Raw genomic sequence first — 288,358 nt, 5'->3', positions numbered from 1 at the left:
GGGGAAAAGAGGTGCTTCTACCAGCCAGGGGATTTAGGGAGATTTGGGGGTCTGAGATTTTCAGGTTTGTCCACCCACTTCGCAAGGTCAAATTCTTTCCCTATCAGAGCCCTGACTCGGACACTGGCGTAGCTGTGCCCTTAGTGTTCTTTTCAGCTTTTCCATCCTTAAACTCAGACCCCGAGCCTAATTGTCAGCATCTGTCTTGTGGATGTGAAGAGATGTGAGGGTCTTAAAGCTTTCACAAAGCATGCTTTACAGTGGCAAATAGCTTAGCTTTCCTGAGTTGATCATTTGCTTTAAGGCCAGAGGTCTCTAACCCCCGGGCCATGGACCAGTACCAGTCCACAGCCTGTTAGGAGCCAGGCCGCACAGGAGGAGGTGAGCGGCAGGTGAGGAAGTGAACCTTCATCAGCTGCTCCCCAGCGCCAGCATCACCGCCTCAGCTCTGCCTCAGATCATCAGGCATCGGATTCTCATAGGAGAATCAGTCCCTCGTGCTAAAAATGTTGGGGATCACTGCTTTATGCAAAACTTCCAATACTGACAGAAGACTCCATCTAAGCCCATAATCCTGATGGTTATCATTTTCCCACATCAGTTGAGTTCAGCAGCCACTTGACCTCCCAAAGCCTTGCTCTCCACCTGCATCTTATTCTAATGAGCTGCAGGTGAAGCTTTTAGAAATTATAATGCCACTCTATGCCACGCAGGACCCTGCTTACCATCCGTACTGGGGCCCCTGTTGCTTCCAGATGGTAAATCCAGTTCCAATGTCCCATCCTGAAGATCTCCGTTCTAGAGCCTCTAGTAATGCCAATTATCCCTGGTCCCTTCAGAGACAGAGCATGAAGCAATGCTTGCTTACCAGTACTTTCTTAAAGGACACAATCCTAGGGCACAAAAATAAAGGGGAAAGGGAAGTGAGGCAGAGAAGGAGGAAAGCAAACACAAGGTTGTGTGTTACCAAGCTGGCCGCATCTACAGAAGAAAACATTGCCAGTTGCTCAGTCATGCCCGTTGGATGTCTCCTGACAGGCCAGAGGAAACCACTGTGATTCAAGAGCCCGTCTCTCGTCTTTCATTGGTCAAAATTTGGCCCAGGATTTAACTCCTCTGCATTTCTGAGTAGAGCTGCCTGGCCTTCGCGGAGTTCAGATCCCAGAAGTAAGAGGAGTTATGGCTTGAGGGGACCCACGAGAGAGCAGGTCTTCACCCTAAGATAGGCTGTGATATTCCATTGTGTTAGGAGGGCCAGGTGATACTCAAGCGGTGCCTAGATCGGGTCCAGGATAGGACTTCTGAAGGGCGTGACGGATAACGCATGCTTTCCAACGTGCGAAACCTGCCCAGGCTCTCCCAAGGCACGGGACCTCTAGTTAAGGTCAGTACTTCTGAATCCTAGGTGAGCAGCTGCGTGATCCTGGGTAAGTCACGTCTCCAAATGGGACAATTACATTTATCTCACAGAGTCAGGAGAATTTAATTAACATGTAACGTTAAAAAAAAAAAAAAAAAGAACATTTTTAAATGGCAAAGAGCTCCATGTATAAACGTCAGGGCCGGGTGTCATATCTAAAGATTGAAGCCTTGAACTGACAAAATAACCTGACTAGCTTAAGCTGAAAGGCATTAAAATGATCAGTGTTATTTTGACCTCAGCTGACCAGTGGGGCTTAATCGTGTGCCTCATTCTCCTGCATCTATTGGTTAGAAAAAGTCACCTAGGAAGCTTCCCCACGCCAACATTTTCTTCCCATCCCTCCTCCCTCACAGTCCGCTATTGAGTATTCAGTGCTCTGTCTGGCCCTTAGTAGGTGCTCACGAACACTCTGAAGTGAATAAGGAATGAATGAGTGAATGAATAAACAAACGAACTAATGTCTCTGCATCTTTGCCCGAGGGTTTCCCAACACTTGAACTGGGCGCCCACTCCCATCAGGGCACCTTAGCTCAGAAGCCCGTACTGACCCTGCCTCCTGTCCTCGTACTTCTGTCCCCCTCCCCCGCCCCTTACAGTGCAGGTCCCTTTCCCACACCACAGCTGCCAGTGGACAGTGGAATGGCTGGTTTTACTATCTGTCTCCCAGATCAGACCCCATGCTCCTGGAGGGAAGGGACAATGCCTCATTCACATCTGTCCCCAGCATCTCGCTGGTTCAGGTGTGGCTCTGCAGAGCTTACATGGAGAAGAGCCTTGGGTCATCACTGTGCATAAAGGCGGTCACTAGGGAATTGGTCTGAAAGTCGATTTGCAGAGCACGCAGTTTATACCTAGAGTATGTGTTTATATGGAGTGACTTAAGGGTCACTGGGCAAAGGAATTAAGTAAATGGTCCTTCGGTGAATGAGCTTTGGTGTCAGACGCTCTGCTCCCTGTCCTGAGCCCCTGGTACCTTCTCCCAACCTAAACATAGGATTGTCCATGCCTTGGAGGGCCTCCTGGAAGGCCACGCCGTCAGTCAAAGCACTGGGCAAGGGCTTCCATTTGATGAGCAGAGCAGTCTCGCACACTTCCGGTGTGGCTGCTGGGGCAGGGGCAGCTCGTTTGAAAGAAATGTGATAGGCTACACGCGACGACTTGTTGCAAATCTTGCCTCGAACAGAGGAGCTTGAGATAGTTGAGGAAAAGTAGTGACCGAGAGGTCCCGGTACCCGAACTAGGCAGGTGAGAACGATCACTTGGCTCCTGCACCCTGCGGGAACCTCCGCCCCCTCCGAGTGGGGCGGGGGAAGGGACAGAGTCCCAAAGGACCAAGCACAAAAAGGGGTCTCCACGAGTCAGCCCTTTACCCCCTGCCCGCCGCCTCGGAGAAACTTGGAGGGGATGACAAGCAAGGAGCAAGGCCCCTCTGGGGCTGGCAGTCCTCTTCCTCGGGGTGAATTAATAAAAGATTACGCGCCCAGTACACAATAGCCTCGCTAGATGGAGACGAGGACTCACTGCAGCGGCGCTGGCGGCGGCGGCGGGGAGCGCGGGCGGGAGCGCAGCCCGGGCGGGAGGCGGGCGAGGCTCTGGCTCAGCTCACGTCTGTTTTCCTTTTTCGTGAATTATTTATTTCGCCTCCACCCGCGGCCCTGCTGCCCGAGCGACCACTCCCGGCGGCCAGCGCCTCTCGCCGCTGCCTCTTGCGGGCCGGCGTGACGGACGAGGAGAGCTCCGGCCACCCCGCGCCCCGGGCAGCCGCGCGGCGCCACCGAGCAGGGCGGGGACCCGCGGAGAGCACACGCCGCCGGCTCCAGGCGGCTTGCAGGAGACTTTCCCCGCCCTTGCCTCCGCCTCGTCAGCCCGCCCGGGCCCCGGGCGCGAGGTGCTGCCCCTCCCGCTCCGCGCGCGGCCAGGCGCGGCCGGGAGCCACCGTGCCCTGCGCCCCGTGCGAGCGCGCGGCGCCCCGGCCCCCGACTCAGCTTCTCCCGAGGCCCAAGCCGCGCGCAAACTTTTGCTTCAGCGCCCGGCGCTCCTCCCCGGCACGTGAAGCCCCTAGGCGCCCGCGCAGTCGCCAGGGTGAGGACCGAGGCCCCGCCTAGAGGGCGGGGGACTGGGGAGGCGGCTGGCTTTAAATGGGGGCCGTCCCGCGGATCCGGAACACAGTCTGCGGCGGGGGGAGCGCGGACCTCCTTGCCCCGCGCTGAGGATCGGCTGGGGCCGCCTCCAGGCAAGGTGGGGTGAGGCGCTGGAGGGGCGAGGGCGGGGATGGAGACGGGGGAGGCTCACGCCCTGGGGCCGGGGGCCGGGGCTCGGGAGAGCGCGCCAGGGTAAACGGGGTGCGCATGGAGATGTATACGTTGCAGTGTGCGCAGTGAGGGCCGGCGGGGCAAGGAGGGTGCACGCGGCGTGTGATTTCATGGTGCGGTGCATGCGGGGTCAGCGAGTGTGCAAGCAGGAGTCGGTGGGTGTACGCAAAGTGAGTGGGGCCCGCCGTGTTTGAAGTATGCTCACAGTGGGAGTTAGTTGTGCATGACTGTTTCTGGGGAGATGCACGGGGCTCCCTCCGTTAAGTGTGCTTGGCTGTGTCTGGAGGTGTGCATGGGGCCAAGGAATGCACGCAGGATTCTGGGGGTGTGCACCAGGGTGGAGTGTGAGTTCTGGGATGCCGGATGCTGCGTGTGTGCACGAAGGGTCATCGAATGTGCAAGCTGGAGCAAAGGGTCAGGCTTGGTTTACGAGGGTGCCCCAGGATGTCCGGCATGCCAGCCCAACTCGGACTGCTACGCGTGCGCGTGCGCGACCGCGGCGATGCCCGCGCGGCACCCGCCTGACCCTAGGTTTGCTCCCCTGACAGTTCGCCCCAGAAAGCCGAGATGCCCCTTCGGGACCTGGTGCTGCGCGGTGGTTGCTGCTGGCCCTCGCTGCTGCTGCACTGCGCCCTCCACCCGCTCTGGGGCTTCGTGCAGGTGAGCGGTGGCGCCGGCTGAGCGTGTTTGGAGACCACCTGGGTAGGACCGGGTTGGGGCGGGCGCGTCGCTTCACTCGCCTCCATCTTCCTGCAGCCACCCCTCTCTCTGATTGGTCCTGGCGAGAGTTTGGGTAAAGAAAGGCTGCTAGGGGCTCCCATACTCTGCCCCCAAGAGATAAGAAGCTCCAGAGGGAGGCTTCAGTAGTGGCCTAAGGCCTCTAGGTCAGGGCCTTGGGACAGAAAGGGCTTAGGGAATGCCTTGTTCATGATAACATTATGTTGCAGGAAAAAAAACAACAAACAACCCGTAGAGCTTTTACAAACTTAAAAAGAAGAAACATCTCAAGACTATACATCCTTTATTTCCAAACAGAACCACTAGTAAACTTCAAATTAGCCTTCTTAATTTGGACTTCAACACAAAAGGGCTGTGTTTCTCGTAGGGAATGGAGTTGGGGTATGGACAGATTATATGTGGTGACCAACATGGAGAATGCAAGAAAAAATGGTCCATCTGTAAGGATTGCCTGAGGATGCAATCCTCACTCGGGGTCTGCTGGCCCCAAGGCAGAGGCCAGGGGGCCAGCAGCCGGAGTTACCTCTCTTAGGATCAGAGACAGGATTAGATAGGATGGTTCCTAGCACCTCCCAGGATGCACAGGGTCAGTGGGACAGTGGAGTGGCGAAGAGGTGGACTTTGGTGTCGGCTCTGGGTTTTGAGTGACAGCTCTGCCCCGCACTAGCTGGGCAACTCTAAGCTGTGCCCTTAACCTCTCTGGGCTTTGGTTTCTTCTTCCTCACTGCGCTTTATAAGTAGTTGATGAGATAAAGCAAGTAAAGATTACTCAGCACAGTGCCCAGGCCATAGTAAACACTAACTGGTAGCTGTCGCTGCCATGATCATTATTAGTAACAACAATGCCACTCTTTTGTCTGGCTGGCCAGGTATTCTTACATCGTCTGTTCAATGTTTCCGAATTGTTAGTGGTTCAGCAGGTGCTGGAGGACATTTTTACTGTTTGGGGCATTGCAATACTCTGTGTATTTGCGGCTTTGTGTTCTCCTGGTGGCATTTTGGGAACTGGGGATTATTCATATGGTTATCTGAGTAGAGGATGGCACCCCAAAGGAGAAAGGACAGGGTGCGACTGCTTGCCAGTCTGCTGTGGTCCGTGAGCCATCCCAAGTGATGAGGCCCTTCTGGGAACCAGCTCAGCCAGTCCTGCTTGAATGGTGGTGTTGGTGGCCACGGGGAGAGAACCAGGGGCTCTAATGCTGGACGGAGCATGCTGGCCGAATGGGCGGGTTGGCCAGGGTACACCCCCGACCCCCAGCACCAGGCCTGTCTTCTCTCTTCTCTGGCTTGCTTCTGTCTCACAATTGTTTTCCTTTCCGAATTGACAGCTTTGTTTAATGTGTGAAACAACAGTTATTAAACTCAGCTGTGCCTCCTCAGGATGCAGGATTTTGTCACTTCTAAACACTCGGGCGGTTTGGGACCAGCTTCCCTCGTTCAACTTTTAGTTGAACCTCAGATGTTAAGTTGATTTCATTTTTATATTCATTCGTTTACAGTTTTCCATAAGACTTTTCACTAGTGTGGAGAACAGAGATGTCCATCTCTGAGGCTAGAATTCCACCGTGTGAACCAGCAGTATTGAAACAGGAGACCCACCGCCTCCCCACCACCACTAAAAGAAATAATTTTGTGAAAGCAGCTCAGTTTTTTAACGGTGTCCTTCAACCGGGCAGTACTCACACAAGTGTGTCCTTGCTTGCGCGCGCGTGTGTGTGATGCTGTTATGCAATGCAAATCAATATTCGTGCAAATCAGTTTGAAAAGGAATCCTCTAGACAAGTAGAATGGGTAAAATCTTGGCTGGAGGCTCTGGAAAAATTAGTCTACGAATGATAAGGACAGAATCCAAGGGGAAAGGGCATTGGAATGGATGGGTGGATCACCGGGTTTTTTAAGCAAAGCAGCTGAATCCGAGGAGACAGAGAGGAGAAGAGGAAAGATGGGAGCGCACGAAGCCACGCATTCCCCTGTACGTGGAGAGATTAAAATCTGTCAGGTCACAGGAGTGTCTCCAATACAGAGAAAGAACTGAGCAATCTGTGCTTTCAGGAGGCTTTCTCCAGAAGAATCCCCCCGAAGCTGTAAATATTTGAAAGGGTGAGACCAACATAACAAAGTCGCATAATTAATAGGATGATTGGTGAAGCAAGAGACCTGGGGTCTCCAAAGCACCGGGTTCCTACTCTGACATTAGCCCAAAGCCTCTGGCTGCTGCCGAGTTGATAAGAAACTTAATCATTAAAGTCAGATGACATTTAAATTGCCTCAAGGTTGGTGGGGGCACTGTTAGCCTCCCCGCTTTTCTCTTTAATGTGTCTGGAATTGAGCTTTTGAGCTTTTGTGATTTAGGGTTCTTCTAAGTTCACTTCCAGATGATTCCTTTTTTGCCAGCGAAGAGGATGACAGGCTGGCAAATTTATTAGGTGTGACGGGAGTGTGTCTCATCAAGTTACTGTGGTGCTGGCCTGTCTCCATAAAAGATGCCAGAAGCCATCATCTCTGTGGGCGTCCTAAAGCCATCGTCAGGGAGACAGACTCTGATCCGGGCCTCTGAGTCCTTATGTGCTGACAAGGTGCCACCCCAGACCCAAGCGATGCTGACCTGCCCCTCTGGCCAGACACTACAGCTTTGCTTATTTACTCAGCAGCATTTATTGGGCACCTCCTGTTTGCCAGGCCCTGCGTTAAGTGCGAGGGACTTGGTGGTCTCTGCCCTCGATTCCTTGACAAGCTGGCACTGGAGAGATAATTAAATGAGTAATTATCAGCGAGAGCACTCAGCAGGAGCGAATAGCTTAGAGATGGGACCTGGAGGAGGCGACAGAGAAGTCTCACAGGTCTAGCGTTTCAGCCAAGACGTGAGCAAGAGGAGTCGGGAGCTGGGGTGCGAACGTGAGTGGAGTGTCCAGGCGGAGGGAATAGCTCCAAAGCCGAAATAGAGACGCCAAGGCCCCTGTTATAAGCCACTAACAATGTGTCTTGCAGTTCGGACTCGATCTTGAGAGCTACGAGGGCTGTCAAAGGTTTTAAGCCAGAGATGACACGATTTCAGATGGGCGTTTTAGAAATCTCAGTCTAGCTCCAGCAGGAAATATGGATTCTGGGAGGGGGGCCAAGATATGGGACAAAGGGGTTGGTGAGGGTAACGTTGCCAGATTCAGCAAGTAAAAATACAGGACATCCAGCTACATCTGAATTTCAAATAAATAGCAAATCGTTCTTTAGCATACGTATATCCCATACAATACTCGGGGCAGACTTCTACTAAAAAATTAGTTGTTTATCTAAAATTTGACAGGGTGTCCTGTATTTTGTCTAGCAACCCTGCATGAGAGGCGAGGGCTGGCCAGTGGAGCTTCGATGGTGTCTTGCTTTAGGGCGGTAGCAGTGGCGATGCAGAGAAGTGGATGGATCCGAGGACTATTTAGGAGGCAGCATCCGCTGGATCAGACAGCTGAACCGAGCGGCCAGGAGCGGGAACTGGCAGCCATGGAGCACCGTGTTGCCCAGACCATAGTGGCAGGTACCAAACCCAGATGACTGCAGGACCTACCTGTGCCTCAGGAGTCTGGCCCCAGGAGGACACTGCAGAGCAGGGGTGGAAAGGCAGGTGACGGCAAAACCGGAATGAAACGTGGCCCCAGGAAGTGACGATACCAGCTTTCGCTCTGTGGGCAAGTCAGTCAGTCACCTCTTGGGGCCTCTGCTCCTTCTGCGTTGAGTCCAGCTAAGAGCAGGAAACTTCAGGGGGCAAGTTTCTTTTCCTTTTGAGACTCCCCATGATATAAACCAACCAAACCAGGTGTTGAGACAAGCCTCTGGTACTGAGGTTTCCTCTCTATCGGTCTAAATGCAACACTGCCAGTCCAGAGAACCCCAAAGTGGGCCCAGCGTTGGGGGACGGGATCCCACGTTCTCCGCTGGTGGGAGGACCCTCTCCCGACACACCTTTTCACTGAGCACCGGCTGACTGCTGGCCCTGTGCACCTCTGGGGACTGATTACTCACCCCCGCTGAGCCTGTCGGTGGCAACACCGACCTCTGCTGCTCATCCTCATGGTGAAATGAGCTCCCGTCTCCCACGGCCGACACACGGAATGGCTCAGGAGCTCACACTCGGTCAGGATCAACAAAACACAGACCTACCTGCCTACCAGTTCCAGGATGCTGCCGGCTTAGTCGGGGGAGCAGATGCGACAAAACGGTGGGAAAGGCGCCCCAAAGAGGAAGGTTTACAAAGTGAAGAAGCAGTACTGGGCAGGCGGGTCTAATTTGGGGGTGCATGGGGTTCAGGATGGCTTGCCTGAGAAGGCTGAGTTTGAAGGGTGAATGGAAGTTGGCAAATGGGCAAAGGGACCTCACGAGTAACCAATGCTCAGTGCGGGAGGCTCAGCAGCCACAGGCTTGCACTGGGCCAAAGTCCAGCGAGGCGCCCAAGTGAGGTTCGACCCCCACCCCCGCCCCAGGGAGAAGGATGGCCAGCCCAGACAGGACACTGCCGTGCTGGCGGTTGGTTGAACAGCTGTGCTGGCTCCCTTTTGAGTGGAGCCATCACACAAGGGACTGCAGATTTCTAAAACGCAATTCACTCCTCTGCTTCCCCCTCCCCCCCCCCCGCCCCTTCAGCCTTGAAACTTGGCCCCGATCTCCTTGCCTACAATTTCATCGCATTAAACTCTCTTCTACATCTGTGCCCTTACATCCCCTCGCAAAAATAGGTCATCGTATCAGGCCAGGTTAAACAAACGTGCTGCTCTTGAACTCTCTCGTGTAAATCGCACTTTGGGAAGTGGGACAGTAATTGCCTCGGCAATGGCATTGCTCGAAGTTCGCACACTTGGTAGAGTTCGGTGGAGAAGCGATCTCGGAGGCCGGCCATTGAGAGAATGGAGCTTTTGAGCGATCCCTTCCGTCTTAGAAGGTCAGAATCCAGAGGACAGGCTGGGCGATGGTGGAAGAGCCAACAACTGCTCTGGCGGAGAAGCCGGTGGATTTGCCACTGACCTGTAAAGAGTTAATCGTCTCCGTAAAATCATTGAGAAAAGTCCCACCATCTGAGGTTAGGCTCTTCCCAGTGGGAGATCAGATTGCCTTTCAGAGTCTGAAACAGTCAATGGTCCTTTGAAAACGCTAAAAGGTGGTGAGCAGGAGCTTCTTGGCCTCGCAGACATTAGTCAAGGCTATAAATCAGTTCACCTCCTGCTGTCATCCCGGGGGCCATTACCCAGCCTGTTCACATCTGCCAGTTGCAAAGGGAGCATCTGAGCCCTGAGGGCCCTCTCTGCCAGGCCTGGGACACCGTGCAGCAAAGGGACTGCGCTGGCCTTTAAAGGCAGGTCACATGGGGCTAGTTGAGGGGAAATCGGGGTTCTGGGGTTCTACTCACTAACATGACAGCCAGAGAAATTAACCACAGGCGTCACTGAGGTGGGGGGTGGGGGTTGACCGCCAAGCCTTTCCTTCGTGCCTTTCAATCAGCTCGCTCCCTAAGACGGGCACAAAACGCTAGGCTCGAGGATTTATGACAGTCTGCCTTAAGGAAGGACGCCGGCGGTCAGGCGAACCCGGTCCCGCCAATGGCCATACGTTAGAAGTTTAACCTGGGAAGCTTAAACAACAGGCTCGTCGTGCCCGGCTGCACCTGCCGCAGTTCTGATTTAGTTGGTCGTGGGTAAGGCTCTGGCATGAATATTTTTGAAAGCTTCCTGGAGAATCTGATGCGCAGTCAGGGCCGGAAACTGTGGGTCGAACGCAACCCACTCCTGCAACTCTTCCTGGTTTACAGGTGAGGAAGCTGAGGCTGGTATCAAAAAAACACCAAACCAGGTTTCAAGCGGTGTGGATTCTGGTCCGGTTTTTAATATTCATTTATTCATTTGTGCGTTCATTCATTCATTCATTGACCAAATATTTCTTGAGTGCCAGGCTTTCCCTTGGGTGCTAGGTTATGAGAGTGAGAGAAAAAATAAGAGGCCTGGCCCCTGCTCCATAGAGCAGCGGTCCCCAGCCTTTTGGGCACCTATGAGAACCTAATGCCTGACGATCTGAGGCGGAGCTGAGGCGGTGATGCTAGCGCCGGGAGGCGGCTGTGAGTACGGCCGAAGCTTTGCTCACTCACAGCTCCCCCCCTGCTGTGGGCTCGGTTCCTAATGGGCCAAGGGCCAGTACCAGTTCATGGCCCCGGGATTCGGGACCCCTGCCATAGAGCTCATAGTCCAATGGTGAAGATGGGTAGGAACCAGGGAATTACTCAAATGTAGATTTCTGCCCCACAGAGTGAAACCCGGTGCCGAAAGAGCCTATTAACAGGAGAAACGACCTGATCAGGGAGGTCAGAGGTACTTCTCTGAGGAGGTGACAGACAAGCTGAGTAACGGGCCAGCACGGGGGGAAGGGGTGGGAGGACATTCTGGGCCACTGGGACAGCAGACTCAAAGGGAGGGAGCGTGGCATGAGATGAGGCTGGAGACATTGCCAGGGGCCCCCGGGCAGGACTCAGCGGCCATGGGGTCCCCTGAGCTGTGGGCAGGCATTCGGGCGTTGTTTGAGAGATGCAGGTGATCTGGCCGCGTGTTTCACACAATGCCACTCGGTCTCCCCTTGGTCACGCGGGACGCCTGAGCTGGGTAAGGTTCCTCCTGCAAGGTGGGGGGCCTCGGCCATCCTGGGCGGGCTGTCGGGAGCTGCGGATGGAGAGAAGGGGAAGGCTTGGCCTTGTAACATAGCAAAGAGTTTGGGTCTGGCTACCGAAGAGGTAAAATCGGTCTCCTGTCACCATCCGGTTGTGAGAAGCTTGGGCGGCCACTTCTCCTGGGCCTCGGTTTCCTCATCTGTGTGATGGGGAGACTCTCAGAGTTAACCTTCAAGTTCTTGTCTGCCTCTCTTTAATACCGAGTCACTGTGATAGTCCCCTAGCTGGTCCCTGACAGAGCTGGAAACGAAACCCTGGTCTCCCAACCCGCCAAAGCAGCCTCCCACAACATCATTTACCTTGAGCCGACCCAGCTGCTGTCTGTCCTTCCTGCCGTTGTCCGGGGGAAGAACCCCAAGTTCTAGCCAGGCAGGAAGTGGGTGGGGTGGGCCTGTTTCAGCTCCCCGTTGCCTCATTGTCTCCTCTTGGGCACATGCGCCCATTTCTGCAGGTGACGCATGGTGAGCCCCAGAAGTCCTGCTCCAAGGTGACTGACAGCTGTCAACACATCTGCCAGTGCCGGCCCCCTCCCCCGCTGCCCCCACCGCCGCCGCCCCCACCGCCTCCCAGACTGCTCTCCGCCCCGGGTGAGTAAAGGCTCGCTCCGTTTCCGGTTTCGCTTCGTGTTCTCCGGGCCCAGAAGGAACCCATGAGCATGGCAGAGGGCAGCCTTGCTCCCTTTGTAATTTTCCACTGGCCAAGCAGGAGGGGAGCCAAGGCCCAACTTTCCCCTGCGGTCTGCAGAACGCCTTTCCCGCAGAATGCTCCTGCGAGATGGAGAACGATGCTTCTCCATCAGTTAATCAGATAAAAGTCAATCTCCATTTGATGAGTGACTCGGCCTGGACCGTTCTGAAGGCCAGACCTTCAAACAGGGGCGGGCACTGGGCGCCGGTCTTGTATACCCCAGCCACGCACACGGTTTCATTTTTCGATTTTAATTCAGGTTAAAGGAGGCAATTAGTATAAGGGCGAAGTGGAGGCTCTGGGAGCAAAGTCACACGGTTTCCTTTCGGCCGTTTGCAGAGAACTCGGCTAACCACCCTCCACCCCCCACTCGTTTGCCTTGACTTCATCTATGAGCAATTCGATTGCCTGGCCATTCGAACAAAGGAGAGTTTCTTTAGCCAGAAATGGCCTCCATCCTGACTTCTACGAGTTAAGTCCCCTGCTGACAATGTGCTGGTTGATAAGATCTCCAACAGGAGGTTTTATAATTTGTACAGATCACTCACGTTTCGCCCTGTAGAATGCCCATGATCATGTGTGGATCTCTCTCCTTAAACACATCTCCGTTGAGTTATTTGGCTCATATTTTAAATAAGCTTGACGACGCTTGCTCTCTGGTCGGCTGTGTTTCTGGGCCCTTGGTGTCCAGGCGGGGATGCAACGTGCCGGGGGATCTGTGCAGGTCATGTGCATTTCTGCGTTTTGTCTGCTAGGCTACCTGTTTTCCTTCTCACTGACACCTGTGGCCTGGTGCTTCTCAGGGTGGGGTCCTTGACATCGCCTGAAGCATTTGTTTTAAAGTGCAGCTTTGGGAGGCCCACTTCATACACACCCGGTCAGTCTTTGGGGTGGAGCTTAGGAATTGGCTTTATAACGAGTTCTGAGGTGATTCAAATGCAAAGTAAGGAACCTCAGCCTGCCAGGTGCTCTGCTCCAGGCCTTCCATCCCAGGATGCTCACCTCCCACCCTCTCCTAAAGGAATCAATCCCTGGGCTGTGCCATGGGGCCGGCCTTGGGCATCTGTCCTTGGGGATCACACCCCTCCCTTCCTTTAGGATTTCTCCTCCTCCCATTGTTTGGGCTGCAGGCTTGTGCTCTCCCCAGGTGTGCTCGTATCTGAGGGACCCACATCCCCCAGTTAGAATCCCTTCCATTCATCTCCTGCCAACTGAGCTTCTGAGGCAAACGCAGAGATGAGAGACTCTTCTGGTCTTCTGGGATCTCTCAGTCTCGAAGGGAAAGCTCTCCGGTCAGCAACCCATGAAAAGTGGCCCAAGAAAGCACAGACATTGAAATCCTTGAGTAGTTGGGCCAAACTATAGCCACAGTAAGCGGTGACATTGACCAGGGTCTTAAAGACTCGGTGGGATTGATCGAGGTTGACAAGGAGGTTGTGGGGAAAAGCAGCCAGGCAGAAGGAACGGCATGGGCAAAAGCTTGGAGGGACGACTCTGTGACACTCGTCTTGGAGGTCACAGCCTTTCAGCAGGTTTAAAGGAGCAGACGAGGGGCGGGCCTGACGCGGTCACATTTCATCCTGTGAGTTGTTGTTTGCCAAACATCATTCACCATATCCGAATACCGCCTGTCATTTGCCTTTTTTTTTTTTTTTAAATAGACTCACTTTTGTGGTTATACCAATCACTTTCCAAAGAGAACTTTTACGTGACTACTGTCAATGAAAAACCAGTATCACTTGCATAAATAGAAGGTGACCATAAATGCGATGAAAACAAACTATGTTTTAAAGTTCTAGCCTGCCGTGGAGGTTCTGAGCTCAGAGCCTCACTATTTGTTAAAGCAACCCAAGTAACATTCCATAAGTGGCAGCTAATAAAGTAATACTAATGACAACAGTAGTAATGAGAATAGTTCAGGGACCTTTAGGTGGGAAGTCACTTAATCACGGTTCTGGCACCCATCTGCTGAGAAAGAAGCATCCAGTTAGAAACTTGAGGAGGAAATGGGCTTTTTAAGAATGTGTAGACTCCCCTAGGTTTTCAACAGAAAAGAAACGGTTTTCAGACAGTTTCTTCCCAGGCAGTCCTCGCCAGGCCTGTGATGCTCGAAGTCAGCGAGAGCCCCTGGGGTGAAGGTATTTTTGGAAGGCGTGGGCAGGGGTGAACCCCGGCAAAGGCGAGACAAAGTCGTGCTCGGGGGGCCTGACCGAAAAGCCCACAGCAGCCACCAGAGCGCAGGATCGACCGGGGCTCACTCTGTAAATGTCAGCGGTGGCCCCCTGTCCCCGCCTGTGACTCAGACGGCTGAGGCCGTGGTGGGAGGCGTGTGCCAGCCCTCAAGGAAAAGCACGCACACCCCCTCTGGGAGACCCGCTTCTGAGGCTGATTGGGCCAAAAATAGTAGTGGCAGAAGAGAGGCGTGAGCCTGCAGTATCTCCGTAGTGCCTGTCTTTACGGGGTGCAAAGTGCTGATACAGATTTTATTGTTTGCATCTATTTTATTCTTAGAAAAATCAAACGGGATGTTAAGTGACTCCTTAAAGGTCACACAGCAGTGGCGGACCTAGGAACGGGTTGCCTGGTTCCCCTCCTACGTGCCAAGGAACAAGCTTTGACAGAGAAGGAAACAAACGGGACTGTGGAAGTTCTAGAATGCTTTCTGTACTCACCCAGAACGCTAGGAGGAGGCTGATATTTCGTTTCCGGTACTTAGAGGTGGAAGCTCTGCTCGCCTCATCTCACTTAATCCTCAAACACTCCTTCGAAGTAGGCGATATTGGCCCCCGTATCTATGAGGAGCCTAGGGCTCAGAGAGGGTGAGTTACTCGTCCCGGGCCGCCCAGTTGATGAGGAGGGGAGGTCATTCAAGGCCACTTGATTACTTCTTGTTGCATCCTCTGCCTGACTCTTCCGCTCTGACTCTGCAGGCAGCTGCAAGGGTCCCCTTTCCTTTCCTCAGATGGGCCTTGCTCCTTCCTGTCTCAGAGCCTTTACATACACTACTCCTTGGGTCTGCAGGTCATCCCGTGAAAGCAGTTACCCTTAACTCATGCAGATCTCAGCTCAAATATCTGCCACGAAAACCTCCCCTGACTTTCACAGACATCGCACCGTTCGTTCCCTGTTCGGATTTTCTATGGCTATGGAACACATCACCCCAAAAGTCAGCGGGTACAAAAACAACACGCACACATTGTCCTTTACTCTCACGGTTACGGGTGTTCACAGGGCTCCACGAGGAGATTCTCACCTGGGGTCTTTCATGTGACTGTCATCAGTCGGCTGGGGCCGGAGCCATCTTTGAAGGCTTCCTTGTTCGTGTCTGGTGGTTGGGGCTGGCTGTCGGGTGAGTCCCCAGCTGGGCCTAAACACCTACCCGCAGTGCCTCCCTGTGGCTAAGGCTCCCTCGCAGCATGGCGGCTGCGTCCCCAGCTTGAGAAGCAGGTGGAAGCTGCACCTCCCTCGATGACGCAGCTGAAGAAGTCGTGCAGCGTGACTTCCGCCACGTGCTCTTCCTTGGAATCACGTGACCACGGCTGCTCGCTTGATTCAAGGAGCGAGGAATTTGATTCCGCCTCTGGATAGAGAAGCGTCGGAGAATTTACGTACCTTTCAGAATGGACAGACATGCACACACCTTCCGGACTTTTCTTTTTCCTGTATAGCAGTCATCCCAGCCTTTAAATATCTAGTTAATTATTGACCAATGCCTGGATCCTTTGTTAGTTACAGATAATTGCTGTGTGTCTGCTGCGTCCGCTGATAGCCCCAGCTCCTTAGCACATTCTCCTTAGCACATGCCCAGCACGTCATGCATCCTCAGTAGCTACTAATTCATTTCTTTAGCAAAGCTGTTTTGACTGTCTTCTGTTGCCAGACACTGTGCTAGGCTCTGGGAACGCAGTGGTGCGCAGGACAGAAAGGTCTCTGCAGTGATGGAGGGGAGGCGGAGATGTGGTTAGGTTTTGTGGGATGAATGAGCAGATGTCACGACAGTGCTTCCTCCATGGTCCTCTCAGGATGTTTGTGAGCTCACCAGTAGGCTAATGACGCAGACCCCAGTGGTGCCTAGAAAGGCTTAGCAGTGGCTCGAACGTCCCCCAGCATGTTTTAGTAGCTGCCATTTCTTAAGGACACTATCTCTGAGACTACCTGGAGGTTCCGATCTCTGGTGCTAACCAGATTTTCTTCTGAGTCGTGACAAGTTTGAGGCAAGCAGAAGAGGAGGTCCTCAGAAGCCTCTAAAGCTGAGGGTGGTGGAGCAGGGGAGGCCAACCCTAGAGACCTGTCTCCTCCGAAGGGTGCCAGGCTGCTTATGAAAAGTGAACACCACAGAGCCGTCCTTGCCCAGAGCCAGCCTGTGATGAGGGACTGTGGGCATCAAACATGGGCCGTGTCACTTTGAACATCTCTTGCTTCGTGGGCTGTGGTAGTGCCAAGCTGGGCCTCACTATCACATTGATTTGGACTCGGGGTGGGGGGGGGTATTGGATAGTCATCATTTTTGGGAGGCAGAGCTAATGTCCTATTATCTTTGAGCCATTTGCTTGGTCCGCAAGCAGGAGAACCCTGAGCCTGGTCCCGGCCTGGCTCTCCCCAGCCGTGTGCTGGGTGTTCGGCCTTCATGAGCTTTTGTTTTCTTGTCTGCACATGAGGGGTGGTGATCCTCCCGAAGGTGGTTGTGATGGCAAAGCGCACGTGTGAGGGCCAGCCCGGCACCTGCCGCATTCCCACTCAGGACGTGGGCTCTCTTGTCAGTACGGCCCTCGCCCGACTAAATCTCTTCTCCGCACTGATCTCAGCTCCCCCATCCGTAGAAAGGGCTGGCTCTGCCTTGACTTTTTCACGCTATACCGAGCACAGTGCACTTGTGAGCGAAAGTCTTATCCCCAGACTTGAGCGTCTGCCATCGTGAGAATTTTAATAGTTGCTGGCTTCCTTGTAAAAGGTGACTTTAAGTACCGATTTTTCTTTGCCCAATTCAATAAATGGAATTGTTTGTCTTCCATTTATTTGTTCGTATCCAGCAAATAGAAGATGACAGATTTAGGTGGACTTTACTCAACAAAGCTTTATGCGTTGATTTATTGAACAAATATTTGCCAAGAGGTTGTGGAGTGGCAGGTCTCGGGCTGCAGAGATGCCTGCACGGTACACGGCCCTGCCCCCGGGGAGCCTGACCCTGGACCAGAGGGAGGTGATTCTCGTGTGAATCCAGGTGAAGACTCTTGGCTACAACCCGAAACACGAGGTAGGAAGGACTCGGTGCCAAAAAAAGAGGAAGAGTGAGATACGCCGGAACTTGGGGCCAAAAGGCCTGGGGAGACCCGCGCGTTGGCGAGTGACCTCCTGGTACCGCCATGGGCGCTGGGGAGCTCCCAGAGTTGGGCCAGGCTGAATCCTGGGACTTGGGCATCTTGTGAGGAGTCTGGACTCAATGTCGAGGTGGAACCTTGAGAGACACACATCTCGGCAAGAGCAAACTGCCAAGCTCGACATGTACTTCCTGGGCACTCTTTTTTTAAAACATTTTTATTGAGGCGACATTCACGTTGTAACCATTTTAGCGTGTACAGTTCAGTAGCGTTTAGTATAGTTACGTCGCCGTGTAAACGTCACTACGATCTAGTCCCAGAGCTTTTTCGTCACCCCATGAAGAAACCCCCGCACTGCCCCACGCGTCCCCCTCGTCCAGTCCCTGTGACCACTCGTCTCCTTCCTGTCCCTGTGAGTTTGCTCTTCTGGACATTTCATATAAACCTGGGTGTTTTCTGGCCGCCTGAGCCTCAGTTTCCTCATCTCCTAGTGGGAGCGAAGCCTCCTTCCTCAGGGTTGAGAGGCGGAAGGCCGGGGCGTGTGCAGAGCCGGCCACTGCCCGGCACAGGGCAGGCACTGGCAGGACGCGGCCCCATCGTGGAAGGCGACCCTGCAGGGTGGGGCGCGCGGTCCTGGCTAAAAGGCTTCACCTGCCGCGCTGTGACCGAGGGCTGGTTCGGCACCTCACCACTCTGGCCTCACGTGGATGTCGTTTCCCTCCTAGGGCTGTTGAGAGGATCGAGTGGGTTCGCGGGTGACAGTGCTGACGAGGTCAGCTGTCATATTACTACGGAATTCATCCAGGAGGTCCCGCGTGTGTCCGGGACAAAGCAGTCGTTCTGACCTATTCGGTTTCCGATCCCATCCCTGAGGACTGGGATTGTCGATTCGTCTTTGTCCCCAGAGACAGCCCACAGCGTGACACATGGACAGTTCCTACTAAGTGTCTGGACAAATGAATGCGTGGGTAACCCGACAGGGAAGACTGAAGGTAAACTGTCCAGGAGAAAGCAGGCAGGGAGGGGACCCACATTTTTTAAGAGACTGCCATTTGCAGAGCACACAACAATTGCAGGCTAAACACAGCACTCCGAGTTCCCAAGTGGAGGCCGGGAGGAGGACCTGACCCAAAGCAGGTGTCCTGCAGGAGGCCTGGCTGAGCTGGGGAAAAACAGTGCTCCCGGTGAGGGCTAGGAGTGGAGGTGGGGAAGGGGACATGGCAGGGTGGAGGCCGCTGGCAGCCTGTCCATCCGCCCCAGGACTGGAAAAGCGCACGGGATGCACGGGAAGATCGGCCAGACGGGGGAGGGCCCAGCAGGAATCTTGGACATATCACCGGGCAGCGGAGGGTGTGAGCAGAGAGCTAAGTTGCCTGTGGACGGTCTGGCTGGGGCTGGAGTGGCGGAATACCGAAAGCAGAGACCGGGGAGGAGGGGGTGGCCCAGGAAGAGACTGGTGCCTTGAGCCAGGCAGTGGCTGTGAGCAAGGGGGACAGGGGCTCGAGACCAGCCGCCGTCAGGGGTGAGGAACAGGAGGATGGCCAGGCGGCAGTGTCTGATCAGCTGCCTCTTGTGGAGCCAGGATGCGTAGGGGGTGTGATGGGCTCAGGAGTCCCAGGTTTTGTCACATAGCATGGGAGGTACCATAGGCTGTGCCAGGGGACAGCAGGGGAGGCAGCGGCTTGTGGATCTGGAGTTTAAGGGCAGAGGCTTGAGCTGGCCCTAAAGATAGGGGGTGGGGGAACCAGGGAAAGCGTGGGGAGTGCACAGCCTGGGGTTCAGGAGGAAGAGGAGCCTGAGAAAGGCAGACGGAGGGGAGGGAGGGAAACCAAGTGGGGGGCCCTCGGAGGCAAGAGAAGGAGCGAGGACTGTGGGGAGTTCCCAAGGCCAGCACCAGGTGCTGGTATCCACCCTCCCGTGTCCGTTTACCTGCTCCTCCCGGAGTGGAGAAGAAGGAAGGCAGAGGACGTTTGAAGGATGAAAATGAAAGCACGATTCCCCCTTAGGGGCCATTGGAAGTTGGGTGGTGATATAAACTGGTATAATCCAGGGAGGCTTCATGGAGGAGGCAGAACTCACTGTGCTCCCGGAAGGTGGGGAGAGATGCAGACGGCCTCAGGAAGATGAGGTAGGTAGCCTCCCAGAGTGGGGAGGGCCAGGAGCAAGGTAAGGCACCTAGCGTAGATGTGGCTGGGAACAACCAAGGTCTGCCAGTGGACAGCCTGGTCTGCATTGTCCCAGGAGTGTGCCGATGGGGGCTCAGAGGCAGGGTCCCCAGGACACTGGGAGCTGAGACGGGGGGAGACAATGGCAGGGCAGGCAGGTCTGTGTTCATTCAGACCTTTTTTGAGCATGTCCACATTTTAGGAGCTTGGGGTACACCATGAAACAAACTAGATGCAGAGCTGATATTCCAGGGAGAGAAAGAGGCCAGAAAACAACAAAGCTGATAAACCCGTGAGGCGTATAGTCGCTGGAAGGGGTAAGTGCTGTGAGAAAAGGAGGTGGGCCAGAGCTCACTGGGGCTGGGCCGGGAGGCAGTCAGAAAAGACATCATTGGAGCGAAGGCCTGCGAGAGATGAGAACCAGGCACACTGGTACCTGGGGAGAGGGCAGCCAGGCTGAGGACGGGGACGGGAGCTCCCCTGGGGGTTTGAGGGGCAGCCAGGGGCCAGTGTGGCTGGAGCAGAGTCAGGGGGAGGGGGAGGAAACGAGACGGGGGAGAGGCAGGCAAGCCCACTGTGAGCATGTCGTCTGCACTTGGCATCAGGTGGGAGGCCAAGCCGGGCTTGGAGCTGAGAGGAGCATCGCCCGACTTGCTCCTAATCGCTCTGGCTGCTGTGTAGACCCAACCGTGGAGGTCAGGGCAGAAGCAGAGAGCAGTTAGGAGCCTGTTGCAGTAATCCAGGCCAGAGGTGACAGCCACTGGAAGCCGGTGGCATCAGCGGGATGGTGACATGGTCAGACTCCTGTGGGAGCCCCCTGCACTCCTGATAAGCTGGGTTCCAGCGGTGGTATCCTGAGGGACCAGGACAGGGTCAGAGAGGGACAGCTAGACCCTGCAGTTGCTCCAAAGCAAGCAGCAATAATGGGGTCTCCCAGGGATGGTGGGACCCCCGGACAGAGCCATTTGGTTGCCTGTCCCAGCCAGCCCTTCGATGACCACTCTGACTCGAGCCAGGCACTGCTGAAGGGCTGATGTTGGCATAATTAGAGGGGGAAATGCATCTGCTGGGTGGGTGATGGATGTCCCTTACCCAGAGTCCTTCACCACGGTCACAGTGCTGTGACCAGGCTGTGCAGCCTGGCTCTGCCCCGCCGCCCTCTCCGGGGGCCCCGGTACTGGTGTCCCCGCAGCTGCCTGCCAGGCATCCTCTGGGGGCCCAGGCCGGGCCCAGGACAGAGGCCCATTGTAGAGCGACCCTCCTGGGAGGTCGTTTCTGTGGCTACGGTAAGAAACATGGCGATAGTTTCTGTGAAGTCAGTCGACGCTGACAAATGAAATAGAAGAGAATAAAGACGCTCAATATGTGCTCAGAAGCAAGACGTCACTCTTGGTTTCTGCTTTAAAAAAACGTTCACAACCCAAAACTCTTGCAACTTTGTTAGCCAAGAGCCAAATGAAACCAGAATTTGGATCACGGCAGATGTCTAAGAGGTCCCTTCACTCAGCACACGGCCGAACGCGCTCTGCGCCAGATGCTGCGGTGGGAGCTGGGGATGTGGGGGTGCAGTGGTGATCACAGGGAGCGGGCCCGCCTTGGGCAGAGGGCCACGGTCCAGGCCCCCATCTTCTCTCGCCCGGACACCTGCCGGAGCATCCTGCCTGGTGCTCCCCACAACCCTTTTGCTCCTCCCACCCATTTTCTGCTTGCCCACCAGTGAGTGTCTTAAGAGCAAATCTGTGAGTGTCCTCTCCATGGGCTTAACCTCTTTAATGGCTTCCCATGGCACTCTGGGAAAAAATCCAGCGCTTTACTGTGGACAGATCTCTGATGCAGCTTGGAGACAGAGCCGGAAGGAAGGGATAGAGGCAGGAGGGACAGGAAGCAGTCACAGGGTAGAGATGTGAAGACGAGGAATTGATGCCAGCCAGTGTCTGCCAAGAGTATGGTGGCCCCGGGACCATCTGCTGAGCACAAACGTTGATTTACTCAGCTGCTGTGTAGTGAGCACTGCCGAGGTACTGGGCGCTGGGTCGTGCAACCCGGAGATGAATAAGAACTGCTTTCTGCCCTGAAGGAGCCCACGGGCCAGGGGACGGGGGCAGGAAGCCGTCATACAATGGAGGTTGTAATGGGTGCACCGCAGGAGCGCAGAGGCAGCAAGCCCCGAGCCATCAGGGGTTACTGCATGGAGGAGGCGGCATTGAACTGCGTCTCAGAGAGCCGTTCAGATTTGGAAGAGCAGATGTGGGGAGGAGTACAAGGGTCGATGGAGGCACCCCTTGATGGAGGGTCTTCTCCAGGTAGAAGGACTGCATGAGCAAAGGTGGGGAGTCAGGAACTCCAAGGCCTTTTGGGAACCTGAGCGTGAGCCCACGCGTCAGGCGAGTGGGTTAGCGGAAAGGTGACGGGAGTGGGCATGTCTCAGGGTACCTGCGCCGAGGAGCTTGGATGTGATTCTAGAAGAGCTAAAGGCTATCGCGCAGCTGAGTTAGGCGACTCGCGTGGTGTTTGAAGACTGCTAATCTCAGAGACGGGGAGGGGGCCGAGCCCAAGGCGGTGCCGAGATGGCGGGTGTGCTCCGCGCCATACTCCAGTTCATGCGGACTGGATTTACGCCGCCTTTCATCCCATTCCTCGCTCTCAGCGTGAGGATGGCGCCTGTCAGTCCTGCGGTGTGGGGCTTCCTTCGCTGTGGTAGGACTGGCCATGACCTGGCAGTGCCATGGACGTTGCCCTGTGCCCTTCGGCCTCTAGGGAAGAAACCCAGCAAAGGTTCAACGTCTTGGACCAGCCTGTATGGGAAGCTTCCAAACCACTGATGTCCACACTGGGGCCTCTGCCCAAGTGCAGAGCAGAACAGTGACACCAAGTCCTCCTTCTCAGGCACTCCTCTTCCAGGAAGGCCTCCCCTCCTCCAGGTCTGGAGGTTGGGGTCGTGAATGGGTTGCTCCAGCCACAGCGGGCAGAGCAGCTGCTTCTCACTTCATTCCGCCAGGAGAAATGCTGGGCTTAGGAGATTTTAAATTCTGATTGTGCCGGAAATGCGCAGTTACCTTGATATTTAGGGAATCCCTTTATTCTTTCTAACAGATCCTTTTTCCCCTTCTGCTCCCTCATACTTCAAGTTCATACTTTGCCAGGTTCGGATGCATCTGCCCCGCCCAACACACACACACACACACACACACACACACACACACACACACACACGAACGCAAACGCACACGCCGATACTGTCCCGCCCTCCCTCACGCTCTCCCTCTCTGGCCTTGAGCCGACTCTTGTCCTACCTGTGTTCTCAGTCAGGGGTAGAAACACATTTGGAAAGGTGGAAGTGTTCATTTTTCGGTTGCCACAGTGACTGGGAACATGAGTGCTACTGGCATTTAGTGGGAAGGGGCCAGGGATGATAAATGTCATCCAAGAGATGGTTTTCCACAAAGGAGTCCGTTTCCTGCAGACAACAGGGATCCTGCTGAGACACCACCCGGCCAGGGAGCCTTGCTTTAGAGCAGCTGGATTTCCGTGTCTCGAGGAGAGCCGATTCTCTCCTCTTCTGGAAATCTCAGCGACTCCCACTGCTACCGTGGACGACGGTTCCTCTTTCGATGACTCTGTCACACTCCTGTCTGATAGCTCGAGGCTAGTCCACGTTCATTTATCAACCACTTACAAACACCTGGCCAGCAACAGAGAGATGCAGAGTATGCACCACACGGTCCGGGTCCTCTGGGTCAGCATCGCTGAATGGCCCCCAGGGGCTTTGATGACCCCACTAACTCCCAGGCCCCGGGGAGGCAGAGAATGAGTCCCCTTCACCCTGCAGAGCACACACAGTGCCTTGCTCATGGAACACTCACTCAGTTCGTGCACGTTAATGGACCCCAGGACTCCAGCCGTGGCTGTGGACCTTCCAGCTGACTGCAGGACGAGGCTCTCTGTGCCTGTCACCAATGTTTCTGTTTTGCTTTACGCTTCGAATGCTGATATAGGAACTTGAACTTTTATACTGAGTCTTACGTGGTCATGTATTAGACTGTGTCTTTATAGACTTCATAGATTTTCATTAGTCATTTGATGTCTTAGAGGCAGAGCCTGAGGCAGGCGTTCGGGTGTGTGTTACTGTTGAAGGCTCTCAGGGGAAAGCAGTAGGGGACAGATGGAAAGGGGAAGAGCGGTCAGGGCGTGGTTTCAGGAGGAAGGAGCCCTGCAGTGTGAGCAGCTCCAAGGGGGAACCTTGAGACGAGGGGTGGTCTTCGATGGCCATATCCATGTGTCATCGACCTCTGACTGCCCTGGAGGTCAGTCGGGGACACCAATAGCATCTGCTGCATATTTCTCTTGGAAACGAGGAGAATTCTCGTTACCTAAGCAAACTGTCTGAATTTCTTGGCCCACATATGGCCGAATTCATTGCTATAAAGACCTACCAAATTTTAGCTCACTACTTTAGAGGTTTTTTAAAATACTTCTCTTCAGTTTCTCCCCACTTTCATTCCTTTTATTTCCCATTTCCATGGAAATTCTGCTCCCACCAAGACAGAGCCCAGTGCCCTGAAGCACCCAGCTCACTGCGGAGACTTGGAGAGCTTGAAGGGCTCTGTGCAGAGGGGGATGGGTCCCCACGGCCTTAAACCACAGCCAGAGAGCAAAGCCTCCACTCCCTCGGGCCCCACCCGAGGCCGGAACCCCACATTCCTTCACAGGCAGAAACGCACAAAGGGTTTTTATCTCATCTCTGAGAACATTCTGGGCTCTATCACAGCAAAGTAGTTCATCTCCTTATTCAACTCTAGGATGCTTTCTGTGGACCACTTAAAGCCCCATGGGGGTAGTAGCTAGCTCGGAGGCTTCCACCAGATTCCAGGAAAGGCTAGCAGCAGCCTGAGCAGGAGATGGCAGCCGACGTTCATTAAGTGTTGCTCTCGGAGGGGCAGCCATTAAGTAAGGCGACTAATTCCTTCTTTGCTTGCTTTTTAAAATTTTTTTTTTTAAACACACATCCCACAGCTTATCCATCCTCCCTTGGCACTTATCTCACTGGCTCTGGCAGTTCTGTCATTGCCCAGAAAGTTTCTAGATTCTTCCCTACAAGGGTTTAAACCCTTCTGGCCAAAATAGGGAGCAAACACTGTGGGGAAAAGGTTGGATTTTATTCCACCTTTGGTAAGAAGCCTTTGAAGGGAGTAAAATGATTCGTTTTACATTTCACAAGAAAGCCCCTGGCCGTGATGTGGAGAATGGATTGGGGTAAGGGACAGACTAGTTAGGATGCTGTCGTAATGGGTGCAAGTGGGGGCAGAAGGGACCCCGGAGGCCAAACTTGAAGGGGCACTTGCTGTTCTGTCGAATGGAGGGAGGGGAGAAGGAGAGGGTTCTCAGGAAAGACCCCCAAGTTTCTGAACTGAGCACTTGGGTGAGTGGGTGACTGGGAGAGGAGGGGGCTGAGGGGTGCACGAGGCAGTGTGGTTTTGGACTCGTGACAGCTGAGCTGGCCTGTGGTCCATCCACACAGAGAGACTGAGTCAAAGTTGAATGTTCGAGTCAGGAGCTTGGGGGAGCTGCTGGAGCTAAAGCTATAAATATGGGCATCGTTGGCATCTGGCTGGTATTTGAAGCCATGGGATGGGACTGATCTTTTAGGGTTGGCAGGCAGCAAGAACAGAGGCTGTGGGGCCTTCCACCGCCCACCTAAGGGCGAGAAGCTGAGGCAGCCAAGGAGAGGCTGCAGCCTCAGGACCTAAGAACCCTACACTTTTCTTTCTGTTTTTCAAGATGACAGCTTCCTTCCCCTCCTTTATCCCAAAGAGGTAGATTTGGGCCCTTTTCCTGGTTCATAGAAGATGCCTTCTTGCTGTGTCCTCACGTGGGGGAAGAGGTGAAAGGTCTTGCTGGGGTCCCTTTTATAAGGGCACTAATCCCATTCATGAGGGCTCCGCCCTCATGACCTAATCACCCCCCTCCCCAAAGACACCAGCTCCTAAGACCATCACACTGGCGGGGGGGTGGGGGTAGTTTTCGACATACGAGTTTTGGTGTTGGGGGCACAAACACTCAGCCATAACGGGTGCTCTCGCTTGGCATGTATGTGAACACGGACAGGCCTGCGACCTGAAAGGAAACGTCGGAAATCGGCGACGGCAGCGGCCGCCGCTGGGGAAGGGACCCGGGCACCCGGCCTCACCCTCAGGCTTCCGCTTCCTTTGACGGGCCAGCTTCTGGCTGTCTGCGGGACCTTCAGGGTTACTGTTCACACGCTGTGGTTCAGGAGAGCCCCTGGGATGGGGAAGTGTCAGGGCCAGGTGAGGGGCTGAGGCAGAGCGGGCGGAGCCTCCCTCAGGGCCTCGCGTCCATGGCCTTTGTTTCTGGAAACTTCAATTTTCTGAAGCAGGTGGGCGTGGCTGGTTCCCGAAGTGTCACCCTGCCTGTCCGAGGCAGTCTTCACCTCCGGGGCCCCCTTCATGTCCCTGTCAAAGGAAGGGGATGGGACAGTCGGCTATGATGACCCGTGTGGCCGGCCGTCATGAAAAGTAACAGCGGCAGTGGCTGGGTTGCTGAGGTGTCCAAAGTCCACTGGCTTTTGGAAGGATGACTGTAGGAAGGAAAATGGGAGAAATCATCCCGAATGTGAGATAGAACATCGCTCCCCGATTTCTCCCTTGCTGAGAATTATCGCCCCTTTTCCCTAACTCCTGGAACCCAAGGTGGGCACGAAGCAAACTTCGGAACCCCCAGGTCTCGCTCACTTCTCACAAACTCTCCTGCCCTCTACCCTCAAGAGTCGTAAGTGTTCCTCATGGAGACCACAGGTCGGAGGCCATGGCCCCCCCGGGCCGTGTTAGAATCTGTTCTTCCAGCGGGACGAGGCACCCCGCCCCTAAAATCCATCGACATTGGTCTTTGCCTGATTTGCAGTAGGGCGTGGTGAAGAGGAAAAGGGCTGAGGCCTCGCGCTGCCCGGGGACCCTGGCCCCAGCGCTGGCCACCTCTCACCGCGCTCGTTCCCACGTCTGTAAAATGGGGACAGTGACACCCACGTCTCCCGATGTATCCGGAGACATGGATCGAATGATCTAAAGTAGCACCCACGAAATGGTGCTTAGCGAAGGCTTGGCAAAGGTGGCTACTGTTATTATTTTTTTTTATTGAGCTCAACGACATCTTCTTAACGTAAAGATACTCCTTTATAAAATTTTCTGAGACTTTAGGCATTTGCTCATCTGCCCGAAGATGACAAATAAGAAACACTAGGGAAGGCTCCGACACCACCTGGCAGGCCCCGTACAGAACTTCCACGAACATGGGTGGTAGTGGCCATGACCTTGTGTAGATGGTGATTCTAGCATCGTTTTCCAGCGGGAAAGATGTTACAAATTCACATGGGATTTAGTGCATCCTGGTCTACGACTTTGAGCAGCTCGCCCAGAGCAGGTCAGAGTTCTGCTCCACTGTGCCCTCCAGTTGTCGGGGGCGGGGGGGGGGGGATGGGTCGGGGGTCTGGTTAGGCAAGGGTCAGTCTGGAGCCCCTATCGTTAGGCCTTTCTCCTGGAAAAGATGACCAAGCTCTGCCAAGTGGGTCAGGGAGGACTGTCCCTTGGTTTATGTCCTTTCTTCCACCAGAGAAAACTAAGGCAATATGAGCCATGCCTGTTCCTAGCTCCCAAGTTTCTCTGTCACCCTTGCCAGCAATCAGAGGAGGCCAAAGGCCACCACTTCCTGGAAGAGATATTGGCCTGCCCTTGGTCCTCCGGAGAATGAACGGGCTCCTTGTTTTCAGATTTAGAATGAACCGGACTGTGGGTGGCAAAGTCACATTGTCTCCTGCCTTGGCAGGGAGAATTGTGGGTGCCTTGGAAGAGTGCATTCGCCTCTTCTTGGACACTTACAAGCAGTTCCACTGCTCAACCTCTGAGTAGCCCAGGGTCACCGCGGAGGCAGTTGGCTTGGAATCTTAGGTTCCCGCCGGAAGGCCATCGAGCTTAACCCTTCCATGGGCTGGGACTGGTGTGGTGCACTTGTCTGTGCCATGTTGGAGGCCTCCATCTCTGCACCAAGCGTAGGAGCCAGGGAAGAGCCCTGGAGACCTTCCAGCCCCTGGTTTTTAACCGGTTTTGTTCTGAGGGAACATTTGGTCAGAGGGCTGCTACTGGCATCCAGGAGGTAGAGGCTGGGGATGCACAGGACAGACCCCCCCAGCAAAGAATGATCTGGCCCAAACCGTCAGTAGTGCCAAGGCTGAGGAACCCTGCCCTAGGCCAGGGTCACGACTCCCATCTGGCAGATGGGCATTGGAGGTCCAGATTGATGACGTGCTTGCAGAAGTTCAAAGGGTTTCCAGTGCGCTGCCAGGGGCTGGGTTGTGTGGCCTGGATCTTCAGACTGGGCTGCTTGTCCAGAAAGAATGAAGTTCCCAGGCAGGAGCTGGTTGCCAAGTCGAGCCCTGCCAGTCTCGGCATGCCCGCCCTTCGGACAGACGTTAATCATGGGTAGCGGTAGCGGGGTCCCCGTCGGCCACAGGCAGTAGCACAACCGCTCGTCACTGAGGGTGGAGCCGCGGGGCAGCCTTCTGCTCCGTCATTATCTCGAAGGCAAAGGGACCACCTTTTAGGTCACAAGTGTCCACTCTGCAAGCCGTGTGGCTATTTAACGAGTGAGGGAGCATGCCGACCGTGGGTGTTAGAAATGCCCAGCTCATCGGAGATCGGAATTGCTGTCCTCATTTTGGGGGGAACTCCCCCAGCAGCGGCATCAGAAGCCTTGTGGCTCGGAAGCCCCGACTCTGTCACCCCTCCCACAGCTCTGTGACTTTGCCTCTTTAGCCCTTAGGAGCCCTCAGTCTCTTTACCTATAAAGTGGTTCTAACAATTCCTTGTCTATCTGCAGGGGAGAGGGGAGGGGATATGATAATACACTGTAAAATCTAAGAAAAGGTGCTTTGCAAAGAGCACTGTCGGCACGTGTGTGGCTCTGATGTTGCCGTCGGTGGGGTACGGAACCTGCCCCTCTGGCTGCCTTCTGGGAAGGGAAAGCCATCTTACCTGACATCGCTCTGGACCGGTGCCAACCAGTGACCTTCCCACGATGACGTGACCGATCCACACCTGCGCTGTCCAGCAAGGTAGCCGTTAGCTGCGTGTGGCTGTTGAGCACTTAAGATATGGCTAGCGCAACTGAGGAACTGAATTTTGAATTTAATTCATTTAAATTAAAGTAGTCGCACGTGGGTAGTGCAACCATGGACCATCCAGATGGTTTTTTTTTTTTTTTTTTTTCCTTAATACTATGGTTTTGTCCCAAAGACACAGACTTTTCGGGCTTCTTTCTTTCTTTTCTTCTTTTTGACAAAGGCCAGCTGAGCAGGAGCAGGTTTTCTTGCTATGTCCCCATCCCCTCATAGTCACAACCTAGACAAAAATCAGTCTTAGCTTAACCTGACGAGGACCTTTTAAACAAGACAGGCTCTGTCCGGAGAACCAGCACAGGGCGGATCCGGGAGGGAATGACTCGGAACTGTGAAACCACATAAATCCTGCCGGGATGTAATTTCATCCCTGTAGAAGGCAGGCCGGGGTCTTCCAGCCCCTCGGTGACCTCGTGTCTGAGATTCCACATGCGGAATCTCTTCTCAGCGCCGAGACGAGGATTTTCAAAGGACACGTTGCCAGGAGGCAACCGCGGAGGGGGACAGCGAGGGCGTGACCTCAGGCCCGGCTCGGCCTCGCTGTGGAGGGGACTCTGGAGGTTAGTTATGCTTCGTGTCAACCCCAGCCGGCAGCCGGGGGCTGGACCATCCCACCTGGCACCTGTCAGTCCCTGGCCGAGGACTCTTTGGGGCGGGGGGGAGTAAATTCCCAGGCTCTCCGCAGTGGGCTCAGCTGCCCCAGCGGCCCCGGGACCATCTTCCAGAGACGGGCTGCAGGTGCCCGGGAGAGTCAGATGGAGCCACACGTCCCCTGCACCCCAGCACAGGCGGGAAGCAGCTTCCTCTTATCACGTGCACCTCCATGGCCCACACTGGGCAGGTGGAGGCAGCAGCTGATATCCTAATGCCCGACAAACAGAAAGACCCCAAGATGTACCTAGAGGGGACAGCGGGAGGGAGGAAGGGCCAGTGGCTCGCTCGTTTGCTGAAAACCGCCAGAGGCGTGGAACCAAGCCGCGGACACTGAGGGTCGTAAGCCTGTCATCAGATTAGAAGCCAGAGCCTTGGGCCTGGCACCCAAGCCGCAGCCGTCCCTGCCTTAGGAATCGGCCTGCCGCACTGAAGGACAGAGTGCGAGCGGCTCCTGGGGGCCGGTCCTGAACCCGCCCGAACCCCGTGGCCTCCACCCGAGGCCCTAGACCTACCTCTGGGGGACGGTTGCCCTGGCAGCCCCGCTCCTCGTCGACGGCCCCTGCGGCAGGGCCCGGGATGGGAGCTGGCACTGTGGCAGGTGTCTCCCACCGACCTCCCACGAGGCGTCGTCAGCCTGGTCGACTGACGAGGAGCATGTCATTCCAGGGCTTTGTCTGGCATCACCTAGCAGACGTGGTGCGGCCAGGTTAGGGTCCACATGCAGCTCCGCCTGTCCTCTGCGCCTTCGCCGTCTTACCACATTGGCACTCTTAAAACTCCCAGAGGACAGCGCCCTGTGCCACACACCTAGGGACCTTCCACCAGGGTGCTGGTGTGACATTTGAAGTAAAGGGCCACTCTAAAAATAAAATGGAAGGAGTGGGATGTTCGCTTGCAAAATAAAAACTTGGGGTACAATTTCAGGGTACTCTCAGACAGCTCTCTGAAGCTTACCTAAGAATCTCAAGTGAAGGCTGCCTTAGGTAGAGGTAGGCAAACTTTTTCTGTAAAAGGCCAGAAAGTAAATACTTTAGGCATTGTGGGCCATACAATCTCTGTTGCAGCTACTCAACTCACTAGAAAGCATCCATCACTATGCGTAAGCAAATGGGTCATGTCCTAATAAAACTTTATTTGCAAAAAACAAGTGGTGGGCCAGATTTGCCCTACGGGCCAGAGTTTATCAACCATTTGTCTGGCTTGATCCTGAACCCCTCCTCCAAATGATTACAGCTGTTTAGACAGAGAAGATTCTACCTGACTGGGCACTTATGAGGCCCTACCGTCTGTTAAGTGTCCTCTGCAGGGGCGAAAAGCGATCCAACACCTACTGAGTATCAGCTGAGTGCTTGGCACTCTGCTGGGCATTTAATATGTACCACCAGATGCATTTTCCAATCCCGAGGTCTGGAGCATCTAACAAAGATAAGCTCACTATTCTCAGTCAACTCACATTGGCTCCCCGCATTCAGGACATTATTATTTCCTGTTTTCTAGTTTTCTGTTTGTGCCTAAGGCACGTGTACAGTTCACTTTCTCCATGAGGCAGGAACCGTAGTGTGCGTTTATCTAGTGATTACTGTATCAGCGTCTGTTCTCTAGCAGATCGTAAGCAGCACAAGGGCAGGGTCCCTGTCTGTGTTGCTGACCATCACATCCGCGGCACCCAGCACAGTGTACGACACACGGTAGGTAGGCTCTTAGCAGATGTGTGTTGAGGGTATGGATTAGCGCTTGAATGATGATGAGTCAGGGCAATGAGGGTGGGCTTGAGTGGTCACCTGGAGCTGTTCCGAAGTGGCACCATCTTGTCGCTTCTCAACAACTCTGCACTGTTTCTAAAGCTGGCAAGTGGGGACCTTCTGGGCAGCAGTGCGTCCACAGCCCAGGTAGGAGCAGATCTGGGAGGGCACCCGGGGCCAGGAACAGAGACAGGGCTGACTGCAGCTACTAGACAAGTGCTGTTGAGTAACAAGTCCTGGCTCTCGGGAGCCTCACAAAGAGGCTGTCTGGGCGAAAACAAGGGGAGATGTGTTCTGCAGTCGCCACCAGAAGCAGAATTCATTCCACTGGGCAGCAGCCTCCTGTTCTCGGCTCCCACCCCGGCGGCCACCCAGATCGCCCCCTGGCATCGGGAAGAGTCGTAGAGACTTAGACCCAATTCATAAATTTCCTTTCCTAATTAGGCACAGGAATGATGGAGACAATTATTAATAATGTATTGGGTGTTTTTTTAAACGACCCCCTTAGGAGCCGAGCCTGAGAACAGTGTCCTTGATGATAAGCAGCCACACTGCCACCATGCTGGGCTCTGTGCCCAGGACGCCAGGCGGAAATAAATAAACCAGAGGAGTGAGTGTCCCGTGGAGCTCGGGCAACAGGCTGAGAGTCACGGATGGACGGGCCAGGGGCCCCTCCAGTGGGGAGGTCCCAGGCCCAGCATGGGGAACAGAGAGGCTGGGGCACCAGGTGTCCATGCCTCCACCCTGTCCCTTGCTAGCCCAGGCCAACCCAGATAGGACCTTTGCACAGGCTGGCTACCTCTCTCCCTGACCCTGTAGGGCCTCAGCCTAAATATCACCTCCTCCAGGAGGCTCCCCTGATGCCCAGGGTACTCTGCAGTGGGCCACCGGAGGGTGTCTGCTGCATGCAGGGTCCCTCACGTGCATCTCAATTAATCCTTGCACCAACCTGGGGAGGAGGTTCTGTTGCTTTCTCCCAATTTACAGGGGAAAGAACTGAAATTAAAGAGTAAATTATTTTCCTAGGGTCCGAATTTGGAATTGAACTCCAGGTCCTTCTGATTCAAAGCAGCATGGATAACCACTGTGCTCAGCTAGGGGAGGTGCCCTAGGGAGGAGGGGTGGGGAGCAAGAACCAGTGGAGTCAGGGAGAGAGGATGGTGGGGAGACGAAGGGCAGGTGGAGAATTTGGCTGCTGGCAGCCTAGCTGTGGAGCAGAGGGAATGCTGATCTTCCAGGCTGGGGCCTGAGCCCGGGGGGGGGGGGGGCGCGAGCAGGCAGAGCATGGAGGGGGAAGCTCACTGTCAGATGCCTCCAGCACAGGAGGTGGGTGTCTGAGGGATGCCGCACACCTGGGGTGGTTGCTGAGAAGAGGCCGAGGGCAGAGGGTGTTTGGGGGCTGGTAAGACCAGGGGCCCTGGCAACTCTCCTGTGAAGCCCAGCAGGGTGTCCAGCCCAGTGGGCTATGCGGTTCGGACCCCTCTGGAGTTCTGAGTAGCACACCTGGGCCTGTCTTCTGGCAGAACTGCTCTCCTTATGGGCTTCCACGGGCCAACAGTTTCTTTCTACAGTAGATGAGAGTCCAGAGGCTCAGCCACAGTTGCCCACCACAGCCCGGCTGACTGCAGCAGGAGGGGGCTCCTGGCCGGCTTTGGGAGGCGCTGTGGGACTGCCAGGCCTGCGGGAGGCGTGGCAGGCAAGCCGGCCAGCGCCCAAAGCGGGCCAAGTGCAGCCCTGCTGCCCAGCGCTCTGCCCGGCGCTCCGCCCCGCCCCCCAGCCCTGGGCTGGGGGCAGGGACCTCCGAGTGGGCTGCAGTGTCCTCAATATACTCCCTTCTTCCAGAGTGGAGAGGGGGTGCCCCTTTTGGAAAAGGCAGGCGCGCACGCACACACACACGAGTGCCCAGGAGCCCTGCCTACCTGTCTTTCTGTTCAGTGCGGTTAGGGAATTCATGCCTTCTGCCCCCTGGGCAGCCAGGGGTTTCCCGCTGCGGGGACCTCTGATGTGAGAGGAAGCAGGAAGACGTATGAAGGGGGAATCTCTGTGCTGCACCCAAAGCCACAGCCAGAGTCCCATCGGCAGAGGGGGGATGGCGGGGCCCCCAAGCTGAGACACAGATGTTGGCTGTTTTCATCTGGAGCAATGCCAACGGAGGTGACTTCTTTCTCTCTGGAAGTGGGGGCTCATTCCAAGGGTTTGCATATAGTGACATGTTCCATCCTGCGTTTGTGGTCTTAAAGTCCTGCCACACCCTCTGGCCCCCTTCGGGGTAGGAAATGAGTAAGCGCCCCACTCCCGTGCTGGCCAGTGCGGGAGGGTGGACGCCTGGCACAGGCCTCCCCGTGGGTGCCCCGTGCCCATGAATGGATAGCAGTGGGCCTGAGTGGGCCCCTTGTGTTGGGAGACAATGGGCTCTATGTGGGGGTGGGGAGAGAGGCAGGAGGCTGAGGGCCCCGCCCCCACCTCTTCCTTCTCCTCAGTGGACTCTGGGGCTGGGGACACGGAGGCAGCGAAAGAGACAGGGCCCCGAGCCCACGAAGCGAGCTCTGAAAACCCACGTCCTCGGGGTCCTCGGCGGCTGAGAGACTGAGAACCAGGGTCTCCCCCTCCTCTGAGCCTCAGCCGCCCTCCTTTGTCCTACGGGTCTATGAAACAGGTTCCGCCCCCAACAAGTGTTTTTGCAGAGCTCCTGGACCCCCTCGCCATCCTCATTAGCCAGGTAACAGAAACGGGCACTGTAGGTGAGCCGGCCGAGGCAGGGCGAGAGCGCATGCGCGGGCAGACGCCCCTCCGCACCCCAGCGCCCCGTCTGCTCGCGGCGTGTGCTCCCTCCCAGCTGTGCCCGACAGTTTCCTCGAGCCCCTTCACGTGGGCCAGAGAGAGCGCAACCAAAGGGGACCCTACACACCCTAAGGGCCAGCAGTGCTATGGCGCGGGGACCCTACACACCCTAAGGGCCAGCAGTGCCATGGCGCGGGGACCCCCTCCGCCTCTGTCCCCAGTGTCCTCAGTGCCTGAGACGCAATGACGGCGAGTACCAGGCAGTGCCATGAAGCCCGGTCGCCTTCTGCCTTCAGTTTCCCACGGTGAAGGGTGAATTATGCCCTTTGTGGTTTGGGAAGCGCATCCCCTTGAAGGACACTCTCTACCGCCCGGGGACCCCCGCCAGGCCCACACTGGGCTGAACCGTCAGCGGCCGTGATCCGCCTGGTGGGCGGGGAGCTGGGCTTCCAGAAGCAGGAAGCAGAGAGCAACTGCAGGTGCCTCCTCACCCAGCCTGATTAAGGCCAATTAAGTGTGCCCCCCAGGGTCAGCCAGGAAACCGGTCAGGCATCCCGGGCGTGAGTCACCAAAGACTTTGAAAGTTAGAAGAGACGTCCGACGGTGTCCCAGAGGCCCGCTGCGCACCGGTGATGTCCCGGACAGTGTCTGGCACTCAGTCGGGCGGCACTGAAGAAGCGGACAGCCACGTGCTGGCCTCTCAAGGTGGCCACACACAAGGTGGAGAGGCCGAGCTCCCATCTCCCCACGGATAAGCGATGTTAAAACAGAGACCATGGCTATCACGCCCTTCGTGGAAGAACCGTCGAAAGGCATCTTCCAAACCGAGGCTGTTTCCTCTGATCACATTGCCGTCCCTTTGATTCATTCATCCCTCACTGTCCCCTCCTGACAGTCACACATCTGTGCACAGCCGGCTCCATGAGGAGACGGAGTGGCAGGTTCCCGGGTCCTAAGTGGTGCGTCAAAATGGCCGTGAGAACCGTCGCAGGGCACACGTGGGCTCCTATCCTGACAGGCCCCTGGCTGTGCGGCCTCAGTCTCCCCGCTTACAAAAGGGGAGACTAGCAGCATGCCCTGGGGTCCGCGATTAGCAAATGGTGGTTGCTACTCCTGGAACCTTCAAGAATGCTGCCTTCATCGTCTCATCTGATAGTCACAAAACGCCCATGAGGAATATAGGGAGGACGTGTGTCACCGAGAGCTGTGGGCGGCCTGCCTGTCCCCACACAGTTCCTGCATGGCATGTGGCCACTGGCAGGTCCCGCAAGCCCCCCCCCGCCCCGCCCCAAGGACGTCCCTTGGTCTGTTCAGCCTCCTTGATTCCCACTCAGATGGGCGCTTCTGCAGCGACACCCCACCCTCATTCTTTTCCACAAGATGCGGGGCCTCTTAGCTTCTTTGTAGTAGATTTAGTCGGGTGCCCTCAGCTGCCTTCACCTTCTGGAAGTTTCCTCATCTGCTTCGTTCAGTCCTTGGACTCTCAGTGCCCTCTCCCCAGCTTCTCGAATGGGCTGGCTTCTCCTTCCTAGGCCCTCAGTCCGGAAGCTCTCTCCAGGCACGGGCTGGGCAGCCAGAGAGCTCGCCTCTTTGTCTCTTGTCTCTGTGGGATCGCGGCTTTGCTGCCTTGATGTCCACTGTTTTGAAAACCAGTTTTATATATTTGGTATATTTTTTGGATTTTCAGGTGTGTGGGATGTCAGACGTGGCCCCTATGACTTCATCTCTGCGGGAAGCGGAAGTCCCAAATAGAAGCTTTTACTGATGCATTTTGGGGGCTGAAAAGAAAAACTTTGATAATGTAAAACCGAGCCCAGGTAGTTCTAAATCACTCTCTCTGGTTGCCATCACTTTTATAGGGGGCAGGAGTGTTTAATGAAGACAGCAGGCAAAGCCTCGTTGAGTCCCAGGAGAGAGGGTGTTGCCACCCTTGAGACGTCATGACAGCTCCTGCCTTTCTGTCACATTTGCAGAATCTTGGCCGGGAGCGGGGGAGAGTGGCAGAGGAGACAGGGCTTGGGCAGCCTCGGGTGTGGCACTTTACACCCTGGTTGCCTCGGCTGTCCCCGGTGACCACCTGCCTCTCACAGGCGTCACCCTCCCCCTAGAACCTTAGCACGTTGTGGCTTCCTCCCCTCGGTCGTAAATGACCATCGCCCACCACATCGGCGTATCCCTCGTCTTGGAGACTGCTGGCTCCTTCAGCAAGGCAGTCAGGGCTTGGCCAGCTTTGCGATGATCCATGGGCAGCTGGCAGCAGACCTGGTAAGGGCACAGCTTACATCTAATTCATCTTTGTATTCTCAGCCCCTAGCACTCTGCCAGGTACAGAGAGTGCTCAGTAACTTCATGGATGGATGGATGAATGAATGAATGAATGACTGAGCCCCTTCATGGTGCTGTCTTCTCGAATATGACCCATCATTCTGCTCACATGATAAGCTGTCTTATTACATCTGGGAAGGACGTTCAGGCAGGGGCAGGCCTGGCCTGCGGCCCAACGATCGGGGGGTCCCAACTCTGTCCCTTGGGGAAGCTGCTTGATCCTAAACCCCAGCATTTATTCTCTTTTCTGAAATGATAACCTTTTAGGCTTTCTCCAGCTCCAACATCCCTTATCCTTTCTAATGAAAAAAGAATGATTTAAGCAAGAATGAGTAAGGATGCAGTCTCTAAACACAATAGCTGTTTTCTTGGCAAAATCCAAGATTTATACCTAGGACCGAGTTTCACCAAATACCTTGCTCTTTTCTTATCTGTTAGTATTTTTTTGCTTGGGTGGTTTCCTCACACGCATGTGGAGAGCGGTACACTGCTAAATATTCCAGGGTGCCCCGTGCAGAAGGAGGCGCCCCTCTCAAACAAGTCCCCCGCTTTCCACATGGTTTTGGAAAGAGTGAGCAAAAAGGAAGATCCCACTTCACTAAGAGTGACTGTAAATGAAAGAGGCACTCTGAAATTTAGTGTCAAATTCCAGGGGAGGTTTAGAATCCGGTCTTCTGTTTTAAGTTGGTGGCATTTCTCAACAGGGACCCTGGTGGCATTTTTCAAGGGACAGTTCTACCTTGTGTGGGTCTATTCAGGTAAGGGTAGTTGTTAACATCCGTAGCTTGCTGGGCTCACCGTGGCCACCAAAGACAGATCCCCATGTTTCCAAGTGCCCTCTGGAGGGGGTGCGGCCTGGCTGAGATGTTTTCCCAGCCATGGGAGTGTTGGGTAATATGCCGGCCATTCCGGGGGGCGGGGGGGGCGGCAGACGTGAGGGCGTCTGTGAGCTGACAGCCTGAGGTGGGATTGACAGAAACCATTTCTCTGACTCCCCGGCAGTGAAGGCTGGGCCTAGATCTGCTCTGAGGCACCTTGGGAAGACCCAGCCAAGCCAGGGACACCCCCAAATGAGGACTCCTCCGAGGGGGAGGCTTTTGTGTTGGCTGTTTCACAAAAAAAAAAAAAAAAAAGCGCTGAAGAAGTTCATCGTGAGGAAGATGAGAATCTCTTTGGATCGCCTTTCCCTTATTTTAGAGTTTATTCCTATTTTGAATTCTATATTCTACAACTCTTCAATGTTGGGTTGCTGAAGGCTGGTCTTGCCCTGGCTGAGTGGAGCCGTGTGGTTTGGTGGCATCCTTGTCCCGGCCATTTCTCAGAAAGCATTTCTGAATCAGCTTGGTCTCTGTGATGATCTGAAGTACACCCCTGGGGACCTTGCATTTTTGTTAATGGGGTTTTAAAACCTGTTCCCCGAGAAGCACATAATGGCTTCCTGGATCTCCTGACCTGGCTGCCGGATTGATAATTTAGTAGCCTGTTCCCACCCCCTTCTTTCCAACTTGCCTTGTTCCAAACAGGAGTATGAGAGGACAAACCCTTGGGAGAAAACAACATGGCATTTTCTTAGAAAGCGTCATAGGCACACCACAGGACCCAGCGAGCCTACCCTTAGGTGTTTGTCCAAGACAAATACGAACCATGACTATGCCAAGACTTGTACACAAAAGTTTAGAGTGGCTTTACTCACAAAAGCCAAAACTTGGAAACAGCCTAGGTTAGGTGGACGTCAACAGGTGGACAGATAAACTGTGGTATGTTCACACAATGAAATACTACTCGGCAATGAAAAAGGAAGGAGCTACTGAAAAGTGCAACGGCGTGGACGAATCTCAAAACCCCTTTGCTAAATCAAGGAAGCAAAGAAAAAAACACACACTGCATAGTTCCGTTTACATAAATGTCAAGAACAAGCGAATCTAATCTGGGATTTTTGAAAGTAGAATAGTGGTTGCCTTCAGGGTGGGGACTGGCCGAGAGGCCCAGGGAAACACCCTGGGATGGCGGAAATATTCTATGTCATGACAGAGGTGTGGCTTATCCTGGTGTATGCGATCGTCAACGCTGGTCAGACCGCAGGCTTAAGAGGGGCGCATTTCCCTATATGTAAATGACGCCTTGATAATTGCAACAACAATAATAATGCAGCCGTCCCTGGGAAATCGTTCGCTTATTCCCCACGTACCGTCGAGCCCCTCGAGGTGCCTGTTATTAAATGGACGCAGAGTCGAGGGCGCAGTCTCGATACTTTCATATATATTCACCTTCACGTATATTCACGTCTTGAAGACCAGCCCAAAGCTGTAGTGTCTGTATGTGTCTGTCCACCAGTCCGTCCATCCCCCGCCAACGTCCCCTCTCTCTTTTCCCCTCCCTCTCCCTCTCCTTTTCTCTGTCTCTCTGACTCTCTGTCCTCTCTCTCTCTCACCCCCCAAACCCCTGCCCCTTCCCTCTCCCTCCAGTCATATCTGGGTCTTCCAGGACCTCTGGGAAGAAACTCTGTGATGTCTGCTTTTCTCAGAAGAGTGAATTTTTTGCAAGCCTTGTCTATACCTGTGATGCGAGTCCACCCCACAGAGCCTGAGCCAAGAGGGAGGACAGGTTCATCCCAAGGACCCCATGGATTGAGTAATGACAAAAGGACCCTATAGCACCTACTGTCCGATGCTTTGTCAATGACAGACTTTTCCAAATTTCGGTCAGCCCCTGCAGGTATCACCACATGGGCCAAATCCAGGAAGGGAGACAGCGTGCCCTTCTCAAGAAATTAGCTTAAGAACTGATGTTGACAAAGCTTCCTTCCTCTCCTCCCCTCCCCCCCCCAACCCCCAGTGTCCCCGGGAGCCCTGCTTCCCACCCCCACCTTCGGAGGAAGCGGATCTAATGCCTCAACTGAGAGAAGGAGATGTTCTGTTATTTTTCATGGGAAATTAAACCTGACCTTGCTGTCAGTTAGCTCATGCCAAGGGAGGATGGATGGCCCGTGGCGCAGCGTTTAACCCCTGCTCGGAGCGTGCCGCCTGGCTGGGGGCCAGCCATGATGTCACCTGCTGCCGGAGTGGGGGTGGGGACCGCAGGACAGGTCAGAGAGCCTCCGTCTGGGCTATGGCTGGCAGCGAGGCCACCTTGGGTGTCACCTCTGACGCCGGCTGGGACCCGCTCCTCCACCAGGGGACACTCAGCCTGCGCCTTCCTGTCTCTTTCAGCTCCCAACTCTACCTCGTGCCCCGCTGAGGAAAGCTGGTGGTCAGGGCTGGTGATCGTCATCGCAGTATGCTGTGCCTCCCTGGTGTTTCTTACTGTGCTCGTCATCATCTGCTACAAAGCCATAAAAAGGTGAGCGCCCACCGGCTCGGAGCCCCGAGGGGACCCCCAGCTGGGTTCGGGGGTCCTCCGCTCACCCCCATCATATGTTTCTTTAATTATAAACGTTGTTAAGCGTATAAGAAGCTGAAAAAACGTACCGTGAATGTCCATCTACCTTCACCCTGACTCAACAGTTATCAAGGTTTGGCTAATATTTGCTACATCTCTTTTCCTTTTTAGCTTTTCCTTTGCTGAAATGTTTTAGAGTTGGTCTCAGACATTATAGCCTGGTCGTTTCTAGGGAGTTTAGTTCAGCAAGCATTTGATGAGCACCAATTACACGTCAGGCCCACTGCGGTATAAAGAGGCCCTACCTGCAGGTCGCAGGCCCTGGCTCAGGAAGTCAGTGATTCAAGGCCTGGGGGTGTAGACATAATCCTTGCAGGGCGGCTGATGGGGCCACTGGAGGGAGGTGCCATGCTGGTCTGGAGTGGGGAGGGGGTTTTTAGAGTCAGATCCGAATTCAGACGCCAGCTCCAGCTGTGTGACCAGGAGGAAATCACTTTACTGCGATGGCTGTCACTCTCCCCTTCTGTAAAATGGGAGAAACGAGAAGCAGCATCTTTACCGCCCTGAGGTGTGGTGAGCCGCCTGCTGTAAACAGTTATGTGCCCTCTGCAGTGCTCGGCACACAGTAAGTGCTCAGCAGGCACCGTACCAGCTGCTGTGGTTTCCATAGTCACAGTTCAAGGAAGAAGGATGACAGAGGAGGAGAGAGAGGTCGAGAAAGCTCAGAGAAGGTGTTCAGGGATGGCGACGCCTGAGCTGGGTTTTGATGAATGAAGAGGAGTGTTCCCGTGGGGTCATGAGCGACAGAACAGCGAACTACCCTTCGGTAACGCTCGCTGTCACTTCTGTAATTACCATCTCCTTCTGCCTGTCAAAGGTTATGAGGCCCCATCCCCCAGCTGAGTTGGGGTGAGCTCACGCGGGTGGCTACTGCTGGGGTCTGAGGAGGTGTGGGCTGTGTCCTAGGCCACAAGTTCGGCAGATGAGGCCAGGGTGTGATTGGCGCCCCCTGGAGGCACAACACGGCAGCTCTGGCTAGATCCCTTGAGTTCTAATGTTATGAAGCCTCCAGAAAATGGCCTCCCTAGCACAGGCACCTTGGGGGACAACAGAGTCAGAAGACAAAGAAAAATGTTGTAAAACACCAAAAGGTCATAGGGATTGTTAACGTATTTCTTTAAACGTTTTTAAAAATCCCAAGGTCAGAGACCATATATTCAGAGCAATCCTAACACCTAAAATATTTAACTTTCCCCTTTTAATTGGCTGTACTATGTGATTTAAATTTAATAATTCAAAAGCAGAAAGAGTAAACTATCAAGTTAAAGTCTTAAATAAGCGCACGATCGGGCACTCAGGGTGAGGAGACGTGTCAGGCCAGCAGCCCGGTGTCCTGGGGCCTGGGGCGGCAGGACGCGGGGAGGCGGGGCGCAGGCGCCGCAGCTCCTCCCAGCCCGAGCCCCTCCGCCGTCAGTGCCCAGGCTGCGAAGCAACCTCCAAACCGTAATAATGTCACCAAACCACCGGCATAAGCCCGGCCCAGCACTGCGCTCATCTCCGCAGCTCCGCGTTGCTTCCCAGGCGGCTCCATCGTACAGATGAGGAGCCCGAGGTCCGGAGGGGTTAAAGGAACTGCCTGCGGGGCCCGGCCGGCAGCGACAGAGCCAGAATCTGTACCTAGCACCGCGATGCAGAGCCGGGCCCTGACCGCAGCCCCGTATGGGTGTCGCTGGGAGTTCCGCTCTGGCACTGGGCTGAGGACAGACCTCGCTCTTCCTGTCTGCCCTTCCTTGGGGATGCCCAGAATAGGGCTTTGGTGGGGTGTGTCTGGGCCCTCTGAGGCCAGAAGGACAGGTGGACAGAAGAGCCCCCACGACCCTGTGATTCAGGGGAAGACCTGGCCCTGGAAAGTGGTCTCCCCGGGGACACGGCCAGTCCAGTTCCTAAGTGTTCTGTGGTCACCCGCTGTGTGTACAGGCTCTATAGGTACAGAGACAGGTGAGACCCGGTCTGTGCCCACAGGCTGCTCACCTGAGCGGGGCGGATATGTGAATGGCTGTTAGGAGGTAGGTAGGTGACGGCCAGCAGCCTGTCGTGGGCGCCCAGTGGGAGTCACTGGGAACCGTGACGGGGATACCACATGTGATCCGAGAGCCTGCCGCAGCGGGAGGGGGTTTTAAGAAACAGAGCAGGGGAGGCACTCCTGGCCAAGGCCCACCCTGGTGACGTGGGATACGAGGCTGGAGGGGGCCATGGGCTGGACAGGGGAGGCATTTGTCCCACCCGCTGAGCAGCTTGCCTCTGGCTCAGGAGTCACTAGGAGGTATGGAAGGGTTTGAGGAGTGTGCAAGTTCCCCCTGGGGCACTGCCAGACAGTGGGGCGCTAGTCCCCTCGAGGACCCCCGCCCCCTTTCCTCTCCCATCAGAGACAGGCAAAGCATCTTTGATAAGCTCAGGCTCTTCCAAAAGACACAATCACTTCTGCCTCTGCCCCACACGCGGAAGCATGCTGCCTGCTTCAGCCGGAGGGGGGCAAGGGGAACGCATTGGGGCGGGGCGGGGGGCGGAACGACAAACTGACATTAACAAACCTGACTGGCAGTGTTGCCTGTGGCCTGCTGAGCTTTGCTTCAGCGGGGCTGGGGGTCGCGCGGGAAGGAATGTGGGCGCACCACCCTCACCTGCCCTCAGAACAGCCAGAGGGGCCTCCTGTCCGCCCTCCATCCCCATCCACAGGCTCTGAGCTCCTGGTTCCAGGGTTCGTTAGCATTAGCGGCCTGGAAAGGCACAGAACTCACCCTAGAGGCCTCAGCGGACCCCTTCCAGAGATGTGGGCGGAGCTCCCTCTGGAGTGGGCGGGCCTCCCTCCAAGAAGGTGGACAGGGCTCCTGCCAGGGTATGGGCAGAGCTCCCTCCAAGGGTGGGGGCGGGTCCCGGGAGCAAATGGAGCTGGCGAAGCAGTCCGGGATGGCAGCAGTGGGAGCGGTTGGCACCCCTCAAACAAGGGCGAGGGGCGGTGCCACGGGAACCTGGAGGAGAACTGAGGGACTCACAAGGGGCCGATCAGCGGGAGCTGCGGCTCACTGGCCAGAGGTGCACCCCCAAGCGGGAAGCGGGGGCGAGGAGAGGCCCCAACCTCCCCCCAGGTCCTCCTTAGATAGACCGCCACCGGCGAACCAGGAAACGGGGGCGTCCAGGAGGCGCGGTCGTAGGCGTCAGCGTCTGGGGGCCCGAGTGGGGGGGCGCGGAGGACGGGGACTGCATCACAGTCCCTTTCCTGCCCTAGCACCGTGATCGGCCTGCTGCTCTGGGCCTCTGCCCGAGGTCCTCATAATCCGGAAAGGGTCATCCCAGCCCTGGAAGACAGACATTCCATGACAGGGGGCTCTGCTCAGGGGCAAGCACCCCCGGAACCCAGCTGGAAGGAGGTGGCAGAAGTTCCTTTGGGGTAGGAGAGCAAGCCCGCCACCCGGGCTGACCTCTGCTGGGTGTGTGAGAGAGCTCACGCGCACGTGCAAGCCGCTGTCTGTCTGCATTTCTCTCCAGGGCAAATGTGCAATTTCTTACTCCAGGCCAATTCTTTATGGTTAATAATTTATCTGAAACATGCCTTTTCTCTCGGGAAACAACGGCATTTCATGTTACTGTGAAACCATTCAAAGGAAAAATCAGTGATAAACCCTGCTTTTAAAAGGGAAAAAAAAAAACACTGCCCGGAGTCCCAGAGGACAGACCTAGCGATCTTGGCGAACGGCCGAGCGCAGCCTCGTGGGGCGGGCCCGCTGGGAGGATGGCGCTAGAGTCAGCTGGGGTAGGGAGGAGGCCATGATTCTGGGGATGCCGCCTTGGTTTGGCAGGGGTGGTGTGGGCCGCTGCAGGAGTGGGAGGAGACTAAGGAGCAGGCGGGGAAGCAGCACCCCTGGGCCCTCCCTGGGTGGTGACCTTGGCCGGAGGAGGCTCCAATGAGCACTTCTCACTCACACTCTGTGACCAAAACTTCATCCCCGCCACTCAAAGTCCCAATTCTGTGCAGTGCAGTGGGGTGCTCAGGGGCCTCCAGGCTGAGGGAGCCCAGAGGAGGGGCACCTCGCCGGACCTGGGGCCCGGAGAGGTCTCTTGCAAGGGGGCGCATGTTAACCAGGCCAGTGGCTGAGATGGGGCGTGGCTCACTTTGGGACTAGCCTGTGTTTGGCCCCCAAGCCCCCTGTCAACTGCTCCAAGCTGCAGAGGGTCCCCAGCCATGGGAGCCCATGAAGGTGGCATCTCGGTGGCCTCGTTGCCAGGAGCTAGCTGTCAAGGGCTTCTTTATCCACAGGCGCAGGATGCTCAGGCCCCAGAGCCCCCACCCTGGCCTCCTCCCACCCCTAGGCTGGTATGCACAGGTCTTCAGAAGCCTGGAGGTATTTGAAGATCTCAAGACTGGGAATCAAGACTCCCCCACTCCGTTCCCCGCCCAGCCCCAGGGAATTCGCCTCCCGCCCTGTTCCGGCTCTCTTTACCTGTCAAACGAGGGCCCTCCTGGTCTTAGTGCAGCCCCCTGACTCTTCGTCCTCCCATCCCGAGATGGCAGGAGGGACCACTCCCCCTAGGTCAGCCCACTGCTGAGCGGAGCACTTGGCTGGACCGGAGCCCAAGCCATGCTCGGTGCAGGGGCTTCGCTGGGGGAGCTTCGGGCACAGTCTCTGCCATCGAGGCACACTCCCCTGGGGGAGACCTGGGTGTGAATCAAACAGCACCCCTCCCTCCCCAGGGACCCCACATTACAATGGGAGGGGAGCAGCTGAAGGGAAGACCAAGGCTCTGTGAGCAAAGACAACCTCTGTCCAGGGCTAACGTGCCCCTCAGACAAGCGCTGACCAGTGTGAGCTGCTGAGATGCGGCTCCAAGATGCCCACTGCCCCGAGGGAAGGCCCACGGGTCTGCGGACCCTGAAGGGTGAAGCCAGCCACTGGCCACAGCCTTCATGCAGAGAAGCGCCCCCTCCCGGGCCCCTGCCTGGAGTCTCCCCCACGCTGCAAGCACAGGAAGAGCCCCTTGCCTCCTCTGGCCGTCTGTGGCTCAGGTCCTTCACCTTCTCCCATCGATTTGCCATTACTCCACTTGACAGCCATTTCCTTCTCATTTACAAGGTACTGGCTGAAAGACCAATAAAAGGCACAGGAACAGTTTGGCCGATCCTTCGGGCCGGTAGGGCCGTTAATTGCAGACGATAAGCAGGCGTGCAGCTCCCAGGGGGCGAGCTCAGGCCACGCGGGTGCCGCGCCGGGGCGCGCCTCAGCTTTCTGAGGTTGAGCTGCTTGTGGTAGAACGGGCGCTTCTGAACCCCCGAGTCTCTTCAGTGGCACCTTGGAACCCACTGAGTCACTGCTGGTTCATGATATTTACTGAGCACCTTCTGTGTGCTGGGGACTAGGCTAGGTGCCAGGATGTAGAGATAGACAATACTGAGTCCCTTCTCCACGCCCCACCCCACCGCCCCACCCCCACCCGCAGAGGAAGCAGATTGAGTGCACAGACCACCAGCAAATTAATCATTGAGGTGTTTTTAAAAACAATGAGGGCTGTGAGGGGGTGGGGGGACTCAGTAACAGGGAGAGAAAAAGCAGAGGGTGGCAGAGGGCTTGCTTCACCTACCCAAAGAGGGGTAGAGGGCTACACGTGCCCCGGGGCAGCGGGGAGGGTCGGGGGCTTTATGGTTAGAAAGTATGGTTAAGTCTGTATCGCCTTCTAATCCATTACCGCCTTTTAATTTAACAGACTGCCATGGGGAGCAGGAGACAAGGGTGCATGCAGGCTCTCTTTTCGGGCTCCTTAGAGCTAGTCTTTGCCTCCAACTTCCCCAGCAGAGCATTAATTAGGCTGAGGATGGGACCTGTCACATCCTTGTCAGCAGGACCCAAGAGGTCGCGCGTGGGTCCTGGCCCTCCCTGCCCAGGCCAGACGTGCCGGCAGAGGCAGCTTCTGCAGAGGCCTGAGCTGTCAGCAGACAATGCGGACTGCCTGCTGCTTGCCAGGCCCGGGCCGGAGGGCAGGTGGGAGGACCCGCCCTCGGACAAACGGGAATCCTGGACGCGGCCGAAAGAAGGCTCACCGCTTTTTCTCTTGGTTTTAGGAGTCATGCCATGTAGGGCGCTGCTCGTAGCCATCTCTGCCAGCACCAAGGTGGAAATGCCTTTCTTTGGTTTCCTGGGACCGGTCCTGGCCGGCCCCCAGCGCCGCGGAGCTCTAGGGTTGCGCATTAGGTAGGAAGTCTGCAGACTGAGGGACGAAGGCTGCTTCCCACTGACTTCGCCCCAGCAGCAGTCCCGAGAGCTAACAAATACTTACGGAACGCTTACTGTATGCCAGAGGCTCCTGTAAGTGCTCGACGTGCATTAACGTATTTAATTCCCCCAACGAGCCTATGAAACGGATACCATTATCGTGCCCGTTTTAAAGACCAGGAAACTGAGGCTCGGAGAGGTTAAGTGGCTTGCCCAAGGTCACGCGGCTAGAGAGTGGTGGAGCCAGCGTTTACTGGGCCGTGACCTCTGCCTTTCAGCACTTCCACGGTGTCACCCTGAAGTGCTGTGCTTGGTGAAAGGACCGTGTGGGGCAGGGGTGCAAGGTGGAGCCATCTCCTGCTGTAGAGCCCTGGGCTCCAGCGAGTCCCGGAGACTTCAGGAGTGGGCTGGGCCGCAGCACGGGTAGCGGAGTGGCTGGCGCTGAGCTCCCGTGAAGGAGGGGAGCGAACCGAGTCCGCTTAGCAGGGTGTCGAGGGTCTCTCCAGCCAGGCTTGCTTCCCACTAGGCCATCTGAGCCACTCTTTCCCCCAGGGAATAGAAAGGGGTGCCGTAGCCAGCAGCCTGGCTCCAGAAACCTCCTGTCTCCCATCTTCTCCTGGCAGAAGGAACCCTGCTGACTCTCTGCCTTCATCTAAAGAGGGCAGAAACTCTGCACCCCCAAGGCTTCGCCAGACCCCCTCACCTCTTCCTGTTCTGGCCTGCCAGGCCCGTCAGCCTTATCTCCCCCGCCCAGAACCCGTTACAGTAGATTCAGACTCAGCCTAACACTGCATATTGATTAGGGAGGAAGGTAGTGAGGGTTTGGGCCCAGAAATGTTTACCTGCTAATATTTTCTGGAGTCCTGCTCCTGATATCCTTCCCTCCACCCCTCGTATATTGATGATAAATTTACAAGTCTCCTTGAAGTCCATCGGGGTCCTCATGTAGGGGAACATGGATCTCACTGTAAGAAAATGCACACACACACTCCCCAGTTTCCCAGGCCATGCAAACTCACCGAGTCTAAAATCAAGCCCACCCGGCCAAGTCGGAGCTGCTCGAGGCCCCTGGAAAGGGGTGGGTGGGATGGAAGGAGGGATGAAGGGGACAGAGGGAGAAAGGCCCGGGGCAGAGGTGGGCTCAGAGTCGGTCCTTCCCATGAACCGTCATAAACAAGGCAACTCGTCTGAGCCCTGCAAACCCGGGGGTCTCGGATCCCAGAGCCTGGGATGTGCTGAGTGAAAGCAAAGTGAGACTGGCTCCTTGGAGGCCTGAGAACCCCCAGGTGCTGCGGGGACGAAGGCTTCCCAAGCTAACTGGACCACAGGCTCGTTTCGGGGCAATGCTGATGTAACAGAGAAACGTCTGGACCAGGACTTGGTAGCCGTGGTAGATGGTTCCAGGCCCCACCGTAAACCAGCTGCAGATCCTTGGGCAAGTCACTGCTCTCCCTAAGCCTCAGTTTCCCAATGAAATGAACCCCTTAACTCCAGGCCTGGCTTCTTCCGGGGACCAGAGGCATCTGTGGCTGAGAATGCCTTGCACAAAGCGTGACACGCCGTGGGGGGGAGCATTGGTTCACGCCTCGCATTTCCAGAAGAAGCCACAGTGGCTGGGCCCGACGCCCAGACCAAGGGCACTTGGGTTTCTTCGTGAGTTTTGTGAGCTGCTTCTGCTTCAAGAGAAAAGGGGAGGGTTAGCGGATTTGATCTCGGGGTGTTGTCTGAGCTGGCCTGATAATCCCACCCCATGAAACTACTGATAACCACCTCCCAGATCCTCCCTCCCTAACCTAATTCACATAGGCTTTATCCCATAGGGATCGAACTGGTCACCAAGTACTAGTCCTTCTGACACTGGGTTTGGGGAGGCTCTGGGGACATTTGAGAAGGCAGAAGTGATCAGTCCTCGGGCTTTCAATGATGACCGCAAACATTCAGTTTAGAGAAGACACAACGAAGGCCAGTTCAGGCTTAGCCCCAGCATTACTAGGGACACAGGAGGTATCAGCGACAGCCCCACGGGCTGCAGATTCCCCCAGGACACAGCAGGACTGTGGCATGGAGTTGGGCTACACAGCACTTAAGGCCTGGATCAAAAGGCTGTGGCCACTGAGGCCCAGGGCTGGGAGCTGGAGCCCTTCTGAGCCACTCAAGAGAGGAGGTGGGAGCTGGGCCAGGCCAGAAGGTACTATTACAAATTCACTTCCTCACCAAGTGAGCAAGAGCCCTCTCAAAGCTCCCTTCCCGGCCTCCCAGATTCCCTGTGTGCACGGAGGAGTGACTCTCGGGGCAGATGGCCTCTGGAAGGAGCTTCGAAGGGCTCAGCACGAAGCGTTTGGGGACCACTAGTGTGCACCCATTTAGTCTGGACATTCACCGCCATCATCTCCATCATCACCACCATCACCATCATCATCAACTACACTGTCACCGCCACCATCACCCCCGTCACCACGCCCACCATCACTGTCACCGCCACCATCACCCCCGTGAACTATGCCGTGCCCGCCACCGCCAGGACCATCGCTATCATCGCCGTGTCCGGCATCCTCACCACCACCACCTTCCCCCGCCTCACGACTGCCACCACTTCAACCCATCGTCACCGCCATCCGCGTCACCACATTTTCCACTTTCCCACGATGACACAGAGGCGAGGCCGTGGGATCCAGCAGCTGGCATCCCTCCTCTTTGAACCATCTGCACCCCAAAATTCTCATCTTCACGACCGTTTGCTCGTAATCACAGGTTTCAGTCGAAGCCTGACCGCACACCGTACTAGGCTGATCGTGCTTGTCCTGAACAATTCGAGCCTGCGGTCCCTGTTGCATTATTAGTAGCTCCCCTCTTTCCGCTGTGCCTTGGTTCCAGTGACACATTATGTGTCACCCAAGTTAAGACCACATCCAGCTTCCGATTGACCCCCACAAAGCCAGCAGTCCAAGGATGCTAACCCGGAACGGCGCCTGGTGAGCTAACTGGTCAGCGCGACCCCCTCCCCCCGCCAGGCGTGGATAACTAACGATGTCCCTCCCGTCTCCTGCCCTGCCCCCCCGCCCCTCCACCCCTCCCAGGAAACCCCTGAGAAAGGAGGAGAATGGCACCAGTGCTGCTGAGTATCCCATGACGTCCTCGGACAGCAGCAAAGGCGTGGACGTGAACAGTGCCGTGGTGTGAGCCTGCTGGCCCAAGGGGCGCCTCGGTGGCACCGGTGGTCACGAGCTGATGCTGAGCTTGTCCGGACTGCATCGCCTCGCCGGCCTCGAGCCTCCTGACGGAGAAACCATCCTCTTCCCAGCCTTGGCCTCGGTCGGCCCACAGGCAGGGGCAGCGCCGACCCCCGGCCGAGCGAGGCTCACTGCATGCCGCCCAGGGCAGCGCCGCCGTCCGCGGCTCCCACATCTCTTCCTCGTCTTGCGTTTGGTCCACTGTCCCCCAGCTACCGCCTAGAGCATGCACTCTGTCAAAGGCAGAGGGTCTGTCTGTCTGCTGGGGAGGAGGCATCCCCCTTTAGCCAAAAGAAAGGTGATCTGGGGGCCCGTCCCTCGGCAGGAAACCCCTCCTCCCGGCAGGAGGCCCTGCTGCTTCGTTGACCACGCCCTCCCGACAGGAGCCATCAGCACAGCCATGAGACGTCCCCCTTCTAAGGTGCTTCCCACACATCTGTCTGTCACCCCACCTGCGATCGTCTTCCGTGTTCAGGGCCTGCCTCCTCCCTCCTGTCCCCCGTGACACCCCAGGCCCCTGGGTCCTGCCTCCTGACTCCCCGTCACGGAGGGCTGTGAGCCTGGCCTGCAAAGGCCCCTCCTGACCGGACAGACGAAGGGGCTCGTTTACATCCAGGGGGAGCGTCTGGCCTTGCAGGGGTAGAGTGACTCGCTGAACCCTACGGCAAGGGCCCAGACAGGGCAGAGGCCACTGCATCTGCTCTCAGACTGTTCGTCTACCTGACCGTTCAGAACCGATGGATTCGTGTGAGCCAGGCCCTGCCTTTGTCCGGCAGAGGCCACGACTTGTGCCAAACTCACCGGGCCGGGCCAGTCCGCCTCCCTAATGCTCCCCTGAGGCCTAACCAGGTAGCAGACTCTCCCTAGGGTCCCCGGGCCTCCCGTCATCCCGAAGGAGGCAGCATTCCCGCACCGGCTCCCTCCAGTGTCCCCGTGGAGTCTTAGGTTCTAAAAGTGCAGAGTGATTGGCGGAAGAAGGGGAGGAGAGGGGCCTCCCGCCCTGTTTCCTGGGCGGCCAGCGGGCGCGCCATTCGGCCCATGGAGACAGTGGCCCTGTGGCTCTGCAGCGCCTGGTGGGTTGACCCCGTGATTCCCTCGGCACCCACACTCTTGCTAGGAAGGAGCCAGACACATTAAATGCTTCCACTCTGGGCGTGTAGGAACTTAACTAGGTGGACCCTGTCTGCCTCCCAAGCCACCAGTGTCATTCTCTGGAGGGTTTGGGGCCACAGGGGAGACTTTCGCACCCTGGCGAGGCTGACAGACTTAAAAACAGACCCCCATTTGGGCTGAACCTTGACACGTCCATTGTCCCAGAGTCCTTGTGCCCACATTGTTGTCCATGCACCACTGTCTTTTGGAGGGGGGGGGGCAAGGTGAGTTTCCCACGAGCCTAATCCAGGCCCTGCCCCCAGGTCGGCGGGTACAGGCTGAGTTCAAGCCCCGGGCACCTCGTCCCAGAAAGGGTTTTTCCTCTTCGCTTTTCCTTCTGTATGAGGACTTGTTTTGGGTTTGGATATAGGTTTTGCTTGCCCCAGCCTGGTGACCATGTCACAGTACTCCTGGTTGTCCTCATTTCTCTCAAGGGATACACAGCAGGGTGACAGACAAGGCAGAGGATGTGAGTCCACAGCAAGGCAGACCCCACCCCAGGGCCCTCTCCCCACTGCCTGCACCTCCTAGAGTCCCCTGCTTGTCCCCTGAGCAGATCCCAGACAGGACCCCAGTCCTAAGCACGTGCCACCTTGAGCTCAGAAGGGATGGAGGGCGCTGTCAGCCAGAGGGGACGACCTTGGCTAAGGGGTCGCGGGGTACTGGGCGTCCAGCCTGGGGAGACATCGGGTGGAGCAGGCACAGCCACCTCCCATGTGCGCTGGCCCTACCTTCCCCCAGCCTAGGTTTAAACCTAAGAGGCCCAGACCTGTCCCTGGGGACGTAGCCAGGGCTCTGTGGAAAGCTAACTTTTGAGAGTACGTTCCCCCAAATTGAGTCCGTAAAATCTCTTCTCACCCAGCCAGTGAAAATCAAGAGAAGAGCCCAGTATTTTTTTTTTTTAAAGGATTCACTCGAGAGCTGCCCCCCCCAAACCAAGAACCAGCCATTCAAGGATGCCGCGAGAGAGTCCCACTGAGTTTTTAGCTTAAGTGACGGAAGTGTCCATAAAACCACACCAGCTTGGTATCTGAGCTTAAAACTTTTACTTAAGGATTGTCTCTGCAGCCCCTAAACACAAACCGATCCTCAGACTCATTCGAACTTTGAGGCTGAGGACGAAATGAACATTCCTCCTTCTCCGCATTTTCTCAAGTAGCTATTTTTCAGCCATGTCTCCGAGTTGAGCCCAACATACAGAATCTCCCAGAGTTTCCAGGTGTTCCTTAGAAGCTTCTAAAGCAAGTTTTAGAAGACTATTAGCTGTAAAAAAAATATAAACATATTATATACAGTTATATATATATATTTAAAGAGATATCAATATATATCCAAAACTACTGCACTCCCCGAATCTGTGCAGAGCGTGATTTGAACAGCCGAGGTGTGTGTGATGACTAAAGCATGAATGTACGTTTCTGAGATCTGCCTTCTTCACAACGAGCCGAGTGTACGTTGGGAGATGGCTCCTGTTCCTTGGGGTTCTGTCTCAATGGACAGACAGACACGTCGGTGCCATCTTGCCCCCCAGGAGCCAAGGATGTCAATTTCGTGCTGAGACTTTTCCGGGGAAGCAGGGCCAGCAGCACGGGGGTGTGGGCTGTCTGTACTTACAAAGAAGGACACACCATGCCTTTTTTATTTTCAATAAAAATATCCTTATAAAGATGGCTGCCAGTTGTCATCTGTAGCAGGGGCTTGGCTCCGGGTGGGGGCAGGAAGGAGCGAGCAGGCTGAGCGTGGGGTGTGAGCCTCCCTGGAGGACCCGTGAGGAACCCAAGTCTGGGCTGGGTACCTTGCTTGCCTTGTTTCTGTATGGTTCTATCTAATACCTGAAGGCTGGCATTTATGGGGATTCTAAGGTACCAATCCTGCCTTTATGCCCCTACTCTACCACCTTGATCCCTGATTCAACTGAGAACAGGATGACCTACCGGCCTGGTTTGCCCGAGACTAGGAAGTTTTCCCAAAATATGGGATTTTCAGGGCTAAAACCTAGAAAATGCCAGGCAAATGGGACGAGCCAGTCATTCTAATCTGACGAGTGCTCACAGAAAACCTGAGGGGCCGTGGTAGAGGGAGGCGGGTTAGACGTCTGGCCAGAGTCGGGCCTCCTGCTACGCCCGTACTGCGTCTGACCTCAGCGCCTCCTCCTCCAGTCGGTCTGCAGCTCCCACCCCCACGCACCCAACCAGCTAGTCGGAGCACCCTGCCGTGTGGCCTGCCCTGTGCCCCCAGCAAAGGGAGCCCAAAGGGCCTGGCCTGCCCCAGGCTCCCTGACCCCTGGAGGGAGCGGAGTGCGGGCCACCTCCCAGGGCCTCTGGTCTCCTTTGCCAGCCTCGCCAGAAGCAGTCCTCCTTCCCCACGCCCCTGAAGGGACGAGGCTCCCCAAACGGTGGTCTCTGCAGCATCACGGTTCTCGCCGGAGGACTGAGGAGACAGGTCAGAGATGGAGTGTGGCGGCCAAGGGGACACAGACGTGGGGAAACGGGGAGGGCCTGGGTTTGCATCCAGACTTGGGTGTCTTCACTCAGCCACTGGACACAACTAAGGGGACCCCCAATGTAGACTGTCGTCCTGTGGCTTCCGAGTTAGCTCAGTGGAGGCAATTGGGAGGGCCCTGTGTGCCCAGAACGGGGGCCGGCTGTATCCCCAGCCTGGGCCCCAGCCCAGGGGGGCGGTCAGCTCAGTGTGGAGGCTCTGGGGGCCGCCCCGGGTAGGGGGGGTCAGGACAGTAGAGGGCGCTGTGGACATTCCCGCCCAGGGCCTGCAGGCACTGGTGTCCCCGCTGTGAATTCTGCAAGCTGCCATTTGCCGAAACGTAGCACCTGTCCTGGCGGACGGTAGGCCTGCAATGGGTGGCAGCGTCATTGCTGTCATTGTCACTGCTGCCATTAAGGAAAGGCTGCCATCTGGCCCTAATGGGACCCCCGCTGCCCACTGGCCACCGCCGCTGGCTCTTGGCTCCACGTCGAGGCTGGTGAGGATTGGCGGGATACCTCTGGCCTCGTGCACACCCCCGTGCACCCCAGCCTGGCCATACTCGCAGCAGCAAACCCCGACGCCAGCAGGCCACCGGGCGTGGAGTGGTGGTGCCGTGCGTGCGAGGCTCCGCCTCCTACAGGCTCCCTGGCTCCAGCGCCAGGGCCAGCCTGGAAGAGGCGGGCGCGGAAGGGGACAGGCGCCCAGCAGCCATCGCGGCAGCCCCTTCTGGGCATCCCTTCCCAGCAAACGGCAGTGCAAGCTCCGCCCCTGGACCCCTGGGCTGCCCGGACACCGCACTACGTCCTGCTGCTGCCGCCGAGACGTAGGACGCGCGCGTCCCCAAACAGCATCCATCCCGAGGCGAGGCAGAACCACCGCCTCTGGGCGGCGGGCGGGGACAGAAAGGCTGTCCTGGGGGGCACCACAGCGGCGGTCCCGGGAGGCCGAGCGCGCGCTGCACGACTCCACGTGGTGGCCTCGCTGTGGCCTCCCCTTGGGACACACTCGTCCACCCCACCTCGCCAGTGACCCGCCCCACTGGCCCACCCACCTCCCCTCCTCTCCCATCCCCCACGCAGGCACTAAGCGCCCTTAGCTTCTCTCCTCCCCCCTCCAAAGGCGGCTGCCAGAATCCCGGACACGGGTTAGACGCCGCGTCTCCATCCCTGGCACACACACGGCCGCTCAGCCCGGGCTGCGGGCGCCACGGCATCCGCCTTCAGCCTGCGGATCCGGCCGCTCGGCACCTCCTCTCCTCCTCCGTCCGAACGAGCGCGATGACTCCCAAGCACCTCCCAGGCCCTCCTTGCTCACCCAGCTCCACACCCGAGTTTGTCCTCCTGCACGCTTCCCGTGCAGGACTCCTGGCTCGCCCTCCGCCCCACCCCCACGCCCCCACCTCCCCACTTCACCCCACCCGCGTCACCCTGTCATCTCCACGCACAGCCTCACGGCCCGCCTCCTAACAGTCATCCTCTCTGCCTTGGACCCGTTCTGTGAACTCACTCTCCCAAACACTTAAGTCCACCTGCCTGACTCGGCTCCTGCCGCCCCAGTCCGGGCCACCGTCACCTCCCGCCTGGCTCTGGGCTTCCACCTCTGCGGCCCCCACAATCCGTTCCCACAGAAGACAGAGGCATCTTCACAAAAAAAGGTCAGATCCTATGTGAGTTAATATTTGCCCACGACTTTTTTCACACTTAAAATAAAAGCCACACTCCTTACCCTGGGTCGCGAGGCTTGGGCCCTTCCCGACCCTTGTCCCCTGTCACCCCCTCTCCCAGCCCCCACTTCTCCCCCACCCTCCTGCTGCTCCACGCGTGTGCCAGCCCCTTCCCCGCTGATGTCCTGATAGCCACTGTCCCCCTCGGTGGCTTCCCGGGACCACCCTGTCGTTCCCTAGTCTAGAGCCTTAGTTCTTCCCCACAGCTCGGAACACCTGCTGCTTGTGTGCACATTTCACTGACTTGCTCTTTCTGGGCCTGGAACGAGGAATATTTGTAGAATTAATTAATTAGTTAATTGTGGGTTCCACATTTAATACCATACACACAGCATCAAGAAAAGGACATAGCATTTTATTTCACAGAACTGGGTGTGCTGGGAGACGGCAGGGTAGAAAAACCTAAACTTGCAAATTGATGGTATTTGGGCCTTTTCTGGTTTAACAAGTCTTTTTGGGGTGACTGGATCTCTTTTGGGCAGATTCTCAGCCCGTGAGCCGTCTTCCCGGGCCTGTTCCACTCTGGGAGGCACCCAGGCAAGCCCCTGGGCAGGTGTGAGGTGTCTGGCACAGGGGGAGCAGGGCTCGGACCGCACGGGGTCATCGGGGGCCTGGCAGGGCCCTGACGCACTGTCGATGGCCTGGGCTGTTTCCTCGCCAGGTGACTGCAGGGCTGCGCCTGGGCCCTTCTAGCCTCTGAGGGTGAGCAGCTGGCCCCCGTGGCTCCAGCTGCAGATGACGAGGCTGTAGTAGTCCCCTTCTTGTGACCAAAGGCTCTGCCCATTGTCCTCTCCGCCAGCAGCAGCCATGGGGACGCTGGAACCTGCACACGCACGCAGGCCGGGCGAGGGCAGCCAGAGCCGGGGGCCCTGGACGGCCGCCACCTCCGCTGCCGAGGGCTGCAGGCAGCCTTCCCAGAGGTCTGTGTGCCTCCGGGTTCTGGGGCTCATCCGGGCATTTCAACAGCATCCTCACCCAAGAGGGAAGGCGGACACCCACCCGGCCTCTCAGCCCTGCCCTGAATGTGTCTCCCTTTTCCTTTCGCCAGCAATCCCTCAAAGTCCAGAAGAGGTGGGTAGCTCTCTGCTCTCTCGTCCTGTCTGACTAGCCCTTCACCGACACCTGAACCTCCTCCTGCCCCATGCCATCCGCGGAGCTAGGCTGGGGAATGGGGTTTCCTAGAGAAAAATGAAAAACATCATGCATTATTTTCAAAATATTATCCCCATTACAAACACAGGATGTGTTCACACCACGTGAAGTCCCAAGGATAACAGAGCGCACCATATGGAGGAGGATTTCCCAGTTGCTCATTCACAGAGAATCGCGGGGAGCCTGAGTCACCGCACGCAGTGCAGCAGTGGGGGATGCCACTCTCAGAGTGGGAGCCAGATCCCCACCGCAAGCTGTGATTTCGCTGCAGCAAAACACCAGCTGTCGCATGGTATTAGGTTTGCAGGAGAGATGGCGGCACGAGTATCCGGTGCTCAGCACACGGCCTAGGGACGGCTAGTGCCCTGCAGGGTGAGCCACCGCTCTCGTTCTGCTCCCCTCTCTGCGCCGAGTACCCCACAAACATCACTTCATTTACTCTTGACAAAAATTACCATCTCCACTGGGCAGCTGGTGAACCAGAGGCTGAGCCAGATGAAGCGACTTGCCTGTGGTCAGAGAGCAGGTCAGTGGAAAAGTCTCGAATCGACCTGGCTGCAGAGCCTGTGTCTCCCGTCTCCGCCATCTGCCTGCCCCCCCCCCCCAGCACTGAGCTGACAGCTCTGGGTACACCCAGCTGGCCCCCATCGCAATGCAGAGTCCCCCGCCCACACATCCCTCACCCCCAGCTGGGCCGGTGATTGTCCTCACCTGGAGTGTTTCTGCCCTTCAGGCTTGATTACTGGCTGGCTGGTTCTTTTCTTTTCCAGGAGGCCACTTGAAGGAGTGAAAATCAGGGCATCTGCCAGGCACCCCCAGGAGGCTCCCCTCTCCACCAGCCTGGGGCAGGACTGGCCTGCGGGCAGGGGCCTGTCTGGACTGCATAATTAAGAAGCCAGCTCTTTGTGCAACCAGATCTGCAGCTTCACCAATGTTCTGGGCACCCTGCAGCAAAGTGCTGGGACCAGGGGTCACCTGGAGCCACCCCCTGACCTCAGCTTCCCTGACCTGGAAATAACCAGGATGGTGGTGGACTGGAGACCAGTCCAGGCAGAGGTCAAACTGATGGGGAGGGAGGGGGCGTGCAGGGGCAGGGCCCCCCAGCCTGTGGCCATGCAGGTAGGGACAGAGGTGTGGGGACAGGCTACTGTTGGGGAGGAGGACCACTGTGGGGCTGCCAGCATGACCCCAAGCCCTGCTGCGCCACTGTCTTGCTGTGTGATGCTGGGTAAACCACATCCCGTCTTGGGCACATAAAATTAGAGGGTCAGTCTACACCAGGTGGCACACTCCAGGCCTGCAGGGCTCCGTGAGCGAATGAGGGGAATGCCAGGCCTTGCAAACCAACAGGAAATAATAGGATCTGTGCCAAGAGGCTGCTGGGGGCCTTCCGTCTTGGAAGGCAGCGGCCAGTAGAGGGAACCGTACAAAACTGGAGTCTGTATGCTCCAAGGAAGGTATTCCACCAAAAGGAGACATTAGAATTTCAAGCTCATCAAACAAAACATGCTGTGGGCCAAGTTCAGGAGCAGGAGGCAGGCTGGTGACTGACTTCTGGTCTACATGATTCGAGGTGACCTTGTTGGTCAGGGGAGAAGAAAGGACTCGACCTACCATTTAACAAGCAGAATTACGTACTGGGAAAAAACAGGGCTTTGGAGGCAGACATATCGGGGTTCAGATTTTGCTCTACCTCTTACGGAGGGACTCCCGCAAATATATTCGGTCTCTTGGTGACTCAGTTTCCTCATCTGTAATATGGGGTTAATAACAGAAGTGCCTTCCTCACATCGTTGAATGAGACTACTGTTTCCAAGGTGCCTGGCATGCAATAAGCCCTCAGAGGCGGCAGCTACGGTTGTCATTGATTAGGGGCAAGTCTCCATAGAGCTGAGTGAACTCTCAATAGGCCCCCAATCAAATAGAGTTCATCATCACAATCTTTAATCCATTAAAGTTTATTCTTTCCCATAAATTATTCTATTAAGTGGAAAACTAAATGTGATTTAATTTGGAGCCTATAATATTCTTCAAATAAATGAATTCCCAAAGCCAGGTGGAAAATCCCTTCGTCAGATGAAGTGACACTGGCTTGATGGAAATTTATGATCGAAGATCAATAACAGAGACTCTAATAAGATAGGGCCGCCTCAAAGGAAAAGCCCTCAAGTTTCTCTATCCCGTGTTTCTGGCACATTACACCCGGGAGAGCCCAGAACCGAAAAAAGAGAAGAGAAATGAACATTCGTCAGACAGCTTTCTGGTTCTTACATTACTAGCTCCATGACCCTAGATCAGTCACCTAACCTCTGGGCCTCAGCTGGCTCACCTGCGTAATGGGGAATAACACCTATCTCGTGGGGAGGAGAGGCCTAATGTACATGAAGTGTTTAGTACCCGATAGATGCTCAATAAATGGTGGCTATTGTCATTTCTCTTGAATACCATTCGCAAGAGGCTCCCCACCTGCTGCTGTCGGTGGAAGGAACTAGCCAGCCTCTGACTAGTAACACCTCAGCCATACCCCAAAAGCGTTCACTTTCATAAAAACATAGTTCGGTACTATTCCATTGAGTTCCAACCACTCCCTTCATTCTTCTCAAGACCATTACTGTCAAAACACCCAATTTGCCCAATATACATATTTGCAAGTTAATTCTATAAAAGAGGTATAGTAAACAATCTGCACTGTCCAATTAATGCCGGAGACCCTTCGATCCCAGCTCACAAGAGTCTTGGTGGGTGAATTATCTTCTCCGATCCAATTCGATCTTATTTGGCCTGTCTCAGTTTGGAAATGGAGATGAAGTTGCTGCAAACCACTTGGCCCCGGATGAGACTCTTAGAGACATGCTGAAAATATCAGACATCAGGCCGAACAGCAGATTTGCAAAGAAATGGCGGACAGACGATGGAGACTGGACACCCTTGGCTAAAGACCAAGGTTTGGCTCGCACCGGTCGCGTAGAACTTGCCTCCAGGGGATTGGCGGAAGGAAAAACCAAATGAGCCCGCAGCTGTGAGCTGTCCCCTTGTGTGGCCTTCATAAGGTGGCAGCAGTCTTCCTGGAGGTCCGTAGATTCTGGTACAGTCTCCATCACAGTCCTCCACCTGTTTGAGCTCCCCACCAGCCCCAGGGAGATGAGTAAATAGTGCCATTTCACAAATAAGGAAAAAAGAGGTCCAGAGAGTTTAATAACTTGTCCAAGGTCACCCAACTAGTAAGAGGCACACCCATTGTAAACAATCATGGAATCTACGAATTTGCAGATTTGGGCTCATTCGGCAGGATTCCTGCGAGGGAAGCACAAAGCTGGATCTATCCCTTGGCCCTTCTCCGGGCCAATAATTAGTACTGGCCGATCTGTATCAAATACAATTTGTTGGAATCTCTCTGCCCTCTGCTGCCCTCAGGGCTGTCACCTAAGTTCAGAATCCTAAATTCAGACAGCTTGGGGTCAAGTTCCAGCTCTGCCTCTTACTAGTCATGTGACCTTGGACAAGTAGCTTTACTCCTCTAGGCTTTAACATGAGAACAAAACAATTAATAATAACCGTTAACTTTTACTGAGTGCTTACCATGTGCCGGGCACAGCTTTAAGCTCTTTCCTTGCATTCTTTTATTTCACCATCTCAACAACCTTTTGAGGTAGAATATGTCATTGTCCCCATTTTACAGATGAGGAAACTTTAAGAGGGAAATGTCAAAAAACCCTGAGGTGGTAGGGAAAATATATCCACGCAAAGGTCCAGCTCAGGGCTCCCTACCGGCCTTCAGCTAGGCCAGGGGTCAGCAGATGTCCTGTAAAGGGCCTGACGGTAGATATTTCAGGCTCTGCAACCCTTCAGCTCCACAGTTGTGTACAAACGCAGCCAGAGACGATATGTAAATGGCGAGTTGGGTCGTGTGCCAATAACGCTTTACAAAACAGGCAGTGGGGCTGCGGTTGCCGTGGGCTGTGGTTTGCTGACCGCTGACCTAGGTGAATGTCTTCTCTTACTTCTTAGGGCGAATCCTGCTAAATGTCCACCTGTCCCCTCTTTTCCTGATTTTTTTCTTCCAAGTGCTTGAGCCCCACTTGCCGGAGGAGCTGACTTAATAAGGTGAGAAAGAAGATGAGGATACAGGGACATGTCGGGGTGAGGGCAGTGCAGGAGAGAAGCTTGCTGGTCTCCGTGAGCCAGGGAAGTGGCAGAGTTCCAGCAGGGGCAGTACTTAAGTCGGGTTGCCAGGAAAATGGGTCACAGTTCTCAGGAGCAAGGAGGGAGATGGGCCTGCGTGGAACCAAGACCCCAGGTGGTGACTGGGATGAAGGAACAGGTCTGCACAGCAGGAGGCATTTGATGGGGCCCAGTAGAGAGGGCTGAGTTAAGGACGCATCTCCAGCCCTGGGGGGGATGCAGGTACAAAGGGAAACTGAGGCAGAAGTCCACCCAAAGAGCTAGGCAAAGAAGATGGGTTTGGAGAAGAAGCTGTGCATGACCATAGACCTTGTCTGCTTGTAAGATCCAGACCACCTGTGTGGCAGGGTGGGCTCAGGACTAGCAGAGAGCCGGGCCTGCAGCCAAGCCTGGGTGGGGAAGTCAGCCGAACCCCTCACAGGGAAAGCAGCCAGGGCCGCCTCCTCTGCACAAAAAGAGAATGTCACAATTCAGCCCTTGCCGAGCCCCGCTGGGGAGCTCAAGAAAGACCTGTTGCTAAATCAAATCCATTCACTCAATAGAAATTTAAGCATACACTACGTGCCAAACCTTGGGGATACAGAGATGGGACATACTCAGAAAGCTGTCACAGTTTACAGGTGAGATAAATAAATACGTGCACAGCTTTCTATAATACAAGATAAAACATTCACGGAAGCATAACCAAGCACCCCTGAAACAGAGGAGAATTCTGACTGTGGGGAGGCCTTTCAGAAGAGTTTGTTAGTAAATGAGAAAAATAATCATTCCTATTCTCTTAACACGGGGACCTACTGGTTCCCTGCCAAGTTTTCCCAGGAATTATCCGCTCCCCATCTTTCTAGAACTCATGGGAAACGCTTAAACTTCTAAGGACTTGTTTTCCCCTGAGAAGCATGAAGATATCAGACTTCTCAGAAGAGAAGAGAAGACTCTTAATAACCAACATGAAGAAAAAAGAAAAAAGAAAAAAAAGAAAAAAAAAAGGACCTGTGTCATGCCCTCGAAGTCCTTCCCTAGGGAATGGACCTCAAATCAGCTGTGTATTTCTCTCACCAAACGATTGGAAAGGAAGCATTATCCTAAAAAACTGTACTCTAGTTTTAAGGGAGGTTAGAGGTTTTAAAAGTTTAGAAGAAATGGTTGTCAGGAACTAAGCTCTAGCTCTATAAACTGATTTTAAAAAACCCCAGGCTCACAAGGATAATAAAAAAAAATGCATTTAATAGCATGTCAATATACAGCTTAAATGTATATTAAGTCTTTTTTTTTTTTTTAAGTCAGTGCATTACAGGGATAGAGAAGAGAAATATCATTTGTGAATGCACAGTCAAATGCTGAGTATAAGTGCTGATAAATCTCGGTGTTCTTACACTATTAAAATTCTGTTTTATGAAACGTAACTCCAGGTGCAGTGCTCTGTGCCAGCGTGGGGAATCGTCTGGTCCAGGATGCAATCTACAGTTTTAAATTGAATTGTATACAAGTATTAACAAAAGAATAAAATTTATTATTCACAAAACTAAAGTGATTATCATAAAGCTTACAAGAAAGTACAGCCTAGAACTAAGGAGTTGAAAAACTAGTTTTAAAAATAATAAAACTTACTGGACAGTTTTGGAAAATGATATTATAAAACAAAGAAAACAATTGGCACAGTTTAACCACCTAATTTCTAAGTGCACTTTGTAATGGTCCTTGCAAGCTGCCACTTTTCCCAGGATAATGACAAAAAGCTTCAGTCAAGTGTCACTGGCTTATGGTGACGGGTTTTTTTTATTGCATTGCCAAGAGTGGATTTTAAGAAAAAACACTACAAAGGTTTCAAAAACCCTATTTATTCTCTATCATCAAAAATAGCAACAGGGGGACTTATACAACTGTTCTGTGAGTACCCACCAGTCTATTTTTTTTTTCTTAAAAAAAATAGAAGTTAGTTAAAGAAAAATGATTTGGTTTTTAAAAAATAATGTAAGGAAACACTTAATCAGATAGCCCAAGGAGTCATCAGAAATATGTGTAGCAAGAAAGCTTCATTTTTGGCCCTCTCCGGCCTTTGCACGTCTTTTTCTAAACTAGAAAGAGAATGTACAGTACCAATATGTTCCCCAACCTGCTTGGATCAAATTGTTTAGTTTTCAAACCCATTATTGCTAAACCAGAGTGTTGACACTGAGAGCCGAGGAGTCCACTCATAGAGGATAAAATTGAGAGGCTGCTTCTGAGGACTGGATCTCCACCTGGGCCATTTTGAACTGGGTGCACTGCAGCCACTTGCGGAGGGCCACCAGACTGGCACTGCTCTGCGCCGAGCCGGGCAGCGTCCTCAGGCTGTGGTGGTTGACGTTGTTCTGAATGGCCTGGAGGCGAAGCTGGAGTCCCGCGGATAAGTGCTGTCAAGAGAGGGTGAGACGTTTAGTTCAGTTTCTTTCTTCCTAAAGGGTCGCTCTCAACCCAGGGACCGCCGAGCCGGCCTGGAGAACCTCTGCCTGCAGCACTCACTCACCCACGGCCCAAGGGCTGTCTGGCCTAAAGAAGGCCAGGTCTGGAATTTGGCAGTGCTCAGGGCAGCGGACGTGGGCTGGGGCCATGTACCTAGAGTCTACAAGGCCCAGATGCCTCCGAATCATGCCACTCCCGTCTCGACTCATTTGCTGCACCAGGAACTTAAAGCTGACATCAGTATATGGACTGACACCTGAGCCTGTCCCCCGGGGAGCTGCTCGCCCGATGAGCCTGGGGTGGTGGAGAAGCGGCCTGGCTCTGCCGCCGGGCTCCCTGGGCTCAAATCCCGGTTCCGCTGGGAAAAACTTTAAGAGCAAGCTATTTCAGTCTGCGTGGATTTTCTCGAGGGCAAAGGGGTGATAGAAACACTCATGGGGTCTTTGTAAAGATAAATGAGTTAATCGAGGGTGTAGAAGAGACCCTGGCACACAGTAAGCGAATCCATTTTCCGTCATGATTATAATCTATCTGTTCTCATGTTAACGCACAGGAGAGAGCTAGTTGCGAGCTTTTCTTATTTTTCTTAGCTTTTCATCAGGCTCCGTTGGCCTCCTCTCAGCCGTCCATGCCATGTCAAATCTCCACAGACTGCCATGTACAACGCCTCGGGTGGAGACGCGACCATGGTTCACAACTAAAATGAGCACTGAGATAGGGTTTTCAGCGGTGCTGACGCACCTACCGGGGGCCACCAACGGGACCCACGCTGTGAGCCAGGACTCTAAGCCGCTGTCGCTGCTGACCACCGCACTTCTGTCTCAGTGTCTGGGTACCTCGAGGTGACCCCCATTTTCTCTCACCAACACCCCTCCCTAACTCAGAGAAGAAGTCCAGCAGGAAGGTATCCGACTTCTCCCCCCCCCCCCCGCAGACTCCTGGCGCCGTGGAGGGGGCCCCGTTTTGGGTGGAGCTGGTGGCCGGCTTTGCCATCTTAATGCCGAGCCCCAGGAACGACGTTTACTGGTCATGGGGTATCCTCGGCCCTGCCGTGACAACGCGACACTCGAGGCGGGGACTGGCAGCGGGACATACATTAAGTCGGGGTCTTCTGCTTCCTGGCTGCCAGACCCCATCCGAGTTACTCTTCCTCCTGGGCCAACTTTTTCTCATATGTAAAATGACAAGGTGGGCGGGTTCCTTCTAGTTCAATTCTGTCATTCATTCAACGCTGTCTGTTCTTGATAGAATGCTTCCTATCGAGTCATGAAAAGTCAGTTTTGGCGGCCAGGGAACAGCACTGGGCACGCCTGGGACCAGGTCCCTCGGTATCCTCCGAAGCCCAGTCAGTAACTGGGCCTCCCCCAGACTGGGATCTGCGCCCCCCCCCCTTCACCCTCATCGACAGTGAGCAGTGGGGCACTGGCTCCTTTTGTCACCTCGGCCCGCAGCCTCTCACCTGGCCCACAGGGGTCTCCTGCACTGGCAGCCCCCTGGGACCAGGAGCAGGTGGAACTCGTCTCTCTCCGCAATAAGTGGGGCAGGAAGGAGCCCTACGAATGCCACGACAATGTCTGGAGGGAACCGAGCCTCCAGTCCGCCGGAGGGTGACTTACCTTGATATTTGACTGTATCATTGGCAACCACATAGGTATCAGCTGTGTGGAGAAACACAGAAGCCTCGTTACTGGTGTTCTCCTTCCCCCCGCTGGGCTGCGAGGCCTGCGAGGGACAGCAGGGCGCGGAATCCCCTCCCCGTCACAGAAGGACGTGGCCCCCCGCTGCGGAGTTTCCTACTATCAGGAAACCGCCTTTCTCAGGCCGAACCCCGCTGAGCTGGGGGCGTTTGGAGGTTAATAATATTGCACGCGCCACCAGTGCCTGAAACACACGCTTTGGAGGAAACGATGGATTGGCTGCCGAAAGCTACCAAGTGCGGGGAATTAACTGTGCATTTATTTAATTAAATCCTCACTTTCTTGAAATAGAATTTCCTCCCCAGATCTTTAGGACGGAATCTCCGAGGAGCGTGGCGACGCTATCTGCCCCTGGTCATTAAGAAAATAGCTGCTGGGAAGCGGTCGAAATCCTTCCGTGATAGAAAGACGAGTGGCCGGGCTGTGACGTGGAAGGCGGGACACGGCGGGAGTGAGCGGGCCGGGGGTCCGTCCCGTGTGGGCGCACGGCAGGCAGGCGGCCGGGGCCCCTCCGCGCCCCTCCACCGCCTCTGATTCGCCCTCCACTCCTCTGCCGAGGCCCTGCCCCGAGGAGACGGGGTGCCCCATCCGCGCCTCCGGCAACAGCTGTTCCCTGTCGGCCCTGCGCTCTCGGCCACGTTTCAGCCCTTTGTAAGTAAACATTCGTGGTCACATCAAACCGGAAGTCAGGGCCAGAACACAGCGCTGCCCAAGATGTGTTCCACAGAACTCGAGTTCGGTGGGATTTAAACTGGGCTTGGGGGGCCATGGTCTAAAAAGTTTGGAAATGCTAGTTTATGTCAGTACTGCTCGGGCCTTTACTACATTACTATGCATATCACTGCATTCCACGGCCCTTCCAGCCCTCTATTCCAACACAGTAGAATTATTATGGATTGAATGTGTTCCCTAGGACAGATGCTGTGACCCTTACCCACACAGACTTAGGTGTGACCTTATTTGGAAATGGTTGCTGCAGACAGAATTCGTTAAGATGAGGCCATTCTAGAGTCGTGTGGGCCCCTGACCCAATATGTCCGTGCTCTTACAAAGAAAGGACATCTGGACATGGAGACCACACACACGGGGAGAACGCCGTGCGAACACGAAGGCAGAGATCTACAAGCCAGGGACTGTTAGGGAGCACCACCAGCAACTAGGGGAGGAGCAGGAGGCAGACTCGCCCTCCGCCTCAGAAGGAACCAGCCCTGGGATGCCTTGATCTCGAACTCCTGGCCTCCAGACCCGTGAGAGAATACATTTCTGTCATTCAAACCACCCAGTGGCCCTAGCAAAGTGATACATATAAGAGCACCCCGGGAAGCAACGCCCAGAGGCAGGAGCGCGTGGAGAGCTGAGGAGACAGCAAGGTGTCACACAGTGCTAAAGAGTGAGGCTCTTCAGACAGCGCCATGCACAGCGAGTGTAGGAAAGCAGACGTGAGCTCATCTCACGGACGATCCGGGATGCCACGTGAGACCGGATTTCATTCCAAATCTCCGCACGAGCCTCATTCGTCATGAGCAGACTACGCTCCAGACAGGTCACTGTGGCGGCTGTCTGCAGAAGGACGTGGAGAGTGGGGGGCGGGGGCCCAGTGTCGGGGCTGCCTCCGCGGTGGAGGTACAAGGATGGCTTTGGGGATGGAGAAGGATGCCGCCTGCGGAGATCATCGGTAAGCATCTGAAGACTCGTTCGCGCTTCGGAGTGAGGAAAAAGTCAAGGAAAGAGCTGAGGTTCCCAGCCAGGGCGAACTGGAGGGGGCGGTGCAGTGAACACAGGGAGAGAAGCAGGAAGGGGACCTTCGGCCTGCGGGGCAGGGTATCAAAGGCCTCTCTTCCCTAGTCATGGCCGTGGGCTGCCGGCCTCACAGAAGTCATCAGCACGTTTGAAACAAAAACTTGGTGGAGTGATCAGTTACATTCCTCTCTCTGCTTCCTGTTTCCAAGGCTAAATCTGACTGTCGTTCTGCTTTCAACATTCTCCTGATGTGTGTAATTTGCTAATTCGACTTCCAGTGACGTCTACTCCTGAACATGGTGTTTATGTTGCAGTCAGTTGATATCGAGTCTCTAACATAAATATTGTTATTTAGAAATGGAGTATAGTGTGTCTCAAAAGATATAATTGGACTATAATGCAAAATCTCAGGAAATGACACCCTCTCCTTGCCTCCCTCTGCCATCAACACTCATAGAGAAACTGGGATAAGGCTGTGTTACCAGCTCTTAGCAGAACTGGCTCATCTGGGCATTTCTGAATGGGGGAGAAAAAATGTCTTTACATCAAGAACCACGCCTGAGAGTCCTAACGTCTACAGACTTTCACTGACCACTGACCTATTTGATATGGAAGCAGGCCCACAGGACTCTCGATGTTGAGAAATACCCAGACTAACCTCCCGTTAAGAATCCTGAGGGGCCGGGGTGAGTGGGGGCCGGGGAGCACTGAGGACTCTGAGCCTGGGTGGGCACCTTTCCCAGTGCTGTCACTGGGGCTTAGGGCCTGTAGGAGGCAAGCAAGGGGGACAGTGAGGGTGGTTTTACCAGAGTTTTTTTTTTATTATTTCTGCACTGATGTAACATCTGGCCATACGATTAAAAAATATACCTACAGGGGACCTGCAGGTTTGTGATTTACAGATCACATGACTAAAGGCTTCAGGTTAAACCTCATTATCATTGATAGCATTATATAATCCAGCAGTCATCCTGTTTCAGGAATGCTAATTTCACTTACCGAATAACATTTATTTCCGTTCCCTTTTGCTAGTGGTTCCTACAAAGCTGTCAGTAAGAAGTAGATGTAATTTATTTTAGGCTCTGTAATGTTACAATAAAGCTGGCTGGGCTTTCTTTTTTTCCTTCTCCAAAACAAAATCTGGAAAACTAAAAGACATTTGAGAAAGTGGGTTGCTTTTCACCAAATAAAAATGATACCTTCTCTCTTCTTTTGGTTTATGCAATAGGATAAACAAAAGACGTCCTGCTTGGATGGACCGTATTCACGTCACTCCATGTTCGCACCAGCCCTCAAAATTAAAATCAGTTGCGAAACTCTCTCTCTTTTAGTAAAGTTGGAATAACAAAGACCAGATTTACCCACTTGCCTGAAACAGCTACATCCCAGGGGGAATATACGAAATGATGGTTTTCAGATACTGATCGTCGGCCACGCCAGACGGTGCTCACCAAGGAAGGAAACAAACAGAGCGAGCCCTGCGATGAGTCTAGCCAACTGCCTAGAGAGTTTTCAGGCAGTCGCACAGCCTGGCCGTCCTCCTGGACTAAGGAGATGGAGCCCGGTGTCCAGAGAGGCCGACGTGGCTAGAGTTTGTAAGGCTGGGTACCAGAGAGGAGAAAGCTGCATGAGGAGAGGGAAAACTCTGGGATCTGTAAAGGGTCCCCCTGAGTCCTGAGCTAAAGAGTGACCAGCGCACACACATGAGAAAAACTATCCAAGACTGAAGAAAATACAACCCCCCAAAATTAGAGGGGAAAATCCCTGGTGGTCAAGTAGGGCCAGCAATAGTGTCTGTTTCCACCAGTTAAAGTGAAAAGATCTTGTAAATAATAGAACATTAAGTGGAGTACTCAGGTTAACACCGGAGTGGTGAAGAAACATTAGCCCTAGACAAAATGCTGCTTTGATCCCGCCTAGCGAGCTTAAAGGCAAGACTCAAAAGGATAAGACCGTTTCTAAGTAATTTAACTACCTCACAGAATACAGCTCAAGGATATTTATAGGAATGCAAAAATATCCAGCCCCCAAAAATGTCAAATTCAAAATGTCAAGAATTCAATAAAAAATTACCAGGTGTGCAAAGAAGAAGGAAAATATGACCCAAAATGAGAAGAAAAATCAAGCAATTGGAAAAGACTGAAAAATGATACAGATAACAATTCCTAGACAAGGACATTAAAAGTTACTATAACTATATTCAATAGTGTCAAAAAGTAAAGGAAATATTAAATATGCTGAGTAGAAGCACAGAAGAAAATAGTTTAAGAAATAATGGCTGATACATTTCCAACTATAATGAAAACTATAAATTCACAGATCCAAGAAGCTCAACCAATCCAAGCACAAGAAACATGAAGAAAACCACACCAAAGTGTTTCATTATCAAATTGTTTAACAACAATGGTAAAGAGAAAAATGTTTTAAAAAGCCAAAGGAATAAAGACATATCACAGACAGAGTTAAAAACAATAAGAATGATACAGATTTCTGCTCAGAAACAATGTGAGGAGCAACATTTTTAAAGTACTAGGAAAAAAAATCTGAACCTAGAATTCAATACCCAGCAAAAATATTTTTCAAAATGAAGGCAAAGCAAGATTCTCAGACACACAAAACCTATAGGAATGAATCACCAGAAGACCTGCACGAGAACCGGTAAAAAAAAGAAAAAAAAAAGTCTTTTGGGCAGAAGGAAGATGACAGAAATGAAGCACACTGAAAATGGCAAATATAAACATGACAATAATAGCAAATATAAATAAATATTTTTAAAAATTTGAATCTCTATAAGAGATGACTATTTATATTTAATAATAACATATGGTTTGGTATATAACATAGTTGAATAAAGTATGTGACAGTAACAGCACAAAGCCAGGAGGTGAGAAATGAAAGTATACTATGATAAGTCCTTATGCTATATATGAAGTGTAACATTACCTGAAGGTAGATTGCGATAAGTTAAGAATGTATGCTGTACACTATAAATCAACCACTAAAACAACAACAATTAAGACATCTTACCAATAAAAGAACTAAAATGCACACTTCTAAATAACCCCCGAATCAAAGAAGAATCCCTAATGGACATTAGAAAGCATTTTAGACTGAATGGAAATGAGAACATGTCTAAACACGGAGGAATGCAGCTCAAGCAGTACTTAGGAAATTTAGAGCACTGAACACTGCTGATTGGAAAGAAGGTTCTCCAATTAAGAACCTTCTTAAGCTTCCATTTAAAGGAACGAGAAAAAGGAGAGGAAATTCCATCCAAATTTTAATCATTAAAAGCTCAGTCCAAAAAAAGGCATAAAAAGAGGGAATGAGGGACAAAGAACAGATGAGAAATAAAGAAAATAAACAGCAAGATGGTAGGTTTAACTTCAACAATATCACAAAATACATTAAATGAAAGTGGTTTAAAAACTCCAATTAAAAGCAAAAGATTGTCAGAGTGAGCTTTCAAAAAAAAAAAAAAAAAACCATCACCGAACTATATGCTGCCTATAAGAAATACACTTTAAATATAAAGATATGAATAGATTAAAAGTAAAAGAATGGGAAAAGACATACCACGCTAACACTAGTCAAAAGAAAACTGGACTGCTTTTGTTAATATCAAAGTAGCTTTCATAGCAAAGACCTAACTATTCCCTCCTAGTTATTGATCTAACATGTACGAAAGCATATGTCTACACAAAGACTTGCACACGAATAGTCACAGCAGCCTTATTCGTAATAGCCCCAGAATGAAAACAGTTCAGATGTCCATTAATTAATGAATGGATAAATAAAACGTGGTATGCCATACAATCAAATATTACGCAGAAATCAAAAGAAATGACCTACTGACATATGCGACAGCATGGATATTAATCTCAAGATAATTATTCTGAGTGGAAGAAGAAAAGGAAAGTACGTGCTGTACCATTTATAGAAAATTCTGGAATATGCAAACTAACCTAGAGTAACAGAAAGCAGATCTGGAGCTGCTTAGCGATGAGGAAGAGGGGTACGGAGAGTGGAGGACTAGCACGGTTACAAATGGGTACAAGAGAACTTCAGGGGTAGTCAACGTGTTCATAATCTCGACTGTGGCAACATTTGTCAAGATCTATCAAACTGGACCCTTTAAATATGTATAGTTTACTGTATGTAAATAATACGTTAATAAAGTTGTGAAAAATAAAAGCAGGAGCGATCATCTAAGAATCAGTCATGTGGTTTGTCTCGCAGTGTTGACTTGTGCTACTGCTGAGCTGGATACGCTACATCCACCCCATTGGAACCAGCCGCCTCGCGGTGCTCTGGCAACGGTCAAGCTTCCCCTGCAAACGGGCTCGCTTTTCTTCAGCGTTATGTGAGTTAACTGGAAAAGCATCCTTTACTGAAGAAGGGATTCAACCAAGGAGCAAAACAGCAAATTACACGGGTCCAAACTGATGCACTCTTGGTGGGGTGGGGGGGGGGGGGGCAGCCGAGATGGCGGAGCCCAGAAATGAAAGGGAAAGAAGGAAGTGGCTGCTAAAAGAGTTTTGAAAAAAAAACAAAGAATCAGTGAGACAAAGAGGTGAAATGACAGGAAGGAACGGAAAAGAGGTAAGTGAGCAAGAAACCAAGTTCTTCTTTACCCTTATTTTTTTTGATCCCGCAATATGTTTCCGATGTCACTGGATAGATGACAAATGCTTAAATTCCTTTCATGTGCCGTATAATAATTTAGAATAGTAATATTAGAAGCTGAATTTATGTATCTTAGAGAAAAGTACCCGCTACCAAGTCAAACGATCACAGGCTATTTTCCTTGGCCTTCTGGATCTCTTGGTGACCTCCGACCAATGTATATTACTATAGGGTCATTTTCAGATCAACGGTCCCCAGTAACATTGCAATTGCTTGTGTTACACGTAATCATGGTCTGACACGTTTAACCCAGGTAGAGTTTGTCTAGGGATGCAGCAACAGCAAAAATAACACGATAACCATTTGATACGGGTTGCTATCCGAGCCCGAATCCCCCAGTCCCAACTTTGGGTATTAAAATTAAATCATTTTTCTTTTCCTCTTCAGAAGATACATTCAAAATAAATCCACGTTTATTTTTAGCAGCAAGAAACAGTCTATAAAAATCTTAAGATTTTCCTACCTTGACAAAAATTGTTGAATTGCATTCTTGCAATGCCTCCATTAAACTAATCACATGGAGACACACCATTTCTACCATCTGAAACAACAAACATGAAAATCAGTTCCACTCCCAGTAACATGGAAACTATGCAAACCAGTCTGCAGCTGCAGAGAACCCACGCCCCGTGCCCATTAGGTCTGTCTGCCCGATGACCAGAGAGGACCACAGGGAGTGAGTGGTGTTTATTAACCAGAACCTGAATTTTTAAAGCTCCAGAGATTTTGCAATTGTCCTGCCTTCCTCAACTAACTCGGGGCTGCCGATGGAATTGGGGTACTGATCTCACTAATCTACACTGCACTGTGATTCACACCAGGGGATCGATGGCTTGTTTCTTCATTTCCAGCTATAGAACTCTGTGGGCTGAGGTCCCTTTTTCCATCTTGATCCTTTATCCACAGTTATGTCATCTGGGGTGGCTGTTTAATTTTTTGCATGTCTGTCTTTGAGGCTTTGTTCTTTATGGAACAAGGTAACTGTGCTTATGAGAGTTCAAAAGTGCAGTAGAGATTCAGAAATTCCTTAGGCCGGACCTTAAATTTCACAATAAAATCAATTCAAATTCATCTATAACATCATTTATAAAAAATTCATTTGTAATATCTGAATATCAAGAGAGCTTTGAAGGACAGGTATTAATGGCATCGAAAAACGAATGACAATTGAAGGAAATTTTGAATCTCTACTTAGGTTAGAGGTTTCCATTTCATTGTCTATAAAATAACAGAACAGAATGCTCATCTCCAAGACTCTACAATCCAATAAACATAATTATCTCCATAGCAGTCAGAACTGTTCGTGCACCCTAAAATTTTCACACAAATGTCTTTTAAATTGAACTAAACAGCTCTTTCCATACAGAATGACCTTATAGCATCTGCTTCTCTGAAGAAAAGAAACTGCTTTACTAAAAGGAAATATATAATTCCCTTTCCAATTAAACCTATAAGAAAATATTTCTTAGACTAACAGTCAATCGAAAATCATTTCTGGAACGCCTTTTGTGGACGGTGCAGTTTTGGGTTTCTGCTCATGATGGGACCGGACCAACATTATGGTGTTCTTCCGGGTCCCTTGCCCCTCCAGACACGAATTTGACCCATACTGAAGACAACAGCTCTTGCTTTCCCAGCTCAGAATGCTCCTCCAAAGCAGTAAGGTGAACCAAAGGGCTCCCCTGTAAATTCCTTCCTATACCCTCCAACCTTCAATGAAGCAGGCTCATGCTAACCACATCCTGGACGTTGCTGGTGAGGTCTGGAGCAGCCCCTTTCTAGGTGAGCTACCCACAGCAAAATGGAACTGGATGTGAGGACTGGGGAGCCTGGAGCCTCCCAGGCAACTCAGAAAGGTGGGGTCCTCTTCAGGTTTTGAGCCTGAGTGAAATGAGCACATGTGGTCGGTTGGTCTGCTCGTAAACACCACGGTTGGCTAGAGTTTTTCCAAATTGCCTTGGAATCCAAAAATGATATGAATCTCCCTCCAAACCCTCTGAATTTATTGTGGCAAAACAGCCCTTAATGGTAGAAGTTTCATACATTTTCTTTGGTAGTAGGCTGAGAAAACAAAAATCGTTTTTACTGAATTGACTTGTTTGCTTTGTTTTTCATGGAAGTTTTCGTGTGGGTAGAACATCCAGTTTATAACACAAAAATCCACCCATCGGTTTATATAACACTATGGCTGAGATCTTTAAGACAGGTAGCGTGAGGGCTGGGAGTGAGCATACATGTCGAGATTCTAGCCAAGAGGGAAAACGTTTTTGTGAACTCACCACTTTGTTGTGGGCCATCAGCTGAAGGATGCTGGGTGTCACCCGGCTCCAAAACTCCAGCGCCGTCAGGATCGCCGTGAAGCTGAATTCATTCTGACTTTGGACATTTGTAGCTACAGCGCTTTGTTCGCAATACACGGTCCAGAGCTGAGCAAAGATAAATGCGTGGAAGAGCGAACACATGTGCAGCACGGAGGTCTGAGGAAGAAGGAAAGGAAGAGGCGTCACACTCCTCGGCCTTCCGCGGAGAAGCCAGAGAGTGGTCCGTCCGAGTGAGCCCAGGCAGAAGGAGGCCGCGCCCAGCGACACACTCCTGATTCATCACCTTAAGACGAGCTGAGGAGCTGCTCTTTACTCGTCAGTGGGAGTGCACTTAGAGAACAAAGCCTCTTTCCAAAGAGAAGCCACCTTACTTTGCAGAATAAAGCCACCCACCCCCTTGCCCTTTAGTGAAGCTGACATTTCCATCCCTGAACTCAGTGAGGAAGAATAATCATTGTACCACTTTAGGGTGTGTCCTCATCAGCAACAGGGAGATAACAGCGCCCCATCGGAGAGCTGTAGTTAGGAGTAAATGCTGCTATTATACACACGAACACACTGCCCAGCACTTAATAGTCTACTACTACTACTACTAGCAGCGGCAGCAGCAGCAGCAGCAGAAAAGACAGTACTCCTCCTAGAGGTGAGCGCTGACTGCGTGAGCACGGACAGCGGCCCAGGCACTGTGCTACAGACGTGTCACAGATCACCTCCACAATTCTCAAACCATCCCCTCGTCTGTTTTATAGATAAAAAAAACTTAACTTTTTCAAGGTCACAAAATGAACGAAGTACCGTCACAGATCTGAGTTGAAATATCAGAAACTGACAGCCTACCACCTCATGCAAACATCATCGAGGTCATTTGGATGGGTGCTCTACTCTACCTCAGAGCCAGCCTGTCCTGGCCCAAACCCACCACGACCTCCCAGGATGCGCCTGAGCTCTGTGCAGGGCCCTCGGCTCCTCGTAGCTGATTAGTACCAGCATGTCTGGTTTGCTTGTACCGGCTCATGATTGATGCCTCCTGCCTTGGGTTTGCTTTACTTCCTAAAGCCTGGCATCTGTCTCTACCTACAATTTATGAAGTTCCCTACATAGGTGATTGTAACGTGCACTTCAGTAAGCCCCCGACTGGCCTTCTTATTTTCATTTTGTATCTTCATATATCCCTAGCGTTTTGACTTGAAAATATAGTGCGTGAAGAATTAAATAGGGCGTAAATTTTCTCCCACTGCATATCTGGTTCTAAAAACTGATCCAAGAATTTTTATTATATTTCTAGCCTCTTATTTCTCTTCATTATTTTGAGACAAAAATGCCGAGGAAGCTAACTCTTCCTTGCCTCCATCATCTATCTTCATCGAAGTAAACCAAAAAAACAATTTAGGGGAAGAAAAGATAGTCTGGGAATTTAAACAACTTTAAATAAGGCATTAGCACAAAGTTGCTTTCCAAATATCCACAGGAGGGCCAGTGATAAGATGCATTTTCTTCTCAGAAGAAACATAATTGGCTGATAAGGGTTTCTATTAGCAATTTCAATGCATATGGTATTCGGCTTGCAGAAATCACTTACCTTTGATTGCTCTGGAAATCCAATCAGGATAACAATAAGATGGTCTGCAATATGGGAACCTGCATCCAGAGGTATGGGCAGGCAGGGAGAGGAGGCGTTTGGACACACCGCATTATGAGTGAGGGACCCGAGAAGCAGCCAGGACAAAAGACGGATGTGGGAGACACACTCGATGAATTCTTTAGGTCTGTTAGAGAAGGAAGGGTTAAAGATGACTTTATGTTCTCCGTTTCGTTGGGGGCTCAGCAAATGCTTCTAGATGGAAGGGAGTAAGAGTATGATCTTGTAGACAATTAATAAAATAAAATACCAAGGTGACAGAGTGCCCACAAAATAATCTGTTTTTCTTGTTTCCCACTCTGTTCCTGGATCTTGGCTTCTTGAGCAAAGAGCAGCCTTTGGTCACACAGAATTAAATACCATTTTTCCACAAACCTGGCTGCCTTTCTCACTGGCTTCTCTTTCTAAACCCTTCCCTTTCCTCTCTTTAGAAAGTTGGACATGTCCGCTTGAGAGGAAGGAAGAGGAAGAGACAGATATGACATACAACCACCCATTTTCCTGCTCTTCAATAATTTTCTCCTCCTGCCCTCCTCACCCCCCACTCCAAACCGTTCCACTTGGCAGGAAGCTAACTATGCAAAATGGCAGGCTTGAGCCTGCTCTGAGTTCCCGAATAAACTACCCTCGGGCACTTCTCTTCTTAGTCTCTCCCTTACAAGCAGGATCAAGGGCTCACACCTCCTTGCATTCTATTTCATCTCACAGATTTTGTTCCAGCTACAATCTAAGCTCCTTGAATGCAAAAGCTTATGTAAGTGTGCAATAAACACCTATCGATATATTTCATGAGTTGAAATTAAGAGTTAAAGTGGTAGTTTTAAGCTCCCAGTTTTCATCATCCATCAGAAGGCCTGAAGTTTTTGTATGAGGACAAATTTCTCTAATTGGCAGCATGTCATGAAGTGCTCACGCTCAGAAATGCTGCTGGGTCCCCAAGGAAGAATGGAGATGGGTTTCGATTTCCATCTTCCCAACCAATCATACTCCACTCCCATAAATCTTTGGTGCGTTTGTTAGCTCTCACGGAGCCCCAGGGATCTCAGGGTGTTTCTTGCCTTTATCTGCCCTCATTGCTGGAATAATAAGGGTCTTACCCCTGTTGCATTGCAGAAGGGGGATGATAGAGCCAAGGCAGGTAGCGAATCACAGCTTTGTTATCTCTGTGGTTGCCCCGGGAGATCTCCATGGCAGCGATCTGTGCCAAGCCAACTTTGAGATGTCCACCAAAGGTATCTTCATGCAGAGGCTGGGAACATGTCTTCATGTGGCTCTGCAAAACCAAATGGTGTTTTGTGACTTTGGCAGAGTACTTGGAGACACTCCAGGCCACTCTGTGAAAAGATCAGGTTGTCATTTCCACACCTTCTCTCACCATTCCCAAGCATACAATCCAATGAAACTTCTTCAGGGGCTTCCCACTGTTCTTAGAATAAAGGAAAAAAGAAATTCCTTGGCATAACCTAAAAATCCTGGAATGATCTAGCTACTGCAGACCTCCGTGTCTTACCCCTTCGTCCTTGTGACCCCAGGAGGTACACTGGTTCCCTCCCATCACTGGCCTTTGCTCATGCTTTTCTCAATGCCTGATATACTGTTCCTGCCTTTCTTTACCTAATTAATTGCTACTCATTGTTTGTATTTTAGCTCAAGTATCACTTCCTCCAAGAAGCCTTCCCTGACCTCCCTGGATAGGTCATACCACCCTGTTAGAAACTCTCATGCCCTTCTTCACGGCAATTGTTAAAATCATAATTTGACCTTAGTTTGTATAACATTTTCATTAAAATTGGCCTACACTACCAGACTATAAATGAAATGAGGGCAGCTACTCTATCTGTTTTTGTTCCTTACTGCTTCCCTAAATGCCTAGAATAGTGCCAGGTACATTGCAGTTGCTTAATACATATTTGTCAAATTAATTTAGAGAAATGTCTTTGCTTAACATAGCTTAGTTAGCGGAAAGAGCACTCACTGAACTGGGAGTTGAAATTTAGGTTCTAGACCCAGTTCTGTCTCGATCAGTCACATGGACTTAGACAAGCCACTTGCCATTTGACCTTTCTCATCTGTTTGCTAATACTATGCAAAATCAGAGAGAGGGGTGGGTTATAGCCCCAACTTTTAGATCATTATTTTTCTCTGTATTTTGAAAGTGGCTGTACAAAACAAACTAAAAATGTTTAGGTAACAACCGTTCACTCTTCTTTGTACATCAAAGTCATTCGAGTGTGGGCAACCAAATTCAGTAATCAGCAACCAGTGTACAATCGAACACTAGAGGAGCTTCCTTGGAAATGACCGGGTTTGGACAGTGTGAGAAGTCAATAGCTTAAATTTTGATTCTACTTTCCACCTAGCATTTCCAAATCTATCCCTACCCCCAAGAAATTCTGGGATCCTCTGAGGAGAGTCTGGTAACTAAGTTGGGTAATAAGGGAACCATATTTTGAGCTGATGAACTTCTGGCATGACTAAATCCTGTTGTCCAAAAAGGAATCATGTAGTGCCAGACTGCTATCTGGCGGCTCCTGGGCCGTGTTTAGAGGCTCCTCTGCCCTCTGTCCGGGGCCTTCCTGAAAGTTCACTCAGACTGTCAATCTTTTAGCTCCCTAGCTGACTCACGCAGGGAAGTTGACTTGCTTCAGCAATTTATTCTACCCCGCGAAACCGTCAATAAGCTCAACAACTTCCCTGGGATTTTGCCCGTATGTAAATTAAAGTCTGTGCTATCCTTTGTCTTTTATTATTTCCTTGAAGAAGGCAGGTTCAATGCAGATAAAAACCATAACGTCTTATGTTTATATAATGTAAACAGTTTACGAAAGCCTCTTCACGTGCATTATTTTACATCAAGCTTTTAACAGTCAGCAAGGTCGGTAAGTGTTATGAGGCTCGTTTTGCAAGTGAGGAAACTGAGGCTGAGTCGTTAAACGAGGCTCTGCGGCACAGTGGAAAGGGGTTTGGGAGTCACCACAGTCCAGAGTCAAGTCTGCCTTCACCACGGGTCAGTTCTGTGACCTCGAGGAAATTACTGCACCAGCTCGGGTTTCAGTTTCTACATCTGTAAAACGGGGTAACAGCTCAACGGGGTCGCGAGAACTAAAAACACAGCAAAGGGAAAGTTACGCACATAGGGGACGGCGCGCAAATCTCTCTTCCCTTTTTGCCTAGGCCCATCTCAGTTCTTCAGCCCCCCAGCCATGGGCTCGTTCGGCAGCGCCACGGCCGCCTGCCCAGGAGACGGTCGATCCCCGTCGGGCCTCTGGGCGTCGCGGACCCGCGCCGAGCGGACGCGAGCGCCCTTACCTTCAGCTTGGTCAGCGTGTGCATGTCCGCCATGAAATCCAGCACCTCGCTGATGTACTGCCGCATGCACTCCATGGCCGCGGTCCCGCACTGAAACACAAGGACACCGCTGGCTGCGCCCTCTGCGTCACGGCCTCCGTTTCTGCCCTGACTGCCGTGATTGTCTCGCTCTGATTTCACGCTGTTTGCTAATGAGTTGTTTCATTTTCTGGATTTCTGACTCACTCCATTACTCTCAGCATAGTCTGTGATTGTCTGCCCACAGCTGGGACAAAAATTGATGAAAGGTTTGTGGTGGAGAGCAAAGAAACGGGGACGGCCTGCGGGAGACAGGTTTTCTCCACTGGGTGGTTTAAACGGTTTTTGTTTGATTGTTTTCAAACTGGTCGGTATACACACATTTAGCCTGTGTAAGGCCATTAGTATCAGTCTGTGTGACATGAATCACCCCAAGTGTCACCCTAAAGTGTAACACTTTACACTCTAGGGAGTCTTAGGTACACATAATATATGTGTGGCCAAATTCTACCTCCAGAATCTTGACTCTTTCTCTATTAACAAGAAAAAGTATACAAGCGAATATCGTGTTTGCCGAAGAAGTCAGCAAATTATATTCAGGTCAAGTCGCTTACAGCTTAACTCTTCTACACAGTCGATAAATGCATTGCTGTTGCATTCTTGTCAGGGATAAAGAAAGAAATGAGATGCTCATCTTCCCCAGATACCAGCAGTATGTCTGGGAAGTCTTAAAGGAGAAGAGGGCAAACTTGTGTTTCTGGTTATTAAATGGCGTAAGCCTGCTCTCTTGGGGCAACGCAGTGAATTTGGGATTATAGGCAAAGAAAAGGGAAAGGAGCAGACAGGCTGCTACATCAAAGCCATATGAGAGAAGCCACACGTCAGGCTGGGTGTGATGGGGATCAAAAGCAGGCCGGCTTTGAAGCCATCCGAATACGATGCCAAGGCTTTTCTCAGCTTTCTTTAGGGAACTCTGGAACATTATATACTTAACTAGCTCACCCAGTCAGAAATCCTTTTCCCATATTCATGTAAATCTGCACAGCACTGAACTACATCACCTTCTATCTCTTCTAGAAGGTTACGCCTGTCAGTTCCTCTGACGGGACAACAAACAGTAAAATAAGGTCACTGGCGGCTCTGTCAGAGCGTTTTCCAAGCATTTCATATGTTCTAAGGTTTTCTTCTTTTAATTTAAATCGAGTGAAGGAATTATAAAAGGTTATTGTGTTCCTGCTTTTGGAATATTAATCCTTTAGTGCAAGAAAGGATTTCGCCCCGATTTATTCCATTTTCTCTGACCTTTCACATGTCATGCAAATAGGAGCATATACTCTGTTCCTGCATTTCTTAAAAGGGATTTGTTTCTTTCACAGGCAATATTTTATAGCATTTCAAGTAGGCAAATGTCACAGAAAATAATTACTAGGCATATTATTCAATATTTGTCTTTTAAGTTTAAATTACAAAAAAAAAATAAGAGCAAAGAATTTATTATTACCCAGTTCCTTTTGCTCTAGAGACAGCAACTCATATAATAAAAGCCTTAAAATACACTTTATAGTCACGATAGTCTTAGGGAGTCATCGATACTTGTAAAACGGAGCATATAATTTCCGATCCCCTCCCTTTTTTTATTCTGGAAAACATAAGTGTGTTTTACATGTAATAAACTTCAGGTGTATTATTAAAAAAAAAAAGAGTCAAGCTCCATTTGTTTCAGGAGGCTTATATTTATTTCGATAGGAAAACCAATGGTAAAGGTGTTGAAAATTTATTCTGAACTCAAAAACATGAATTGAAGTGAATCAGCTAATTCTTCCCCAAAACTTATGTCTTATTTAAAAATTAAATTACTTAGATTACAAAAGTAACATGTTCAATGTAGCAAACTTAGAAAATACAAATTTATAAAAAAGAAAATAATCCTAATTCTTATGCTTCACCTGTGAGCCACTGTTAATACTTCCTTATAAATTCTTTTGAATGCATATAACATACACATATGCATACAATTTTATAAGACTGGATTTTTTTCTAACCTGCTTTTGTTTAACCTGCTTTTAAATTAAATCCATCATAAGCATTTTCTAATTAATTAAATACTATTTGAAAACTCAACTTGGTATCTACATATTAATAATCTATCTTACAGAGACACCTTATTTTGTTTAAACAAAACCTTAACATTGGACATTAATTTTGTTTCCATATTTTTGCTATTTTAAATGCTACTATAATAAATATATCTGTCTATAATTCCTTATGTGCACATTTAATTATTTTCTTGAATATATATTCACAGAAGTAAATTGTCAAATTGTGCTTCGGCAAGGTAGAACCATCTTCACTACCACCAGTAATTTATAAGAATGTTTGTCTCACTTCATCATTAACAAGTTTATTCATTAAGAAAAACCTGCTGATTCGTTACTTGACTTTACTTTTTATATTTGTCAATATTCTAATATTTTATATTAATTTACAGTTCACTGATGGCTAGTGAGGGTAAAAGGTATATTTTGAATGGCGTATTAGTCATTGGAAAGGGTTCTATATGCGGATCCTGTAACAGTTTTTGCTGTTTTGTTGTTATTGAAATGTTTGTCTTTTACTTGTTGATTTCGATAAACTTTTTATATATTAAGGATACAATTTTTTAGCTATTGCATAGGTACTGGGTTTGAAAGACTTAAACAATGAGAAAGTCAGTGAGTGCAGCGGAGGCTGGCTTGCTGCTCACGGAGCCACTTCTCTTCTTCCCTAGCATGAAGCAAAACCACATTTCCCATCCTCCCTGACAGTTATGTGTGGCCACATGACTGACTTCTAGCCAACGGAACACGAATAGAAGAAATATGCATCACATTTAGACCTGGCCCAGGAAGACCCTCCATGTACCGTATTCTCTTCTCTTTCCCCAACCACCATCTGATTACAGAGGGCTGCACGTGACTGAAGGAACCAGATCTGTATGGAAGTCTTCCTCCCCTGACTTTCCAAGATACCCTTCTAAACTGCACATGAGCAAACAATAACTTTGTGTGCTGTCGCTGAGAACTGGCATTTTATTTCACAGCATCTTACATTACCCAAACTACTATTAAGGACTCTTAAAAATATATATAGCTCATTAATTCTACTCCCAGAAATCTATTATAAAGAAATAGTCTAAAATATGGACAAAGACTTAAGCACACAGATGTTTGTCATATATTACTTATAATTGAAGAATACTAAAAATAACTAAAATATCCAAAAATAATTATGTTTGTTAAAATTATTTTTAACAATGTTTACTTAGCACTTCCCTGGCACCATGCTAATATGTTCTACATACATCTTCTCATTCAGTCCTTGGGCCCTATTATAGCCCATTCCACAGATGATACAAATCTAAGAATCAAAGATTAAATAACTTTCCTGATTACACAGCTAGTAAATGGCAGACCTCATTCTCTGATGGGAATCTAGCCCCAACATTTTTAACCACTATTCTATGATACATTCACATGAGGTAAAACTCTGCAGCCATTAAACTTTGGGGAAAATGCTTATAACACATGAAGCCAAAGCGGCACTTATATTATGGTCTGAGCTATGTTTAAACAAATAGACAAAGAAAAAGAGAAAGAAAATACATTAATATATCAACAGTAAAATTATCTCTCTGTTGAATGATTTATTTTTTCTCTCTCATAAAACTTCTCCACATCAAAAAAAAAAAATTAAACAAGTAAACAGTATTTTAAAAAATGTTTAATGTTTTGGGTAAAATTGGTATACTTGCAAGTATAAATTAATAAAAGTCTTTTGCAAAACAGTATGAAAATACATACCATTAAGATATTCTTACTCTTTGACTAAGAAATTTATCCCAAGGATATAATCCAAAATAAAGGTGAAGATGATCTTTGTAGGAATACGTATATACTAGCAAAGAAATCAGAAAGTATATAAATTTCCAATAATATAGGAATAAGCTAATTAGGATCCTGAATAGATCAAAACATGAAAAACTATTCTAAAATAATAGAGTTTTCATTATAAGGCAGATGAATTATAGGTGATCCTTTTTTCTTTATTAAATTTTTTTTCTAATGACAATCTCTAAAGTTTCTGAGTTTGCTGCAGGACAATTGCTATCAGTAAGTAACTGTTAGCATTAATATATGGCTAGGTGCAAAACCAGAGGAGAGAAGGAGCAATTAGGGGGATCGTTTTATAAACTATACAGATGTCTAACCAATGTACTGTATACTTGAAACTAATAATAATAAAAAAAAGATTAAGAACAACATCATCAAAAAAGTAATAGTAATTTGTCATCTTCAACCCTGTCAATAAGAATCTTAACATATTTTACCAAATAGTCCACTAGTTGATAATAATGGAAATTTTTTAATTTTCAGAGGAAATATAAAGGAAAACGATAATATTACAATTCTTATTTCTTCCTGTAGTTAAATCAAATTGGTTAATAGCAAACAATAGAAGAAAATGGATTCTAGAAAAAAATGAACTTTCATCAAATCTATTCTGTATGTTTGGTCATTTCTTTTCTCTTCTTTATTTCCTGCTTCAATTTTGCTCGTGTTTCCTGGAATGGAAAGTTTCCAGGGGCTGGGATTAATTTAAATTTTCACTAGTGCTCTTTTTTTAAAAGATGCCGATATGTTTTCAATTTTATAATGTTTATTCTACCAAAGTGAACCAGGACACAGGCCAAAAATACCTCTTCGCTAGATGAAGAAATGAGAAGAAATACAAAATGCAGACAATTAATTGGGCGAGGACTTACTCCAGGCACAGAGGCGATCATCTGCTTGCTCAGGATGGTTGACTCAGCTAGTTTAGTTCCAGCATCTGCACAAATAAACTAATAAGAAATTGAAAGGATAATTATTTTTTAAGAGCACTTGGACAGTAATAAGTAGTTTATAATTTTATTAACGTGGCTCAAATTCATTAGTGTTTACTTTCACGACAATCTGCCCCAGATTTATGGTACTTGCAAATCATGACAGTTTATTCCTATCAGAAATTCAGAATCATAGTACTGAAATGAACACACAGATCCTTACTATACCCAGACAGCTAAGCGGCACTGAAATGGTATACTTGATCAAGGAAGAAAGGAAGGATGTCAGCCTTGTCAGATTTATGCTGAAGTTATTCTATTTATTCTTTAGCGCTTCTTGACAGTTACCAAATTTTCACAGATTTTTCTGGACTTCTATCATTATTTCGTACATTTAGAATAAAAAAGAGAAAAACAAGTCAACCGCAGAGTGAGTAGTCCTGGCCAAGGCCCCACAGCGTCTGGTCTCCCTTCTCCCACTGCCCTCACGCCAACGCTTTGTGCTGATAATGACCCCAACTCCTGCTGCGTCCCCACAGGACTTTTCACACATGTCCACTGTAACAGTCATGACATTAGATTGCGAGTAGCTACAGAGTCTCCTTCGTAACCCGCTACAAGCTCTTTGAGAGCACAGACCCAAAGCACCTCACCCCCAGCACCAGCTTCGTGCCTAAGTTCTCAGAGGGGTTCAGAGGAGTTTGTGAAATGAATCGATTAATCAATTATGACTTGAGATCATGATGAGAATAGACTGATTTGCTAGATTACAATTTAATTTTCTTTACAGATTTTTACAGGTGCTTTCCACTTAATTCCACATCTAACTATTTATTAATGGTTTTAGGGGAAAATTTAAACGTGAAATCTGTAGAGTTTGCTATGAGCAATTATTTCCTGGTTAATTTATTCTCTTTCCTGGCCCCTGACCAGTGGCCCCAACCACTCTGGGATCCAATGCTACTGCTCAGCAGAGTTCAGAGGCCCTGAAGGAAGCTTTGATACTGACAGCTCTTTCTTCTAATTCATTTCACTCTCACATTGGACGAGCACAGAAAAGTTACGTAGGTCAAGATAACAAGATGAATTCAGCTAGACAGTCTCCGTCCTGTCAAACTGGGGGGAATTAATATGAGTTCAGGGCATAGAGAAAATCTCAAGGAGGCCCGAGAAGGAACAGAAAGCAGCATAGTGGAGGCTAATCGGAGGTCAAAACCAAAGCATCATTAATACGCAGCAGGTTCTGGCTAACGACGCGGAGCTCTGAGTGAAAGGCCTCCCGAGGGACGGAGCCCTGAGACTTTGAATTCAAGGTCACTGGCTGGTCTTCCAGGGTGGTCCTCCATTAAAGGTATTTCAGCACAGGTGGCTGGGCAGGGGCTGAGGGGACAGCAAGCAGAACTGTCTCTGAAAGCCACATGGCAGGAGTAGACATACATCTTCGTGCTCACAATCTTTCACTTCCGTTCGCTTCAAACAGTTACAGAAAGCTGAAGAATCTATTTGGCCACGAACTCTGGATCTGGCAAGAAAAGTGCTAGCTAGTAACAAAGAGAAGACCTAAAATTTTCCATTATTTTATTCAGGAATGCTTATGTCTGCTCTCCTCACTTGGGCTTATTTCTAATATGAGAAAAAGTAAATAAATCAGGATTAAAAAAAAAAAGTAAAGCCTAGAGCTTTGGCTAAAACCTATGAGTAAAAAAATGCAATCGAAGTACATGATGAAAAGAAGAAACACTTCCAACTTCCTGGCAGACACTGCATGCTTTCCCCGTAAGACGTATTTTCAAAAGCTATCTACGTCTGCAATCTAAGATGGACTACTTATGACTAAGTTCCAAAACCTCTGTCAGGACACCGACATTTTCATTAATTTCTTTACAACAGAAACGAGAGGTTGCACAGCTCAGAGAGGCCGGACCGGACAGTAACACCACATCTGAATGTGAGAGGAGGGAGTGGGCAGCTCAGAGGCAGGTCGAAGCCTTCAGCCCCTCAAGTACACTAACCCAGCCTGGCTATGCCCTGGGGGGCAGGAGAAGATGTGTAAAGAAGCCAAACTTCAAATTTATCTATTGCCCTTCAGTAGAAGCTTTTCTCACCTACCGGGCTCAGCAAAATAGCATAATGCAAATAGATTGTCCGCCAGGTAATGAGGCTGAATTCACATGTCTCATTTGTAATAACTCTTAGAGGTCAGAATTAATCAAAAATCATCCTAAAAGTTACAAAAGTACTGTGGAAAGTCTGGTATATTAAAGAATGTAAAAGTACATAAGCCTCTAAAACCATCTACTACTTTTTTAATCAATGCACTTTAATCCAGTGTAATTTTACATAATTTGTACAACTGAAGCCTTATTAAACTTTTATGTCTTCATTTTCTATAGGTGCCAACCAGGAACTGAAAGATTCTATTATAATATTAGAAAACCGCTCAAAATATAAAGATATAAATAAAGTCAGAGATGCAAAGGATGACCGCTGTAGACGAAAAAATTCTATACGTTCAGATAGAAATATTCCACTCAAAATGCACTCCTGCGTGAATACAAAAGGAGGGCAATATCCATTATGTGTCATTATAATTTATGATCAAAATGAGACTCAAAATAGTTTCTCCGCCTCTCATCCCAGAAAGTGATCAGATTATCACGAACCTGACTAATATTAATAACCCCACATCAACAGTAACTGTAAATTAAAAACCACAGCGGTTCCCCTGCAACTTCTTTGTCCTTCAGCCCACCACTAACCTATCTTTAAGAGAAGAGCTTTCGCCCACATGATTTCTCGCACTTGAATATGCAGGTATGTCCCACACAGCGGGAGTGTTACGTGCAAATCGGCGGAATTATTACTCTACACATAATAGGAGCTGAGAAAATTATTTTTAATTTGAGCTTATCTAGCCTTTATGGTGGTTTTTAATGAGTTATCAAGCTATTAAGAAAACTGTTTTAATCCACCTCGAGAACACTTAATATAACTTCTTGTGCATCAAATCTCTACAGCAGACCAGCAGAAGAGCTAATGTGAGTGAAAGTAAAACCGTTAACAGATCTTAATTGAAACAAGATGGTTTTTCTCCCCTCAAAGGGCAGAGAAACCATGCCTGATGGTCAACAATTTAGTTTGAAGAATACATAATTTTTCTCTATTTGGCAAGTCCTTCTTGTCTCCATTCTTCTTTTTGTTTAAAAAAAAAAAATCCACTTGAACGTTTAAGGCCACCTGACTTTATATGCAAATAAAAACAAAAACAGGAGTCACGGCTGGACAACAACTATAGCAGGCTGGCAGATGTCCCACGATGCCGGGCCTCTAGGAAACATTTCTAAGTTTGAAAAAGCAGACTGGTGACTACTTTGAAAAGTTTAGAACTTCAATGACCCCCACATTCCTTGGGCAAGTGTTCCACTGTCCTTTAAGGGGGTTCTCTACTGACGGAGTATTTGGTAAACAACAAAGGCATGGGCTACATATAAGAAGAATATAAACTCCATCTCTATGAATTCATCTATCTACTAAGTTATCAATTCGAAAAGTAGTAGAGAAAACACTCTACTGCCTTGTGGAGTAAAAGAATGATGGGTAAATCCAAGGTTTGTGCAACTGACTCTCTTCTCACTTAGAACGGAGCACTCGGGGAATTTTTCTTTCCAGTTCCTTCTTTTTCTGTTTCCAAGTTGCATTTTCAGTTTAAGCCACCTCCACTGCCTTCAGATGATGGTTGCTGATGTCTGTGAAGGAGGTCACTGTCTGCCCCAGACACATTATCTGTCCATACTGTGAGCTGGTGCTCCAGGAGCCAGGATCTGACATACCTCATTAGTAAAAGGGAGGGAGAACTTTTCTCTGACTCCAGGCTAGATTCTCTGGCCAAAGAGAAGCTACCGGAGAACAGGCTGCCACCTTTGCAATCCTCCAGAGAATACCTGGAAGACCCAGGCAGTCAAAGTCAAGAGAAAAAGGAACCGGAAAACTCTACAGAAAGAAGTGAGAGACAAGAGATGCTTCTTCCTCATCCCGTAAGTGGCCCCATGGAGGACTTGTCTCCATGACTCAACCAGGAACCACAGGGCAGGTACAGAAAGTATTTTTTTTTTAAGTACGCCTCACTGTATTTCTCTCAGTAATGAACATGATTTATTCTGAGAGTTTATAGAACAAAGATATATTACTTCAAAATGGCATGATGCTTAACGTTTTTTGTAGAGAAGGTTGAGACATTATTTATAAAGTTGTTTCTTGTGGGCACGATCTCAAAATGCCTCCAAAACATCTCCCCAACTTAACTAATTTTACAACTCAATTTTTTAAATTTAACTTCATGATTCAATGACAATTACACATCTGTTTTAAAAAGATAAAAATAGTATTCATTTAAAATGGCAAACGAGAATCCGAACATATTCAGGAGAGTCTATTTTTTTGCCTTTTTCCTTCCCAAAACTAATTTGTTTTTGTTATTTATTCACCAAGCTGTGAAGCAATAATCACTGTTTTCATGGTTTCCTTAAGCACTGGGCAATTTAAATTGTCAGTGTTCTTTTGCTGTCTTGTGACAAGTGCTTATTATGTTTGACTCATGTATTTCGTAGAACACCAGCCCCCAGCTACAGTCACAGCACGGGAGGCTAGACCCCCCAGAAAATCCACCTGTAGGTCTGCTCTGCTCGAGACTGGGGGCAATTAAGGAAATGCTGTCTGATGCCCACAGGAAAGCACACTCAGGCCCTGGAAACCTAGGCTGTTTTGAGGTGGCAGGTCATCAACCAAACACACTTATCAGAAGCAACTGACTTCTAGACACTGTCAACCCGCAAGCCTTAAACCCCTCATGGGCTATTTCACAAAGCTCGGTTCACCCGCCCTCTCCTCCAAACCAATGCTGACTCCATTAATCTTTATGGTCGCTGGTATCAAAGTGACTTGTCCTCAAAAGCACTATTGCTGCTGATGGCTGAGTAGCAGGGGCTGGCCAGCGGCAATGCCCTGGAAGAGATTCCAAGTCTGCAACACACATACTCTCTGGCTGTGATTTTGCCTGTCTTCCTCTTGAGCTGTTTAGCATCTTGATACAATGGGAGCCATTTCATCCCGACTACATTATGCCCTGTGTGCACTGCTGTCATTTTCCAGCAATCGCTGCTCTCAGATGCTGCAATCTACCCCAGCAAATTCTTCAATGACAACTGAAGCCCATTCTCCATTGCAAGTATCCCAACTTTTTATTAAATCTCAAGGCTTTGAGGAAAACTCAGTTCCGGTCTTAAGGATTAGTGGTATATGATGTGGAAGGAAGGGGACCAGGTAGTGGATAATAAATGGTAAATGACAGGTATCATTCCTGCTCTTCTCCTGGGTAGACGCCTCAACTTCCTGTGCCTCCTTCAAAGCCCACAAGGTCCCTTTTCTACACCAACTTCCTCAGTCAGTACACACCTCTGCTACTGGACCCGTTACACTGTGGAGGAAACTTTTGTTTACACTTTTGTCTTTACCTACTAGATAGCAAACTACCGGAAGGAAGGGGCCTTGGCTTACTCATCTGCTTCCCCTAGCACCTGGGCCAGGTCAGGGCTCATAACGGCTTAACGAGCCTTCCCCCCTCTCCCAGAACGAGGTGGCCACCCCCTCCTCCATAACACTTTACATACTGTGTAGATCCTTACTATTGTGGTCAGCACATTATCGGGATGGAACCTATGCCTTTTACACTTTATATCCACAGAACCTAGCCAAAGGGAAGTGATTCGTAAATACTCATTGTAGGAAAAAATGCTGAATAGTCAAACATGGCCCGATGATGGAAAAGCTCAGCTCAGGCGCTATGAGGTCCTGCAGATTTTCAATGCAGGGCGTAACCTGCTAAAAAGCAGAGTTTTAGCAAAATTCCCCTAGGCAGCCACGGGCCAGGAGACTGGATCAGTGTGGAGAGGGATGAGGCAGTGTAAAAAGCTACGAGCTTTTAGGGTAAACTGGGCAAGTGATGGAAAGAGCCTGACTCGGCTGAGCTCCACAATGAACAGACCCTGTGGTCAGATGCCAACAGTACCATGCTGGCTGTGTGATCTTAGGCGAGTCACTGAACCCCGCTGAGCCTCAGGCTCCTCGTCTACGATACAGAATCAATACCTCACAGGGTTGTAAGGATTTAGTAAGGGGAATATGGAAAGCACCCACCATATTGTCTAGCATATATGATACTGAAATATCTGATTCATGCATACGTCCCACGATATTTTCCAAATATCAGTAGACCTCACGAAAGTATCACAAACAAGGCAAAAGCCTACCTGGACAAGCAGAAGGAGGTTTGTGTCTGGTAAAGGAGATTTCAGCTTCAGGGCCTGCAGAAGTTCTAGAACAACACTACGAGACAAGTACAACTTATCCCGCTCCTAAATAAAACAAAATAGAGGAAGGTAAGCAATTTATAAAAATTCAATTAAAAGAGAGCTTTGTCAAAAGAGCTTCCAAAAGAGTCACAGATCAGAAATAAAAATTAAAAAAACCAAAACAGTATTTAAAAATGAGTAATGAACTATCCCTGAGAAATACAATTAAAACTTAAAAGAAAAATAGGCATTTTTGTGTGTGTAATGAGCTTACCGTAGCACTGAGAACACACAATATATTGAATAAGAAAAAAAATAGGCTAGCTCTTAAACACTGAAATCATGGGCTTTGCTTCTTAGTCACAAGAAATGATAGGTCCCAAGACTGCAGAAATTAAACAAATCTAAAAGTATTTTTTTTTTCAATAGAAAATGATTTAGAGAGAAACAAGTACAGCTGCTTAAAGGAAGGATCTCATAGCCTCTCTAAGGAAATTACTTTTTAACTAGACTATTTTAAACATACAGGAAAATAGAAGGACATATTAGGTACTACCACCCATCTTTGTCAAATCATAACATTTTGATTTAATTTTTTAGGCACGGCAACCCATGGTTGACCTCACAGACTGCAAGGGCCTTAACCACTTACAATCCCTTATTTTTTTATTTTTACGCATACAGCACCTGGCCTTCCTAGGTGGTCTCCCATCCAAGATCAGACAGAATTGGGCTTGTTCAGGGTAGCATGGCTGTTGACGTTTGATTTAATATTTAAAAATACTAAATATTCTTAATATTTAATTTATCACAGAAACAGCTGAAGTTACCTCAATAGTGGCAACTTCTCCCTTTCTTAAAGTAAACACTATTTTGAATCATGCATGTTTTTACCCTTTTACTACATATATATTACATGTGTATACACAATGTACGTTATTATTTTTGCTTGTTTTTTAACTTTCTATAATGGTATCATACTATGCTTATCTTTCTGTTCTCCTATGGATGGAACAGAACAATGGATTAATCTAGATTGCGGTCCCATGTAATCAGCACCGGGTCAAACGACAGCACATCGTAAACATCTTAGAAGCCCTGTGTGTCCTTTCTCGATCATAGGCAAGACCTGGAGACCCGAGGAGTCTGTATCTGCTGACTTTTCTTTCTACTCATTCTCGCTCATGCTAACTTGCCTCTTCATACGTCTGGTTATCTTTCCGCGCTGGATTCGTTATTAAAAATTTACTTGTGGAGATAATTTGAGGCCTAAAATGTTATCTTTCTCCAAAGAGCTTTCTGTTTGTTTTTGCCAGGTTCCTGGAGGCCCGAGGAGCCCAGGGTTACCTCAATAAACATAACGAGCCTTGGACTATCTTATCTTGGGCCATCAAGGAACTTGACACTGAGTCGTGTCCACGTGAGGGCGAGTTTACTTCTGGGCTATCTTTACTTCGTCTTTCTGAACAAAAGGTGTGGGGTAGGGGGCAGCGCAGTATCAGACGGAGTCCCCGCTCTGCGCAGATTCTGGATCCTGACTTTTGTCCTAGCCTGGATCTTCCAGAATTGCAGTTCAGCCTTTCGGTCACATCTTCCAGATAGACAAATACCCAGGGCACAAATGGCCCTTAGTGCTCGGCTCCCATATCCGCATTCTGTGCTCTCTTAGCCTAGTAACATCTGGTTAGGATTTCGATGCTTTTAAGAAGTTTTCAGAAAATATTTTGTTTGTTCGTTTGTTTGTTTGTTTTTAACTTTTTAAGTTAAATGGGAGGTTAGGTTCCAACAATCTAGCCCAATATTATGCAGAGAGGCCTAGGATTTTTATTGGAATTATACTCAATATATAGGTTATTTTGTGAGAATTAGCTGTTTTTACTATGCTGGCTCCTCATCCATGAACATGAGATCCATCTCCAATTATTTGATGTTGTTTAATAAAATTTCCTGGTTATCTCCATAAGGTTCTTATACATTTTTGTTAGATTTACTTATTGTTGCCACAATAAATGACATTTTTGAAGTACATTTTATAATTGTTTGTAGCTGAATATTAAGATAGGTGATTTCTGAGCATTTGTGCGTAGCCAGCATCCTTGCCGAATTCCCTTACAAAAGTTAACAAAAAGGTTTCTATAGATAAATTCCCTTCTTAATATCATCTATGAAGAGTAAGTTTTATTTTTCCTTTCCAATCCTTTTATGTTTGATTTCTTCTTCCTGTCTTACTGAACTTTGTAGGATCTCCAGGACCTATTAAATAGAAGCAGTGAAAATAGGACTACCCTCAGCATTTCACTATTAAGTATAATGTTTTCTTGAGGTTTCTGATAGACACCCTTTGTCAAGTTAAGGAAGTTCCCTTCTATTCCTAGTTTGACAAGAATTATCATAAATAGATGTTGCATTATACAGAATACTTCTTTTGTATTGGTGAAATGATAAAAGTTTTTCTCCTTTAATCTGGTCGCATGGTAACATAAATAGATGTTTCAATATTTATACCATTCTTATATTTTGCTATTATTCATTCAGAATTTTTGCATCTTTGAAGTATAACTGGCTTATAATTTTCCTCACCCCTATTGCCCTTGTCTGGTTGGTATCAAGAGTCTACTGGCCACATAAAATGTATTGAGAAGTGTTGTCTTTTTTCTGTTTTTTGTATTAGTTTTCATAAAGTAGAGATCAATCCGTTCCTTAAATGTTTAATAGATGTCGTCTTTAAAACTGGAATGGTTTTTAACTACCGACTCCATTTTTTAATCATTTAAGTCTAGTCATCTTTTTTTCTGATGGTTATATATTACATTTTTCTAGAAAATTGTCCCTATTGTCCAAAATTTCAAATTTACTGGCATAAAGCTGTTCATTTCAAAATCTCTAACATGTCTACAGTTAAGTTCCCTTTTTCATTGGCTGATACTCTTTTTCTGTACCTTTTCTCTGCTTCTCTTGATCAGTCTTGTCAGTTTTGTCGATTTTATTAATCTAATCAAAGAGCCCCCTTTCGGTTGAATTGATTCTCTCTTGCATCTATGTTTTCTACATCATTAATTTCTGCTCTTATTTTTATTATTTCCTTTCTTTAAACTGTCTCATGGTTATTCTGTTATTCTTATTTTAACTGAAGTTGACTTGTTTAGCTCATTTAGTTTTTCTTCTTTTCCAAAAGAAGTATTTAACACTAAGTTTTCGTCTAAATACCTCTGTGGCTATATATCTCGAATTTTGAAATATAGTATTTTCATAATTGTTTAATTCTGAATATTTTTCCAAGTTCTCTTTTATCTCCTTTAATCTATGAATTATTTAAAAGTATATTTTTAATTTCCAAACATAGCGAGTCCCAAGCACCATTAACCCATGAATTACAAAAGGAACACATACACAACACAAACACACATCCATATTAACATACGATTGCAAACCTGAAAACCTATACGAGCCCTGAAGTCAACAGCCCTGGCTACACGTCTACATACACACTCTCACCCACTCACACACACCCTCGATTTCACCCTGGCACACACGTTACATACATCTCAACCCTGAAGATAAAGCGTGTCAGGGTCAGAATCTGGCAGGGGACAGGATTTAGACATCTGAGAATAGGGAGCAGCCAAGAGAAGGATCTGACGGGCTCTTGGGGGATAGTTGGGCCAGGGCAGAGCCAGGTACACATGTGTAGCAGTGGTGTGCGCATGGGTGCTGGTCTCCATGTGTGCGTGCAGGGCCCTGTGAGCTGGTAGGGAGCGTCTCTCCCAGGCGCATTAGGACTTAACCAGAGGCCCCAAATCTCTACCCCTGACTCAACGCTCACGTAAGATCTAATGCGTCTAAGATGTGAGTGGTGTCCCCATAGATGTGAGGTCTTTTTTAGACCACCCTTGACTACCTATATGCAGTTACAGTTTCGTTGTTAATAATTTGATTGCATTGTGAGTAGAGAACTTTGTCTCTTTTGAAACTGATTCTCTAGTATGTGTTAAGATTGTTGTGGCCTATTATCTATTTTGTTTTTAAAAAGATTCCATGTTTTTTCTTCAATATATTCCCAAATTGGTGGATTCAAGATTCTTTATATGTCTATTTGATTCAATTTGCTTGTTCCAGTGTTCGAGTCTAGTATAGTCTGATTCGTTTTTTATCTGCTGGATCTTTCAATTACTGAAAGAGATGTTCAAATTTCCCACTATGATTGTGAACTTTCTGATTTCTCTTTGTAATCCTATTCATGTTTGTTTTATATATATTGAGGCTATATTATCAGCTTCACAGAGTTTTAGAACTGTCACATTTTCTTAGTGAATTGTTCCTTTTATCAATATATGGCAACCTTCTTTATAATAATACCTTTTGAATTAAACTCCATTTATTAGATTCAGCTTTCTTTTTATTAATATTTGCCTGGTATGTTTTTTTTCACCATTTTTACTTCAAACTTTCTCAGTGTCTTTAGATGTGTTTTAGATGTGTCTCTTAAAAATAACATGAAGTTGAATTTTAAAAATCAAATCTGCAAATCCCAAGTGAGTCTAGTATACTTATATTTATTGTGATTAGGAATTCATTTTCATCATATTACTTGTGCTTTATCGCAGCTTGTTTTATGATTCTTTTTGTCTTTCCTGTTTTTCTACTTGTTTGGAAATTATATATTACCTTTCTGGCCTTTGGAATTTTTACATTTAAAACATTTACATGAATTCTTAAAAGTATAAAGTTACTCATTATCTCTGCCTTTCTTATGAACAATATACAGAATACTTTAACTTCAATCCCCAGCTGTACATAACTCCCTCATCATATATGTTATTGTTATCTAGTATTTAGTGTCGTCTTACTTGAGTATCCATCTGATTAGTCATTATTATTATTACTGCTTTATACTGTTGATGATCACTTAAGAGTTCTACGCTTTACCAATTTCTCTGAGCATCATTTCCTCATACATTTTACTCCTTCCTTCCTGGGTCAATTTCATTCTTATTGTAATACATCTTTTAGTACTTGTTTCAGTTAAAACTCTATTAGGAAATTTCTTAATAGTTTATTTATTTAGCTTTCACTCTTAATTGATAGCTTAGCTGGTAGAGAATTCTAGGTAGGCAGTTTTCTCATGATTTTAAAGTCTTTTTCCATTATCTTCTGGCTTCCACTGTGCTGTTGAGAAGTTTGTTACCCGTCCATCCGTAGAGTGTCTTTGCTCTGGGTTGCTCTTAAAATCGTTGTTTTTCTTGGCTGTTCTGTCAAGTTGAATATAACATAAGCAGGTAAAACTTTAGTTTATTTGTAATATTTTTAGTGCTCACTGTGCTTCCTGATTCAGGGCATTAATGATTTTTATCAGTGCTGGAACTTATAAAAGGCCTACTCTCCCTCTCTGAAGCACTTATCAGTACACGCTGCATTTTCTCTTTACCTCCTTCATCTCATTATCTTGTTTGCTGCATGCTGCGCAATTTCTTCAGATCTATTTTCGACATCACTAGTTCCCTCTTTGTCTACGTCTAACTTGCTGTTTAACCTGCCCATCGAGTTTTTTTTATGTTAGTCACTATTTCATCTCTAGAATTTCTACTTTGTTCTAATATCTACCTGAGTTTTTTTTTTTTTAAGTGACAAGATTTCTTCTTGTGTTCTTAATTCATACTTTGTAGGCTTTTATAGTGTCTATCACATAGTTCAAATGTTGAAAGTCCTTCAGGGGAATAATCTTGCCGTTTCTTGACTCTGCTAATCCAGCTCATGGAGGATTGTTTCTTCATATGTTTTGTGACTTGAGATTGTGAGCTAATATTTGTCAGGATTGTCATTATGCGAATCCTGTTGGGCCTAGGTTGAAGGTGTATCTCTCCAGAGAGGTTTGAGGGTTGATTTTGAGCTTACTTCTGCAAGACAGCCCAAAGCTATTACTTGCTCAACACCAATGTTACTTGACTTTTCAGTTTTGGGGTTCACAGAACATGATGATATTACGAATTCAAACTGTAAGATGTTCAAAGATAGAATCGTGGTTACTAATTCTCTAAATCTTTCCCTCAGTTCCCAGGATCTTTGTCACCTCCATATAAGATTACATTCTTTCCAAATCACCCTTTTACCAAATGTATAGCCTTTCAAGTGTTCTGACTTTCTGCTGAGAATGACTCAACTCCAACTCCCAGCCTGAAATAGTCCAAAGACCTCATCTCCTTTCTCTGTGTGGGCTTTAAAATGCAAGCCACTGAATTACAAAGATAAGCAACTCCCTCACCCCAAGACTTCTACAACATCAGTTTATATGCTTAGCATTCTATTCTCAATTCTCTCTTCACTTTTGTCTCTTTCAACCTTATAAAATTAGCTATACATTTAAAATCATGTTATTACACTGATTCCAGCATTTCTAGTGTTTTTAATGGGATAGCTTTCAGATAATCGAGACTGCCAGATGGGCAGAAAGAGAAGTCTCCAAAACCCTTATCTTTCCGTGCCCTTTATTTTGATTAAATAGGGAGAAGGCTAAATTGGATATTGCTATATAACTCTTTTACAATGTCTCATTATCTATGAAGAACGTGGGAACACCCTAGATCAAAGCTTTCTATAAGTAACAGTCATTTTGAGCTGTAGAAACAAGGAAGGGCAGATGACAACTGACCGTGTGAGGCCACTAGAGTTCTAACAGACTACGAGGGGGGACGTAATGTATAATAGATATTCAAAAACCAAAAACATCTTGAATTCAAATTGGTAGAAGGTCTCCTGTAATCAATACCAATTGTGCAGGCCATAGAAAATAACAAATTCACTATGGGGCCCTTCTCCAACAAAATGCATCAATTTAAATCAAACATAAAGAAAATGACTTCTAAAAATAGAACATCTTTTCATTTTATTTGGTGCTGTCGTAAAGATCAATTTTTTTAGGAAGGATATTTTAAAAAGAATAAAGTGTTGATTATTTCAGTAGTTAGGAGACATCATTACAGGTAACGTAATAAGGAGTTTATGATCAAAAAGACTAAAGAGAAGATTATCATGAAACACTCGACATGGAAGAATGGACACGAGATGGAAAAAAATGAGTGTTTTATGTAGAAAAAAATCCTTGATATAAAATTAGATTCTTATGAGGAAAATAAAGGGCTTACCAAGTGGACAACATGAATAAAGAACTGTTCTGAATGTTCAAGAGAGAACAACGGAGACAGAGACCCCATAGAAAATAAACTTGGAGAACTTGGAAATTGGAAGAGTAACATTTGCACATTGTCCTTAAGGACAGAAACGCTCTCAGTTTGCTCTGCCTCCTGCTTTTCCATTAGGACACTGTCTACCAGCTCCAACGAGGCTGCTCTATGCGCTGGGCGAGCAGTACTTTTCCACTCCCTCAGTGGTGGGGCAGGGGATACTAAAGATAATGCAATAGAGAAGCCATTATTAAAGCAAGATGACAAAAGATGAGATTACAATCTCAGAGGCCAAGAACCCAGAACTGGGGAGACAGACAAATGATGAGAATTAAGGAGCTCTCCACAGGCTTTTACAAATGACAAGCTGATATTTTTCTACTTTGGGTATAAAAATAATATCTAGTGATGGCCTGCCTACTAATCACGGATGGTGAACTTGAAAAGGACTTTAAGAGGTCATTTAGACCATTATTTCATTTCATTGAAAATATTTCTCCTGTTCTAAACCAAATGACCCTGAATTCTCCAAAGCTGCATATTTAAGATATAGTTTATGTGTGTGTGTGTGTGTTTCCTTCCAATGATATTTATTAGACCTCAGGAGGATTACTCATTTTTAACTACATTAAAGCAACTAGCCTAACAGGGATTTGACACTGATTAGAAAGAAAATATTTCTGCCAGTTTTCCGTTTCCCAGGGAAATACACACATTTGCACCCTTACCTTAGTGAAAGCTCGGTAACATAAGCCACACACCTCCACCAGGTAGGCCAAAGTGAAGACAGCATTCTGAATGACAAAGCTGAGCAGTTTTGAAAATGGTTCCAACAAACTCTGCAATGAGATTGGGGCCAGAAAAAAAAAATTGCTGATTTTTTTTCATTAAAAAGGGATTAAAATCTTATGATACTTTAACTAATAGGACCATTCTCTTTTTGTTTAAAATCTGTAGCAACCCTACTGGTCTAACAAGAACAAAACTGCACCTTCAATCAATGGCTTGAAGGGCATGATTTAATCATTTTATTGCTCAAAAGAAAAAAAATCCATTTTTCCAGATGGCATCATTTATAAACCAACCCAACTCTAATCGTGTCCTCATGTCCACCCCCAGACTCTGTAAGATTTGCATTCGACCTTCCATTCATTTCTCAGAATCTCTAGGCATCTATGGGTTCATCAGATCCAGCTCTTCTAGAATGCATTCGCCAGAGTCAAATAGCACAAACTAACCCTTAGCTAAAACTCATCATGACCCAGCTTCCTGCTAATGCTTATCAGGTCAGTTTTAGATCCACGTGCTTTCTCTTTTCTTTTTTTCTTTTTTTTCTTTTTCTTTTTTTAATTTAATTTTTTTTTAGGCGAGGCAACCCGTGGTTGACTCACAGATTGCAAGGACCTTGTTAGTTTACAATCCTTTATTTTTTATTTTTTTACGTCTATAGCACCTGGTCTTCCTAGGCGGTCTCCTATCCAAGTACTAACCAGGCCCAACCCCACTTAGCTTCCGAGATCAAACGAGATTGGGCTTGTTGAGGGTGGCATGGCCATAGGATCCATACGCTTTCTTAAGTCATTTAGGAACATTTATTGAGCACCTACTAAGTATCAAACAGACTTAGATGCTTTCATATAGTTTATCTCATTCAAATTTCTTACAGAAAACCTGGGGAGACAGTATGTTATAACAGTTAATGATGCAAACTCTAGGGTCTCACGCAAGTGTTTTCAAACCCCAGCTCTCTTTGATCTTGAATAAGTGATCTAACTTCTCTGGATTTGGTTCTCTCCTCTGTAGGATGAGGATGATAATGACCTCTCTCTCATTAGGGTTGTGATGTATGTAAAGCACTTGGCACTCCTCAGCTCTTCACCACTGTTAGCTATGATCTGCAGCGTAACTCTGAAGATGCACTATCCCCATTCTGCAGTGGAGGAGTTAGGTAGGCAAGTCACTCACTTAAGGCCATACAGCTATTGAATAGAATTCAAAACCAAATTCCAGAGCAAATTTTCTAAAGGCAGCATTGCTCTGTAGGAAACACAGGATTTTAATTGGGCTCCAAAAGACTCCCACGCCACGATTCTCGACCTCTATAGTCCTAACTCTCTGGATTATAAAAGTAATACATGCTCAATGTGTAAATTCAGGATCTGCAGAAAGTATGGATAAGGAAATAAAAGTCATACATAATCCTACCACTTAGTGATAACATTTTGATATAGTTCTCTTCTTTGTTGCACATTAGTTTATTAGTTGAAATCTTACACATATATAATACCACATTTTGTTAATTTCATTTTTTTTAATTAGTATAACATAAGTTTTCCAGTGCCATTTAATTCTTCATAATCACCCATTTTAATGGCCTCAAAAGTCACATTTTATTATAAATAGCATCCTGATAAATGTTTCTGCATGACATTTGCACTTGCATTCTTTCTTAGAGTAGATTCTCAGAAAAGAAATCAAAGGATATGAGCATTTTTGAGATCCTTTATCCTTAATGATACAAAAATAAATTCATTACATGTCAGTTGCCCCTGAAGATAGGAATTATGCCTTTTATTTGTTCATATTCCCCGCAGAAATTCATGTATTGCTTTCCATATATATATATTAAAAAAAAAAATCTTAAAGAAACTCTTTGAAATGGTACTGTTGATACAGTATTCTTTGCTCTGTATAAATATCATTGTTCTAAAACACTGACGAGGGATGAATGGGGACCGGATATATAGTGTTGATACGTGGTATATCTTTATTTGCCAATAAAAGAAACCTAAATTCAGAGCTACATAAAAATTCGCTCTTTTATCTAGCAAAGCAGCATGGTGATGGGGCAACATGGTACAACAGAAAAATCAAGGAACTTGAAATCAGACGACCTAGGTTCAAGTCTTAAATCTTTCACTAACCAGCTATGTGACTTTGACCAAGACACTTCATCTCTCTGAGTGTGTTTCCTTATCTGTGAATGAAGAGATTCGACCAAATGATCTCCTGCAACTATCTAGCATAAACTGTGAGCCTTTGAAAGCACATTCAAAGTAAAAAGTTACAGGGGATGTGCCTTCTTGGTATATTAATTAGTAGTTATAAGCCATTGCAACACAGACTATTGCACCATTGCATATAATACAGCTCAGAAATGAAGCCAGGAAGACAAAGGTGAATGAGACACAGGGCTGTACTTCATGAAGCTTACTGTCTCACTGGGGAGACTTCAGCACAATGTAAATGCTAATACAGAGAGCTGTATCAAGTATTGCGGGATCTGATATAAAAATAAGTTGCTACAGAGAATATGAACATTTTTCTAATTGAAATTTAAATTCTCATCTCAAAGAATGAGGCCTTCACCTCACTGACAAGGGTATAAAGCATTTCAGGTAAAGGAAATGGCCTAAGCGAAGGCAAGGAAATATGAAATTGAATAAGATTATAAATGTAAAGTAGTTAGCACAATGCCTGCCATATGGTAAACACTCAAAAACAGTGGTTGGTGTTTTGATGATGATAATGATGATTCCGAAAGCACACAGTAGGCATGAGGGATGGGACAGGTAGCTGAAGACTAAACTGGAAAGGCAGGCTGGCAAGTTATCGAAGTACCTTCCTGTATGCCACATTAAGGAATTTAGACATTATCCTAAAAGGAATGAGAAATTGTCAAAGATTTTTAAGCAAGGAATTAATGCAATGAGGTCTGTGTTTAGAAAGATCACCTAGTTCACAGTATGGAGGATGGGCTGGTGGACACAGCCCAGAACTAAGAGAACCAATTATAAAAAGATGATATTGTGATATATTTGAGCTCCTCACTAGACACTTTCGAGGAAGCTGAAAATGAAGCATTCAGTATGCAACAACCATTTCTTCAGTATTGCTGCAGACCTGTCTTTTTAGGTTAAAAAATAACTAAATAACCAGTTGGTTTTGTTTTTCTGAAATATACATACCCTTGTGGCATTGGTAGAGGGTATCTTCAAGAGGCAAATCATAATTCTCAAACTGGAATCTAAAGAACACTGTAAACAAATATGAAAAAAGTAAAAGTCAATATCCTTCTCATATGTCTTTTGCTTCATATATTTCCTATCGGCATTTATTTTAGGAAATAAAATCTCAGGTATTGCTGCCTCCTTACAGTTTTCCATGCCATATGTTCATGTTAAAAAAAATTACTCTCAGGTTTTAAAATTTAATTAAATGACATTAAGCAATTAAATAATTAAGCATAACTCCTAAACTATTTCTCAAAGACATATCCCTAAAATTAAATCAGATAGAGAATTGGATAAAAAATTGGATAGATGGATAGATGGATGGATGGATGGACAGTTGGATGGACAATTGAACAGACTGACCAATAGGTAGATAGGTAGATATTAAATGTGCCCAGCTCTACAGAGGTACACTGATTTGTATAAGGTCATGTTGGGGGCGGGGGGGGAGAAACTTAGATCAATTTAAAACCATTAGGCTTATTAGCCCAAATAAGAACCAGTTTCATCTGCCCTTTCTCTGCTACTAAAAGACATGACAAAAACCTGGGGAAAAGCAGTAAAATTTCTAGAAGAGAAATCATGTCTTACAAATCTATTAGAGTTATATTTGGCAAGATTCCACATCAAAATGTACTTTTTAAATCTAGTTTACTGAGACTGGAGGAAATGTTACAGCAAGAATAAACAATGATGTTATTTAACATTATAAATACATTACAATGGCAGGCTACAGTTAACTCTGTAGTTGTGTACATCAACCTCGTTAAGACAGTACAAACGAGGCCAGAGTTTCCCCAAGTATAATCTCTGGACCAGCGGCACCTCTGTTACCTGGTAACTTGTTAGACAGCAAATCCTCAGGCGGCAGCCCTCCTGAATCAGACACTCTCAGAATAAGGCTCAGGAATCTGTTTTTTACAAGTCCTTTAGGGACACTGATGCACACAGAAGTTTGAGATCCACTTCTCTAAACTGATGAGAACGAACTACTGAAGGTTTTTCAATGGCCGAATATTTTTCCCAGAGAGTAAAAGCAAATCAGCAGATGATCAGAGGCAGGGCCCAGATCTGACCTAGCGGGACAAGTCTTCACACACGTTCGGAAAGTATTTCACAAATATCTTCTAAGGAAATCGCTGGTCTATTAAACCTGCTCAATGCCCAGGGGATTCGATGTGACGTTTACATTACTTTGAATCAGAGGCCGAAAACTGGCTGCTCATCGGGCCTTCACGCTGTCTTAAAAATCAGGAATTATCTTGGAAAATGGGAAGATCGACAACATGTGGCCTGCATTCCCACGCGACTATTAGCCGCAGTGGAGCAGCAGCCGACCCGGTTAGGAGGGACTGGTGCCTTCCAGCTCCCAAGGGTCTCAGTTCTCCTTATTACCTTATCTCCCTCCATTCCGCTCATTAACCTTGCCGTCAGGGTCCCTGTGGGCAGGGGTGGGCATCGTGAATCAGGCTTACCAGTTGTTTACGGCTGGCAGTACTTCCTCACTTGATCTTAGCCAAAAGGCCGAGAAGCGACTGGCGATACTTCCAAATGGTCAGTGTTCAAGTTAAAAATTTTGACTATAGCATCGGCCTAAAGACATTTGAATTTGCCATGCCTGCCCCATCCCTCTCTTAAGAGTGTGTGACTGACTCTTAAGCAGTGAATGGCTCTAAATGGCTCTCTGGTCCTAGGGAGGTTCCATGTGGCCATGTTAAAATGTGAGGACTTGATTTCCTACGTGTGTATGTACAGCAGGTATATACACACATGGCTTCAAAGTACTAATCCTCTTTGCTTGAATTTATTCAGCTACTCCAGATCAGTGGGTAGACAAGGATCATAAAGATCTCAGTATTCCTGTTTCTCACAGTAACTTCAAACTCAAGAAAGCAGCACACGTCAAGCTAAGGGGCCCCGAATTACCATCTCTACCAAACCTATTTGTGGGTCATATTTTCTGAATCTGCCAATTTGGAAAAAGGTATTATCAGAGGTGGTTGGTTTTTTTTATAACACATTTTACATACATGTAATACTCATTTTAAAAAAGGTGCTGGTAACATGTAACTTCACCTGTCAGATTAACAAGTGATTCGTTTTGTCGCAAGTTGGATATTTCTATCTGTGATCTGAATAAAGCACACAAAGTCTGTAGAGCAAATCAAGTTCACAGACATAGCAATGGCCACTCCCAGCCATCCCTTTCTCCCTGCTATAGAGACCCGAATGCCTTTAATTCATCTCTGCTGTAGAAGGACTCTCAAGTCTGTTAGTGGAAAGGACGCTGGAGTGGAGTCAGGGGACTTGAGTTCTAATCCTCACACTGCCACCTCCTCTCTAAGTCTGCAGTCCGCCACCTGGGAAATGGGGGCACTGGAAAGGATGGTTTTCATAGGTCTATGCCAGCTTTAACAGTATAGGATTATGTTTCTGCATTTAATGGGCTCATGCTGAAAATGTCCCTTAGGCGATCAGATTTCCAGCTAGATAACTGAGTGTGTTTTTAAGGGTGGTATGGTGGTGGGGTAAGGGAAAGACCGTAAAACAGTCAAACAAATATCATCTTAGACTTGCAAGTATTTTATTCACAAACGCAAAGTGATCGCTTCCTTTCAGATAATTTTCTAAAAATGAAACTTTACATTATATGTCTGGTCTCTGCTTAGACAATTTATTTACTTGTGTATTTATTTAATATCCACTTGAGAAAAAATTCTAGATAAACGCAATCTACTAATGCCTTCCTGACCTTTTTTTTTTTTTTAATTAACTGGAAACATGAAATCACTAAGTCAAAATGCCTACTGCACATCCCTGTCATTCTGTGACATTCGGAGGGAACGACCTAGCCACTTCATGACTAATAGATTCCTTATAGACCTTTGTGAAACATTAAATCACCCAAGACCCTGCTTCTCTGCTAGCAGATGGTCTGCAAACAGTAAGAAAGTAACTTAAAATGAAATGCTGGGCTCAGCTTACCTTCAGAGGCAAAACACAAGGCAGCTTGGCAAAAAACGTCTGGAACTGGTTGCTGATTGTGGTCCAGAGGCTACTAGGAGAATCCATGGGCAAAGCTTCCATGAAGGTAGCAATGTTTTCCAAACAGCGTATCATAGCACCCCCTGCTGGTAAATTCTTTTTGTTATTTAGACCCTAAAAACACAAAAGCATAGGCAATCAACTGCTGAAACAGCGTGGGAATTTGTGTAGCTATTTGGTGAAGATCAGTTTTAAAAAATCACATATTCATGCTATAAACATGTGTCGTGTAGCTATCATACAGGCTAATCATTGTAATTGGCAGGAGGAATACAGAGAAAAATCAACGCATTCAGGCAAACTTAGGGAGGAAAACTGTGGTCTGTAACTCAGTGAGAGAAGGGGAAATGTGAGCAAGGAAACCATTTTTTAAGAATCTACATCTGGCGTGGTTAGGAGCTAAGATGACAGTGAATGATGCTTACGGGAAACTCGGCTGGCTGAGTACTAAGAGTGACCACTACAGGAGCGGCAAAGTCCCGTGGCAATCTGCCAGCGCTTCAAGCTAACTGAGCGTGCTGATAAGCAGAGGACACGAGACGTGGATCCAAGCCTCGCAAGAGACGAGATAAAAAGCCGCGGAGCTGAGAAACGACTTCAAGTCTCACGATACAGAACATAAGCAGACCTTGAATCCAAATCTCGGGATACAATGAATAAGCGGTGAAACTGAGACTTGAATCCAAGTCTCACAGCACAGTGCACGCTGCTCTAGCCAACACTCATTTCAAAAGACGGAGTCACAGGGAGGTGGGTACTAGACCCCTTGGTTGGTGGTATCCAGGCTTTAAACAAATAGTAAATCCACGCAAAACAGCAATGTCCAACGGACACTGTTCTACGTGTTGGCCATTTTTAATTAATGTTTAAAATGTAAATTATTTAACATTTAATGTGACATTCTGAATGTACATTTTAACTTTTAAATTAAAAATCTTTTTAATTTAATTTTTAAATTAAATGACTTCAAATTTCTTCCTCAGCAGGGATTTTTTTGGGGGGTGGTGGGAGGAGGATGCTTAGAGTGTCATCAAAGCGAACCTACCTCCAAGAGCTGACTGAGAGCAGCGATGGAGCTCAGCTCATTGAAGTCCATCAGAGATGTGGCTAAGGTCCGTAAAAAAGTCCCATCTGGAAAGCCAACAGTCAGATTTAGCGGTGTTGAGGTTTCGGCGATCGGCCGCGTTCGTGGTGCCTGGCTCCTCCCCACGATGGATGGACCGATGGACGGCTTACCTTTGATGGTGCTCTGGAACAGCTGCGGGAAGATGCCGTTGGGCGCCAGCTGGTGGAGCACGCAGCGCAGGAACTGCTTGGCCACCCCCGCTGCGTTGCCGGGAACCATCATGCTGGAGTTGAACGGGGAAGGAAAAGACAGGGAATCGTGGAACAGGCCGCATGAGCGCAGGGATTTATTTAGAGTTCAGGCCTTTACGCACCGATCCTCTTATGGAATACCTCGTTGTCCCTTTCATCGGTGACATGAAATAGTCTAATCACCCAGAACCCTATTAACGATAAGTTTTAGAAGGAGAAAACCAGGAAATGACAGAGTCATCCCAGACTAATTCCAGCCACTCCAGTATAGACATGAGGGTTCCGAGGCCAAAAGCAAATGTCACAAGTCCAGAGAATGGCCGAGTCAGGACTAGAACCCAGGATGAAGATTATCAGCAAGATCCTCCCACCAGGTGCCATTGGCTAAGAGAGAGAGGGCTGCTCTAAGGAGGAATGCAGGGAGGGAGACGTTCATTCCTATTGAGAGAGCAGGGAAGTTCAGGGGGGAGCAGGTGGGCATCTGAGTTGGTACTTGTAAAAAGGACAGGATTTTGATATGTGTGCTTTTCCTTTTTACCCTCTGTACCACCTGTGCGTGTCAAAAGAGGGAGCCAAGAGATGATTACATGGCCCTGTCCCTCAGACCAAAGTATCAGAAAGGAAGCTCCCAGGGTGAGGAGGGAGTGGTGAGTTGACAGAATGAAGGAGGAAATCAAAGGTCTCAAATAGATAGCTGGTAAAAAGTCTCTCTTACCGAACCCGTTTCATTATGCCACGTCTACCCTGAAATGCTAGTTCGAGCTTGTAGGTCAAAAATGTTCTTCAGGAAGAAGGGACACCAAACTTATGCAAACTTTTTCAAAAATGAGGGGAAGAGGGAACCCTTCCCAGCTTATTTTATGAAGCTAGCATAGCTCTAAAAGTAAAATCAGATAAAGTCTTTACAAAAAAAAAAGAGGAACAGAAAAGAAGTAAAAAGAAAAACGGTTGATAGTCCTCATGGACATGGACATTTCATCCAACAATAAATAAAAAGGATGATAGACCATGAGCAAATAGAGTTTATCTCAGGAATATAAGAATGATTTAATATGCAAAAACTAACCAATGAGAGTCAATAAATTAAAGAATATAAGGCAAAAACTATACAGTAATTTTAACAGAGAGAAAATGCATTTGAGAAAATTCAACATACATTCATGACAACCTACATTCTCAGCAAACGAGAAATAGAAGGAAGGAAACATCCTGAATATGATAAAGGTATGAAAGCCTATAATTAATAGCAAGATAGTAAATGCTTTTCCTCTGAGAGCTCACATCTTTATTATTGTATTAGAGGTCCTGGCCATTGCAATATGGCATGGAAACAAGAAAGAGAGAAGTGAAACTGTCACTATTTACAAATGTGATTTTTATATACGAATGCTTTTAGATTCTAAAGAATCTAAAAAGCAGCTACTACATTAGTTATTAGTTAAGTGAACTTAGCTTATCACATTATAGTGTTAATATAAAAAATCAGTTATGTATTTATATAACGGTAGCATATTGGCATAAAAAAAACCACAAAATTGGGAAGAATACAGTTAACAGAAGATGTGCAAGAGCTCTATACTGAAAAGCATAAAACATCTGGAGAGAAACAAAAAAACTGAATGAAATGAGAATATACACCACGTTCATCACTTGAAGCACTCAATATTTTTATGTCTGTGAACCCCAAATTTATTTTTTTCCCAAAATTTTATTCTAAAATGTATATGGAAATGTGGAGAATCTAAGATATCTAAATCAATCTTCTTGAAAAAGACGACCAAAGTTGGAGGATTCACACTATCTGATTTCAAGACTAACTAGACGGCTATCGCGATCAAGACAATGTGGTGTCAGCTTAAGGATCAGCATATGGATCAATGGAATAGGGCAGGGAGCCTTTAAATTGATCGACCTTAATATGGTTATGTGATTTTAACAGATATCAAAATGCCCCAATGCATAAAGCGAAAGTCATTTTTTTAAATGGTGCTGAAACAACTTGTTATCTACATGGATAATAAAGAATTTCAACCCCTACCTCCTACCATACGAAAATTTAATTTGAGATGTACAATATCAGTGCTAAAACCATAAAACTTTTAGAGGAAAACATTGAAGAATATCTTCTTGACTTGAGGGTAGGCAAAGGTTCCTTAGACAAACAACCAGACACATAATCATAAACTGTTTTAAATTTTTAAAATATTACACTTTATCTAAATTAAAGACATCTCATCAAAATATACCATTAAGAAAAGGGATAGGCAAGCCCCAGACTGAGTGAAAATATTCTGAAAACACATTTAATAAAGGACTGGTATTCAGGATATATAAAGAAGAGCTATAACTCAATATGAAAAGAAAAAATAAACAGTTTAAAATGTACGAAAGATTCGAACAGACTTCACAAAAGAAGATTTACAGAGGGTCATGAAGAACACTTGAAAAAAATACTCAACGGCATTAGTCATCGGGGAAACGCCAATTAAAACTGTGGTGAGATACCCATTAGAATGTCTAAAATTAAAAAGACTAACACCACCAATTCTGGGCGAGGATGTGGAACAACCAGAAATGTCATACTTTGTTGTCGGGAATACAAAAAGGCAGAACCGCTTTCATGGGAAGTGCTGGTATTGTCACATAAATCAGATACCTAGCCTGCAACCCAACAATTCCATTCCTAGGAATTTATCTGAGAGGAAAAAAACATTTGTTTACAAATAGGCTTTTGTAAAAATAGTCATAACAGCTTCATTCAGAAGAGAGCAAAATTAGAAACAATCACATCCATCAATATGAACATGAATAAACCATGGGATACTACTCAGCTCTGAAAAAGAAACTACTGATGCATGCGACAACACGGGTGCGCCTCGAAAACATGCCAAGTAAAAGGAGCCAGACGCAAAAGAGCACATACAGCCTTTTATATGAAGCTCTATAGTGGGGAAAAAATCACGATAGTGTTTGCCTCTGCGGGGGTAGAAGCTGACTGGGAAGGCGCATGAGGGAACTTTCTGGGGCTGATGGTGATGTTCTATACCTTGACAGGGGTCTGGGTCATGCAGGTGTTTGCATTTGCCAAAACTCAGTGAATATGCACTTAAGATACATGTACTTTCTTAGTTTTCTTTTCCATCAAAAGAAAAAACTCTGAACACAATGGAGCTTTAGTTAATGATAACTTTACTGAAGAATATTAGAAGGAGTGTGCTAATGTCTGAAATTTACTTTGAAATGTATCCAAAAATAAAATGACTTGATGGACAGGTAGAAGGATGGGTAGATGTGTAAGGCAAGTAAAGTGTTCATTTAGAATCTAGGTGCTAGGTCTATGAGCGTTTGCTATCAACTTCTTTCAAATTTGCAGTATGTTTAAAATTTTTCATAATAAAATGTTATGGAAAAATAAAAAAAAAAACAGCAAGAAATTCTATGACTAAGTCAAGGATAAAAAGAAGAGCAACATCCCTAAAATGATAAGTTACGGAAGCGCAATAACGACAACATGTCACACTTGCACGACCTGCTGCAGGTACGCTATCACATACACTGTCACTTGGACCTCACGACAAATGCCCTTACGGCACACGAAAGTCATATGTTAGTATCCTTTCATGGATGAGAACACTTAAAGCAGAAAGATGAACGTGCCAAAGTCACACCCAGTATCGATTCCTGCTCTCCTGTGGTCCTTTCTCCCCACTTCAGCCAAAGTCATCTTTCTATATGCTACACACACACATACTCACACCCCCCTCACTGCTGAAAAATCCTTTAATGACTTCTCACTGCTGATAGAAGGAAGCCCAACGTATTTAATGTGGTTTATAAGCATCGTACAATCTGGAAGCCAGTCTCAGCAAGAGCTTGCCTCTCTCTGCTACCGCCGCACTGGCCTTTTCATAGTTCTTCCTCTACGCTATGTTCCTTTACCACCTCAGGACCTTTGCACATGCCTTTCCCATGATTATTTGCACGGTTAAACCCAACTCATTTTTTCAGATCTTAGTTTAAATGTTACCTCTTAAAGGAAGCCTCTCCTTCTTCTCCCGTTTACCACTACCCAGACTGGATCGGGTCTGCCTGTTACCTACCCACTCATCTAGGCATGCCTATCTAAGTAAATGGCACCCTCACCCGCTCAGCTGTTCAGACCAAGACCTGGGAATCTTACCTCCTCTCTTTCTGTCACACCTGACATCCAATCGATCAGCCAATTCTATTGGATCTACTTTCAAAATATTTCCTGACTATAGCCTTACCGTGCCGCTTCTCACTCCCTTAAACCAAGCATTTATTATCTCGCACCTGCAACACGGAAGTGGTCTCCAGTTTGGTTTTCCTGCTTCCGCTTTTGACCTATTTTCCTCCATGACCTATTTTCAGTGCAGAAGCCAGAATGATCCTTCGAAACGCGAGTCACGTCACTCCTCACTCCCTGTTTCACTCGGTGGAAGCTGAACTCCTTACGATGGCCTGCTGGGCTCTCCCCGGCCTGGCCTCCCCGCTGCCTCTCCCATCGCACCCCCTCCCGTTCGTCCATGCCCATTCTGCCCCAGCCTGCATTGGTCTTGTTCCCCAAATACGCGAGGCATTTTCCTGATGTGAGGTCTTTGCGTTTGCGGCTTCCTCTGCCTGGAACATTCTTTCTATCAACTGTTGCATGGATCACTCTCCCCCTTTTTCAGGTTTTGTTCATATACCACTTCCTCGGAGAGGCTGTCCTTGACCATTGTAACTAAAATACTACCTCTAGCTGCTCTCTATCTCCTGGACTTACTGGATTATTTCTCGCAGAATTTAGCACTAAATGATATTAAATTACATTGTCAGTTTTCTTATTTGTTAACATGCTTCATGCCTGCCTCCTAATCTAGAATATAAGTTCTGTGAGAGCCAAGATTTGCTGTTTTGTTAACCACCATATCCTCAGTTCCTAGTGGTCACTCCGTAAACACTTGTTGAATAAATGAATGTCCCACTATAGCTTTTGGTCACAGAACTCAGCATTGTTTACATTTCTAAATTTGTGCAAATATTTTATTCACATTTGCCTCTCAGATAGACCAGAAGCCCCACGAGGGCAGAAATCATGTCAGTTTTGCCCCCAGGAGAAACCTAAGTATCTAACATAGCTCCTGGTACAGAGTGGGCTGAAAAACACATACTGACTAAAATGAGTGAGTGAATGAGTGAGTGAAGGTGTGAACAGAAAATGAACACGCACTCTCCTGCAGCTGCGGCTGAACCCAACAGCATTCCTCCCAGGGTGTACGCCAGGGTGTTTTAGACATGGGATGAACGTGCACAGGAGAGAAAAGAAAAGTGAGTTTGGGGCTCGTGTTAGGACCTTACCTCTCTGCTTGATTAGAGAAAGTGGTGCTGGACGCCAGTCTAGGAAAGAAAGCAAACAGAGTCACGTGATTACCTTAGGTTTCCACGATGAAATGAATGAGTGCTGTGACAGGACCCACGGTGGCTCCGGTTTAGATGGTGAGACCTGTCAAACTGTTGACAACTGCCTTGACCGGGAAAAGAGGGCCCATGCAGTGGTCACCTCAAATCAGATATTTTTCTGCGGACGTGCACACATAAAGTCAGTTTAATATCCAGCCAATCTACAAAATGGCTTCTGCAGTCAGGTTAGACAAATAGCAGAAAAGCATTTGACCTCGTCCATCTCCATATTGACTCAGCTCAAAATTCATCTCTGTACGCAATTCCTGAAACCTAACCGCAAACAAACCACAAATTGTAAGGGCCTCTATAAGACACTAATAGACATAATAGGGGTATTTGTCAACTAGTTGTCAGGCTGAAGGTACATATTGAGAATTGTAGTAGGTTAAGTAATCAATATATAACACGTAACTTTTGAAAAGTATAATTACATGGTCCTGTGCGCATGGAAATATTCCGTATGTATACAAAGAAAGAGAACGTGCTAAACCGGTGTTTAGAAAAACATGTCTTGATCAGCAAGATACTGAAGAAACAAAGAGAATGCTACAAATTTATTTGCTTTAGACAACAAGAGAGTGGGCTTAGCCAAGAGCACCTTTGGAAAGGAACAGAAGGCCCAAGAATCGCTCACCCCAGACACCATGCCCATTGGCTTTGGTCACGGGCCTTCTCGTGCTAATGACATTCCAGGGATCAAACACTGGCAAATGAAGTAAACAGTAACTAAGGGTGCAGCACATGTGATCTTGGAGCCTGTACCTAGAAATAGGACTGGGTAGATCTTAAGTAGAGAGCGAAGTACAAAGTCGCATGGGGAGGCTTGGGTGCTAAATGAAAGGCTTACACTGAAGTCGCATACCTTTAGATCACCTGGGAATAGCTCCTATGGGACGAGCGTAAATAAACCAAGTGTCTGAACGTTTACATTCCCTCAAGTTGAAATGAGGCATGTGAGGAAGCCCTGAGTCACGGGACTGCTGAACCTGTTCTCTGGGCGGGTTTGGTGGTGAGGCTGACGCTGCTGGGGATTCCGGAAGCTCGCTTTAAATGTTCTCTCCCTGTTTCTTGCTAGGCTATCTAACGGAGGAGGAGATTTAAATATATGTATATAAAGTATGTAAAAATGTATCTGCTACCGTTTTCCCTCTGTTTTTCTTCAAAGCTCCTGCGTTTCCATCCTAACAGTTGGCAATGCTTGAACATGGTCTAGTCTCTCTTAATGTTAAAACAAAAACAAGACAAAACATAACAAAATAATAAAACCCTTCTATATATCGATTACGACTTAGATTAGCTATTTCAAGGAGATGGTAACAGATCAGAACAAGAATTCTATCTGTTCTAAAACTGAGAAGTATTGACAGCAGGAATTGTGATCATGTGTTAACAAAAACTCTCAATTCTACATATATTGCTGACAGTTGGTACAAATTTTATTCCATAATTATTATGATTAGGTTAAAATCAAGGGCCTAAATGAAATAATTCATCTTTTCTTGTCTTCCCATCTCTTCGTATTCATTGCTTATCTTTCATATTGGCTATTTCTAAGTATGGGAGGTAAAACAGTTATGCCGTCTCTGACTACATTCCTGAGGATACTACAGGAAAGCTGGGGGAAGAGAGATAAGGAAGTCATATATGTTTGCAGTCAAGGGGTTTTTAATGTTTTCCTGTTTGTCTTTACATTGAAATCATCTAGAGCACTCACCACTCATTACAGCTCTTAATCACATCTATCTTGGGGCTACCCAGTTATCTGATGCATCACTGTCCTCCTCAACGACTAAGTCACAAAACACTTGAGGGCGGGAGCCAGGTCTGATGCCACAGCCTGATGCACCTGGCTTTACGCCAACACAGACTGAAAAGGTAATGCATCCACGTCGAATTTGATTTAATTCCATCCTCTCCTATAAATAGTGCATGCTAGGGCTGCAATTTGTTATGAATTTGAACTTTATTTAAATCCTTTAAATACATCGCTTTTGTTCTAATGCCCTATCTACTAAATGGAAGTTTTCTTACATGAAAATCTTCAAAGCTGCTAAGTTTAATCTTCCTTCAATCAGGCTAAAGGCCCTGTTCTCGAAAAGTGTGCATCCTTCCTTGTTCTGATCAGAATTGTGAATCCCCTCACGTGACGACAACACCCCAAGATTACAAAATGCCCAGGGAACCTATCTTAAAACCTATCTCAAAGAGAGATAACAATAATAATATCTAAAACATACACAGCGTTTACTCTGAACCCCGCACAGTTCCGAGCACCGCTACACATGTTAGCTCACACAGTAATAGAGAGCAACGGACGGTCGTTTTCCTAGTGCATTTTCCTCTAGCTCCACTTTGACATTGCGACTCGTGACCCTACACAGTGGGGGAATTCAACCATTTGGTTTTTAAAATCAGTCTGAGTGGATCCCACAAATACCAAGCACCGATAAGGTTCATGAATGTCTGAACTTGTGAACTGTAGTTTTTGCTTCTAGATCTACATTGAATAAGGCTCCTTCCCGCCACACGGAACGGAAGCTGACAGTCACCTTCCCACAGACTGCATGATATCCAGCAACAGCGGGGCCGCCAAGTCTGGGCTTAAGTGAATGAAAGTGGAGAGGACCACGATGGCCAGGCCAAGGGTTTCCTCGTCATATTCTTCGAGGATGGCTCCGCAGTCGTGGCATCTGCAATGAAAACGGAGGAATGTTTTCCACGAAAGCCGGCAATGGTTTCCAGATAAAAAAAGTACATACGGCCGTTTCTGGTGAGTCTTGGAAAAGTCCCCAAAAGGAGGTCAGAGGTCTCACTCCAACAATAAATATGAGACTCCAATGGCCCTCACCATATGCACAGAAACAGCACACATGCAGAGACCGGGAAGGTTCTTTGATCACTGAAAACAATCCTTCGACTCGCCAGCATCCGGCCTCTACGTGAATTACTGCTCCCTTTACAGTGAGTGCCAACTGGACTAACAGTTTGAAGCTTCTGGATGAGAGATTTTATGCATTGTGAAATTATTGCTAAGGATAGTCAGAAACTAGATACTTTTTTCATTTGTTGAAATTAAAAATGAAAAACGCCTAGACACGAATGGAAGCTTTCTTAAACTTTCAGATTAAAATATATCCTACTCATGGGGGAGAGAGAGATGGGGTCATAAAGTCATGAGAACTCTTGGGTCACCTTCACTGGGAAGCCTCCCTGGCCCAAGGGGATCTCTCCAGACCTGAAATCCTGAAAGTCTCATTAAGTCTCATTCTTTATCACACTCAGTAAATAAGCCTTTATGTACCTGGCAGCTCAGAGTATGAAATACAGAAGAAAGGGTCCCAGTCCCCAAGGAACTCACAATCCAGTACAAAACTAACAACTCAACGATTAAAACCACCTGTGATAAGTGGTAGAATAGAGAGATGCGTCACATACTACAGAAACATGGAGAATAGCATGCCTGATTCTGCCCCGTGGAATCAGGGAATCTTTGCCTTAAGCCAAGTCTTGAAGCCTAAGTGGAAGTTTACCGGGCAGAGGAAGTACAGAGGGAAGGGTGGTTGCCTGTGAAACCACAGAGGAGGGACGTTCTGGGGGAGGGGAGAGGCTGGGGAAAGACTTCCCGAGGAGAAAAGGAGAGGCCATACATACCTTTGCAATCTAAAGAGCCTTTTATAAACTAAGGACTGGGGCTTTATCCTATAAAAACTTCGGGGATCTTGAAGGCTGCCAAACCCAAAGATGACATAACCAGTTTGAGTTTTGGAAAACAGATTCTGCTGGCAGAGTGGGAGTAAGGATCAAGTCTCAAACTTAGCCCCATCCTAACAATTTGAATCTTCAGGTTGTGAGGTTTTATCTATGTGAAATTCTTGCTAGGGATAATCTGTAAGTGGATATTATTTGCATTTGTCCAAATTACAAAAAAAAATGCTTTGGTATAAACGAAAGCTGCCCATGTGACACTGTGTTTCTAGAACAACGAATGCACACCAACACTTATGGCTGCGGCCACTTGAAGAACGAATTATGACTTAAAGCATAGTATGCCCCCTCTGATGCTTTCTCATAACTGCAATGAGAAAACTCTCAGATTCTGTAAACGGGTGAGGAAAACAACTGCGTGAGCTTACTTGTCAGTCATCACCGTCGGCTGCTCGTCTGTGAATTCTTCGGGCGCCGGCACAAACATGCTGACGATACTGGGAGCCGACAGCAGGCTGGATTTAGTGGCGCCTGGGGAGGCAGCAAAGGCACAACTGGTGAATACGGGTCTGTTTCGGGGCCCAGGAAAAGCCCCACTCTCCTCTTAGAAATCCTCTAAAGATCACATGCGCAACAACGAGGCGACATGGACAGCCCAAACGGCATCATGAAAAACCCGCAAGAGGAAAACGAATTCAAGAGAGATTGTGATTTGTTTCTCTCGCGTGGTTTTCAGAGTTAGACTCTTATCTCTCCCTTTGCTTCTTGACCTTGAAAAAAAAAAAAACGGAAGGAGTTCAGGTGCTAACAGGATACTAGGACGAAGATGAAAAAAGGGGGAAATCTATTCAAGGGTCTCCTAAATGAATTATGACCCTTATTTGTTAGACATAAATGAAAGCTGACCATAGGATAGAGAGTATGTTTCTAAAATCACGATTGATGTCACACAGTTTAAAACTGTGGGTTTTGATGCCTTTGGAGAAATCTGAGGTAGGAATCTCGGAAACATGTTCTAGTGATGAGTAAATCCAGAGTCAGGACAGCGCTCTCCGTTAAGAGAGCCATCGGTGCGGGACAGATTTTCCAGGAATGTGGAAATGAGGTGCTCCAAGAAGAATCCCAAAGTGACAATCCCGAATAATGCCCTGTTCAACAAAGTAATAATGATTTTGAGTTTTTTGAAGAGGAAAGAAGGCAAGAAACCCAACAGTCACTAAAGAGTCTGTTTTTCATCGAGGAGCCAATAACTTGGTGCTGAGAAACAGAACAACGCTCTATGATCTTTTCTTAAAAGATGAAACAATGATTCAGAGAATTGGTTTCTAAAGGGATCGACATAAAAATGTTAGAAACCTAGCCAAATGGGCAATGTGTTTCAATCTGAGGGAGGAAAAAAAAAATGGTATGGAACCCTTTGAAAAGTCAAAATGCTGTCAGGCTATATACATACTCCCTCGTTGGATCAAAGGCTACAAAATGTGGTCGTGAGACGCTTGAGACCCACAGACCCAGAAGGCAAGGGAAAGTATCTGAAAATATCTTTACGTCATTTCCAAAGATCCTAAAAGGGAATTCAAATTTTACTATACTATATTTACCCATCGTCTCTGAGATACTACTCTTTCTGAATCGTACCCAAGTGTATCATCAAAACAGACCTCCAACTGTTTTCATAAAGATGTGACTTGGGCTTTTCAGGTGTGGAAATGGCCTCGTCTGGCCCAGTGAGGGGACAATGAAAAAAGTGACCGAGCAGTATGAAAAGTTTGAAAATGACCCGAAGGCCCTACAAAGCGTTGGACAGATTGTGGGTGAAGTACTTAAGCAATTAAATGAAGAAAAAAATTACCATTACAGCTACAAATGGACCAAGATATGTTGCAGGTTGTCATCGACAGCTTGACAAATAAGCTGAAGCCAGGAACGAGAGTTGCTTTGGCTGTGACTATACTCTCATGAGATGCTTGCCAAGAAAGGTGGGTCCAGTGGCTTACAACATGTCTTGTGAAGACCCCGGGACGTTTCTTATTCTGAGATTAAAGGGCCATCAGAACAGAACTAAGAGAGGTGACAGAATTATGTCTTACAAACCCAGAATTCTTCCAGAGTATAGGAATAATACCTTCAAATGGCTTTGTGCCACATGGACCACCAGATACAGGAAGAAAAAACACTCTTGACATGAACCGTTGCCAGGCAACTGAACTGCAATTTCTTAAAGGCTGTATCTAGTTCTATTGTAGACAAGTACATTGCTGAAGAGTGCTAGTTTGATGAGAGAAATGTTTAATTATGCCAGAGACCATCAGCCATACATCATTTTCATGGATGAAATAGATGCTATTGGTGGTTGTCGGTTTTCTGAGGGTTCTTCTGCCTATCGATAGAGAACTTTCATGAAGTTACTGAATTACATGGATGGATATGATATTCTACACCAGGGGTCCGTGACCCCTGGGCCATGGACAGGTATCGGTCCATGGAACCGAGCTGCACAGAAGGAGGTGAGCGGCAGGGGAGCAAGTGAAGCTTCATCTGTATCTGCAGCCGCTCCCCAGCACTGGCATCACCGCCTCAGCTCCGCCTCAGGCATTAGAGTCTCATAAAAGAACTGGTCCCTGGTGCCAAGAAGGTTGGGGACTGCCGCTCTACATAGAATTAAAATGAGCATGGCCACAAACCAACAGATACACTGGATACGGTTTTGCTCCATCCAGGAAGATTAAGATACAAAACTACATATTGATTTAGAAACGGACAAGCAAGATTAGATATACTGAAAATCCAAGCAGGCTCCATTACAAAGCATGGCGAACTAGATTATGAAGCAATTATGAAGCTTTCAGAGGGCTTCATTGGAGCAGAGCTGAGAAGTATTTGTGCCGAAGCAGGTAGGTTTGCCATTTGTGCTTATCAGGATTTTGTGGTACAGGAAGACTTCATGAAAGCAGTCAGAAAAGTGCCTGATTTTAAGATGCTGGAGGCTAAATTGGACTACAAACCTGAGTGATTTACTGTAAGGATTTTGATGACTGGATTTTGATAGTGATTTACTGTAAAGATTTGATTGACTTACTTTAAAAATAAAGTTAAGGAAAACAATGTATGTCTAGGCAATGATCTCATTAAAAGCATATGAATAAAAATATGTATCAACAATATCATAAAAATTAGGAATTCAGTAATTCTGTTTTTAATATTGGTACAGACGAAATCCGTATTCGTTAATGTTGCGTTTACTGCAGAAGTTAAAAGGACAAGTATGTGGTAGCTTTTAGTATTTGCTGTGTGAGCATTTTGTAAACATCGAAAATGGTTTCAGATAGTAGTACAAAAGAGCATTTCTTATGACTTACTTTATATCATTGTTTTCCTCATCCTAAATAGTTGAATAAAATGTTTTGAATCGTTCTTCAAAAAAAAGACATAGCTTGGAGTGGAAGCAACAGTATTTAATATAAGCATCAGTATAAGTTGATTAATTGTAAAAAAGGCAAGAACTATGCCAAAGTAAAAGAAGATATGATTAATTATTAACAGTAAGGTAAACAACATAAAGTTGCTTCAAGAAACCAAAACACAGAAAGTTTAAATTTAATACTCTGCATTTCTTGAACATTGACAGAATGTCTACTAGATGCCAAAACGCCTGTGCTTAAAAGTGGAAAAATTCATCCCATAAGATACATGGTGATATATATACATAGTCTTACTAGAAACATAAGAAACAGATTTAAAAAAAAAAAATCTGAGTCAAGACCTTCAGAAGATTGCTTACACTTGAAACTTATTATTAAAAAAAATTAAAAGATTACTGCCTACTACTATTAAATGAAAATCATAATTCAAGTCAAGAAAAAGGAGGGAATCAAGAGTCATTTGGGAGGTTTCAAGCCATTCATTACCCAATCCGAATGCCAAAGAACAAGCATTTTTGACAATAGCGTTGTGAAGTGGTTTTTCATGTGACAACATAGAATGTGCGATGCAGTATTCCCGGCGGGCGGTCGCCTGCAAAAGCAGGTGGGTTAAGTTGGTGGGCACTGGCCCCCTAGGGAAACGCTAGCTGAATCAAAGGACTTCTGAGTACTGCTAACGACATGGGAACGAAGAGTAATACACAAGGAGAAGGCGGGAAATGCACGAGGGAAGCCATCGGCCTCAGCGAGCTCTTGTTACGGCTGAGTCCCAACTAAGCCAGCGCCGTTAAAGGCAGTCCCCTCCGCCCCCCCCCCCCCCGTTTCGGCAACACTTCTAATGCCACCACTACTGGTTCCAACACCGAATATTCCAAGTGCACGCTATATGGAACTAGGAAACGAAATAGAAACTTCTTAGAGGAGAGAAGGGACCCCCTCCGAAGCCCAACTTCAAAGCTGGAAATGTTGACAACAGCCACTTCGGAAATCTTAGAGATAAGAGAAAGTATAAAGGCGTCGGTGTGTCTCCAAGCACGCGGGCACATCTCAGTCCCCTGGCTGTATCGATGAACTCTTCAGTTTACTGTGGAAGATTCACTTTCTGTCTTCGTTCTCAGTGCCTCATTCCATTCTTGCTGCTACTGTGCTATTAGATCATGGACAAGTACCAGAGTTTATCCGACCGCCATGATTTCTGCTCATCAAAGCTTTTCCTAGGCCCATAAATGAGAAGAGTCTCATCTCATCAGATACAGGGGCTAAAACCGCTACTCATGGCCAAATGAACGTTAGCAAAAGCTGGAAACGAGCATCCCCTCATTCCTACGGAAAATTAGAAGAGCAATACAATCCAGAATAGTAGATTCGCTTGATTTAAGGGACTAGCTAAAAGATGTGGTCATAATTCATTTTTAGGTTTTTTGTTTTTTACAAATAATAGGTTAACCTGCTTCCTGAATTAAAAAAATAATAATGATGATGATTAACGAGTCATGAGATGAATTTTTAAAATGCACGTCCTGACGATCTTAGCACAGATTTATTTCACCTTGCTCCTACGAGCAGCATGAAGTTGTGTATATTCTGTGCAATTCAGATAGCTGAAAGAAAGCTATTCATCTATGATCTCAGCACTGTACAGGAACGCAGATAAGCTGGACCAAGCTCAGAGAAGATACGGGGAGACAGGGAAAACCGACACGTATCGGGAAGAGCACCGAAGGACCCGGAGATGCACGGTCTGGCAAAGACTGACGGCTTAAGCAATGAGCGGCCATTTTCAAAGGTCTAAAAAACTATGTGAGAGAGACTAGACTTGCCTTGTGTGGCCCCAAGGGTTAGAAAGTCCCTGCGAGAAAGAACTTTCTGTTGGTCACGATCAGAGAGGAGGCGCCTTGCGTGCCCGCTCTCCCTACGAGCATGTGAGCGAAGGAGAGATTTCGGCACCTGCTGGGTGACCTGGTGATTGACAGGTACAGTTTCTTTGGGTTTCTTACCGCCTGAGAGTCTGTGACTCGACTCACCTCTCATTCTCAATGGCTGTCCCTCCAGGTCGGGGTTTAGGCACATTGGCACATTACATTGGCGTTTCCCGGGCTGTATCTGTTCTGTGGATAAATAGGGCATTTCAGTCTTCAGTGAGGTCAATTTAGCACAATTCATAATACAAAGAATATAACTAATAATCTCTTGGGGTCGTTTCCTTTTTTTTTTTTTTTTTGGTTATTGTTCTTATGGATCATTAACATTTACAGGACACGTGCTAGATGTTAGGGTACGGCTGCTTGGGGTTTCACTACAAACCCGCCATTCAGGTATATGAAATGCTGTTGAAAGCAGGAGAGTACCTAAAACCACCCAGAAAAGTCCAGATTCTCTACCATCACCCCCCCCAAAAGCTCAAATTTCATATCTCTTGATATGAAATGAAAAAAATGAAAGGCTAAAGTCATGGCCATAAAAAAAAAAATGTTTTATGCAAATCAACTCCATAAGTGTTCGTTTCGGACAATGGCCTGAATGATCATACAGAAGACATGTGGATCTGGTAGCAAGGAAATGACAGGCGCTGACCGAGGGCTGAGAAACGGGAATGAGAGGATAGAGGCGGCAACGGAGGAGCGCTGCTTCACGTCTGCTTCCCAGGAAGAGGAGGCACAGAAGCCACCGGATACGCGCAGACGGACAGAGAAGAGGCAGGTGCCCTGTGGGCCAGCAGGTACGTGCTGAGGTGAGTGGACCGTGTTTTAGACTGCCTTTCTCAGCGTGTCTTTCTAGAACTAGATCTACTCTTTTGAAGACTAGTGAGTCACCGAATTAACATATGCGGTATGAAGTGACATGCCCCCTAACACCGAACGACACATTCATTGACTCTCCTCTGGTCTTAGATTTGGGGAAAATGTTTTATGCCACTAATAAAAACAAGAATATCGAGATGAAGTTCTAGTTGGACTTGGTGACTAGAGAACCAACTTGGAGGATGGAAAACAAGCCCAGGAAAACTCAAGTGAAAAAAAAAAATCAGCTAGCATGTGAATGGCAAGTATTAAATGAGAAAGCAGAGTGACATGAACAGGCTTAAGTTTGGTGGAAAAATGAAAAATTCAGTTAAATGGGTTATTTGGCATCATGTAGTTTTTTTAGATTAAAATTTGGATCGAAAATTGAAATCTATTTGCCTTTTTATAACTCTACTGAGTCAATCAAACTGGGTTATAATTGTTGCCAGAGTCAAAAACGCTTAGCTTTTGGCTGAGCTGCTTGCTATAGAAAACGGCCGTATGGTAAAAACACTCTTTGGAACTCCAGGTCAGTCTAACAAACGCTAGGTGTTTAATTATTAATGAACTAATCAAACAAAAGCTTTTCTTCTCAGTTCCTTATACAGCTTCATCTCAGTAAAGAGAGAAACAAAGTTCTCTTTGGCATGGACAGAAAGATTTCACCCAAACGTAGTAAACTTTCGAGGCTGGTTATCTGATGTCTCCTTGTCTCTCTTACCTGTTGGCTTTTGGCCATTTCATTACTCACTACCACTTATCACTATAAGAAAGGAAAAAAAAAGCCACTAAACCTTTAAAATATTAAGAACCCTTACAAAGGCCAGGAGAGATGAAACTATTTGTTAAATGTATTATTGGATATAGTGTGAGGAATTCAGTTATCTAGGCAGGCTTTTTTTTTAAAAAGAACAATGGAGGAAAATAAGGTAAAATGTATGTAAATACAGTGGTTCTGAAAAAATAATATCTAAGATTATTATTTTTATAATTATAATTATTAGCCATAATGAAAATTATTAAAATAATCTCATATAACTACAGCCGGAAAGTACCGATCAAGGTACTAAAACGGCCCCGGCCACGTATCGGCCCCCAGGGCACAGTGACAAACCCTGAGAGTTTCATCGTGCACGTGTGCCGCAAAGTACTTGCACATGTATAATCTGGCAATCCAAATGACCCATTTAATTAAAAAAAAAAAAAAGAAAACGAAAAGCAAAAGCAGGCACTCAAAGGAGCAGGGCTGTGGCGGTACTACGGGCTGGAGAACGCGATACCCAGGTTTAGAAAATGCAGAGTGATCGTGTTTAAAACAGACATGTCGTGGCGGTCGATTCTTACTTTAAAATTGAGGTTAGATGCAGTCCCATCGTATGGGCATGAGGGTGTACACCTGCAACCTGGTGACCCTGCTGGCTAAACCACAGAGCTCATATTCCCAGACCTACCGGCAGACCATAACGTCACTAAGCTCAGTGGTCGTCATTATTATTATTAATATTTCCTTATTTTCGGTACTTCACAGTTTACAAAACAGACGACTGATGATATGTTTTGTTTTGTTAATTTGTTTCACGAAATCATAGTTCCATTCCCTCCTTTATGCACTTACATCATTTAACTCCCAGATATATAAACTAATATCTGGAATCTGGTCTTAGAGGGGAAAAAAAAAAAAAAAAAAGAATTGGACCGGCCTAGGTGGAAGAACAGGTGCCTCTGGAACACTTGGAAAGTTTAAAGAAATTCATAAATTAGATTTTTAAAAACTGATTTGAACCACAGAACACGAGGGAAAATCCATTCCTTAACAGGGGCGCAGAGGGGACGCAGAGCACGTGGCATTAGCTAACGGGGGAGGGAAAACGAGAAGAAAAGGCTTGACCCACCAGTGTCCCAGTTGCTGATGTTATGGGGGGCGCTAGACTGATGCTCCAGCTGCCGCTTCATTAACTGGCTCATTGTCAGAGCTCCCAGGGATCCCCTTTTCATCTGCCTATACTGAGCTATATGGAGGAAATTAGGAGATGATTACTAGGGGGGAATTGACTTCCGCAGCACACAAAGGCTCTACACATCCACATAGAATATTAATTGAAACTTCATCAGCTATCCGTAATTGTTTGGTAAATCGTATGCTTCTGTCCAGATGAGAAACTAAGGTACTATGCTATTCAAGTGTCTTTCTTTACTCCGTAAAGAAACAGTGCCTTTGAGCGCTGATCTGTAGCCTGTAAACCTTTACCCCAGTTACGACACTGTGATTGTTGTCATTTACTTTTCTATTTACGTACTTTGGCTTGTTCCGAAAAGGATTTAAGACAGATAATATTTTGAATTTATAGCTTGACTTTCTTTAATGGAGCTGTGTATAGTTACAGTCTCCATTCTGTTCCCTGAGTTCCTCGTGCGTGCGTGTGTGTGTGTGTGTGTGTGTGTGTGTGTACACATATATTTTGGAGTAGGATGACACATATCAACCCCAATTTGGGGAGAGAAATTGAAGCAAATAAAATTACGTTACTTTGAGGTGATCATAAAACCAAAATATGCTGACTGGAAGTCAACACTGTTTTCAATCTCTGCAGCAGACTCTGCCTTCTGTTTGAAAAAACGTGAATCAAATAACATTCCAGAGTGTTATTTCAGTACGCATTTTTGTTTTAGAAAATAGTGGTAACATTTTTATCCCACAATTAGGAATTCACAAATATCCCACCAATGAAATGCCAAGTTAGAAGCATTTCCAAACCAGAAAAAAAAAAAAAAAAAAAAAAAAAAAGTGAGAAACACTTCAGTAGACGGCTGAGTGAGAAAGCCACCTGCCCACGACTTCCTATTCCTCTGCGAGTGGTCACACCAATCCCTGCCACCAGCCCAGGGAGAAAGACAGAGCATCACTGATGAATGCTTTCTACACGATCCCATATATCGAGATGTTTGAGAAATTGTGGTTCCTGGCTCTCTTATAAGGACAATTTCAGAAACTGAAGCTCTGAACTGCACAGAAGGGGATGATAGAGAGTGGAATGACTGTATGGCCCCAAAAAGCCTCAAATGTTACACACGAGTTTGCAATCATGATACCAAGGCAGCAACTCGCTGTGATATGAAACCAATTATAACATTATTTTGAATGTAATTAGCATGCTGTTTGATTCATGGTGATCATGGTATGTTTAGCTACAAAATAATCAGCTAATAAACTGATCAAAAGGGAGGTATGATGAGAATTCTTGGGTCTTGGAGTCCATGTTGACGGAATTCGTGGAAATGACTATGCAAACTAATATGAAAAATCTCTGATTCTTCTGGTTGACCGGTAAAATGCACAGTTTTATGAGTTATTTGAAAAGTGTAGCTTCACTAAAATTCATAGGCAAAAATCTTTTAGAAGATTTAACAAATTTAAAAATTAGCAGCATCTATCAGACTCAAAGAAGAATTTAAAACCTCTCATGATTCAATTTCTCCAAATCTCACTTGCTTTTAAAGACAAAAGAATTCCCTGTGCATAAAAACCCTTAATGTTCAGGTCAGTGTATAGGGAACCTGGCATTATGCCCCCAAGAACACAAGACCAAGAGCCTTCTAATACCTGCTTTTGATGAAAAGGAGGAGGAAGGCAGAAATCTAATGATATGCCATGCTAGATCCAAAAGGGCTAGCTAGGTTCAATCGTGACTTTGGGATTATGATACATTTATTTTATGATAAAAAAAATTAAGTAGCACTAAAAGAAAACTGACTTAGTTATCCTGACTATCTCAAATTATACCCAACTTGGAATTCTAACTAGAATTCACTATCTTTTTTTTTAGATGACTCACGCAAATTGGGAGAAGAACATATGCTTTCATGATTTTAGTATGTGAACTAAAATATAGTCATTTTATCATGTTATCAAACAGATTTTTTGTGATAAAAACAAAAAGGACAACTAGATTCAGAACTAGCCATTCTTCTTTGCTACCAACAGGACAAATAACTGTCACTTGGAAACTCTTAGAATTCCTATAACCTCTACTGTAGCTGAACTTGAATTATTTGAAGGCAGGGTGGTATGCTAAAAAGAGACCGGGCTTGAAAGTCAAACAGACCCAGCATTGATTTCTGTCTCTACTACTTGGTAGCTATATGACTTTAAGCAAGTCTTCTAGCCTCTCTGAACCTCTGTTTTTAAATCTATAAAACGAGGTCGATAATATCTGCCATGCAATGCCTGTGTAAGGATTGAATAAGATAACCACTTGTGTAAACAACTTAGTGAAGTGCCTGGCACATGATAAATGTTAAATAAATGGTAGCTACTGTTACTATTACGACTGTAAACTCCTTGAGAACAAAAGGTGTCTTATTTATTCGCTTCTGATCCCCAGTGCCAAGCACCTAATTAATAGTAGCTGAATGAATGAATGCATGAATGAATGAATGATGAAGATGATGATGTTGTTCCATACTACCAGTCCAGCATGTAAGTTAAGATCTTTATCTGATTTTTCAGGATCATCCTCATTTCAAAAGAGAGTCAAGTGAAAATTAATCAGCTTCTTAACCACATGGAACACAAAATGTACCACCAGCACACGGCGGTACGTGCACCAGTTTGTATCTCTGATTCCTGCTGAGAGTTTCCCATGCTAAAGTCTCCTAACTGCCTCCACTAAGCCGTTATCTTCACCTCAACGCGACTAAAGCTCCCCATGACAACGTCTAGGACTCGCAACGGAAGGCAGTTTCGAAGTAGCTGTCTCTCATAGAGCTCGTAAAATTTCATGCCATTTTTATTTTCTAATCCAAAAGGGCTAGGTTCGATCATGACTTTGGGATCATTTTTATTTTATGATGTTTATTTTATGATGACCCAGATAAAATTTTGTCAGTGATATAGATGATTATTTCAAACTAAATAAAGGTGTTTCATGTAAAATTCTGCCATAGACAATACTTTTCGCTTGCCCCCAAAGCAGTTCCCTGTTTTATGTTTGGGTTATTAATATATAATATTATTTTATTGAATGATGACATTCAGCGATTATTCCTTAACAAATGAGGGTTCTTGGCCGATCAGTAGTAACCATACTGATTTATCAGACGCTTCAGGTATTGACAAGAAGGGTCTCTGAGAACACATGACAGTGTCACCCAGGAAGCGCACATAACGTTAAAAAAGAAAAAAACGATAGCGAGAGTATGAAGATTGAAAATAATGCTGCAGTAATGTTCCAAATTAATGTACAAAAAATCTTACTTGATATTGAGGAATGGCTACTTGTTTCCGGCACACCTGCTTCTAATGTCGGGGCAGATGAGGATTCTCGTGGCATTTCCAAAGTCGAAAGTCCTTTAGTAGAGGGATCTACAAACAGAAATGTTATTTAAAACTCAGGATGCTGATTAAAAGCAAGTTCAAGAACCCTTTTCCATATCTTTTTCCCTCTTGCTTAATGCACTCATTATACTTATGAAATCATTATATACTATTACATACTTTTGACCCTACTAATTAAATGGAATTATATACACACTAGTTTCAAAGTTCCATGGAGAACTGCTTGTACATTCCACTCTGCATATGTGGATATGCCCTTCAGAAATTAATGACAGCTCAATGACAGAACCAAAACTAGGAATATTCACACTGCCTGTCCTTGAGCAGGTCACTTAATCTTTCCACAACTGGATTTCTTTTCATCTAATACCTAAAGGTGCTTACAGTTCATTTTACCTATATCATTTCACCATTCCACCTTTGTCTGGAAATTTCCCCACCATCATCTACATCTCTATACATACAAAAAATTCCTCCTCCAGTTAGGTTAAATCTCTAAGATCATATCCACCTCAAAAAATACAAACGAACAAACAAAAAAACTAGATCAGGTGACACTCATGTAATTCCCCATCCTTAATCTCTCCCTAACCTAACACACTAGTATATAATTTTCTATCTACTTGTCTATAACCCTTGCTAAACCATAAGTAATTTAAGAGCAGGGACTGTACCTAATATGAAATACTTACTCTTAACTCAGATTTTATATTTTATTAGTTGAACAAGAAACAAACTGTATCCTTTGCTTCTTCTATTTGACAGATGGATCTAAGGTAAAGTATTTTTAGCACGTAATATTGTCTTATGAATCTAACAATAATGGAAAATAAGTTGCCCCATCTTATACTAGGTAAAGATTATCCTTCAAACTTTTTTGCAAACTTGAATGGTTTATCATAGCGAACTGCCTAAAATTCTTTACAAACCTCCTTGCCATCTTAAGCTGTGTTATATAGTGAGCAACCTGGAGTCACCTAATGGGCTTTCATGACTCTGCTATGCTATAATTCAGGGATGCCCACCCTAAGTGGCTTCAAGTTCTTAAGCTTAATAACGTCTCCTTCCATCTCATCATTTTCTTATGGTCAATCATTTTTTCTGGCAATAGAGCAAGCTACCATACATACATATGATTTAAGTATGCAGATGCTAGTCTATTATTGGATGATGGCAAAACTTGCAAAACTGTCAGAAATAAAAGTAAAATTGATCCTAGATGAGAGCCTGGGAGAAAATTTTTTGAACATTGATTTCAAAACATCTACTTTTGATTCTCAGAGGTCTTTCTGAATACATACGGTTGCTGGATTAATAACTTCTTGATAACAAAAAAAGTGTAACTGTAATAATGTTTACCAACTCCTAATACAGCATAAATAACTACCCATGTTAAATTATCTTAGTCATTAAGATATTAAAGATCAGGTTATTGATTTTCTCTTAGGTATTCTCCCCAAAGCACTAGCTAAAAATGTGCATATTTACCTCTCTGGCCCTTATGTGTTTTATATATGCTGCTTTGGCACAATAATGTAGAATGAGAAAGCTTAAAGTGAATTTTGAAGAATTCTTTGAAGATACTTAAGACTTTAGAGTTTTGCTATGCTTATTAAAATCCTTGGCGTATCTTTAATTTTAAAGAAATGTCATTCATTACTGTAGGATAGTTATTGATAATCATTAGTGTACCAAAATTTTTTATTCCAGGCAATTTTACTCAGTCTTAAATCATTTTATGAAGCCTTCCATTGGTATGCAGTTTAAGGCAACACATATTGAATGGAGCTATACGCTTAGCTTTAAATATTTCTGTTCAATTTTTTATAGCGATGTGCAGAAAATGTCATACTATTAATTCATTCATTCATCAAACATTTTCCATCACTCTATTGCTGATACAATCAACAAACGAACCAAACCGAAATCCTTGCCTTTGGGAACTTCCATTTTAATGGGACGAGACAAACAATAATATGCACAAAAGAAAATAAATTATTGTACTTTGGAAGAACCATTCTTTGGAGAGGAGAACTAGAGGAGAGAAAGAGACTGCGAGATGCCAGGTGGGATGGAAGGATGGGGTGTAGTCCAGGCCTCACTGGGGACCTGATGTTTGATCGAAGAATTAAAAGCAGGTAAGTGAGCCAGGCAGATAACTGGGGAAGACACTGTCGCTCTGAGGGAATGGCCGGAGGAAAGGCCCTAAGGTGGGACTATATAGCGTGTTCGAGAAACGGCAAGAGGCCACTGTGGCTGAGTAGAAGAGCTGTGGAAAGCTGAGCAAAACAAAGTGAGAGACCAAGTGAGAATCGCCATGTAAAGCATCCTAGGAATTTAAAGGACTTGAGCTTGCACTATTATTAAAGAAATGGGGAGCCGATGCAGCGCTTTAAGCCGAGGAATGGTGTAATCGTGTCTCACAGGATCACTCTGGCTGCTGTGTTAGGAAGATAAGAAGGCAGGGAGTATTTAGGAGGCTATGGCAGCTGACCCCGGTGAGAGGTGACGGTGGCTTAGACAAGGGTGGGAGCGGGGGAAGTAGTGCGAAGCGGCCAGATTCTGGGTGTATTTTGAAAGTAGATTTAGGTGACCAGATTAAATGGAGGACGTCCCATCAAAATTTAATTTCAAACAAACAACAGATAATTTTTTAGTACAAATGTGGACCGTGAAATTTTTGGGAGATGTGGCCCTAACTCTTTACTCCTCTCTGAATCATGCCCTTTGTCATGTGACTCCGAAGTTCCTTCCACTAAAGAGGCGAAGTGTATTTCCCCTTTTGACTTTGGGCTCAGCCATGTGACCTGTTTTGGCTAACCAAATGTTTGCAAGCAAAGCGTGACCAAATGCTTAAAAAATGTCTATGTAATTGTGCTTGCTCTCTTGTGCCTCTTCCATCGCCATGAAAAGAATATTCCCAGGCTTCACAGGTCCCAGGAGGAGACGGACCGCCCAGCCAAGGCCAACCTGGATTAGCCAATTCCCAGATGACCAAGAGATCTGCAAACCACATAAATGCTTATTGTTGTATATTGTTAAGAATTTATGCTTGTTACATATCATTATTCTAGCAACTGATAGAATTGTCTCAGCATATGGACAATATGTAAAACCACAAGACTGGATGAGTTTACCAAGAGAGTGAGTGTAGACCTTGGTGAGTGAAGTTTGGGTGAACTAGTAGAGAGGAAATCTTCATAGGAATGATAAGGGTTTTTTTTGTTTTTTTTTTTACAAAGAATAAGATGGAGATAGTAATAGTATAGACAACTCTTTAAAGAATTTTCCTAAAAGGGAAGGAGCAAAATGGGATTTGGGGTATGAAGAACTTTTTTTTTTTTTAAGGTAGAAGTAAGATTATGTTTACATGCTCAAGTCAAGGATCCTTTAGAAAGAAAAAACTAAAGGAGGAGAAAGAGGGGAGAATTTCTGGGCCTATAGCCCGGAGTAGGTAAGAGACATGGAATCTTGTCAATATGTGGAAAAGTTGGCTTTAGACAGGAACGTAAAACAGAACATAAGACAGCCCCAGCCAGGAAGGCCAGGTGTATGAGTTTAGACGCTGGAAGCCAGGCAGATGAGGTGATAGCGGGCTGTGGAAAATTCTTCTGATTGCATTAAATAGGAAGAGGTATTGAAAGTTCGGATGAATAAAGAAGGCAACACGCATACACCCGAAACATACATACTACAATCTATGTCTCATGTATACCTACCCTGTGGCCTTCATATGGTTTCTTACACACCCACCCCACAGACCTCTATCCTGTCTAGGCCACCGCCTTCCTCCATCTATATGCAGATATTTTCCTGGCTCTAACCAATGAAAAGATATCCCATTTTCCCTAGAAACCTTCTTAAACTTTGCTGTTGTTACCAGGATCTTTTTCTTCTCCCTGCCTGGCTGGGGCACGACCTTTCCCCAAATACGCTAACGCTCATTCAGCAGATTTTCACACAGCACCTCGGAGGCACGCGGCCCTGTTCTGGGAGGCAGAAAACCACGAGGAACCTGGGGAAATAGCTGGGCAAATCGAAGAGCCGGGGCTGGTCTCGGAGGAGTGGCTTTTGTGCGCGGTAGTGGGAGAAGCGGGACTAGCATCGAGACAACAGCCCCGGCACTGTCACCGCCTGGGTGTGTGACGTCACCTCCTCAGAGCACCGGTTGCTTCTTAAGGGAAGTGGGGGTTACACTAGAGGTCTCTTAGATCTGTGCCGGTTCTCAATGTTCTGGAGTCTACAAATCTAATAAAATAGTCATCCCTGACCAATTTCATTGTTTTTGAAGAGTCACATTCCCTTTTTTAAGATCTGAGCTGAGGAATGAAGATGCGTTCCACCAGTATTCTGGTAATCCAGCACTGGACTGTGTTTCAGGATGAGGGACTATCGGCTTGCCACTTTTGCAAGTTATCTTTCTTAGAAAGAGTGCCTCCAAAAAATGGCGGGAAATCCACGTGATGTGACAACTTCACCATCAAGTGGTGTCCAACTGATTAGGGTCTCAGTTGTCACTGGGCTTTTTCTTTCTTTCTCTTGGGTCCTGAGGGCACACAACGTCCACCAGATTGCTGATATTGTTTAAAATATATAATCAACTGTATAGACCCTAAGCAATTATACAGTCAATTCTTAATCACTCTAAGCACTCTTTGCTTTATTTTAGCCCTTCAAGTTTATTTCTCTTTTGGACTATATCGTAGCTCACTAAAGTATAGCAGGAACAAAAAATAAGAAAGCAAAAAGTTCTAATGAATGACTTTTACAGACCTAGGAAGGCTAAAATGATATCTGGAATATCTTGACATGAATTAACCATTGTGTCTCATTGCTAAGGATGATCAAGAATTGACTGTACTTCAGAAACAACACAAACAGAAACATTTATGGAGCCAATAGAACCACGTCTGAATCCAACACGCCTGAGTGAGCAGCATGGATTCAGGGTGATTATGAAACAATTATAATGTCACTCTCTGACATTATAAGATTGAGAGTTGGATGCACAGTCAGTGCCAAGACCCTACCGAGTAAGATGCACAAACTTGAATGTGAGGCTGGGACAAAGAAGAGACGTGAGCTTACCTGGATCTTTCTGTTCTCCCAATTTATCTAGAATGTTGAAGGAGATGTCAAGGTACTCTCTCTGGATGGCACTGACAGCAATCTTCCTCTGCTTCCTCTGCCTGGGGACGATCTGAATCTTAAATTCCGATTCCTCGGCTCCCTCCTCTTCAACCTTCCTCTCAAGAGTCTGTTCTGTATCCGATTCAGCACTGGTGTCGGGCTTCTCACTTTCTGTTGGGTTCTCAGCATCTTCAGGGACTTTGAGGAGGACAGTTTTTGCCCCTGAACTTGGCATCAGCCCACCCAGCGTATCTTCCTCGATGCTGGGCTCAGGGGATGTCTCGGGAAGCGCGTAGGACTTCTGAAGGAGGTCTCGTTTTTGTTTAAGCGTGAGCGGGCTGCCGTAGGAAAACTCATGCAGCTCCTCCTGCTTTGATAATTCTTCGGCGTCTGTGGGGTCTCCCAGAGCTATGAGACTGGAGTCCTTGTCGCCTGCTGACTGATTATTTCCTGAGTCCTTAAAGGAAAAGTCTTTGGAACAGTCCTCCACACTTACTTGCACAAGGGGAGTTGTGCTCAGGCTGAGGACCGAGGGGTGGCTGGGGATGGAGGACGAGGAGGCAGCATTTTTACCAGAGGCACCATCATTTCCTTGGTCCATGGTCTCCTCTTCCTCATCACTCTCCACTATTCGGAGAGGGGGGAGAGGTTCAAACACGAGAGAGTCGCTGTCAGATGTCGAGAGCATTGAATGTTTTTCGGGCCCAGATGTCGAATCTGAGGACAAATCTATCAGGTCTAAATCCTCTTTAGGAGCAGCCTTTATCGGAGAATCAACTTTGACCTCAAATGTCTCCATGCAGTTTAACCTAACTTCTGGTATCACAGGCCTTCGCATCTCCTGAAAACCTCCCGCAGCAGAGTTCTCGGGGGCCTCGGCGGCGTCAGGCCTCGTGGCGGAGTTCTGTCTGGGACGTCCGTGGTCATGTTGTCTTTGCGTGAGATAAGCGGCCTGGGCGGGAGGCTTATCTATGTCACACCGGTCTATGCAGGACTTCCTACGGTGCTCATCTAATGTAAACAAGAGGGAGTCTGCATTCCCTATATCAAGAGATTTTTGTTTTAAAGAGCGCAGCTTTTTTTTCTGAATGCTTTCTTCTCTCACACAGTGTAGAAGGCTGTCTTGCACTGCGCCCGTTTCTCTATATTCAGCCAGCTCTATTTCACCTGATTAAAACAGAAAAAGCTAGTACTGTTTTACTTGGAGATTCCACCATTTTTTTTTTCCCCTCATACTTTGGGCATACGATTGGCATAAATCATAATCACAATCCCAGCTCCACCAGAAGGCAAAACTGACCTTCTGGCCAAGTTTTTGGAAGGTTCATTCTAAATTTCAAAGAAAAACCAGAAACCTTTGGAATGAAAGAACCCACAATGGCAGTTTAAGATCGTATTTCCAAAATCAAGCTTCGGGATAATTCCTCAGCTCTGTTCATTTGTGCACAGGAGAGGGGATCGCTTTTGGCTGAGGCAGATCTAGGAAACTGTGCTCAAATCGTGTGGAAGAGAAGCAAACATCTTGCAACAAATCAAATCAAGCAATGGCCCTCTAGGACAATCACGACGTTAATGATGTATCTGTCAGTTCACGTATATATATAAATGTGTATATATATATACTGTTTGTGCATACATATATATAAAATCAGCGGTATTAAAATGTGTAGTAACGTAATAAAATTAAGATTTCACCCCAAACAAATGGTAGAGTACAACATTTCTGCATAAAATTACTAAGAGGAAAAAATTCATACTTCTCTGAACATTCATCTCAACCGGCTGATATTTCACCATTTTGCTGCCGCCTATCCTTTTCAATCTTGCAAAAAAAGTTTGAGACTCTTTATTGCAGGGTCCAGTAGGTGTATCATGAATATCAGATTCATCAAAAACACTATCTTCTTCTAATTGGGGAGAGAAAGTCAAAATTACACTTAAGAGGTTATTCTCTCTTAGGCTGTGTCTACACAAGCATTTCAATGAAAGCATTATATGGAACGAAATCTGCATGGTTTCTACACCAGCCCGAGTCTAGGCAGGGCTAGGTATTTCATCCAGGTGTCAAATCATCCATATGTTGAACAGAGCAACCTGTTACAAGGCTGCCCCTCGTTTTCCATGTGACAATTGGCAGCATTTTCAAGGGAGGCATCTCAATATTCCAACAGAGGCTTCATGCAGAAACTTTTCCAACGTGGTTAAAACCAGATAACACGCACATGTCAAGAATCTGTGACGCAGCTTGACAGTCCCTGCTTTTGGTGAATTTTCAGGCTAATTTGGCATAAGAAAATTAAACGAAATGAGTAGACCTCGTCCTTTCCAAAAATATATGCCTTCCTGGGATTTGAGAACTGGTATAGACACAGCCTAACAGTACATGCACCTTATGCTTTGTGAATGCAAAATACTGTACTCTACACTTGGAAATGAAACACACAACACACAGAAAAAGCTTAGAAAAGCCACTGGTCATCTCGAAAGCTCCACAAATGATTATGGACTGAAAGAGTAAACAAAGGAAAAAAAAACAAAAAATAACATTTTTCCCTAGTTAAGTGAGACTCTTCTCTGAGGAGTTTGCCACATGTAACTATTATGAATCCCAAAAAGAATCTTTGACTCGTCATCCTGAGGCTCCATAAACAAACTGGTCACTTAGAGTGCCTGTCGAGCTTCTTTTCTAGGTCCTCTTCTATCCCCATTTGGCCACTTTTAAATCAAAGGTAAACCTAAAAACACATTAACGAGGAAAGGGCTGCTACATTGCAACCCGCGAAGTTTGCTTAACAAATGTTCTTTCTTTAGAAAGGCCACGTACAAAGCAGCAAGAGAAAAGGCTACTAAAATGCACTTAATACAATAAATAGAATTAACCTACTATTCGAGTTGAGTAGCACTGAAATCTTAGCATTCGGCCTATATTTATACATAACTATACGACAAAATGAGGCTCAGGTGTGATTAGGCTTATTTAAGATTTCTTAACTATAAAAGGAATACAAGCGTAGAATTGTTTTGATCCTGTCTTAATACACAAGAATCTACAAGTAAGTGAAACTTGAAGCAGGAGATGTTAGATAACCTAAGAATACTAATTGTAAAAATAAAAAAAAATAAATGTTAATCAAAATGGATACAAAATTCCCAGTGAACTTCCACAAAGATGAGAAAGCTTATCAAATTCTGCGTTTCTGGGGAGATGCACCGCAGCGATCTGCTTTATTTCTTTTTTCCTTTTTAAAAATATACTCCTTTGAAAAATACAGATTTCTGAGGAAACAGTTATGCAACTCCCATTACATAACTTTGAAGTAATTCCCAAATATACTGAATGATAGAGACAGAAAGACTTCAAGATGGCACCTCCCATCCAAAAAGGTTCATCTGGGATTGACCCAAATACTGGGTCCACATTCACGATATCCATAGTTTAACTGAATCTACCCAGTTTTCTAGAAACTAGGACCTAACCTGATAGACCAAATATTCTTCAGGAAGGATCCGAATGGTACCAGAACTAAAGAACTTAGCTCTCAGAGTTTCATCTATGGCCAACCCAGACTCTTAGGCCTTACAGCAATAAACATATAGTGGAATGCTGGCTCCAGTCAATCTGATTGAGGTATTTTCAGAGCAGTCCTACCGAATCAGATTAATACCACCTGGCTTTCTTTCAGAACTGGATTAAATGATGTCACCTTTTACAAGTCTAATCATGCTGTAACATGCACTAAAGATATACACCTTAACTCTCAGCTCTCACCTAGAAACATTCAGGCTGTAATTTTACTCTAGCTAAAGTTTAACTCCACTGCCTCCTTTGAGGAAAAGCTATCAATTAAAAAGTGTCGGTGTTAGAAATCATGTAAACTTATGCAACAAAAATTATTTCATTTCAGTTGCCTTAAATCAATTCTTATCGAGTAAGGCGGCCAGGTAAAAGCACTTCAGCAAAGTCAGACTCCATTCAAATCTGTGAGCACAAAGTTCAGGAGCAAATTAGAGGCCAACAAGCGCTGACTGAGATCACCTCACAGCCCAAAGCAAGGGGCCTCCATCCCGTAGGAAAAGGCCTACGAAGGCTCCTTCACCAAACAGCAGTTTTTTTTACCAAACACTAAGTCTTATGAAAGAGACTTTAGAAGCATAGCATTTATTTCTCTTGAATGCTCTTTTAAAAAATTAAAGCAACAACATCTAGGGGGAAGTTGGAAAATTAATGAAGCGGTAAGTGATTTTTGGATTCCAGAATGATATCTGGGCCGCTCCTCTATCTCCTAAGAAAAACACTGTCTGGAGATGTATTACGCATTCAAGGCAAGTTCGGTGGGGGGGGGGGGGCGCTGAGATGTGTCAAGTACCTTTCTCCTTCTCGCTGTATCTGCTTACGTTACTGTTGTCACTGTACAGGGGCCCCGCCGCGGCGTGGGGCTTGCAGCTGTGGTACTGCGCATTCAGCGTATTGACTGTTATGTGAATCAGATGCAGCAGGACCTTGCTGATGTCACAGTCTCGGTATGGGTACTGCTCGATGAAACGGAGGGAGAAAAGAGAGAAATGGTTATTTCGAAGGGGAAGTTTTCCACTTGATCTTGCCAGATATTTTTCTCGGTCTTTCTTTGGGATAAAAAGAAATACACAGAAAAATGAGAACATAAATTCCTCTCATGGCCTTATCTTGACAAAGGACAGCATTCCCTGCCTTCCACACCAAACCACAGACGGCAACGCATGCCAGCTTGTAGTTACAACTCCTTCCAAGAAAATCATCTGGTCAGCAGGATGGTGGTTCCCAGAGGGACAGGGGAGAGAGGGTGAGGTAGAAAAGGGTCGAGGGAGGCAAACATGTGGTGACAGAAGGAGATCTGACCTTGGGTGGTGAACACACAAGGCAATGTGTAGGTGACATATTATAGAATTGTACACTTAAAACCCACGTAATCTTATTAACCAATGTCAGTCCAACAAATGTAATAAAATTTTTTTAAAAATTATCTGACAAACATTTGGCATATAAATACAATTTTAAATATTTTCGTTTTCCGATATAACAACTAAAATTCAGAGCATGAATAGAGTTTGCCGATCGATGTTCTACAAGTCGCCATTTTTTGTTTTAAACAGTTTCAAGAGTATACACGGGCATGGTCTCCATTTCTATTTTCATTCTAATAGCTCTTTGCTTTTCAATACTAATCATATAACAAGATCCTTCTTTGAAAGGTTAAATTATCATCCTATAAAATTCTCAACATAGGTCTCCGAAGTGTTCTTCTTGCTAAGAGAATCGTTCCACCCCCCCACAAAAAACTGACCATAGCAACTCACCTTGTAAAGGATGACAAGCAAAGCCTTCAACCACATCTGCCGGATGTGAGGTTTTAGGGGCCAGAGGGAGCAACGAGGTGGCTGTTGGAAATAATGCCGTAGCTGAGGGCAAGAGCAGTATTTGAGCACCTGGACCACCAAGGGCAGAAGGTGCTTCCCCAAGTTAATGTTATAATCCATAACCTGGAATAGGAAGAAAATTAATAACTGAAGAAAAGTATAAAGGACTCTGAGAAGCCAAAAGGAAAAATTCGAACCATCGAAACACGGCAAAAATAAAAGCTTCATGGTACGACTTCTGAAAGCTGTTCCTATACTTACCTGAGCGATTCCTGCAATAAACGCATTAAAGCACGTTGACAGGCGCATCTTTTGAGGCGCAATCATGAAGCAACCTTCCTGTTGGTCATAGCCGAGTAAGACGTACAGGTGCCGCTTGACCGTGTTGAAGGCCTTCGCACTACTGATGTCTGACTCGGCGCTGCTCTCATCCTTGGCCATGAACTTCATAAGCACTGTAATCAGCTGGTGAACTGTCTGGTGGTCAATCCCAGCATCTTCTGGAAGCAGGTCCTTGATGGTGTTGTCATTCTCAGGGGATTGTTGTCCTGTCGGTACAAGAAAGGCCATCAGTGGGTGGCTCCTCCACAAGTAGGTTTACCCTAAAACCTCACTTCTTGATAAAATGCCATTCTTTCTTCTGCCACTAATATGTAAAGGTTCTGTTCTTGACAAATTAAAGGCACACGATGGCCTACTAAGCAAAGCATTATTCCAAGGGCAGAAGTTATTATGTCCATCGACAACCAAATCATTTGAGATTAATAAGGGAACGGAAATAAAAATAGGGCATTGCAATGCTAGGTTATGTTCGAACAGTAAGACAAACACCTAAGTAAACTTTACATTGAGCGAGCTTTCAAAGGTCTTGTCAAAGTTTTATCCTTAGTGAAAAAAAAGAGAGAAGTTTCCCTGCTAGCTTCGTAAAATAAGCATTAAGAATAACAACAAAAATAATATTCTAAAACCAACTGAGCACAAAAACATCAACTGGGTTATTTTGTTTATTATCTCAATTCAGTTATGATCATAAATCAGCAGGTAAAAAAAAATTGTTCTTTTGCAAATCCTGAGATTTTAGCAATGTGTAGCCTTTGAATGATATAGTCAAGATTATAAATAGCGAATTATAAGACCTGCTGTATGTAAATATGAGAAACACACAGGGGGTGCAAAAACAAGAAGAAAGAAGCATGAACTTTTAAAAACAGAAAAAAACGCCGCATGAAGGTGAGCTGAAAGTTCACATGGAAAGAAAAAAATACCTTGGCCCTTGACTTCCTCTTGATCTAACAAATAATTATATCCGGGCAGCTCCCTGACGTTGACGTTGTTATTTTTCAAAGTCAGAAATTATACCCTGTCTCCCTCGTTGTTTTGCCTCTTCTGATCTGCTTCAGTTTAGAACTTTGGGGGAAGGAAGAGTGAAATTCGCTCTCCTGTATTTATGCTTGGGGGCTTACTTAAAATACTCTTTGCATTTTTGTCCTTCCTTTGACAAGCAGCATCAGAATTTCTAAACTGAAAACCGTTTTTTGCCTGATGGGTCAGGTAAGCACATGAGCATTCTTATCACTCATCCAGCAAGAAAAGTTTCTGCTAAATGATGACAAGCTTTGGTTACAAATCATTATAAACCAAACCTTGGTTACAGTCGTTATAATTATGGTATAAAGGACATAAAAGAGAGCTAGGCAGAAATTTATACCCATGAACTACTCAACTAATTTGGCAAAATCTCAGTCTTCCAGGACACAACCAAGAAAAGCAAGACAGCAGAAAGGTTTTGCGGGGCTGTGGAAATAAGCTATCTCAAGCCCAGACACTTTTCTGTGGAGCCGTGGTGGCATGAAGGTAATGTCAGATTCAGAATTCACTAGGTTAGAACTACACATAAGGTAACAAGCTACGTTATCTAGTTTTCTGCAGATGATCAGAAGAATGTTGGTCTCTTCAAAAGTGATATACTGAGAAGGGACAGTTGATAATGAACGAAGAAGCAGAAAAATCAAGTAAATCTCAGAGACTAACAGGGGAACGCAGCTGACAACCCTCGGTGTGACCCGAGGGCATTAACATTTTCTGTCTCATACAATCTATTCGTGAAGGAATAATATGTGCAATGTATTTTAGAGAAGTTTTTACCAAAACTTTTTCAAATAAAACCTAGAAATTTGTTTATGATGGTGTTTCACATGCAGAGTAATTAATACATTTTTAATATTATCATTATTTATTATGCATCAGCCATCATAAAAAAAATCAGTTTGTGTGGAACACCAAGAAAAAGCAAGAAATGTCAAGCATCGCCATATATTACAATTAAATTAAATGTCTGAAATAGAAGATCAGACCAAAAGCAATACCTATGTAAATCCTCATAAAACAAAATGTTTAGAGAACAATCTTTTCAACATTGAAAAATATTTAATCTTGTAATACTTCTCTAGAGTATTACTTTATAACTGAAAGGAGGTTATTGCTTTGGGAAAGCTTGGGCCAAGAATGTGACAAGTGTGAGAATCTAGGTTCCTGGCAGGGTTCAACGTTACTGTAGCAGCAAGTGATGGCTGCTACAATATAGCTTCATTCCTCGATTCTTTTTAGCTCCAGGGGGCAAGGTTTAAGACCTCACGAATCACTCAGTCCTGCTCAACCACCTCTAAGTCCAGACTGGCTTGACTCCAAAGTCCCAAAGTTAAAAATGGAACTGAGGAGGGTTTGAGAAGTTGCACCTCTGTTTCATAGCCCTGAGACTCTAGGGACCCCACTACAGAAGAAAAGGGATGCTAAACCAGGCCCAAGTCGGACACTGGCTCCCAATTTCATTCTATCCCCATTCAGGTCTATGAAATAAACCATCAGACTTCACCTTTAAATATTTTAAAACTCTTCTTCCCATTGCAAGAAGACATTCATTTAAAAAGTATATAACCTTAACTTTTCCCATCAAATCATATTTTCCTAACGACTAAGTATCATTTTACAAATGCCCTATCCTCATTTTAGATTCGTCTCCATCGATTTTCCATGCTTCAGCTTTACGTTTGCTACTCTTATTTTGCTTTCTCTGAATAGCCAGGAATGAATGATCTTTACTGAACTACTCAATGTACTGAAAAAAAAATAATAATAAGACTAGTTAATGGAAACTTTTCCATAAAGTAAAAAAAAAAAAAAAAAAAAAAAATCACTTTTCATTCCAATAATTTACCCCTCCAGTTATGGGCTTTGTATATCATCTTTCTTTAAAATACCGTAGGCTTGTGACTGGTACACTCTCCATTAAGAAAAGTTATTTAATCAAATCAAAGCTGAAATTTGCTTTATGATAAAGACAATATTAATGTTTTGATTATCTATAAAGGGTACAAAATTTCCATTTTAAAACTAAATGCTTACAATATTTTCTTTATGGTGTGCCAATTAAGACACTTCCGAATTCTAGTCTATGAAATTCCTACATGTTTTAACCATAGAGATTTAACATGTTAAGAGATTCAACATTAACATTACTGAAAATAAAAAGGTAAGCGTCTCTATAATATGAGGCAGAGTGATTCCTAACATAACTTTAACACGGACCAGGTCTGTTACGACCTGTCCACAGAGTGACACAACTGACTGACACTCTAGAGTATAACACACTTTTATTTATTCAGCTAATTCGAGACCATGCAGTAGTATCAGGATCTGCTTTTCCAGACGTATGTACTATTACTCCACCATGAAGGCTCAACATTCCTACGAGCTGGGCGACACCACGAACCTCGAAAGGCAGCCAACGTTTTCCCACCTTTGCATCTTTGTTCACGGTGCTCTCTTCACCATGCGAGGTGGCCCTTCACCCCTACCTCCGATTTTACCCTATGGGTCTGGTCCCAGAAGCCCCTCTATTACATGTGCCCACCCCGTCTCAGAAATTGGACGTGATCCCAAAGACAAGAAAGGAGGGAAGATGGGAGGGACAAAAGGAAAAATGGAAGGAAGTTTCCTTTAGCATGCTAACTCTCAGGTCACAAATTACTATTGTGCAAGGCGGAACTCTGCCTTTTCATTCATTTGCCTTATTTCCCCTGTGAGAACAAAGGCTCCTTAAAGGCAAGTGCTACATCTTATGTATTTTTATATCCTTCACAGAATACGGCACTATGTCTGACATATTGTAGATCATTATTATTCATAAATGCCTAGGAATTCAAATATCTCAGATTTCTGTCTTCTATATAGGAGAAAAACTGATGAAGTCCCCAAAGAGTGAGAAAGTGGCTAGGGACATAAGGAACATTTCTATGTGAAAGTCAACTCACTGATCCCTCCGCCAAATCAACAAGTGATGATTCAGTAGAGGGGAAAAGGACCCTTGCCGCGAGCTTACTGTGCACTTGAGAAGCCAGTGATCACGGGCTACGAAGAGGTTGCATTATGTCGATAGTTCTGGTTGCACCACCTCATTGGGCTCCTTAGCTCGTTAACTCGACTCAAGGCTTCACGCACAGCAGTTCTGCTGAGTGTGCACACAGCCACAGAAGGGCTATAAAGCTGGGGCCAGTCCCTGCCTTGGCCTCTTCCTATCACACAGCGTATCACCATATGCTTACATCCCATCCAGCGGTCAAGGCTGAAGAGCCACCTGTCCGCAGAGCTTCCCTGTCTCCTCTCCTGGCATTCGATGTGAACCATCCCGCGGTACTGTCCCTTTCAGTCGAGATAAGAATTTACTTATGTGCGTACTTTATCTCTTACTTGACTATAAGCAAGTTAAGAGTATAAAAATTTCTGATGAATCTTTGCAGTCTTCACATTTCCAAGTACAGCAGGTGCCTGATAAATGTTTGTTTGATAGAAAACGTCACTTCCCCAAAACTATCATTTCAAACGAGGGCATCCCTATAAAAACAACTGTACTCTCTGACTTATTGGATTGTAATGATCAACAGGCATTTTGAAGTTAGTGAAGATGTGAGTTGTAAACCATCTCTAGAAAGAGAGAGCTCAAGCAAAGCAATTTGGAAGTCTAGGCTGGCACACTAAGAAGGAGGCAGGAAAGGTAAATACAAGTTTTATCTATGCTACCTAGCACTGGGCACCCAGCACTGGGCACCTAGCACCAAGGCACCTAGCACTGGGCACCTAGCACTGGGCATCTAGCACTATGCACCCTCTCTTGATACAAATTCAGACCAAGAGATCTCAAGATTTCTCTGTAAACTGGAGTACCTATGCCCCTTTAGGGATTAGGATAGTTCTAGACCAGTTGCGGGGTTCTACCTGGAAAGGTTCTTTGGTCTGGAGGCTCATGGGCTGAAGCCACACTGTAGCAGACCCAAATAACCTGGTCAGCTCTACAACCAGACTGGTGTGCTCATGTCCCACAGGGCGGGAATACCCTAAGGCCAATTCATCAAGAGGTAGTTAGATCGGAAAGAAAGCAAATTAAGTCTTCTGGACTCAAGTATCAGTTCTGTCCCTAACTGGTTAGTTATATGTGATCTTCAGCAAATCATCTAAACAGAATTTCTTAATCTCTCAGGACCTTAGTTTTCCTGTTTGTAAAGTAAAAAAATAAAAATATTTGTGAAACTATTAGAGTTGTGAAATAAAAATTACATGATTTGCATAAAAATACTATTTACAGGTAAAGACATACTATATATATATATATATATATACATACACATATAGATATATGAAGTGTTATTATTATTTTTTACCTACTACTGTTTAATTATTTATTCCAGGGGATGAGAAACAAAATATAAGAAAGTTCCCTGGGATCACATGGCATTGACGCCACCTCTTCAGTATTGTGCTATTACAGCACACCATAACTATTGCATTATATTCAATTAATATTCAAGAGGCGTCTGAATGATCAAAGACAAAGTATTCCTGGTTCTCACAGCATCAGTGAAAATATGCTTATATCTAATTATAACTATACCAACTCCAGATTAGCGGATAAGTGTAAAGTTCATCAATTAGGATTAAATAAAGGTGCTGAGTTCCCACTAGCATTTACCACACACATCTTGAAAGAGGGATCAACATGTCTGGGCTTGAGACACAGATCTGTCACCAACATGCTTGTGACACTTGCTCCTTTCTGGGAACCTTGGTTTCCTCTTGTATAAAATGAGACTGTTGACACAGCTCTAATGTTTCAGTTATAGCATTCTATGAATTTTATGTATATGTACAAGGCCTTTGATTTGACTCATAAGAGTCATAGAGGAATGCAGCTCTTCACTAGCCTTGCAGTATACCTTCTATAAGTGTATTTTCATTTTAAAATTCGCTGTGCATGCTAAGATCAGAGAGCCATAAATTGTAAATCCAGAACCAAAAAGTTCAGCCTAAACAACAATTAAAATTAAGACTTGCTGCATATTTAAAGGGCATCTGCTTTACTTCAGACCTAAACAATAAGAGATCTTATACAGGGGAGCTCGTTACCTGTACCAAACAAAAGCATGTTTAAGTAGCAATACTTCAGTTTCCATTTAATTACTATACTTCGGTTTCCATTTAATTACCATCCTGAACTGTCCTCTGATTATCCTGGCACGTCTCTGCTCCCAAGTTAAAACATTCAGCATCCAGTAAATAATGATGCAAAAATTAAAAATTAATTTGAAATTGCCTTATAGGCAATTTATAAATTTCTAAATCTGTTCAAGTTTTGCTTATAGTGGTGATCATGTAAATTATCATTATATTTAATATAAACAACGCTATTATCTGCCTCTTTCCCTCTGGTCACTTTTAGTGTGACAATTAGATGTCCGAAAGCTTTTCTTAATGTCAAGAAACATATGAAGACATTTCCCAAAGAGATGTCAGAGGGCTCCTTTGGTTAGATTGTTACAATGGGTAATAGTAATTACAGACTAGCTTTCCAATTAAGCTTTAGGACAAAAAGAAAAGATGGTGTCAAACAAAGGCAGTTTGTGAAATTGCATCAAGACCAACCTTAAAAGCCCTAACCGAAGGGGAAGTGGGTGGATTTCACACTTGTAATGAGCTCAGGATAAGAAGTTCTTATTTTTATTCTTTCTTTTATCTCAGCCCAGTTGAGGCACAGAGTGATGGGCGAAACGAGGTAGAGAGACTAGGCCAAGTGTTTGCTATTCCTTGTCTCATCGATCTTAGAAGAGAAAAATCCACCCTGGCCAACATCTGCCATTTGCGATTGTGAACTTGGGACGCTCGCTCTTGTCCTTCTCGCCTACCCTAACTGCCTCTCTTTCTAGGGTCATTTTCATAAGACATAATACACACTCTTCAAAGTCTCCTTACTTGAAATTTTCCTTCTGAGAAAACTCTGAAAAGTTTATCTTAAAACTATTCTTAGAAAATAATATAAAAACTGAATGTTCTATAGCATGATACGTAGGTGGTAGTTACCAAGTTTGTTTTTGACAAATAGCAGGTATTCAAAACCTTCCCAATCATCCCAGTGACTCATGGCACCATGTGTGTAGATAACATTTAGTCTGTAATAGCCTCGCCATTGTCCCTTCAACCCTTGGGATGCTTCATGATACACTGTAACCCAGCATGGAACATCAGATGATAGCTACACTGTACCAAGCTGAATATGATCCTATAGTCCTCCAAACGGTGGAAATCCTTTCCCGTAGAGACAGAAATGCATGTAGAGTTGCAGAGAATCAGGAATGGCTAAGGGAATGAGTAGATGATGGCGGTTCAAATGTATAACCTTTTAAAATGCAAATGAAATGTATGTTTTTCCTATAGCAAATATATATGAACATATGAACATAATATTTCTATGTGTAAATACACATACAAATATGAGTACTAAGTATAGCTCTAGTGATATTGGCTCTCTGGGGAATAGTGCATACTCAGGTTGACATGATGCTTCTTACTGGACCAAATGTTAATGGCATCAAAAGTCACCTGCCAGTATCAAGATTAAAAGACTCGCTATGTCAGGGGCTCAAATGCTTGAGCATCCGGGGTAAGACCCTTCGAGCTTGCAGATCCTAAATATATCACTGTGGTCCAGTTAGAGACACCGCATTCTTTACTCTGTCCACCTATGATAGATACTTGCACACAGCCCTTCAAGTCAGAAGTACCCACCTGGCGTCTGTTCGGGTGTCCCACCGAGAGCTGGAGCAGACTGCTCATGCCTGGTCAACCTCACAGCTTAAAAATCAACAACAACTCTATTTAAATAAGCATTAAAAACAACTTGAGCCTAGAAAATATACTCAGTGCTCACTGCATTGGATAGTAGGGGCAAGTTTAGTTTTCCTATTTGTAATTAACATCACATAAAAGATGTTTACATCACAAAAGTTTCATGGTTTTATGTGAATCTCAAGAGCACCATTCAATGTTACTCTCATTCTCAATCTTCAAAATTGTCAGGTGAATCAATTAACAAGAAAAAGCAATAAATAAACTTTATATCTCAAACTGATCAGTTAGGTTCTAAAAGAGCTGAGAAATTCTTATAGAAATTGTAATTTAGTTCAGCTAGGAATTGGTTTCTGGGATCTGGTTCAGTTTCACCTCAGGCCTCAATTTACTACAGAATATTCTTAAGTGACCAACTGTTATCTTTGCTCTCTGAAAACCTAGGTTATTGATCGCTCAAAGGGCTTTCATTGATTCTTCCGAAGTTCAAAATACCACATTTCCATAGCTTGTCAAAAAATAGAGAAAAATGCAATAAATAAAATCAAATCAAATTTATGATTAAAAATGGTTATGTTACGTAAGGCTGTCTTCTAACAAATGCCAATGAAAAAGCAAACTTTTCAGCTCTGACAGAATAAGGAATATGTTTTATGGTTTTTTAAATTAACTTCACAGCAGTTATTTCAAAATTAAATCATTTAACAAATTTTACAAGTTAATAATATATTTAAAATACCCATTCACTAATATGATGATCTAGTTATGAATTTTTAATCATTTCTCATTCATGAGCCATTGCTAATCATTAAAGTTTATCTAGTCGTCTGGTAACTTAAGGAAATTTTTGTTCTCTTTAAAAGTGCTATATAAAGAAAGACCTTTAGAAAACAAGTAGATACGGTCTTTTTTTTTTTTTTAAGTTGGCAATGAAGCTTGTTTTTATTTTAAGTTATCTGGTAAGGTTGGGCAGAAATTCAACTTTCCCTCCACCTGATTTTTCTTTTTCAGAAGCAACCGTCACGATTGGTTGGTCTGGGAGCCTGTCTGGCTATGTCTGCCACGCATTAAATGAAAATGCAGTGCAGATTTCCACTCTGCCTCCTCAGCTGCCAAGGGTCCTGTCATAGTCTCACCCAAGGAGCTCTTAGGGTACAAGGCTGGCGCAAACCTCCATGTTCTAGGACTTCGGAGACTGTGCTTCTTCTACTTTCATGCCAAGCATCAATGGATCTGCTCTCTTCTACATTTCAGAACAATCTACTGCTAGATCAAGGCTTTGCTTCACCCACAAACTGGGAAGAGCCGCCCAGCGCACTACCACCCCTTGGGTGACCCTCTAGGGACTCTGAAGGCCAAAGCTGCTGGGTGACCTTAGTTTGCTAAATACGCTACTCCCTGTGAACATTCAACAAGACACGTCAGCCTCAGAAAGACATTAAACGGACTTAAAGGAAGGGCGGAAGAAGATACTCAACGGATTTTGGAGGTTAGGGTCTCGGGGAGGGAGAGCGCCCTCTTGGACTCCACGGGCCCCTTCACGCTGTCGCGCAGGGAACGCACGCTCTTCTGGCGGTTCCTGGCAAAACGAGCCCTCTTGATCTTCCACAGCGCAGTGTCGCTGAGGTTGGCGACGTTGGTCCTTACAGCAGTGATAGCTTTGCGAAAGGAATTAGAGGTTATCATTTTCCTTCACTGGCTGTTATACCACTAGTTTGAAACAATCCGTCTGTGTAAATTTTCAGTATTAAAACCCATCTTTCGTAGATACATGACTCATTCACCTAATCCCCCTCGTCTTATAGTAAAAAATCAAGACTGTTCCTTATTTTGAATATAGCCTATCATTTTTCCGTTTAGATCATAAGAGTAAACTATCTCATTTTGTTATCGCTGGATCAATGGTTGAATGATCAAAGTATTTTCCCCATCTATTTAGAGTTGCAGGTAACTGGTTAATAAATATGCAAGAGTGAATTTGCAAGGGGCAAATATATCTCACAAACTTGCTCACAAACATGATAAATATGATGACTGGATAATAGCTAAGGTAAACACACAGTCACAAATGGTTCTCATAGTTCCTCATGAAATGAGAAGAATTTTTATTTTGGAATGCCAGAAAATAATTAATCTGCGGATTACTACAATAGGTACTCAACAAACATTTTATGAACCGAGTACACGAAATCAAATCATCCTCCATAATTGGACATCAAACTATAGGCAGAGTATCTCCCGCTTATCTAGTGAGCACAAGAATAGGAACTGTGACTCTTTAAAGCAAGTTCTTCACGTTGCTTACTTGTAGGAAAAGGAAATTCTTTGTTACAATCCAAATGCAGCTGAGCTTCCAATGAAAGAGTCTCAAATCTATTGACAAAGAACTCCCAGCTCAAAGCAGGAATATCTTGCTTAAGAAAATGCAAAAGTAAAAGCTTGCTCAATATTGTGGGTCGATCCTTAACCACAGTATCAAACTGGAAGTCAAGACAAAGACACAGACCCTGGGGAAAAGGGAGGGGAAAAGGAAAGTCAGAGGTAAACATGTCAGTTGGTGCAAAGCAAGTACACTAAACAAAGTCGGTAAAACAAGGCAACCTCCTCAATCTGTATTTATAATGTAGAATGATCCCATTTAAATATTTTTAAATATTTTTTTATTGTAAATTTTGGTAGAAAAAATGCAGGAGAGAAGTTTCTCCTAATTGTAGAATATCTCTTGAATTTTGACTGAGCAATCTGAACAAAATATATGTTATTAAGTTTTATGCCATAAATAATAAGCACTTAACCCAAATATTCTCAAACTGATGTTACTTTTTTTAAAGTCTATAGGTTCCATAAGAGACGCATACTTCCAATGCTACATTTTAGAATACACGAGAAGATGGTCTTTACATTCCCTTTCAAAGCTAAATTCTAAAATTCGGAATTGAAATTTCCAAAAGAAATTTAGATTTTCGAATTCTTTTAGTGAGTCTGAAAAAAATAAAGTCACCTTATCTTCTTAGAATGTGAGTGGAGCATATTGTCTTAAGAAATCAAAGATGTAATGAATTGAGCATCTATTTCTGTAGTATATGAGTTTACCGTTCCTTTTTTCAACTGAATGAAATTCAAAAACTGTCATTCATCCAACCATCTTATTAATTCATTCAACTCTCATCTAATGAGCACCTCCTCTGTTCCAGGCCCTGAGCAGGGGTGAGACGTACGATCATCTAAACTAATTAAGAACAACGGAGAAGGACTATCCAGGAGACAACAGAATTTTCACAAGGGAGGCAGTGTGTCCACAGGCCACATTAACCCTATAATTTTTCAGATCCTGCACCATTTGCACCTTCTTCTTAGTCCTTTTTGTAAGAAGGATACTTCTGCTAATTGAGAGGCAGCGTGAACACTCACACTCATACTCATGCACACACAGTTAAGAACACGAATTTTATTATAAGTTGGACCTGAGTTTACTCTGCCACTTACTAGCCACATGACTCTGTAATTACTTCACCTTTCTAACCCACGGCTTCTCTGTCTCTATAACGGGAACCCACAAAAGGTTACTGTAGGATTAAATGAGATAAAGTATGATGGGACACTTTCGATACACTGCCCTGGAAACACAATACCTATCTGGTAAATGTTAGTTCTTGTCATTATTACTAGTTTTCATAAGAGTGATATAATAATAAATCAGGTGGCAATGTGGAAAAACAGAAGATCAGGACTTTGGAGGTTCTCGTCTTGGTTCTTCTGTAAATTCGCTCTGTGTCCTTTGATAAGTCACATTATCTCTATGAGATCTGGTTTCTTCAACTATAAAAGAAAGATGCCCAGTAAGGTAAATATATAACTCCCTCCAGGTCTCATATTTCATTCACATCTCTTTGGCTTTAATTCCTAACATTTCATTTTGGTAGCATGTTCACCTTCTCATGTTTGCTTTAATTTATATTACAATTCATCTGATTTCTCTTAGTATTTAGCCTCTAATGGCAAGGGCTTCTAGCCCAGAAACCAGCTAAATGGTATTAAATAAACCTGCCTAGTTTTTAAATCTGCCTCACACAGAAAGAAAGTTACATCTGTCAGTTACATCTGTCAAAAGTGGTATCAATATGTGGACGAAGACTGAAAAGAAAGTATCAACAAATAAAACCAAGAGCTCTGTTAATAAGGTGTTTTTCTCAATTTCAATGTTTTTCCCAATTTAAAAATTGTCGTCATCGTCGTCATTATCATCATCATAATCGAATGTGTTTCAGTGACACATAACTCAACGGTTTAGTAGAGCAGAACAGATAACACACATCTGAGGGACGTCACCTGCAATGCCGGCCTCTTTATGGTGTCAAGCAGGAGGCCGGCCCTGGTAGCCACCGCTGGGTTGACATCCTCCACAGCTGTCAGAAAGCAGCAGAAGGCATGTGCCAGGGAGTACTTCAGCAGATGGTTTTTGGTTACTGAGTGAATATCCAGAAATCTACAAATTACAGCCACTTTTTCCACTGCAATGTAAAAGGCAAGGAACAAAAAAATATTGACACTTATTTAGACAGTCTGAGAACTGAACCTACAGGTATTAGGGTAACTCTGGGCCCCACACACCAATTTTAAGTACCACCTTCTCAAGAATTCTATCTGTACGGCAGAGACCATTTCCAATCAGTACGGTATCTTTCTGCCAGGCACTCTTAGCACTGTGTTGTCTTTATTTTGTAGTCTTTCCCTTTGTTTAACTTCCAGCTATATTTCAAACTATCCAGAATGCCTCCATGCTCATTTGTCTGTCCATTCCCCGGAGATTCCGCAGACAACACAGCGGGGCGGGAGGTGCCCGCCAGTCCTGGCTCTAGGTTCTGGATCCTCTGCTCTACTCTTTGTATGCCGAGATGTGAAATGACAACCAGTCTTCCTGGGGCTATAGAGCACATTTCTTCCTGAAATAGATGCACCCTTACTTGATAGATTTCTAATTATTCTGCAAATCTATGTTATCAATTCCAGCCACTCTTAAGACATAGCTTTATAAAGTTATAGCACATAGTAAAGCAATATAGTTCCATCAAATAAAGACATTTCAGTACTTTGCTTACTCTGTTCCAGCAGCCTAGAACAATCTTTCTATTCTTTACTGCTCATTCTTACTGCTCTAGTCTTCAATGACATTCCACCATCCTTAGAGGAATCTGCTGTTAAAATTCAGCGTGTTATGTGAAGTCCACTCCAACTTCCTAGAGTGGCCTTTCCGTCCCATGAACACCTGCTAAAATACTATTCATTTACACATGGCGTTTATGTGTTCATACATAGCTGTATGACATACCTTCTTTTGTGATCTTGAGTTACGTTTACACTTTTATAGTTTCTAAACCTCTTACATGTTTGTATTTTGTCTCATCAATTAAATCAGGAGCTTCTGAGAGAAGAAATATGCTCTCATACTCTTTTTATGTACCTAATACATATAGTATTTATTCAATAAATTCACTGATTCATTTATTTTAAATATATATATAATACATATAAAAACTAAGAAACCATCTAGGTACCTGTGTGGCGATGGAAGTAAATAGAAAATAAACTGCTACGGACTGAATGTCTGTGTCCCCCCAAAATCCACATGTTGAAGCCCTAACCCCGAGCGTGATGGCATTTGGAGGTGGGACCTTGGGACATAATTAGGTTTAGATGAGGTTGTGAGGGTGCGGCCCCCATAATGGGTTTCGTGTCTTCATAAAAAGGGAGACCAGAGCTCTCCATCTCTCCCTGCCATGTGAAGACACAGAAAGCAGGTGACCATCTGTAAGCCAAGAACAGAGCCCTCACTGAAGAACCAAACTGGCAGGCACCTTAATCTTGGACTTCCCGGCCTCCAGAACTGTGAGAAATAAATCCCCGTCGTTTAAGCCCCCCAGTCTGTGGTATTCTGTTATGGCAGCCCGAGCAGATGAATATGTGACTCACTGATAGGTCTTGACTTCAAAGTCAAGTCGACTAAAGGAGATAAGACAGGTACAACTATAACTGAAACGTAATATACAAGGCTGTAAATGCCACTAGTGAGGTATAAATAAAATGCTGTGGGAGTAAAGAAATGACTTTGCACTAAGGGAACCGAGAAAGTAGAACCCAGTGGGGGAATTTGAAGGTGGTTCAAGTGGAGGTGGCAGTTGAATGGGACCTCGAAGGGAGGAGGACTTCAGATGGGGAGCAGGGGGTGGGAAGACGTGGATGACGGGGAGCAGGAGCAGGAAGCGATGGGGAAGGAGTGACGGCGTGTGAAGAAAGAAGGGCGGGGAACGAGGCTGCGGACACGGGCGGTCAGACCACGGCGGGCTCCGAATGTCAGCTGAAGGAGTCTGAGCCTGATTCTCTGGACACTGAAAACCCATTAAAATTTTTAAGTAGAAAAGCAACATAATCGGAGCTGCGATTCCAAAGATTAATCTGGTAATATCTAATCCTTAAATTGCAAAGAAAAGGCATGGTTAAATGTGAACTGCTTTATTTTGAATTTAATGCCTACAAAGTCTTGCCAACACAATGCTTGAAAATTTTGCTCCGATCTTATTCCCTACAACATCATGTGCTGCCATATACGTAAACCAGCCGCTGGGATTCGTGGGGCATTAAAAACCACGAACTCTTTGAGGTGGCCAGAGATTAGGAAAACTGAACTCTAAAGTATAACAGTTAACTCACCTGATGGAACTTACATTCCTGTGACCAATTTTTGAGACACTAACATGTACAGAACGATTCTGACAAGGCACACTACGGTATGCCAACCCTGCCTGCTGCCCCCTGAGGAGGGCTGTGCTAGCACGGTGTGGTGACGGTGAAGCCAGCAGGCGCGAGGCTGAGAGAACACGTCCAGGTGCTTTTCTTACCCTATTCCTCTAAGAACTTGTCATTCCAAGTACTAGGAAATTACCCGTCTCTGCCCCAGACGTGGTCCCAGGTACTTCAAGGCAAGGGTCTAATAGCAGAGTTTCTCAAATGCTATGTAGTTACATGAAGAACATTAAAAATGCAGATTCCTGGCCTCATCTCCTGAGATTCTGATTCAGTAGGTCTAGGATGGGGCCCGGTAATCTGTGTTTTTAACATACATTCCCCTAGTTACTCTCATGCAAATAATCTACTAAGTTGACTATGTGATTGATCATCCAAGCCAGGACCCACTAGGAGTAAATAAGGGTTCAATTAATAAATACACCTGGACAACAGGTACAAACTGAAACTATCCAAGGCAAACTAGACAGGGTAACCCTACGCAAAGACCATTCTGCATAATACCGTCATTGAGGAAGCTCGGCTAGGTAGAACCAACAAAGAACACCAGCAAGTAGGACAACACCCTTAAAAAAAAGAAGGCGGGGAAAAGGAGGTCCACAAAGAGATCTCGTAACTGGACACCTGGTGTACACTGTGATCCAGAGAGAATTTTTAAGCTAATACAGAGGTACCTGCTTCAAACCTCATCTTCCAGTCTTTGCTGTTGAAACTGCCATTGATGATTGTCCAGAAGATGTCAGCACCAGGAGGAAGTGACAGGGCGTGGAGAAGGAGAGGGACCGCCAACGAGGAGAGCTGGGAGAACTCGGATTTGACGACTCTCCACAGGCTGGAAATCAAGCAGAAGCAAAGTGGTTATAGCCATGCTAACCTTTCTAGAAAGAGTAATGCTCTTACCTTAATCTATAAGAAGTGTCGCTAACAGGTGGCTGGTAAGTATGCCTTTAGTGAAACTACATTCATCTGGAAGACTACAGTCCTCTGACAAACTTTTCCTATGCTCTGTTCTGTTAATTTTTTAAGTAATTACTTTCATGTAACAATGTAAAACAATATCACTTAACATTACATTTTTAACATAAAAAATTTTAATTGTGTATTATAAATTCAGATGTAAATGAACAAAGACTGTTAAATAGTATACAAAATTGATATTAGTTATGTTAAAATGATGAAGTAATAGTGATTTAGAAGTTTTTTCTTAAGGGGCCTCTGAGACATCAGGCATTCCAACGTTCACATCATAGGGGTAGCAGAAGAAGAGAGAAAGCAAGGAATTGAAAACGTACTTAAAGAAATAATGATGGAAAACTTCCCTAACCTAGTGAGAAAAATAAGACATACAAGTCCAGGAAGGTGCAGAGAGTCCCAAACAAGATGAACCCAAAGAGGCCCACACGAAGACACAGCATCGTTAAAATGCCAAAGGTTAAAGACAAAGAGAATCTTATAAGCAGCGAGAGAAATGCTCCTAGTTACCTACAAGGGAGCTCCCAAAAGACTGTCAGCTGATTTCTCAACAGAAACTTTTCAGGCCAGAAGGGATTGGCATGAAATATTCAAAGTGATGAGAAGAAATGACCTACGAGCAAGATTATACTACCCAGAAAGCTAGCATTTAGAATTAAAAGACAGATAAAGAGCTTCCCAGACAAGAAAAAGCTAAAGGAGTTCATCAACAAGAGTACTACAAGAAATGTTAGAGGGACTTCTTTAAGAAGAAGGAAAAAGATTAAAAATATGAATAATAAAATGGCAATAACCGCATATCTATCAACAATTACTTTACATGTAAATGGATTAAATGGTCTAATCAATAGACTGGGTGGCTGAATGGATAAGAAAAAAAAAAGACCCTTGTATGTGCTGCCTACAAGAGACGCACCTCAGACTGAAAGTCACACACAGACTGAAAGTAAAGGGATAGAAAAAGATATTTCACGAAAATGGAAATGAAAAAATAAAAGCAAGGATTGCAATACTTATACTAGACAAAATAGACTCTAAAACAAAGCTTATAACAATGGACAAAGGAGGACCCAGTAATCCTGCTTCTGGATATTTATCCAAACAAACCCAAAACACTACTTCCAAGGGTCGTGGGAATCCATACGTGTATTGCAACATTCTTTACAGTAGCCAAGATACGGAGGCAACCTGGGTGCTCATCAGTGAATGAACAGATAAAGAGGTGGCACATATATACAACGGAATATTAGCCATAAAAAGGAATGAAATCTTGCCATCTGCAACAACATGGATGAACCTAGAGAGTATTGTGCTGAGTGGAGTATATCAGACAGACAAAGACAAATGATTTCACTTACATGTGGAATCTAAAGAATAAATAAACAAACAAAACAAACTATAGATACAGAGAACCTTTAATGGTTGCCAGATGGGAGTGGGGTTCGGGGGTAGGCAAAAAGTGTCAGGAATTAAGAAGTATAAATTGGTAGTTACAAAATAGCATGGGGATGTAAAATACAGCATAAAGGATATAGTCGATATGTATGGTGCCAAATAAATATTAGCTTTATCAGGGTGATCGCTTGGTAAGATATATAAATGTCTAATCATCATGATGTACACCCGAAACTAATATAATATTGTATGCTAACGGTAATTGAAAATTTTAAAAAGTCGCTAAAACAAACCCAAACAGCTGTTGTGGGATAAACTGGCTGCAAACCAAGCACATAAGTTTCAGAGCTTCCTTCCATAGGATGAATGAGAAGCCTTGCCCCACGGGTGCAGATTGTTTTTTAAAATTCAAAGTATCTCATTAAAAAACTAATAAAGTTATTTTTTTAATGTTTTTCTTACAGTGAACATCTGGGGAGTTTAGTTGGTTTTGCCTGCCCAGCAGCCTTTTCCTCTTATTCTAGCAAAGAACAACTAACTATTTTTCTATTAAGAACAGCTTCTTCAACTGGCAGGGCTGTCAATCAAGTTCCCCCTGCCCCCTTCCTATCATAAGAGTGATCTGGGCTGATCAAAAGTACTGCAATGCCATGAGTCCAGTAATTAGTCTAGGGGTGGGCATATGACCTAAGCATGAGAAGGCCAGAATCCTTTTTCCAGGTGCTGCTCCTCAAAATGTATCTCCTTTCAAAGAAAATGACATCCCTCCCCTTTTCCACCCACCCTTTGTTCCTAAACACACAGCCTCCCCTTGCCTTGCAGGACCTGGCTTCAGCAACTACTCCCCTTCCTCTGATCCCTTCCCATTTGCCATAAATATGTTCAGATCTTCTTTCTCCTAAAAATCTCTGACATCCACTCACTTCTCCCTCTAAACATATGACCTTTACCTTTCTTTGCTGACAAACTTTTTAGAAGAAAGTTCTGTGTTATATCTTTACATTACCTTAGGCTCTTGCAACATCTCTTTGAACTCCTTTAAATGTGGACAGTTCCCAAGGATCTCTCTTTCCTCCACACTCATGCTATTAAACAATGACCCTGTTCATTGTTTTAAGACCTTCCATAGATTTCCAAACATCATTAAATAAGGTCCCTATCTTCAAAGTCCTTCACATTTGGGTCCCAAACTACTTCTCCAGCCTCATTTTCCATTACTCCCCAAAAACCACGCCGTGCAACAAAAAAATAAAATCTTGGTATCACCTAAAGATGCCCTACTCATTCCTTGTCCCGTCTTTCCAACTCTGCCACCTGTTTACTCTTGACATTCCCACTTTCTACGAAATGGCCTGGTTATCTCAAATATCTACCTGTCAAAACTCGCAACGTTCATCCAAATGGTATCTGCTCCAGAGCCCTTCCTGATCGCCCAGAAACGACCTCTCCCACTTCTGAACTATACGGAACAGTCGTCCATCACACATCATTGGGATTAGACAGTAACTTATGAATATAAAGTGACCACGCATCTTAGTTTATCTGAGATCTTAGTCCACTTTATATTTATTGTTTTGAGGTTATTATGAAAATCATCCCTTCTTCCCTCTCAAAAGTAGACCAGTTTCAATGGTAAACGACGTGGTCACCTTCTGTATACATAGTATTCACCCTCTTCCGAACTAGATTGCAAATTTCCAAAGTGCCTAGAATAATAACGTAGGTAGTAAGCCTTCGGTAATATTTGTTGAATGAATGAATAAATAAATGAACAAAGTGAGTAGAGAGAGAGAGCCTCTACTTGGTTTTGTCACCAAGTTAATCTGAAACAATCTTTCTCCTTTTTTAGCACCTCATTCTCTTACATATAAAATGAGGATAATATTTTTCTGGCTTGTTTCCAGGAAAACTGTAACAGTTATTTTAAGGTTCTCAGGAAGAAAAACAGTATGTAAATCCAAGGCAATATTTTATTATTTTTCTCAAAGTGCTTAGGCAATCTTTTAAAAAAAATACCTCATCAGACAAAACCTACTTTGTCAGAGAGAGTTTAGATGTCATTAGCGGTTCTATTTCAAGTAAAAAATCACGTAAGTCCTCACTCAGTTATCCTAGGTAAATATTGACTTAGTTCCCACTGACATTTTTTCTAGGGTATGTTATATTCTTAAGCTATCTAACACCTGAAAGGCATAACATAACCTTACTTTACCTTTCTCTATTTCTACAGTATCTAGTAAAAAAATTTCCATTAACATACTTAATAATTATAGTAAATCAAAGAAATAAAAGTAGTTCCTATAGACAACTAAGATGTCCTGACTAAGAAAAATAACTCAAATGAGTTGGTAAGTCTTATTCTAATTACTTTTCACAGTTGAAACCTAACATATAAACAAACAAACAAAAAAACATACCTCGCGATCAACATGTGATCCTGAATGTAGGCTAAAAATTGAGGATGATCTTTTCTAGCAATGTATAAACACTCTCCATGTAGACAGAGAATCTTCAGGCAATTGAGCATATTAAAAAGAATGTCTGGCTCTTCAAACTTAGCCATTTCCTATGCAAAGAACCACATGGTTACTGAGTTATCTAAAAATAGCAATGCTACCAAACCAAAAATTCAAATATTCCGAAAACTATACCTGGAAAATGGTGTATATTAGTCTCAAAGTGACTGGAAGCTGTTGGTAGCAAAACTTTCTCTCGGTGTCGTTCTTTACTGCTGTGAAGAAACAATCACGCAAAGGTTAGCACGACTTCTTTCCCCCACCACCCGGGAACTGATCCGGATCACCACACCGAGAGGAGTACAACTAGATACAGAATACATGCATTTTAAAAGTGTGTACTGTTTTTACTTGCTCTCCAAGCCAGCACTTATCCCTTCTGCGACGAAAGGGCAGGAAACCTTTGAGATGTAGGGTTCTCGGCTTGCATTTCCCACCGTGCAAGCCAGCCTATCGTGTCTTGGACTCTCTGAAGTGACCTCAGCCCAGCCCTATGCCCCTGGGGGCCGCTCATTCTGCTGCTACCTGGAGGGGCCGCGGGCCTGGCTAGGTAGGTATGCCTTCCTAACAGAAAAGGAAATAAGCAGGGGCTAAAGAGAGGTCTTCAAGCTGTGCAGGCACCTAAGAAGGGATTTATTCCACAGACTCATGCAAAGAGGGAGCACTTTTGTGGCAGTCGAGTATATTCAAATCAGAACAACTACTCATGGTTTTATTTTCTTGTGAAGATCTCTAAAACCGTTGCTGCTGTGGGGGGAGGTGGAGGTGGCCGTATATTATACATATGGCATTCTAGAAAAAAAGAGTTCACAAGTTAACCAGATGTGGAAACTAGTGTAAAATGTTTTCAAATCACCATTAATAAATTTTGGCAATTCCTAGAATCAGAGACAATGAGAGTCAAACCCTCTTGGCATATACATTTAATAGTTTATGGGGGAATTTCCACTCTAACATATTTTAATCCTTGCTATCAGCACTTGACTCTATTTTGTCTAGTGTGAAATTGTTAAAGGTCTTTAGTGGAGGCCATATCTGACTGCTAGAGAAATAGGCTCTGGGCCACAAAATGCAGAAACAGGAAGGGGAAATCACTGAACATGTGTCAACAGAGCACGCATTTGTTCTGTGACAGATGATCTCAAGACCGTTGCCCGAAGGCCCACAAAGCAGAAGGATGGGGCTCCGAGCGGCAGGGAAGGCTGGTCTTGGAAGAAAATTGATGGAGACCTCCCTGAGGAGACAATTTGTAGCCGTTTCTTACAAGACAGCAGAGAGGAAAAGAAGGAAAATGGACCAGAATGTGTGCTGGAGCCTAAAGTCATGTTTCGGAGAGAGGAATAGAGCAAATGATTAAATGAGTCAAGTTTATAACAACTAAGCAACGAAAAGAGTAATCTCTAGAAAGAAACTGCCGAACTTCAACCATCATTCAAATAAAACACGGCGTATAAATAAAAAAGGCAATGAATTGATTTGTGTGCCATCTTAGGTTTAAAACACATGAAGAGCCCAGGTTACTGGATCCTCAGCGAAATCCTTGCTTCCTTTAGCCATGAATGCGGCTTGGGCCGGGGCCTCAGCAGTATCATCAATTCTAAGCAAAGCAGAAGACCCTCTTCTCAGCCCTGCCACTACCTGCCTACACAATATTTGGATTTTCAGTTCCCAGACCCCCACTGCACATATACCCAGAATGGGCAAGAAGGCAGAGCTCATTCATTCTGTTTGCATTTCAACTCCTCCGACGATCCAGATGCTCCATTACCATTTGGCAGCATGATAAACATACGGTATAAATGAGGAACAAATAATAACGAGCTACATGACCACAGGCAAGTTGTTTAACTCATCTGGGATGTGTTTTCCTAATCTGCAAAGTGAGAAGGCTGAACTAGGTCAGCAGGTTTCAAACTTCTTTTCTATGGAATACTTTGTTCAAAGAAAATCTCGCTTAGAACTCCAGAGTGGGAGACAGAGCAAATCAGAGCAGTCTGGTTGAATCAGGGTGGGCAGCCTGAGTCTTTATCATTTACCCACGTCTTCCCACCAAACACCACCCCAATTAAGGAAGGTCCAAAGGAAACAACACAGAGTCTGTACGACTCCAAGTACAGGCTGAAAACAAATGAAGTAGGTCATCTCGAGTGTTCCTGCAAATTCTTAGTTTCAACAGTTCTAAATAATGTGAGCCGAGATATCACACTCAGCTCATCATTTATATAATCTGCGCAGAACCAGTTAGTTCCAACCAAGCATTCTGTAGTAATGATACAGTTACCTTGGTCTGAATAAGACACCCCAGAACCTACAATGAACCCCACACGACAGTCACTTATGCTGTTCACCAAGGGAATGATAGAAAGTTTGCTTCCCAAACTTTGGTTCTTCAGCTGGGCCTCCCATGGGACAGCTATTCTAATAGTTCGGGATAGTGGAGCAGAAAGAGAAAAATCTACTCAGATATGCTCCCAATTCCCAGAGTGCCACAGTGCAGATCTAGAGATCAGGCTTTCCCACAGGCATGTGGGCTCACATCCTAATTCCCCAAAACTCTTTCAGCGTGTAAGGAGCTAGAGCATGATTCTGGGCCTGCCTGCCATCCTGCTGCCCCCAGTTCTCACACACAGAGCCTTTTAAGCAAACTAGAAAGAGGCCATGCTTCCTCCTAGCTCTGAGCCATGCCCACTGGCCTAAGAGCACAAATTGCACAGCTGTACACGGTGAGCCTGGCCAGAGACCCGCTCATGCCCCTGCGGCGTAGAAGCTGCCTGAGCTCAAGTTCCACCGCCTCTATCCCAAAGTACTCTGCTTCGGCCAAACGCCCTGAGCGGCTGTCGAGAGTATCAGCACGCTCCACTTCTGCCATCCACCTTGGTTCCCAGCTAGTTCTCCACAGAGAACACAATACACCGTAAGAAGGTGGTGCTTTCTATGCTAACAAGTGGGTTTTAGTTGATTACAAGCTCCGGATGCCAGGAAGATGCTCAGTGATCTCTGTTCCACTAGAAGTGCATTCTAGATCTGTTCGCTTCATTATCCGGGGGGAAAGGGTTCATTTGCACAACTCTACAATGAGGAAGCCAAGCCTGAACCTGGGTAAGGCAACAGTAACCTCAGGAACCAGGGCCCTGAATGTCAGGCTCGCACAGACCAGGACGGGCACCCCGTTCCCCACGTCAGGCCGCGTTCACCTACCAGCATGTCCTGAGGGCTCAGTGCGGTTGCCTGGGTTCTCCCCGTGCTTGGTTGCTGGATTCTCCTCCTCTTCACCTTCAGGGCCTATAATAAACTCTGGTCTGGAAGAAAGGAGGCTATCCTCAAGGCTGTCTGTGGGCTCCTGAAACAAACACAGCAAGCAGCCAGATGAGCAGCCCTTTGGGGATATGAAGAACATTCTGCCACGAAGAGCGACTGAGTGCCTGCTGGGTCCCAACCCTGCGCTGAGCCCCAGAGGGCAGAGACACCTGCCTCAGAATGGACTCGAGCTTATTTCCATATGATTAAGGGACATTTAAATAGCTATTAAAGAAACATTTTCATTCCCTTGAAACAAATATGGAAAAAATCTCAAAAACATTGATAAACCTTCCTGGGCCCACTTTCCCATCTCTGCTGTACTCCTTGGTCCTACTCACCAAGTGATTTCGATCCACGCATATTTTGTTCAATAACTACTTAATTAGCAGGGAACAATAAGGTGTTCACAGCAATATTTTAAGATGCAAATACTAGTTATCTAGAGAAGTCAAATTTTGAGCTGTAAGAAATTGTTATAACTTGTGAGTTAACCAGAGCTAGGTATGGTGACACAAGTGTCCACCAATAGATAAACCGACAAAACACAGTAGATATGTACAATGCATATTATTAAGCCTTAAGAAGGAAGGAAATTCTGACACATGCTATAAGATGGATGAAGCTCTAGGACTTTATGCAAAGTGAAATAAGCCAGCCGCAAAAAGGACAATTACACGATCCTACTTCCATGGCAACATTTTCATCAGGAAATACGGATTTGTCCTAAGAGTTTCCCTAGACACCGACTAAACAAGTGCTGTAGCTTCTCTGTCCTAACGATCTGTCACGCCTACCCCTTCTCTTCCTCGTCACCATTGCCCTGGTTCGGGCTCCCCTATTTTCTTCCCTGAGTGAACACATTAACCTTCTGACTAGATTCCTGGCCCCAATCTAGTGTCCAAATCCTCCAATCTCACTCCTCCACTGACAGGATGAATTTCTCAAATTCATCGAATTGTGTCACCACCCTGATTAAATTCTTCAGGATCCCCGAATTGTTGCCAAGAACAAAAATCCGTACTTCTTAGTTTGGCAGAGCCCTTAATAAAGGAGAATACAAAACTGAGTCCGTATTTCTCCACTCAGCTTCCACTACGTTCCCATCGTCCTCGCTGTTCTCGCTATGCTAAACGACTTGCAGTTTCCTGAGTGTATCATTCTCCCTTTCCCTCTATACTATTTAAAACACAGAGTTTTCTCGATCTAAAGTTCTTCTGTCCTACCGCCTCCATTTCATTGACTCCACTCCTCCTTTGAACATAAGCTGAGGAACCTTCTCCTCCGGAAAGCCCTTCGGGATCCCTATGACACCCCTAAGCTAGATGTCTTGTCCCTTCTCTGTACTCTCATAGCTACCTGTTCACACCTCTCTCATAATGGTCGTCACTCTGCCTTATAGTTTTTCATTCACTTAAACATCTTCCTGATGAAGCTCTAAGCTTCTTGATTTTAATTTGTTTTCACATTATCTATTACTGTTTGATAGTAAGTACCCAGTCACAACGTTGAAACACCATACTACGGAAACATTATTTTGCCGCAGGTGGGCCTAATGAGTTAAGTGGGCTGAAAGATATTTAAAAACTGAAGAAACACTTTACTGCATGTATATTACACCTCGAAAAAAAATTTTTAAGTCATTTTCTACCTGGACAAACATTGGGAGAAAGGATGGATAAGAGAAGATGGCAAACACTGGCTCAAATAATTCAGGTTCATATACCTATGACGGTGTGAAGGGATTTTAGTGATGCGTGTGACTTAGATGGAAAATATGCTAAACAGGAAATAACTATCATACAAAGCAGTTAATAAATGTCACATATTAGCTGTTTCGTATTTAAACAATTTTCTTAGAAAGCAGAACAGGAAATAAAGATTTTACTGGCTGTTGATAAAATCAATGGATTTTACTAACTGAAGTTAATTAGGAATTCTCAGTATCCATATCCAGTCTACTTACTCAATATTTGATATGTGTATTTTATAGTATTCACTGTTATCTAAACTCTGTGATAAAAGTTGTTTCAAGATTACCAGTAATGCTTTGCATTTATGAAAATTGCATGAATGGATATGCAACAAACAACCCTAACTTAAGACTCCAGAATTCTAACTCAAGAATTCTCCTGAACGGAGCTCCATCTCATCTTCCTTTCCAGGAGCCCGAGTTGGTGAAAGAAACAGAAAAACTTTCTTTTAACAAAATCTCACGTATAACCCAGCATGGAGCATAAATCATCCTGGAGAAAGACCCGTTACACCAGCTGCTGCGTCTCTGCTGCTGTCAAACAGGGGCCATCCAATTTCTTCAAGTGCTTACCACCAGCCGGCTTTCTTCTTTAGGAGCCAGCCGCTCCAGGAGTTCGCAGGCAAGCTGATAGCAGAGTATACTAGACTGACATAAGTTACACTCGATTGCTTTTTCGTCCTTCTGGCAGGTGTGGGAGCCCCCCCACGGGGCTTGGAAGACATTGTTTATAATGGAAATAATGTCCTTTGATAAGCTGTGCTCTAAGCCCATCGTGATCCCATCATCTTGTAACTCCATCTGAAAGACACCAAAAAAGGGCCAAGAAAAAAGAAGAAGGAGTTTGGTCCTTTTGTTCACTATTCCATTGACACACTAATTCATTAACTGACCGCAATATTAAATTGTTCAAAGATGATAAGACATATAGATGATGAATATACATTGATTTCCATGGATTCTTCTAAAAAGAATATAAACACAAGACAAAGTAATGGGAATTATTTTTTAGATCATGCAGGACATTTAAAGAGGGTTGTTTTTAAAACTTATCACCCTGCGAGATTTCACACATTTAAAAAACGCTACTCCTCACCTAGTGTCCAGATTTCGATCTCTAAATACCATTATCCATTCGTTAAAAGGAACCAGGATGCGTGGGGGAATGGCTGATTTCATGGTTAGGGCTAGGAAAATATAAAACGAGTCTGGAACGTCTTGTCAAACCAGAAATTAATGTTCAGAGAATAATGGGAACATGTCAAAAGAAGACAAGAGCCAGCTTGAAAAGACTCCCACTGGCCAAATATGGAACAATATGATCATCAAAACAAATCATCAGAGAACAGATTTTTAACTCACTGAATAAAATAAGAATTCATGAGTATATGTGGGTATAAGTAGATAAACGAATAAATATATAAATGGGAGAGAAGAGTAAATTGTTTCATCAGTATAATGCCGCTAATAAATTAAAAGGAATGATGGAATTATAAAATTATCATTCGGGAACCATCATTGTGATGATTGATTCAGGCTTGAACCACCTACAGATGCTAACCTAACAGATGAAATTCTGATGAGAAACAGGAAATCTCATACTCTCAAGGTATGTCTCTGAAAGGTGTTTATTTATTCCAAAGGGGAAAACAGTGACTTTGTAGTAGAGAAATTGGCAGAAATCATCTTGACCAGGTTAGCACCACATGTGAGGAGACATTATAATGTCATGTGCCTCTTGTATGACACATGTGCTTCTTGTATGACATCACATCTGTGATAGTTACTGCCAAACATGCTTAACTCAAACTAATTCATAAGAAAACATAAGACTCAAATTGAACGGCATTCTACAAAACAATTGGACTATTCTTTAAAAAATATAAGAACGTGAAAGATAAAAGAGAAAGACTGAAGAACTGTGCTAGATTTAGAAGACTAATGAGGCAGGAGAAATAATTGCAGTAAATGCTGCTGAATTGGGACTTCAATCAAAAACAATTTTTTTCTTTTGGTATAAATACAATTATGACATCAATTTTAAAAATGAATCATTTCTATACTTTAGATACAGTATTATAACAATATCAATTTCCTGGTTTGATAATAGTTCTTGGTTATGTAAGAGAATCTCTTTATTTTTAAGAAAATACACTCTGAAGTTTTAAGGATAAAGGGACAATATACTTGCAACTTACTCTCAAATGTTTCATTTTAAAAGTTTTACAATTCATATACATACATACAGATTGAGAGAGTGCATGAGAAATAAATGTGGCAAATGTTAACATCTGAAGAATTTGGGGCTAAGTACTCAGGAAATCTTTGTACTATTCTTTAAATTTTTCTCCAAAACTGAAATTATTTCAAAATAAAAAGTTACAAAGAAATGTTGTCCTGATCAAAGCTTTTTAGACTGCTCTTTAAAAATTACCTTCAAAAATCAACTTATAAAATATATTAAAACCACCACAGAATTATACCTTGCTCTTCCCAACAACAGCATTAGTCAGTTTGTTCACCAAGTTTGTTCAACAGAATCAATTCTAATGATGCCAGGATCTTTCTAAAATTCATATCATTCCCATACATCAGCATCATCGCAGATACTTATGTTAAGTATTTTTCAGGTTCTTTGGGAAATCCCCAAAAGAGTTTGCAAACTGTCTTGAGTGACGCTACATCATTTCAGTAAGTGTGAAGATGCTCGACATAGAAAAAAATAAAAATCGCTTTGCAGTGCTTTCCCCATCCTTGACCTCTGAACTAAAGGAAGCTCGTGCTGCAGCTACCTGCTTCAGGAGAAGATCAAACATGAGGATGAAACAATTCAGATTCATTTCATCATCTTCACAATCAAAGTCAATAGTCCTTCCTCCTGGGTGTCCAAAATTCTTGAAAGGGCTACGAAATGGACTACGCATGGGACTCCGAAACGGACTCTGAAAAGGACTATGAAATGGACTCAGCATGTTGTGCTGTACTCGTCGACCAGGATCAGAGGCAACGCTCACCTAGAGGAAAGAGCATTAATACACATAAGTGAAGCAGAGGCTCAAATAGCTGCATGATCGATTTGGGAAGATACTTCCAGCCGTCGCACTGATTTCCTTCCTTAGCCAATACGTACTATGGATCTTCTCAAATGATAAAAATAAGAAATAAAACTATCCAAACTTTCTGACTAATCGTTCAGGTGAATAAAACATCAGCACCCTAAAGGACAAAGGCGGCTCTCTTTGTCACTGTATGTTTCATCCCATCAAACATTTCCAATTAAACTAAATTGTCTTCATCTACCTAAACCTATAACCTGAAAAATGAGAACTTACGAAAGGAAAACATTGCAAAATCAGTTTTAGAATCATAAGCAGAGAACGTCGGACTGACAGGACTGGTTAAAGGAAATGGCTTCTGGGTATTATAATTATTAAACTATCATGAGAAAACAACATGCCAAACCTGTTGTACTGGTTACTCTCCATTTGCCAACCCCAACCCTCCTCACACCCTACCCAGGCCCTCACTGCACTGCTCTGCTCTGCTCTACGCCCGAGGATGCCAAGGACTGAGTCTCTTCTCTTCTGCTGGCTGGTTTCCAGTTATGTCCGGTCAAGGGGAGGCCCCAGCAGAAGACCTGGAGCTGGAGGAGAGAGAGGTAGGCCTCTTTCTCCCCGCCCCCCGCCTACTTTGATGCTACACCTCTGGCAGTCTCTCCATCACCGTGCAGTGACTTTAGACAGCCCTTCTTTAAAATTTTAGTTCTCATTAGGCTCCAGGAACTCTTCCCCTTTTTCCTTCAGCCCTGGGAGAATAATGGCTTCCTACTTAACCTTTCCCATAACTCTGTAGGCATTGTCTCCATGATAAACCATCTGGGATAATTCTACAGCAGGACCGTGACCAACATACCTGTACATCACTCTCAAATAGTATTTTCTCTCTTAAAGATATCCTTAATAACCAGAAAGCTCCTTGAAAACCATAGTTAAAATAACAAAGAAAAGTACCCCATTAAAAAGCAGAATACCTGGATATTGATAGTGTGACCTATGGAAAATCCCCTCAGTTAACAACCTCAGGTTAAGCAGCTGCAAAATGAGGATACCGAACTCTTCCCCAACTGTTTCACACAATTCTGTGATATTGTTAATTGTCAATACAGTGCACAGGACAAAGTACTAACAAAGTAATCTAATATTAAAGGTTACAGAAGAAACAAAATATAAATGTTTTGCAGGTGGTTTCTATGAGGCAGATATTGTTTTTTAAGCCCTGAATACAAACTATGAGCCCATGATTATGTTATATTTTCTAACCCCCAGATAACAGGCGGAATGGCCAGGGCCTGTGGGAAAAATGTAACGGAAAAGCTTGACAAGGAGAGAGTTGAGAACATCCTTGCCTGCCCTCAGAAGACAGTCAACCGCTCCAGCCTTCATTGTGGTCTGGGAATGTCAGTATAGCAATAGAAACTCTACCATGTCTCCTATAGAAAAATTATCGAAATTTCCAAAAGTCTTCATACACTTTGGACCAGACTATATTGACGTTTCTCATCCACGGAAGTACAAAGGGATAATAAAATGGGCTCAGTTGGTTCACAGTGACAGCATCACTCACAGTCACCACCAGCTGAACATATGTTCCCAAAATGTAACAGGAAAAAAAAATCCGAACTCCTCATCCTCAAAGTGAAACAGTGATCTCCCCAGTAGTTGGTAAAGAATTTTTATCTGCCAGGAGAAATGCTCCCCCGCTCCCCAAAAAGAGACAGAAAGGAAGAAAGAAAAATCTTTTTCATCAAGGGTGAGAGATAGCTAAGAGGTGTGTGTAGGAGAACAATTCAGAGGAAAACGAAAACTCAAAAACACTGATTATAGACTATGCCAAACACACCTTAATATTTTGTTATTTAATGTGCTTAGAAGTTTCCAGAGTGAGATGGGATGAAAAAAGCATTTCAGAGACGTTTACTATGATGTTATTTTTAGGCCCAATATAATTGACAAAATCTTAATAAGACAAAAATAGTTGTGGCAATAATTACCCTTCGAGCCGCAAGGTTCCCTGCCAATTCATTGACTCTTGATTTTCTTTGACTTGCCAGTTCTTTGACAGAATTAACTCCATCGGAAAACATACTTATTAATAGTTGAAGCGGAACCATGATGTCTAATTCCGATAATACCTGGGGAAAAAAGGCATATATTCCCCCCCCCCCAAATATAAACTTTAAAATTCAAAAAAAAACAAAAACCAAAAACCACATATTTAGCATTTTTTTCCAAAGTTACTGAACATAAGGACATTTAACTTTCCACATATTCAATCAGCACAGTCATCCTCAATTTTTGGAACTAAGAAAACCAGCATTATCACTGAACCTTCCCTTTTCTCCATTCCCCTCAGCCAATAAATCAGCATGTTCTTTCTGTTAAAACTTCAGAGTACCTCTTGGTGCTGTCCCCTTCCTTCTGGACCACTGCTAGTGCCTTAGCCCATCACCTTCTCCTGGGCTGGTGTAACCTGTGAGCACCATCCGTCCAGGCTGTCCCTGCTCTCCTCTGAATTCCCCACTCCCTCTTGCTCTCTAGCGCAAGCTCAGGGAGCCATCTGCAAAATTAAGTCACCTTATCTATAATGAATTTTCTGTAAATAGATGTGTCTTTCCTTCAGACAGAATTGACCACCATCCCTCTTCTCTGCTTTCTTAGAATCTGTACATATCTTTATTAGAGTAATCATTACTTAGCATTATATTTAATTATTTGAGGCTGTGAGCTCCTTAAAGAAAGGAAGTATAGGGAAAGAACCATTTCTTGTCCCTTTTGTTCACTGGTGCCTATTACAGTTACTGGCACAGAGACGCTCTACAAATGTTTCCACAGTTAATTAATAAATAAAGCTACTCCAATCACTATATTGTTCACTCTGTTTCCCAAATGGATAGACCAATGGCTTAAAACCGCCTTTGACTGTAGTACCCTGTCTTCAAAACTGTGTCAAAGCCCAGTCCATAAAATATACAAACTGCAATTGTTTTAGCCACATTGGAGACAGAGGTTTACAGACCTGTCTGCTCACCCCCAGGTGGCACAGCTCAAAGAGTTGCGGAACTGAGTAACAACGTCTAACCATCTATAGAAGAACAGACTTTACTAAAATGAGAAATAATCTTATTGAGATATACCTGGAGATGAAAAGTTAAAATTCTAGGTTCCCAAGGTGACTTAAAAAAAATAATCCCTTTACTCTTTGTCAATTGTGAAAAATATTGTTCTGGGGTTTAGAACCCAGAAAGGCATCTTCGCAATTTGAAAAGCTTTTGGGATCCCATACTTCCATGAAATAGAAATGTATCTGCACCCGTAACTAATCTAAACATTTAAGGGAAATTAGTAGAATTTTCTACACATCTAAACATTGAAGGGGAAATTTAAATCATTTCTTCATTTAAAAAGAAAAAGAAAAGGAAAAGGAATTCCTGCAACCAAAAAAACATTAAAAACAAACAAATGAACAAACAAACAAACATTGATTCTGTCCTCCTGTCTTGAAACCGTCCAAACTTTAGACCAGGCACTTAACTCAATAAAATGAACTTTTAAAAATATCCACTAAATTCAAAGCATGTGCCAGATGCTGTGAAGAAAGGATGAAGGGGGTTATAAATTCAAAAATGAAAAAGGCCTGGTCCCTGCCCTTCAGGCATTAATAATCAAAAGAGACAAAAATAAACTATAATATTAGACAGAAATAGAATTTATACAAGAACCTGTAAGAATACTAGGGAAAGGAGTAATAAATTCTGATGGGAAGATGGGGGCGTGAAGTAGCAGAAAATTTCATAGATGAGATCATTTTTGAGTTGAATTTTAATGGAGACAGGAAAGTATTTCATTTCAGGCTGAGCGAACATCATGAACTATTCCTTAAATCAGTAGCTCTCAACCTTCCCAAGGAACATATTTAAAATATCAAAAGATATATCAGAACCCCACGAGACAGCTATTCTACTTTTAGTATCTGTTGATGGAAAGATACACAAAGACCAAAAGCTACTATGAACTCAATAATAGTATTGCATAAAGTTGTCTTTTATTAATAAATCATAACTATAGCTACATATATTTGAAATGTAGTTATCTATGCATATGAGTTATTTGGCTACAGAGAGTCCTCAGCAAACATATGGATTTATGAACTCTGCAGGAACTCCCTGCCCTTCTACCCGGGCACCTAAAGTTCATAGGTCAGGAACTACTGCCCAAAACAATCAAAAGTATCATCCACTTACATGAAGCCACAGTAAAGCTTGTTCCTGAACAGAGGAAGGGTATCCTGTGAACCGACAACTGATAAAGCCAAACATCTCTTCCATTGAAAAAGGTAGAGGACAGAGCTCAATGTCAAACATTTTGCTGGAAAGCAGAGCAACAAAAGTAAATGACCAATGGGCATATATTAGGATCTACTGTTGCATTTCTAGCTGTAAGTTATTTGGGGAGCCAAACACTTTAGATTAGTCTGTGTCTGAACTGTTATTAGCATGTTGCATTTTACTGTAATAGTCTATGTCATTGGAACAGATATCTCATAAGTAATTTATGAGGTTGTTAATAACATTAGTATTCACATTCATACTCATTTTAGGCTTAACCGAAGGAACTGAATTTCTAAGGAATAAAAGTTGATTCCCAATAGCTAAAAACGTTTCCATTTTGCACTTTTTTCACTTTATCCAAATCATAATTATGTTCAAAAATAAGCAAACAACGTGGTGTTATCTATTTATTATTCCATAAGAACAAAATCTTTTCCGAACAATTCCAAATCATCTTAGTACAATTCATAGCAACTATTTCATTTGGGGCCTTGAAATTTCTCCATAGGGATATTAAAAGCTAATTTTAGCTTACATAAAATGCTTAGCACAGTGCCTGACCCACAGTACCGTGCTCATGATAATTACGGTGATTTCATTAAACTACTTACCCACCTTAATACTTCCCTGAATTCTTTTAACTGGTTATCTGGAACTTCCGTCCTGATGGCTTCCAGCCATTCCGGCATGATACACTCCCAAACCGACTGATTGATCACATTATAGGGGATCAGGCAGAGAATTCGGTTGAGACCTTCTTTCAACTGAGTCACGGTGCTGCAGGACTTATCCCAGTACCCACCGACCTGATGGCAGTTCCACAGCCACGGGAGAAAAGAACAAAATGCACCTGTTACAATTATATTCAAGAACTTCCTAAAGGAAAGGGACGCAGAGAAAGACCACGATCCATTATAACTGCAACCTGGGCCAAGTATTTTCAGAGTAAGATCTGTAAGAATTTAAAAACCACGAGGATCCATTAGTTACAAAAAAGAAACCGTAGTTATAAACAGGTCCAAATATAAATCACAGATTGAATTTGAAGTATTCCAAGACAGACTTTCCAAATGACACATGAATTAAAATTCCAAAGATGTATTCCAACAGGATGAGCGTGCTATTGGAGCATTCTTATTTCTAAAGTCTGACAAATCCATTCCAAGCACGTGCAGTTATATGTGTGCTTCAGAGAAACACAGATTTCTACTGCTATCCACTTTGTCACGGCCAGGGAGATGGTCTCCTTACCCTTTAGTTCTTCTGGCTCGTTGAATAATTCAAACATACAGCAGATGAATAGGAGAAAATTAGGATTTGAATACGTGTGCATGGAGAATTCAAATAAGCATGAAAATTCCAAAGACAATGAGGCAACACTGGGTATTTATGATGTTTGGACAAAGGAGAAAAGAGGAGAAGGGGTCTTAGATTTCACAAGTGAGAACAGGTGATCTACAGGTAGTTGAGAACGAGCAGAACGCACATGGCAGGCAAATTCTTGCCGGGCAACTCAGAAACAGTGGGACCCAAAGGCTAAAATGCTTGGGGGTCTTCCCACCTAATCCTGGGTTATAAATCCTTACAGTGATTGATTATGCCAAGACTCTCTTCCTAAAGCAGGTTGTTCTATCTGAACCTCTTTAAGGAAAAGGGGAAGTAAAAAACTCTTCCTGAGTTTGTTGGGCTTTAATTGATTTCAATGCAAAATAATCTACATGCCAGGATGGCACAATTCAGGGATACCTGCTCGCAGCCCCCACATATTGAAAATTGTTCATTATGGAAAATAAAGTGGCACAGAGTGCTCTAGTTCCTTATACTGAATATACTCCCATAATATTTTTCCTGAGAATGTTCAAAGGCTGGTTGAATCATGAATAAAAAATACTGTTATTTTCTACTAATTAAAGTAGCATATTAATTTTCCAGTGCAGAAAAAAAGCACATATTTAGTTTGTTTCTAATTCTGATTCTAGGTGAATGTTCTATATTCCTATTACACATATCAAAGTAACACAGGGTTGACTGGTCTTGAATCTTTCCCATGTAACACAGGATTTCTGGGACACTACCTTATTTTAAATGAATCTAATTTTAAATGCTTAATTACTATACCCAGAACTCCAGATTATTCAAAACAATCAAATCAAGTCTCTTTAAAGCTCAAACATCTATTTGGTATCATATTGACCAAAATCCTAGGTGACTAACTAATTATTTTTGGAAAATTACTACATTTCTGGGATTGTCATTGTTACATAGACCACAAACAGTAACACTGATAATGATGAGATCATGGAAGGTATTATCGCTCAGGACTCTTTGGCTATGTAAGTTAGAGTTAAGCCACATAAAGGCCTATTGGTTTTGAATCACATATTGGAACACATATCCCTATGGAAATACTAAATTGCCAGTGGCCACACTGAACCTTGAAAGTTCAGGGGAAGCCCGCATAAGGGGCCTCACAAACGCAGAGACCAAAAGTAACCCCATGGGATGGTTTGAACATAAAAATTCCTCACTAAAAGCATGTCACAGTGGGTAGTTATATCATAAGCCTGCAGCTTCCTTGACAAAGATCAATCTTTACCTTTGAAATTCTCCATAGTCTTGTGCATCTAACACAACGTACTTTTGAACCATCAAAGTAATGTTCTTTTCCAGACCCCCAAAAGGCATGACCACCGGTGCCAGGGCTCGAGAACACATTGTCATCCCACATCCCCACATCCCATTTCCATGCACTGTAAATGCTAACTATCCTATACTCATCAACGTAAAAAAAAAAAGGTATGTGACTCTGTTTTGTTTTATATCGAACCCCAGAGATTTCCCCGCTTTGTATTCTCTAGCCCCCTAAATCTACTACCAATGGAATTCACGTAACCCCCATTTTGTCTCCTCCTTTGATTCTAATGTATAAAATAAGCTACAAGGCAGAGAAAGACAAATACCATATGCTTTTACTTATATGGGAAATCTAAAGAACAAAATAAATGAACAGACAAAACAGAAACAGATTCATAGATACAGAGAACAAACTGATGATTGCTGAATGGAAGGGGGTTGGGAGACTGAGTGAAAAAGGAGAAGGGAAGAAGTACACATTGGTAGTTATAAAACAGTCATGGGGATGTGAAGTACAGCATAGAGAATATAGTTATAATGTTATAATAACTATGTGTGGTGTCAGGTGGGTACTGGACTTATTGGGGAGATCATTTCATAAATTATATAAATGTCTAACCACTATGCTGTACATCTGAAACTAACATAATATTGAATATCAACTGTAACTGAAAATAAAATAAAAATTAATTTAAAAGTTTAAAAATTAAATAAAATAAGCTGCAAAACTGCCATTCTCTGGAGCATTATCCCAATCCATTCAGATTTTACTTTCTGGTAATTGTGTCTGTTTGGCTTAAATAAACTCTTATAGGACTTTTTTTTAGGCTAGACATTCTTTCACTGACATGAGTTAACAGCACAAAGTATGATATGAGCATACATTTTTATTCTATGTGAATTTACTAGTCAAATAAGCTAATGCTATATGTTTAAGATTATAAAACTCAGAGAATTCATTTTAACCAAATTATATTATTATTATTCTGACACTATATTTCAATAATAATTGTGTTTTATAATACGTCTGCTTAGAAGTAATTTTCAAAATACTTTTGGTAACTTGAAATTAAAGTTATACTAAGTTAAGTTAAATGACAGATATTTGTTGAAGATCTAGATTGTTTCTAAATAAGATAAAACTGAAACATTAATTACTGAATATAAGTTTATCTTATTTTTGGCTTCTTATTATGACAGAGACTAAAGATACTCGGATCTGTTAATAAATATGTTCTTTTGCCACATTGGGAAATTTACTATAGAAGGCTATAAGTCTAGAAGTTATGGGATGGCATATTCATAAAATTGGCTGATATGGCACAAAATGCTGGGGTGTGACAGGCAATTCACACTTGTCCACCTTCTGGTTTTTCTCTGAAACACAGAGGTTACTAAGTGTTTAAATTAAAACCAAATGAAACTACCATAAATAATAACAGTAAAGGAAAAAACACTATATGCAAATTATTCAAGGAATGTGAGATGTGCTTTTGTTAAGTGGAGAAAGAATAATTCTGTCCTAAAGTAGTGTCGAGATTATATGAACAGGCTTTTCAGAATGAGAAAGAGGAAAGTAAAGGATAAAAACTTGAATGGAAATAGAAAGTTGTAAAGAATGGAAGGGGTGGGAAAGGGGGAGGCCTTAACCTTGTGTAGTCAGACTGGCTGAGATTGAATGGTTTATTATAAACTTTTTAAAATGAGCTCTACTATCGACAGTGTTCAAACACAAAACTAAAGTTTGGTTTTCTCCCTCTAAAAGGACAGTTTTCTGAATGATTGATCTCTTCGTAAAAAGAGATTGTAAAAGGTTTTTCTTTACCTTTTCAGTAATGTATCTAGGAAACAAAGATTGTGTCTTATCAGAATTTCCTGTGCTTTTTGTTTTCTTTATCATATCCTTAATTATACAAGATAACTGAGTCTTCTCAATGTCAAAAAAGATAATTTTTTAATAATCATGTCACATCCTATATTTACTTTTGAAATCTTTATTGTCATTTTGGTTAAGTGGATAACTAAGTATTATTTCACAGCGACTTGTGATTCTGGTTAATCAAGTGCTCAAACCTTTAGACATTTTTGACAACTTTTGATATTTTGCTCCCCCAAAGTCAAATCCTAAATAAAATCCCAATCTCAAACTGACTTTAAGATTTCTGAGAGGGTCTTTGAAAAAATCTCAAAGGACTCGTTCTCTTCTAGTTAAAAGAGATGTTAAACTAATTAGGTTTATTCGATATGTTGAATCGAATGAAAAATATTATCAAATAAAAAGAGATATTTAACTTTCCCTAGCTTATATTTGCATAAATAAATGTTTTTAATAGAAATATTTCAGGGATTATATGAAATTCCTAGGAACTTTTTAATGCCTTTTCTGTTCAAGCTTTGCCTGAGAGTAGAAATATGATCGCCATAACTTCAGTTTCTCTCATCAGATCTTTAATCATAGCCATTTTAAGCCTTTTATCATTCACAGATAGCTATCATTTTTATTCTGATGTTTTCCTGAAAGTTCTTGTAATCAGCTACTAGTCCGAATGCTTCATCTTCAACAGAGGGGACTGTCTCTGAGTCCCATGGAAAGGACTATGACAGGTAATCCACGGTACAGGTTTCCGATGACATTGCTTAAGTAACTGAGGCTATGAATAAAAAAGGGATCGTATTTTAAACTTCACGAGCTCAGCAGAGCCCTGCACGGCAAGCCTTAAAAACTTGGTGACCAAAAGTAATCACACAAGATAGCCTGAACATAAAAATTCCTAATTAAGTGGATCGTGGTGGATAGTCACATTCTAGGCCTGTAGCTTCCTTGAGAAAGGTCAATCTTAACCTCAAGTGATTCCTTGTCTGTTGCCTTTGTGCATCTAGGATAACAAACCTTTGAAATGTCAGAGTAATTTTCTTTTCCAGAGCCCTGGAAGGCACGAGCACAGCGCCAGGGCACGAGAACCCCTCATCATTATCTTGTTGCCCCCGTAAAATCTCTATGTGCTGTAACTATTCATTATTATCCGTCCTGCACCCACCAATGGAAAAGAAGTGTCTCTGTTTTGTTTTTAATCCAGTCTCAGAGGTTCCCCTGCTTTGCTTTCTCCACTTCCCTTCATCTACTGCCAATGGGTTTTATGTAACCCTCCTTACATCTCCTCCTCTGATTCTAGTGAATCAAAGAAGCTGCAAAACTGCCTTTCTCCAGAGCATTTCCTCAAACCACTGGGATTTTGCTTCCAGGCATGTCCTCAAAATTTGTCTCAAATAAGCTCTTATAAAATTTTTCTATAGACTAGATGTACTTTCCTCAATGAGACCATATCACTGGACTGAGTAGGGATCCCAGAACTCTAGTAAAGAAGCTGATGGGTTCCAAAAACTGCTAACCTAAAATCAAGCAGTTTACATGGGACTAAGTGAACTGATAAAGAAAGATGATGGTTTTTATGGGTTTTTTTGTTTGGAACATTGCTGGTTCTTTAATGTTCTATTTTCTGAATACAAAGTGATCTATAACTTAAGTGATCTATCACTTACAATTTAGTAGATTATGCCTTTGTAAATAAAAATGAAACATTTGTCTTTTTCTCCCTGTGTAACCCCTCTAGAATTCAGAAGCTCTTCTTGGATATTCTTATTTTCATGGCAATATAGTTATTTGTACAAGTTCAATAAGGATCTGTTCTCCTTGTAACAGAGCATATAGGGAAAAATTGTTATGCTACCAAAGCTTTGATGAGAATGTCACATTTGAGAATCAGATGTGACTAGACAGTTTTAAGGAACTAAGGTTGACACTGTGACTAAGGTTGAAAATTTTAAGGAACGAAGTTTGAACATATACCAATGTTACAAAGCCCTCTTGGAAAAACCAGCCAAGTTTTGGGGTTCTTAACCTACAGGCAAGTAAGGAAGGTCACTTCCTGGAAGAATCAAGAACTTTAGAATATTTGGGGGACCTCAAAAAAAGAGAAATTCACTCATCTGTAGATAATGCAGATTAAATAATGATGACAAGGCTTAGCACCCTAACCTCGAGAAGCTTTTAAAAGTCCAATCTGAGATTCTTTATAAAAGTTTCAGCAAAGCAAACATAAAACACCCTGTGATCCGTTACCATTCTTGCTGCACTTACATAAATAATCAGGCCTAATTTAATGAGGGTAGACTTATTTTGTGAACAAGAGTAATCTTACTTTGATTATCTTTGATCAAGTCAGAGTAATTGAAAGAGAGATTTTATGTTTCAATGGAAAACTCTAACCCACCCTTGCATGCTATCAGAGTCCAGTCCTGTTCATTGTCTTTCAGCTGTTTTTCCTCTCTTTGTAAACTGGATCCTGCCGTCTTTCACATTTCGTCAGTAATCAACATGTCCTCTCACCCTCCTGGCTGAATCCTGACTGCCCAGATACTTATTGAGACGAGGCTGTCTTGTCCCAAAGCCCTGCAAGCCGAAGCAGGACACTTGCTATGAACTACAAAGGGCTTCTTTCTGCAGCAGGTTAGGCCACTCAGGAAGTTCGCCAAACACCTGCTCCATAACCGTGACTGTGACACCGATGTTCTCATTCCGTCACCTAAAGGTGTTTCGAACGCAACACCTAGAAATCTTCCTGACTGGCTGCTCTCTGGACTCAGAAACTAGGTTTATTGCCTACTCTAACCATTAATCTTTTTCTTTTTGCTTCCTTGTTCTAATCTCTGCTTTTTCCCTCCTTTACAGATCTCTCACCTTGCAGTTCCTAACCTGAATCTTCACTCCACAGCAGTCAATCAATCTAGTTTCTTTTTTGTGTGTGAAACTTCCAGGAAAGTTACAGATGGGAAAAATGTGGAGACCTACTTACACCCCAGGGTCAGTATAAAGACTATTTTAAAGTGAAACATTCGAGCTTAATAAAATGCAGGAAGAAACCTTATCTAAGCTACTTTATCTGACTAAAGCAGAACCTCCAGAATATATGGCTTCCATTAACCCCCTCCGAAGGGAGTTTCCTGTGAATTCAGCTGCCATGGGGACACATAGCCCAGTCCTGTTAGCATCTAAACGCCCAAAAGAATTTTCCATACCTTCCCATTCAAGCACTCGCCAGCACCCCCAGACTCCCCCACTCCCTCAGCCGCCACCACCCCCGCCACCACCTCCGTAGATGTTGGTATAAAAACCTTTTATCTGTGGATATTGAGGGAGTTACTTATCTCCAGAGTACTCCTGCATGTGAGTGTAAATAAACTCTCTCTTCTCTTGCTAATAGATCTGTTGCCAGTTTATATGCAGGTCCCCGACCACTGGCCCGGAGCTAGAAGAGGAAAGGTTTCCCTCCCAACATAATCATTTCTTCTTATCTTCTAGAGTTAGATCACGCCAGCCCTTTACTATTTCAAAAGAAATAATAATAGAAAACACATCAACACAGTCAAAGCATGCCAGGAAACGGGTAATTTCTAAAATGCAAAAATCCAATTTCATATGCGAGTCAGTAGGTGGCACCAATGAAGAAAGAAGAAAGAAGGATGTTGTGATAAATGCACAGAACACGCTGAGTCCCGGATATCTGATAAAACCTGCGCCTTTAGGTGGCCGTGTTCTGTTTTGTCCTTAAATGTCTCATTTAAATTGAAAACTGCCTTAAGACCTCATCGAAAGCAAACCAAAAATATCACAAACAAAAATAAAACTCAGAAAATACCTTGAAAAGAATTTCATGTATTGGTGCCAAAAACTGATTCTGGGTTAAACATAAATTATACTGCTGCAGTCAAGAGATAGGGGGGCTTCCCAGCTGTACGTCTGACTCAATGATCCACTGAGGCAGAAGCAAAGGGATAAATAAGCACAGAGAAATTTGTCCTATGCGCCAGAGAAAAAAGGAGCATTTGGGCAGTTCCTACACCTTTCTGGCATTCTCAATGGGAGGGCAGGTACTTCTCCCATTCATCTCCAGGATACATGTGAAACTACAGAAACTGCCCCTAGTCACGTGGTAGCCATTCCACGACGGCAGACCGGAAAAGGATTGAGCTCTAGAGACCTGTTCCTTAATTAAAAAAATATTCAGCAATGTCTGGAAAGGATATCCCCGTAAATTCTTAAAGACACCTCACACATTCGTCTTGCCATTCTTCCCCATCCCAAACCAATATCGAAGCAGGACATCACCTAAAATGTAGTTACTAAACTAAATGCATTTAGCTGTACTGACAAAAAAAAAAAATGTGGAGAGAGAGATGTTCCTCTTCTAAAGACACAGAGGACACTCTGGTGGCGAAGGCAGTGCTCCTCTCCAAGCCCTAATCCCCAACCAGGCCCAAGCTCCAGGCCTGTACTTACCCTGGCAAATTCCATTGGTTTGGGAAGAAGGCACATGACCATGACATCGAAGCGCACATCACACACTGTCTTCAACCACTTGGTGACAAACTGAGGCTTCAGTTTTTCCACCAAACTTCCAACTTCATCATCCATCATATACGCCGTCGAGTGAAACCACTGGAACACCATGGCCACCAGCCGGGCCAGGCTTTCCGTAGGTGTGTTCTCACTGGGCGTGCAGAGGCTTACCTGGAAACAGGCAGAGGAGACGAGGCTTCAGCATCCAGCCATCTTTACATAATCATTACGCGTTTGTTTAAAGGCAAAACGGCAAGAACAAAGATGTCCCAGATAATCCATTTGAAACGGACAAGTCTCTAAATGATGGAGGATCACTTGCCTTGCAAATTGTGTTCCTCTCTACAGGGAGAGAGGGATTGCAACACTAATTCCCCCTTAAGATTGCACCTTGCAATAAGCCTCTTCTCCTGTAAGAAACTCATTACATAACCTGCGCTAGATAAATGCTTTTAGAACAGTAAGTCTACAAAGTGAAATTTCATAAATATCTTCACTGAAAAAACTAATATGTATATTTTGGTTCTAACATGATCAGATTTAGCTAAGAATTTCTATCAGTAGTAATTCTGAAATGTTAGAACCCCATGATTCACCATATTATAAGCAGACTTTTTAAAACAACTCATTCATTCATTCATTCTGAAATAAAACTTAATTGAGCAGTGTAGTAGGGTTCAGAAATATAAAAAAATAAATAAAACACTCTCCTCGACTTCAAAGAGTTCACAACAGTAGTCGTTGTGTCATTAGATAATAAATTCTAGGAACAAGACATGTAAAATCCACAATCAAATCCAATTTGGTTTAAAAAAGAGACTTTTTCAGGTAACCATGTGAAAGTGTAAAAGAAATGTATCACTACAGAGACTTAATTCATGTCTCTAATAGGCAAAAACAAAAGACTGCTTCTCTGCAGGACTTGCACATTCAGCTTGTTTGTAACTTTGGGTCTATGTGCTTGATCTGTACTGAATGAGTGTTGCAGTTGAATCAGTCAATAGCAATCAAATTCCTTGCGTTAGTTTGCCTCTAATTTTTTTTGCTGTAGGCAAGACTTGTCATAAATACACAAAGAGCTCCACAGAGACTGAACTTTCGAGAAAATTTTTATGTGTATGGACAATGGAATGTGAACGATCTGTAAATCATATTGAATCCAGTACTTCACAATATAACCTAGCAACTTCCCCATTTGTTTCCTGTCAAAAGGTGCATTTCCAACAATCTACGGCCTGGCCCAGAAGGTTCCAACACCTGGCTATTCGTATGCATCAACTACAAAGCTTTTTAAAGGGTCCCTAGATTCTGGAGTAGAATCTGTCCATTGCCATTTTTTAAAAGCCTCCCCAGATAAATCTAATGTGTAGCCCAGGGTTGAGTGCCACTGTCCTATAGAGTCTTGTGGCTAAGGTTAATTTATCGCTATTTACTATTTAACTTCTTTAAAAAGAAAGAAGAAATCCCTCATCGGCAAGGTCATGTTTGTGTGAGAAGTAAGGAAGTAGAAAATAGTTAACTCTTTCCTTACTAAGAACCATATTCCAAATTGACTGAGTAGCCGCTGGTCGTGTTTGTCGTCGTCCTTGTTATCAAAGTCAGCATTCTCCAGGGAGTGATGGGATGAGGAGAGACCGAGCTGCCTCCGGCGGTTCAGCTCGTACTCCCGCTGCTCAGCGTGGAACTCCGCTTCTTTCAACAAGCTGCCGGACAGGACAGACTGTGGGTTAGACCACCGGAAAACGCGTTCTAGACTGCGACCTATTCAGAGCATTTACCTCATGAGGACTCGCGCGTCACTGGCTACTCTCTTTTAAGTTGGTAGCAGTTACTCCAAGAAGCCTAATTTGATTTTCTTACTATTTTGTGCTCTGTCCCATTTCAAAGATGAACAAACTGAGGTGCAAAGAGGCTATTTCTTCTGATCAATTAGAATCTACCATTTTCTGGTTCACCACCCGTCCTGTTAAAAGTCAATGCTCCCCTGTCTCTAACGTGAAGTTATGTGGACTCCAAACGCATGGTACAAGGAGAGCATGAGGAACTTGTACCCCAATAGAAAAAGAGTCAATGCCTGGCATTCAAAAACCTGAAAATGAGCACTGAAGGCTCCCTTTTCAATTTGCTAAATAAATGGCAATTTTTAAAAATAATGCCCAGTGTTGGTAAAGGTGTAGCAAAAACTAGCAATTTCATACAGCACTGTTGGCATTATAAATTCATATATACAGTTTGGTAAAAATCAAGAGCCTTTAAAATATTCATACCCTTTGACTCAGTTAACATTATCTGGTCATCTACCTAATAAAAGGATATAGGAAAGGTCACTATACACAAAGTAACGATCAGTTATTTATAATAGTAAAAAATCAGAAGTATTCTAACTATTTAATCGTAGAAAGAATAATCTAGATGTGTTTTATATATCCACTAAAAAAAATAAATATGGAAACTACATAACAACATAGAAAAGAGCTAATGTAATGTTAATACAAATTGTCATTAAAAAGAATTGCGGATACACTAATTACAGTTATATTAATAAAGCAAGCATTTGAATAAAAGTAGAAGAACATGTGTAAAACAAATGATGATTATCACAGTACGGCTGATTTTTTCTCTATTTTCAAACTTTCTGTCATGTTTTATTTGACAAATATGGATCACAATTCTACACATGTCAGCCACTGGGTTAAGAGAAACAGAAAAGGCCTAGTCCCTATCCTTAACGTTTACATTCTAATATTATTTCTTTAACTTTTAAAAATCTTGCCTCGAGGAATAGTACACAAAAAGAGAACAAGTCTAGATATTTTCATTTCTAAAGCTCCTTTTTCTGTCATGTGATAGGAGAGAAAGTCAGGAACCTGCAGAACCAGCCCCCGTCTTACTCCACAGCCTTCCGGTTTCCCCCAGCACCGAATCATCGGGCGTTCTCCCCCATTTTGCTGCTGTCGGTCACGCCTTGGGCACCGCCATCCCCCGGCCTCTCCCTGATCGGTGCCCTTGACTTCACTCCCCTAGGACTCCTTGCTCCGTGCTGTCGCTGTGCTCACCGCCCCGGATCACAACTGCGTGCTGCTGTCTTTACAGTCCCTACATGGGTAACTGGAGGGCAGAGGCTACATTTTATTCTCTTCTTCCTCCCGAGGGCCTAACACATGCCTGGCACATAATTACCATCTCATCGAAATTTTTTTGAATGAATGAATGAATTAAAACATCATCATTGCAACATTGTGGAAAGCGAGCTGCTAGGCTGAGGGCACTTGAAGCTGAATTAAATTTACACAACTCGTTGCAAGAAGAGTGGCCTCGAGCCAAGGTGCCTGTTACCTAATCACGGCCTCCACGGCACAGACGAGCTCCTCCGCGCCACATTCTCGAGTGTTGATTGGTGGAGGGGAGGTCTGGTAGAGGTGGGTCTCCGAGGCAGCCCCCACCTCATTACTGTGATGATTCGAGTGGCATCTTTTGCAGTACCGAACAGGCCTGTTCCCGTGACGACCGCAGCACCCTGCTGAAAAGCAGGTGACAACTGCTCTTCTAACATGGGAACTGCAGTTCTAGAGGCAAAAGAAAGAAAGATCAATTAAAATGAATCGCTGAGGTAAATTTGGCTAAGAATTGGAGGAATGGAAATGGAAGGGGCCAGCGGAAATGGCAGCACATTTCTGAAGTGCCACTAGTTTCCAAAATGCAGGTCATTTCTAATCAGTGAGATTTCAGTCATAGTTAAAAATAAAAGTGAGAAGTGGTTTCTGTTAATGCAAGTGGTAGAAACATTCCATATGTGAGTGGAACTGTGTTAAAAAGCCCTCTGTAAAGTCGCCTCGGTCATGGGGCATGGGGAGACTTTCTGGATTATTTCCTGTATTGCAAGAGTTTTCAGGAAAATATGAAGAAAACAGATTAAAACATGATCCAGAGAGAGCACATCACAGCACATCAGCGCAGGAAAAGAATAATTTTAACCCCCAGCATAAAGTTTCAAAATTATTTTATCCACCACTAAAAGAGCAAATTTCCTGGGCAGCTCATCTGTCCTTTGCTGCGTCCAAGGCCAGGTAGCGAGTTGTGCTGAGCTGACAGCCCAGAACCAGGCCTTTCCACTCCCGCCAGCGCTCTTTCTGTCAAGACCTAAAGAATACGTTGGTTGACCACGGTAACATCGCAACATAGCAAGAACCATTCACAGAATCAGCCACTGACATCGTCTACGAGAAGGGACTCAAAGGATGAAGTGATGGAAATGCGTAAAGTAGAGCAGTGTAAGATCCCAGAGTGCTGTCAGATCTGCCCTGACCAGAGGCAGAGGAGCAAGGCGGCACCTCCACGAAGCCATTCCAGGCACTGTCAGGAAGCACCGCTGACCTCCACAGAAACATGCACCCCAAGCCTGTCGGACATGCCGCCGCCACATACGCAGGGTCCCCTGTCCAGAGAGCTTTTCAGTCTTTCAACAGAGCTTAAAATGATGTGAACACCGTGAGGGGAATATAATATTCAAAGCCATTATGAACTCAGACATGGGTGAGGATTCGAGAACCCTCCACAACAGAAGGAAGAAGGCAAGCACAAAGCCTACATCGAAACATGGACGATGTATTGAAATGTCTCTCAGAACAGCCGTTTTAAAGTAAGTCTTGTTCCACTTCAACTTTAGCAAGATGCTTTGGATATTAGGGTTGGAAAAATCTCATTTTCTGTATAAGAGTCAAGCCAACAGATCATAAAGGCGAGTTTGAAATTTTTGTAATCTTTTTTCCTTTTATTAATATATATATATATTTTTTTAAATTTTTAGTTAAAATACAGTGTGTTTCTTCTGCCTCTGAAGCCCAAGTCTTCCTCAGAGTTCGGGTCAGCCCTGACTACTCCAAGTGGGGTAATTTTCCTTCTTTGCGCTCTTTCTTTCTCCTTCATACAGTAAATTCCCTTCTGGAAGCACACGAATCTTTGTTGGTTAAGGGTTTCTCCTGCTCACCCACCAAACCAATACCACACAACCAGCCATGTGGCTGGTGTACATCAGAGAATATTCTTAATGTTTAACTTCTTCCCTTTGATTATAATTAGTCTTTGATCCTCCGGGATCCCCACTGTTATATAAACAATAGGATGAGGGTGCAGGTTTACTGGGTAATTATTTGTTATAATAAAGTCCTGAGGTTTAAGGCCTGTAATTTCCCCTCCTATTTTCTGGTCACAAGATGTTTACATTCTTCCCACGGGCAAATTCCTGACTGGAAGGAAGTCCCAGCTCTTCTCATGGAAACGAAGTCCAGCTGCGGATGAAGCTCTTTGGGTTTGGTGCCTCGGATGTGCCTCCTTGAAGCTATGCCTTGAATCAAGATGGCCTTGTGGCTACTTCGACCCAGAGAGTATGGCACAAGTAATACTTATATGACTCCCAAGGGCAGGCTATAAAAAGATATACAGCTTCCTCCTGGATCTCTCTTGGAATGTTTTCTCTTCAGAAGCTTCCTGTTTAAGACACTCTTCTCTGAACTCTGTGATGGCCAAGCCCCATGGAGAGGCAACGTATAAATCTCAGTCAACAGTGCTGCCGAGGCCCAGCCTTCAAGCCACCCACCCCAGAGTCCAAAACAGCTAACCTAGAAGCCTCTAAATGACTCCATCTCCCAGCTAGTCAAGTCTTCCCAACTGAGCCCTCAAACATCATCAGGTGGAGACAGACAATGGCCCAAGCCCAGCCCAAATCCCTGACTCACAGAATCTGTGAGCATAATTAATGGTTGTTGTTTCGTGCTGTTATATTACAAATGACTTCTTATATGATAACTGGATATACAGCATATACTAGTATCTGAAATACCAACTAAAAGTCAACCTGCTTTATCACCATGCATCGTCAATTCTAAATAATATCAGTAATAAAACACTTTGCCCCAAAATAACATTGGGTTGGTCACAGTTGGCCCTCAGCCCACAAGGACTCAGCTATATGCATTCGTTTCACAAGTAAATGAGAGACACTTCCCTTAAGTGCAGATTCAGCTGGGCCTGGTTTTCAAATGTTCACTCTAGCCGCCCTGTTTCCTTCACTGCTGTGAATTTTAAGCATAAATAAATAACCCCAAGTGGTCTCACAGAACAATAGAATTGAAAGAAATAAAGGTCTATCTCTTATCTTTATAATCTTGATGTTTATTTCAAATCCACTATTCAACTGTAAGAATACGTATTACCAAAATTACAAACTTCCCAAAGCAAGCTCAAACGATTCCGAACTATCAAGAACTTAATGGAAATTCTCTAAATTGACGTTCATATAAAACACAATGTTTATTAAAAAATAAGAAATAATCATCAGATTTGTATGGAAGCACAAAAGACCCCAAATCGCCAAAGCCATCCTGAGAAAAAAGGAACAAGGCTAGAAGCATCACTCTGTCCAACTTCAAATTATGCTACAAAGTGACAGTGATCAAAATGGCATGGTATTTGCAACAAACGGACACACAGACCAGTGGAATAGAATCAAGAGTGCAGAAGTAAACCCATATTTATATGGGCAAATAATTTTTGGAAAAAAAAAAAAATACAGCGGAGACAGGAAAGCCTCTCCAATACGTGGTGCTGGGAAAACTGGAAAGCCATCTGCAAAGCAATGAAACTAGGCTGTTGTCTATCACCACACATCAAAATTAACTCAAAATGGATTAATGACCTGAAAATAACACCTGAAACAATAAAATGCATAGAAGAAAACATAGGAACTAAACTCAAGGACCTTGGACTTAAAGAGGATTTTATGAATTTGATCTCAAAAACAAGGGAAGTAAAAGGTAAAATAAATGAATGAGACTACATCAAACTAAAAAGCTTCTGCTCAGCAAAAGAAATTGTCAACAAGGTAAAGAGACAACCATCCAAATGGGAAAATATATTTGCAAGCAATGCCTCTGATATGGGCCTAATATACAAAATATACAAAGAACTCATATGACTCAATAACAACAAAAAAACAATTGATCCAAACAAAAAATGGGCAGAGGACCTGAACAGACACCTCCCTAGAAGACATATAAATGGCCACAAATATTTGAAAAGATGCTCAACATCACTAGCTATTAGGGAAATGCATATCAAAACCACAATGAGATACCATCTCACATCTGTTAGAATAGCTATAATCAATAGAACAAGTAATAACAAATGTTGGAGAGGATGTGGAGAAAAAGGGACCTTCATACACTGCTGGTGGAATTGCAAACTGGTACAGCCACTAGGAAAAACAGTATGGAGGTTCCTCAAAACACTAAGAATTGATCTATCATATGATCCAGCAATGCCTCTACTGAGTATTTACTCCAAAGACTTGAAAACCCATATCCAAAAAGATATTTGCACACCAATGTTCATAGCAGCATTATTCACAGTGGCCAGGACATGGAAGCAACCGAAGTGTCCTACAATAGATGATTGGCTAAAGAAGCTGTGGCACATATATACAATGGAATATTACTCAGCCGTAAGAAGAGATGAAATACTGCCATTTGTGACAACATGGATGGACCTCGAGATAATCATGCTAAGCGAAATAAGCGAGGCAGGAAAAGTTGAAAATCACATGATATCACTTATATGTGGGATATAAACCTAAAAGCAACAAAGGAACAGAACAAACAAACAGAGACTCATGGACATGGACTGCAGACTAATGGTACCAGAGGGTAGGCGGTGGGGAAAGAAGGGATAAGTAGATGGTTAAAGGTGGGCAGTGAAGTGGGTAAAGGGGATCAAATATATGGTAGCTGAAGGAAATTGGACTTTGGGTGATAAACACACAATGGAATATACAGATGTCAAATTATAATGCACACCTGAAAATTATACAATTCTATTAACCAGTGTTACCTCAATAAACTTACTTTTAAAAAAATTAAATAAATAAATAAATAAATAAATAAATAAAATGTATGTTGAAAATCAATAAAAAAAAAGGAATAGGAAATAAAAATGTGCTAATTTGAAGCTTATTCGCAAAACTAATTTTATTATATAAAGGAGAGGAGTGTTAAAAAAAATGATCCGCTCTGGGTGTCAAATATGTTAAGTACATCACCAGAGCCAGCACATGCTGGTTTAAAAAATAAAACTGTCATTCTAGTCTCTCCAGCTTCTAAAAGAGTCTCAAAATAAGAAATAGCCTCAGGATAAAAATCAAATCAAAAGTCTGTTCAATGACAATATGATCCTTTGTTAAAACTTTGAAAAGATATAAGGTGATACCCAGTTGAGCCTCTCAACTAGAACAAGACTTCTAATCATTTTGAGGGTGGGCTGAAATGCCCAAAGTATAGAAAGTACTCTTAAAAAGAATTATAGATGTGGCTTTGCAGGCACAAAACCCCAATGAGAACCATTGAAAATCCACAGAGTTTTAAAGTCAGACTAGCAAAAGCACCACCACCTTAGACTAAAAGGGACAGACACAGTTCAACAAGAAAACATGTCTGGGGAACCCCAGATTCTACAAGCAGAAAGCAGACACAGAGTTACTCAGCTGCAACATGGGCCATTTCTAATCAGAAAGGAAAGATGTCTCAGAAAGGGCAGCAAAAAGCCAGGAGGACAACAGTGATTAGGAAACCACTGTCAGGAAGCAAAACCAGATTCGATTTAAGGCACACTCACTCTCCCCAGGAGACAGAAGAACTGCCGACATGCTCGTGGCTGGAGCCGCCATAGACCAGTGATTGCTTCTGCTTCCGCTTCCTCTCTTTGAACAGAAGTCTATTGTCATCCTGTCCCTATCTCACCATTGCACCCAGAGTTTCATCAGTGACCAGACCAGATACAGATCAAAAGATAATGGACTTTAAGTCTGAAGCCATAAAAGGATAAGACCTTTGGAGGTACTAGAAGGTGGTAGGAGTATTTCGTATGTGGAGAGAATGTAAGTAATTATGTCCAGAGGGTGGATTGTGGTAGCTTAAATATGACCACAAATTCTTGCTGCTGCATCAAGGTGAGGAGTCTATGTCCCCCATTCCTTGAATACGGGCTGGCCTTGGGACTTTCTTTGACCAATGGAATGCAGCAGAGGTGACGTCGAAGGCCTTTCAACCTCCTCTCTCATTCTCTCAGAATCCTGCTGCTGTGTGAACAAATCTGGCCTAGTTTCTTGGAGGATGAGACGCCTAACAGAAAGGGGCAGGGCCAGACACCCCAGGCATCCCAACCATTCCAGCCATCCCAACAGAGGCCCCAGACAGAAGAGCGAGGTCATCTGGGATCAGCCAATCCCCAGCCTACCCACCAACTGAGGCAAATATATGAGTGAAACCAGAGGAGTTTATCAAAAGAGGCCTAGTTGAGCACAGGCCAAATTGCCAACCCACAGAATTTTGGTCAAATAAATTTGTTGTTATAAGCAATTACATTTTATGATGGTTTATTATGTGGTAATAGATAACTAGAGCAGCCCTCCAAAGTTATCTACTCATGACCAGTTCCCAAAAAGTTAAATGACTCGTACATGGTCTCATAGGTAGGTGGAAATAGAGCTGTCCAGAACCCAACTTTCTCAACCAACTAATCCAAAATTCTTTATATGACACAATACTACCTTCTCTTGTACTTTTCAACTAGAACAAGCAAAGAAGATGTAAATGGTTTAGGGAAATTGTCATGAAAAGTGGCTAAAGGAAATTAGAGGTGTCATTCAACTTACATATAAATGAATATTTTCCATAAACAGTCGGTCTGGGTTTACTTTGACATATATATTGGACTAGTTGCACTCCACTTCAAAACAATAAAAAATTTTAACATACATATAAGATACATCCTTTCTCAAAGTTAAGTTGCACATATCACACTACCATTCAAACATTTTTTGTAATTACAGTTCTATGCTTTTATTTCAGATTACTTACCAAATACATTGTGCATAAGATGGGTGAGCAAAAGCAGAAATGGAAATAGAGACCATTCGAACACAGTAATCTTGCATGCTAAAGGAATTATTTTCCCCCTTCACAAGTACAGTGACATGTACATTCTGGAATACCATGGTGCAGAAATGAGGCAGATGTCAATGAATGAATTTACATACAAACATAGCAAATCATGCCGCACCACACAGATGGTTTGCTCTTACCTTCTTCTGACATATAGCAGATATTTCAGCTGTAAGGGGAAGGTACACAAAATATCAACAACGACAAAAAAGGAGCCCAAATTCAATAAGGGCGGCCACGAAGGGGTGTGAAAACAAGCTTAGTAACACACAACCGCTAGACTTAGCCAAAACAACTTCTCACTTGTCTCATAAATTACCATCTACTTATGTTTAATGAGGTTAAAAACATCTGCATGCCACAAATACTTTACCTATTCTTACAAGTACTTCGACCTTCTCAGATATGACTTAGACTTTAGATTATAACTTTACTCTCACTTTCTCATTGACAGAGAACAAAAATGAGGCCACCGTGGTAGCATGACTTCAGGATCACGCAGGATCACGCAGGCTGTCAATGGTAGCCGCATCTCTACCAACATGTCTGTTGTTCCATTATGCTATGACACTGAGCTGATGTGATATATCAGCTTCACCATGGAGATTATTTGCTATAACAGAACTACTGAAAAGACTTCCTAACTTGGATTACTTAGACTTGAACAATCAATTTATATCAGTCCTTAACTAACTAGTGTAAAATCCCTGCGTGCTTATTTAAGGGAAAGCAATTTTCTAACTCATGGATTGACCAGTTGGAGTAAGGCTGTCAAAGTACTGTCTACTTTAGAAATGACTTTTCTTCCAAAGATAATATCATCTGGTGATGATGATCCAAATTCTGCAACATAGCTGATATATAAAATGTAGTTTAGGACGTGACTATGGGTTCTCCCTTAGAGATCTGTAAGTTCACTGATAAGGCAGCCTAATTTAAACGGGGAAAAGTTACCTTTACCCATATAAGCCCAGAGCTTTTCACAGCCCAAATTTCTTACATAAAGTTTCAAAATTTCTCTTTGAAGGATATAGCGGCCAACACTGATCCATTTTACAGGTGGAGAGAACTCACTAAATGAATTTATTTCTTAAAGTTGAGATGACCTAATATTAAAAGTTAGACTATCAAGAACCAGTGTAATTATCAGCAAGCAAAGGCCTTAAGTTTAAAAAGATGTTAGCATAAGGTTTTTACATTTCTTTTTAAATGAGGCCTTTCATAGTCTTTCATTATCTGCCTCTGAAGTCATAGGTCACGTTCCACCTGTGTGCTTGATCTGTACTCAGCATGCGCCCAGCTCCTTCCCCCTTTCATCTTTCCTTTGCTTTCCAGTACTTTCCCTGGTCATTTTGGCCTCCAATTAGGTGGCTGGAATACCTGCTCCCCCACGTGTAGAGAGCTGCTACCTTATCTACCTGATCTGCAAACTTTTGGAATTCTAATAAACTGCAAGCATTACGATCTCGTCTTTTCATTGAGATGAGTCAGATATACTTTATCCCCATTTTACTGATGAGGAGACTGTGTCTCAGAGCAATTAAATGATTTTCCCTAACAACACAGAACTAGTAATAGTGGCAGGAAAGAACATTATTCAGTGTTCTTCCTGCTGATGCTCCTTATTCCCTTTCTGACCTGGCACTGCGAACATATCATTGGCAGCACCTGTAATACACACCGCACATTCCTTAACACATAATTCAGCAGGGCTTTAGTCATAGGGGATCCTAATTCCAACACCTATTTTGGTAGAGAAGATAGCTCTTAATTTTGGTAGAGATGATACCTTTTCCCTCATTATTAAATGTGTGGGCATATTATAAGCAAGACATTGATATAATGCTTCATATCAATGAATATTCATAGAATATAATAATTGAGTTACTGTCTTTGTAAAATAAAATAGTATAAAAGGAGACAAATCGACTATGCCATTAGTCATGATTACTCATTATTCATTCTTTCTGAAGTAAACCATACCTTGAGGCAGAAGAACATCAATCAGCCATTCACTGTGGTCCCTGTGAAGAAAAAACAAAATTTATTTTTGAGCTCCTTAGCAATGTCACCCTTCCACAGAAATGTTTATAAGCCGCATGCTATTGCTAAAAGGCTTTTAACAGAAAGGAAGTGTAATTAAGGGCACTATCATAATAAACTTTTAAAACGTCTAATGCACTCCAGCTAAATTATAAATTATAGGCATTTCATCATATTCAGTTATCTTTAAATGGTACTTCCCAGATGCTAATTAAACCAACCAAAATATAGCATGATCTGTACAAAGCTGAGTGTGATTCTTGAAACTAACAAGCCAAGCGAACCCATATGAATCATATGTCATATTTGAAAACCACAGTTTTCTTTTTCACCATGGCCTTTTTAACAGGGTCACTTGAAAACTGGAACTGCTTTATTAAGTAGAATTGCTTTCTCTTGTCACATAGAGAGAAATATTGCAACTGCTCAAAGCTGAAATCTTTCAAATGCAAGTTTGCTATATATTAAATATCCAACAAAGTAAACCTTTAAAAAACCAAGAGATTAATGGGAAATGTGGGTAACATAAGCAATTTAAGTCCAACTGATTGTTCTTATCTTCTCACTGTTGCCCTATTTCTTTTTCTTCGAGGACCCTGATACCTACCCCGCAATCCTTTGGCTGCATTCTTCACAGAGATACAATGGGGGTGGTTTATCACCCAAAGCTACTGACAGGGAAGGGTCTATACACATCTGAAATACACGAAAAGACAGAATGAACTCTCCTATCCTGTTTTTCACATGTCTGCTATCACAAGCACAAACTTTCAATAATGATAAATTTTTCTAAAGCAAAGTAGAATAAGTATTTTTAGTAAAAACCTATTCAATCTATAACTGGTTTTCCTACACTGGTCAATAAGTCCACAATGGAGATTTAAATATGGCCACTGTGGTTTTTCATTTCTCCTGTTATTTGCAATTCAAGTCACAAATAGTGTCAAGAAATCTACCCCAATTCCACAAAGATAAAAAATCATCTGGTTCAATGACTGCGTCAATTGCCTCTATATTACTCATACAGTAATTCTTTATCTAAAGTGGTAAACATAGTAATCACTCTTTGGGAAAAGAAAAACATATTAAGATTAAAAATCATTAACTGTTACCAAAATGCTGGCAGTTTAGACTTTTGCCACTTAAGACAGACGTCATTCGGACAATTTAGCCTTAAATTTCACATTGAGTGGTTCACTTTTCCTACTCTGGAATCTAAGTTCTATATTAATCATCCAACTTTTCATTTTCAGGTGTTTTTTTCTTCCACACATGACCTATCATTTGTTCAACCCTGCTGTGCCTATTCAATTTCAGATTATTTATGGCTGAGTTTTCATTACCCTAAGCACAGAGATGAAAAGTATTTGTTTTATAGTTTATCATCGGGCAATGTCAAATACTTGGATGTTTTAAATCAAGTGAACAGACATTCAGATGACTAGCTGAATTTTGTACTTTGCATCAGTTTAAGTTTCTATGACCAAAGTCATTTTGAATTCTGTGTGAGCCCTTTAAGAAACAATCTATCTATATTAAGGCAATTATGTAGTTAATATACCTAATATAAATTCTTCTGGAACTTCACTCTGTGTTTTCTTTAGTTGTTTTTATTGATTTAAAGGAGGAAAATGAACCAAACTTATAGCCCAAACAGCCTGTCATTTAAAGTTAAAATCTTGAGAAGTTTCAATGATTGGGGAAACAAGAGTTAGAATTCCTAAATTTAAACAATTATACCATCAAAATCTGTAAATTACGTATTTCCTGATGCTAAAGGCTCTGTGTGAAAATGTTCCTTAGGTAAGTTTCATGGGTGCAATGAATAACTACTTTTTGGTGTGTTAAATCAGGGATTGGCAAACTTTCTGTAAAAGGTCAGAGAGCGAATATTTCCAGCTTTGTGGGCCATATATTCTCTGCCTCAATTACTCAGCCCTGCTGTTGTAACATGAAAGCAGCCTTAGCCAATATGTAAGCAAATGAGCACAACTGTGTTCCAATAAAACTTTATTTACAACAGGCAGCATGCCAGATTTGGCTGTGAACCATAGTTTGCTGACTCCTATGTTAGATAGTTATCTGGGCTTTAAAGTGTTTCATAAAGTAATTTTCAAATAGAAACAAGTAAAACTGGAAGTAGAGTGAGATACTGAGTTATAAATTCCAATATGTTTTTATACTGAATCTTGGCTCTTACCTAAAAAGTACTTTTTTGCAACCTATCAGAACGAAAAGAAACAATACTTCTCTATTTGGAAAATCATTACTGCCTAATGGTATAGCTCATTATTATGGAGATACTGTGAGATAAATCCTTTCGCCTCGAGTCTCCCCTGCACCCCGTGTAGACCCCTTCTTCACTTTTGCTTTCATTTCTAATGGGTCATTTATATCTCTGGTGGAAAGAGCATCTTCTCATCCCACTCTAAAGGAAAAACTCCTAGCATGTGAAAACAATAAAACTATAAAATCTAATTAATGATTAGCTAGCTCACCTCTGATGTGTTAAATAAATTAATTAACATGACCAAACAGATTTGTGATTAGTTAGGTCAATACTGTTCTACTCTGAACAGGTCTGTTTATACCCATATCGGTACATTCCTATCTGACTACTGCATTAACAAGTCATTTCCTGCTTATAAGTATAATATAGGCCCAATGTAGAAGTTTGGAAAAATGTAAAATAGAAGAAAATGTAAATAACTCGTTAACCCTCTATCTCAATGCAATCACTGGTAACATTCTGATAAGCGTTACTGGTTGCTTTTCACTATGAATATAAATGTAAACATAGATATAGGTAATTTTAAAACTAAATTGTCACGCTAACAAGAATGTTACCTTTCTGGAAAGTATAGAGGGAATCAACAAAAGGAAGCTCTTTAGGAAAATTGGGGTTCAGAAAGTAAAAATTTGGGGGTGATAAAAATGTTTTAAACTAGGTGATGGTCACACAATATGGTGAACATACTAAAGGAATTGTTCGCCTTTAAAGGGTTAATTTTATGTTACGTGAATTTTGCCTCAGTAAAAAAATAACTTGAAAGTGGGTTGGTTTAGCCTGTCCTAGAAGACTGGCTATAGGGACTAGCCTGTGAGAAAAGCGAGGCCAGGCCAGATGTGTCTTTCCCCGTACCCCATGTAGACCCCATGTGGACTGAGCTGTGTGCCTAGAAGAGAGAGAATATCTAACTTGTGACAATTTCTGTGAGTAGAAGGCCAGAAATCATTACTAATCAGGAAGTCAGAGGGCTCCTGAGACTGCCATTTGACGTAAAAGCAAGGAAAAAAAAAAACTGGAAAAATCAAACAGAAAGTTATCTCCTTCCTGTTGACTTCTGGGCAAACCAAAAGAGGGTGCTGTAGCTTAGGCAGGAAGAAGAAAAAGCTGGATATAGAAACTAAGGAACCATGAAAGCCTCATACTGTGAAGAATTACGCTGAACTCCACGAATAATGAGAGAACTAACGTGTTTTGCTCCAAAGGTCCTCACGCCAAAAAAAAAAAAAAAAAGTACCTTGGAACCCCAAATGTCTATGGAAGTTCAGAAGAAGGGTGCACACAGCAGAATGAGAGAGGCCTGTGCTCCCACTGGTGGGTTACCCTTACCTGCTCCTTCTCAACATAAATTCATTCACTTTGCCTTCATTAAAAGCAGAGACCAAGAAAAATAAAAAAGGATGTCCTTTGTTAGTAAGATATATCTAGATGACAATGTTATTTATCATTGACATTTCTCAGCCACCTGGTAGATGATACACAGTTTTGGTTTCATTTATACTTATATTTTGTATATCTCATGTTATCGCTTCTATTCTATTTCAATATAATGACAGCATTATTTTTCTATTATTTGATAATCTTTATAGTCTACCTACTTTTAGAAAGTAGGATCATGACACTAGGTTCTAAAAAGTAACTAAACTCTAATCACTTAACATAACTCCCGCTCTTCATAATATAAAAATTAACCTTTGAAAATCCAGGTACAGGTCCCTCCAGCCACATATTGAATCCAACTCCATAAGTCATTTTTTTTTAAATGTGTGATTATTTATCTTAACATTCAACTTCAAAGATTCAGGGTTATAACAAAACCAATTTGATATGGTAGAAAAAGAATAAGGCTGGGAGTCAAGGTACCTGATTTGAGCCATGTGGCCTTAGGAAAGTGACTTGACCTCTCTACACAACTGTTCCCTCACCTCTAATGTAACTTTCTATGAATTTGTTGTCCAACTACCTCTCAGTCATTTCAACTAAGTCAAATCTGTGATCTGAGCTAAGGCTTAACAATTTTATCTATTTTTGTCCTATAACTCTTGAATTCAAAGAGTAACACACTAGACACTCACAGTTTATAGCATACACATGAAAGCAGGGGCAAAGTATATTTCCTCGAGTTTATTAGCTCAGATAGAAGCCAGTTATGGACTACATTAAGTAGTCCAGGATTATTCTGATAATTAGTTCAGTGCTACAAATCACTTAGCTCTGAATTTGTGCCAAACCTGCAAACACCATCGTGTACTGCTCTGTCTTAAACCAACCCACCGAAGTACATTCGGATTGAACCTGGAGGTGTCTGAGATTACTACAGAGCACAGGCCTCTGCTTTACAGAGAAGGATGTAATCAACTCCATTTCCTTCAGATTTGCTCCTGCTAATTTGCCCACTGATAACACAAATACAAAATGGCACCAGGTCTAATAAAACGGTACCTTTACAGCTGGTTTGTTGATTGCGTTGTGGCATTCGATGTGCTGGCAGTGGATGGGATTCCAAGCTGTAAAGCAAAGCATAGCTGATGAATACTTCTCACTGAAATTATATGCGCCCTGCTAAAAACACAACAGATATGTCACTAGTTTTCTTTGTCCTATATAGAGCTATCATCAGAAGGCTTCCTAAAATAATCCTTATTTAAAATCTATGAAAATTTTAAAACTTGAGCAAAAATAGCACAACTCCATCATCCATTTTCCCACAGGAAGAGACAAGCTTGCATAAGGTGGCATACACTATACCTCCAAACAACATACCATTAGTTAAGTTCTCAAAAGTTCTCTATAGTTTCATTGGATCCTCCCAACAACTCTGTGGGAGAGGTACAGTAGATTATTAGGCTCATTCCATGTATGAGTAGGTTAAAGTTTAAAAAGATTGCTATGATCACAGAGTTTGTAAATGACAATCTGGGACTAGAACCTCTATCTCCTGGGTCTTGACACTCTATTCTTTTCACTATAATATGCTAAACATTCTAGATTTTGGCACCAGAAAGTATTTCAAATTGATAATAACTAAAATGAATGGAAGGCATTCCATTCCATTTCCCACCCCATCCCCATCAAATGTGGAGACTCGAAAGATGCGTATCTTGCCTACATGAAATGCACTCTCTCTCACACACATGACCCACAAATTAAACATCTGATAGTTTGCTAATACCCAACTCCTTAACAGTATACACACACAGAATGAGGACAAAAACCAAGTGATCTGGGATTGATCAGAATGAGAATTACAACAGGTAATTATCATCCAGGTGATTCTGTAGCCTAAAGCACTTCGCTAACAATAGTCTATCAGGAAAAAAAAAAGTAATAGGATCATATGTTTGAAAGTGGACATTTTTCTAAATTGCCATATTATAATCTTATAGGACTATGATTGGTCTAATATAGAAGAATCCGCAGATGAGAAGATATTCTTACTTAGTTACTCATTAAATTATAATTTGAAAACATCTATTATTAATGATCCAGGCCTAATTTATGCTCCAAACGTTTTATAAAATTTTATATCTAAAAGTATTCTAACTTCAAATATTCTACCCTATTGTTATACTAGGCATAGAATTTGTGTCTGATTTGGAATTCAGGAAAATATAGTCAACAGAGCCATCGACCTTAAAAAAATATACAGTAGATTTATTTATTTAAAAAAAAGACAAGAAGTACAGGCCAGAAACCACTAATCTAATAACACGGTATCACACTGATTATATTTTTAGAGAGACAAAAAGAGGAAATGAATCAAGAATGGACGATGAACTCATTTGAATACAGGCATTCTACAACTATAAGATTCGTTTCCCTACATGTGAAAAAGTCAAGATGGCTATAAAGAGCGTAGCTTCAAGTTTTCTTGTGTAATTAAAGAAACCTAGAGGAAAAGACTGCCTTTAACCAGTACAGGAGTTACAAATATGTGGGACATGGGGCCCCATTCTTCCAATTCCAAATTCATGTCGGATATCAGTAATTCATAAGAGCATTCCCTCTTGCTGAGTCTAGAACTGGCCTGAGAATTCTTCTCAACATTGAGTTCCAGGAAGTCACTGTTAATCAAAATGGAGTTGGCACATCAGCCAGCAATTTGAGAAATCTCCTCTAGTTCTCCAACAGGAGGAACATGTTGCACTAATAGAAACAGTTTGTTAAGCTGAGCCCCACTCCCCACTCCCACCCCCCAGCATCTGTGGCTGTGCTAGTGGAGCTGTAGGCTGGGCTGAGGCCTGAGTGATTGTCCCCACTGTGCAGGCTGGGGTCCCTGGGAAGGTGGACATGAAACCAGCACTGGCCAGGGCCAGGAGAGACCGTAGCTTCTAGTCTGCCTAAGGCAGCAAATGCCCAAGATGTAGCCATGTGCACTCATATGGTGGGATTTGCTGAAATGCATGGGCACAGGGTCAGCTATGTGGAAGTGCTGTTCCAGACAGCCATGATGCATTTTGCCTCCTGCCCCGTCCCTGGCAGCCCTTGGCAGGGTCTGCTTTGAGCAATAACGCTGTCTACAGAGCAGCTTCCCCACGTGCCACAGCCAGGGCCTCCCCAATCACAGGATTTAGACACTTATCCTGGGCATTACAGAGTTAGGTTTTCCTCAACTTTTAGTGAACAGCAATTGGTTGACATTACCTGTGCTGAAAGGAATTTTAAATGGGAAGTCTAAGAAAAATGTCCTCATACAGAAGACAGTTCTAAGAAGTTTCTTTCTTCCTACATATGCATTTCGTGGTGCTCACCTTTACCACATTTCATCCAAAAAGATGATGCAGCTTTAACATGAATGCTATTTTTTATTTTCAAGGAATTATTACCTATGTTCCCTTTGTAAGGAGAAGATAATATTGTAAATCTTTTTATTAAATAATGTAAAGATGTAAAAAATAAATAAAAAGTTGTCCGTAAGATAAAATCTGTCAACCAACTCTGAATCCATGTATTATGATAAATATCAAGGAGATTTTCTTGATACTTATAGATAGAGATACTATTCCAAATTTATAACAACTGCTATGGCACAGGCAAGAACAAATCAGAACATGCAAGAGCCATAGCATTTGATCAGGACTCTTACAGACTCCTGCTCTGCCAGAAATTAATGTTTCATATGTGGATGGTAGGAATATCCAGAAGGTCCTACTCCTCTAATTTTTTATTCCATTTTTACAGAGTGTCATGGAGTTAAGAACAGGTAGTAGAAGTCCTCATTTAAGTTCACCAAAGTCACACTAGATTTAAGATTACTAGAAAAGTGATACTTAGCTTTTGTTGTGTGTCAAAAATCACCTGCCAAGGTTTAAAAATATGATGTCTAGAACCCATGTGAGATCTCTTGAACTGAAATCTCTAAGGACAGAGCACAGGTATTTGTGCTTAGGAAAAACACTATAATTGATTCTAATATAAGGACAATCTATATACCTTACCATATGACAAATATAGTCATGATAAATCTCCCGTCATCTGAAAAAAAACAAAAATACAGCAAAAATATGGCAGACGAGAATTCTGCTTCCAACTATGACAGAGAAACTAGAAGTAACCTTGCCCTCCCACTATAAACAACTATAAAAATGAAAAATATATATGAAACAATTCTTTTCAGGAATTAGACTACAAGTAGTGCAGGACAATGATCTTTAGCAAGAAGAGAAAAAATAAAGTGACTCCTACAGTCACCATGGCTTTTTTCCTGGAAGTAATTTCCAGACCTTGGCTCTAGAAAGGGAAATATAAACACAGTAGGATGGTTTCATTGAGTTGAGGGGACAAAACTAGAGTTTAGAGAGGCAAGGTGGCTTAAATTTGCTGGGTAGAGTACCAAAGAAGAGGAAGCTATGCAAAGAAAGAGCTCCAGAAATCTGAGTAAGAATCCTTTGGGGTGTTTGGCTTTATACTAAGTCGAACATGTGTCAGGCAAAATTTCATTAGGCTGCATAGAGAACAACTATAGGGAAACTGTAAGCTAAATAATTCCTATATCTCATACAGGGCTGGGAGATATTTAAGTTCTAACCAACCAGAGGAGGGAACTCAGAGAAAACCTTTGGACATTCATTAGAGGCTCTAGAAAGTCATACCTTAGTAGGAGGGTTAAACTAACCATTAGTGAAAAGGCTACCCCAAGCTCACCCTAACAAAGCATAAGAACAAGCCTTAGAAGGGCCAAGTTGATCAACTAGTAACTTGACAGCCAAAACAAACCTCAACACACTGTAGTAGAAGACAACAAAATCCAGACACTCAATAATGTAATTTCATGAAGTCCTGCATCCAGTCAAAAGTTACCTGATATTTGAAAAAAGAGGAAAATGTTACCCATAATTGGGGGAGGGGGAGCTCTGGCCATAGAAAACAAACCCAGAAATCACAGAAATGATGCAGTTTTAGCAAACAAAGACTTTGAAACAGCTATTATATATACATTAAAAGGAAACCACAAACACAATGAGAAAAGAGATTAAAGATATAATGAAAGGACAAAGTAGAATCTCTAAAACTTAAAAATATAATCTCAGAAATGAAAAATTCACTAAAAAGGCTTAATGGCAGATTAGGCAATGCAGAAGAAATGGGAGACATACCAACAAAAACTCTTAAAATTGAAATACTGAAAGAAAAATAAACAGAGCTTCGGTGAGCTGTAAAAACATCAGGCAGAATAAAGTACATGGCCAAAGAAATAATGGCCGAAACTTTTCAAGTTGGATGAAAATTATGAATCCACAGACCCAAGAAGCTCAATGAATCATAGGCAAAATAAAAGCAAAGAAAGTCGCACCAAAACTCATTAAAATCAAATTCATAAATACCAATGATAAAGAGAAAATCTTAAAAGCAGCCAGGAAAAAAAAGACACATTACTTACAGGGGAACAAAGATAAGAATGATCGCTGATTTCTCGTCAGAAACAATGCAAGCCAGAAGACAATGGAACGACATCTTTAATCGGCTGAAAGAAAAAAACTGTCAACCTAGAATTCTATACCCAGTGAAAATATCCTTCAAAAAAAAAAAATAAAGACTACTTGAAGACAAACACAAGGTAAGAGACTTCATCACCAGCTGAGCTCCACTACAAGACATGTTAAAGGAAAGTCTTCAGGCTGAAGGAAAACGATACCAGAAGAAAGCTAGGATCTATGCAGAAGCATAAAGAATTCTGAACATGGTAAATATAATGAATAACTATAAAAGACTTTCTACCCATCTTAACATGTTGCTAAAAGATAGTTTACTGTTTAAAACAAAAATAACAGCTATGTGTTGTGAGACTAATGACATGTAGAGCGAGAAGTAAAATATCTGATAACAAGCACAAAAAGGATGGGAGGGGGGAGGAACGCGCGCAGGGTTCTCACATTGCATGTAAACTAATACGATATTATTTTGAAACGGACTGTGAAGTTCAAGGTACTTATTGTAAACCTCAAAGAGATTCTTTCTGAGTATACCTAACGGTTCAGCACAGAAATAAAATAAAATACTAAAAATAATTATCCCAAAAGAAGGCAAGATATTAAAACGAAAAGGAACAATGGATAGATGGAACAAATAGAAAGCAAATATAAGATGACAGGCTTAAGCTCAACTATATTTGTAATTACTTTAAATGTAAATGGCCTAGACAATAATTATATTACACGTAAATGGTTTAAAACGTAGAGCTCGTCTAATAGGATTTAAGTTTTTCAAAAAGCATGACCTAAACATACACTTTCTCTGAGAAACACACGTGAAATATAAAGATAAATATGTTAAAAGTAAACAAAAAAATTGCACCATTATACATAATTAACATAGCATCAGCAAATGTTAATCATCAGAAAATTGAAGTGTCTATATAAATATCAGACAAGTAGACTCCAGGACAATGAATATTACCAGTAATAAAGAAGAATATTTCACAATTACTCAATTCATCAAGATGATATAACAATCATAAATTTGTGTGCATCTAATGATAGAGTTTTAAATTATATAAAGCAAAACTGACAGAACTGAAATGAGAAATATGTCCATAATTAATGTTGTAAATTTCAACAATCCTCCATCAGTAATTCATAAAAGAAGCAGACATAAATTTGGTAAAAATAGAAGACTTGAACAACATTCTCAACAGCTTGACCTAATTGATAATAATAAAATTCTCCACTCAACCACTGTAAAACAGACATTATTTTCAGGGGCACATGCAATGTTTACTAACATAAACAATATGTTCGCCCATACAATAAGCCACAAAAATTTAGATAGAGCAATCCCATAGTGTATGTTTCCTAACCACAAAAAATTAAACTAGAAATAATAAAAACATATCTGGAAAATCACAAAATATTAGTATACTTGAAAAAACACACTTCTATACAATACATAAACCAAAGATGAAATCACAAGGAATATTAAAAAATATTTTGTACTGAAATAGAATAAAAACACAGCATATCAAATTTGTGAGATGCAACTAAAGCAATGCTTAAAGGGAAATTTATAGCTTTAAATTTCTATATTAGAAAATACGAAAGGTCCAAAATAAATGATTTATGCTTCTACCTTAATAAGACAGAAAAAAAAAATTAAACTCAATGTTTTCAGAAAGAATAAAGTAATAAAGATAAAAGTAGAAATTAATGAAATTAAAAACAGGAAACCAATAGAGAAAAATCAATAAAACATTAGTTCTTTGGAAAGTTCAATAAAATCAATAAGCCTCCTACCTAGCCCAATGAATAATAAATAAATTACCAACATCAGGAATGAAAGATAGGATATCACTACAGATCCTACAGACAAGCCAACGAATTTTACATGTGGAATGAAAATGCCTACATTCCTCAAAAGTCACAGATAACAAAATTATAAAATCTGACTCAATAAATTACAAAATCTGACTCACTAAAAAGAAATTTTAAATGCCCTATAACTATTCAATTGAATTCATAATGTAAAATATGTTTCCCACAAAGAAGACCCCAAGTCCAGATGAATTTACCAGTGAATTCTATTAACTATTTAAGGAATAAATAACACAAATCCTACATAAATTCTTTCAGAAAATAGAAGAGGAAACACTTCCCAACTCATTTTATGAGGTAAGCATTATTCCGTAAACAAAACCAGATGAAGACATTACAATAAATGAAAACTAGATCAATATCCTTCATAAATGTAGGAGCAAGAACACTAAACAAAAAATTAGCAAACTGAATCTGGCAATTGTTACACAGCTCTCAATGTGGGCTTTATCCCGGGAATGCAAAGTTGGTTTAACAATGCAAAGCAAATCAATGTAAATGACCATAGTAACAGAATAAAAGAAGGAAGTCATATGATCATCTAGAAATACATTTACCAAAATAGAAGAAAATGCATTAGCCCAAAATTGACATTCATTCATGATAAAAACTCTCAGCATACTAAAAATAAACAGAGACTTTCTCAATCTGATAAATATAAAAGAAAAGAAAAGAAAAGAAAAGAAAAGAAAAGAAAAGAAAAGAAAAGAAAAGAAAAGAAAAGCATCTTTAATGGTGAAAGCCTTAATACTTTCTCCTCACAAACTGGGCGGGGGGGGGGGGACAAAGATATCCACTATCCTAGACTGGAGATATGGTCAAGTGCAATGTGAAAAAGAAAGAGAGAAAGAAAGAGGGAAGGAGGGGAAGGAAGAAGGGAAGGAAGGAAGGGAGGAAGGAAGGAAAGGAGAGAGGTAGGCAGGCAGGCATTAAAATTTTTTAAAAGAAGGAAATTTTTAAATTATCTTTATTTGTAAGAGAACATAATCATGTATACAGAAATCTCAAGAAACTCATAAATAAGCTACAAAAACTAATAAGTGAATCGAGCATAACTGCGTGACATAAATTCAATATACAAAAATCACTTATATTTCTATATAATGTCAATAAAGAAGCTGAATATAACATTTTAAAATACTTTTTACAATAGCATCCAAAACATTAAAATATATATAAATACCTTTAACAAAATATCTGCAAGACTTGAAAACTAGCGAACATTGTTGAGAGAAATTAAAAGACCTGAATAAATAGCTAGACATGCCATGTTCATGGGTCAGAAGACTCAACACTGAGCCTTTTCTTTAAGATGTCAATTCTCCCCCAAACTAAACTATATAGTCGATGTAATCCCAGTCAAAATCCAAGAACATTGTTTTGTAAAAATTAGAAAGCTGATAGTAAAAGTGATATAAAAACATAAAGGTGCTAAATGATCAAAACAATTTTTAAAAAACGAATCTTCAGGATTTACATTAGATGATTTCAGATTTACTATAAAGCTACAGTAATCAAGATAGTATGATACTGGCGAAAGGATAGATAAAAGGATAGAAATAGACCCACAGACAGGTGATCAGTTGGTTTTCAACAGAAGAGTCAAGGTAATTTGTTGAAAAAAAGTAATTTTTTCAACAAATTGAACTGTAACAATTGGATATCCTTATGGGGAAAAGTCAATCCTTACCTCCCAGTGTATACAAAAATTAATTCTAAATAAATCATATACTTAAAAGTAAAAACTATAAAACATAGGGGAATTTCTTTATAACCTTAGGGGAGACAAAAAACCCATTAAAGAAAAAACTGATAAATTGAAATTCATAAAAATTTAAAACTCTCATCTTTTGAAATACCTAAAGAAGAAAGCCTCTGCCTGAGAGAACATATTCATAATATATCTTTTATTTTGAACATATAACACAGACGCAATCCAATTTAAAAATGACAAAAGGTTTCATTGAGAACTTCACACACAGAAAATGATATATAAATGACCAAAAAGCACCTGTAAAGATGCTATAATTTGTCATCAGAGAAATGCAAAGCAAACAATAATATGATACTCATATATGATCATTAGAATGTCTAATATTAAAAAAAAATGACAATCTCAAGTGTTGATAATAATGTAGAACAATAAATTGTATAATTGTATTAACCAATGATACCACAATAAATTTGATTAAAAATAATGATGATGATGATGATGATGATGATGATGATGATAATGTAGAACAAGTGGAACTCTCATACATTGCTGGAGGAAGTATAAATGGTACAACAACTTTTGAAGAACTGTTTGGACATTTCTTGTAAAAGTAGGTATACACTTACCATATGATCCAGCATTTCCACTGCTAGGTATTTATCAAGAGAAATAAATGTATATTTTCACAAAAATGCTTTTATATGAATGTTTATAGCTTTACCCTTAAGAGGTAAAAATGTTTATCAAGAAGTGAATGAATAAACAAATTGTGATATATCCAAACAATGGAATACCACTCAACATTAAAAAGAAATGAACTACTGATATACAAACAAGGATAAATCACAAAAACATTGTGCTGAGTAAAATAAACAGGCATAAAAATGGTACATACTATATTATTCCATTCATATGAAATCCTAGGACAGGCTAATAAATAATCTATAATGGCAAAAAACAGTTCAGTGGTTGCCTATAATGGATTGACTGAAAAGAGAAATAAGAAATCTTTGTGGGACAATGGAAATATTCTATACATTAGTTACATTAATGTATACATTTGTCAAAAATTATCAAACTATGCTTAAAATGGGTCATTTATTGCATGAAAATTTTACTTCAATAAAATTGATTTTAAAAAGGAAAAAAATTAAGGACAGCCAAAATATTTACTCCAAAGTAAAGGAAATATACTTAAGCCTGAGAAAAAACACATGTCTGAAAATTATCTAGTCTATGGATCAAAAGATTTTAGGAAAATGTGTGGCATCTGAAACATGATGCAAGAACACATGGCCTCTATAAAAACAGGCGTAGAAAGTCATAGAAAATTCAGGATGAGATGGAAAGCTAACAGAATAAGATAAAAATGGATTTGGATAAGAAATATGATAAGCATGAATAAACTAAAAATAAAATGGTAAAATTAGAAACCTCATTCTGATCAATAAACAGAGATGACTTGGGGGAAAAGTCAAGTAAGTTATAGAATAAACCAACCTAAGAAGCTAAGAACATAGAGGAAAAGATAAACAGATAATTTATATGGAATAATATATAAGAAAATAAGGAAAAGAGTGGTTATAACAGCTACACAGCACAAAATATGAAACTCTAACCTGTAAATTATAGGTATTCCTGAGGAAAATACCAAATGATTTGAAGAAAGCAATAATTTAAAATTTCATTAATGAGAAATTTCCTGAAAAAGACTGAAAAAGAATTTGAATTTGCAGGCTGAAAACACTCTTCACATTATAGGGAAAAGAAATCAATAAAACGATATTCATATATAGAAGCATTTAAGGAATATTCTTTTTAATAAATAAATAAGTTTCCGAGAATTAAGAACAAAAGGGATTCCTATAACAGACAAAATTACACTGGTCTAAGGTATGTCTTCTATAACTCAACATATCAGAAAAAAATGAAACAATATTTAATTATTTTTCACAATGAAGCAGAGTTTTCTTTCATGTGTGAAGATATAAACAGCCCTTTATGTATGTATGTATGTATGTATGTATGTATGTATGTATGTATGTATATGTGTGTGTATATATGTATACACACATACATACACACATACACACAAATACATTCCACTGTAAAAATATTACAGAAAAAAAAGTCTGGGTTCCATTTCCCCACTAATGACAGAACAATTCATTCGAGCCAATTCTACTACTAAGAACAATTACAAAACTAGATAAAATATTTTTTTAAAAAACAGAATTTTATGAAGAATTAAAGGGTCATGATCAAAAAGAGGAAGGAATCATTGAAAAGTGAACCTGGTATTTGAAGCCATTCTTCCTCCTTTGCCCATTTCTCTACCTGCCAATTCCACAGGATGAGCATAGTTCAACAGACATTTTGAAGTAAGAGAACAAATTTAGGGACCACCAAGAAATAGGAGACCTAAAAATCTCCTTCAGCTGTAGGCAGAGGTTCAAAAAGGCTACACCCAGAAGTAAAAGGGGACCAGAAATAGATCGACCCTAACAGGAACTGAAGACTGGCCTCAAATCATCTCAATAATGGAACACGGTTCTTTTTTGTTGTTGTTGCTGCTGCTGTTGTTGCATTAAGGTGACTTAGATTGCTAATGTCCACAGCCTCTTGCCAGAAGCAAAAGCAAATTCTCTCTGAAAAAAATATAACATATTCTTAAACCTCAAATTAGCTCTATAGTTTTTCTATCTAATGTCTTACACACAATTTAAAAGCACACACAAGAAAATAAAAAAAAAATGGCAATAGAATCAGAATCTCCAGAGATCCAGAATATTGAGTTATCAGAAACAAACTTCAAAATGACTATGCTAAATACATTCTATAAAGTAAAAGACAAGTTAAAGAATATCAATGAGTTGGAATTTTGTAAGTACAAAATAAAAATTCTAGAATTTAAAAATATAATTAACAAGCTGATACAAAAATATATATGGAAATGCAAAAGACCTAAAATAGCCAAGATGATGGAAGAAGAACAAAGTTGGAGACTTGAACTATCTCATTTTGAAACTATAAAGCCAAAGTATTTAAGACAGTTTGTATTGGTATACAGTTCAATAAGACTAAATGGAGTCCAGAAATATACCCAAATATATATATATGATGAAGGGACCAATACAATTTAAAGGGAAAACAATAATCTTTTCAACAAAAGGTGCTAGAACAATCCATAAAGAAATAAATGAACCATATCCACCATACACAAAGATTAAATTTAAATGCATCATAGACCTAAATATGCAAGCTAAGTTATGAAGCTTCTGAAAGAAAACAATGGAAACTATCTTCATGACCTTGGAGAAGGCAAAGATTTCTTAGAACACGAAAGTCACTAACCATAAATGAGAAAATGAGAAATTTTAGTTTATCAAAATTAAAAACTCATGTTCCTCAAAAACACTAAAAAGTAATCCAACTGCAAGAAAATATTTGCAATATATAAATCTGACAGATGACTCATGTCTCACCACATAAAAAAACAACTTCATAACAATAATAATAATAAAAAACCTAATTTATGATTATGCAAAAGACTTTATCAAGTACTTCATAAAATAAAATATCGACATGACCAATAAGCATATAAAAAGATCTTCAATATCAGTCATCAAGGAAGTACAAATTAAAACCACAATGAGATACACACCCACCAGAATGGCTAAAATTCAAAACACTGTCAGTTGCAAATATTTGCAAGAATTTATAGCAACTGAAACTCTCATACATTGTTGGATGAAATTTAAAATGGCATACACTTTATAGAGCTGTTTAGAATTTTCTTACAAGCTCTATGACCCAGCTATTCCACTCCAAGGTATATACCAAGAGAAATGATTACATATGCCCACAAAAACTTGAAACAACTCAAAGGTACATCAATAGCAGAGCTGAAAACAAACTGTGGTATGTTCATGCCATAGAATACTTACTTAGCAATTAAAAAAAAAAAAGAACTACTAATATCCTCAAAAACACAGATTAATGTCAATAAAATTGTGTCGAATGAACAAAGTAAGACATGAAAGAATACATATTGTTTGATCGCCATTTATACAAACCCGTGAATTATAGGAATACAATAGTCCCCCCATATATCTGCAGGGCATATGTACCAAGGCTCCCAGTGGATGCCTGAAACCTGGGATAGTACCAAACCCTATATATACTATGGTTTTTCCTATACATATATAACTACGATAAAGATTAATTTATAAATTAGGCACAGTTAAAAAATTAATAATAATAACTAATAATAAAATTAAATAATTATAAAAATATGCTATAATAAAAGTTAGGTGAATGTGGCATAATGAAGTAAAATAAGGGTTACTTGAACATAAGCACTGCGAGCGCAACAGTGGATGTGATAACTCGGGCTGCTACTAAGTGACTAATGTGCAGGTAACATATATAGTGTGGCGATGTTAAACAAAGGGATGGTTCACGTCCTGGGCAAGATGGAGAGAGACAGTACAAGATTTCACCATGCTACCCAGAATGGTGTGCAACTTAGAACTTATGAATTATTCATTTCTGGAATTTTCCATTTAACATTTTCAGACCATGGTTGACTGAGGGTAAGTGAAGCCACAGAAAGTGAAACTGTGGACAAGGGGGGATTACTGTTTATGAATTATATAGAAACAAGAGTAGTGACTGTCTCAGGGTGGGAGGAAGGACATTAATTGGAAAGGGGTATGCCATTAGTTTCTGGAGTGACAGAAACATTCTATTGTCTTTTTCTGGGTGACAATTAAATGAACGTTATACATCTCCCAAAACTGATCCAGCCATATAGCTAATTTTTATGCATCTTACTTTATATAAAATATGCCTTAATAAACTACTATTATCACTAACAAAAGAAAGATAATGCCTGACAATTCTCCAAAACTAACAAGAGACGTGAAGCCAAAAAAGTCCTACGAACCTCCCAAAAGACAAAATAATATCATAACTAGATATATCATAGTGAAGCTGCTGAAATTTTTTTTAAATAAAGAAAACTCACTCTCAACAATGGATAAATCATCCAGGCAGAGAGTAACTAAGGAAACAGAGGATTTGAACAAAACTGTAGACTAAATGGACCTAACAGACATATACAGGACATTCTATCCAACAACCACAAAATACGCATTCTTTACAAGTGTGTACATGCAACATTTTCTAAGATAGATCATACATTAGGCCACAGCACAAGTCTTGGCAAACTCAAGAAGACTGAAATCATATCAAGTATTTTCTCTGACCACAACAGTATGAAACTAAAAACAGTAACAAGAAGAAAACTGGAAAATTCACAAACACATGAAAGGTAAAACTCTCCTAAATGATGGATCAAAGAAAAAATGAAAGGGGAAATCAAAGTTTCTTGAGACAAACAAAAATGGAAACACAATATACCAGAACTTCCAAGATTTAGCGAAAGCAGTCTTAAGAGGGAAGTTCATAGTAATAAATGATTACGTTAAGAAGCAAGAAAAATTCCAAGTAAACAACCTCACTCTATGCCTCAAGAAACTAGAAAAAGAGTAAGCCAAGCCAAAAGTTGGCAGAAGAAAGGAAATAATAAGATTTAAGCAAAAGTAAATGAAATAAAGAACAGAAAAATAAAAGACTAACCAAACTAATGGTTCATTAAAAAGGATAAACAAAATTGACAAACTTAGCTAGACCAACCAAGAAAAAATGAGAGCGGTCCCAAATCAACAAATTTATAAATGAAAAAGGAGACATTACAATTGATACCCCAGAAATAACAAGGCTTATAAGAACAACTATGAACAACTATGTGCCAGTGAACTAGAAAACCTAGAATGGAAAAATTTTTAGAAACATAGAATTTAACCAACACTGAATCAGGAAGAAATAGAAAATCTGAATAGACCAACTAGTGAGGAGATTGAATCAATAATCAAAAACTTCCAATGATGAAAAGCCCAAGACTAGATGACTTTACCAGTGAATTTTAATAAACATTTAAAGAAGAATCAACACCAATCTTCTCAAACTCTTCCAAAACATTGAAGAGGAGGGAACACTCCTAAACTTATTTACTAGGCCAGCATTATCCTGACATCAAAACCAGAAAAAGACACTACTAGAAAACTACAGGCCAATACTCCTGATGAGTGCAGATGCAAAGATTCTCAATAAGATACTAACAAACTGAATTCAGCAGTACATTAAATGGATCATTCACATGATCCAGTGAGATTTATCCTTGAGATGCAAGATCGTTCGATGTATGCAAATCAATGGGATGCAACACATTAATAGAATGAAAGAAAAGAATCATGTATGATCATCTCAATAGATACAAAAAAAAGCATTTGACAAAAATTCAACATTCTTCATGATAAAAACTCTTAACAAATTAAGCATAGATGGAACATATCTCAGCATAATAAAAAATAAATGAATGCCATGTATGACAAGGCCACAGCTAACCTCTTACTCAATGGCGAAAGGTTGAGAGCTTTTCCTCTGAGATAAGGAACAAGACAAGGGTACCCACCTTCACCACTCCTATTCAACACAATATGGAAGTCCTAGCTAGAACAACCAAGCAAGAAAAAGAAATAAAAGGTATCAGAATTGGAAAGAAAGAAGTAAAATTGTCTCTATTTGTAGATAATATAGTTTTATATATAGAACATCCAAAGACTCAACCAAAAGAATTGTTAGATCTAATTAATAAATTCAGTAAAGCTGCAGGATACAAAATTGACATGCAAAAATAAGTAGTGTTTCTATACACTAAGAATTAATTTTCTGAAAAAGAAATTAATCCCATTTACAATAGCATCAAAAACAATAAAATACTTAGGAATAAATTTAACCAAGAATATGAAAGATCACAGCTCTGAAAATTGCACAACATTGATGAAAGAAATGGAAGAACACACAAATAAATGGAGGGGTAGTCCATGTTCATTGATTGGAAGAATTAATACAATTAAATGTTAATGTTACCAAAAGCTATCTATAGATTCGACACAATCCTTATCAAGGTTCGAATGGCATTTTTTATAGAGTAGAAAAAAAACTACTAAAATTTATATGGAACCACAAAAGACTCCAAATAGCCAAAGAAATCCTGAGAAAGAAAAACAAAACAAGAGGTATCATATTCCCTGATTTCAAGCTATTTTATAAAGTTATATAATCAAAACAGTATGTTACTGACATAAAAACATAAATAGACCCATGAAACAGAATTGAGAGCCTAGAAATGAACCCAAGCATGTACAGTCAGCCAATATTTGAGTAGAGAGTCAACAACACTCAGTTAAGAAAACATGGTCTCTTCAGTAAATGGTGCTAGGATAATAAGATATTCACATGTAAAAGAACGAAACTGGACCCCTATCTTATACCATGCACAAAAAGTAACTCAAAATGAATTAAACACATAAATGTAAGACCTGAAACCATGAAACTCCTAGAAGAAAACATAGGAATAAATCTCTCGGACATGGGTCTCAGTAATGATCTTTTGGATATGACATTTACAGTACAAGCACAAAATAGCATTTAATCAAAATCAATAAGCGGGACTACATCGAACCAAACCTAGAAGTTAATACACTGAAAAAATATCTTTAAAAAATTAAGGTGAAACATAGACATTTTCAGACAAACACTGAGAACATTTATCCCAAGTGGAAAAATATAAAAGGAACTGTGAAAGGGTATTACTAAAGAAAAAATTTAAATCACAGATGGGAGCTTAGAGATATAAAAAGGAAAGAGCAAGGAAAAAAATCTAATGGATATTGACTGCAAAGAACAATAATAACAATGTTTTGTGGAATTACGAAAAATAAAAGCATAGCATGGAAGTCAGGAAGGGATAAAAGAAGTTAAACTCTTCTATCATTTTACAGAAAAAGGTAAAATTACTATTTTATACTATGCACTGATAAGAACATATGGTATAATCCCTAGGCTAATGACCAAAAGAATACAGAAGACTGACTAACTCCTAAGACAAAGATGAAATATTTAAAAATACTCAGAGAGAGAGAGAGAGAGAGAGAAAGAGAGAGAGAAGATACACAAAAAAAGGCAGGAGAAACAGAAAGCAAATAGAAAAAATGGATCAAACATACCAGTAATTAAATTACATGCATATGGACTAAATGCTCCAATTAAAAGATAAATATCATGGAAATCGAGTTTTAAAAAGAGAATGATCTGCTGCTTACAAGACACATGGGAAATATAAGAATATTAAAAAGTTAAAAATAAAAGGGTAGAGAAAGTTATGCTATGCACGTATGAAAGCTGGTATAGATAGTATAAGACAAAGTATATTTTAACAAAAAAAGAGCATTGCTAGAGATAAAGACATGCATTTCATAATGGTAAAAGTTTCAACTCACCAGAAAAATACTGCATTTGTATGTACCTAATATTGTAGCCTCCAAATATACACAGCAAGTATTGACAGATCTACAGGGAGGAATACACAAATCTACAATCATAGTAGGACATCTTAACATTTTACTCTCGGTAACTGATAAAGGAAATCGATAAAAATGCAGTAAGGATATAGAAGATCTGAACTATACGGTTAACAAATTTTATTTAACTGACATATATAGGACACAGTATTGAAGAATTGTGAAATTCCAGTTTTCTCTGTATGCAGAAACATTTACAAAAATGACCATAGGCTCAGCTCTCAAGAAAGTGTAAAAGTGTCAAAGGAATGAAATAATACAAGGTAAGTTGTCTGACCACAGAGGAATCCAGCTGCAAGTCAATATAAAACCTCACTAGAAAAATCTCCATATGTTTAGAAATTAATCATCACCCTTCTAAATGACCTATAGGTCAAAAACAAAACTATGAAGGAACTTAGAACTCCACATAGCACAGGAGGCTTTAGCCAGTGCAATAAGACAAGAGACATTATAGGTATAAAGATCGAAAAGGAGACATTAGACTGTTATTATTAAACAATAACATAATTGTGCAAATGAAAAAAATCTTTTGAAACAAAACTACGAATAAATGATTAGAATTAAAAAGTAATTTAGTAAGGTTGCTAGATACAAGATCAATATGCTAGAATTAATTTCATGTCTACATACAAACAACAAGGAGTTAAAAAGTATAATTTTAAAAAGATGTATCACTGACAATAAAATCAAAAAAGTACCTAAGGACACACTACATGAGAGAGAGCCAAGACATCTACACAGAAAACTATAAAACAGCACTGAGGGAAACTAAAGAAAGCCTAAATAATTGGAGAGATATGCTATGTGCGTGAACTGAAAGGTTCAATATTATAAAGATGTCATTTCACCAAAATGATCTATACGGTCAAGGACTTCACAATCAAAGTCCTAGTAGTTGAGGTGTGTTTACGTGTGTTTAACCTGACAAACTCTTTAATTTAGGAAGCAGCTGGGAATAACTATAAAGGAGGAAGAAGAAAAGGAGGAGGAGAGGGAGGAAAACAGGAAGAAGAGAGCGCAGGGGAGTAGAGGAAGAGAGCAAGAATTACGACAAGGTGGAAAGGCTTGCGCCAAAGGATATAAAATTTTATCAAGCTACATCAATTCAGACAGCGAGGTCTTGGGGAGAGAAAAAATACACCAGAGACAGAACCATTCTTAAATAGATACTTGATTTATGACCAAAAAAATGTACTGCAGAGCAGTAAGGAAAAGATAGTGTTTTCAATAAATGATGTTGAGTAAATTGGCTACCCATAAGAGGAAAAGACAGACCCTTCCTTACTTCACACCATACAGAAAAAGTCATTCCAGATATTTCCTAAAATGCAGAATATAGATGAAAAGAACTTTTATACCCTCCTGGCAGGAGTACAAAGTAGTACAATGCTTTTGGAAAACTGTTTGCCGTTATCCATTATAACCGGATATACGCACACCCTCTAATCCAGCAGTTCTACCCCGAGCATATATCTAACAGAAATATGTGCACATGGGCACCAGAAGATATGTAGCAGGATGTTCATAGGATATAGCATTACTCGTAATGGCCAAACTATGGGAACAACCCAAATATCCATTAATAGTAAAATGGATACATAAACTGTGGTACATTCATTTGCTAGAATATATACAGCGATAAAAATGAATGATGCACAGTTATGCTCAACCCATAAACAAGTCACACTCTCTCACACACACACATACACACACACACACACACATACACATACAAATAAAGAAGGTATGATTCCATTTATATAAAATTCGAAAATAGGCAAAACTAATCTCCAACGCTGGAAGTCAGGTTCGTGGTCACCTTTGGGATAGCAGCAGGAGGTAATCATGGCGTAAGCATGGTGGGAAGTGCTCCACAAAAACTTGTAATGTGTGTTTTTCCACATGTGTATAATGCACCAGTAAAAAAGGTTTACAACTTTTTAAAAATTTCGTGGAGATAAAATCAAAATAATAAAAAGATAAATAAGAACTCAATGATGGGGAAGTTAGGACATAAAATGTCTGGTAGAGCTTCTTGCACCTGTATACAACTACGAATTCAACTCTACTAATTTGGTGGCCCAGACCAAAGTTTAACCTTGTAGTTACCCTTGTGTAACTATCTTTAGTTAGACAGTTTCTGTCTAAGTTTGCAACAGTCTCTGCCTTGGAAATGTATATAGTTCCACATCCGTATATAGTTCCACATCCGTCAGCCCACAGTTCGGATGAAAACTACAAAATAACTGGTGCTGATATTTGCTAACAAAGGCTAAATTATTCAGTCGTTAGGACCCTGTAATGAGAAAAGTGCTAAACAATTTCTTTCTTCTCCTCAGAAGAGCTTTATAGAACAACATAACGGTGATTTTCATTGCCAAGAAACCTGTAATCTTTGCATTTTTAAGACTCATTTAATGACCAAAATAATTGTAGTTTTTGGTGTTGATAAATACTAATAAACCCAAAAGAGGCAAACACTCGATTACCAAATCTCCACTATTTGATCTTCTATGTATAAACTGTAAATATTCCTGTTACTGTGCCTAAAAAGAATAAATAATGTATATACATATATACGTATAGTGAAAATTAAGGTGAATTATTAACAATTATTAAGTCTAGGTGGCTATATGTATGTTCATAGTGTTTTTCTTTAAACTTTTCTGTATTTGAAAACAATCATAATAAAAGTTTGGGGGGAGATCTTGTATAATTCCATACAGTATGACCTCAACTTTATTTTAAAATATACATCATAAAAAAATTTTTAATTTAAAAATTACATAAAATATGCATCATAAAAACTGCAGGGAAATATACCAAAATGTTAACAATGGCCATTGCTGGGTAGTATTTTTTTTCCTTCCTACATAGTTCTATAATTTTTCTAGAAGCAAATTTTCCTTTTATAAAACAAATAAAATTTACTTTTTAAAAAGGAAGTAAATCAAAAATAAATAAATTTTTTAAATAATGGGTCTACAGCCATGCTACCCTGAACAAGCCTGATCCTGTCTGATCTTGGAAGCTAAGCAGGGTCGAGCCTGGTTAGTACTTGGATGGGAGACCACCTAGGAAGACCAGGTGCTGTAGGAGTAAAAAATTTAAAAATAAGGGATTGTAAGCTGACAAGGTCCTTGCAGGTCAACCAAGGGTTACCTTGCCTACATGAATGAATGAATGAATGAATGAATGAATGAATGAAAATATAAAGAAAAAATTTTTAAAAATGGAGGACAGGTTCATCCTTAAAATAAATAAAGAGAGAGTGAGAGCAAGAGAGCGAGAGAGCGAGAGAAGGAAGGAAGGAAGGGAAGGAGGGAAGAAGAAAGGAAGGAAGGGAGGGAGGAAAATCACTGGGAAAACATACGACAGTTGCTGATCCCTAAGAAACCATTTCAAAGTTACAGAATTTTCACCATAAAATTCTGTCTCCATATAATTTTTATTATCAACAGTACTCAGGGTTGTAGTGCCACCTAAATAAATACTTTAGTGCATATTTCACCACAGCCAGTGTTGTAGAAAATTCCTAATGCTCTAGATAAAATTGTATTAAAGAACTGAAGCAACAGAAGAGATGTTATATTGTGAGAACAGAAAAATGTGGGTTTTCAATAAAGATAATCTAGATTCAAATTCAAGCAGCACTCCTTTATTATTTCTTTGAATTTAAAGGTGTTACTTAAACTGTGTCTCATTCCTCATCTGTAACACTGAAATAAGAACTGACCTTTTAAGGCGTTTGTGAGAAGCAGTTGAGAAAATGTCTGTAAAACCCAGTGTGGTACTTGGTCCATAAATTGTGTTCAATTAGGAGAAGACTAAAATATTAAATGAGATAATAAGCAGCTAGAACAATGTCTGACACGCAGCCAGTGCTGGATAAAAAGTGATACGTGGACGGGAATGGCTAACTTTTTCCATGATCTCATTTCCTACATAGAATGCCATGGCTCACTGGAATGGAAGTTCCAAGAAAGCTCAGAGAGTGCCTGGCAAGCAGCAGACACATGACATGCTGTTGAAAAAATGGACGTGTGTGGAAGTGTGATTATAAGGACGGACTGAAGAATGAATACAGAGACATCTTGTTCAAACAGGCTGAGAGAAGAAGAAAGAGCCTCCCTGATCTTAGCTGGCACAGGCTGAACTATTCTGGGAAGACAGATTTGGCTGGCCCTTCCACGAGTGTGGTCACAGAGGGAAACGGAAGAGGCTGTCAGTTTCCCAGGGTTCCTGGATGCTCCATACAGGCAAATCTTATCGTGTGGCTTCTCCACTGAAAACTTGTCCATGGTTTCCCTTTGCCATTAGGATGAAATCCAAGCTACTTCACAGGCCCTGCCAGGCTTCCTGCCTACCCGCTGGCCACTGTCTGCCTGTCCCTCCTCTGTCTGGCTGCAAACGACTTTTTCCAGTTCCTGAATGTGATCGTGCTATCTTTGGTCTCCCAGTCTGAACTCTTGCAGTTCTTTCTGCTTCAAACTCACATTCGGCCACTCAAGGTCCACTCCCTTTATGACGTCTGATGCGCATATCTCTTTCAGGTATCGGCTGACATGCCACTCACTGAAGAATCTTCCTTGACAATGCAACTCTCCCCCAAACTTGCCCACCATCGGGGTGAGGTCAGGAGCCCCTCCCATGTGTCCCACAGCTCTCTGTATGATTGACACTTGGACATCCTGGGTTTACGCTGCACGGGTCCGCTTGTACACAGATTTTTTTTTTTAATGAATACTGTAAATATATTTTCCTTATGATTTTCTTAATATTTTCTTTTTTCTAATTGCCTTTATTGTAAGAATATAGTATATAACACATATAACATACAAAATATGTGTTAATTGGCTATTTAATCTATAAGGCTCCAGTCAATAGTAGGTTATTAGCAGTTAAGTTTTAGGGGAGTCAAAAGTTACTCACGAATTTTTAACTGCAGGGGAGGAAAGGCCAGCAACCCTAACCCCAGTGTGGTTCAGGGTCAACTGTATTTGACCTGAGCACTTAGCACACTGTAAGACAGTTTCCTGGTCTTCCCCCCACAAATGGAAGGTACACACCAAGAAATAGCGAATTAGTCTATTTTTTTTTTATCACATTATGCCCATAAATATTTGTTGAATAAATGAACCAATTTCCAGTGTCTGGCATATGAGTTACTCTTCAAATATTTATGAAATAAATTTTATTTTATACTGGTTACTCGTTCACATATCATGTAAATGCTTATTTCAAGGATCTATCGAGAAGGGATTGGTGTCAAATATTTAAGTCATGTCACCTTTCATTTTATTAATGCTTCTGACTTTTTTGCTTTTACATCAAATTATTCGCTTAGCAACACTTCAGCATTATCTACTATCAATGATGCAAAACACTAGTGATACCAATTTCCATTTTTCAAAAATTCTTCTCTACCTTCATTGTTTTTATTCACATTATTGTTACCACTAAGATCAATATTATTTGTTCTAAGTTTAGAATAAGCCCACCAAAAGCCATCGAAGCCTCAAAAATGAGTATTAATAAGTCTAACACTTGGCTTTAATCAGGACCATAAATCAGACACCGTAATTAAGTTAAATTCCTTCTGAACCATTTAAAATCACCTAAGGAAAAACGAGTGATGCCAGGAAAGAAGAAAGTTCTAGAATATCAGTATACAATCTCACAGTACTTTGAATAAAAGCTAACTTTGGCAAAATAGTCACTGCTTCCAATTTCAGAAAACTACATATATGATTAAGTGGGGAGAGAGGGTAGTCAGGGCACCAGAAACTTCATCAGCCATAGGTCGCTTCTTTGATCTTTGATTTTATAATATGGAAGCATAAACCGCAACACAGAACGTGGGGTTGGGTTAGGTTTCTGGTAAATATACACCTTCACATTTAAATTCGATGTTTACTTCTCAGTTATTAATTATACCAATATTTAGCAACTGTTGACTCTGTCCAACGAGGCTATCGGGGTCATTTATTTACTTATTTATTTATAGTGAATAAACTGATGATGCTGAACGTGCTCCAAGTCTTCTTACCAGGGCAGATTTAGCCATTTGAGGTTTTGCCACATGGTGAGCAAATCTGCAGCATTACTCACCGCTCACACCTTTGCAGTGATTATTTTCAGAGCAGCTAGGACCGCAGGCCGGGCATATAGCAAATGAGACTGAGACGTTACGTGATTTGCTATAGTGTCAGAAATATTTTTGATTTAACTTATTTATTTTATACCGCCCAGTTTCAGAAAGGATTTGCGACAATGTCAAAAAAGCACTTAAATGTAATCCAGCAAGATGAAATAATATGTAAGTAGGTGAGGCAAATGTGGCGCAGGAGAAATAAAGATGGGGCACCACGGGGCTGTTCTCTTCTTACCTGTGTACTGCAAGCCCCTGTATTCACTTATTGCCCCAGGAGGTTTTAAATTGGGCCAGTAATGGAACAGCATTTGCACAGCTGGAGGTTTCACTTGTGAAGGCCCGTAGGCTATCACATACAAAAGATCCTAAAGGAAACAGGAGGAATATTTTGACTTAGCGTGGTCAAATAAAAATAAAGCTAACTCATTCAATATCACCAAAGCAGTGAAAATTTCAGCAGAGGAGATGAGGTGGTTAATTCCCCTGGCATCTCATCATCCAGGTGTGCTTCTCAGATTCAATCATTGTACGATATTATTTATTATTTACTTATTGGTCCTGTAAATAAGCCCCCCAGATAGCATTCAAAAGGACACAATTCTTTTAACAAATTCTTCTCTATTCAGAATAATGTTAAAACTGTATTTTAGAATAGCATAAGCCAGTTTGTCAAACACTGCATTTAAAAAAAATATTTTCCTGAAGAACACTTCTTAACAATTCACATCTCCTATTTGAAAGAAGACAAGTTCTCAAGCAACATTTCAACTTAAATGAAATTGTCACACTAATACACTAATACACTAATGCTAAATTCCAAGAATAAGAGACATCCAATTACATTTTCTGTCAAGCCACTGTGTTCCTCAAGATCGTTTCTGTTCTAAATAATAAGTAATTAACCACTAAGAAAAGAATTATAGGTTCTGCCACATCGAAATAATGACATCAATAAATTTGACCGAAAAATACTTTTAACATGAAAACAATTTTTACTATACAGTATAAATTAAGTTTGTTGCTATGAGTTAAATGTAGGTCAAAACTTACTTTCCAGACTTCTTGTTTATATTTCATGAGGCATTCCAATAATTGACAATGATACACTGTAAGGAAGAAAATGTAATTTGAACGTGAAATGTAAAAACCAGATAAAACATCCTTTGAGATACAATAAACTATATTAGTATGACTTTTCACTCTAATCATTATATTAGAAATTACTTATTTCCGTATATTTATACTTTTCAAAAACATATAAGCTCTTGACTTTATCAAGCTTTATTCCAAGATCCTTGAGAAGAATATTTCATTCATCTTAGCAATAAAGGAAACATCAAGAAAAATTCCTAATAATCATATCTTTACAACATAAACTGATATCAATGTAACCAAAAAACATATAGGGGAAAAAAAACAGCCTAATAGGATCATAATAATGAATACTGAGCATTCGTTATACCAAGTATTGTGTTAAGGGCTTTATGTATATTATCTCACAACCACCATGCTGCAGTTAGGAAAAGGAGAGACTCAGTGTCCTATCTTGCCCAAGTTTGGACAGATAGCAAGTGACAGACTGATGGATTAGAATGGGAGTCTTGTCATTTGATCACCAATTCCACCTGCTGAGAAATTCTGAAAAGCTACACAACAGCAAACTTCTTTGATTGCCTCTGTTTACATAGGCAAGAATGATACTTTCACCCTAGACAGCTGTATTATACCTTCCTTACTCTGTCTTCCAACCCTATCGGGGCACTGAAGCAGGTCTTGCTTTAATCGCCAACGACCCTGTCATTCGATTCAATGAACATTTTTCAGTCTGCCTTTTACTTGACCTTCAGCAGCACTCAGTACTGCTGACCAATATCTTCTCTTTAAAACCCTCTTCCTTGACTTCAGGACTGACTCTCTCCCTATTACCTGTGCCAGACACTGTTGTGGCAACTCAAGTGCTATGAACAACCCTTTCTACTTTATCCATTTCCCAACACGGTTTGCAGCTAGGGACAGCCATGTGACTCATTTCTGGCCAGTGAGACCTAAGGGAGAATCTGCTTGAAAGCTTGTGAGACATTTTTTTGCTCTCTGATAAAAGAAAAGAGGCACTCCAGGAGACCCTGCTTAATTACCCTGACTGTTCCTGTTACCTGTCTGTGGATGTGGTTGTGTAAGAACACAACGACCTCCACTGTGGTGGCCATCTTGCAAACATGAGGAGAAGTTCAAGAGAAACACAAAGATGATGCCATCTCAGCCCCCTGACACCAGGGAGCTATGTCCAAGGCTTCCTTCCTGTAGTTTAAACCCTCTGTTAGTCAGCTAAACACATCCCAACAGATATAATCTGTCTCTTTGGCAAGCTTAGTATCCCGCTGGGCCATTATCTGCTGGAGTCCCTGAAGGCCTGGTCACAGACCCACTCCACTTTCCAGTTTATGCTCTCTCGTAAGCAGTGTCACACTCATACGCAACATCAGTTACCATCTGTATGCAATTTAATGAATGTCACTGGACCTTGACATAGAGGCTTAAAGTTCTTTACTGCAAACACAGGGCTCTATTCTGAGTTCTAGACTCATAATATAACTACTTAATTATCATTGCCTTTTTTTTTTTTTTTTTTTTTTTAGGCAAAGCAACTCTTGGTTGACCTCACAGATTGCAAGGACCTTGTCAGCTTACAATCCCTTATTTATTTTTTTTTAATTTTTTATGCCTACAGAAGACACCTCTTCCTAGGTGGTCTCCCATCCAAGTACAGCCAGGCCCGACCCCAGTTAGCTTCTGAGATCAGATGCGATAGGGCATGTTCAGGGTAGCATGGCCGTAGATTCATTGCCTATTTTTCTTAAGCAAGCTGATTTATTTGCATTTTTGTGTTTGGAACACGTAGAATTATTACTAAGGTTATGTGTGGAGGTTTTTTTCCAGTTTTATTGAGATATGATTGACACATAACAGTTTATTAGTCCGAAGCATGCCATCTCCTCTTAAATATCTGGAACACACCTTGAACACAACATGTCCCAAACAGATCTCATGAGCTTCCCTCAGAGACCTGGTCTTCTTCCCATGTCTCCTTTCTCAGTGGCTAGAACCTCCATGCATCCAGTTATGAGACTAAAAACCCACCATATCCAATATGTCACGAAGTCCTATCAATTTTACTTTCCAAGTAGCTCTCAGATGTATCCACTTTTCTCAGGCTCAATTGCCCCTGCCTTTTACATGCCTAGACAAATGCAATGGCCTCCTCATGGGTCAATCTACATCACCTCTGGCTCTTTTTTAAACCATTCTCAACTGCAACCAGGATGACACACATATAACCACTGAAAGTCTTTCTGCGCTTTCCCATTAGATTCGGGATAAACACAGGACTCCCAAAGCGGGCCCACAACATCCAGCCTGGTCTGGCCCACAGAAGGCTACCACTTCATCTCACACGAGGCAGTTACTACTCCGAGCTCCGACCACACTGATCTTTGAGTCCCACCTGCTCGCCAGGCTCCCTTCTGACACATAAGATGCCTCTGCCTGAGTCCCCCGCCCCTTGTTGGCCTTGTTAATCCTACTCTCCCTTCAGTCCTCAGACCACAGATTACTTCCCCAGAGAAGCCCTCCCTGACCTCTTCAATAAAATAAAAATCTCCTTTTACAGAGTCTTGGAGCACTTGTCACAGTTGAAACTTTACATCTACTTTTACAATTATTTGATTCATATCTTCTCCCGACCACCGTATGATAAGCTTCACGAAGTGAGGGCAGGGATCGGTTTCGTTTTGCTAACCATGGTGTCCTCAAGTGCTTGGCACACAGTAGATATGCAGTGACTATTAAATATATAAATGGCCTTCTAGAATGGGAATTTTGTCCTCAGGCCATCAGTGAGTAGTCAAGTACAGTTGTTCCAGGCTACTTTCTCTTACACAGCATCTGCTCTTCCCCTTGTGTCTGCTATACAAACCTGGTTCAGAGCAGTTCACTGACTGCCCCACAAACCTGGAGAGTCCCTTTGTTTAAACTGATTTCCCTCCCAGGACACTCCACTTACCCCACACTTTAAGATCCATACTTTGCTCTAGTGGCACAAAGCCTTTCCTGATCATTTCAATTCACAGAGGTATCTCCTTCTGATGAATTAACACCATAATATTTATTTTGTACTTTTCACTTACTTCTTTACATTGTAAATTGATGATTTATGTGAATATGCCTGATATTCCCAATTAGACATAAGCTCCATAGCAAGCACCATATCTTACATTTCTGATGGTTTTCCCAATGCCTAGCACAGAACCATGTACATAGGAATCATTCAACAAATGCTTGTTAGTTGAACAAGGTCTGTACTCTATCCTTCATACACAGACTAAAGGACCAAGCTGCCTCGTGCTGTCTCCCCCAATAAAAATTCAAGCTACTTGGTCCCAGAGCGCCTCCTGGAGGGTATCACCTCACCTCTTAACAGTTTCCCACATCACAAGACTAGTTTTGGGTCCCAAATATAATTTTTACTATAGAATTTTTGGCTATAAACATTTCCCCCATGAATAGGTAAAGATACAGATTTAGAATTACAGAAGTAAGTCTGGTCACAGTGGTTTCTCTGTGAAACATTCGACTCCAAGAAGAAAAAGACCGTAGCCATCCCAGCGTTGACAATGTGCCCTTCACTGTTAAGTAAGCACTCTACATATGTTTAACTCGTTAAACCCTCACAACAACATTCTAAGACACAGCAGAGAGAATCATTCCCATTTTATAGGTGAGGAAACTTGATCTTAGGGATGTTAAAAAACTTGCTCAAGGTTACACTAACTGGCAATTTGCAAGTGAGTTCAGATGTGACTGCACATATATCTAACCTCAAATCGCATGATTTTACCCACCCTGCTTTACCGCCCCCCAACAGAGAAATTAAGACCAAAGCCTTCAATTAACTAGACTCCAAATGAAGGATTTTTTCCAGAACATAATATGTAATAAATATAAATGACACTTTGAGGCTGCTTTAAGCCAGAGTGAAATATCAGATATAACTTCTAACATATGTACATTTGAATTAATCTCATATAATAATAAGGGATTTCACATTTAAACGAAAAATTAAGATTTCAAACTGAAAAAAATTTTCTCATTCTGAGCAAAAGCTTATTATTTATTATGTAAGTAAGTAGAAGGTTGAAAACAGTGCCAATAAATTTGTTCGCTTTCCAAATAAGCATCAAATAAAAACAAAATCTGCGTCATATCATAGCATGTGACTCTAACAGTCAGCCCCTTTTTAGATCAGTTTCCCAAAGTTCAACTGCAATTCTACTGATGAACAGAAACCAAGCAGAGTAAATCAAATGAAACCTGTTCAACGTCACCAGGAACCAAGGAAATATAAATCAAAACACTGAGATATTATTTTTCATCTGTCCAACTCTATATAAATTTTATGATAATATTCAATGACAGGTTAAGCGTACTTTCATATATAGTAAGACTACTGGCATTTTTTCATCCTTTACCCCACTAATCTCTCTTTTATGAATTTATGTAAGGAAATAATCAGAAACAAAGTTATAGATTAGTGTTAAAGGATATTTGTGTGGCATTAGAGAAGCAATTCACAAAATATTAACAGTGGTTATCTTTAACAATTAGGATTGCAGAAGATTTTGACATTTCTAATTTAACCATTCCTATATACTTATATCCGATAGATTTCCAGTCAACGTTCTAAAATTGTGCCCTCAATCACTCTGAAAATATCACTAGCCTGCAAGACTGCTGCTAATACCGAGGGAAATTTATTTCAACTCGAAAGTCTGTTTTCTAACCCATTTCCAAGAGAAGTTCTTCTCACATCAGATTTTCTAGCCTACCTGTGTGACGTCTTATTTCATTACTGGTTCTGGAATCAGCCACGCCACCCACATTTCCACTCACCTGGGTTGGATGTGTACTGCATTGCAATCATTAGCATGGATGATGCAGAGAGATTGACGTGGGCAGGCACTCCTTCTCTCCTTGAGGAACCCACTGAAATTGAAATATTTTTAATTAGACACAATTAATCTATATACATACTTGCTACTTTGCATAGAGCATGAGAGCTGAGAAGAAATATTGTTTTTAAAAAGGTCCCAACCAAATCAATGGACATTTTCCACAAATTAAAGTTTGTCCAAGCCCACAAATGCTACGGTTGTCATCATCAGTAGCCAGCATTTGGTGACAATCTACAAGGAGCAGAACAGTGCCAGAATATGATGTCATGATTTTAGCAGAGCTGTACATAGGTGTGGCCTCTGCTCTCAAGATGTTTACACCTGGGTGGAAAAGAAAGGAAAAAAAAAATCCTCCAAGCACCCAAGCATAAAGGCATGTTGAAGGTTATCCCAGTAAGAAAATTAAAATACAATGTTTTTGAACCCAATATGAATAAATTAACTTTTAGATGCAGATGAGAATAGTCTACTTATAATGGATACCTTAGTAATTTAGTTACACATACAAATTTTAAATGATGTATTATAAAAATTTAAAAATTAATTCCAATTTAATTTAAAAATTATTTCCAATACTCACAAATCGTTAAACAATCGTTATGCAAACCATCACACCTAATTTCATCATTAGTATCATTACCATGAGAACTTTTTCTATTTTCCAGAGCTTATCATCTTTAGATCCACCTGAGTTGTTTTAAATAATGCACTTTTTGAATCTGTAAATGACACTGTTGCTGAACTTTTTATCCTGTGCCACAAGTATTCGATCACAAAGCAAATAATTGATTTCTTCAAAATTCATCTTACAGCTATATAATACTGGCCTCCAGGTGACAACCACTTAAGACATCTTTTTAGGACATCTTTAAGTGGCTTATTTATGATGATATCCAACTCTATATTAAATTTCTTTCTCTCTTTTAATAGAATGTATCAGGTAAAGCCAAAAAGCATTCAAAACTAGCACTGACGGAAGTCATTCAGGGTAATATGTTGTCTCCAAAAAGCACTTTATTATTCTAAACACAATAATTGAGAGAGGACCCACAATAGAAGAAACTTCACCAAATTTCTTTTCTCAGAGATAATTGCAGAAGTAGGAGAAACCTCTCTCTATATATATGGGTTTGTGTGGCAAATTGTCAAGTAAGCATGAACAGAACAGTGTACAGTAAGTATAACACCCTCAAAAAGTCTACTCTTGATTTCCTACACATAATGGACAAGATCGTTAACATGGCAACAACAACAACAAAAGCAGATAACCCTAAAATCTGCTTTATTTTATTCTATATTAAAATTCCCATGTGGAAATAATATCTCACCTACATCCTAGAGAATAAGGCAACTTACAATAAAACACATGTATAAAAGAACAATTAAAACACACAAAGAAATTGTTATATAATAAAGTAGAAAAGATAAAAAAAATTTAACATGATTCTTTTTTTCATGAAGGACTTTGAGCATCACATAGATTGTGGCCTTTACAATAGCTTTACAGAAATAAACAAAAAAGTAAAATGGATTTATAATTAAGTTTCATTTACTTGCATTTGCTTTCATCCATCACTTGCAGCTGGGCTGCTGCTAACCCACCAAGCAGGTGATATTCAGGTAGATAAATCTGTTTGGCTAAACAATATAAATAAGTAATAATAATTACACAAAGATGTGGAGAGCAGTGCATTGCTCTTAATCGAGTATGATTGAGGAAAAAGAACTTTTAGATGAATCTAAATGTGCTCTCAGACCTGAGCCAAGAAGCTTGTTCAAATTCAGCTTTTGGGAGCCCACGTCTAGTGAGCCTAACTCCGGAAATAGGAAAAGTCCATACTTAATAAGCATATCAAGTGATTCTGATGCAACTAGGCCTTAGACCTCCATTTGAAAAGCACTACTAGAGAAATAAGAAACACTACAGGAAACACTGAGTAAGGCATCCAGGTATGAGAGGAATAATTGCATGTCCCTTATGCCCTTCGTTTAAGGAAGAAAAAAGAACTGTAGTCTCCAATATACTCACGGAAAAATAATTGTGTGTGTGTGTGTGTGTGTGTGTGTGTGTGTGTGTGTGTGCATGTGTTATATTCTTTTTGGGACAAGTGTTTTCACCTTTATTTAAATTTATCTCAAACTTTTTAATAAGAAGCGTTTCTGAAAAATGAAAACTACTGTTAAGGGAGGCTGAGAATCACCGTGCCTGGAGGCCATTAAAAATGGGAGAGATGCCCAAGTGTCTCAGATGATTTAGGTGAAGTCTATTTGGAGAACAGCCCAAATGGTTCAGTGACCTTTGGATGTCCCTTCTAGCCCTACGAATTCATGCTCTCCCTCCAGTATGGTCAGCCACAAAGCCAAAAGCACTCCCTTGGCTCCAGCCCTAGGAAATTGGCTCCAATACTTATGTAAACAGACAGTGCCTTGCAATTTCTTAGCCTTCTAACTGACTGAATAAAATCACCACAATTCTAATTTAATAAACAAGCAGAGACACACATCATTTATTGAATCTTGTTAAAAAGCATGATGTAAACAGATGTGCAGCTTGTCCCCATGAGGATGTACAAAGCCAGAGCTACATACAATGGAAGGAAGAAGAAAATTAATCAAAAGAAGAAAATTTTATAATTAATATTGTGCTCAGGAGATACAATGAAAAGTCTTAAGACCTATTCCCTGGTCCTCCGACATCATCAGGAAAACCATACCACCACCCATCTACGAATAATAATTCCTTAATCTGTTCTTGCATTTTATAGTTCCTAATACACTCTCATGTACAGCTCTTAAATGATTCTCACAAAAAAATAAATAAATAAAACAAAGTATATGGAAAAAGCCATTTTATAAAAAAAAATCAAATTATTTACACGAGAACACCAACTTAATTATTAGGATTACGGCCCAAGTCACCTGACTTCATAGCGAATGCTCTAGTCACCTATTTATTCGAGGTGCATTTTTTTCACTACCTCCTATGTACCAGGCGGGCATTGTTCTGGGGCCTAGAGCACAGTCATAAACAAGACAGGCAAGTCCTTGTCCTGATGGAGCTTAAATGCTAGGTCTGTGCTATCCAATATGTTAGTCAGAGCCACATGTGGCTATTTAAATTTCAATGAATGTAAATTGAATTAAAATTAAATTTCAGTTCCTCAGTCCCACTAGATACATTTCAAGTGCTCAGCTGCTACATGTAGCCAGTGGCCACTGTATTGGATAACACAGATTCCCGTCGTCACAGAAAGTTCCATGCACAGCGCTGTTCTAAGGAAACAGGAAAACAAATACCTGAGAAGAAATATAAATCATGGCAAGGGAGTAAACAGAAAGGGCCTGCTTTAGCTAGAGGGTAAGGAAGGCCATCCCGAAGATGTGATACTTGACCTGAGACCTAAAGAGAGTGAGGAGGCAAATCACGTGACCATTTGGGCTTTTGAGACAGGAAAAAGCCAAGAGCAAAGGCGAACGCTTGGCGCCTTTATGAGACTATAGAAAGGCCAAGGCTCGTGACTCGTGTGCCACTACGTGCAGAGAGAACACAGGAGAGGTAGTGATGAAGTAGGAAGGGAGGCAGGGGCCAGATCGCAGAGGGCCTTGTGGGCCAGGGAAGGACACTGACTTTGATTTATAAGAGCGATGGCAAACATCCAAACGGTTTTTATGAAGGAAGTGACGTGACCCATTTACATGTTTGGAGGACAGCTTGACTTTTTGGTGGAGAACAAATGCTGGAGGGCTAAGTGGAGAAGCAAGGAGACCAGTTTGGAAACTACCGGGCTTGTTCAGAAAAGAAACAGTGGCAAGAAGTGGTCTGAACTGGAATATATTTAAATAAACCCCGCTACCCTTATGTTTTTTTTAAAGTGTAAAGGTAAGGGAGTCTTCTAGGGAGAAGAAACGCATTCTGGTGTCAGTTCTGCCGTGCAACGAAACCAATTCCAAACAGAGGTCATTGTGTTCTATGAGACAGAAGTTGAACATAAGATGCATACGCCATCAGAAGGACATGTCAGTTCAACATATTGGGAAGACTAAGACTCCAGGACCCTGAAGCCTATGCAGCTTTAAAATATTTGCAGACTGGTAAGTTAATGAAAATCATAGACACGGCATTGCCCATCAACACTGTGGAGGTTCGATGAGCTCAAAACCTGTTATAATAATTACTGTTTTATAAAATAAACTTTAGAGGGGGAAAAAAACACAAGCCCCAGAGGATGGCCTCTTATCTCAAACAATATTTAAGATGAGAATATTTCAGGACATGTGAATCTGAGCAGAATACTGGGATTAGTTGCGATGGGATTTGACATATCTGTCATTTGACTAGGTTGAATAGTGAAAGGCCATTCCTATACATTATCTCGGGGTCTTCACAAGAAGCGTGGGATGTAGACAGGGAGGTTAGGATTATTCACTATTTTATAGCTGAAGAAACTAAAGTTTGATGAGGTTAAGAGATTTGCCAGTAATCAGAGAACTATAATTCAGCTCTTCTGGATTCCTGTTCCAAAACATTTCCCCCGATTCAACAATAAAGCTCTTAAAGTATAGTAAGACCTACCTTATAAAAATAATCATTAGCCAATAAAGCAGATTTTATATATAAAAGATTATTTAAATATCAGCAGTATCTTGTGTTGAGTTTTGGCTGTCTTTTCTATGTATTTATTAGATTTTAGAAGATCACAGAAAGATAACGTACATCCTCTACAGTAGTAGAACAAAAAATGATCCAAGGCCAATGAGCTGAAACCAGATATTCAATTAAGTCAGACGATTGCTTTTAAGTTAATGCAAAGATCTGAATGAACCTTTATTTTTCCTGAGGGTGAGTTTGCGGGAAACTTAACCTAGAGAAGAAACTAGATGAGACTGCATAGTCCTGACTACCATCATACACTAGAAGGATCTTTCACCTATATAATTATTCAGCTTTATTATTATCTTTGAAATAACACAGCTTCTATCAGTTAATGTTCATTTAGAATCTGCTTTTTCTCTTCTCTGCCAAAGCATCGTCTTCCCAACATCCATATTTCAATTTGGTCCACAAATCACAGATTCTTAAATAAAAAAAGAGAGGTTTCCATGGTGAAATGCAAATGACTTTTTCAATTCTTAGTAACTCCTTTAATATATTTTTTATAAACAAAGGCTATTGCACGTACTTGGAATAAAAAGTATATCTTATTTATGGAAGGAATTCAAAAGAAAAGGTTATGTCAAAGGAAATTTTTATAATAAATGGCAGTATGTTCTGCAGCAGTTCAAAAGGAGTTTTTTTAAATAAAAGCACAGTACTTGGTTTATTGAGAAAAATGACATGAAAGACACAACTTATACACACGCTTGTTTGTCTCTTAAACCGCAAGATCAGTAATACCTCATTAGGTCCACTTCAGGGCTCAGAACTTCACCTTGTGGATCCTTAATGATATCATTTAACACCTGAAACACCGTCCATCTTTTACATTTTACTTGTGAACACCGTACCAAAGAGATAAAATCCTTTTGGTTTTAAAGACTTTATCAGGTATTCGGAAAATGCAACATCCTTCATCCTAACATCTCAGTCCCGAAATAAAAATATTTCGCAGGAAGTTAAACGCTCCTGTCTAGTTTCTGTCAGAATTTCTAGACACTAAAACAAATTCCAAAAAATAGAAACAACATGGATGCGAGCAAGAGACACATATTCTCACATCGATTCATTTTAACAAGATTAATCTGGAGCTGATCTCCTCTACCTCTGAGTCTGTGTCTTCGTATCTACCCTGTGAAGGAACAAGTACAAAAGAACACCTGAATCGTTTAATAGAATTCGGCTTTCTGGTTAATACTATGATTTATTTTTGAAGATTTAAAGATGACAAAGATAGGCTACTGCTGAACCACAGGAATGGTGAAGAGAAATGAATGTCACAACTAAGCGACTAAAATACCAGAACAACAAGATAAGGGAACCAGATCAACAACCAGATGACGGGAAGATGTGTGTCTCTTACATAAAATAAGATTGATGTCACTTCACCTAGATTATTAATGCCAGACAGAACCTTAGAGATGGGACATTTTTTTCCAAACCTCTCCTTTACAGCTGAAAAAAACAAAAAAAATGGAGTTCCAGAGACATAAGCAACTTGCTCATACCGTTAAATGAACACCAAGTCGCTCCACGAATAAACACTAAAATTCACACAAATATCATAAACCCAGTTTACTCTTCTGTTCTCCTCGGTTGCCAAAGTTCACATATTTAGATAAGTGAGGATTCCAATGGGACTACAAAGCATGTTTTGGAGTCTATGTGTCTAATTAAGTTGAAATTCATAAACAAGGGTGAGGAAACAAATTGCCTGGTATCGCAATGCTCGATTACTCTTAAGTATAACTTCAGAGACCCAGTATATTCAATGCCTCTCCCAAAATTATTACCTTATTCCTGAGAAGTAGGAACACAGTGAATTAAATTATTAAAAAGATACATCCTCACCTTCTATTCTTTAAAAAAAAATGTTATGCCTAAGTTTAACAGTTAACATATTTTTTTGATGACTATACAATTCTAAAACTATAACCATAAGCAAGCACTTGTCAATAAGGTTACACAGAACAAAAAAAGAGAACGATCAAATATTCTATTACTTGATAGGTATAATCAATCTGCTAATTTTTTTAATCATTATATAATTTAGACAGAAGTCAGACCCTTTGGTTAAAAGACATGAAAATTTCATTCCAAAGCTAAAATTAAACCTGATCATAAAATACATAAATGTGGCTCAAAGGTATATATGTTTACAGAGCAACAACTTTAATAATACCATAAGTACACATTAAAATGGTGAAAAATGATCACTAGGAACTGAAGGTGACCTATAAAGGTATGTTTATAGAACAAGAATTGAGAAGTAAACTAACACTTACTGAACACTGGGCTCTGTGCTAGCACCTTACCAGTTTCTGGGTTAATCATCTCAATTATCACAACGACCTCAGGAGGCAGAGATCATTATTATTCTCATTTTACAGGTAAGAAACAGAAAGGTTAGATAACTTGCCTAAAGTCACACAACACAGCCAGCTGGTAGCAAAGCTGTGATCTGACTCGAGATCCATTTGATTCCTAAATCCATAATCTTTTCAGATTATTCACTGAAATATAGATTAATTCATAATCCATTTCTTGAAAAAAATAATTTAGAAGGATTTTGATCATAAAAACCACAACCCAACATTTTTTTTTCCCTTGCTCTCATGTCTGGAAAGCCTGAAGAATTAAGTCTATAAATGTGAAATAAAATTCAAATCAGTTCCACGTTTATAACAGTATCTTGCACATGAGTCGCAAAGTGTTTTCATAAATTTTTCTCACTTTATCATCACAACACCCCTATGAGAGAAATCTGATGCCATAGCCTCATTCTGGAGATAAGGTTTCAACTCTGTGAGTTACCCAGCATCACAGGACAGATCACAGACAGAGCCGAGTCTAGAACCTACATGTCCTGACTCTATCTGTTGCTCTTCCCATCACACCCTTCTGCCTTCAGGTACAAAAGATAAGAATTTCTGTATTTGAGGCAACACTCTCTCCACCGTTCTAGACAAAAGTAGCAAAAGACACCATAATTGATATGTAGGAAATATAGACTGTACCTTGACATATTCTTTCTTCCTATTCCATAAGATCAAACTATGTGAATAAAACAATTCTAAGATATAATTGTCTTCCATGTCTTTGATTTTCACTGTAATAGTCATGCTGAAACAACTGAATTTAAGTCATGGCACATACATAGCAAGTGACTCCATTATAATCTGAAAATCGACAGCCTAAAACAGCAAAAGCAATTTGCATTTGTACAATACATAAAAATAATCTAGCATTAGGTAAGACTGAACTTACAGATAGCCATTGGTAGAAAAGATGTGCTAAGATATTCAATAATATCCTTGTGCAGAAATGGAGGGAAGGTAGCTAACGTTGATATCATCGTGTAGGGCAAAGTACTCAGAATATCATCATTGAGAAAGGGTAGCAAACATGTAGTTGTATAAAATATCGACTGTCCAAGATCTACAAAACAAAATCAAGTAGTCAGTCACTGAATATTTTGCCATTTAACAAAATAGGCTAATTTTACAGTGTGAGTTTTTATGAACAGGTTGAAACTATAAGCAACTATTGCGCCCTTCCTAGTAAGAGCTCTGAAACATACGGCTCGGCGTCGTGCATAATCAGACAGCATTTGCTCAATAAATGACTGATGAATGACTGCATTAGGAAATATAAATGTCGATTATACGAGCTCTTCCTCAACACTTTATCAATCTTCAGTAATACTTGGGATTCATATTACTCCTCGATTTCATATGTAAAAGCACTTTCATCATGATAATGAACTCTGAAATCCCTCCAGTATTCTTACCTCCATTGCAGTTCACACAAGATATCTGTGGCACAAGGATGTTAAATTATTTCCTGCTGGAAGTTTTTAAAAATTCAAGAGCAGGACTGGAAATAAAACCAGGCTATTTCTGCTCCATCAACCAAACCACAGTCTTCCTACATCTGGAGTCCTGGGCAATGAGGTGACTTGTATCTTTGAGCATAATGAAAGATTGAGCATGCACTCAAGAAAAGAAGTCATAAACTGACGCTGCATGAGCTTGTCCATTTAGTTATTAATTACCACGGGAGGACATGCCACTTACTAATACTCTTTCTATCAACATTTTAAAATGGGGATAGGAACAGTACCTACCTCACTTAATTGGAAGGATTGTTAGGAGGTTTAAACGAGATAAATGTAAAGTGCTTAACATAGCATGTAATGTGTGTTCCACAAATATTAGCCATTACTATTAATATTAATATTGTTACCATTATTATTATTACCTGCACAAGGAGTAAAAATAGAGGACATTCAAAGAAACATAATTATTTAGCTTTAGAATGCATGTAGAATAAATCCCATTACACTGAATGTGTATTTTGATATTTCTGGACCTCCCAATATATAGGTCATCAGCCAAGGCTTGACAAAAATGACTGACTGTTTCCATATCCATTGTAAAAGAAAATTATTAGACTTGTTTGTTTTGCAGCAGATTTACCTGCTTAGCGCTAATTTGATGCCCCATGTCATTTCTGATTATCATTAGAATTAATATGCCATATCGACAAGCAACCAACTGACAGCAGAGCGGAAGCCGCCACACTGCACACTGGGGAGCAAGTGTCAGTCGACCTGGAGCTCAAATTGATGAAACAAAAATTCACAAGTGGCTCACCAAGACTTAACTGAGGCTCTGCATAAAAAGTCAACTCAGCTGCACTTTAGCCTAGTGACAGAACTAGGACAGACAGGAGCCTGAGAGCCCACTTGGAATATTTTTCAAATGAGGAAACTGAGGCCTGGAGAAAAGGAAGTGACTGTCCAAGATCACCTAAGAGTTGGTAGCTGAACTGAGACAAAAAGGTGATTCTTCCCAGTAACCTGCACTGCCCCATGTACGGACACAGCCTCTAGCCCTAGTGCAGTGGTTCTCAACTCGGTGTACAAATCAATCACCCAGAGAGCTTGTTCAAACTTGGATCCCTAGAACCCATCCCTTGGTAATTTGTATTCAGAAGTTCCAGCTTGGGACCCAGAACTCCATATTCCAATCTCCCTCGGTCATTCTGATGTTGTTCAGATCACATTTAGAGAAACATTGCTGCACTGTTTTTAATTCTAAAGGCTGGTCTAGTGAGTTTTTCCTATCTTCCAAGCTCTCTTCTGCAGAACAAGAGCACGGCATGGAGACCACGGCGAAGAGGAAAGTCACAAAATAGCTGTAGGTATAAAAGTAAAAATACAACTCATGCCCCCTGAAATTGTCATGATTTATACATTAATTGCAGTTAAATGGGTTGTGAGTTACCAAACTGAATGCTTTTATCTTAATCAAGGGGCTTTGAAGAAAAAGGACAGCTGCCCTAACACAGTGGCCCATCCCAGGACCAGGCAGGTCCACGATGACCTCAGGACGGGTAGTCACGAAAGAAAAGCACTGGCGAGCTCACCACCACAGTGAGCTCTGGCAGCCTCATGTTCAAAGAATCATCTCCTTTAAGTTCTGAGCTGGTACAGGATCACCATAAAAGTAACTTGGCTGAAAACAGCTACAAAATTATACAACAAGCAAATTTACAAATCTCTATATTTTTTATATTCACTATAAGACAGAATTGTAAATATAAGAAGAACAAATTCAATAATCATTATTTCATCATTTTTATGAAAATACTTTTATATATATATATTTTTTTAACTATGAACATATCTTACTAAATAAGCCATTTAGCATTCTCTTAGGAGCGTCAACCATAACTAAAAGGCAAAATAATCCCCACCACTCACCCATTTCCCAAATTCCAATATTTCTGTACAGTGAAACTTTGGTTATCATACTTCCAGAAACCAAATTATCAGTGCTTTCAAGTTAAAACCAATGATGTTTTAAAAGTTCATTTTCTGCAAAAATCCCTTTTCTTACTGCATGGTTTTTCACTTAGTTCACCCAAAAATAATGTTGAATAGTTAAGAAAGAGATTATTGTTGTACACCTTTTCGTGGGTTAGAATAATTTGATAAACAAACAAGAAAGTGAAATTGACTAAAGACACAGTAGAAGGGGGAAGAGTTTGGTTTTCTTGGGTTTCTGTACACTATACACCATATACAGTATAGTGCACCTCGAGACACTGTACCACTTGGCCAACATTTTATAATTAACTATGGATCATTCGTTAAACTTGGAAGAGTTCTTAGAGATTTCTTTTTTTTTTTTTAAGAGATTTCTTCTTATCTAACCTGCTAGGTTAGATAAGACAGGAAGAATGAGTCCCAGATAAATTCTGTGATTTGCGCTCCCCGCCCACCGCAAAAAAAAAAAAAACACAGAATTAGTCTGTGCATTTGACGTGCCCTTTAAGCTCTACCTCTTTTATTTTCAGGGGGGCAAATTTTTAAGTCTCAGCTCACAAATCATTTCAACAAGAATCTCCATGATAAGCAAATCAGGGGAGAAGAGATAAATTCCTGCTACAGTCTCCCTCTTTCCTCTGGCCCATTCCCCCGCCAATGCAAGCCCACTTGGATAACATCCCTCTGGCCATAAAACAGTGAAAAATGTTAGAATGGGAAACGCCATAATTAAGTTTCACTGTAAGAAAGGCTCTAGCCACACAAAGACTTTTCAAGCAATTTATTCCGTTAACAACAACAGTCTCCAGCATCCATAAACAAACATGTACATTTCCAAAGTTTCTGATTAAGTGCTCACCGTGTTGGCCATGCTGTAGTAAAGGAACTAGATCCAGGAGAGTCACCAAAGTCACGTAGAGGCCTTGATAGTCCAAAGAAGGGTAGTCTGACAAGTGAGCATCACGACTTTGCAGGCCGCGTTCAGAGGGAGCATCTCGCAGGACGCTGTAAAGGAGGGAGCGAGTAACAGTAGGGTTGATGGAACTGACCTGCGGTCTTAGAGATGGGGTGAGTGGGAATGGCACAGGAAAAAGACACATGGTCATGGGCACTGTCAAATTGGAGGCATCTTGGTTTTCCTTCTTCCCTGTGCGGGACAAAATGCTGTTGGGGGGACAAAGAAAAAAAAGAGACAACAAAGACACAAAGAACAGCACATTACATTGAAATGACACTCTAAAACAAATAATAAAACACCAGATACATCCCACATAAGATGCAATTGCCACACTAGCACCATCTACAAATCTAATACGGGTCACAGAGCTTCAGGCTCAGATACCAATAACGCAAGGTTGATTTTGTGGAAGTTGCATTGCATCTCATGTGTTATCTGGTTAGTAAGGAGCAAAAATATAAAAATGCATGTTTCAGTGCCAAACCCATGTTTTACAGTTTATCGATTTGGTGAAGGAGAGGCTTCCTGGAAAGAAAAACAATGGCTTCGTCTAATGATTTAGGGCTTTTATGCTTAATTAAAAGGAGCTTTCAAAGCAAAGGAAATTTTCAGCAGACTGTCTTAATCAGGTAAACAAAAACCTGCAAAATATAGGTATGGCACTTGCAGAAACATGTTTTAGCAAAGAATAAACATGTGTGTTTATTAAGAAAGTCTTAAAAATCACATGTTTATTGCATCAAAATAATGTCTATATGTATATTATGATACTGTTTCATGACATTCTGTCAGTATCATTTGAGATAATGAAGTTTAAACAGGCATATGAATTTAGAAATAATACATATTTCTAAAATGTTAGCTAAACTACATTGGAAAGCTGTAAAATAATATATATTAGATGGTCCATAGCATATGCTGTGAACTAATGGTAATGGTTATTTATGTGTGTTTTTTTTTTTTAATTTTGCATGTTGGGGAGGAAACACTTTATTTTGTGAACACAAACAGTGGTTTATTAAATAGTGACCTTCAAAATTCTAAAGACTAAGCAAGCAGTATCTATCATGTAGCTGCATATCATACAATAAGATCTCATATATCACTGCTGCTACTTACGTTATTATTCAACAAAACTCACTAAAAAACTAGAGGAAAGAATTTAGAAAGTTAAAAAAGTTTAATGGGAATAAAAATAAATTCTAAAAATAAACTGGCTTTCTCTTAGCCTTCGTTTTTAAATAAATACCTTTGAGTAAAACTGACGAAGCAGAAAAGTTGTTCATTTAAAAACAGAAGATATGACTGCTTAGCCAAATGTTTAAGTTTTTTAAATTAGGTCGTACTATTTATCTTTAAAGATAACAGCTACACATTATAATGATAATATCTGCTGCTCTTAAAACGTGCTTATATGTTAATCACAATAGGTAAGAATTTATAAACACTTCATTACATGAAAATAACCTTGTTTTACACTTATTCTATGTGGATCAAACATTGCTAAGTTCTTATTTAATGATATTACATTTGCGATTTTACAGTGATGTGAAGAATTGGTTAGTGTCAAGCATGCTTGCTATTTCAAGTTTACCTTTGTTTTAATATACTCTTAGTGCAAAATATGTTACAATGTAAGAAGAATGACTACATGCTTTTTACTTTCTATGTGCCTAATTTACCTCAATTTCCTTTGTCTTCTGTTACCCAATGTCCGGGGAAAAACAATTAATAATAATACAAATAATTTCAGAATAGTTATATAATACTTCTCAGCAATAAATAACTTAAGATTTAGTGTAATTTTTTTAACTTTTAAAGGGATTTAATCTACCTTTTTGTGTGTGTGATGTATTTAACTTCGTAAGCTTATACTTTACAATGGGATAATATCAACATTCCAGTTACCCATGCCTGCCTTCATCTAATGTAAAATACCATCAGATTTTCCATCAGACTTTATACTTTCCTCATATAATTCAATTACACCTAAAAGTACCACCTTTCAATGTTACATTCTTGATAAGCCCAGTCACCAAAAATCTATTTTAATCCTATGGGGTTTTATCCCACTGAAAATGCCTTTAGAATCAAAATGGATATAAGTCAGAAATATTATTTCCCAAACTTCAGCCCTAAATTAGCCTACTACCAGCATCTTTTCAAAATTACAAGATGTGGATCTGATAGGAGTGGTATATTATTTTGCCATAGAAAATAAAATTAGCTAAATATCATATATTAATGCCACCTTTAAAATTAAGTACTGTGCTCTCGTCAAACTTTTCCTCGGTAGGGGAAATATAGCACATTTTTTCAAATATATATATTAGTATTCTTCCAAAGTTTGATATAATTTAACAGACACTAAGTCAAATCAACTTTGGAGACTCTACGATGATATTTTTCCCTTCCTGTACATGCAGGATTCCCAAATGATAGCAGCAGTGACTTCATGCATGCAGGGAGGGAAGAATGTCAGCATCGAAACAGTAAAACTTCTCTCTCACTGCCTTCAGATTTAATAAGAAGGTGAGGTTGAGGGAAAATGGCTGAAGATGAGCTATCCATGAAACCAGCTTTAAATTATCATTCATGTTTCAATGTAAGGAAATGTTTTCATTTGCGGAAAAACTTAAGAAGGGCTCATGAATAAATGTACAATGCATTGTGATTTTATGATGTTTCGTGACGTTTATTCAGAAAAAAAAAATTATTTCCCCAACCAAACTGCCTAACTTGGGAATGATAAAACCATCTTCCCCAGTGAAATTCTTTTCCAGAGGTCTGCACACCCAACCAGAAAGAATACCCTGCTCAGAAGAGTTTGACCCAGCAGCCAACTTTTCACCTTTCCTTTTCCCTCCTGAGATCCTCTTTCAGAAGCATTTATTTCCAGCATCAAGAGAAATCAAGAGAAGACCTCTGTGGGTGTGGGGGAAAGATGAGAAGTGGCCCTGAGGTATTTATAGCACAGAGAATTAATACATAAAATAAGCCTTCCATAAGATTATGAATTTTGACATTCAAGTTGAATTTATGTACTAAACAAAATTTATTTGGCCATGCTATGCCCTAAAGTTACTCTGTGGACTTCAAATCAATAAGTTGAAGGTCTATATATTTTCCCTAAATAATTAGAAGTTACAATTCAATCCAGATTATTGAACTTAGGCTAGAATCTCTTTTAAAAAAAACATATAAAACTTTTTCTGAAGAGTTAGCAGCAAGTAGCTTTCCCTTATCATATTTAATGATTTTTAGAACGATGTTATGCACTAGCAGCTTGAATGGCACCAGAAGAAAGAGAGATCTGGGAAGAAAATCTAAAAGAATGTTTAACATAGGAAGACTGAAAACCTTTAATATTCTGCCAGGTGAAAGGCAAGATCCTTAAAGAAGACCTTAGATATTTAAAACATGGCCCCCGAATGCTTCTAATATAAAATGGACAGAAATGTCTGTAGCGATGAAGGGGGATTAAACTAGATGATCTTCATAGTCGCTTCTAACACTGAAAGCAAACAAAAAACTAACCCCTTAAGTTTTGTGTAAACTGAGTGTCCACTCCTACACTTAGGTCCCTACTAAATTAAAATGAGTACAACTCAACACTCAGATGAAATTTTACCCAGGACCCCAGGTCACTGCTAGATGAAGTAAATGTTATTGAAGGGTGCCTGCAATGGATGAAATCTGAACTAAAGTCAATTCAATTCAACAAATATTTACTGATCCTCTTCTAAGAACCAAACACTGCTCTAGGATCAAGGGCTAGCAAGCTGAATAACACACATGACTCACCTGCTAACCTAGAGTTTAGGAGAACTCCATGAACTTTAACATGAGTCTAATTGTGAGCTAAGTGAACATTCATCAACTATTCAACTGCTGATATAGTCAGTTAGGCTAACATGTAATCTCAGCGCTCCTGTGGATTAAATTAAGTTAAATAGCTAGGCTAATCTCTACCTTTGGAAATATGTACAAACGCTACTGAAATCAGTGAAAGTTACATGCATGCACGAGTAACAGAGGATTATTATTCTAAAAATGAAATTCTGACTCAAATGCAGCTGCTGGAACTTCAAGTTACATATTTTAACCAATATAATAATAATTTTAACTTCCTTGGGAATACCCAAATAGAAAAGCAGAGGGTTACTCTGCGAGAATTCATCTCTAATTCTTTCTTCTTGTTCTCTTCCAAGAATCTGAATTCTGAAAGCAAGAAGTGCTTCTGAATGTAAAAATCATATAAAATGCAAAGGGAAAAACCATCTTGTTGGTAAGTAGAAAATCTTACTGTAAATACTCTTGGACACCAAATACTTAGACCACCTTATTTGTTGTGAACTTTCTAATAGCATAAACTAAATTTTTAAAAAAATGAATATAATTGTTATGGATGTATACACCAACAGTGAAAGTGGTCATAGCTTAGTCTAATATACAGGGCAATAGTTGTAAGTTCTGTATTTCCAGTAAACAAAAGAGATGAAAGAAAGAAAGAAAGAAAGAAAGAAAGAAAGAAAGAAAGAAAGAAAGAAAGAAAGAAAAAGGAAGAAAGAAAATGCACTAGAATCAGCCCAAGAGTTAAATCTGTAAGTATTCAAGCCCAACCTGTGATATGTTGCATTCCTCAGTGTTTTACCTTCCTCCTACTTCGTGTGTATGTGTGTGAATGTGTGTCCTTTAGGCTGTCAACTCTTCCGTGACCTGCTATCCGCAATGAATTGCTCAACAGGAGACAGCACTAAAATACCTGAGAATTGAAACACTGTCCATATCACCTCAGGTACAGTTCAATGTAATTTCCAAAAAGATGGTTAATCTTAGCACTAGGCACTTCACTTCTTCCCTTTATCTCAAAGAAAGCCAGAACTACTCTGCGGAGGCATTCTCAAAGGCCAAACCAAGGTGTCACTAAAAGAAGTGTCCCTGCACTATGGTGGCTAGTAGTACTAAAAAGGAACAGTATAACATAATTGTTGTGCTACAGATTAGAACCACCAAGGTCAAATCCTTTTCCAATACTCACTAGATATGTACCCCTGAGTAATTTATTTAACCACTCTATACTTTTGTTTCATTATCTGTAAAATGGATACAATAGTACATTTACTTCTTAGAGTTATTGTAAGGGATTAAATGAGATGACACATGTAAAGTGCTTAGGACAGTGCTTGACACATATAATTACTATTATTATTCTACAATATTACTATGATAATGATAGCTATTGTTGTTATTACCATTAGTGGTAACTGTTGATGTCTCCCTTTGAAAACTCAGCTCACTTGCACAGAATCTTTTCCAATGGCCACTTGAACAAACTACCTTAACCTGTTTCAGCACTAAAGCGCTATCACCTATGATCATATTCCAATGACCCACTGCTCAAGAAAATGGACCCTTCATGTTTTGCAAACATGACTTCAGTATCCTAAATTTCTTAACTGTTTGGCACAATGACTAAGACCTAAATGGTCAGCTTCAAAGAGCCAACTAGGATGTCACAGTTTCTTTGCAAATGAAACTGAAAATTTGCTTCTTACTGAAAAGCGCTTCTCAATTTGACAACTTTCAGAATTTATGATAAAGGAAAGTTTCCCACTGAGAACTCTGACCTCACAGACAAAAGAAGAAATCAAAAGAACAGAATGAAATATCTTGGTGTATAAACTTATCTGATCATTGCTATGAAAACTGAGCTAATTACTCCACTGCAATTTGAAAAGAAGAGAAATATCCTATAACGAGGTCCTAAATTCACTGTGTCGGCATGAAATCTATGGATCTGATATACAGAAGCCCTTTGATATTGAAGAGGGACACTAAAGGTGCTAAGGAAGAAAAGATATTCCAAGGAATAAGAACCACGAGGTAGCAGGACTGCAGAAGACTAATAACTGACTCGACCCTGTGAAGCTTCTTTCTGCAAAGTGTTCAGTCTGCCCGTGGCAACACCTGAGACCACTAGGAACTTCACCTGCCTCTACGTCACTCCAAATTGGTGTTCTTTCCCTAATACCTGTCTTACAAAACTTTTGCTGTTGTGTAGCTAAAGAAACAGTAGCAAGTCAATGTATGTATTTCCAAAATCAGATCTGTAAAGAGAAGATCATGGTAATGGAAGAGACTAAGCCTTAGAATTTAATGGAAAGTTAAGTGTTCCCCAAACAATTGAATCTTTCCTTGAAAGACTCATCTTCATCTGCTTGATTTTCCTAATGAGAACTGTGAAGCAGATAGGTCCCTCCTGTCTCTACCTTATAGTAAAAGCAGACAGTTTTGGTTTTTCTTTCCTGATCATCCGTAGAATTTCTATATCAATGATAAAGCATGTTGAACACTTGAAGTGTTACATGGATTAAAAGTAATTGTTATTACCATATATTATACTTTAAGAAATAGAAAATACTACTGATGAACCTAAAATGCTACATAATTCTATTTCTTTAAGACCGTAAGTGCTCTCTATTCTTAATTTTAGCAATGTAGGTTCCTCTTTTAATTCCACTCTGTGTTACCGCCAGACATATAAGTGTTATCACTGTGTTAATCTCTTGAAAAGATGCTCAACTGAGGAAAGCAGGCGGTAGCCTTGCCACTCTTTTTTTTTTTTCACTTAGGCCTGTGATCCGATCTACTATATACACTCAGAGAACTTGAGTCCAGACTCTTCTGGCAGAGCTCTAGAAAATGTAAGGCCCTTCAAAACTTTGAGTCCAATAAATTTAAGTCCCAATCAATTTGGCAGTACTACCTAATAATTCTTTCAAAGCAGAGGATATTTTAAAGCTTACCTTAACAAGGTCTGAGAAAAGTATTTCAGGGTGTTTGCAATATCTGTTCCTGAAGGTACAGGGTAAATGTTGTGGAGAACCCGGTTATGATATTCCTGTAAGTACCGGATCTTGGAAGCAACTAAATAAAAGCAAAAAAAAAAAAAAAAAAAAAAAAAAGAAGAATCATCTTGTAATATGTATTAGGTATACAGTTGTGTTTTTTAATGATCAGATACAGAAATTTAATCGGTATTTTACGAAAAATATGTAAATTTTTACTAGTATTTCATGATAGAAACAATTACAAAAGACCTTTAATTTCTTATAATTGTATTCGGCACACAAAATAATTTTTAGGAATCAGGTTTAATATCCTATTCACAAATTATCTATTACTTATTTAGCATTAAAAAAGCCAGTACTTCAAATCATTTTATAATCACCCCCAAGTCAGCTTATTATTAGGCAAATAATAATAGATATAAATCTCTGCTACCAGAGAATTATATTTAATATTGCTTAACTAAAACTGAAGGAGAAAACTCAAAGGTCTTTCAATGACACTCTACAAGATCTAAAATGTAGGGAGTCCGTTGCACAATGGCATTAGTCAAAACCAGATTTTTAACTCAGTAAGTGATCATAAAAGCATGTTTAACAAATGTTTGAACTGTGAGAATATTATGAATAGATTAACTTAGTGAGTTTTAAATTAAGAATACAATGGTTGGGTGGTAATAAAAATATTAAAAAACGAATGTCACATTTTTCCTCCAAGGAATTTCAGAAATTAGTAGACTTCCTAAGCTTTTTAGCTTTGCTGCCCAGATCTTCTCAAGATTCAGGAGGGACTAAATAGGCTTATTTACCCTCCTAGACCTACCTGGAGTCACCAGCATTGTCCACATTCCTGACCTGACCTTTGACCTGGCTGCAGTGAATGGCCCAGTTCTAGTCATTCCTCTTTGCAAATCCCAAGGGGCCATGATGATCAACGTCTCTCAGGTCTCCTCTTCCACAGAGCTCTCAACACTGTCCATTTGTCCTTTCAATCTTTAAGGCTACCAAGGGAGCCTTTTGGGTGGAATGGCTCACTGTCAGCAGTTAACAGAAGACATATCAAGTCCTGGAGAAGCAAGGCCATGCTCTTCCCAACAGCCCATGGAAATAGGCTCCTGGATGCATTCTAACTGAAATTCTGGCTCAAGCAACTTAAAGAACATCAAAATGCTTTTGATAAACGTAGGACATAGAATCACAGAATGATGAAATATCAGAACTGGAAGGCACTTGGAGACCTTTTCCCAGAACCATTTCATTTTAAAGACAAGGGAAATAAGACACATTAGGACGTCAACGGAAGAGCTAGACTAGGACTTACAAACCCTGACTCTTATGACATGCTCTAGACTAAGATTCTGAAATGCAGTCAATATGCAAATAGTACATTCATTGCCCGACCTCAAAGCAATTTTCAGCTGTTATTAGGTTATTCATTGATTCTAAATCTCACATATACCATTTATTATATTTCCCTTTTCCCTCTCTTACTACCTATACATTTCCATAATATGGTTAGCATTTTCCCAGAAAAATAAGTCTAGGTTGCAGATAATAATACCTTGAGTGTGTATAACATACCACCTCTGAAGAAAACAAGTTTACAATCCATTAACCCCATAAGTGTCTGGTTGTAAACTTGTTTCCTGAGATAAGGTAAAACTAAGCGATACTTGAAAATGTTTGAATTACAATCTACAAAAATCCATTTTCCTCTCAGCATTTTTGATCTGCCATTCATTATTGTTTTCAATCACATTACCCTCACATTAATACGTAGTTCCAAGTCCCAAATATTTAAGGTATGTGCTAGGCCAGTATATGCTTTCTGCTCATCCATCATCACAGTAACGCTTTGTGACTGACTTTTTTCAAGCATTAATATTCAGTAGGTTCCTGTTGAGTATTTCAGGAAAACTGTTAATCATTCCACCACCTTAAAAAGGTGTTGATAGTGCAGGTTGTGGACAATAAGTTCAAATGAGGAGAAAAGTCATGGATCCCCCAACTCAATGCTTGCTCATAATTCAAGAGCTATAAAACTGTCACTACAAAATGAAAGCGAGCATTTAGAAATGTTCTTTTTATTGTTCCTTCTGTCGAAATGCAGTAATGACTCCTTTCAATGGGTATCCAACATGCAAGGAAATGCAGACAAGAGCACGCTCTTCTTTGAGATCTTTTAATATTTTATAAACGTCACATATTTTACTTACCTGATTATTTTTCTATACCAGGTTGTAAATTTCTTGAAGGCAGAAACTATATCTTACTCATATCTCTATCCCAAGCCTAACACGCTGCCTGGCACTTAGTATGCACTCGAGATATTTGTGGGATAAATGAACAAATGAATTATTACTTCAATAATAACACTTATCACTTTGAGATTCTTTGCATATGTACACATCTGTCTCTCACACTAGATTGTTGACTCTTTTTATTCCTAGTGCCAGACATCTAGTAGGTGCTCGATAAATATTGATGAGTGCAGATGAAAAAAAGAAGGAAGAAAGGAAGGAGGAGGGAGAAAGAACAAAGGTAGTGGGGTGAGCAATCATGAAAGACAATTTATAACAATGGCTGGAAAGATGTTCCTGCTAATTTCTGCATTGGTGAATGCAACAAAATCTTAACAGGCATAGATTTCTCTAATTTCATATTCTCGACTGTTTAAGAACAGCCAGAAAGGTCCCTGACATATTGCAATTTGTAACTGTGCTGAGGATAACTCATTTACATTTCACCTTCGCACAGAAGAGATGGTCACTCGGCTGGTTAGCAAGCCCATGTGAGCACCCAGCAGCCTCATTGCAGCTCACAGTTCTTATTTTTCACTCCAACCATAAACCTGAATATTGCTGCGGAAACTCAAGATAATCGGGCTGGACGGATGTAAATAAATTATCCCCCACCTCAACTGACCCTAAGACAAACACTGTTTCCTCCCTCTCCCTGCTCTTCAATATTCCTCCGAAACCTACTCTTTTCCTTACACTGTGAGAAAATAGAAGCCATCTGTTCTGAATTGAATTCCCCCCCACACACACTCATATATTGAAGTCCTAATTTCAAAATGTATTTGGAGATAAGGCCTTTACAGAGGCGATTAAATTAAAATGAGGCTCTTAGAGTGGGTTCTAATCCAGTCTGACTGGTGTCCTTATAAGAAGAGGAGAGATGCCAGGGATGCCTGTGCACACAGAAAAGGCCAAGTGAGGACACAGAGAGATGACAGCCGTCTGCAAGCCAAGGAGACAGGTCTCAGGAGAAACCAACCTGCCGACACCTTCGTCTTGGACTTCAGGCTTCCAGGACGGCGAGAAAATTAATTTCTGTTGTTCACATCACCCAGTCGGTGGTACTTTGTTATTGCAGCCCTAGCAGGCTGACTAATAGAGGAAATCATGTACGACTATAAGTAAGAGCTAAGAGTCTGAGCTTTGAAAGCAAACGGTTCTGGATTCAGATTTTTGCTCTATCTCCACTTAACCCCATTTTCCTCCTCTGTAAAATGGGGATAATCATACCAACTTCATAGGGCAATTGTGAGTAAGAAATCACTAACTGTGCCAATCACTCAGCATAGTACCTAGCATACATTCAAAGTACAGTAGGTATCAAAAGGCTACCTGCATCTCCCTCTTTCCTTTTCCTATCAAACATCAATCGCATCACTACTGCTCTCCATCCACCCGTCGTCTCTCCCACATCATTAATCACCCCCTCCTTACTAAATCATTTCCACAAGCATTCAAATAATGTTTGTTAAAGGCAAACCAAAAAAAACTCTTGGTAGACTTGACATTCCCTTCTAGCTGTTGGCATCTCTCTTCAGAGCCAAGATTATAAAGTCTTGTGTACACTCTCTCTTCTCTCCATCACTTCCAATGCTTCCTTCCACTCACCCCAGGCTGGCTTCCACCTCCACCACTGCGCCGAATCTGTTTTTCCACCATCATCTAGAGCCTCCACGTTGCCAAACTCAATGGGCGCTTCCCAGTCATCATTTCACCAGGCCTTTCAGCACGTCCCATACAGCCAACCCCTCCCTCCTTGAAACTCTCCCACTGGCTTCCCTGATTCTCCTCATCTTCCTCCCACCTCCCTAGTGTATCCCTCTCAATGTGCTTTGCCATCTCCCCCATTATTTCATGTTCAAATGCTGGAATTCCTCAAGGCTCATCTCTAGACTCTCCATCTGTCTCTCTCCAAATCCTCTGCTCAGGCGATCCCATCCATCCACGAGGCTTTCAGTGCTGTCCATGCCACTTACTCTTAACTATATGTCCACCCTAGATGGGTAGCTCTGAGTCATAGACTTCATTTGTTCAATTTCTCCATTGGAAATCTTATAGCTATCATAAAGCAAACATGTCCAACACTGAGTTTTTATCTCTTCCTTCACCCCCCAAAACACTCCTGCTCCACCATCTATGAAATCTAACAAGTCACTCCGACAAAGTATTCAGAAAATCATCTTTGACAGCTCCTATTCCTTCTCCCGCACTCCCTTAATTCAATCTGTCACTAAGTCCCGTCAATGCTACCACCAAAATATACCTCTTCTGTTCTTTATCTTCACTATCATTACTGGCACCATCATTTCCCGATCAGATCAATTCTAAAAAGCCTCTGAACTCATCTTCCCAGTTCTCTCCTGCTTGTCTCCAGCTCTTTCTCCTCAGAGCAGCCAGAGATCTTTTTGAAATATAAATGGGTTTTTGCAGATCCTTCAGTGGCTGCCCACTGCCCTCAGGATAAAACCTAAAATCCTTAACATATTGTACCAGGTCCCTGCCTACCTTCCAACCTCATGATATATCACAAGAGCAGACATACAAAGCTATTTTTGCCTGAAAATCTTTATATGTGTTTGTCCCTCTTTCTTAAAAGTTCTTCCCTCCATATTTTGTCTGGCTAACTCCTACTCAAACTTTAAGGCTGCCTTGAAATGTCACATTCCCATGGAAGTCTTAGCTGATTTCCCTGTCTAAATTGATTCCCTGACCTCCACCCCCATTTTCCTGTTATAATTTTCTATTTTTTTACAGTAGCTAGCACAGTTATTTGGGTGATCATTGACTGCCTCTCCCAAGTGAAAGGAGGTTCCAAGAACTGTCTCTTGTTCATCACTGCATCTCCCCAGTGACTAGGGAGCGCTGAATGCTGGGTCCCAGTAAGGACGAAAGGAACAGAAGGGGAATAGGAGAGAGTAGATATTGGCAGTGGTTCAACTTTGTTTTTTTGTTTGTTTGTTTTTTTATGAAAATGGTCGAGAAAGCCCACTGATAAAGCTGTGATGAAAACAAACAAAAACACACACACATAGAAAAGGAGGGGGAGGGGGGCGGAGTCTGAGAAAGTGATGATTTTTATCCAGGCGTACACGAGTCCAATCTCCTCTACTCGCTTCTACTTTGCTACTCATCCTACCTCCACTATTTTATCACAGTTTTGCGACATTTTGAGAGAAAAAGCCACAAAAGAAAAATCGAGTCATTCGTTTTAGGCAAAGATATAGGAATATTTTAACAAAATTGAGATCGTATAATACATGTTTTAAATCATTTTTCTTGAAAATGTCACTAAATATTTTTAAGCGTGACCCACTGTCATTTTTAAATTTTGCATTATCTATGCTCATGACCATGAAAGTAAAAAATCCAGGTAAGTATGATGAAAAAAACTAAAACCACCTAAAGGCCCACTATTCAGAGACAACCTTAGTTAATATTTTGGTGTATTATCCTTCTAGAAAATCTTCTCTGCAAAAATATATATTCACGAAAAAGAAATTTTACTGTATAAAGTTTTAGAATCTGCTTTTCACACTTTCTATATCAGAAGTACATTACTGTATCATCGGTCTAATGGCTTTATAATTTTCCTTTATGCAAACAAATCATAATTTATTTCACCAAACACATGTTTGTGAAATTTTGGGTTACTTTTCACTATTCTATTCAATGCTGCAAAGAATATCCTTTTAAATATATGCTCACATTTTTAGTTATCTCCTTAGAATAATTTTTTAATTGTAGAATTACTGAGTCAAATAGGAAATATTCATTTTAGAGCTCTTGGTAATAATTAAGAATTTCATTTCAGAAAGACAGTATTTCTTACATACCAGTAGCATACATATGAATGATAATGCTTATTGAAGTGCCACTATTTTTTTGAATGTACACTATTTATCAGGTGCTCTATATACATCATCTTCAATCCTTACAATAATATTTTTTTTTAGGCGAGGCAACCCTTGGTTGATCTCACAGATTGCAAGGCCCTTGTCAGCTTACAAAGCCTTATTTCTTATTTTATTTTATTTTTTATGCCTACAGCACTTGGTCTTCCTAGGTGGTCTCCCATCCAAGTACTAACCAGGCCTGACCCTGCTTAGCTTCCGAGATCATACGGGACCTGGCTTATTCAGGGTAGTATGGCCATAGACTACAATAATTTTTCAAAGTGGTTATTATCATTTCCATTTAAAGTTAAATAAACCAAGGCTGGAAAAGAACGACTTGCCCAAAGGCACAAAGCTAGTAAATGGTAGAACTGATAGTTTAACTGGCTACAAGCCAGACTTCTTTACCAGGCCACATTCATTCTTTAATTATTTTTACTAGCTTAATAATATTTAATTGTCTGGTACAGCATGAAATATTAATACTTTCCTTATTCTATTGTATGACATTTAGAGTCTTTCCAATATTTCATTAACACTGTGAACAGATGAAATATTAGACTAAATGGTTTTTTATAGAAAACACAAAATGAAACTTGTTTACTTCATTAGTCCTAAGCTTTTTTTCTTTAAAAATCAATTCCCTTTGATCCTTCAAGGCCCATCTTAAGAATCTCACCATTCATGAAGTCTTCTAATTAACTCTGGGCATGATCGCTGTCTTGCTTCTCTACTCAGCATCTGCCTCAAAACTTTCATCACTTCATTGTATAAATTTTTCACTGATAATAAACTATTCTGTATGGTTCTAAATTAGTTTCATGTTTGCAAATCTATTATCCCTAACAACACTTTAAGATCTTTGAGGACAGAACTACCTTATTATCATTTGTAACTGCCGTAGAACCTGTCACAAGGCTAAGTACATAGCAGAGGGTCGACCTTAACATAGTGGTTGAAATGAAATGAAAATTTAAATGTCAGCTATCCTATATCCTGTCGATGTTCTCTAAATAAGTTTTTTACAATTCTAATTTCATTGACACAAATAAGTAATTTCCAGGTAAAATCTGTATGATATGTAAATAATGTAGAACTCTTTTTCATAATTTATTCTCCTACCATTTCTCTTTCCGAAAGAACTCCAAATAATTATTTCACTTGATATATATGCCAAAGGTTTTTATAGGTTCTTCATTATCGATTTCAGTATTTTCTCTTTTATTTTTTTTCAAATAGGTCAGTCATTTTGCTTTTTATGTCTCAGACCCTAACCATACCGGGTGAATGTCCCGGAGTTATCACAATGTCCTGCAGTTACCATAATGTCCTTCACAGAGCTCTGGGATCAGTGTGAGTTCCCACCTACAGCTATGTGTGACCTCAAGCAAATCATTTAATATCTTTGAGCCTCAGGTATTATTCACTTGTATGTTTGTTTTGTTCTGTTTGCCAAATGAGAAATTAAAGTAATACTTCCCCACATTTTTTGAAAAAGTTGTTTAGTAATGTTATAGATATGAAAGCACACATCCTAATTCCATCTAATTTTTTATTAGTGTCTTGTTCCACTACATAAAATCCAAGGTTTTATGGATTTGCTGTCATTGCCTCTTTTTAAATTATGCATCTTCTCTTCAGTCTAACCCTTCATTGAGAAATGACAGACATAAATAAAGAGTACTTCACAAATTTGGATTGCTATAAATATTCACCGCAACAGTTAAAGTAAAAATTATGCCTAGTACCTTTTTCATTTCTTCTCTTGATTAGAGGATCAGTAATGAATCAGACATCTTTCTTAATCATCCTGAATATCTGTCTTAACTCACTACTTTTGTGTGTCTCAAAGTATCTCTTATATCCAATATATTCTACTTTCCAGTCCAATTAGTTCTACTTAGAAATCATCTCTAAAATCTATTCTTTTCTCCATCTAAACTTACATCACCTTAATTCAAGCCTGTGTACAATCTCTTTCCTAGATTATTGATGTGATATCCAGACCTATTCCCTTCTGACTCTTTTTTTACATGGCATCAAAAGTATCTTTCTAAAATGCAAATTTTCAAAAGAAAATGCAAATTTTCCTCATATCCTGCTGGTTGAAATCCTATTAACTCAGCATAGAGTGTGGCATGAACGAATTCCTGCTCATCTGCCAAGCTTCATCTTCTGTCTTTTCCATATGTACCACACTTCAGCCATACTGACTTGCAGAAACCCCAATTTACAATGCTCTTACCCTTCCATGGTTTTGCACATAATATTTTCTCTACAGGGATGCAATCTGTACTTCTCTGCCTGGCTAGCTCCTAAGAATTCCTGAAAGCTTAGCTATAACCATTTCTGCTGTAGATAACTAACCCTCCCTACCATCTGCTGTTGATCACTAACCCTCCCCACCACAAGCTGCATTAGATGCTTCTCCTCCACAGTTTCATAGTCCACAGGGCTTCCCTCTATGATAGCAGTTACCACCATAGGCTATCATTATTAACTAATTCACTATCTCCACCATTGGGCTATCAAATCCTTAAGATCAGAAATGGTCTATTTTTATATACCCAGCATTTAATGTGTCTCATCCCAAATAAATGCTTGACGAATGAATGAATGAATTGATTAATTCACATAACACATGATTCTTGGTCCAGCAAAGAGTTAAGAATTTATACTCCTTTCATGGACTAGTTTTGGATCTTGAATATGACACTAAAGTTCCCTCTACTTCTCCTTCCTACTACTTACAGGAAGAACAATTTGCTTTGCAGGAACTACTTGTATCACTTTCTTCCAAAGTCCACTGTTCTGTCATTAGCCATTTGGGGTGTGGATCTGGTCTGGCTGAAAGCCAGCTGAGGGCTGAGGATGGGCTCGTGTCTGCAAGGATGGAGAGTGAGCAAGGAAGACCTATTCCAAGAGTCTGAGAGGCAGACAGAGAGCTTCACTCTAAGTAACCACTCTGTGTGAGAAACTGGGCATGGCTTTACAGTCATAGGTTGATCGATGCCCCAGTCTCACTGGACCAGCTCAGAGAATAGTCAGGGCAGAGGAATATGAATAGTCCTCAGTCTTTGAGTCAGTGTCAACTGAGGATGAGAGCTATGCACTTCCAAATGAAGGAAAGTGAAACACCCTTCAGAGAACACCCTAGGAAGGACATTTTGGGGGAAAAAAATTTCAGGTGGAAAAGCAGAAAATATACAAGGTTTATAGCACAGCTAAAATTGGCCGTGTTGTATTCAGAATGAGTTAGGTTTCCTTCCTCTGTTGGATAAGAAGCATAGAGAACCCCTGAGAAGGTGCTCAGGCTACCTATCCGATTTGAGGACACAACTTGAACTCCTAATATTGTTAAAGAACTCAAGATGAGGGAACTTCGGTTAGAGGATAATGTTATACAAACAGACCAGAATTTGAAGTCCTATCTGATACCCACTGAGCCTAAAATTCAAGTCACTTGTATGCTTTTAGACCACTACACTTAAAACTCCTCATTAGTATAACTGTTTCTTCTCCATTTATCTTTTATTTCACATGAACCTTTTTTGGGGGGAGAGGGTTTGATTTGGTTTTTTTATTATTATTATTTGTTTAGTTTGTACTACATAAATTTTAAACACATGCAAGTAGAGAAATAAGTAAAATGAAGTACCTGTACCCAATACTCAACTTTACTAGGCACCATCTATCCTCTTCCACAATTTTCTTGCTTGAGTATTTAAAACGAATGTTATTAACCAAATCATTTCACTTATAAATACTTTAGTAAAATCTCTGACTAATAAAGACATTTATAACATAGTCACAATACTATCATATCCAATAAAATCAACAAACAAATCCCTTCATATGAGAAGCCAAACAAGATTCGTGAGGGGCGTTTTACGCATTCCATGTGTACCCATTCCTCCCTCCCTGCCAGTGTCAAAACTAGAACTTGCACTAATCACACTCTCAATGAAGGCCACGAGAACACAGCGCTAAGGTCCTGTGGTTCCTCTCTATTTCCACTTCTGCCCCCATGTTCCAGCTTCTCTAAGCCTTTTGTCATTTACTTCATTATACATCTGTACTTTTCTGCAGTTACTACAAAAGTTGCTTCAACACTCGTCCTCACCCCGCCCCAACAGGTGGAACTTTTTACACACACACACACACACACACACACACACACACACACACACACACAATCTCTTTTAGAGGTGGAAAATGGTGGAGCCAAGAGTTCAAAGCATACAGAAAATTAGAGTCAACTAAAACTAAAACCCAGGTGTCCGTTGAATTTGGGCTCTTCTACTTACTAGCTATGAGAACTTGGGTAATGAACTTCCCTGAGTCTCAATTTCCTAGTCTATAAAATGGGGATTTAAAATTTTTACATTTATAAACTACTTATCACAATGACCGACACATAGTAGATAACGAATTGCTACCAAATTAGCAATAACAAGTGAGATCCTTTTCCTTCCCTTTTTCTAGTCCAATACTCTGCCCCTTAAAATGGAATAACCTGTGGAGTTAGGAAAACACAGCAGTGAGCTTTCATCAACAAAATCAATCATAACGCCCTACGTGCACGCGCGCACACACACACAATCTACTAGTGCATTTGGTACTGAAATCCAATTCTATATTCAGAGAATCATTTGTTTAAAGAACAAAAATAAATATAGCTAATAATAAAGATATGCAGAAATGGCAATAAGGGGAGAACAGAGGAACCAGAGTTCTTTGCAAATCCTTGATCAAAGAATAATCCTCCTTCTTTGAGGATGGTCATCCTCTTTAACTGAAAGCAAAACCTCGTAAAAGATACAAATGAACGGTGACAAAAAAGGATACATAGTTTCAGAGAGCCAAAACAGTCAAATCTCCCCTCAAAAGCAAAAGAAAGTCAGATGTCACAAATTTCATTGTTAATTCTTCTCAATACTTATATACTTACATAGCTATTCTTCAGTTGGCTTTAGTTCCAGGTGGTAAACTTTACCTGGCACTTTCGGCAGACAGGAGAGGTCAACAAAGAACACTCCCATTCTTCAGCAAGTGACTCCACCACTGTCATCATCACCATCATCACCAACACCACCATCATCATCATCATCATCGTCATCATCAATTAATTACATATGTACAGCCATTAACATTTTCAGAGCATTTCCACATACATTATTCAGTTACATTTTTAAGCAATTAATTTGTGAAAAACAATGTCAAGAGTTCTACGGAATTTTATACATTAAGCAAAAGTTAAGCAGCAAAGGTGAAGGGAAAGATATCAGTGTTCTTATTCGGTCATCAGATATTGATTGAACACCCACTTAGTGGTAAAAGTAAACCAAAAATAAAAAGATATAATCCTCATCCTCTGGGTCACAGTAAGCACAGTAATAATTCTATAAAAATGATCCCTGAAAGTAGAGTCTTAACACAGTAATAATTCTAAATTCTGAGTGTTTATATTGTTCCAGTAAACATAAAAATATTATTATTATCATATTATTATTATTATTATTATTCCCATATTACCAATGAGAAAATTGAGGCTTAGAGAAGTAACCTGTCCAAAGTCAAATAGAAGGTAAATAATAGAGCCACTCTCTGATATGTCACCTATAAAGAGAAACAACTGAACTAGTTATAACCCACCTTAAATTTTTAGCATGTTAAAAAAAAAAAAAAAAACGTAGATACCTAAAATCATCCAATGCTTTCATGAATGAATTAGTAGGATCTAACCACTTGCCAATTGGAAAAAATGTTAACATGGAGATGCTTCATTTGCCGAAGATGAGGCACTTGCAATTAAGAAAAGGAGAAAAATAATTTATTCAAGTCAAAAGAGAAGACCATTGTTCCGGTTTCTATCACCCTGAGCTTGTGCTAGGAACTGTGAAAGTCAGTTCATTTCACGGTGTGATGGAGAAAATGATAAAGGCAGTGAATTTTCTGCAAGTTGAGTGCTTGGTGGATATTAGTAATAATTTGAAATGGAATATGGAGCTTTGTTTTATTTTCATGTAATCAGGGTAGGTTATAAAAACTTGTTTTTAAAAGTTTACTGGAATCAAGATCAAGATTTTGAAACTGAGAATTAGGTCAAATGTATGAAAACAACTAAATTTACTCTATGCAAAAAAAAGATTTTGAAATTGAAGCATATAAGAGGCAAATTTTAAGTACCTCTCATCCCTTCCAAAGAGTGACACACAAGCTTGTGCTTTCTTTCTGGTGTGACAAGACATCTGAATACCGTAGTTGAAACTGCAAGGACTGGGAGGGGCAGGGAATAGGGAAACGAGAGTATTATTGATTTGTTCAGAGAGTATAAAACCAGATATATGAATTTAGCAGATGCAAACTAGAGAATGTTTTAATCTCTCATTGCTAAACTTAACTGATCTCTCTATAATCATAGATTTTTGAGGAACTAAGGAGCTATTTGATAGAAATTAAATAATTTCAGAGATATACAGAGGCTGATGAGTCTGAATCATTTAAGTTTCCATATCTAAGTGCAATACTCAAGACGTATTTAAATTATCAACCATCTGTCCAATCAATGTGGCTGCATATCATATCAAAAGAAAATGATTGCACCAAAAATAAATTATGCTCCTTAAGAAGATGCAGATACCCCAGACTGCCTAAACAAGAAGATGAATTATAAACAGTAGTATCCTGAAATCTAAACGTCTGGCTACATGGACAAACTGTGAAAATTTGGGATTCTACTTTCCTATTAAAGTACAGTCTCTTCCATGACAGTGCTAAAGTCCAAGTTGACATTCATGATCAATCTGTAGTGTGCTGACTCAGAACATACTATACAATTCTCAAGAACAATTCAGTCCATCCTACAATGATTTTTGATCAAAACTGAACAACAATTAAATATAAAATCATAACTCTTTAGAGACTCTTTAAGACTCTTAAAAATATAACATTTCTTTAGTATTTACTATGTACCACACATGATTCTAAGTACTTAATCTTACTAACACTTGTAAACCTCACAACAATCCTAGGTGCTAGTTTGCTCCCCCGTCCTTCTTTTTCTATACTTAAAAAAACTGAGGAAATTATTACCAATTTCGAAAAGTCATGCAGTCTACATATAAATTATTCTTTTACTCATTCAGAAAATATTTACCGAGGGTCAACTATGTGCCTAATGCTAGAGATAAACATGGCATGAGACAGCGACAACTCCTGATCTCATGATGTTTATGGTAAAGAATCAAAGATGAACAAAAAGCACACACACACAAAAAAAAGCCTGTTTTAAAGGTCTATAAGGAACCATACGGGGAAAAAAAGAACCATATGAGGAGTTAAAAAAGAGAATAAAGAAGGAGATAGAAAATAATTTCTTTACACAGAGCAGTTTGGGAAGGCCTCTAATAAGAGATCATATTTAAGACGTAAAGAATGAGAAGATGCCAGACATGAAAAAATGAGAGAAAGTTTCTGGGTTAAGACTACAATGTGAACACGATCATCTCAATTATATACACCTAAAATGTCAACAAACTCCAGTAAAAGAATCTTTTAAAGAAGAAAGGAATGATAGACAAGAAAACATACAGCAACATAATTCTGGAAGCTTGAAAGCCGAAAGACAAGTAGCAATTGGCTCGGAAGACCAGAGAGAGTAGAATCCCAGGTCAGCAGCAAGGAAAGCTGAGAACTAACGATATGCATCTCAGAATTCTCAAAAGGCATGGAATTGGCAGCAGCAGAATACTCTGCACTAGAGGTGTGGAACAAGAATGAAAGCTTGAAAACAGAGAGGGATTGGCTGACAGCTGTTTAAGAAGCAGCTGGATCCCTAAATTCTCTCCTCTACCTCACATGCCTGACGGAACACCCCCACCCCACCCCACCCCACCCAGCTCAGTGGATCTGAAGTTTATTGTCTAAAGAAAATATACACCAGAGGGTCTCTGGAATGGAAGAAACCAAACACAGTTGAAGGTGGGGGTAACCCACCTAAACCAAGGAAATTTGGTGGGTATTTGAAGTATGAATACTGAATACAGAGCCAAGCCACCCTTAGCCTGCCTTACCCAACACCTAGTAGCCAGACCTTTACGCTTCTGGCTGGCGATTGGAATCTTCTTTTTTCTTCCTTCCTTCCATGAACCTAACCAATCAAAGAGGAAAGGCCTGAAGATAGACAGTGATATCAGGGGTTTCCCAGTAAATGGCCCACCGACGTGCTCAGGTCAGCTCCGTAGTCCCAACCGTTAACCATGACAAAAACAACGGATGGCCAGACATCTAAATAAAGCCTCTAACATGGAAGCCAGATGGGAAAGAACAGAAAATCAACTTGGAGAAAAATAATCTGTGTCAGAGAAAAAAACCCTTTTTAAAAACTGTTATCAATATCAGAAAGATAAGATACTTACTCTACTCCCAAAAAATGAATGTTGAGGTCCTTTTAAAAATAAAATGCAGAGAACAGAACAAAGAAAGACACAAAAAAGTCCTTGTGAATTTAAAATGTGATCCTAGACTTAAATAATCAATAAAAGGGTTAGAAGAGAAAGTTGAGGACATTTCTCCTAAAGTACAAAAAAAAAAAATAGAAAAGAAAAGAAAAGAAAGGAACAAAAAAAAAGAGAGAAATGATCAATCCAGGAAGTCCAACATCAGAATACAAGTATTTCCAGGAAAGGCAAGAGCAAAACTAAAGAGGTTAAAATCGTTAACAAGAAAACAAATTGGTGGTTGCCAGATGGGAGGGGGATGGAGGGCCTGGGTGAAAAGGTGAAAGGATTGAGAAGTATGAATTGACAGTTACAAAATAGTCACGAGCATGTAAAGTACAGCACAGGGACTATAGTCAATAATATTGTAATATTATAGACAGTGTCAGGTGGGTGCAAGGCATCGGCAGGGTCAATTCGTAAGTTACATAAATGTCTAACACCTGTGCTGTATACCTGAAACTGATATAATGATGAATATCAACTGTAACTGAAAAATTAAAAAATATATATAAATAAATGAATATAAAAATATCATTAACAAAATTGTTAAGAAAATATTAGAATATAGATTTAAAAGGCCTACCACAATAAATAGAAATTGACACATAACAAGGCACATCATCCTGAAATGTCCAAAACTGGTGACAGACTAAAGATTCTATATGCTTCTAGAGATGTTTAACAATTTACATCACCTAGAAAAGACTAAGAATCAAAAGAGTTTTTGGACTTCTCAGAAGCAGCCCTGGAAGCAAGATAATAATGAAGCAAGGCCTTTAAGACCCTGAAAAAAAAAATTCTCAAAGCAGAAATCTGTATTCGGGCAAACTGTAAATTAAAAATAAAGGCATGCTTAGACATTCATGGTATCAAAAAAATGTATCTCCCGTGCATCCTTTCTCCTGGGAAAGACCCAGTTGTGCATCAGGTATAGAGGGCAATCAGTCACAATCAGAGCACTGTGGTTCAAGAGACACACTGTTGAAAACTGTCATCACTAAGGGCCCCGCATCCAATATACTGGGTTTTTAACCTGAGGCAGAACGCCTGGGTGAGTGAGCCCCCATTTCTTACTTGTTATTAAACTGATGAAGTTCCTACTCTCTTCCACAGTCTGGGGATGTTCGTTTTACTCCCAAAGAATTATTCTTCGACCTATTTCTAAGAACTAGGGGTAGGTCGTGTTGAGCTCAAGCAGAAAATACAGAGTAACCCACTCCCCAACCCTATTTTTACCAGAGGTCCAGTACCTGGCTCACATTTCTACATCTACCAAAAGCTCCAACTGTGGTGAACCCTGCTCTCCCTGGACTCATGCTGGACCTTGCTCAGTGATGTCCGCAGAAGGGGTTCTCAAGAATTCAAGTTTTGAATCAACCCAAGCCCCTCAACTAAAAATAGACCCACCAAGGAAGATGACAACTGGAAGACTGGCTGACAATATCTACAACAAACCTAGGTGGCAGGGTAGCCCTTCTGACAACTACACGCCCATGTGGTATCAGCATCCATGCTAGAAGACGCAAACAGGAGGCTTTTGAGCCTCTGACGGTTCTCTGAATAGGGGAATCTCCAAATCGCCTACAGGTATTCACAGGAATTTTGGTGGCCCAATCTGAAAACAGAAGTCAAAACAAGGAGGGGTTCCTTTGGGGAATAAGATCTATAGTGAGGGAGCAGACTCTCAAACCTAAAAATTAACAAACCAAGGCTACCTTCAAGATAAAGTATTGCGCTCAGAAGAAACTGCTAAGAATAAAATCCCCACTGCACAGTGTAAGGATATTAGATGCAAAGGAGAAACAAAGTCCAAATAAAAGCGGGGAAGGAAATCGAAGAAAGCCAGTATCAGAAAATACAGCAGAATATTTTTATCACTTTGCAAAACAAGAAAATAGAAGAGGAGCCCTGAAGTTATCCTGATCTACCACTCCCTCCTAAAATTACAGGGAAATTTATTTTACTTTAAAAATGAACAACAGAAAAAGAAGAAAGAGTAAGAGAATAACAAGCAGAGAAAAGAGCACTAAATAGATCAAAAGTATAATTTTATATTTCAAAATAAGCTAAAAGAAATTAAGAAAATGATTAAAACTATGTTACTAAACACACTGAAATTAGGTGACTAGAGAAGAGAGATTTCTAAAAGGAAGGTGAAAGAACTGTTGAGAAAATTAGAAATAAAGAAGCTTTTTAAAAATGAAGACTCAATCAATAGAAACATAGAAACAAACAATGGAAAAATGCTTATGAAAAATAAAACATGAAAAGGAGGAATCTTTAAAAATTAAAAAGAAGTAAAGAACAGTATGGATGTTCCTCAAAAAATTAAGAATGGAGTTACTGTATGACCCAGCAATCCCTCTTCTGGGTATCTACCCAAAATTTTCGAAAATACCTATTCGTAAAGATACATGTACCCCTATGTTCACTGCAGCATTATCCACAGTGGTCAAGACATGGAAGCAGCCAGAGCGAGCTTCAATAGTTGATTAGACAAAGAAGATGCGGTACATATGTACCACACGGAATACTACCCAGCCATAAGAAAAAATGAAATACTGCCATTTGTGACAACATGGATGCATCTTGAGAGTGTCATGCTAAGCAAAACAAGTCAAATGGAAAAAGTCAAGAACCATATGATTTCACCTATATGTGCAATGTTAAACTGAAAGCAACGAATGAACGAGTAAGACAAATAAACAAAAACTCGAAGACACAGATGACAGTATGGTGACAGAAGACTTTGACTTTGGGTGGTGAACACACAATGCAATATGTAAATGATGTATTATAGAATGGTACACCTGAAACTTATATAATTTTATTAACCAATATCACCCTCAATAAATTTAATAAAATGTACTTTGGAAAAAGAAAAAAAGAAATGAAGAGGTTTCTGGCTATGATGAAAGAAACTTCTACCAACAGTTCTCCCTCCTTGTCTCACAGAAAACAACAACAAAGCTTGGACATGATGAAAAAGCAACTGCGTGAGAGCAAAGGAGAACGGACAGACAGACGGAGAGGGAGTTCCGGCTGCCAAGGAGAAGAGGAGAAAGGCACCTCTATGAGAGAATGCCTGTCAGTGGTGCTTAGCCTGGGGCTAGGTGCAGTCCATGCAGCATGCACAGTGGTGAGGGCAGACGCAGAAAAGCCCACAGTCTTTCTGACACAAGGAATCGGAAGAGGAAAGCTGGCAAACTGCAAATATCGAAGCGAGTGGGAAAATCCCACAAGGGCAAGGGGACCAGCAGCAGAGCGAATATCCACCTCCCCGACTGACCCCTTCGCCACACAGATAAAAAACAGACTCAAAGCAACCCAGTTCAAGGCAAAAGATCCGAACAGAGTATAAACAACAGAGTTTATACAGTTCAAGCCCAGCCAAGAGAATGACCTACTAAAATAAAGGAAACACTATTCATCAGTGGGAAATAATAGAATCCAAAGTCCTCATGACTTAACATTTATAATGTCCAGGATACAGTTCAAAATTATCCAACATACAAAAAAAAACAAGAAAATGAAACGCGTTCTCAGAAAAAAAAGAAAATCATTCTAGTTTGACCATGAAATGAAACAGATGTTGGAAGAGACAGGTATATACAACTACTATAACTATCCTCGGTGGAGTAAAACAAAACACGCTTTCAATAAATGAAACGCTCATTGAGAAATAAGAAGTCCCAACGCAAAATAAAAATAATAAAAGAAGAATAAGATGGAAATTCTAAACTGAAAAACATGAATTTATGAATAAAAAAATTCACTGGATGGACTAAGCCAAACGGACATGACAGAGGAAAGAGTTACATGAACTTGAAAATAGATCAACATAAGGTTTTCAAGGTTGAAGAACAGAGGGAAAAAAAATTGGGGAAAAAAAATGAACAGAGCCTCAGAGACCTGTTACATAAGATCAAACAGTAAAATTAAAGATGTGTAATTGGACAGGAAGAATGGGGCAGAAAAAATATTTGAAGAAATAATAGCCAAAGATTTCCCAAATTTGATCTTAAAAAAAAAACAAATTTTTACACACAAAATGAAAAGAAAACACTGAACAGAATAAATATCTTGCAGCCTATGCCGATAGAAGCCCATATGATACTCAAACTGTTAAAAGCCAAAGATAAACAGTATATCTTGAAAGCAGCAAGGAAAATACAATATATTACATATATATTACAGACATATGACAATTGATGGTTGAATTCCCCTCTGAAACAATGAAGGCCAAATGGAATAATATCATTAAAGTACTGAAAAAAAACTGTCAAAATAGAGTTATACATTCAGGAAAAATATCATTCAAAAACAAAAGCAAAATACAGACATTTTCGGACAAAGAAATCTAAGAAATTTAGTCACTAGCAGAACTACACTATAAAAAAGGTTAAAGGAAATTTTGAGGCTGAAGAGGAAAATATTTATTTTTTCCTCTTAATTCCTTTATTAACCATATAACTTTAAAATTAAAATCATAACATTATCTTGTGGCATATACAACATATGTAGATGTATTACATACAATAAATATAAAATGAAGAGGGATATGGACATATAAGGCTGCAAGATTTCTATATTTTAAATAGAGTGGTACGTTAACTACATGTTAACTGTGAAAAATTAACAATGTACATTGTAATTGCTACGGCACCCTTTACTTAAAGCTGCAAAAGACTGTACCTAAGAAGCCAATAGAAAATTTTTAAAGATCGAAAGAAAACAAAGCAAAAATATATGCCATTTACACGATAAGCAAAAGTAAGCTGTATTAGCATTATTAATATTAGATAAACAGATTTCAAAGCAAAACATATTAACAAGGATAAAAAAGGTACTTCATAATGATAAAATAGATGATTCAATAAGAAATCATAAGTTATAAATGAGTGTAAACCGAATAATAGAGTTTCAAAACACATGAGGCAAAAACTGATTTAAAGGGAAAAACAGATAATTTTATAGTCATAGTTAAAGACTACAATTAGTTGTTATCAATAACTGATAGAAAACTTAGACAAAAAGCAGCAAGGACATAGATTTGAACACATCACCCAACAATTACAGAATATACATTCTTTTCAACTACGAATGGAATATTTACCAGTATAGACCATATTTGGGGCCATAAAACAAGTGTCAGTTAATGCTAAAAGATTGAAAGTCTACAGATTATGTTCTCTGACAAAAATGGAATTATTAAAAATCAAAAACAATAAATGAGATAACTAGGAAAAATCCCAAATATCTGTAAATTAAACAACACACTTGTAAAGAAACTATGGGTCAAAAAAAAAATTACAGGATAAATTAGAGAATATTTTGAACTGAACATTAAGGAAAATACAACCTATGAAAATCTGTGAAATGCAACTAAAGTAGGACTTACAAGGAAATTCATGACTTTAAGTGCCTATGTTAGAAAAGCAGAAAGGTCTGAAATCAATAAAATAAGCTTTCACTCTAAGAAACTGGAAAAAGAAGAGCAAATTACATCCAAATGAAACCAAAGAAAGAAAATAGCACAGGTAAGTACAGAAATCGATAAAACAGAAAATAGGAAAAAATCAAAACCAAACACTGGTTCTCCGAGATCAATAAAATTGATATACCTCTAACCGGCCAGGTCAGGAAAAAAAGAGAGAGATATAAATTGCCAATATCAGAAATAAAAAGACATTGCAAGAGTTCCTACAGATATAGGAAGGATAATAGGGATTTTTACAAACAAGTTTATGTCAATAAATGGACAAACAAACAAATCTGTCAAATGGGCAAATTCCTTGAAAAACTCAAATAACAAAGCTGATTAAGAAGAAATTACAACAAAGAAAAAAACTTGAACAGTTCCATATCAACCAAATTGAATTTAAAATTTAAAATCTTCCTCCCCCTGCCACACACACACAAAAACGACAAATACCTTCAGACTACAATGGCTTCGGTAGTGAATTTTATCCAAAATTTAGGGGAAAATGAATATGAATTATATACAAACTTTTCAGAAAATATAAAAAATAGGAATACTTCCAAACTTATTTTAAGAGACCAATTTTACTCCGATTCCAAAGCCAGATAAAGATATCACAAGAAAACTATAGACCAATATCAATCATAAGCATAGATACAAAAATCCTTAACAAAATATTAGCAAATGGAAGACAACAATATTTTTAAAGTATATATATATATTATGACCAAATGTGGTTTATTTCAGGGATGCAAGGTTAATTTAGTATTGTAGAAGACTCAAAGATTTCTAGCCAAGACCAAGAGCAAGGCAAGGATGTCCACCACACCACTGTCACTTACATTGTTCGGGAGTCTTAGCCAGTACTATAAGGCAATGAATATAAGTAAAAGGCGTAAAGATTGAAAAGGTAGATGGAAAACTTTACTCACAGACAACATGATGGTATGTGTTGAAAACCTTACATAATACCCCAAAAAAGCTATGAGACTGGTAAGTGAACACTGCAAGGGCTCAGAATATAAGATATAAGATCAACGTACAAAAACCAATTATATTTCTCTATACTAACACCGTATCATTAGAAAATAAAATTTAGAAAACAGCTCCATTCACAAAAATATTACAAATAAATTTTATAAACACCGTGACAAGATATTACAATAGGAAATTAAACAAGAGCTAAATCAATAAACATATGTATCATTTCCAGGGACTGGAGAACTACATATTGTTAAAATAATTCTCCTCAAATTGATCTGTAGGCCAAAATCCATATAAGCTTTCTTTTTTAATTTTTAAGTTTACATAGAAAGCAAAGGACCTAAAACAACATAAATAGCTTTTAAAGTCAGAAGACTTATACTACCTGATTTCAAGGCTTACTATAAACTTACAGTAAAAAAGACAGTATGTCTTACAGTACATCACTGGAATAAGAATAGACATATAAATAAATAAATAGAATGGAGTGTAGAAATAGACTCAACCATATTTGGTTGGTTGATCTGTAACAAAGATACCAAGATAATTCAATGGAGACGAAATCGTTTTAACAACAAATGGTGCTGTAACAATTGGATATTGTAAATGGAAATAACGAACCTCAAACCTCACTTCATACCATATGTAAATAAAGACCGACTCAAAAATGTTCAGAGACCTAAATGTTAGAGATTAAACTATTATATATCTAGAAGAAAACACTAGAGAAAATATTTGTATTATTAGGTTAGGCAAAGATTTCTTAAACAGAATGCCAAAAGCACAAACAATTTAAAAAAATTGATTAAATGGACTTAATAATTTTAAAGTTTCTCTTTTCAAAAGTTGTAGTTAGGAAAACACAAATGCAATCCACAGAATGAAAGCAAAATTTTTCAAAACAAAAAGCTTGTATTCACAACATATAAAGAACTCTTATGACTCAATAAAAAGACCAAAAATCTATTAAAAAGTGAACAAAAGTTTCGTGAGCAGCACTTCTTTTTTCTCCGACATCTTAGCGAGGCTGCGCTGGTTGCAACTGCTTTGGTATGCCACCCAAGGATGGCAAGAAGAAGAAAGATGCTGAAAAGTTGGCCAAGAAAGGCAAAGACCCAGTGAACAAATCTGGGAGCAAGGCCAAAAAGAAGTGGTCCAAAGGCAAAGTTCGGGACAAGCTCAATGACCTAGTCTTGTTTGACAAACGCATAAGACAAATTCTATTAAAAAGTTCCCATCTATAAGCCTATAAGCCCAGCTATTATCTCTGAGAGATTGCAGATCCGAGGTTCCTTGGCCAGGACAGCCCTTCAAAAGCTCCTTAGTAAAGGGTTTATTAAACTACTTTCGAAGCACAGAACTCAAGTAATTTATACCAGAAACACCAGGGGTGGGGATGCCCCAGCTGCTGGTGGAGATGCATGAACAATAGGTCCCACCAACTAACTGTACATTTGAAAAATAAAACTTTATTAAATCAAAAAAAGAACTAAAATTAGAACAGAGATTTCCCCAAAGAAGATAAACAAATGGCCAATAAGCACATTAAGCAACGCTCAACATCACTAGTCCTCAGAGAAATGCTCATTAAAACCACGATGAGCTACCACTACACACCCACTAAAATGACAAAAGTTAAAAAGACTGTCAATACCAAGTGCTGCTGAGAATGTGGAAAAACTAGAACTCTCTCCTACGTTGCTGGTTGAATGAAAAATGTTTTGGCTACTTTGAAAAGCAATACGGCAACACTTTCCATTATTTATCATACTGTCAAGTAATTCTATTCCTAGATATTCACCCTAGAGAAATAAAATTATTTTCCTATAAAAGCATATGTGCAAACACTTTTAGCAGCACTATTCATATCACCAAAAACTGGAAACAACCCAAAATTTATTTATTTATATATATATATAATAACATGAAATACTACAGAGCAATAATAGGAACAAAATATTAATACATTCAATAACATGAATGAACCTCAAAAATGTCATGCTAAATAAAAGATGTTACACAGAAAAGGCTATGTACTGAATGATTCCATTTATATGAAATTCTAGAAAAGGCAATACTATAGTGACATAAAGCAGATCCATGTCTTTCTGTGACCAGGGATAGAAGAACGTGATCAAGAGCAAAGGGTCTCAGGGATCTTTTCAGGGTAAGGGAACTGTTTAGGGTAAGGACAGAGGTTACACAATTGTATATACTTAGTAAAATTCATTCAACTATGCTTTCAAGATGGCCTAATATTATTATATTTAACTATTTCCATGATAAACAAAAAGAGGACAAAGTAACAAATATTCTAACACATAGGTACTTGTGAATGTCTACATTAGAAGATATAATGACATGGATGCTTATACTTATAATTAATAAGTTTGGATTTATGAGAAACAGGATAATATTCAACTGAACGGTTTCAATGTTGAATTTACATTTGACATTTGAAATTAAGGGCTAAATAAATATATTCCTATGTACATGCAGAATCACCATGAATAGGCTTGTTCACATATAAAAGTATATTGTACAGCTGACTCTAAAAAAACTCAAAAGAAATGAAGAAATTTTGAAAACAGTCAATAGAAACTGATCCATACAGAAGAATAGCAAAAAAGACCCCACCTATATGTGATAGGGATTGCAAAGAATGTCAAACAATAGAATGAAATAAATATTAAAACTATAATTCCAGAACTTTCTTAAAATCGAAATAAAATCTTGAAATTACATATTGAAAAGATACATCACAATCATTTCAACATGGCCGACACTAAGTTATATTATAGATAAAACTACTTTCAAAAAAAATTTTTAAAAATCATTTGGGCAACCAGGCAAAAAGGCCAGGTCACTAATAAGGGAGAGAAACCAAGATTGTCACTAGACTTTTCAACAGTTCTTAATTACATCCTCCCCAAAAAATAGTATAACGAATTTAAGACACTCAAGGAAGGGGAATATGAGTCAAGCAATTTATATCTTCCCAAAATGACCTCCAAGTACAAAGCAACAATTATAAACTTGCCAAAACTCAGGGTACATTGACCCTGTGTGCCCTTCCTAAAGAATCTATTAGAAAAGGACATTCAGACAACCAGAGAGACTGGGAGACAGTAGTATATGAATTAGTAGTAAGCATTAAATATAAATATACCTGTAGAACAAAGCTAAACCATGTGTATAAAGGAGAAAATATCGTATATAGAGTATAATTATCAAAAATTGGGGTGGAGAAATAAGGAGTGCATATGGATATGATTTCCTAATAGACATTAATTGGAAATAAAAAAATATTATCTTAGAACAGATACTGGGACAGAAGTAGAAAGGGAGAAGAAGAGGTTACAAGCTAATTTTAATATTGTTCAATGTAAGAAACCAATTAAGTCCAAAAAAATGGACTAACGGAATGTAAAGGTATTAGTATAAAGTTAACCAATGGAACATATAAGCAGATAAAACCCATTGCGTAATGAAAAAGAGTAGATACAAAAGGCATAAAAATAAAACAATATGATAGAACTGAGGCCAAACATATTAATCATATCAATAGATGTAAATGGGCTTAACTCACCTATCGAAAGAAAAGGACTTTCAGATTGGCTAATAAAGCAAAATCCAACACTATGCAGAATACAAGACACACCTAAAACAAAGAGATTCAAAAGAGTTAAAAATAAAAGGATGGAGAAAGATATATCAGGCAAACACAAAAAGAAAATGGGTCATAATCCTGATATCCAACAAGGTGGAACTGAGACCAAAAAGCTTTAAAATGTATAAAAAGGGTCAATTTATAATGCTTAAGGCTACGATTCACAGTGAAGATACTACAGTTACTAATATTTATTCACCCAATAATCAGCAATAATTTTCATTAAGGAGCAGTCTACAGGAAAGGCAAGGAGAACTAGAAACACACTAATGGGATAACTTCAATATACCTCACGATCCAAAATCAAGTGGACTAAAAGTTAATAAAGGTATAGAAGACCTAAACAACATTACTAAAGTAGATCTTATAGATGTATATCAAACTCCAACCCCAAAAACGAAGATCATAACTTCTTTCAAGTACACATGGAAAATTCACAAAAACTGATCAAACGTAAGTCCACAAAGAAAACCTCAGTAAGTTCCAAAGAACAGAAATAATGCAAATATCATCCTCAGACTATAATGCAATAAAAATCGATAACAAAATAAAATAAAATTTCTTTCCACATGGAAATATACACGTACACTTTTAAATAACTCTTGAGTCAAAGGCAAAATACAAAATTAAATTGCAGAATTTCTTGAAAATAATAATAAAAGCCTCGACATTATCAGGAATCCATAGGCTACAGCTAAAGGAAGTATCAAAGTATATCGATGAAATGATTAATTCTAAAATGTTAAAATAAGTAAATACCCAACTCAAAAAATTAGGGAAAAAACACCAAAATAAAACAAAGAAATCAAGAGAAGGGGGAATTAGTAATAAAAACAGAAATTAATTTAGAAACCAAAAAAGCAGTAAAATTAATAAATAAATCCAAAACCTGGTTCCTTAGAGAAGAAATCAACAATAGATAAACCACTAACTCAATCAAGAAAAAAAGGAATGAGAGGGGCACAAAAATACAGCACTAATACACAACGTTAGACATGACAAGGAGAAAATAAATATCAAAATAATGAAAATTTTTAAATTTCTAAAAGATTCTTTGTATACGTCTATGCAAACGAATTGGAAAATTTAGATGAACGGAATAATTTTTTAGAGGAATAAAACTTACCAAAATTGACCCCAGTAGAAACAGAAAGTCTAAATAGAACAAGTGTCACAGAAGAAATAGAGAAAAAAAGTTAGAGTTCCACCACAAAAAAAAAAAAAACAAAAACCCTGCCAGATGGTTTCACAGGGGGACTCTAACAAACTTTCAAAGATCAGATAACTTCAATGTTACTTTAATCATTCTAGAGCATAGAAAAAGAAGGGAAACTTCCAGACTCATCTTATGTAATTTGCAGATCCTGACTAGAATCACTCCCAACTCCACCTCTGAGGGGGAAAAAAAAAAACACCTGTGAGCCAATCCTAGATGTGAAGATCTATGTAAAAATGATTAACTAAAATAAGACAAAATCCAATCTAGCATATTAATAAAGTTAAGAAAAGAAGCTATATGGTCTCCATAGATATAGAAAATAAACTTGACAAAGTTCAACAACATTCAGGTATTTTTTTTTTCAGGTGTTTTTAAGTCAACAAAATAGGAATTGATGGCCACTTCCTTAATACATTACCTCAGCCCAAAAGAATATCTTATTAATAAGGGAACTACTAGAACTTTTCCACCTAAACTTAAATAAGACAAGAATACTTATTTTCTATGCTATATTCAACATTGTGTTGGAGATATTTGCCAATGCAGTTAGAAGAGAAAGCAATTAGAGATATAAGAATTGGATAAAAAAGAAAGGATAAAACTACATTCAATATTCAGATTATATAATTATATATCTTGAAAACCCAAAGAATAGATGGAAAAACAACTACAAAAAGAAAATAATTTAGTAAAGTAAGGTTATAAAATTAGCACAAAAACATCAATAAAAGGATGAAAGACAGACCCCATTATGCAGAGCTACCCATATCTTTTCAGAATATAAGAAATAAATCCATGTGAACTTCCAAACATAATACTGCAAAATGAAAATCTCAACCTAAAGCCTATTTATTGGTTGAGTAATCAATACATAAAATTTGAACAGATATATTTTCAAAGGATCCACATCAAACTACATACAGCATGAAAAGGCCCTGACTTCATATGTATTGTCATTTTATCTTAAGAAAAACATTTGGCTGTGTGCTAAGATTGTCTACCAATTAGGAATTATAATTATTATGCTGATTTAACTGATGCGAAAGAACCAAAAACACAATGAATGTTTAGGAAAAGTATAACTTGTTATATAAATACTATAAAATTTGATTTAGTAAATATGTTTTAAACACTTTCGACAAGTATATTTTTATTTACCTTTAAGTCCATTGAAAAACATGTATTCTGTACATTGCACATTGTGCAGAATGCAGAACTTCACACCAATGAAAATGTGTAATCTTCAAATTAATGAAATCCAAAAACTTGATTATGTAATTCTTCTTTATAAAAGACATTTAATTCGCCTCAATCATTTTTACTTATTTGAGAAATAGTTTTTGCGCAAACACCAGGCACTAGACAATGGTGTTTCCACATGGAGGCACAGAGATGACAATAATACAGTCTACACACAAAGTAAATGTGGGCACCTAACAAGAAAACTAATCACTGCAATACAGTGTGACCACACAAGTAGAGCATACAGGGGGAGACTAGCAATCAGTCAAGGCTTCCAAGATAAATATTAAACAATAAAAAAGGCAAAGAAGAGAGCCACAGAGGGAGAAAAAGCGTTTCAGGCAAAAAGAACATGATACATTGGAGGAACTTAAAAAAAAAAAAAAACAGTCCAATTAAACTAGATCAAGGAGTTAGGGCAGAGGTTTGGTTGGATGTGCTAGAGTCAACAAGGTTTGGTGATTTGTTGAATAATAATAATAATAATAAGTAGAAATTTAAGAAGACTCTCAATTTTTGACTTGGGTTACTGAGTAGGTGGAGGTGCCATTTATTAAAACCAGTTATATAAAAAGAAGTACAACTTTGAGACAGAAAATAGTGAGTTTGGGTTTGAGATGGCTACAGGATACCTGGATAGCGATAAAGGATTATAGTTCAAGAGACGTGTTTAGACTAGAAAATTATATTTGGATGTCATCCAAGTAGAGACAATAACTGATATCATGAGAGTAAATGAGTCTGTGAGATTTAAAAAGGGAGAAGGAACTAATGACAGAATCCTGTTTATGAAAGGCAAGAAGAAAGTAGCCCTATAAAACAGTCTGAATAGGAACAGCCAGAAAAGAAAAAAAAAAAAGAGTTTAAATAAGGAATGCAGCAGCTAGTATCAAATAAGGCAGAGAAATCATATAAGACAAGAGCTAAAAACCATGTGCTCTTTTTGCTACCACAGATATGGTTAATAACCATATTCTAATTTCTGCATATATGAATAAAACTAGAATTTCATCTATAAGAAGTCAGTGATGTTGTGCAAAGATTTCTAAACAACCACACAGATTGCACTGCTATTCAAAAGAAAAGTACTTTTCTATTTTAGTAATATCATTATATAATGTGCATAAAATATTTTTAAAGCCTTCTATTGATCTCTTGAAGCATGCCTTTAAATACAGATGGGAGAGGGTCAAGTTCAACTTCAAATCATATTGCTAATTAGCTATACTCTTAAAAGTATTTGTTTCTGATGTAATAAAAAAAGATTTTTAGCTACTGAGATAAAGATGTTGAGTAGGATAAATACATTAAAAATAGCATAGATTCACATTTCTATAGTTAGCTGCTTTGAGCTTATACTCAAATTATCAGCAGGTTAACTTCCAAATTTGGAAAACATTTTGATGGATATTTATATAACTTATTTACGTTTTCCAGTTGCTACACTTTCACCATAATACAAAAGGCGATGGATAGGCAGTTCATGCCTTAGAAATGTTCTGTTTAGGTGACAAGCCAGTGCCTTGACAGATAAACCAAGTCAAGGAATTGCCATGCAGAGATCCCCTCCCACCCAAAATGGGTTTGGCTGATGGCTGTAGAGGAGACCTGGAGACAAGGAAAGGAGAATAAAAAATAGTCCAATAGACCATGTTCCATTTAAATAATATCATGATTGCTTTTTTCCTGCTATACTCCGGGGGGCTGGATCCAAACTTATAATTTATAATATAGCCGCAAGTACAAGATTTTATACTTGATGATGATGATAATAATAATAGCTAATATTAACTCTTCATAAGTGCCAGGATTCTATGCTAAGCACTTTTCATGGATCGCCTCATTGAATCTTCACAACTAAAACTATCTCCATTTTATAAATTAATGCAGTAGAGGCTTAGAGAGGTTGAGCTAACTTGTCCAAGGTCACACAGATCGTAAGAAGCAGAGCCAGGATTCATACCCAAGCAGCAGTCTGATTCTAGAACACCAACTCTTCTGCTGTTATCAAAAACAAGCTTCTTTTAAAAGAACACCCCCAAAGTACTCCAGATTGGTCGATTTTAATTCTTAAAAGACAGAAAAGCTGGGGGCTGGGGATGCAGGAGAGTTGGACTTCTTTTTAGAATCCCAAATAAAAGAACCATAAATTTTTATTTTTATCATTCCAGATTCTATATCAGCATAAACATTTTCACTACAGTGAACTTTGTAAGAAGAAGAAGCGCTTGGAGGAAAAAAATTTTAACTCTTGTGCAGTCGCCTGAGAGACTGCTAGGAAGCTTTCACCTTCTGTCACGATGTTCTGCACATAGCATAGGAAAAAGAACAAATGTATAAAAACAGGCTCCAAACTATATCTTAGCTGAAACTAGCCTTTCTTTCTTCAATATTACGAATTTCATATAAGAAAATACCACTACGTAAAAATAAAATCATTTTTCACATATCTGTGAAAATACATTACATTTCAAAGGTAAGTCATGTAATCTATTTGAGTTGAAATGCAAGCACTTCCTCTAGCTGATTCAACCAAACTATATCCACTTCCTGTACCATGGAAATCTTTACCTACATCAAGAAGCCTCAAGAAAAAGAGTAATAAAAATAATATTTTGACACTATATTAAACCTAATTCTCCCCGTTTGGTCCTTAGGCAAGTGGTACTGTGCACACTCCTGAATGCAGAGGAGAAATGAACTCTCAGTTCTCTCCAGTTCTGAAGGTCTTCACATCCAGTAGAAGACAAAAAATCTTGTGGCCTTCCCTTCTCTTTCTCTTTCCCCTTATCCATACTCCTACCAAGTCCAAGAACAAAATACCATGGATCTGTGACTGCTCTTTGTTAAAAAGTATTCACCCTTCATGAACATACTATGCAGCCTTTTATGTGTTTGCTCTATTTTCAGGTATATAATGTACACTGACGTGTCAACCCATTCATGTTCATGCATATAAGAGAAAAAGAAATTCTTAACTTTCCTTCACTCTGAATAAAGATACCCACAAATAACCAAAGCACCCTTTTCCTTTTCTAGCCTACTCTCATTTACCTCCTTTGCTCTCCAAAACGCTTAAGACTAACTAAACGAAGATATCTGTTACTACCATTCCTTACTTCATAGATGGAAACTCTATTAAATGCCCAGTGTCTCACAGTTCATCAGAAGGGCATGCAAAACTCAAAGCCACACGTTCCAGCTTCAAGTTATGGTGTCCTTTCCAGCATCTACAGATGAGAAAAATCTGTTTTACAAACAATTCTAAAATAGTTACTTAACTACACACTGCTTGCACTACACAACCAAGTCCACATGTAGATTTTATTTATCTTGACATTAACTATCCAGGAAAGAGACAAGACAAAGCATCCAATGACTCTCAAAATTTAACAAAGAAAAACACAGGAAAAGGACAGTAACATTCACTGGCTTTAACTTGAAATTTCTTATGTAATGTGTAACAATAAAATCAAATGACAGGTGGTGGTTTTCTTAACTGTACTATAATAAAACCTTCAAGGGTGCACTATCCTCAAGTGGGAAGATCACACTGATTCGATGTATGTTGTTATTACTCAAAGCATGATGTATCTAATTTTTTAAAGCTTCTGTAGAAGCAAATTTTACCTTTGAGGTTTAGATTTAACCTCTGGGGACAGGCAAAAAAAAAAAAATTACAAAAGAATTTCCTAACTATTTAGAAGACATGAACTACTAAATGGGAAATAATTGTCAATATTATAACCATAACTTATTGAGTACTTGCTATGTGCTAGGATCACTTAATCAATCTTTTGTGTGTATTCTTTTATCCATAATCACTACAACCCTAACAGCATCATTACCCAGGTGAAGAAATAAAGTTCAGAGAAGTCAATCACCTCATCTAAGGTCAAACAGTAAATGGCAGAACTGGGATTCAAACTCAGGTGTTCCAGATTCCCAAAAAAAAAATTGTAGGCACAGACAATCTCTAATGAACCATCAATCTGGGAATTCTACTCGTCTTCGGTTCATTTAACCTACCTGGTGAGTAAGTAACAGACTGCATTTTATCATATACAAGCTACTGCCACCAAATAATGAGACTACTGTTTTGGGTGTCTCAGAGAATGGCTTTAATAGCCATTCCAAAGAAGAATTACAAAGACTTTTAAGTACTGACAGCATTATCAATATAATTGTATACTACTTTGAAAGAAAGAAAAATCAATTAGAGGAATAAGTTCTGGTACATTTGTTAAAAATTCAAACTTATTGCTTAATAAAAACATCTTTTATTCACAATCAGCAGGTTAAGTTCCTGAATCCCTCAAGTGCACTTAGGAAAAGGTTTCACATTAACCAACCTACCAAGTACATACTGATGGCCTAATGCGCATTGCAATAAAAGACTACAGGGAGCATATTAGAAACTTCCTCTGGCCACAAGGAGTTAGCAGGCGGTTTCCAACCAAACACACAGTCGATCGTTACTGGACAACTAAAATCCTCGTGCTATTTGTTACAGTTTGTATGAGCTGCCCTACAAAGGCAATCTCTTTGGAGAAAAATTAGATCATTTTCCCAGAGCCCCTTTCACTTTCTTGCAAGCACCAACTCCTGCTTCAACCTACGGTCGCGCTTAGTTTCAGCATTGGTGTTGGTGTTCCTGAGCCGATTTTCCTCACACTGGACCCTGAATTCTGCCTGGCTCCCGCCCCGCCCCCCTCCTCTCCTTTCTCGCCTCTCTAACCCGAAGTGGAAACTGCAGACAAACTCCCCTATGGCTCCAGCACCGGGAACTGGGCATGCTCAGAAGGCCGGGCAGGCTTTCGTTGCACTGACAGTTCCCCGCCCCTGATTTGCCGCTGCCCCCCTTCCCCCACTCCAACAAGAGATACTGAAATGTTTATCTGAAAGATACGAGGCCTCTTTTTTTTTCCGAGAATGACCCCATTTTAATTTCATTTCGCAGGGTCTTTCGGTCTTGCGAAACCCCACCACAAGCCCAAGGAAGACCGCATTATTTTTCAGCACCGGGGACAGCGCCGCGTTGCCATTAACGTCCACCCTCCCCCACTTTCTCTTCCACCCCCCCGCCCCCCACCCGCCCCAACCTCAGCCCCCACCCCCGCACCAGCACGATGCCAAGGTCTCCCGGCAGCCGCGAACGCCGCAACTGCAATAGCTCCCAGCCGGAGGCCGGGCCGGAACGCCGGGCCGGCTGCTACTTACACTGCTCCGCTTTGGTGGACATGGTGCTGTCCAGATGGAAAGGCTTTGCCCCAAAATCTGTGTCGTGTGAGCTCCCTCGCTCCGCCAGCGATGTTGCGAGGAAAAGAGCGCATACCCCCCACCCCCCACCCCCTCGCTTTCCCCCTCCCTTAGGCCCGTGTCGCTACCATTCGGACAAAACGCACATCAAATTGCAGAATTCGGTCCCGGAAGGTTAGGAAATCGCCCCCGGAGAAATGGGTGGGATTTAATAGGCGGCCAAAGGCTTCCTGTCCGTCCCCTCCTGGAGCTGCCCGCGTTGATGTGGGCGGGGAGACCGAAAGGAGAGAGCAAGCTGCGGCTCCTGGTGAAATGGGAAAATGGGCTCGACCGGGGGAGGAGTATTTCCATTCATAAGGCGCACGGAGGGGACGGGTGTTTCCCAGAGAAAAGCCTCTTAAAGTGCCGGAGTCCCCGACCATTTGGATCTCCCATTGGCGTTCTCCGGGCCTGTAAATCCTGCTCCGGGAGCAGCCCCCGGTGCCTCAACGGGGTGACCGGAGAGGGACACAGGTGCGTCCCACGCTTCGTCTCAACCTCGGGGAGGAAGAAGGGGGAGGCGGATCCGGGGCGGGCTGGAGAGAGCCGGGGCCGGAGGGCGGCGAGAACGCTCCAGAGGACCGCGAGGAAGGAAGTGCAGAAGTAGCCCTCAGCATGGCTTCCCGGCGTGCTGCGCTCTGTGCCCTCTGCCTCCCCTCTCTGATGGGCTCTCCTGCTGATGCTTCGGATGGGAGGTCCCACTGCCAGGGGACTGTGAGACTTCAGAAGTTGAGGCTAAAGATTTCCACGGATGGCGAAGCTAGAAGGGCCACCGAAACCGAAAATGCAAGGTTGGAGATGGGAGGAACGCAGGTGTACTCCCTTGCAACCACCCAGGGTGGAGACAAGAACGTTAGGAAGCCCCTCTGTTGGGAAACCAAACAAAGCCAACGGAAAAGGAAGGCGATGGAAAAGGGCATCCTGCATATTAAAAGAAAGACACAAAGAATCATCTACAGAGTGGAGAGACGTTCTGAGCCTACACTTGGAGTCAGGAAGAATCAGATTCAAGACTCAGTTCTACCTTATACTCGTTTTAGGACTAATCTTTTAATCTACCTAAGCCTCAGGTTCTTCATCTGTAAATGGTAACAATAAAACCTGCCCTGTCCCCTAAAGAGTTTTTGGGCAGATCAAACGCTATAATATGAATGCGAAAGTCCTTTTTAAGTTAAAATACTGTACAATTGCCAACCGTTGTGACCAGTTTTCAAATAATTTAAAGTTTGTGAAAGCCAAAGTACAGTAATCAAAGCAGATTGATTTAGCAAAAAGGAGCAGAATTGTAAGAGCTGACCAATTATTTTAATGCTGCTAACTGTGGTGACGAAATCAATGTTTATCCATATCAACAAAAAAGAATAATCCTTATTTTAGGGAAAGAATGTTAAATTGTATACAATATGTACAATATATTCTAAATAAATATTTGACAATTAAGAAAAAAATGAACAAATATCAATAAAGAGGTTTCTGAGTAGCCACAAAAATCTGCAGACAGCAAGGAAACTGCCCATTATGATACACACAGTGGCTAAGCTTCACGGTTTCAGCAAAATGTTCATAAAATGTTAGTAATTTGACTCTAGGATGTATACACTGCTGGACTGTGTCACCTTGCTTTTGACAGGTTGCTCTGGCTAATCAGAGTGATCACACTATACCATTGTTCACTCCCCGAAACACGTCTTAAAGGGAAATTCCATTCTTCAAAGATAAATGGTGATATAAAGAATGATGCTGAAGAGTTAATTTGGGGCAAAAATATAAGTTGGAACCATTCTGAAAAAAAATTTAAATTTGTGAGATGACAAATATTTTGTGTGATTAAAAGAAAATTCAAGGATTTATTCAGAAATTTCTGGGAGCCTTGAAGCTTTGATAAAGAAAATTGAATTTTTTTATGGTGTCTTGGAAAATCTAAAGAAAAAGTAATAAAGTATGTGTTAGAAAACTACTCTTCCTTGGCCTGCTTACCAAACCTGCTGTTTGTCATCAATTAGGACAATGTCCTAGGACAATGTCACCCTAGGACACTATCGAGAGAGTATAACATTAAAGGGTACAAACTTAAGAGTTAGACCACCTGGGTCTAAATTCCAGCTCTGCCTCTGTGTGACCTTGAGCAAGTTAGTCTCTATGATTCAATTTCCTCACCAGCAAAATGCTCATAATATCATAGATACCTCAAAGGTTGTCATCTGAATTAAATGAGTATACACAAAGAATTTAGAACAATCCCTGGCACATTCAAATGACATGAGCATCTAGAATAATCCTTGGCACATCTGAGTGTTTGCTGTTGTTAATATTACTGTTCAAGGCACTCAAATGCATCCAGATAATGATATCCTAATTATCAACTTAGGCTCTTACCAACTTCAATCATCTATCATATCCTTTGGGCTACTTCACTAACCTGAGCCATATCCATTACCCAGTCTCTCCATTGCAACAGATGGCCTGACTTACTGCTTCAAAGAAACAAATATGAACTCCTTCGCATCTCCTTCTGTCTCAACCTGTGTCGACCTTTCTCTTTCTTCTCTTCTACTATTGTAGAAGAGTAGTGCCTATCCTCACCGCTGGGTGAAATGTCCTTTTCTTCTTAATATATGCCTCTAATTATAAATGCTCCCATTAATTGTCTTCTCTCTTTTTAGCGTTTTAAATCTCCATCTTTTAAATGCGTTGTTCCATTCTTCTCACTAACATGAATAAATTTTCCACCTGGAAAAGCTGTACCTGTCATCATACTGAATAAGAGACTTCCATTTCCTCAGCATCCCACCTATTATCAACTCCTTGCTGAAACAGATTCTTTCAATAGTCACTAATAATTGCCTGATAGACATTTACAATTATCTTATCTCTTGGTAACTAATTCAAGCATTTCATGTGATATCTCCCTATTCATTTTTGAAACTTCCTCTTCCCTTAAGGTCTATGCTTATAATGTTCTGAAAATTCTTCAAACTTATTGGTGCTTCTTTTGTTTAATAAAGTATTTTCAACATAGAAATATAAAAATATCATAAATCACTAATTTTGCCACTACTTGGTGCCCTAAGATATTTTGTCAAATTTGCAGTAGATACTTTACTTTTAAGAAATAAAACATTTTAGATTCACTTGAAGCCCCTCCAAAAATTATCTAAGTTGTGGCTAATCAAACCCTCATTTTTAATACTATTTATTTATGCAGCAAATACTTATTGAGTACCTATTATGTGCCAAACACTGTTCTAGGCACTGGGCATACTAGTGAAAAAAAAAAACACACAAATCTCTGCCTTCATGAAGCTAATATTCTAGTGGGGAAGGCGAAAAAAAAATTGAGAAAAATGTAGGATACATTAAGTACTGATAACTACATTAAAAAAAAAAAAAAAACACTAAACCAAGGAAAAGAAATAAGAAATGTTGAAAGAGGTTAAAATTTTGGATAGGGTAATTATTTTGTATCCAAAACAATATGTACTCAACATCACATTTTGGAGTTTTTTGTTTTTTTCTTTTTTAATTAATTAAACAAGAAATTATTTCAATTGTTTTTCTCCCATTTACCTTCCCCCTTCTTCCTCCCCACTACCCTCTGGTAACCTCTAGTCTATATAGTCCATGTCCATGAGTCTCTGTTTGTCCTGTTCATTTGTTGCTTTTAGGTTTATATCCCATATATAAATGATATTATGTGATTTTTTACTTTTTCTGTCTGGCTTCTTTCAATTAGTATGATTATTTCAAGGTCCTTCCATGTTGTCGCAAATGGCAGTATTTCATCTCTTCTTATGGCTGAGTGATATTCCACTGTGTATATGTGCCACAGCTTCTTTAGCCAATCATCTATCATAGGACACTTCAGTTGCTTCTATGTCCTGGCTACTGTGAATAGTGCTGCTATGAACATCGGTGTGCAAATATCTTTTCGGATATGAGTTTTCAAGTGTTTGGGGTAAATACCCAGTAGAGGGATTGCTGGATCATATATGGTAGATTAATTCTTAGTTTTTTGAGGAACCTCCATACTGTTTTCCAAAGTGGCTGTACCAATTTGCAGTTCCACCAGTAGTATATGAGGGTTCCTATTTCTCCACATCCTCTCCAACATTTGTTATTACTTGTAATGTTGATTATAGCTATTCTAACAGTCAGCATCACATTTTGACTTAATAATGTTGATACAAGCACTAATTTATTCATTTTAACTACTGTATAGTATTTCATTTTATAAATATTCCACAATTTATGTAACTACTGTCTTGTTGGTGAATATTTAAGTTATTTGCAACTTGTTCCTACCACCAAAATATTGTAATAATTATTCTTACACATGCATACACATGCAAAAAGTTCTCTAGGATATTCTCAACTTCAACTTCCTTCAAATTCCTTACAAAATAATTGTATCGACTTACACTCCCTCCAGGTTCCACTTCCAGTATAGCCAAATAAATGACAGCTTGACTGATCCTTCCAAAGATAACAACTCCAAACTCTGGATAAAAATTTTTTTTAATAATAAAAATTTTAAAACCCTGAAGAAATTAGAGCCTTAACAAAAGCAGGTAGATTCTAGGAAATTGTTAACACTTGGAAGAAGTGAATACCACTAGAATATGAGTTTCCATTCTTTATAGCTTTTGGTCTTGAGGAATAGCTTGAGTTGAGGCCAAACAGGGTGGCTAAAACTCTTAACAGTATACTCACAGCCTTTGTGGTCCAAACTACCAAAGTACATAGTTTAGAGTGACCACATCTACTAGAAAGGGAAGGTGAACCACTAGAAAGAAAGAGCCAGAGAGGAAGAAACGTAAATTATGTGTCTTTCTACAAATCTCCAGCTGATCCTCAATCATCAATGTGCAGGGCTGTGTGTAAAGAACAATCCAGCCAGGAATAAAAGAACTAAACTCAGATTTAAGCTACTACTTGAGTTAGTTTATAGCTTCAGTTAAATTAGTTATCGGCTAAAACAAAAAAAATCAACACCTTTCAGAGGAAAATAACAAAATTCAGAGTCTTCACAGCATAACATTCATAATGTCCAGAATACAATTCAAACTTACTTAACATATAGAGAAATGCGACCTATTCTCGAAAAAAAAGACAACAGAAAAACACTCGAGATGATCCAGAAGTTGGAATTAGCAAACAAAAAATTTAAAGCCTAATTCTGCTCAGTGGAATAAAATAAAATATTTTTATAATGAGTGAAGAGATATGAATGCCAGCAGAGCAATAGAAAATGTTTGCAAAAAGAGCCAACTGGAAATTAAAGAACATAAAAATGCAGTATTTTAAATTAGAAATTCACTGAATGGGCTTAATGGCAGAAAACAGATGAAACAGTCAGTAAACTTGAATATAAATCCATGGAAATTATCCAATCTGAAGAACAAAAGGGGAAAAATTGGAACAAATAAAAAGAGCTTTGGAACCTGTCAGTCAATAGCAAAAGGTCTAACATACATGTGACATTAGTCACAGAAGGAAGATAAATAGAATAGACAGGAAAAATATCTAAAGAAATAACAGCTGAAAAAAATTCCAAATTTGATGAAATAAAATTTACAGATTCAAGAGGCCCTAAAAAAATCTTTAAGCAAGAGAAAAACAAAGAAAATCGTATCCAGGCATATAAGATTTAAACTGCCAAAAACCAGGGACAAACAAAACATCATGGAAGCAACCAGAGAAAAATGACAAATTACATACAAGGAAATATCAATTCTATTTGCCACTGACAAATAGAAATAATGGAGATGAGAAAACAATCAAGATCTTTAAAGTGCTGAAAGGAAACACAAAACTGTCAGTACGGTATTTTAATATCCAGCAAAAATATCCTTCAGAATGAAAACAGAATAGAAACATTTCAGATAGAAGAAATTTCTTCTCCGATGCTGTCTTGTTTTCTCTTCATTTATAGCTTCTTTATTAAACAGAAGTTTTAAAATATAAATGCAGCCAAGTTTTTTAATGTTTTTCTTTATAATTTATGCTTTTTTTATTTCAAGAAATTTTTTCCTATACCAAGGTTATAAAGATATTCATATACTTCATTCTAAAAGTTTTAAAATTTTACATTTAAATGTTTATTACAAATTAAATTTTTGTGTGTAGAGGGTAAGGTTGGGTCTACTTTTTCCCACATAGTTAAATATACTAAGTCATTTATTAAATTCTTCACTAACGATTTCTAATTCCATGCCATATTTGTCATAAATCAACTTTTTATATATGCATAAGGCTGTTTGCCAATTTTCTCATTTTCTCCTATCTTACTTTTTAAAAGTTTCCGTAATCCTCCTTTTCCTTATGCTCATTTCAAAGATAGATTGTTTCTAGTCTTTTACTGATTACTTTTATAGATTTTAAAATAAAAAGCTTAAATTTTTCTAACAAACTCAAACTATTCACTATTTCTATCCGCCTTGCATTTGGACAGGACTCCCCATTTTGTTATTGTTGTCTAGAGTTTCAGTTTGCCTTTACTCATTTGATTAGTAGTTAAGTAAATTTACCAATATATTTTGTCAGTTTCTGTGCTCCCAATTATTTCTTGCATGCCATATCTTCTATGTGATTCCACTTTTCTTTCTCAGTGAAGTACATTCATTATCATTTAAGAAAAGACATGTACCTAGAGCACTCTCATATGCTGAAATGCTTCTCTTTGCCCCACACTGTAATGTAGTATTTAGCTGGGTAGAAGATTCTAATTCAAAATCATTTCCCCCTCAACATTTGAAGGTATATTTGCATTGTTTCCCGAAATCCTTTAATGATGATAAGTTTGCTGTCTCTCTGTAATTGCCTTTTGTTAAATAACCCATTTTTCCCTCTTTGGTGGCATTGAAAACATTATTTTGACCACCAAGGTACTGCAAATCCATTATGATGTGTCTACATATAATAGATTTATTTTATCCTGTTTGGTATTGAGAGTACACTTTCTACCTGAGAAATCATGACACTTTAATTATGGAATCCTGTCTGCCATTTTTCTCTTAAATATTTTTTTCTACAATCACTTCCCTTTCCTTGTTACGGTACTTCTATTTGATGTTTCATAATTCTCATTCTACCCATATCTCTTAAGTGTTTATTCACAGTCCTTACATTTTTTACCTCCCATGGTGCATTCTGAGTGAATTCCTCAGAATTCTTTATGTTCAATCTGGTGTGTGTCTCAACTATTTAATTTTTTATTTCAATGATGTAAGTATTTTATTTTCATATACCTAAATTATATTATTCATTTTCACCTGTTCTCATTTTTTATGTATGCTTGATTTTTGTTGATATTAATTTTTCCTCTTTATAAATTTTATTCCCTCATTCAATCATAAACATACTGTTTTAAGGTCTTTGACAGCTTGTTCCATGAAAAATAATTTTATTTATATTGAATTCACATTATCATAATTTTTTTTCTTGGTCATGTTTCTTGCCATTAGATTTATCTGTGGATTCTTTGGATGTATCGTGTATAAGAGGCTTTTGTTCTTATTTTATTTTTCTCTCTCTTCTTTTCCTCTGGTTTAACCCTCCTTATCCAGCAATTTGTGGTTTGTTTGTTTATTTGTTTGTTTGTTCCTACCTAACTCCCTGGACAGCCAGTCCTGGGCCACATCTTATACTAGCTGACAAAATTGTTAAACAGAGATATCACAAATCTGGTCATAAGTCACTGGGCAGTTTGATTCACTCCAAGTCTCAGGGCTATATAGATATCTTCCTTAATCTCCAGGCTTACAGTGTGCTCTAAGCTATATATCCCAAGAAAGAGCCAATGATTTTCTTCAGACTCTTTTCGTGAGGTGGAGTGAGGCTGGGGAAAGCAAGAGACTTCAGCCTTACGTAAGTTTCTGCCTCATGTGGCACATTTTAACCCCCATTATCCTGCAAGAGCTAAATCCAAAATACCTTTGCCCATGTTCAGCCTGGAGTCCAGCATGCTGTGAAATCAAACCTATTAATAAATCTGCAGTCCTGTTCAGTTTCTGATGAAATTGATAGTTATCTTGTTTTGAGCTCATCTATGTTTTATCTATCATGACTGTAAGTTTAGGGCCAATGCATGAACACATCAACATCCTGAAGAGGTAGTATCTGACCACTTCTCCACTGACCCCTCCTTTATCTTGTGCATTCTACTCCCAAAACTGTGAGTTGTCTCTCAGGGCTTTGGCCTCCGAATTCTTTTCTCTAAATCTCTCTCTTTCAGTTATATTATCTATTTCCACACTTCAACTACAACTTACATGTTAAAGATTCTCAAATCTTTAATTTTTTTTTTTTTTGTCCAGCCAGTCTGCCAAGATTCAAGCTTGTGTTTTTAACTGTATGATAGATGTTTACATCTGGATGTCCTATTGCTACCTTAAACTTAATATTCAGAAACCATGCATTATTTTTCTACCCCCACCATGATTTTCTTTCTCAGGATGAAGCCAGTACTCTCACTGTTGCCCAAACCTGAAATCTAATATTGTCTTATTTTCCACTATGTCTCATCCATATGATCTAATCATCTTTTGCTATGGACTGAATTGTGTCCCCGCAAAAGTCATATGTTGAAGCCCAAACCTCCAGTGTTTTGGGAAGTAGGGCTTTAGGAAGTAATTAGGATTAGATGAGGCAGTTAGGGTGGGGCTCTCCTGATGGAATTGATGTCCTTATAAGAATAAAAAGAGAGACTAGAGCTTCATGAAGAAAGAGCCCTCACCAGAGAACCAAATTGTCCAGCACCTTGATTTTGGACTTCTCATCCTCCAGAACTGTGAGAAACAAATTTCTGTTAAGCTATCCACTCCGTGGTATTCTATGGTATTAGTAGACTAATACAGGCTTCAAGCCCTATAATTTCTCTTTCAGAATTGTCCTTGAATTCCATTCTTTCTTTCCATATGTTTGCCATAATGCTAATTCATTTCTTCTTGATCTCACATCTGAATCACTGAAACTCCTTCTTTAGTAGTATCCCCAATATTAATCTCCCTTCACTCTAATCTATTCTTCATGCTACTCCTAGATTAATCATCCTAAAGTAGTATGTACAATAGATTCGAGTACCCTCTCCTATAGTCAAATTTATCCTTATGACTTCATCATTAAGCCTTTATTCATGCCATTCCCTTTGCCTGGAATTCCTTTCCTGACATTCCTACCTATTAAAAGCCTGCTTTCCTCTGCTCAATTGCTACTTCAGCCACAGATCTTCAGCATTCACTCAGGAGAAACTTCTCCTTCATCTTAACTCCCAGGATCACCTGCCCATACCATTCATATGGCACTTATCTGCTAACTTATACCACATATTTATCTATTTACTGTCAGCTCCTTGGGGTCAGGGGTCATACCCACAGCAAGCCTAAATCAAAGTCCTACCCACAAGAACAGTAAAAAGAATATAACCTTTGAGATACACTGCCATTCAAATCCTATCTCTATCACCTTGGGTATAGCAAATTTCTCTAAGTTTAAACTTGTCGAATGCTGTACCTGATACTCCTACAACTTGTTCTCAGGAAAAATTGACCCCAAACAGCTTCTCCTGAAAGAGTATAAGGTCTTCCCAAAAAGAGTCCCCACTGTAGAAATGGAAACAAAAAAGTAAAAACATCAGCCTGTTAGTCATGGAAAAAGAGAAATTCATATATGTAAATACACAAGTAGGAATACCTGAGTAAGATCAATGATAGACCACCACGTGAAGACCCAAAAGACTCTGCTTCTAAGGTCCATAATGCTTCTAAGAATTATGAATGACTTCTCATTCCGGGCTCTATCTAAGCCTGTCATGGTTCCCATTCTTCCTGAAGCCTAGTAATTCAGCTTTTCCCAGACAACTACTGATAACCGCTTAACTAAGAGTCCTGCTTCCTAAACACACGCAAGCGTGCACGCACACACATGCACACACACACTCTTCCTTTATTTTCACATCTTCTAATATGTGTGAAAATATTATATTATTATACTATACTATCACTAATATATTAATATAATATGACATAATATACTACTATATTTTATATTAAAAACTGGAGCCACAATTCCTATTCGGAGGTCAATTGTATTACTCTGGTAAATGCCCTGACAAGTGCTTGAGAAAAGAAGGTCCTATAGATTTGGCTGTGGAGAGAACTATTCTGCCAAGGATAAAAGGAATTTTCTTGTTATTCCTGAGAGAGGGAAAAGAGAATACACAGGTAGAGACAGAAAAATTATAGACATCTGTCCAATGCTTTATCTGATTCCTTTCTGTCTTCCTTTGAATCATCAATAAAATTATATGAATGATAGATGTCTTGGTGCAAATGGATATTTGTGAAGAGTATGGGCTTTGTCCCCAGGACAATATGAGGTGGAATCAAGATAATATCAAAGATGCAGGAGTGAAGACAAAGAGAAATGTGATAAAATATGCAAAAGAAATTAGTAAATATCAAAGGCTGTATAACTGGGATGTGGCCAATCTAACCCATTTTCTAAAGCAAAGAGAGACCCCAAGTAACATCTGGATTGCCCTCACAAGAAAACCTCCACTGCTTGTGGTGAATTTTGGTCCCATGAAGATAAAAGGGCCCAGCCAAAACACCAGATTTCCTGTATCTATAAAATGGGATTCGTGATGACTACCTCAAAAGGTCAGATATGAAGATTAAATAAAATACACGTGTAAAGTGCTTAGCATGGTGTTGGCACAAATTAAGGTCCTAATAAAATTAGGCACTTCTTCTCAAAAATAGTGAGATGAATAGAAGTAGAATAGAAAAAAATAAAAAGGCTGTGCACACCTACCATTAATTCATGCTGTCTATCTTGAATAGTGTCCAGCATCATTTCTCATATTTCTTTTTAATCTTCTAGTAGCCTGTTATCATTCTGTTCTGGGCAATTTCTTATTTCAAATACTATTTCACTAGGAAATATCATGTAACCCAAAATAAGTTCCCATGTTTACCCCAATACACACCTTTCCATTTCATATTCATTTCTACCTTCATGTCTGTGGGTATATGCAGCCATTCTTGCATATCCAAGCCCTATCTATAAAGAGCAATTTTCCCTCCTACATGAAGACTTTCCTGACTACTGCAATTATTATTGATTTCCCTCTCCTCTAAAACCCTTCAGTATTTATAGACAGGAAATCTTAATTTATCTTGGAATTGTTCAATGCCTTAGTATGGTTTTGCCTTGACAATCAATTATAAGCGATTAACCAGGAGCAACTCCTATAAACCATAAGACCTGAACACACTGTCCTGGGAATGTGCAACAGACATCAGATTCATAGAGCTCTCTAATCCAGTCTGCAATTCATTATCTCAGTCTTGAACTAATCACCTGGGTCTGCATATGTGATTAAGCTCTACTAAATACTCTATACATTCTTCTATTTCTGCCCATATCTCCAAATTTATGTAGAAAATTATGTGTCCTTCCAAATTTATGTGCAGTACTATAATCTAGATTCCAATTTTGGCTCTTCCCATAATGCTGCTTCTCTATCCTGGATGCTTTACCTCAAATTGCCTTGCCTTACGGTCCTCCTGGTTACACTCAATCTTGTGCCCAGGGTAACATCCCACCTAACTGACTTGATCTTGTAGACAGAACCAAATCACAAGATTCTTGTGGAGCAGATCTTTAAAAAGAATTACATCTTGTGCTCCTATATATCCACATCACGTAAAACAGAGCAGCTAAGCTCTTAAGATTTACTGAGAAGATGTCAGTGAAAAGGGGTAGCAAGAACTTCTGAAAATTCTTCTTCATAAAAGCAAACAGATGACTGGCAAAAATTGTCAAAATCAACTTTTTCTGAACTCTGGAAATTAACTAAATACTTGCAACGATGCAGGTAGCATTTACTTTATTTAAAAACAAACAAACAAAACTGAATTTCAATTAGAACAGAGAACTTTGTGGAATTTTAACTTTCTTACTCGCATCCTCCATTCTCCTGCTCCAAGGCAATCTTGAAAACTAACAATGCATCTGCGGTAAAATCTAGCAGCTGGAAGCCACTGAATGGGGCAGAACCAGGTTGGGGCTTCTTCAAAGCCCCATTCCCAGAGGAATGCCATCATTTGATCTGTCTGATGGTTTCCTGAGAGATCCCACTCACAAAGTTAACCTGACTTGGAGCTTACCCAAGTGTAAATGTGAATATGTGGGATATAAACCTAAGAGACTCATGGACATGGATAATAGATTAGTGGTTACCAGAGGGTAGGGGATAGGCGGAGGTAGATGGAGTAAAAGGTGTCAAATATGTGGTCACAGAAAGAAATCTATGGGAGGTGAACACACAATGTGAATATATATATGCTTTACTGTTAAAATGTACAGCTGAAACTTACTAGATTTCATTAACCAATGTCACCATAAAAAAATAATTAATTAAAATTAATAATATATATATTTCTCCTCTAAAATGAGCTAAGTGTATTGTTTTAGTGTCCAAATTCAAAGCTTCTTCACTCCAACTTATATTAAATGTAAACAAAACAAAATTTAATTAATTGATTGATTTTAGAGGACTTTTTCAGGGTCATTTGTCAAAACCAATTGCAAGCAACTGCCTACCTTCACAGCTGCCTGAGGGGGTGGATAACAGTAGAAGCAAACAACAGATTAACCAAAAAGCTTAAAAAGAAAAGATGGACAATGAGCTGTTGCAAGGGTTTTGAAAAGCTCCAAACTTTAGGGACCACACACAACCAAGAATATGAACTTTACATAATTAATTCAGATAACTCGCTAAACAAACAAACCATAACAAAAAAATAACAATAAACACTAAAGAAGGAGAAAAATCTGATTCCCAGGGTTATTACATTATATTATTTTAAATGTCGAGTTTTCGACAAAAAAAAAAAAAAATAGGAGATAGGCTAAGAAACAAGAAAAATATGACTTACACACAAGAAAAAAAGCAACCAATAGATTTTGACCCTGAGAAAGCCCAGACATTGGCATTCTTACTAGACAAAGACTCAAATAAGCTATTTTAAACATGTTTAAAAAAAGATAAAGGAAACCACATGAGGACTAAAGGAAAGTATAGGAACAATGTCTCACTAACTTAGAAAATAGCAATAAAAAGATAGGAAAAAAAATTAAAGAACCAAAGAGAAATTCTGGAGTTGAAAATGATAATAACTGAAATGAAAAAAATTCATTACATAATATCAACAGAAGATTTAAGCAGAAAGAAGAAAAACATTGATGAGCTTGAAGACAGGTCAATTGTGAGTGTCCAATGTGAGGGGAGAAACTTTTTAATAAACAGAGCCTCAGAGACATGTGGGAAAACATCAAAAGGAAAGGTGAGAGGTACAGAAATATTTGAAGAAATGATGACTGAAAACTTCCCAAATAGGATGTAAAATATTAATCTACACATCCTAAAAGCAGCTCAACAAACTTCTAGTGGGATAAATTCAAAAAGATCCACATCTAGGCACATCACAATCAAACTGCCAAATGCCAAAGCGATAAAGAGAATTTTGAAAGTAGCAAGAGAGAACTCATCATTTATCTGTGAGCCTCAATAAGATTAACAGCTGATTTCTCATCAGAAACCAGAAAGAATGGAATGATATATTCAAAAAGCTGAAAGAAAAAAAACTATTAACCAATAATTCAATATTCAGAAAAGCTACCATCAAAAATAAAGGAAAAATTAAGACATTCAGAAATGAACAAAAACCTAGAGAATGCATCCCTAGCAGATCATTCCTAAAAGAAATATTAAAGAGAATCCTTGAGAATAAAAGCACTCAAATCCACAATAAAAAGCACTGAAAAGGTAATTACATAGATAAAAATGAAAGGTGGTAAAAATGTATTTTTTGTAACTTTTTTCTCCTACATGACTTGAAATACAACTGCATAAAGCAATAATTATAAACTGGTGTTGATGTGAGGATAAAATGAATTAATATAAACAAATCTCTTAGAGGAGTACCTGGTACCTAGTAAGTATTTAGTAATGTGAAGTATTATTCTTATGCATTATTCCAATGTACGTGAAACTTCAGCAAAGAAAATCACTTAGTAAGGCAAATAAAACCTGATGATGGATGTCATGACAGATTTCACAGCCAAATAGCATTCATTTCCTCTTTAGAGCGTAGTAGGACTATTGGCAGAAACTGGGAGTTTGAAAAAAGTTAGTCACGGGTTCTAGGAATTCTGTTAAGACATTTAGCTAGAAGTAACGGTGGAACTTCAAACATCCTATAGGAATCTCACAAAATTAGACAGCAGTTTGACTAGAAGGTAAAGCCTGGAAATTATCATCATAAAAGTGATGGTTGAAATAAAGGAACAATAGCTCCCTCTCAATAAAATAGAATGCATGGAGAATAGCAGAAGGCTAAGGATTGAGAATTTGAAGAAAACTAAAGAATGCGGGGAAAGCCAGCCAAAGTATAAATACTTTCTAGGAGGCAAATAGCCAATCACAGAACCAGAAGAAAAAAAATTCTTGATTTTCTAATAATAATTTGGCTTTTAAAAAATGGTTCAATTTAATTGTTTCTATAAAAAGAATATTCTAAGGAAAATGCTAAAATAAAAGATTTTATCCAGTCTACTTAGGAGAGTTTATACATACATACTTCACGTGACTGTGCTCCTAATTTCACCTAGAAAAACAACAAACATACTTAAGTAATGCTTTAATGTCTTTATCTCTAAATTACTCTCGACAGCTAAAAATTTTGGAAATAAGCCTATGCCATTTGACTGACTTTGATAAAGAAAGAAATCCTATTTCTTATGTTAATTATGAAGAACTGTAACCCTTATTCTCAATAAAATATTAATGGAAGTCATCAAATGTAAAGACCAGTTTCTGAAGAGCCCTATTTAATGACTGGGTCCTAGGTTAATTAAGAAACATTTACTGAATCCTATTATGTACTGTAGATTCTGCTCATTCTCTGGAGCATCAAAGATGCTCTGCTACCCTATATGTAGATATCTAACCACAAGCTAGTATGCTACTTATTGTCCTCCTTCAAAGAATGCTCAAATTTAAAAATACCAACCTTTCTACTTCTTTATCCTTGATGAAACTGATTCTAATAAATCAAATTCACCAAAGGTCTAGAGTACCCTTCAAACATTTTGTCTTCTTTAAGAAGATACTTATAAAATACATAAATTGCAATTACTTCCTCCCATG

General features: G+C 41.8%; 2 protein-coding genes and 5 pseudogenes across 21 annotated transcripts; 4 read left to right on the top strand and 3 right to left on the bottom strand.

The window, feature by feature from the left end:
- The first annotated feature begins 3,490 nt into the window (after positions 1-3,490).
- On the top strand, positions 3,491-51,822 carry PRIMA1 (proline rich membrane anchor 1). Of its 2 annotated transcripts, XM_016145502.2 has the most exons (5): positions 3,491-3,661; positions 4,284-4,395; positions 11,619-11,754; positions 39,233-39,362; positions 48,742-51,821. In XM_016145502.2, exons 2-5 carry the CDS (start codon positions 4,303-4,305, stop codon positions 48,842-48,844), a joined length of 462 nt encoding a protein of 153 aa, XP_016000988.2. In that variant the 5' UTR covers positions 3,491-3,661; positions 4,284-4,302; the 3' UTR covers positions 48,845-51,821. The 2 variants fall into 2 exon arrangements, with proteins under 2 accessions (XP_016000988.2, XP_016000987.2); XM_016145501.2 differs by lacking the exons at positions 3,491-3,661; positions 4,284-4,395; positions 11,619-11,754; positions 39,233-39,362 and adding an exon at positions 45,173-45,643 and having other exon boundaries at positions 48,742-51,822.
- A 4,286-nt stretch (positions 51,823-56,108) lies between these two features.
- Positions 56,109-273,699, bottom strand: UNC79 (unc-79 homolog, NALCN channel complex subunit). Of its 19 annotated transcripts, none has more exons than XM_036238687.1 (53): positions 273,067-273,103; positions 265,305-265,376; positions 240,511-240,631; positions 233,603-233,907; positions 230,178-230,348; positions 222,195-222,287; positions 217,299-217,354; positions 216,484-216,613; positions 193,524-193,588; positions 189,402-189,490; positions 188,735-188,775; positions 186,892-186,920; positions 180,096-180,325; positions 178,291-178,462; positions 176,700-176,930; positions 168,344-168,534; positions 167,642-167,765; positions 165,392-165,532; positions 163,134-163,355; positions 160,915-161,142; positions 158,490-158,631; positions 155,427-155,506; positions 155,193-155,341; positions 151,083-151,240; positions 147,937-148,118; positions 145,913-146,114; positions 145,086-145,265; positions 143,548-143,613; positions 135,697-135,983; positions 135,376-135,558; positions 134,409-134,571; positions 131,799-131,948; positions 130,000-131,208; positions 124,831-124,938; positions 121,469-121,585; positions 118,818-118,901; positions 113,800-113,902; positions 112,216-112,356; positions 109,562-109,600; positions 104,120-104,232; positions 103,929-104,014; positions 102,824-102,997; positions 99,794-99,862; positions 96,554-96,664; positions 88,606-88,710; positions 82,241-82,318; positions 77,422-77,511; positions 75,210-75,385; positions 74,053-74,239; positions 72,432-72,629; positions 70,616-70,693; positions 63,646-63,687; positions 56,109-61,980 (listed from the first exon to the last, which is right to left on the bottom strand). In XM_036238687.1, the coding sequence occupies exons 1-53, from the start codon at positions 273,086-273,088 to the stop codon at positions 61,780-61,782; spliced, it is 8,184 nt and encodes a 2,727-aa protein (XP_036094580.1). In that variant the 5' UTR covers positions 273,089-273,103; the 3' UTR covers positions 56,109-61,779. The 19 variants fall into 19 exon arrangements, with proteins under 19 accessions (XP_036094580.1, XP_016000972.2, XP_016000979.2 ...); XM_016145486.2 differs by lacking the exons at positions 265,305-265,376; positions 273,067-273,103 and adding exons at positions 235,384-235,401; positions 241,376-241,883 and having other exon boundaries at positions 233,603-233,748; XM_016145493.2 differs by lacking the exons at positions 265,305-265,376; positions 273,067-273,103 and adding an exon at positions 273,252-273,699.
- On the bottom strand, positions 97,267-97,385 carry LOC118601490 (annotated as a pseudogene).
- On the top strand, positions 115,110-117,266 carry LOC118614995 (annotated as a pseudogene).
- Positions 213,075-213,193, top strand: LOC118601399 (annotated as a pseudogene).
- Positions 246,891-247,009, bottom strand: LOC118600928 (annotated as a pseudogene).
- LOC107511254 lies at positions 262,768-263,140 on the top strand (annotated as a pseudogene).
- Positions 273,700-288,358: the final 14,659 nt, after the last annotated feature.

Source organism: Rousettus aegyptiacus, unplaced genomic scaffold (assembly GCF_014176215.1).
Source record: "Rousettus aegyptiacus isolate mRouAeg1 unplaced genomic scaffold, mRouAeg1.p scaffold_m13_p_3, whole genome shotgun sequence".
Lineage (NCBI taxonomy): Eukaryota > Metazoa > Chordata > Mammalia > Chiroptera > Pteropodidae > Rousettus > Rousettus aegyptiacus.
The sequence above is the reverse complement of the archived record's forward strand: the minus strand, read 5'-3'. Positions and strand labels throughout refer to the sequence as shown.

What these genes read in the sequence shown, in the direction of transcription:
- PRIMA1 (XM_016145501.2), top strand. Translation starts at nt 45,189, where the DNA reads ATGCAGGCTCTCTTTTCGGGCTCCTTAGAGCTAGTCTTTGCCTCCAAC. An exon ending in GCTCTAGGGTTGCGCATTAG is followed by an intron (nt 45,644 to 48,741) that starts GTAGGAAGTCTG and finishes CACCCCTCCCAG; the next exon opens with GAAACCCCTGAGAAAGGAGG.
- UNC79 (XM_016145481.2), bottom strand. Translation starts at nt 241,478, where the DNA reads ATGGCCCCTTGGGATTTGCAAAGAGGAATGACTAGAACTGGGCCATTC. An exon ending in TTTTCTCAGACCTTGTTAAG is followed by an intron (nt 233,908 to 240,510) that starts GTAAGCTTTAAA and finishes TCCCCCCAACAG; the next exon opens with CATTTTGTCCCGCACAGGGA. An exon ending in CATCAGCAACTGGGACACTG is followed by an intron (nt 118,902 to 121,468) that starts GTGGGTCAAGCC and finishes ATTTATCCACAG; the next exon opens with AACAGATACAGCCCGGGAAA.